The sequence below is a fragment of the Panthera tigris genome, chromosome X (assembly GCF_018350195.1).
Source record: "Panthera tigris isolate Pti1 chromosome X, P.tigris_Pti1_mat1.1, whole genome shotgun sequence".
Lineage (NCBI taxonomy): Eukaryota > Metazoa > Chordata > Mammalia > Carnivora > Felidae > Panthera > Panthera tigris.
The window spans coordinates 54,274,610-54,562,967 of NC_056677.1; the positions used below are offsets into that span (position 1 = coordinate 54,274,610).

At 38.1% G+C, this 288,358-nt stretch overlaps 1 protein-coding gene across 1 annotated transcript; it reads left to right on the top strand.

The window, feature by feature from the left end:
- Window positions 1-54,532: 54,532 nt before the first annotated feature.
- AR (androgen receptor) lies at window positions 54,533-234,685 on the top strand. Its single transcript, XM_042974553.1, has 8 exons — window positions 54,533-57,246; window positions 158,553-158,704; window positions 197,395-197,511; window positions 216,076-216,363; window positions 222,213-222,357; window positions 226,357-226,487; window positions 227,268-227,425; window positions 228,116-234,685. The coding sequence occupies exons 1-8, from the start codon at window positions 55,682-55,684 to the stop codon at window positions 228,269-228,271; spliced, it is 2,712 nt and encodes a 903-aa protein (XP_042830487.1). The 5' UTR covers window positions 54,533-55,681; the 3' UTR covers window positions 228,272-234,685.
- The last annotated feature ends 53,673 nt before the right edge of the window (window positions 234,686-288,358 follow it).

Genomic DNA, 288,358 nt, shown 5'->3' on the forward strand with positions numbered 1-288,358 from the left:
CGGGCCACGCCACCCCACAGTGAATCCCGCCGCTAGGAGAGGGGAAGAGAAGGCACACACCAGTCTGTGGCCCTAGCAGTGGGCTGGGGGCAGACATCAGGTCTGACTGCGGCCCCGCCCACCAACTCCAGTTATACACCACAGCACAGGGGAAGTGCCCTGCAGGTTCTCACCACTCCAGGGACTATCCAAAATGACCAAACGGAAGAATTCCCCTCAGAAGAATCTCCAGGAAATAACAACAGCTAATGAACTGATCAAAAAGGATTTAAATAATATAACAGAAAGTGAATTTAGAATAATAGTCATAAAATTAATCACTGGGCTTGAAAACAGTATAGGGGATAGCAGACAATCTCTTGCTACAGAGATCAAGGGACTAAGGAACAGTCACGAGGAGCTGAAAAACGCTTTAAACGAAATGCAAAACAAAATGGAAACGACGATGGCTCGGATTGGAGAGGCAGAGGAGAGAATAGGTGAACTAGAAGATAAAGTTATGGAAAGAGAGGAAGCTGAGAAAAAGACAGATAAAAAAATCCAGGAGTATGAGGGGAAAATTAGAGAACTAAGAGATACACTAAAAAGAAATAATATATGCATAATTGGTATCCCAGAGGAGGAAGAGAGAGGGAAAGGTGCTGAAGGAGTACTTGAAGAAATAATAGCTGAGAACTTCCCTGAACTGGGGAAGGAAAAAGGCATTGAAATCCAAGAGGCACAGAGAACTCCCTTCAGACGTAACTTGAATTGATCTTCTGCACGACATATCATAGTCAAACTGGCAAAATACAAGGATAAAGAGAAAATTCTGAAAGCAGCAAGGGATAAACGTGCCCTCACATATAAAGGGAGACCTATAAGACTCGTGACTGGTCTCTCTTTTGAAACTTGGCAGGCCAGAAAGGATTGGCACAAGATCTTCAGTGTGCTAAACAGAAAAAATATGCAGCCGAGAATCCTTAATCCAACAAGTCTGTCATTTACAATAGAAGGAGAAATAAAGGTCTTCCCAAACAAACAAAAACTGAAGGAATTCGTCACCACTAAACCAGCCCTACAAGAGATCCTAAGGGGGATCCTGTGAGACAAAGTACCAGAGACATCACTACAAGCATAAAACATACAGACATCACAATGACTCTAAACCCGTATCTTTCTATAATAACACTGAATGTAAATGGATTAAATGCGCCAACCAAAAGACATAGGCTATCAGAATGGATATAAAAACAAGACCCATCTATTTGCTGTCTACAAGAGACTCATTTTAGATCTGAGGACACCTTTAGATTGAGAGTGAGGGGATGGAGAACTATTTATCATGCTACTGGAAGCCAAAAGAAAGCTGGAGTAGCCATACTTATATCAGACAAACTAGACTTTAAATTAAAGGCTGTAACAAGAGATGAAGAAGGGCAGTATATAATAATTACAGGGTCTATCCATCAGGAAGAGCTAACAATTATAAATGTCTATGTGCCGAATACCGGAGCCCCCAAATATATAAAACAATTACTCATAAATATAAGCAAACTTATTGATAAGAATGTGGTAATTGCAGGGGACTTTAACACTCCACTTACAGAAATGGATAGATCATCTAGACACATGGTCAATAAAGAAACAAGGGCCCTGAATGATACATTGGATCACATGGACTTGACAGATATATTTAGAACTCTGCATCCCAAAGCAACACAACATACTTTCTTCTCAAATGCACATGGAACATTCTCCAAGATAGATCATATACTGGGTCACAAAACAGCCCTTCATAAGTATACAAGAATTGAAATTATGCCATGCATACTTTCAGACCACAATGCTATGAAGCTTGAAATCAACCACAGGAAAAAGTCTGGAAAACCTCCAAAAGCATGGAGCTTAAAGAACACCCTACTAAAGAATGAGTGGGTCAACCAGGCAATTAGAGAAGAAATTAAAAAATATATGGAAACAAACGAAAATGAAAATACAACAATCCAGATGCTTTGGGATGCAGCGAAGGCAGTCCTGAGAGGAAAATACATCGCAATCCAGGCCTATCTCAAGAAACAAGAAAAATCCCAAATACAAAATCTAACAGCACACCTAAAGGAAATAGAAGCAGAACAGCAAAGGCAGCCTAAACCCAGCAGAAGAAGAGAAATAATAAAGATCAGAGCACAAATAAACAATATAGAATCTAAAAAAACAGTAGAGCAGATCAACGAAACCAAGAGTTGTTTTTTTGAAAAAATAAACAAAATTGACAAATCTCTAGCCAGGCTTCTCAAAAAGAAAAGGGAGATGTCCCAAACGGATAAAATCATGAATGAAAATGGAATTATTACAACCAATCCCTCAGAGATACAATTATCAGGGAATACTATGAAAAACTATATGCCAACAAATTGGACAACCTGGAAGAAATGGACAAATTCCTAAACACCCACACCCTTCCAAAACTCAATCAGAAGGAAATAGAAAGCTTGAACAGACCCATAACCAGTGAAGAAATTGAATCGTTATCAAAAATCTCCCAACAAATAAGAGTCCAGGACCAGATGGCTTCCCAGGGGAGTTCTACCAGACGTTTAAAGGAGAGATGATACCTTTCCTTCTCAAGCTATTCCAAGAAATAGAAAGGGAAGGAAAACTTCCAGACTCATTCTATGAAGTCAGTATTACTTTGATTCCTAAACCAGACAGAGACCCAGTAAAAAAAGAGAACCACAGGCCAATATCCCTGATGAATATGGATGCAAAAATTCTCAATAAGATACTAGCAAATCGAATTCAACGGCATATAAAAAGAATTATTCACCATGATCAAGTGGGATTCATTCCTGGGATGCAGGGGCTGGTTCAACATTTGCAAATCAATCAACGTGATACATCACATTAACAAAAAAAAGAGAAGAACCATATGATCCTGTCAATCGATGCAGAAAAGGCCTTTGACAAACTCCAGCACCATTTCTTAATACAAACCCTTGAGAAAGTCGGGATAGAAGGAACATACTTAAAGATCATAAAAGCCATTTATGAAAAGCCCACAGCTAACATCATCCTCAATGGGGAAAAACTGAGAGCTTTTTCCCTGAGATCAGGAACAAGACAGGGATGCCCACTCTCACCGCTGTTGTTTAATATAGTGCTGGAAGTTCTAGCATCAGCAATCAGACAACAAAAGGAAATCAAAGGCATCAAAATTGGCAAAGATGAAGTTAAGCTTTCACTTTTTGCAGATGACATGATATTATACATGGAAAATCCGATAGACTCCACCAAAAGTCTGCTAGAACTGATACATGAATTCAGCAAAGTTGCAGGATACAAAATCAATGTACAGAAATCAGTTGCATTCTTATACACTAATAATGAAGCAACAGAAAGACAAATAAAGAAACTGATCCCATTCACAATTGCACCAAGAAGCGTAAAATACCTAGGAATAAATCTAACCAAAGATGTAAAAGATCTGTATGCTGAAAACTATAGAAAGCTTATGAAGGTAATTGAAGAAGATATAAAGTAATGGAAAGACATTCCCTGCTCATGGATTGGAAGAATAAATATTGTCAAAATGTCAATACTACCCAAAGCTATCTACACATTCAATGCAATCCCAATCAAAATTGCACCAGCATTCTTCTTGAAACTAGAACAAGCAATCCTAAAATTCATATGGAACCACAAAAGGCCCCGAATAGGCAAAGTAATTTTGAAGAAGAAGACCAAAGCAGGAGGCATCACAATCCCAGACTTTAGCCTCTACTACAAAGCTGTAATCATCAAGACAGCATGGTATTGGCATAAAAACAGACACATCGACCAATGGAATAGAAGAGAAACCCCAGAACTAGACCCACAAACGTATGGCCAACTCATCTTTGACAAAGCAGGAAAGAACATCCAATGGAAAAAAGACAGTCTCTTTAACAAATGGTGCTGGGAGAACTGGACAGCAACATGCAGAAGGTTGAAACTAGACCACTTTCTCACACCATTAACAAAAATAAACTCAAAATGGATAAAGGACCTGAATGTGAGACAGGAAACCATCAAAACCTTAGAGGAGAAAGCAGGAAAAGACCTCTCTGACCTCAGCCGTAGCAATCTCCTACTCGACACATCCCCAAAGGCAAGGGAATTAAAAGCAAAAATGAATTACTGGGACCTTATGAGGATAAAAAGCTTCTGCACAGCAAAGGAAACAACCAACAAAACTAAAAAGCAACCAACGGAATGGGAAAAGATATTTGCAAATGACATCTCGGACAAAGGGCTAGTATCCAAAATCTATAGAGCTCGCCAAACTCCACACCCGAAAAACAAATAACCCAGTGAAGAAATGGGCAGAAAACATGAATAGACACTTCTCTAAAGAAGACATCCGGATGGCCAACAGGCACATGAAAAGATGTTCAACGTCGCTCCTTATCAGGGAAATGCAAATCAAAACCACACTCAGATATCACCTCAAGCCAGTCAGAGTGGCCAAAATGAACAAATCAGGAGACTATAGATGCTGGAGAGGATGTGGAGAAACGGGAACCCTATTGCACTGTTGGTGGGAATGCAAATTGGTGCAGCCGCTCTGGAAAACAGTGTGGAGGTTCCTCAGAAAATTAAAAATAGACCTAGCCTATGACCCAGCAATAGCACTGCTAGGAATTTATCCAAGGGATACAGGAGTACTGATGCATAGGGGCACCTGTACCCCAATGTTTATAGCGGCACTCTCAACAATAGCCAAATTATGGAAAGAGCCTAAATGTCCATCAACTGATGAATGGATAAAGAAATTGTGGTTTATATACACAATGGAATACTACGTGGCAATGAGAAAAAATGAAATATGGCCTTTTGTAGCAACATGGATGGAACTGGACAGTGTGATGCTAAGTGAAATAAGCCATACAGAGAAAGACAGATACCATATGGTTTCACTCTTATGTGGATCCTGAGAAACATAACAGAAACCCATGGGGGAGGGGAAGGAAAAAAAAAAAAAAAGAGGTTAGAGTGGGAGAGAGCCAAAGCATTAGAGACTGTTAAAAACTGAGAACAAACTGAGGGTTGATGGGGGGTGGGAGGGAGGGCAGGGTGGGTGATGGGTATTGAGGAGGGCACCTTTTGGGATGAGCACTGGGTGTTGTATGGAAACCAATTTGACAGTAAATTTCATATATTAAAAAATAAAAAAAATAAAAAAAAAATAAAATAAAATAAAACTGAGAACAAACTGAGGGTTGATGGGGGGTGGGAGGGAGGGCAGGGTGGGTGATGGGTATTGAGGAGGGCACCTTTTGGGATGAGCACTGGGTGTTGTATGGAAACCAATTTGACAGTAAATTTCATATATTAAAAAATAAAAAAAAAATTGAAACACTGAAAAAAAAAAACAACAAAAACAAAATCTATAGAGCTCGCCAAACTCCACACCCGAAAAACAAATAACCCAGTGAAGAAATGGGCAGAAAACATGAATAGACACTTCTCTAAAGAAGACATCCGGATGGCCAACAGGCACATGAAAAGATGTTCAACGTCGCTCCTTATCAGGGAAATGCAAATCAAAACCACACTCAGATATCACCTCACGCCAGTCAGAGTGGCCAAAATGAACAAATCAGGAGACTATAGATGCTGGAGAGGATGTGGAGAAACGGGAACCCTATTGCACTGTTGGTGGGAATGCAAATTGGTGCAGTCGCTCTGGAAAACAGTGTGGAGGTTCCTCAGAAAATTAAAAATAGACCTAGCCTATGACCCAGCAATAGCACTGCTAGGAATTTACCCAAGGGATACAGGAGTACTGATGCATAGGGGCACCTGTACTCCAATGTTTATAGCAACACTCTCAACAATAGCCAAATTATGGAAAGAGCCTAAATGTCCATCAACTGATGAATGGATAAAGAAATTGTGGTTTATATACACAATGGAATACTATGTGGCAATGAGAAAGAATGAAATATGGCCTTTTGTAGCAACGTGGATGGAACTGGAGAGTGTGATGCTAAGTGAAATAAGCCATACAGAGAAAGACAGATACCATATGGTTTCACTCTTATGTGGATCCTGGGAAACTTAACAGAAACCCATGGGGGAGGGGAAGGAAAAAAAAAAAGAGGTTAGAGTGGGAGAGAGCCAAAGCATAAGAGACTGTTAAAAACTGAGAACACCTGAGGGTTGATGGGGGGTGGGAGGGAGGGGAGGGTGGGTGATGGGTATTGAGGAGGGCACCTTTTGGGATGAGCACTGGGTGTTGTATGGAAACCAATTTGACAATAAACTTCATATATTGAAAAAAAAATAAAAAAAAATAAATACGGCTTCATTAAGATAAACTAAAAAAAAAAAAAAAGAATTATTTGCACCTCTGTGGCATTGGTTATTTCCCCTCTTTCTCTGGTGATTTTGTTTGAGTCATTCTTGTTATGGGTTTGGCTAGAGGTTTATCAATTTTATTGATCTTTTCAAAGAACCATCTCCTGGTTTCATTAATATGTTCTACTGGTTTTTTTTTGTATTTTTTTAGTTTCTATACCACTTATTTTTGCTCTGTTCTTTACAATTTCCTGCCTTCTGTTGGTTTTGTGTTTTGTTTGTTCTTTTTCTAGCTCCTTGTGGTGTAAGATTAGGTTGTTTATTTGAGATTTTTCTTGCTTCCCATTGTAGGCCTGTATTGCTATGAAATTCCCTTTTAGAACCACTTTTTCTGCATCCCACAGGTTTGGGACCATTGTGTTTTCATTTTCATTTGTTTACATGTGCTTTTTGATTTATTTGATTTCTTGGCTGATCCATTCATTCTTTAGTAGCATGTTATTTAACTTCACCATATTTGTGGTTCCAGATTTTTTCTTGTGGTTGATTTCCAATTTCATAGTGGTGTGGGCAGAAAAGATGCATGGTATGACTTCAATCTTTCTTAATTTGTTGAGGCTTATTTTGTGGCCTAATATGTGATCTATTCTGGAGAATGTTCCATGTGTACTTGAAAAGAATGTGTATTCTGTTGGTTTAGGATGAAATGTTCTGAATATATCTGTCAAGTCCATCTGGTACAGAGTGTTATTAAAAGCCACTCTTTCCTTGTTGATTGTCTAAGTTTGGATTATTTGTCTATCTATTTAAATGGGATGTTAAAACCCCTTACTAGTATTGAATTACTATTGATTAGTTGCTTTATGTTCTTACTAATTTTTTTTTTAATTTGGGTGCTCCTATTTTGGTTTCATATATGTTTAAAATTGTTATATCTTCTTGTTGAATTTTCCAATTATTTATTTTGTAATTATTTTTTTTTAATTTTAGAGAGGGGGAAGAGAGAGGAAGAAGGAGAGAAAGACAATACAAGCATGCTCCATGCTCAGCATGGAATGTAATGAGGGGCTTGATCCCAGGATCATGACGTGAGCCAAAATCGAGTTGGATGCTCAGTTGACTGAGCCACCCAGGTGCCCCTGCATTTTCCTTTTTATTATTATATAGTTTTATTCTTTGTCTCTTTTTACAGTATTTGTTTTAAAGTCTATTTTGTCTCATGTAAGTATTGCTACTGTGGCCTCCTTATGAAATCCATTTGCATAAATGTTTCTCCATCACCTCACTTTCAGCCTACAGGTTTCTTTAGCTCTTTTTTTTTTTTTTTCAACGTTTTTTTTTTTTTTTTTTTTATTTATTTTTGGGACAGAGAGAGACAGAGCATGAACGGGGGAGGGGCAGAGAGAGAGGGAGACACAGAATCGGAAACAGGCTCCAGGCTCCGAGCCATCAGCCCAGAGCCTGACGCGGGGCTCGAACTCACGGACCGCGAGATCGTGACCTGGCTGAAGTCGGACGCTTAACCGACTGCGCCACCCAGGCGCCCCTTTAGCTCTTTTTTTTTAATGTTAATTCATTTTTGAGAGAGAGACAGACAGAATGTGAGCAGAAGAGGAGCAGAGAGAGAGGGAGACACAGAAACTGAAGCAGGCTCCAGGCTCTGAGCTGTCAGCACAGAACCCGATGTGGGACTCAAACTCATGAACCATGAGATCATGACCTGAGCCAAAGTCAGATACTGAACCAACAGAGTCACCCAGGTGCTCCTATGTTTCTTCAGTTCTGAAATGAGTGTCCTGGAGGCAGCATTTAGGTGAGACTTTTTTTTAACGTACTCTGTCATACTTTGTCTTTTGATTGGAGCATTTAGTCCATTTACATTCAAGGTAATTATTTATAAATATGTATTTATTGTCATTTTGTTACTTGCTTTGTGGTTACATTTTGTAGTTTTTCTCTGTTCCTTTCTTTTCTCTGTCTCTCTCTTCCTTGGTTTGCTGGTTTTCTTTAGTGATATACTTGTGTTTCTTACTTTCTTGGCATATCTCTTTCTGGTTTTTCATTTGTGGTTACCATTAAGTTTACAGATAATGTAGCAGTCTGTATTAAGCTGACGGTCGTTTAATTATGAACCCATTCTTTATTCCTGTTCCCTCCTCTTTGAATATGCTTGGTATCCTCTTTCACATCCTTTGCCTCTCTTGATTGATTTTTACAGATATACTTACTGCTTTTTGCTTTTGTGCTTCCAAAGTTTGTACTCTTAGTTTTGGTTTTCCAGTCACAGAGTCCCCCTTATATTTTGTAGGGCTGGCTTAGTTGTCATGAATTCTTCTAACTTTTGTTTGTCTGGGAAACACTATCTCCCCTTCTATTCTGAATTGCAATCTTGTTGGATAAAGTATTCTCAGGTGCAAATTTGTCCCTTTCAGCACTTTGAATACATCATCAAACTCCCTTGTGGCCTGCAAAGTTTCTGCTGAAAACTAAGCTCATAGCCTTATGGATTTTCCTTTGTATATAACAGTCTTCTTTTCTCTTACAATGTATAAAATTATTTCTTTATCACTATATTTTTTGCCATGTTAATTACTATGTGTCTTGGTGTGGACCTCCTTGTGTCCTTGAGTAAAATTTGTTGAGGGATCTCTATGCTTCCTAGATCTGGATCTCTGTTTCCTTCCCCATATTTGGGAAGTTTTCAGCTATTATTTCTTCAAATACATGTTCTGCTCCCATCTCTCTTTCTTATCATTCTAGGATCCCTATAATGAAAATGTTAATTATGCTTGATGGAGTCACAGAGTTCTCTAAGTCTACTCTCTTTTTGCATTATTTGTTTGCCTCTCACTTGTTCAGCTTGGTTCTTTTCCATTACTCTATCCTCCAGGTCACTAATATATTCTACTACTTCTTGTAGCCTACTATTTATTCCATCTATGTTATTTTTAATCTCATTTATTGAGTTCTTCATGTCTTCTATATTATTTTTTTTATTTCCTCGTCAAAGGTATCACTGATATCATCCATCCTTTTCTGAAGATCAGTGAGTATCTTTATGATAATTTCTTTTTAAATTTTGTAGTAGGCATACTACTTATTTCTCTTTTGTTTAGATCTCCTTTTGTGATTTTGTCCTGTTCTTTCATTTGGGACATATTTCTCTGCCTCCTCACTTTGTCTACCTCCTTTGTCTGTTCTGTAGGAAAGTTAGCTATGTCCTCTGCTTTTGAAGCAGTGGCTTTATGAAGAAGTTCTATAGTGTCCTGCAGTGCAGTGTCCCCTATTCTCCAGAACTTGGCACTTTAAGGAAGTCTCTTAAGTGTGCTGCTTATGTCCTGTTATTGTGTCTGAGTTGCTTTTCCTTTCAGTCCTGAAGTCTGCACTGACTCTTTGCCTGTTGTGGGCTGTGCTTATTCTCAGTGATGTTTGTGAGAAACGGGCAAGCTGGATCTACAGCAGAAGGGCTCAGGATCAGGGAGTAGTGTTAGCAAAATTTTCACTGAGCCTCTAGTTCCAGGCCTGATCTCCCACAGCCCAGTGGCCACTAGAGGCAAGGTGCACGGCAGTGATGGTGGCAGCCAGGGACATTCAGCATCTATGCAGGCAGTGGCTGGTCAGGGTTTAAGCATGGCATTAGCAAAACTGGCACTGAGTTCATGGCCAGCAGGTTGGGGTGGGTGAGTCCTCAGAACTCCTGGGCAAGGCACCCTGCTAATGGGTTACGTAGCAAGTGTCTGCACAGAGGTGCCTCCTGCAGGTGGCTCTGTGTTTATGCTAAGGTGTGGAGTAGGAACAACTCCTTTGTTCCCAGAGAAGTCCCAGAACATGCCCTGAAACCAGTATAAAAGATCTCTCTCCCTTTTTACAGACTTTTGTTTCTATGTTGACTTTCTTTGGGGTGTTGTTTCTTTAAGGAGGGAGACCTAGCTATCACTCACTCTCTTGGCTCACCTAGTGCTGTGTCAGCTGACCTTTAAAGCTCCAGGCTCTGAGTTCCACTGGTTATAAAAACTCAAGGTATTCAGCCCCTCTGGTTTTCAAGGCCAGGTGTTATGGGGATTCATTTTTCCGATGTGGGCTCCCTAGTGCTTTCTCCTCTTCATGGTTGCAGTTCCCTTCCTCTTGAAGGCAGCTACTGACCTCAGTTTTTGCCCTTTCTAATCTGTCCCATGTGGCTTATTCTCTACATTTAGTTGTAGAGTTCGTTCTACCAGTCTTTGGATTATTCTCTGGTTTATATATTTGGATGAAAGCGGTATCTAGTTTTAAACCTGAGAGGAGGTGAGTTTAGGGTTCTCCTACTCTGCCATCTTCCCAAACTTCTCCAGAGACACATCTAAAGTAATACTCTTTAAATGGGATATTTTTGAAGGAAGGGAAGAAAAAATATACTTAAAGTGGTGAATAACAATTGGCAACCACAAATTAAGGTTTACAAAGTCATCAGCATATGTTTGGAATTCAATTGCCAAGATTTTCAGAAGAGGTGACCCTGAGAGAGTATGGTCTTGTATAAGCCAAGTATCAAGATGGAGAAGCAGCTGGCCAGAGCAGCTAGCCAAGCACCCTGGATTCTGGTTCTCTGTTCTAGCTAGAAGATTCAGTTGCCCTCTCCAACATCCAGGATAAACTGTAACAACCAAGTAAGAGAACTCCCAGTATGCCAAACCAAGCTACTTTGATTAATTATCAGGCTTGACCCTAAAGAAACTTTGGTCAAATTCACAACCCCCCTCATTCAGACTGACAATCAAATGAAGAAGAGAGAGTTACATTGTCAAAATGATACATGGTTTGCTTCAGAATTTACAGAGTGGATATGGTAACTTATGTTAAGGCTATATACAGAAACCAGACAATTTAAAAAAAACAAAACAAAAACAAGTTTAAGATTTAGAAATAAGTAAATATAATTTTTAAAAAGTTTCATATGGAGTTATCAACTGAATGCATCTTATTATCCTAAAGATCTAAAGAATTTTTAAAATAGATACAGTTCATGATACATTATTAAATACTTTATGACATAGCAATGATAATCTTATCATTCTAACAACATAAAAGGATATTTTCACCAAGAAAAAGCATAAACATAAAGCCATGATCTTATGAACACTCCCAAGCAAAATTTACCTTTTGTGTCTATACCTATTTTATACACTTGTAATCTTAATGTATATGTAATTTTGTTTAACTTAAAAAAATAATGCCATATTGGAAACATTTGTCCATAGTGTTACAGTTTTCTTAATTAAAATGGTAATTGTTGCATATTATTCCTTTGAGTTAGTATGTCAAATGGTATTTATGTTGGATATTTAGGTTATTTCTGATATTTTTATTAGTAGTAGTAAATAAGTAACCAAAAAATGAAGAAGTTCCTTTTCTGATTAAGATGGAGAATTACACTCCAATTTGTCTTTCCCACTGAATGCAACTAAAATTCCTGTACAGAAGGCAAGAAGGAAGTATCCAAGAACTCTATAGAGTAAATGGTAGCTGGTAAATTGTAAAAGGAAACAAAAACTAAAATTCAAGCAATACACCAATTAATTTCCTAGATTTTTCCTTATATACCCTCTATCCTAAACTCAAGGGCATCATGAAGTCCAGAACTGAACAATAAGTACAGACAAAAAGAACTCCAAGAAAAGGCTTCATTTTTTTTTTTTTTTGGCCCAAGGACCAGAAATAACACTTATAGAGATAAAGTGAAAGAAATCCCCTGTTTTTTTTTTTTTCTTTCTATCTCCAACCTTCAGGCAAGCTCCAACTTGCAAGGTGCAAAGTCATGGTTGGGGTAACAGTATTGATAGGCAGACGGGAAACTAAAATTCTTAAGGAGAAGACTCCTTTACTTTGAGCAAAATAATTGCAGTCAAAAGAATGTGGGAGGAAATTCTATTGCCTTTTCTCCGATTGCTTAGCTTGGAGGCAGACCCATTCATAGGAAGTGTGTGGCCTAGTGAGGACACTAAAAAGCTCTGACTTTTTAGCCAAAGGACCAGGAAAGGGTCTCTGGGATCCAGAGAGTGTTAAATTGATCACAAAGAAGAGAAAACTCATGAAATAGTCAACATAAAGATGTTTATGAATTTGTGGGCTTACTCCCAAGCTGCACATGTGAAGATTTGACCCTAAAAAGGCTGCAGAACTGAACTATACACTAGACTACTACCTGGATCACAGACTGGCCTCTGGGCCAGTACATCCATGGACTATAGACACATGGGAGAGATCTGAATAGTATTTTAAAGGCTTTGAAAATTGAATTGATATTCAAGCCACAATCCACAGAAGGTAGATTAGAACTTGAGAACTGAAGATTTCCAATACAAGCAAAATATTAGTAACATTCTCAATAGACTCAGAACAAGACCCGGAGTCTCATACACAATATTTAAAATGCCCGGTCTATAAGAAAAATCACTCAACATACAAAAAACTAAGAACTTAACTCTCAAGGGAAAAAATTATCAAAATATGGCAATCCTGAGATGACTTGGATGTCACAGTGATCAAAAAAACACATAAAATAGCTAGTATAAACAAGAAGTAAAGAAAACACTGAAAATTAATGGAAAGATAGAAATGTCTTAGCAGAGAAATAGAGGCTATAAAAAGGAATGAAATGAAAGTTTTAGAACTGAAAAATACAATAACTAAAATAAAATATTCACTAAAAACATTCCATATCAGATTGGAGATCACAGGAAGGTGTTAGTAAACCTGAAAACAGGGTAATATAAATTATCCACTCTGAAGAAGAGTAAATGAGTAGACATTCAGGTATTATGGGACAATACCAAAAGGTCTAATAGTCGTGTTATCAGAGTGCCAGAAAGAAAAAGTATGTTAGGGGGGAAAATTGTGTGAAATAATAATGGCTGAAAACTCCCAAATTGGTGAAAGACATAAACTTACAGATTCAAGGAACTCAGCCAAATATCAAATTGATAAAGTCAAATAAATCCACATCTAGACACAGCGTACTGCTTGACACATCAAACTGTTAAAAACTGGGGCGCTTGTGTGGCTCAGTTGGTTAAGCATTCAACTTTGCTTCAGGTCATGATCTTGTGGTTTGTGAGTTTGTGCCCCACACAAAGCTCTCTGCTGTCTTCACAGAGCCTGCTTCAGACCCTCTGTCCTCTCTCTCTGCCCCTTCCCTGCTCTCCTGCACGTGCGCTCTCTCTCCCTCTCTCTTTCTCTCTCTCTCAAAAATAAACATTAAAAAAACGCTAAAAGTCAAAGGTAACAACAAAAACAACAGCAATGAAAATCCTGAAATCAGTTACAGAAAACCAATGCATTTGATATGGGGAAACAGTCAAATGATTGGAAATTTCTCATCAGAAATCATGGGAACAAGAAGACATCTTTAAAGTACTGAGACAACCGTCAACCTGAATTTTATATACAGTAAAAATAACTTTTAGGAATGAAGTTGAAATAATGACATTTTCAGATGAATGAAAAATAAAAGCAGCACCAACAGACCTGCTCTGAAAGGAATGATAAAGGGGAGCTCTTTAGATGGAAATAAAATGATTTCGGGGAGTGACTTGAAATATCAGAGATGAAGAAACAGCAATAAAAAGATAAATATCTGTGTAAACGTAATAGACAATTTTTTTCTCTTTTTAATTTCTTTAAAGTAGGCATGATGGGGGGCGCCTGGGTGGCTCAGTCGGTTGAGCAGCCAACTTCGGCTCAGGTCATGATCTCGCAAGTTCGAGCCCCGCATCAGGCTCTGTGCTGAAAGCTCTGAGGCTAGAGCCTGTTTCAGATTCTGTGTCTCCTTCTCTCTGACCCTCCGCCATCCGTGCTCTGTCTCAAAAATAAATAAATGTTAAAAAAAATTTTTTTAAGTAGGCATGATGGTTGAAGGCAAAAATGATAACACTAATTAGTGGAGTTTTCAATGTATGCAGATGTAATGTATATGATAACTAACACATAAAATGGAAGGATAAAAGGGCCTGTATGATGATAAGATTTCTACATTACACTCAAAGTGTTAAAACATTAATTCTAAATAGACTGGAAAAATTAAATATATCTATTGTCCTTCCATGTGTAAACAACTATCAAGTATAACACATCCATACAATGGAATACCACTCAGCAGTAAAAATAATGAGCTGTTGATACACACAACTTAGATGAGTCTCAAAGGCATCATATTGAGTGGAAGAAGACAATTTCAAATTGTTACACATTGTATTACCCGTTTATATAACATTTTTGAGATAACAAAATTATAGAGATGGGGAAAAGATTAGTTTTTTCAAGGAGTTAGAGATAATGGGGTGAGAAGAGACCTGGGTGTAAGTATAAAGGAGCAATACAAAGGAGATCTTTGTAGTAATGGAAAAGTTCTGTATTGTGATTGCAGTGGTGATTACACAAATCTACACATGCAATAAAATGACACAGAACTATATAATACATTTTCCCAATGTCAAATTCTTGGTTTTGATATCGATACTCTAATTATGTAAGATGTAACCATTTAAGGAAATCAGATGAAGGGTTCAGTCTTCCTTTGAAGAAACATGCCTCAGAAAATGAGACTCTCTCATTGTTTCATCACTCTGAGGTAATAACTTAATGGTACAGCATACATTTTTCTAGATCAGGCCACAGGAATTTTTTTCTGTAAAGAATCAAGTAGTGAATATTTTAGGTTTTGTGGGCATGAAAGCTGTCAGAGACAATTTATAAACAAATGGTCATGGTCCTGTTCGAATAAAAGTTTATTTACAAAAACAAGAGGTAGGTCTGAATTTGGCCCATGGGCTGTCATTTGATGAACTGCTCTAGATTAAATACAAGATATAACATATAACATATCTAATATAATAATATACACGATTAATATATGTAACTATATAATCTATTTTATGTACTTCATATATATATATATATATGCCTATTCGCATATTATTGTTGATTATACATATGTATGATCATACAACTTAATGTTTTACAATTTACTTTTTGAACCTAATACGTCCTGGACATCTTTCCTTGTTCAACAGATATAGATTGGTCTTATTCCATTTTAGTGACTACAGAGTATTCCATTGTGTGGAAATATATATTCAATCAACTTGATAGTAATAGATATGAGAATTCAAATTGTTCACAAATATAATGAATGCTACATTAAACATCTTTATGTATATGTATATATACATGCATACAAGCATATATATATATATATATACACATATGTTTTTGAACTTGTGCAAATTTTTCTTGAGATTAATTTCTTTTACCTCACAGATAATTTTTGTTTTTTTTTATTTTAGCGAGAGAGAGAATGAGGGACAGGGGCAGAGGGAGAGAGAGAATCTTAAGCAGGCTCCACGCTCAGTGTGGAGCCCAATCCAGGGCTCGATTCTACAACTCTGGGATCATGACCTGAGCCAAAATCAAGAGTCGGACACTCAACTGACTGAGCCATGCAGGCACCCTTAAATCACAGATTTTTAAAGTAATAAAATACTTTTAAAATATTATGGGTTTTTTTTGGTCTTAATTGCACTTTTCTGTTTTTGATTTTCAGGCTGGCTGCCTTATTTGCCTTATTTATACATTCATAGGGCTCTTCTGTTTACAATGTACCTGTAAAAGGTATTATTTGAACTTTATAGAAATACTATTAGCTAAATAAAATAAAATATTAATTATTATTCCATTTTGGAGTTGAAGAAAATGATACACAGAGAAGTTAATTGGCTTGCCCAAGATTGCACAGCAAGTGAGTGTCTAAATGGAGCTTACAAGCAAAATCTCTTTATATTAAATTTTTAAAGTTTATTTATTTTTAAGAGAGAGAGAGAGAGAGAACACAAATGGAGGAGGGACAGAGAGAGAAAGGGAAACACAGAATCCAAAGCAGGCTCCAGGCTTTGAGCTGACAGTGCAGAGCCGGATGCGGGGCCAAAACCCACAAACTGTGAGACCATGACCCGAGCTAAAGTCAGACACTTAACCAACTGAGCCACCCAGACACCCCAAAACCTCTTTATTTTATGTCTGGGTCACTTTTCTCTCACATGGACAGGCCCTCATTTTGGTTTTAGCATGTTTGCAACTTATATGACAAATAAGATTAACACCCTTAAAGATAAATGGACAAGGGACAGAAACAGGAACTTGACAGAATAATTGGAAATAGCCATTAAATATAGGAAAAGAGGCTCAGCTCATATATTTAATTTCAAATTAAAACAGCAATGATATTACCTATTAAATACATAGATTGAAGAATGTGTGTGGAATCCAGTTCTTCCATTGACTGACAATTGGAATATAGACAATATGCTAGTCTCTATTAGAATTTAAAATGTGCATACATTTGACCCCAAAATTGTATAAGGGTTTATCCTACAGATATATCTGGATAATTGCAGAAAGATACACACACAAACACACACACACACACACACACACACACGGAGAGAGGAAGGACACAAAGTAATCTCCAGTTGCAGAGTTATTTGAAGTCATGAAAACTTGGAAACAACCTAAATATAAATCAACAAGGGACTGATTAAGTGGAATACTATGCCATTGTTAAAAGCCAATCTTTTATACTCAAATGAAAATGTATTCAGGATCCATTAAATGAACAAAGGAAATAACAACATATGATAATGGTGTAATCCCATTCTTGTAAAAATGAAATGCTCTCTGGGCAAATATATAGACTATATGTATTTACATATGTTAGGACCAAAACATGTCTGAAGAAAATATTCCAATCTTTTAACAGTGATTATATGCAGGAAATGCTTTTTCACATATTTGCAACAAAATTTTTGGATCCCTGTGCTTCAGAATCCAAACTTTTTATGAAGACTATACAAAGACAGACTAGACTTTAGTGATCCCTCACAAACACTGGGAACACACATCTCCAGTGACTGGATACAGCCAGTGGAAAATCAAACATAGCTCCCCCCAAGTTAAGGAGGAGAAGAATGTTTATATAATTAGAAAAGCAAATCAACTACCTTCCCCTCCCTCCTATGAAGGCACTTTAAATAACACATTCTGGGAAATGTCATAAACAACCAGATTTTACATGATACAATCAATAAAAATATCAATCACCATTTGGATAGCACTTGGTATACCCATACATTATTGCATTCAGTTTTCCAAGAACTCTGTCAAGAAAACAGGACAGCTATTTTTATCCACTTTTTTCATATGAGGAAACTGAAACTCTAAGTGGGCATGTCATTTGCCCCAGTGCCACACAGCTGGTTAAGTAACAAAATCAGAACTAGAATTCAAGATTCTGGACATCAAACCCCTTGTTTGCTTTGCTATTTACCTCGGAGTCAGTGAAACCACCAAGTCATTAGTGGTTGTGGCTTTCTTCAGGGAATGAAGGGAGGTCCATGAGAAGAGTTAGAAGGAAAGACGAATAAGCCCATTGGCTTATAGTTTTTAAACAATCACCTTTATCTGCCCTCCAAGTCTGCAATTCCAGTTCAGAACTATGTAGGAGCAGACATTGGGTTAAGAGGCAGGAAAATTTAGTTCTACTCACACTACTCTCTGAGTGACCTAGGGTAAGTCTCTTTCCATAGCTTCCTATACAATTGGAGTTTTTCTGGTTCAGATATTCAGATTATAATTCCATCCAATCTATATATTGGGGAGTGGACTAAATTTCTCTGAGTTCTGTTCCAAGTCTAATAATCTGTACTTCTATAAAAACTTCTGCCAAATATTAATAACTAACAGTTATTGCATGCTCACCATATGCCAGTCATTGTACTCAACAGGTTACATGTATTATTTAATCTCATTCTCACAAAAAAGTAGATGCTATTCTGATCCTCATTTGACTCATGAGGAGAGTGAGACACAGAGATCAAATGACTTGCTCAAGTTTACACAGTTATGAAGTGGCAGAGACAAGTTATAAACCCAGGCAGTTTGACTCAAGATCCCATGGTTTGAATCACTGCGCTCACTAGAAGGGGTCATCTCTTCCATTCCAGTCATTTTCCAGAGAAGTTATAGGAGATATCTTGCTCAGACAGGACAGTCTGGCTCCATTAAATAACTTGTATCTTTTTTTTTTAATTTCTGAAGGGCCTTTTCTGGGTCATTGTTTTGAAATCAAAATCAGTTCATTCATTTTACATGAAATTAATGTCTCTATAAACTTCCTTAAGATAAATCCCTCATAAAGAAACTTCTCTGGAAGCACAGATGTAATTTCAAGAAATTAAGATAGGAGCTAAATTTTGTGCCCCAACCCAACTGTTAGCAAAAATGGGTAAGTGTGGAAAGAACGACTGTAGAAGTCACACAAATCCTGGTTCACATCCTAATTCTTCCATTTACTTAAATGGTGAGATGTTAAAGAAGTTATATTAACATCTCTAAACCTCAATTTCCTAATCTGAAAAATGGCAATGTAAAATGATAATGCTTATCTCACAGGGCTACTGAATATTGAAAAAGACAATGCATATGAAGTGTATGACATAATATCTAGCACATATTAAGAACTCAAGAGGAGCACCAGGGTGGCTCAGTCAGTTGAGCATCTGACTTCCGCTCAGGTCATGATCTCCTACTTCCTGAGCTGGAGCCCTGCATCAGGCTCCTTGCCATCATTGCAGAGCCTGCTTCGGATCCTCTGTTACCTTCTCTCTCTGCCCCTCCCCTGCTCATGCTCTCTCTCAAAAAAAATACATAAATGAAAGAACTCAAGAAACAGAACTTTTCATCTCTTTTCCTTATGAATTTGCTTCTCCATCACAGTTCTCTTTCCTCAGTGAGTGGCCTCACCATTCACCCAGTTACTCAAAGCAAAAAACTTGAATATCATCCTTACTTTCTTCCTCTCTCTCTTTATTCTATCACTGAGTAATACACACACATATACATACACACACTGAATTACTTAGTCTTAAGTTTTTTATGCAATTTCTACCTATTGAATATCTTTCAGATCTATACATGTCTTTTCATTCCCATTAAAAGGACTTTAGTCCCAGACATCATCATCACTCACCTGGATCTTGACACCACCTCCAAACTGGTATTGCTACTTGTAGTTTTCTTCCACTTTAATCTATTTTTTATTTCATATAGCAGAAGTGATTTTTCCAATATCCCAAGTTTATCATATCATTCATTTATTTAAAATGTGTCAATGGCTTTCCATTTTCCTTATGGCAAAGACTAGTCTCTTTTAAACCATCTTTCAAGGACCAAATATCACAAATTCCTACTGTTTTTTCAGATGACATCAATTTTGATGTCCTTCCTTTGAGACACTTTCCCTGATCCAGGTCTTAGTCTGATTGTCAATTCCTCATGAAGCGTTTCTTGAATCTCCAAACACGGTTGCCTCTCCTCCTTTGTTATATGTTATTAGCTACCAAGGCCACCAGTAGTCCTTCTTTGCTGCACTTTGTGCACTTATAATAACAACAAACAGTTTTATAGGACTTGCTATGTGCCAGGAACTCTTCTAAGCACTTTATATTGTTGTCCAATGTAATTCTCATACAATCCTATGTAGTGGGTGCTATTTTTATTCCCACTATTCAGATGAAGAAACTGAAACACAGGGAAATTAAATTATACAAGGCCATACATCTAGTATGTAGTGGAGCTGGAGATTTGAACCCAGGCAGTCTGCCCCAGAATCCACGCTTTTAAAGCACTATACTATGATGCCTCTCACTTTTAATAAATTAATCAATAGCTTATAATTATGTAATTACACTAGAATACAAGTTACAGGCCTGGGTGACTTACTACTGTGTCTTCCAATGCCCAGGATGGTGCCAGAAATCATAGTTAATATTCAATAACTGATCAGATAAATAAGTCAATATTTATTGAATGAATATTAAAGGAATAAATAGTACCTGTTATTATCATTCTTAAATTCTTTCTCAAACACCATTTGCTCTATAAAATTATCTCTGATTTCATACTTCACCCTGGACAGTGCTCCCAAATTTATTATGTATAATGAGTTTTGCCTGAAAGCACAGGGAGTCTTTGAGGACAGAACATATTTAATTCATTCTTAGATCTCTAATATTCTTATCAAGAATGCCTAACATATAGTAGGTGATTCATTAATATTAACACATAGGAAGAAGAAAGGAATATAGGCAGTTAAGTAAGTGATAGATGACAGTTAAATAATAGATAAATATTATATCACCAAATGAGAATCCAAACAAATTTAAATCTAATAGGATGAAATTTAATAAGAATAACTGTATGGTTTTGTAGAGGATTCCAAACAACTAATTGCATGAGATGGCTGAGAGATGATACTTTGCAGCAGTACGTATTAAAAGACTTAGTGGTTTTAGTCAATAATGGTAAACTCCTTGTTAATCAACAATGTGCTGCTGCCAGAAAACTTACATGACATTAGGTCATTTCAACAGAAATGGAGCATCCAGAAAGAAAGCTACATCTTCTGTGTTAATCTACCCATACTAGCATTACATGCTTAGTTCTGGGTCCCACTCTCTAAGAAGAAAATTGCATGATTGGGAGGGTGGTCTTGGCTATAGTTCTTCATAAAGATAGAATTATTTTTGGAAAGCAAATAATCACTCCCTAATTTGTTACTTTTACAAGTTAATATTCTCATATCTATTTTTAAATACAATAATACCACTCCTCCATAAAGTTTCTATGATGTTTAAATGAGATAATACTTGTAAAGCACATTTCCCATTGCCTGGATGTATAACTCTAAAGTTGTTAACCACTACTCTGTGTAATACAGACAAATCATAGTATTCAATTATCACACCACTTCAATTATAGCACATCTGTGAAATGCATCTTACTATTGTCATTTTACCAGTGATAAAACTGAGGATGAAAAAGCATAAGGGCTCTCTGGTGACAGTAAGTGATGGCTCTAGGATTTAAACCCAATTCCAAAGTCCCTGGCTTTTCCACTAAAAGACACTGTCCCCCTGGAAGATATAAAAATAATCATTTAGAAATCCATTAGGAAGAGGGGGAGAAGGAACACATGCATCTATACTTCATCCTTCAAATAAAATCACAGCACTTTTAAGAATCACTGCCTTTCATGAATGAACAAAATATCTGTTGAAGAGCTAGGGAGTTTCTTGTCTTCTAAGCATATGGGAAGACTATTTTTTGGTCTCCAGCCATAGTTACTCACAGAGCACATTTTCAATAGTTGGACTGTTCTAGGCCTTTGCTCCAAGAATCTCTCTCTCTCTCTCTCTTTCATTTTCCCCTCACTTGACCTGCTGTTTCTCAACAGGTTTTGGAAATGTAAGTCAGTCTTGAGGAATTCTTGGGCTAAAGGATCTTTCCCAATGATGAATTTAGATGTTATTCAAATCATTGCTAGTCCACACTTTTTAACATATAATGAATTTCTATGGACTTAATGTTAAGTCTATAAATACTAGAGACTTAATTTTTTCTATTATTTTAGCTACTTAACAAATATAAATAATATCTAATACATATAGTACCTATTATGTTCCATGAACCATTCTATGGACTTCACACATATTGCTTCATTTATTTCTTATAACAACTCTATGAGACAAGCACTATTGTTATCCTTCTTTTGAAGATAAGAAAGCTTAGGCACAAGATTGGTTATATAACTTGTGTAAGGTCACACAGTTAAACAATGAAAGTGTTAGGATGAGAGCATTTGTCGTCTGGCTTTAGTGACTGTGCTGTTGTCTAAATACTGCTTTATAAACTTCCCCAACTATGTGTCAGTAACTAAAATAGTTTGAGTATTCAATAAACTCTGAAAAAAATATTGCGAACCCACTATGTGCTTCAAACAGTACTAATCACTACATCAAGAATAAAAGAAGCATTAGACATCATCTTTGCCTTCAAAGATCATGCAGCATATTAGTGGAGAAAAGACTGACACGTAAAAAAACACATATAAAGACAGAGTATTACTAGAGTATTAGAAATTAGGTTAATCCTGACTGCAAATAGTCTATCTTAATGTCTCGGTAGACCTTTAAATATGCCAGAAATTCAAATATTTTATCATTTAAACAATATCTCCCAAATTACACATTGACTCTTTCCCCCACACCCAAAGTGGCACAGAATTTTGTTGAGACACAAATATGCTCAAATATGACAATAATCCTATTCTAATTAATTTTAGAATAAGTTCACAAGTCACTTCTGGGGTTGACCTAGGTGAACCTTTCATCAGGAAACATAAAGAGTGGTATCGCTAATTTTGCCTCAATGGGCACCAGGAAATTCCAAGGACTTTTTAAAAATGATTTTTTTCCTTTTACTTCCATTTGGCATTCTGTGTAACTCACATACGCCATGGCCTGCAATAGCTGAAGGATCATGACACACCAAGAAATACCAGGTATGGGTGTGCAAACTTTACCATAAATTACATCTTGTAGCTGTTGGGAAATTTTGTTAGAAGAGAACTCTGTTACAATGTGAAATTATCTATAAAACTATACATTTAGGATATTTTCTCTTTGAAATGTTTAAAACTCAAAGACATAGATGGTATTTAGAAATATTGATTATTTTCCTAACATATTTTGGATTTTATTAACTATTTCAGGGGTTAGAAACCTTGAGTCACTGCCTGTTTTTGTACATAAAGTTTCATTGGAACACAACCATATCCATTTTTTTACATATTGTCTCTGGCTGCTTTTGCACTACATTGGCAAAATTGAGTAGTTGAAACAGAGACTAAGTATCCACAAAGCATAAAATATTTATTATTAAGCCCTTGACTATTTAAAGTTTTATTATAAATCTAGCAGTAAAAGGGATTCAAGGTAGAAGAGGTATTAAAACCTAACAAATACACACACACACACACACACACACACACACATACATATAGTGGCAGCTCATTTTTACCCAAAGAAATATATTAGATTAAATTCTACAATATCAGAACTGGTAAACCTTTAGAAATTGTCCATAGATATTAAATTGTATTTTTTAATGTTTATTTAGTTTTTTTATTATTTTTTTAATTTTATTTTTTTATTTTTTTAAATTTACATCCAAATTAGTTAGCATATAGTGAAACAATGATTTCAGGAGTAGATTCCTTAGTGCCCCTTACCCATTTAGCCCATCCCTCCTCCCACAACCCCTCCAGCCACCCTCAGTTTGTTCTCCATATTTATGAGTCTCTTCTGTTTTGTCCCCCTCCCTGTTTTTACATTATTTTTGTTTCCCTTCCCTTATGTTCATCTCTTTTGTCTCTTAAAGTCCTCATATGAGTGAAGTCATATGATCATTGTCTTTCTCTAACTGACTAATTTTACTTAGCATAATACCCTCCAGTTCCATCCATGTAGTTGCAAATGGCAAGACTTCATTCATTTTGATTGCCAAGTAATACTCCATTGTGTGTGTGTGTGTGTGTGTGTGTGTGTGTGTGTGTGTGTGTATAACATTTTCTTTAGTGCAGCCACTCTGGAAAACAGTATGGAGGTTCCTCAAAAACTAAAAATAATACTACCCTATGACCAGAAATTGCACTACTAGGCATTTATCCAGGGGATACAGGTGTGCTGTTTTGAAGGGACACATGCACCCCCATGTTTATAGCAACACTATCAACAATAGCCAAAGTATGGAAAGAGGCCAAATGTCCATCGATGGTTAAATTGTATTTTTTAAGTTTATTTATTTATATTTTAGAGAGGGAGAGAGAGAGAGAGAGAGAGAGACAGAGAGACAGAGAGAGAGCGGGCACAGGCAAGGGAGGGTCAGAGAGAGAGGGGGCAACATAGAATCTGAAACAAGCTCCAGACTCCTAGCTGTCAGCATACAGCCCAACACGGGGCTCAAACCCATGAACCATGAGATCATGACCTGAGCTGAAGTTGGACACTTAACCAACTGAGCCACCCACATGCTCCAAATTGTATTGTTTTTAATATTATTGTACACTTACTAGGAAAAATGTCTCAAATACTTTTAACACAGTTATTTATTTTTTTCAATATATGAAGTTTATTGTCAAATTGGTTTCCATACAACACCCAGTGCTCATCCCAAAAGGTGTCCTCCTCAAAACCCATCACCCACCCTCCCCTCCCTCCCACCCCACATCAACCCTCAGTTTGTTCTCAGTTTTTAACAGTCTCTTATGCTTTGGCTCTCATCCACTCTAACCTGTTTTTTTGTTTTCCTTCCCCTCCCCCATGGGTTTCTGTTAAGTTTGTCAGGATCCACATAAGAGTGAAACCATATGGTATTGGTCTTTCTCTGTATGGCTTATTTCACTTAGCATAACAGTCTCCAGTTCCATCCACGTTGCTACAAAAGGCCATATTTCATTCTTTCTCATTGCCATGTAGTACTCCATTGTGTATATAAACCACAATTCCTTTATCCATTCATCAGTTGATGGACATTTAGGCTCTTTCCATAATTTGGCTATTGTTGAGAGTGCCGCTATAAACATTGGGGTACAAGTGCCCCTAGGCATCAATACGCCTGTATCCCTTGGGTAAATTCCTAGCAGTGCTATTGCTGGGTCATAGGCTAGGTCTATTTTTAATTTTTTGAGGAACCTCCACACTGTTTTCCAGAGCCGCTGCACCAATTTGCATTCCCACCAAGAGTGCAATAGGGTTCCCGTTTCTCCACAACCTCTCCAGCATCTATAGTCTCCTGATTTGTTCATTTTGGCCACTCAGACTGGCGTGAGATGATATTTGAGTGTGGTTTTGATTTGTATTTCCCTGATAAGGAGCGACGTTGAACACCTTTTCATGTGCCTGTTGGCCATCTGGATGTCTTCTTTAGAGAAGTGTCTATTCATGTTTTCTGCCCATTTCTACTCTGGATTATTTGTTTTTCGAGTGTGGAGTTGGGTGAGCTCTTTAAGGATTTTGGATACTAGCCCTTTATCTAATATGTCATTTGCAAATATCTTTTCCCATTCCGTTGGTAGCCTTTTAGTTTTGTTGGTTGTTTCCTTTGCTGGGCAGAAGCTTTTTATCTTCAGAAGGTCCCAGTAGTTCATTTTTGCTTTTAATTCCCTTGCCTTTGGGGATGTGTCCAGGAAGAAATTGCTACAGCTGAGGTAAGAGAAGTCTTTTCCTGCTTTTTCCTCTTGGGTTTTGATGGTTTCCTGTCTCACATTCAGGTCCTTTATCCATTTTCAGTTTATTTTTGTGAATGGTGTGAGAAAGTGGTCTAGTTTCAACCTTCTGCATGTTGCTGTCCAGTTCTCCCAGCACCATTTGTTAAAGAGACTGTCTTTTTTCCATTCGATATTCTTTCCTGCTTTGTCAAAGATGAGTTGGCCATACGTTTGTGGGTCTAGTTCTGGGGTTTCTATTCCATTCCATTGGTCTATGTGTCTGTTTTTGTGCCAATACCATGCTGTCTTGATGGTTTCAGCTTTGTAGTAGAGGCTAAAGTCTGGGATTGTGATGCCTCCTGCTTTGGTCTTCTTCTTCAAAATTACTTTGGCTATGCAGGGTCTTTTGTGGTTCCATATGAATTTTAGGATTGCTTGTTCTAGTTCCAAGAAGAATGCTGGTGCAATTTTGATTGGGATTGCATTAAATGTGTAGATAGCTTTGGGTAGTATTGACATTTTGACAATATTTATTCTTCCAATCCATAAGCACGGAATGTTTTCCATTTCTTTATATCTTCTTCAATTTCCTTCATAAGCTTTCTATAGTTTTCAGCATACAGATATTTTACATCTTTGGTTAGATTTTTCCCTAGGTATTTTATGCTTCTTGGTGCAATTGTGAATGGGATCAGTTTCTTTGTCTTTCTGTTGCTTCATTATTAGTGTATAAGAATGCAACTGATTTCTGTACATTGATTTTGTATCCTGCAACTTTGCTCAATTCATGTATCAGTTCTAGCAGACTTCTGGTGGAGTCTATCAGATTTTCCATGTATAATATCATGTCATCTGCAAAAAGTGAAAGCTTAACTTCATCTTTGCCAATTTGGATGCCTTTGATTTCCTTTTGTTGTCTGATTGCTGATGCTAGAACTTCCAACAATATATAAACAACAGCGGTGAGAGTGGACACCCCTGTCGTGTTCCTGATCTCAGGGAAAAAGCTCTCAGTTTTTCCCCATTGAGGATGATGTTAGCTGTGGGCTTTTCATAAATGGCTTTTATGATCTTTAAGTATGTTCCTTCTATCCCGACTTTCTCAAGGGTTTTTATTAAGAAGCATTGCTGAATTTTGCCAAAGGCCATTTCTGCATCGATTGACAGGATCATATGGTTCTTATCTTTTCTTTTATTAATGTGATGTATCACATTGATTGATTTGCGAATGTTCAACCAGCCCTGCAGCCCAGGAATGAATCCCACTTGATCACGGTGAATAATTCTTTTTATATGCTGTTGAATTCGATTTGCTAGTATCTCGTTGAAAATTTTTGCATCCATATTCATCAGGGATATTGACCTGTAGTTCTCTTTTTTTACTGGGTCTCTGTCTGGTTTAGGAATCAAAGTAATACTGGCTTCATAGAATGAGTCTGGAAGTTTTCCTTCCCTTTCTATTTTTTGGAATAGCTTGAGAAGGATAGGTATTATCTCTGCTTTAAATGTCTGGTAGAACTCCCCTGGGAAGCCATCTGGTCCTGGACTCTTACTTGTTGGGAGATTTTTGATGACTGATTCAATTTCTTCACTGGTTATGGGTCTGTTCAAGCTTTCTCTTTCCTCCTGATTGAGTTTTGGAAGCGTGTGGGTGTTTAGGAATTTGTCCATTTCTTCCAGGTCGTCCAGTTTGTTGGCTCATAATTTTTCATAGTATTCCCTGATAATTGCTTGTATATCTGAGGGATTGGTTGTAATAATTCCATTTTCATTCATGATTTTATCTATTTGGCTCCTCTCCCTTTTCTTTTTGAGAAGCCTGGCTAGAGGTTTATCAATTTTGTTTATTTTTTCAAAAAACCAACTCTTGGTTTCGTTGATCTGCTCTACCATTTTTTTTTACATTCTATATTGTTTATTTCTGCTCGGATCTTTATTATTTCTCTTCTTCTGCTGGGTTTGGGGTGTGTTTGCTGTTCTGCTTCTTGTTCCTGTAGGTGTGCTGTTAGATTTTGTATTTGGGATTTTTCTTGTTTCTTGAGATAGGCCTAGATTGCAATATATTTTCCTCTCACGACTTTCTTCGCTGCATCCCAAAGCGTTTGGATTGTTGCATTTTCATTTTCGTTTGTTTCCATATATTTTTTTAATTTCTTCTCTAATTACCTGGTTGACCCATTCATTCTTTAGTAGGGTGTTCTTTAACCTCCATGCTTTTGGAGGTTTTCCAGACTTTTTCCTGTGGTTGATTTCAAGCTTCATAGCATTGTGTTCTGAAAGTATGCATGGTATGATGTCAATTCTTGTATACTTATGAAGGGCTGTTTTGTGACCCAGTATGTGATCTATCTTGGAGAATGTTCCATGTGCACTCGAGAAGAAAGTATATGCTGTTGCTTTGGGATGCAGAGTTCTGAATATATCTGTCAAGTCCTTCTGATCCAATGTATCATTCAGGGCCCTTGTTTCTTTATTGACCGTGTGTCTAGAGGATCTATCCATTTCTGTAAGTGGGGTATTAAAGTCCCCTGCAATCACCACATTCTTATCAATAAGGTTGCTTATGTTTGTGAGTAATTGTTTTATATATTTCGGGGCTCCCGTATTTGGCGCATGGGCATTTATAATTGTTAGCTCTTCCTGATGGATAGACCCTATGATTATTATATAATTCCCTTCTTCATCTCTTGTTACAGCCTTTAATTTAAAGTCTAGTTTTTCTGATATAAGTGTGGCTACTCCAGCTTACTTTTGACTTCCAGTGGCATGATAAATAGTTCTCCATCCCCTCACTCTCAATCTGAAGGTGTCCTCAGGTCTAAAATGAGTCTCTTGTAGACAGAAAATAGATGGGTCTTCTTTTTTTATCCATTCTGATACCCTATGTCTTTTGGTTGGTGCATTTAGTCCATTTACATTCAGTGTCATTCTAGAAAGATATTGGTTTTGGGGCGCCTGGGTGGCTCAGTCGGTTGGGCGTCCGACTTCGGCTCAGGTCATGATCTCACGATCCGTGAGTTCGAGCCCCGCGTCGGGCTCTGTGCTGACAGCTCAGAGCCTGGAGTTTGCTTCAGATTCTGTGTCTCCCTCTCTCTCTGACTCTCCCCCTTTCATGCTCTGTCTCTCTCTGTCTCAAAAATAAATAAACATTAAAAAAAATTTAAAAAAAAAACAGAAAGATATCGGTTTAGAGTCATTGTGATGTCAGTAGGTTTCATGCTTGTAGCAATGTCTGTGGTACTTTGTCTCACAGGATCCCTCTTAGGATCTCTTGTGGGGCTGGTTTAGTGGTGACGAATTCCTTCAGTTTTTGTTTGTTTGGAAAGACCTTTATCTCTCCTTCTATTCTAAATGACAGACTTGCTGGATAAAGGATTCTCGGCTGCATATTTTTTCTGTTCATCACATTGAAGATCTCCTGCCATTCCTTTCTGGCCTGCCAAGTTTCAGTAGAGAGATAGGTCACGAGTCTTATAGGTCTCCCTTTATATGTTAGCACACGTTTATCTCTAGCTGCTTTCAGAATTTTCTCTTTATCCTTGTATTTTGCCAGTTTGACTATGATATGTTGTGCAGATTGATTCAAGTTATGTCTGAAGGGAGTTCTCCATGCCTCTTGGATTTCAATGCCTTTTTCCTTCTCCAGATCCGGGAAGTTCTCAGCTATTATTTCTTCAAGTACCCCTTCAGCACCTTTCCCTCTCTCTTCCTCCTCTGGGATACCAATATTGCGTATATTATTTCTTTTTAGTGGATCACTTAGTTCTCTCATTTTCCCCTCATACTCCTGGATTTTTTTATTTCTTTTTCTCAGCTTCTTTTTCCATAATTTTATCTTCTAGTTCACCTATTCTCTCCTCTGCCTCTTCAATCCAAGCCGTGGTTGTCTCCATTTTATTTTGCAGCTCGTTGATAGCATTTTTTAGCTCCTCCTGGCTGTTCCTGAGTCCCTTGATCTCTGTAGCAATAGGTACTCTGCTGTCCTTTATACTGTTTTCAAGCCCAGCGATTAATTTTATGACTATTATTCTAAATTCACTTTCTTTTATATTGTTTAAATCCTTTTTGATCATTTCGTTAGCTGTTGTTATTCCTGGACGTTTTTCTGAGGGGAATTCTTCCGTTTTTGTCATTTTGGATAGTCCCTGGAGTGGTGGGGGACTGCGGGGCACTTCCCCTGTCCTGTCTTGAATAACTTGTTTTGGTGGGCAGGGCCGCAGTCAGACCTGATGTCTGCCCCCAGTCCACCGCTGGGGCCACAGTCAGACTGGTGTGTGCCTTCTCTTCCCCTCTCCTAGGGGCGGGATTCACTGTGGGGTGTCGTGGCCCATCTGGGCTACTTGCACACTGCCAGGCTTGTGGTGCTGGGGATCTGGCGTATTAGCTGGGGTGGATCGGCAAGGTGCACAGGGGCGGGAGGGGTAGGCTCAGCTCGCTTTTCCTTTGGAGATCCGCTTCGGGAGGGGTCCTGCAGCACTGGGAGGGAGTCAGACCCACCAGAGGGATGGATCCGCAGAAGCACAGCATTGGGTGTTTGGGCATTGCAAGCAAGTCCCCTGGCAGGAACTGGTTCCCTTTGGGATTTTGGCTGGGGCGTGGGCGAGGGAGATGGCACTGGCGAGTGCCTTTCTTCCCCACCAAGCTGAGCTCTGTCATCCGGGCCTCAACAACACTCCCTCCCATTGTCCTTCAGCCCTCCAGTTCTCTGAGCAGAGCTGTTAGCTTATAACCTTCTAGATGTCAAGAACTGCTTGCTGTCAGAACACACTCCGTCAGGCCCCTCCACTTTTGCAAGCCACACTGGGGGGCTCTGCTTGTCAGGTGGGCCGCCTCTCTGCCCCAGCTCCCTCCCGCTAGTCCATGTAGTGCGCACTGCCTAGCCACCCTTCCTACCCTCTTTCGTGGGCCTCTGGTCTGTGCTTGTCTCTGGAGACTCCATTCCGCTAGTCTTCTGGCAGTTTTCTGGGTTATTTAGGCAGGTGTAGGTGGAATCTAAGTGATCAGCAGTACGTGCGGTGAGCCCAGCGTCCTCCTAAGCCTCCATCTTCCCAGGATCCTTAACACAGTTATTTAAATCAGTCTGGGATTTCCTGATCCTAGGTAGTGTCCACACATACACCTTTACAGAATTATTCATGTACATGAATTTTATGACCTGCTTCCTTCTTTTAATAGCAGTGCACAAATTTACAGGATGTAAGTGCTTAGAGGTACATAGAGATTCTGTAGTTCAACCGCACGCCACCGCCACTTCAATGTTACAAAAGGGATAGTGAGGCTCAGAGTAGGGAAAGGACTTGCCCAACAGTAATAGACTAAACTGAACTCCATGTTTCTACTGCTGTTGCTTCAACTGTTTTGTTTTACATTCTCGTACACTGACAAATTCTTTGCATTTGGATGTCAATGGAATTCCTTGCTTAACCATTCTATTACTTTTGTAACACACAAAAGTGCTAACATCTGCAGAGAATGGCAAAAGGTGACATTTTTCCCAAGAACTATGAGAGGAAACCAGGGCCTCTCTGGGACCCATCATGTTCACAATTAAATGTCCACTTTTCACTTGATGCCAAGAAACTATAGATCTTACTACCCAACGTGGCTTTGTGTCTCCTTGCGGACTCTGTAGCCAGGAACAGGTGGTTCCCAGGCAGCTGCTTCTGCCAGGCCTGAGTAAAACAGACAAGAGAAAAGCCTGAAGAAAATATGAATTATGGGATTGTAGAAACTACTCTTGCTTCATGTTTTCCCCTAAAGTGAGAGATCCAGACAGTAAGACAGAAAAAAAACTGGGCACTCTGACATATTTGCCTTGGGAATTTGAACAAGTATGAGCCTTTACTTTGTACTTTATTCAATCTGAAATGCTCTCTCTCTCTCTCTCCCGTCTCTGTCACATGCACACACACATCCATGCATGTGCACACACACACATACACACACACACAGACACACACACACACACACACAATCTGTGTTTTCTTGAAGTCTTTGCCTTTGTTGATATTAGACCTGTTCTTCCCACAACCCCCACTTGAACCAGTCTCCTTATGGGTAAATTTGAACATTCTTCAATGTCATAATGTTAGCTTACATGCCCCTGCTTATGAAACCTTCCAAGACTCCTGCAGATGGAAGTAAGCTCTACTTCTTGAGAAGCCTCATAGTTCTTTCTTGTATAATTCTTTAGCCTTTGCCCCTTTATTTACAAAATAGTATCTTGTACAACCAGGTATAAATATTTATTGAAACTTTTATGATAGTATTTTATCTTACAACAACTGATATGGTAGATAGAACAAGGATAAACATTCCCATTTGACAGATAGTAAAGTTGAGGTTTTGAGAGGTAAAATGTCACATGTTCACTATGGGACAAAAACCAGACTGAAACCTGGTCATCTGTTTTTCCCTTTTATTTATTTTTAAGGTTTATTTATTTTGAGAAAGAGAGAGGGAGAGAGAGTATCCCAAGCAGGCTCTGCACTGTCAGCATAGAACCTGACACAGGGCTTGATCTCATTAACCATGATATCATGACCTGAGCCAAAATCAAGTTTGATGCTTAACCAGCTGAGCCACTTAGGTGCCCCTGTTTTTCTCCTTTTTACTCTATTTGGAAGATGAACAGAAATAAGGTTTCTCTCTTCAACATAACCTTTGTCAAGATTATCCCAAAGCCCTGAACATACACCAGATCTTGTTATTTTTAAAAATATTTATTTTTAGAGAGAGACAGAGAGTGTGAGCAGGGTAGAAGCAGAGAGAGAGGGAGAGAGAGAGAATCTCTAGCAGGCTCCATGCTATCAGTGAGGAGCCTGTTCCAGGGCTTAATTCTGTGAACCATGAGATCATGACCTGAGCCAAAATCAAGATGGACATTTAACGGACTGAGCCACCCAGGCGACTGATAGATCTCCTTAAATGTTGGAGATATAGCTTGGAACTCAAGCATAAAACCATGGGTGTAGACTCAGGAACTTTTCAAGCCAGGTTGTGTTTTCTCAGAATTATTTTTTACAGTTATATCAGGATTTCATGGCCAGAAAAGACTCAAGGTTATCTAGGACAAGTCTGTAAATAGAAAAATTGTAAATTAAAAGTGATTAAAAAATGCAAGTTGTGCAAGTGCTGGCTGACTCTCCTCCCCTTTTCTTCTATATGGACTAAAGCCTAGATATAAACTCTAATGGGAAAAAATGACTTCACACTTCCACAAGAGTCAATTGTGGAAAAAAAAAAAAAACAGTCAATTGTGTCTTGCCCCTAGCCTCTCAGTTTGCTACTTTGTTACCCTAGGGAACAAGCCAAGCAGTACTAGTTTAATTGTCAAGTTTAGAATGAACATTCTCTGATGAAGAACTATGAACCTTCAAGAAGCTTTGTGGTCAGGAACTAAACACTATGCAATTGGCTTCACAGGACCCTGTTTCTTCTGGGGCCTGTTTGGAGTCAGAGCTTCATACTTCACAAAAACTAACTTTTGAAGCTGTCAGGAAAGAGCCAGGACAGCTGTGAAAAGAGTGAGTTGGATTTTGTTCTGCCTCCTGCACCACTCCAAAGCTTTGCCAACACGAGTTTTCTATAACTGTTCCCACCAATTAAAGTACAAAGGGGAAAGAGCCATGTGTGCTTTTCACAGGCCTGGCAGAGTCTGGAAGCTTGGCACTTAGGTACTTCTCCTTGTTTCAACAAGTACCCTGAATAGATTCAAAATGAGAATGGCTAGAGGTTAAATATGAGGCACCAGAGTACTTTTTGATTGTTTGTTTTGTTTGTTTGTTTGTTTGTTTGTTTGTTTTAAATGATCTTCATTTCTGGACATAAGTTCCATAAGTTATGCCTAAATGGAAATTACCAACACCTGTTCTCTCTGAAGCATACACTCAGGGAGAGGAGTTTCAGATTTGCAATATCCTCATACATGTCTTTAAAATTTCGTAATGCCACCTCCTATATTTCCAATGCTAGATGGGCTCAGAATTGGTAGTGTATGTTTCAGAAATACAGACGTGCATAGGGTCAGGGAGGATGTGAAACTGTCAGGGTTGGCTATGTAATTTGCAATTTAAAATTGTTAAAATATTTTGAGAGGGATGGAAAATCATTAAACCAAACCTCCAGTTCTGTCTAGTTATGGGGCTCTGTGAGACTGCATAGATTGTATGCTCATGAAGCCATGTCTGTTCCCTGTTTACACAGAGACCAGAACACACTAGTGATTCTCAAATTCAAACTGTCCTTTGTTAGAAAACTGATAAATTTAATGGTTATTAAACTATAATCCCGTATGTGATGATCACATTGTGGAATGCTGTAGAAAGAGAAAATAGAAGTCTCCTAATAATGCTAAAGAACCAGAGACTTTACTAGTTTACATGATAACTTCCTAGAGACAGAGGAATTGACTAGATGGACTTTTATCAATATGTTAAAAGGATACTATTTCTGTGACTCTCACCGGCCTTCCCTAAAAAAGTCCAGGATCTCTCTTAACGAAAATTAACAACCCATATTTGGCTTCTTGCCACTTCACATTTATTCACTGGACCAGTGCATGACTGCTGCTTACATCCCACACAGTTGGGACAGAGCCTTCACTGGTTAATATTTATAAAAATATATACTTTGAAGATGAAATCCTTGGTAGGTAGAGAAAACACTGGACTTGGATAGAATAGGTAGTTGTGGGGTCTGGGTCTTTTCTCAGAACTGCCACTACCACATAATGTGATCTTTGACACATCTGTGGTAGCTGAGTGGCTGTACTTTCCTTTTGGTAAAATAGCAAAAGCCAAATAAAGAGGCCATAAAATCTGGTGGGATTTTGCCCAGATCCAATACTGAATGTACTAGGAGAGAAGTATTGGCTGTTTCATCTCTGGCCCTCATACACACACCTTACTCTGAAGATGGTGCTTAGCAGGGGAGCATTTCATATTATTAGGAAAAGCATGCTCAGCAATACCTTGTCTGTGGGCTGGCATTTAGACTTTGTCTGTACACAGAAACCGGTTTGACTGAAATCTGGAATAAATAAACAAACACAGGTGGAAAATAATAATCACAGTAGTTTCACATATACACTTTGTTTCTAGGGCTGAATAACTAATTTAACTAATTTTCTAGAATTGTATATTCTGTTTTTTTTTTTCTGGTGCTGTGGAGGCCTCAACTGGAAATGGGAGTTGTGGACAAATAAGTTCATTCTGAGCTTATTTTCCCCAGGGCTTCTGAGGGGACTTTGCCCTCTCCCCTAAAAGGGAGTTGGAAGGGGTATATGCTTTTAATTACACATAAGGTATAACTGTGGACTACTTAGAATGTCCCTTTTTGCAGTAGCATTATGACAATGAGGAGCTGCAGCAGTGTAAGCCAGCTAGGGTTTGGCCTGGGGCTCTAGCCTTAGCCCAAGCCTGGGACTGGGAACATTTCCAGTCAATCCTTTGGCTGGTTCCACCTCCCTGACCTGCCTCCTGAGTGGACTGTGTGCCAGGCTAAACCACACCACCTCAACACTTTTGTCAGAGAGCAAAGGTGAGGGAGGATGTTTCTTCAACTCCTGGCCTTTAGCTGTGTCTGATTGTCTGCATACTGTTGAAATTTAGCTTTCACCCTTACCTTAACCAAAACCAGTTGACTCTCTTAAAATAATCTGATTTCAGAAGCCCCTCAGGCATGGCTTAAAGTTCTATGTTGACTTTGGCCCTTGGCTCTGGGGCATAGGAAACCTGAATTGATTTTACAGTCATGAGAACCTAGGTAGGCTACCAAAAGCTTCTAACTGGCCAACTCAGTTCAGTTCAACACGCACTTACAGAGCCAATAACTCTGTGCCAGGCCAGCACTAAAAAATAGGGAAATAAAGTGGACTGAAGTCCGTGCCCTTCAGGAGTTCACAGCCTGTTTACAAAGCCAGAGGAGGAAACACATGATTTCAATATAATGTGATTAATGATAGGCAAAGGATGAGAACTTGATGTCTTGAAAGCATTGCGGAGAAGCACCCAAGCCACCCTAGGGGCATTTAGGGAAAACTTCCTGGAGGAGAAGTCAACAGGTAGTGTTCAAAAGAGTTAGTTGGGGGAAAACAATGAAAAATTAGTGCCAAAGAATGAAAAAGAGCAAATGGAAAGGAGTGTCTAACAGCACTCCCTGTTCAGGGAACTATGAAGAGTCAGGACAATTAATATTTTAAGCACAAGGATTGTGATGGTGATAAATGAGAGTGGAGAGGGACATAGATAGAGTAGTAGTCATTGGAGTCTTAGATGTCACATTAAGGAGGTTATCTTTCTCAGGATCCACATAAAAGTGAAAACATATGGTATCTGTCTTTCTCTGTATGACTTATTTCACTCAGCATAACACTCTCCAGTTCTATCCACGTTGCTACAAAGGGCCATATTTCATTCTTTCTCATTGCACCGTAGTATTCCATTGTACATATAAACCACAATTTCTTTATCCATTGGTCAGTTGATGGACATTTAGGATCCTTCCATAATTTGGCTATTGTTGAAAGTGCTGCTAGAAACTTTGGGGTACAAGTGCCCCTATGCATCAGCACTCTTGAATCCCTTGGGTAAATTCTTAGCAGTGCTATTGCTGGGTCATAGGGTAGATCTATTTTTAATTTTTTGAGGAACCTCCACACTGTTTTCCAGAGTTGCTGCACCAGTTTGCATTACCACCAACAGAGCAAGAGGATTCCTGTTTCTCCACATCCTCTCCAGCATCTATAGTCTCCTGATTTGTTCACTTTAGCCACTCTGGCATGAGGTGGTATATCAGTGTGGTTTTGATTTGTATTTCCCTGATGAGGAGTGACGTTGAGCATCTTTTCTTGTGCCTATTGGCCATCTGGATGCCTTCTTTAGAGAAGTGTCTATTCATGTTTTCTGCCCATTTCTTCACTGGATTATTTGTTTTTTGGGTGTGGAGTTTGGTGAGTTCTTTATAGATTTAAGATACTAGCCCTTTGTCTGATATGTCATTTGTAAATATCTTTTCCCATTCCATTGGTTGCCTTTTAGTTTTGTTGATTGTTCCCTTTGCAGTGCAGAAGCTTTTTACTGAGGGTTGATGGGGGGTGGGAGGGAGGGGAAAGTGGGTGATGGGCACTGAGGAGGGCACCTGTTGGGATGGGCACTGGGTGTTATATAGAGACCAATTTGACAGTAAATTTCATATTTAAAAAAAAAACAATAGCCAAATTATGGAAAGAGCCTAAATGTCCATCAACTGACGAATGGATAAAGAAGTTGTGGTTTACATATACAATGGAATACTTGGCAATGAGAAAGAATGAAATCTGGCCATTTGTAGCAATGTGGATGGAACTGGAGAGTGTTATGCTAATTGAAATAAGTCAAGCAGAGAAATACAGATACCATATGTTTTCACTCTTATGTGGATCCTGAGAAACTCAACAGAAGACCAGGGTGGGAGAAGAAGGGAGGGGGAAGTTACAGAGAGGGCAAACCATAAGAGACTCTTAAATACTGAGAATAAACTAACGGTTGATGGGGGTGGGGGTGAGGAGAAAGTGGGTGATGGGCATTGAGGAGGACATCTGTTGGGATGAGCACTGGGTGTTGTATGGAAACCAATTTGACAATAAATTTCATATATATATATATATATATATATATATATATATATTTAAAAAGTAGTTTATCTTATATGCTAAAGCCAATGAGGAGCCAGTTAGGAGTTTTAAGCAGAGAAGATTTATCAGTTTGAAAGATCACTTGGAGTGCAGTAAATATATAAATGAATAAACAAATCTATGTCACACCTTTTTAAAAATGTGTAATATTTTTCCAGAAGCCTACAAAATAAAACAAGAATTCATTGGTTTTATTCTATTTAAGCTGCTCTAACCTAAATTTATATTCTAAACTCACTATATTCTCTAACCACATAAAAATTATAATTCCCCACTCATTTAAAGCTCATGCTATTCCTTATTCCTAATTAGTCCCTTTCTCCTTCCCTTCTTTGGTGAATTCATAACAATTATTTGAGAACAAGGTCAATTATCATTTTTTCTGAGAAGCCTTCCCTTACCCCTAATTACTCTATTCTTCCTGTCTTCTCATAGCACACTGTTCATGCCTTATAGCTTTTATCACACAGTGTTGTAACATTTTTGATTTCCGGAGTATTCCACATTTGTCATCAGCTGCTTGAAACAAAGAAGACATCTTATTTATTTCTACATTACCAACACTTCACATAGTCAGCACTCAACAAATGTTGTTTGAAATAATCTAAGAATCAACTGATTTAAGTAGGTTAAAAAAGAGACCATTCTAGTCATTTTGGCTCTGGAAGAGTTTAATTGTGGAGTGTAGTAGAAAGAGCACAAATCAGACTGAAGAGTTGGGTGTGAGATAGGACTTGAGACTCTAGCTCATGTCCTGTCATTGATTTACTGCAGTCAGTACTGCAGTACCTCTGTGCATTACTGTCTCAAGCGATATATTAGCCCAACTGATCTCCTAAAAGGTTACCAATCTCTTTCTCATCCCAGATCCAATTTGTTAGGATTATATTATTCATATTTCCCACATTCATATCTCCTCAAGGTGTATAGATGATATGGCAAGGGGATGATAAAGTACTTGGGTCTAGAAGAAAAAAATGCCAAGTCCCTGTGATAGAATATGGGACAAGTTCTTTAAGAGACATTTAACAGACAGAATGCCTCATTCAGAATTGAAATATCTCTCCATCTCTCTCTCTCTCTCTCTCTCTCTCTCACTCATTCTTATTTATTTATTTATTTATTTAATGTTTTATTTAATGTTTTATTTTTCAGAGAGACAGCGCAAGCAGGGGAGCAGCGGAAAGAGAGTGGGACAGAGGATCCAAAGCGGGCTCTGTGCTGACAGCAGTGAGCCCTGACAGCAGTGAGCCCTGACAGCAGTGAGCCCAATTCAGGGTTAGAAATCAGAGATCATGGCCTGAGCCAAAGTAGGCCACTCAACCACTTGAACCACCCAGGAACCCCTCTGTCATATTTAAAGAATGGGGAATAGTGGCATTTAAAGTTGCATTGCCCTGACTCTGTCTAGTCCTAGTAGGCAATTAGAGCCCGTACAAATATTTCACAAAGTGAGCCTCTCAAGTTAAATTCCATGGAGTATATACTCATTCATTTTAGCCTTTTTAAATTTTTTTAACTTTTATTTATTTTTGAGAGACAGAGAGAGAGCAAGAGCAGGGGAAGGGGAGAGAGAGAGAGAGAGAGAGAGAGAATCTGAAGCAGGCTCCAGGCTGTGAGCTATCAGCACAGAGCCCAATGTAGGGCTGGAACCCACCAACTGTGAGATCATGACCTGAGCCTAAGATGGACGCTCAATCGACTGAACCACCCAGGCGCCCCTCATTGTACTTTTATATCCCAAGAGATCTGCTGTCACATATTAAATTGGTGGTGGGTATTAAGGAGGACCCTTGTTGTGATGAGCACTGGGTGTTGTATGTAAGTGATGAATCAGTAGATTCTATACCTTAAAGTGACGTTACACTATATGTTAACTAACTGGAATTTAAATAAAAACTTAGGGGAAAAAAGATGTTTTCCTGGATTTTGCTGTAAAACCAAAGCCGCAATAGCACAAGCCAGGTAAGAAAAATAAAGTAATTAAACATATTTACAGGATGCTTTCCTTTTGCTGGGCAGCAAAGGGGAAAAACTTTACAACATCTACAAAATGATGGCTAATAGAATGTGTCAGTCAGTGAGTATTTAATTTCCATTTTTTTAATATAATATGAAAATAAAACCCATGTTCTTTTCTGACACCGTTATCACTATTTCCAAAGTTATATACCTTGGCTCATTTGTTCTTCCAAGGTTGAATGATGTTGGGTTGGTTGAGCCCAGAGAAGAGAAATAAGTGTCAGGGTTCCAGGACAGTGTGTGAAAATAAATAATAATGACATTTAAAATGATAGCATTTGCATAGTGTTTTATTTATTCATTCATTTTATTTTAGAGAGAGAGTGTGTGTGAGTGGGATAGAGGGGCAGGGAGAGAGGGGGAGAGAGAGAGAGAAAGAGAAAGAGAGAGAGAGAGAATCCTAAAAGAGAATCCAAACTCAGTGTGGAACCCAGTGCAGGGTTCTATCCCAAGACCCTGGGATCATGACCTCAGCCAAAATCAAGAGTTTGACACTCAAATGGGCCACACAGGCACCCCTACATAGTGCTGTATTTTTATAGTCCTCTTTTGCAAAAACCATCTTAACTGATTCTTGTAGTAACCATGGTCTAGTGAGTCTCAGGGCCTTCACTTGTGCTTTTCGCTTTGTTTGGAAATTTCTTCCCACTTATCTTTGCCTAGTTCTACTAATGCTTTAGATCTCCACTCACTGATCACTTTAATCAAGGTACACTTCCCTGACTTCAGTACCCATGTCAAGTCTCTCTGTTACATACTCATGGCATGGATACCTTTCTTTCTCTTATCATAATTGTAAGTTTACATGTGTTGGCATGACTATTTAATTATGATATGTTTATAATATAAAGTTATTGCTGAAAAATGACTGCCAAGATAGAGGCTATATTTCTCAGCCCTCCTAATATGTCGGGGAAAGGTGACATATGACCAGTTCTTACACAGAAGCAATGTGTGTCATTTCTGGGCCACCACATTTAAAAGGCAGGTGTTCCTTCTTTGTCTTTATACTTCTCCTGCCTGGAATCAGAGGCTTCGGAGGCTCTAGGACAGTGGTTCCCAAACTTGACTGCATGTTAGAAACTCCTAGGAACTTAAAAAAAATTCTGATACCTTTGCTGCATAACAGGTCAATTAAATCTCTTTGTAGACATCCAGGCATCAGTTTTTTTTTAAAGCTTCTTAGAATATTCTAATGGATAGGCAAAGATAAAGACCATTGCCTAGGGATGACTTTTGGATCTCTGAAATACTATGGAGAAATGCTGTCTGTTGAGCAGAAATATCTGTATTGGGCTCTCACACAAACAAGAAATAAACTTATATTAAGCCACAGAAATTTGGGAGGTTTATTATATCAGCCATTTTACCCTAATATATTACCCATTCTATTTTCAACACCTAGGCGAGACTCGGGCACATATTAAGTATATAATTACTATTTATTAAAGAAAGTTATTATCTTCCCCATCCTTACAGAGGAAGTTCAAAGTGGTTAAATAATTTACCCAAGTCTGCACAGATAGAAAGCAGCAGTCTTAATTTGAGCGCAGGTCTCCTAGATTACAAAATGGTTAGTCTTCCCACTGTAATATTACGATGCCCCCTTCTGCAGATGAAAAAACCATAGGATTTCAGAAACACCAACACTCACTTTAATATTCCTCATAGGTGACGATTACTTGGTTGTTATGGCCTCAGGATCCTGGCTATTGGGGGTTATTGACACCTGATTAGTGACAAATGAAGGAACAGAAATCCACTGGCAGGAGTTGGTAGAAGTTAATGCTCCTTTCCTGGGTCTTAGGTTGCCAGTTTCAGGACCAAGTCCAATACCTGAAATTTTTGTCAAATTTTTCATGAGACCAGAAAACTAACAGTTGTAATATATTGTCATATTGTAGAAATACAAAGACCTTAGCCATGGACCAAGTCAAGATCTGACTAAATGGTCTTGTTGATTCCAGTTTTCCTGTATCTTACAATTTTTTCTAACCTTTCTAAAGATGACCTGTAACATATCACTCCATGGTCCAAAAAACATAACAGCTTCCTGTCCTTCCCCATATCAGTTCCACATAATTCTTTCCAAAACACTACAAGACCCTCTATAATCTGTTCTTATCATATCCAGCCAATTTTTTTCTCTCAGACTTCCTTTACACATTTTTTTTTCTTTAGCCAGGGTATCCTCTTCACACTCTGTACCCCATCCATACCATCTTCAGCTTTCCTTGAAACGTTTCTTTATATTGAATCTGTTCTTCACCCTACTCTGCTCATGTTTCACAACTTCATGAAATCTTTTTATATTACTCTGATCCATCTAGTATTTTTCTAGTTGTTATGTTTTGTGTGTTGATTTCATGTCCCTAGAGGAGTTTGTCAGCAACTTGGTTGGCCGGCTCCCAGACCAAACCATCTTCATTTGTGTGATTATGATTACTGATTATTTTCTTTGCAGAGATAGTTGGAAAAACACTCCTGAACACATGATCTCATTTGACAGTCACCCTCACCCTAGGAAATAAATATTGATTCCCTATTTTACAAAATATTTATTATCTGCTAGCAGGTACCATACAAGGAAGGCATTTCTCACCTCTTTTTGCATATGAGAAAACTGAAAGTTTTGAGATGTATAGGGACTTATTCAAACTCACACAGCTGAAAAAATGACTAATCTAGAGCTCCAACTCAGGCTTATAATTCTACATCCAAGTTTCTTTCTATTACATGTTATATCATCCTAGAGTAAGCATTCAATATTTCTTAACTGAAACAAAATGAATTTTATTTTTATATATTTAGGAGAATTCTTGGTATGTTATTGGAACATTAGCAGTATTATCAAAAAACATTTATTGGACATCAATTATTTCCTGGGTAAGTAGGATGTATACATCAAAATAACATTAGACATGTTCTGTTAAATGCAAAGTTAATGGAAGAAGTATCCAAGGCCTTCTGAGGAAGACAAGAGCACTGTGACTTGGGGTGGACACAACTTTGAAGGAAAGGTAAGCTTCGAGTTGAGCATTGGAATATAAGTAAGCTTTTGATAAAGAGAGAAGGGAGAGGAAGAAGGGAAATTCAAGGAGAGGAAATAATGTGAGCAAAGGCTTACCAGGATGTTTCAGGACCAGGTTGGACATCACTGTTTTATTAAAAACAGTAAGAAATAAACTTTTGAGCAAAATGTGGTAAGTGAAAACCCAGTTGATTTTGAAGATTGAATGAAAGTGATAAAAAGTATGACAGTAGGAGACCAAAGCCCCAAAGTGAGTTACTGGAAGCTACAGAACTTTTCAAACTGTAAATTACAATGCACACAGAAACAATTAAAAGTATTATTGTCGTTTTTATTATTGTTACTCTGCTGCACAGTAAATGGCTTTATTTAATCATTACTGAGTTTCCTCATTAGGTGGTGGCCATTTCTATAAACCAATAAAGGACATAAACTTTGCCAAGAAAGACAGGGAAGATAATATACAAATGGGAAGCTTTCTTTCTTGCATTGTATTGAACTCATTCAAAGTTCATAAGGATGAGTCAACAAGTGAATGGCTTCAGGCTCTGTTAGTCCTTCTCACACCACGTGAGCTTCTTAGAGGAAAAGAGTTATGGGGAAAGTGATTTTTTATTAAGAAAAAAATAAGTGCAGTTTGACTGTGCCAGCAACACTAATTATCATATCTCACTTTTCCCAGGACTTTTATCTCTTTAGTGACTTATGTGGACTCCTTCCTTTCACTCTGACTCCGGGAAATGAAGAGAATTGGTATTACACTTTGAAGGCTGTGGAGCCAAGATGACTGGTTTCAAATCTCAGTTCTGTCACTTCCTAGCTGTGAGAATGTGTACTTCTCTGAGTCTCAGAGAGAAAGGATAACTCTTACATTTCAGAATTCTCATGAGGATTAAATAAAATTTGTATATGTGGGACCCTATGTATTCCTCATATATCACTTCTTGTTTGGTTTCCTGGCATTATTTAGAGCATAGGTTTAAGAGTCAGAAAATATATGGACCCAAGTGAAGTAAACTTACTCAACAAAATGCAATTGAGTTTCTCTTAAGTGTCAGGCTCGGTGCTAGGGCTCAGACACAGAGCACTGAACAAAGCAAACAAGAACTTGGGGTGCCTGGGTGGCTCAGTTGGCTAAGCATCCGACTTCAGCTCAGGTCATGATCTCACAGGTTGCGAGTTCGAGCCCCGCGTGGGGCTCTGTGCTGACAGCCCGGAGCCCGGAGCCTGCTTCTGATTCTGTGTCTCCGCTCTCTCTGCCCCTCCCCTGTTCATGCTCTGTCTCTCTCTGTCTCTCAATAATAAATAAACGTTAAAAGTTTTTTTAAAAAAAGCAAACAATAACTTTATTCTTGTAGACTGTACAGGCCAAGGCTTTTCTGACATATGATAGCTGTGTGCCTGTAATACTTAATACCACTGAGCCTCAGTTTCTCAATGGAATGATAGTCGCTGCCCAAAAATACCTTATTAGGCAGTTGCAAGAATCAGATTAGGTAATGCACATAGAAGCATTCTTGTGAACTGCAAATTACTTTACCAATGAAATTATTAGTAGCCGTGTTCTTATCTGATTGCAAGTGGGGTTAAAATAATGAGCTGTAAATACCAAAGAGCATATTATCACAGAATTCTGGTCAGGAGCCTTGCCAGACTAGAGTGAATATAAGAATATTGTCAACATCAAGGTCCAACTGCTGGAGGTATCAAGGCACTTTGTACAGCCAGGGACATCTGGCTATCTATACTGAGAGAGAAAGCCTTTATCTTTCGACTTCTAGACTTCTAGTCATTCCGTCTTGTACTCAACTTTCCACTTCCCTTACAGGAAGCCCATATTCCCATTGCCTTTTTAACTTTTTCCCTTCTTCCTCCTCTAAGTAAATCTGCTCTAAGAAAATGATCTGGTCAACTCATTCATATTAATGTGTCAATGATTGAAAAAACTTCATGAATGACCACTCCCAAGGAAAGGGGCATTGAATTGGGGGCTTTGTCTTAAGACAAAGAAATAGAGCACTAATGATAGAATTCTGGGGAGTATTAATAAAGCTCCGGTTACTCTGAAATTATACCAAGTGGATGAAGACTGGTCCAACTATAGGAGATCTGACAATAATAGAACCATAAAATGTCAGAGCTAAAAGACTTCTCAAAGTATGTACACTAGAAAATTATTCATCTACTCTTCTAGAAAGAAAGAGTATGAATTGATGGTCAATATCCCTGGACATTTTTTGCAGTAGCCTCAAAGCACAGATCTTTTATGAAACATTGTTAGGGTTGGGAAAGAGCACAGACCTGTTGGTACATGCAGGGAAACTCATCTCCAAATCTCACTCGTATAATATACATTCTTTGCCTCTGTAGAACAAACCTATTTATTTCATTGTCTTCACAGAAACCCCCTTTGAAGAGAACTGTCCTTCAATTTTTTCAGAGGAATCCCCTTATTAACATGGTTACTGAGAACTACTATATTCCTACAATGTTATCTTTTCCTGGCAATAATCCATTAGCCAAAGAATGGGCATGTGACCCAACCTTGTACCATCAGATTCCTTATCTGGTCTTTTGAATTAAGAGATTCCAGCCTATTCTGTCTTCTAACTTGAACTGTATAGATGTTATCAGTGGCCATTTTCTGACTTAGAATGGAGAAAGTGGTCTGTAAAAAAAGAGAAGCAGGAGACATTCCAAAGAAGCAGAGACAACAGAGGGAGGGACAGAGAGTCCTGATGGCATTGAGTAACTTGTATTTTTTTCTGAGGCTGAGAAGAATTCTGGTTCTGTGAGACATCCCTATAAGCTTAATTATAAATAGCTGTGTAGGTTAAATAATTCAATTTCTCTTTTTGGTGGAGTGAGCTCGACTGGATTCCATTACTTGAAACCATAACTCCTTCCTACCTAGTAAAAGCCCCATACTTATCAAAACCAAAGACAATTCATTAGTGACCTTTTATATTCGCACAATCCTATCATTGTAGGAGTATTTTTTGCTTTTATTTATATTATTACTTGATCACATATGATTTTTTTAATGACAGAATTTGTAGGCCATGCACTATTAACGTGGTTAAGAGACCTATAGAAACTGAGGCACAGGGGCATCTGGGTGGCTCAGTCAGTTAAGCATCCGACTTTGGCTCAGGTCATGATCTCACAGTTCCTGGGTTCAAGCCCTGTGTTGGGCTCTGTGCTGACAGCTCAGAGACTAGAGCCTGCTTCAGATTCTGTGTCTCCCTCTCTCTGTTCCTTCCCTGCTCATGTTCTGTCTCTCTCAAGAATAAATACAAACATTAAAAAATTTAAAAATAAGAAACAGGAATAAAACAAGGCAAAGACTTATCAAGGGTAAATATCAGAGCTAGAAAAAAAGATCATGGTGTTATGATTTTGGATTATTCATAAACTTTGTTGTCTCAGCCCAAGATGGGTCCCTTAGCTTTATACTAGTGATTGTCAATGATAGAGATGGCAGGTTTAAAAAGCAAAAAATACTTCCTCTAATCACTTGAGTGGCAACACCTATAAACTTAAAGCCACTGTTACAGCATTTGACTATAGTGATTCTGAGTCCAAGGTGGTTGATATGTTCCCTTCATGAAGTATGGCATATAATCATTAAGAAAGCACAGTTTCTAGTGTCAGAAGATGATTGAATCTTGCTTCTATAATTTCAAACTGTGTGGTCTTGAGCAAGTAATTTAGTCTCTCTGAGCTTCAGTTTTCTCATTTGTAAAATGAAGATATAAATACCTTCTTAGCTGAACTGAGAGTTGTTTTTAGGGTTAGATGAGAAAAAAGGCTTTGAAAACTCTAAAGTTATAAACTTGTTCTAATTGTTCTGATTTCTTAACAAAAGAATGGACTTTGTTTTTTTTCTAATGTGCTGTTTTTGAGGGTATGCCTAGAACATAGATGCTGAAAAAAAGTCAAATTACTCATTGAGAGTTTCTGGCACTTTGGCAATGAGAAAAAGAACATTCAGATGATATGCAAGTATCATCTAGTAGTCAGGATAGCATAAATTACAGAGCCGGGTTTCAGGGGTTCCAAATCTGACTCTATCACTTACTATTTCTATATTCTTGGACAAGTTGCTGTATTTCTCTGAATTTCTCTTTCCTCATCTGTAAAATATGAGTATAATAGTATTTTTCTCATAAGATTTTTGTGAAGATTAAATAAGTTAATTTGCATAACGCTGTTAGAAGAATGGCTGAGCACAGAGTAAGCACTCTTCGTATTAAATAAGTTGGCTTACATGTGGCTCTTAAAAGGATGGCAAGTACATAATAAGTTTGTAATAAATACCAGCTGTTATTATAGTCCGTTGCATAGATTCTGGTGATAAGACAATCAGAACCTAGTTATTTCTATGTGAGGCCTTTTCGTTTCAATCTGATGATACAATACAAATGCTCTTGCAATACTGTATTACATTTGTGTTCATGTCCCTGTCCTGGTTTGCTGTGACAGGAGCTGCTTCTAACAGCTTTGCAACAAGTTTTCTGGGCACTGCCATGCCACATGTAATTGCAGTTTGGCCAGAACTGGAAGGCAGGTGACTAAGGAATGGTAATGTTAGATAGGAGACAAAGGGGTTATTGGTGCTAAGCTAGTATTTGATCATTGTGTTTGAGTCTGCTTTAATCTCAGGTTTAAGCTGATTCAGGAAGAAAAACAACCAGAATCAGTATCCTTTACAGTTCTCTGAGAATGTAATCAGTTTTCATCTGTTTGAAAATACTGTTTGCTTTTCTCTATGGCTTTGATCATAATAATTCACAATTCCAGTATACATAAACTTGAATCATTTACTTAAATAAAGTAACATATTTTCAACTGACAAATACCAGAACATTATTTGTGATTCATTAGGTAAAGTATAAGAATTTCTACTGATAACTCCAGTTTCTAAGGTATGACAGTGATGCCTCATCCTTCCATTAATTTACATTTTAACTCAGCAAGAAATTAAAGAAATTTTTGACGTTTACGGATTGATTCATGATATTCTAAGGAGTTAGCTGCCGTGGGTCAGGGTGGAACCTAAGGTGTGGGGGCATTTTCTCAGAGACTTGTGATATACTTCTCTGAGGGGAAGTCATGTAGAGGAAGGCAGTAGTAAGGGAGTGTATGTCTCCATCTATAACATATCCTCGGCTCTACCCCTTTGTGACTTCACTGTCACCCAAGCCCAAAAGCAGCTGTCAGGAAATAACTCTAGAGAATTTATCCCAATTTTCAGACAGAGCTAGTCCAAACTTAACCAAAGTTTTCAGTTAGCTACACATAATCTGTGTCTCTTGTTGAGAGGGACTAATCACTGAAAATTCTGGTATGGGGCACCTGGGTGGCTCAGTAGGTTAAGCGTCTGACTTCAACTCAGGTCATGATCTCAGCCTGTGAGTTCGAGCCCTGTGTCAGGCTCTGTGCTGATAGCTCAGAGCCTGGAGCCTGCTTTGGATTCTGTGTCTCCCTCTTTCTCTGCCCCTCCCCTGCTCATGCTCTGTCTCTCTCTGTCTCAAATATAAATAAAAACATTAAAAAATGAAAAAAAAGAAAATTCTGGTATGGAAAAAAGAACCCTAACAAAGGAGAATGCTGGACCCATATCTCTTTGCATCTTAATAGCTGAATGACCTTGGGCAAGTCACATCAAGTTCAGAGGGCAGGTTCCTCTTCTGTGTAACAGAGCTAATCATGCACACTCTGCTTAATTCCAAAAGTTGCTATGAAAACTGACTGAGGTATTATATGCAAATATTCCTTTTGAACCACATTGTCCTATGCAAAGGTCACTGCTGTCACAGCCTGAAGCTGTAAAGACATCACAGAGATAGGGTGAAGGCATCCCCCCTTTTGGTTAATCCAAAGAAATACACGGATATGATGACAGTTGTTCAGTGGTTCGCTTCTTCTAGATTTGAACTCTACAGGGAGGCTCTGCCTCTATGGATGATAACAGTGATCTCAAGTACGTCTTTTGGCCTAACTCTGATTTCCCCAGAACACTGCATTCTTAAAGGTCCATAAGTGACATATGTACTCTGATGGTCATTTTCCCTTTTGGAAGCTCTTAATTCCCTCCTCAGTATGTAGTAAAGCTGAAACAAATATGAGCCAAGATTCCATGTACATTGCCATCTACAAATGTGTTTTTCAGCAAAAAATGCTGCCAAGGACATTTCTAGAGTAGGATGGGATAGGGCCTTTCCACTGGGGAAACATAAGATGTGGGTGGGGACAGAAAGGGGTCTTGCTGAAATGAATTCCAACCATTGACCTCTGCTTCATATATTTTGAAACCTTTTAAATGTGGAGTTTAAACTTTGAATTCCAAATGTTATCCCTGGCACCTGAATTTGGGGTCAAATATCCTTAGGCATTTTGAAAAGTAAATAGCACTATACAAATGATACCAGTAATTAACTGTTACCTACCATCTGAGAGGCAATACCACATTCTGTTTTGTATCAAACAGAGCAAGCTTCAAGTTCTAGTTCTATGTCAATATTGCCATTTTTAAAATGGAAATACTGACAAACAAGAATACATTTTCCTTGAGAACCGTTGTAAGCATTACAAATAATATACATTTTGGAACATAATGGACAAATTTTTATCATAGTCCTTATTACACACTTTCTTTGCATTTTTTGCTTTGTGATTTTCACAAAAAATTGTCAAGAAGGAAATTATTATTGGGGCACCTGGTTGGCTCAATTGGTTAAGCGTCTGACTTTGGCTCAAGTCATGACCTCACCATTGGTGGGTTCGAGTCCTGTGTTGGGCTCTGTGCTGACAGCTCAGAGCCTGCATCCTGCTTCAGGTTCTGTGTCTCCCCCTCTCTCTAGCCTTCCCCCCGCTCACACGCTGTCTCTCTCTCTTTCTCAAAAATAAATATCAGAACTGGATATATTCTTGTATCCAGAATATATAAATAACTAAAAACTCCAAATGAAATACAAGCAGTTCAATTTTGAAAATCGGCAAAATATTGAGCAGAGTCCTCATCAAAGAAAAGATACAAATGGCAAAAAAAGCACATAAAAAATTCTCTACATCATTATTCATTGGATAAATGTAAACTAAATGAGAAACACCTACAAATTGAATTAAAAGTACTGACTATGCCAAGTATTGGTGAGGATATGGAGGAACTGGTGGTAAGAATGTAAAATGGTACATCACTTTGGAAGATAGGCAGTTTCTTAAAAGGTTAACTATACACCTACTCTGTGACCCACTCAATCCACTATTAAATACATAGTCAAGAGAAATGAAAGCATATGTCAATACAAAGACATCTATAAATGTTCATAGCAACTTTCTCTGTAATAGCCAAAAATTATAAAAAGCCCAAATGCCATCAACAAGTAAAGGGATGAACAAAGTGTGCTACATTTGTACAATGAAATACTACTTAGCAATAAAGTATAAAAATTACTGATATATATATAAGAGCTTGGATGGCTATCAAGAGTATTATGCTGAATGAAAGATTTCAGGCCAAAAAAAAAAAGATGATTCTATTGACATGAATTTTGAAAAATAAAGACTAATTTATAGTGACAAAGAACAAATCATTGGTTGCCAGAAGAGGAGTGTGAGGAAGGGTAGAGAGAGAAAGTAAAAAAGGACACAACAGAAACTTTTGGGATGATGCATATTTTCATTATCTTGATTAGGTGATGGTTCCATGAGTGTATGAATATGCCCCAAATTATGAATTTGTAAAACTTTAAATATGTGTATTTTACTGTATGTCATTAATGCCTTAATTATGCTGTTTTTAAAATCCCTCTGGAATATAAACTTCAGAAATAGACCTACATAAATATAATCAACTGATTATTGACAAGGGAGCAATGTCAGTATAATGGAGCAAAGATAGGTTTTTCAACAAATAGTGCTGGAACAACTGGATATCCACATGCAAAAAAAAAAAATCTAGATAAACCTTACACCTTCACAAAAACTGACTCAAATGGATGACAGGACTAAATGTAATATACAAAACTGGAGAACAAACTGAGGGTTACTGGAGGGGTTGTGGGAGGAGGGATGGGCTAAATGGGTAAGGGGCACTAAGGAATCTACTCCTGAAATCATTGTTACACTATATGCTAACTAATTTGGATGTAAATTTTTAAAAAATAAAAAATAAAACAAGTTAAAAAAAAACTACCCTAGAGGATAACATAGGAGAAAGCATAGATAACATTGGGTGTGGTGATGACTTTTTAAATACGACACCAAAGGCAAAGTCCATGAAAAAAGGAATTGATAAACTGTACGTCACTAAAATTAAAAACGTCTGCTCTGTGAAATACGATGAATGTTAAGAGAATGAGAAAACAAGTACAGACTGGGACAATACATTTGCAATAAAGGACTGTAATCCAAAATATAAAAGAACCCTTAAAACTCAACAATTTACCATATTAAAAAAATGGGCCAAAGACTTTAACGGACACCTCACCAATGTTAATACTCAATAGCAAATAAGTATATGAAAGCATATACTTCACAGCATATGTCATCAGGGAAATTCAAAGTAAAACAGCAATGAGATACCACTACCAAAATGACCAAAATCTGGACAAAATCTGGACTGACAACACCAAATGCTGGCAAGGATGTGGAGCAACAGGAACTCTCATTCATTTTTGGTGGGGATATAAAATGGTACTGATACTTTGGAATCTAGTTTGGTGGTTTATTACAAAAATAAACATACTTTTACTATATGGTCCAGCAATCATGCTCCTTGGTATTTACCAAGGGAGTTGAAAACATGTCCACAAAAAGCCTACATACAATACTTATAGCAACTTTATTCATAACTGCCAAAACTTGGAAGTAACCAATTCATATTGTAGTAGAGGACTGGATAAATAAACTGTAGTGTGTCCAGACAATGGAATATCACTTAATACTAAAAACAAATGAGCTATCAAGCTATGAAAAGACATGGAGGAAATGTAAATGCATATTACCAAGTGAAAGAAGCCAATCGGAAAGGTCACATATTACATGATTCCAGCTAAATGACATTCTGGAAAAGGTAAAACTATGGAGACAGTATAAAGATCAGTGGTTGCCAGGGAGGGTTAGAGGGGATAAATATTTGGAGAAAATATTTTTAGGGCAATGAAAATACTCTGTATGATACTATAAGAATGGATATATGCCAATGTACAATTGTTCAAACCCATAGAATGCACAAAACCAAGAATGAACCCTAATGTAAACTATGGACTTCAGATGATTATGATTTATCAATGTAAGTTCATCAGTTCTTACAAATGTACTGCTCTGGTTGAGGATGTTAATTGTGGGGAAGGCTTTCATGTGTGGGTGGAGGAGGTGTATATATAGGGAACCTTAACATACTCTAAAAACTTAAGTCTTAATTTTAAACATCCCGCTGGCTGCTCAAAGCAGAACTGACTTCTAAGAAAGTAAGAGTGAAAAGAGAGAGACCATTTACAGTGGTCCAGGTAGGAAAGGAAAGTGCCTTGAACTAGGTTGGCAGTAGCAGAGATGAAGAAAAGTGAAGAGATTTGTGAGATATTTAGGAAATAAAATAAGAGTTGGAGAATGTCCACTATTTCCAAAGGTCATTTCATCCTGGCTTTCCAAAGCAAGGAGGTAGGAAAAATTACATTAACAAAACTCCCTTGAAATTGCAGAGGAAGCCCATGGCAAAAAGTTAACCTCACCTCCAATGTCTTGAAAGGACGCCACAGGTTGCTAATTTGGTTGTTAAGAAATTGCAAAGAAGAAAGAGAAGGAGAAGGAGGAAAAGAGGAAGAAAAAGAGGAAGAAGAAGGAAAGGAAAGAGAAAAGGAAAAGAAGAAAAAAGATGGTACAAGCACATTATTTGTGTAATATTCAACAGTGTCTCTTGATCTTTTTTAAATGATGGAAGGAAAACGAGATGGGAGATCAGAGTTTAAAATTTAGAGTAAAGTGGATGCTGTACTATGTTCACAGTAGTTAGCTTTTCCTGACAATAATATAAATGTCGATAGCACCCCTTTAAAAATAAAACATAACAATGTGATTCTTCAGATTTGTAGAGTACTTTTCTGTTTACAAAGTTGTTCCATCATCATCTTCAACTACCACTTCAGTCTTCTAAGGGTAGGTATTATTGGCCACAATTTTCTGATGAAAAAACTGTGAAGACGATTTTGGCCTTTGTGGAAGCAACGTGAACTTTGGAATCCTTCAGACCTGAGTTTAAATGTCTGTTAGACTGCCATTTATTTAATGGGCAACTTCAGAGAATTATGTCACAACTTAATTTTTCAAGGCTTCTTTGCCTATAACTACCTTCTTTACCCCTATCCATTGTTCATTGCACTATCATTAGTACCTCCTCCATACTCACCCTCTATTGGGTATAAATAAGAAGGAAACTCAAGTCTGTCACAGCACTTTAAATTGTCAGTGTCAGAAAGACCATCTGGCCCAGCCTCTCTACCTTCTCTTTTCCCCATTTCACAGAGCAAGAAACTGAACCTGACGAATAGGAAGAGATTCACTGCCAGTCTGTAGACAGTTCTCTTGGCTCTGAGACCTATGTTATTTCCATTCTACTTTCTCGTTTGCCCCACTGATTCAATTCCCTTTAAGCAACCTTACTTAAAAGCTTTGGTGGAACTAGAGGTTGTGATGACTATTCAAATAAGATTTTCAAAGTATCGGTGCATTTCAATTGCATATTCCTCTTCCCTATTATAACAGAGAATTGAAAATTAGCCCTGTTACAATTTGACATCTCTAAGAATAAGGCTGTTTCCTTACCATAAGGGGTGATTTGTGAGATTCCTCACTAACAAAGGGTGGGGGTATATTTGGGATGTATTGAGGCAGGGCTGAAGCCATTAACATACCAGGGGATAATTTTCACCACCTCAGGTAAAAAGCTCCTTAGGACTTTGTGTTCTGGAAGGTTCATTTATGGCTTTTGCCCAAATGCCCTTGGCATTGATTAATCTAGCCAAAATAGCAATGAGATGGAAGACTAGTTTAGGTTCTACTAAGGTGAAACATAGAACAATTACATCCTTGCTTCAATGTCTTCATCTGGAAAACAGAGCTTATCATGTCCACTGTTCCCTGCCATTAGGATTAAATTACTTCCTTTGGTAAGGGTAAGTAAATGCCCATGATGCTTGGCTGTGAACAAGATAAGACTCTGTAGAAGCCTGTAAAAAGTAGAAGAGACCCAGGCAAAAATCTCCACCAGCATTCTGGGAGAGACAGAACCTGCCCAAGGGAGGCCCAGGGCCCCTGCTAACAGAAAGGGAAACCTCCTTTCCCATGGATCTGTCCTTTCATTTCTACTCTTCCATCCCTATCTGCCGCTCCATCTTTACGGAGAGACTATGGTACCTCCTCCATAAAGGAGCAATTACAATATCCCACTTCACCCTCTACTCCTGGCTGTCCACCAAGAGGAAGAAAAACGGTCCTATGTAATTTCCATTCCTTGATTAAGTGCAGTTTGCAAACCTAAAATATGCAAAAGCAACTTGGAAAAGCAAGTGTCTGTATATAAGCAAACGTCTGCAAAACCCTGGACAAAATCCCTGTGTACATGACCAGGGTTTCTGGTGCTTGTGTGTTTGCCTGCTTCTCTGGGTGATTTTACCTTTGCAAGTCTGGATAGATGAGAAATGTATCTTTAGAAATAATTAGGCAGGAAAACAGGAAGAGAATAGGGTAGAGATGACTTCTGGTTATTAGGCAGAAGGTTCCTAGAGCAACTGGCATCATTCCACAAGGCCCAATCTACCCCTAAGGAGAAATTTGAAAGGTTTCAGCAACTATCATATCAGCTGGCTTGTCCATAGCTCCTTCAGTTTTTAGGAGACCCTACTGCCCCTCTGTGCTTCTCTGTCTGCTCTGAACAAAGTCCCTCGCCTGAAGCCTTGGTACTCTTATTGCCCCCTACCTACTCCCTTCCCCCTCCCACACAAACAGAGTCTGTTTCGAGATTGGACTTCGGAACCAAATCTGTAAGTGCTGGCCTCCTGGAGATCGGGTTAGTCCTGTCCGCAAGATAAAGCTCCGGGTTAAAGCTTCAGCTCCTGCACCTAAATCTTGGTCACTGAAAGTAGGAGTATTCAAAGAGCTAAGATCCTCCCGAGCTAAAACAATCCTCTCCTGCCTTCACCCACACTGAGCCAACATTCATTTCTCCAAAGCCATTCGGCATTACAGCGCGGAGAGGGGAGGGGAAAAAAGAAAGGGGAGGGGAGGGAGAAAGGAGGTGGGAAGGCAAGGAGGCCGGCCCGGCGGGGGCGGGACCCGACTAGCAAACTGTTGCATTTGCTCACCACCTCCCAGCGCCCCTTCCGAGATCCCAGGGAGCCAGCGTGCCCGGAGAGCTGGAGGGTCCCGAGCTAGCCGGGAGGCAGAAGAGGCAAAAGAGGAAAGAGACCGAGCTCCAGCTCCAGTGTGGGACAGGAGCTGAAGGGACATACCGCGTCAACCCCAGCTGGGCTCCGGCGACCGCCAAGGCTTCTTGCAGCGCGGCGGCTAACGCCGCTGCTTCAGAGCTGCCTTTTACTCTTCGGTGAAGTTTTTAAAAGCAGCTAGAGACTCGGAGAAGCAAGGAAAGTGCCGGGTAGGACTGACAGTTGCCTTTGTCCTCCACCCCTCCACCCCGCCCCACCCCCTCCTGGGTCTCCTCTCCTGTTGCCGCTTGGCCCGCTCCTCTCTTCCTGTCCCCCTAACCCCCCCTCCAGTTGGCCCTGCGTGGCCAGCCCGAGTTTGCAGAGAGGTAACTCCCTTTGGCTTCGAGCAGGCAAGCTAGCTGCACGTTACAAAGACGGCTCTGGGGAGCCAGGCGACTGGTGAACCGCTTCAGCAAAGCACTGCAGCTGGGACCTGGCTAGTTAGGCTGTACACGGGGCGGGCCTCCAGGTTCCCTTCATTCCCTTTCCAGCTCCTTCTGCACGCAGCAGCCACCCCCACCCCCTCCAGTTTGCAGGGCTTGAGATCAAACAATGAAAGGGCAGTCAGGGCTTCAGTAGACCATTAAAAAGAAAAAGAAAAATCCCAAACAAAACAAACCTCCAAACCCAAAATAAAACAAAAAGAAAATAACCCGGTTCTTAATTGCACCTGCTTCAGTGGATACTGAATTTGGAAGGCAGAGGGTTTCCTTGTTTTTGTTTTGTTTCCTTCAAGAGTTGGGCATCTTTTGAATCTGCCGTCCCAAGATTTCAGTAACAGACTGTGAGACTAGCAGGGCAGATCGTGCACAACGTGTGTTTTCCTGTGCAGGAGATTTTGAGGCCGTCAGAGTGCTTTTGCGTGGTTATTCCTGCAAGTTTCCTTCCCAAGAGCTTCCCGCAGGTGGGCAGCTAACTGCAGCGACTACCGCATCGCAGCCTGTTGAACTTCTCAGCTAGACAAGGGGAAACAGGATAAAGGAATTAGGTGGAAGAGTCAGGCAAACTCAAGGATGGAGGTGCAGTTAGGGTTAGGGAGGGTCTACCCCAGGCCACCGTCCAAAACCTATCGAGGAGCTTTCCAGAACCTATTCCAGAGCGTGCGCGAAGTGATCCAGAACCCGGGCCCCAGGCACCCTGAGGACACGAGCGCAGCACCTCCCGGCGCCCGTTTGCAGCAGCAGCAGCAACAACAACAACAACAACAACAACAACAACAACAGCATCAGGAGCAGACCAGTCCTCAGCAGCAGCAGCAGCAGCCTGAGGATGGCTCTCCCCAAGCCCAGAGCAGAGGCCCTACAGGCTACCTGGCCCTGGACGAGGAACAGCAGCCATCACAACAGCAGTCCGCCCCCAAGGGCCATCTGGAGAGAGGCTGCGTTCCAGACCCTGGAGCTGCTTCGGCCACCGGCAAGGGGCTGCAGCAGCAGCAACCAGCACCACCGGACGAGGATGACTCAGCTGCCCCATCCACGTTGTCCCTGCTGGGCCCCAGTTTCCCGTGCTTAAGTAGCTGTTCCACCGATCTTAAAGACATCCTGAGCGAGGCCGGCACCATGCAACTCCTGCAGCAGCAGCAGCAGCAGCAGCAGCAGCAGCAGCAGGAGGTGGTATCCGAAGGCGGCAGCAGCGGGAGAACTAGGGAGGCCGCTGGTGCTCCCACCTCCTCCAAGGACAGTTACCTAGGGGGCAGTTCAACCATCTCGGACAGCGCTAAGGAGTTGTGTAAGGCAGTGTCAGTGTCAATGGGCTTGGGTGTGGAGGCACTGGAACATCTGAGTCCTGGGGAGCAGCTTCGGGGGGACTGCATGTATGCCCCGCTCCTGGGAGTTCCACCCGCTGTGCGTCCTTGCGCCCCACTGGCAGAATGCAAAGGTTCTGTGCTGAATGATGGTCCTGGCAAGGGCACCCAAGAAACTGCTGAGTATTCCCCTTTCAAGTCAGGTTATGCCAAAGGGTTGGAGGGCGACAGCCTGGGTTGTTCTGGCAGCAGTGAAGCAGGGGGCTCCGGAACACTTGAGATGCCCTCCACCCTGTCTGTCTACAAGTCTGGAGCACTAGATGAAGCGGCAGCTTATCAGAGTCGCGACTACTACAACTTTCAGCTCGCCCTGGCTGGGCCGCCTCCCCCTCTTCCCCCTCCCCATCCTCATGCCCGCATCAAGCTGGAAAACCCGCTGGACTATGGCAGCGCCTGGGCGGCAGCAGCGGCACAATGCCGCTATGGGGACCTGGCTAGCCTGCATGGCGGGGGTGCAGTGGGACCCAGCTCAGGCTCACCCTCAGCCACCGCCTCTTCTTCCTGGCATACTCTATTCACAGCAGAAGAAGGTCAGCTGTATGGGCCCTGTGGCGGGAGTGGAGGCGGCAGCACTGGCGAGTCAGGGTCTGTGACCCCCTATGGCTACACTCGGCCACCACAGGGGTTGACGGGCCAAGAAGGTGACTTCCCTCCACCTGATATGTGGTATCCTGGTGGTGTGATGAGCAGAGTGCCCTATCCAAGTCCCAGTTGTGTCAAAAGCGAGATGGGCCCCTGGATGGAGAGCTACTCCGGACCCTATGGGGACATGCGGTAAGTTTCTCCTAGAAATGTCTTTTAATCTGTAGTTAGTCGGGATATGGGGGTATCTATCCTCTCCTACTTGAAGGGAACACTCTGCCCCTGTGAGCTCAACAGTGTTCCATAAAAAGGGCCGCCCTGAATCTGCAGCCTCCTGGGTACTCCTAGCCTGCCAAAGATATGACCTTTGTGCTCTGAACCCCCACTGTGTGCCCCAGTCCCCTGAGAGCCCAGGGTGCTGGTGTGTGCCCTTTCAGATAACAACACTCTCCCTCCCTCAGTCTCTTAAAATCCTTTATACCTCATGGTGCTCCATGTCCCAAAGGCTCCAAACTTAAATCCAAGAGCAAGGGCTACCTTCAGAAATAAAGCTCTTAAGTCCTCCAGTACTTTTTCTCCTCCCTCTTCCTAAATCTGAGAACCTGGACTGGAAATATGGGCAGTTTCACCTCTTAGAGTGTGTTAGGGTTTGCCCTCCAGCTTGTGGCAGGTCTTGGCAGGTTAAAGGCAAAAAGACAGGCCCAAACTTTTCTCAGTCTGCCTTCTCAAAAGAGATAAAATGGAAGTGCCAGATTAGGGGAAGAAGGTCTCAGTTCTCTGGGTTCTTAGGGCTGCTGTGTGAAGATGGGGTGAAGTCCCTTCCCTGGCAATAACTGAGGACTTGCTCCAGAGCTAGACATCAGCAGAGAGAATACAACCAGGCACAATTAGAGCAGGGAAAAGTAGAGGAAAACCAAAGGACAACTTTCTTGGTAAACACTGGGCAGTATTTGCTCTCACAGGTTGACCATGTTGGAAGTAGCTTCTTGGGTCGATTTTCTCTTGTAAAGTTTTTATTTTTCTATATGGACTATGGCAGGTATACAGTCCCCTATTTCAAGTTTGCATCAGATCCATAAAAAGAACGCTCTTTTAATGAATAATATAGCCAGACTTGAGTCTGACTTATAAAGTGTTGGAAAAAATTTTTTAAGAATTTCTTGATATATCAGTGTGCATAGAAATTGCTTTTGGGAGGGAAGAGTGGGGCTCTTCAATATGTTCCTTCATTTTAAGAACATGGTTGCATTTTTTAAATTATAATTGACGTACAATGTTACATTAGACATGCTTACATTTTAAAACATGAGCTGTTACCTCTAACAAATTTGGTAAGAACTGTGAGGGATCTATGGGCCATAACCTTGCCCATGAGTTTTAATTAGGACATGAGAAAAGTGATTAATCTCACCTTGTTTATTAAAAATTCTTCCCACATTTATTGAGCTTCTTGGAGATCATGTTGAAGACTTTTTCCCCAGCAAACAGAGATATTAGTTTATCTCAATGAGGGAGGGAATACTGACTAAGGAACTAACTCCTCAGGTACGCTGGGTGCTGATGTCCCCTTGGACTTGTATCTTGTTCTGTTTTTCTTTTTCTTTAGCTGTTTTTTTTTTATCTGTGACTTTTCCAAAATTACTTGTTAGCTTTAGCATCTTTGACAGCTTAAATCCAACAATTTGCCTCCATTCACTGATGCTTGTGTTCTTGGAAGTTTGATAGCACAGTATTAGGAAAGAAAGAAGAGGTTAGGATTTCATACAATATACTATTTTCTGGGCTATTGAAGAAACAGCTTCTTACCAGGCTTTACATCCTACTATTAGATTTTTAATGTTTGGCTTGCAATATTTTCAAAGTTATTATTTATATAATCAAAACTTTTTCCAGTTAGTTTGGATTTTTTAAAATTATTTTTGCAATGTAGTTATACCATGGTATAAAAGGTTTTCTTCATTTTATAAAAACGGATTTACTTGGTAGGGTTAATTTATTTTCCCTAGGGCTGTTGCTAGTTAGTTCTACTGTGCACTTTTTTTGAGGGATGTGGATGTCTAAGGTGCTTCTTGACATACCATGATGCTAACCTGAAACCTTCTCTCTTCTGCTTCCCCCCCAACCCACCTAACAACTAACTTAGTTAATAGGGAGGAAAGGAAGCATTCAACATATTTGTTAAGGGATGTATTTTTTTTTGTGAACATAGCCTGAGATTTCAGTAAGTAAGTATAGAAAGCAAAAAGTTCTTCCCATCATGTGTGCAGTAAGGTTATTTTATCCTAGCTCTTAGTGGAAACACTTCTCTGTTACAAAGACATGCTTATATTAATGGCCTTAACTAGTGAGAATCTAGCAGTATCCAAAGAAAGTAAAAGACTATCAATCTTTCCTGGTTTGTGGTTGCAGCACTTTTTATAAGAGCTAGTGAAAGAGAAAACTGACTTGACAAAGAATTTTCATCTCTAGGATATAGAAAATTGTTGAGTAAGTTTTTTGAAAATGCATCAATTTAATCAGAATACAACTAATCCCAATCTAAAAGTTGACATTTTATTACTTTTTCTTTCTTTCCCTCACTTTGTTGCGGTAAAATTTGGTGAAAGGCAAGTGATGTTTTAAGCCAAAGCCAGAACTTCCACACTGTTTTGCATGCATTATATGCCAAATTTGAGTTAAAAATCTAAAAATTCTAGAGGCTTCAATTTGTTGGATTCCTCCCTTTTCAAATTGTGTGTGTGTGTGTGTGTGTGTGTGTGTGTGTGCGCGCGTGTGTGCATGTGTGCGTGTGTGAACACGTGCGCGTTCATTCATACACATTAGTTAGTTGGGGATAACTTTAGTAACTTTTGGAAAAACTCTATGTTCTTATACATCTACAATATTTCTGCTGAAATGAGAGAGGTGGAAGGAGAGAAGCTTGAAGGTGGTCCTTTAAAAAAAACAAACTTAATTTAGCATGTGATTTGAACAGAAGGAATAATAAAAAGTAATGGGGCTAGTGTGCAACCCTGATGATATTTAAAGGAGCTGTCTTCTTTCAGAGATCAAACAAGAGTACAAATTTGTTAATTGACCACCTGCCCACTTGAAAGAAGTAGGACCCTTTTTATTCCAGCAAGCAGCACAATAATATGAAAAACATTTATTCTTGGGAGTTGAGGCCCAGGGAAGCATGTGCTGGAATTAAAGTTGGGATTTAAATTAATTATTCAGATGCAAAAAGAACATTTTAATTTTTCTATTGGTAATTTGTTCTTTTTTATATTAAATATAATTTATTGTCAGATTGGTTTCCATACAATACCCAGTGCTCATCCCAATAGGTGCTCTCCTCACTGTCCATCACCCACTTTCCCCTCTCCCCCACCCCCCATCAACTCTCAGTTTGTTCTCAGTATTTAAGAGTATAATAGTGTTTTAGTAGTGCTTTGATATCAGCAAATCTCGCTTTCCTCTATTAACTACTTAAAAAGGAGACAATTTATTAATCCCCCTTTTCATCTCCTCTCCCTTCTTCAGTTATCAAACAGACTTTTATGACTATTTTGCAAGGAGCAGTTTGTTTTGTAAAGCCGAATTTTGTTTTGGGACCAAAATAGTCTGAGGCTTTCTGTCCATAGGCCTTGAGAGTCCATTGTCAGTAAATAACTAGTGAGTTCTATCTGGGCACCAGTGATCAGAACCAGAGGACCAAATAGCCACCCTGGGTGGTACCCCATTTGGAAATATGTGCAAGATGTACTGATGGAAGTTTTCTCTTTGTTGTCCATAGTGTATCTCTTTTAGCTCAGCCAAAGGTTAACATCAGTGAGAGATATTTTCCAAGAAGCTTGTAGCCTTCCAATTGCAGGGTCACTTTGGGGCACTTTCTTGCCAGTGCTAACTTTACCTCATCAGATTTCCATTTTTCGAGTTGTAAATTTCGATATAATATATTGAATTTGCTGGCGCATTTAATTTTCTTTTTAAGGTGTTTTTCTTCCCTGTAATAATTTTCTCATCTGGTGTGCATATATGCATTTAAAACAAGGAATCCTTAGGTCTCTGACCCTTACTTGTACTGTAGCTACTTTTGGTGGGATTATGAGTTGGAGTTAGGGACATGGACAATTTTATTATTTTTTTCCATAGTGATATCAAGACCACCAGTTTCATTTGGAAGTCTGCTTAAACAGGGAGCAGAATGTAGGCTGAGTGTGAGAAGCAAGGGACTTGTTTTATAACCAAACCTCAAATTATTATTCTGAAAAATGAAAAGGAAACAAAAATCAAGTTTTGTGAGGTTGGTCAGAGAGGGAAAAGGAAACCTCTCCCCACCCCCTACCTCCACCATTTTCTCTTTGTCTGCAGCTTCCTCAAGTGCTGCCTGTCCCGGATTTTCTTTCATTTCTCTCCTTTCATGCTTTTAACTAAATGGAAACATAGACACTTCTTTCTACTTTTGAGGACATTTTCCTCATTACACCTGAGGTATACTCCTACAGATTATTTTTTAATCTGGAGAGTAACCGATCAGATCAACCCTAGCACCTCTCTTTTAAGGCTAGATAACTTGAGGGAATTGCAAAATTAACAGCTGGGCTTTTTTAGCTTGAGGTTAGAGTCTGATTCAACAGTTGCTGAGGAAGCTGAACTAGAAGGCTTGAGGACTTGGTGATTTAATGAAGTATTTTTCCAGTTGCTGTCCCTCTCTCTTGATCTCTGTCTCTGTTTACTGGCCATTTTGGCAACCTTTTCTCAAAGCCTGAAAATCACTGGACCCTCTCCTGTGAGACAGTGCTGGGTCAGACATAGACAACACTTTCACAAGAAATACCTAATCTGTGTGTGAGGGTGCTTGCTAGCTGGGCCAATAAATATGGTGATGCTATGTGTAAATTAATCATTTGAAAACAAAAATAGATATTGAAGAAACTCTTCTACCTCAGACTTCCTTTACCAGCATCCCATCAAGTTATGAAATGTTGAATTCAGAGTTAAGTTATCCTCATCCTAAACACAACACTGACTTTTTTTTTCATTGTTCGTAAAATTCTCTATAGTTATCAGTATTGGTTGACATTTGTCATATTGAAAAGAATTATGAAATCTCATATTCATAGCACCCTTTTCAAAGAAAATACCCGGTGTCTTATAGTTTATTGAGTAGCACTCATGGAAGTTTGAGTAGGCTCGGAGGATGCTTAGTGAACACCTCTTTGCTAGTTGAGGGTATAGAAATAGTTTTTTTATAACCTTTGTTTACCATGTGGAGAAACCTCTCTAAAGCAGCACTTCTTAGCTTTATTTCTCCAAGCTTCCCACCTGTTAGATGATGTGTTATTTTACTTTATTTTTTATTTAATTTTTTTAATGTTTATTTGTTTTTGAGAGAGAGAGAGAGAGAGACAGAGTGTGAGCAGGGGAGGGGCAGAGAGAGAGGGAGACACAGAATCAGAAGCAGGCTCCAGGCTCTGAGCTGTCAGCAGAGCCCGATGCGGGGCTCAAACTCACAAACCATGAGATCATGACCTGAGCTGAAGTCTGACATTCAACTGAGCCACCCAGTCACCCCTATTTGATTTGATTTGATTTGATTTGAATTTACTTCTAGAGAGAAAGAGAGAGAGACAGAGACAGAGACAGAGAGAGACAGGCAGAGGGAGACAGAGAGAGAATCCCAAGCAAGCTTCAGTCTTAGCACAGAGCCTGATGCAAGGCTTGACCTCACCACCCCGGGATCATGACCTGAGCTAAAATCAAGAGTTGGATGCTCAATTGACTGAGCCACCCAGGTGCCCCACTGATTGAGGATATCTTAGATTGTTGCTCTGTAACGGCTACTTTCAGTGGCTGTTGCGCAGAAATGATAGGACTGTGAGTTATGCACAATTCCTTGCACACTTATGGCTGCTGCCACCCTTTCTCTCTTAAACCATTTCCTGCTGCCAACCTACAGGCCATGTTAAGGTTGAGAGTGGCTCATCCAGATAAGCTTAAAGCTCTAAAGTGTTGGTTACTTGAGAATGCTGCCAATATAGATCAGGTAGTACCTGAGTTTTATTTTACATTTTAATAGCAGCTTTACTAAAGCATATATATATATATATATATATATATATATATATATATATATCACCCATTAAAAGTTTACAATTGATGGTTTTTAGAATATTCAGAGTTGGGCAACCATCACCACTATTTTAGAATATTTTAATGACTTAGTATTCACCATACCCCCCAAACACTGAGCAACTATCAACCAATTTACTTTTGTTCTCTATGGGTTTGCTTACTTTAACATTTCATAAAAATGGAGTCATGCAATATGTGATCTTTTATGACTAGCTTCATTCATATAGAATAATATTTTCAGGGCACCTGGGTGGCTGAGTCAGTTAAGCATCTGACTCTTGGTTTCAGGTCAGATCATTATCTCACAGGTTCATGAGTTTGAACACTGTATCAGGCTCTGCCCTGGCATCATGGAGCCTACTTGGTATTCTCTCTCCCTGTCTCTCTGCCCCTTCCCTGCTTGTGCTGTCTCTGTTTCTCTCAAAATAATAAAAAAAGAATAATATTTTCAGTGTTCATCCATGTTGAAGCACATATCAGTACTTCATTCTTTTTTTATAACCAAATAATGCTCCATTGAATGTATATATGTCATATTTTATCTATCCATTAGTTGATGGACATTACATTTATTTTCACTTTGTGACTCTTATGACCAATACTGCTATAAACATTCATGAAAATCCATACAAAATTTTTTTGTGGATGTGTGAACATAATGTTTTTAATTCTTTTGGGTACATACCTCAGAACGGAGTTTCAGGATCATATCTAACTCTGTGTTTAACTTTTTGAGGAACTCCCAAACTGTTTTCAAAATTATCTGCATCATTTTACAATCTGACCAGCAATATATGAGGGTTCCAGTTTTTCCACATCCTGCAAATATGTGTTGTCTTTTTAACCATAGCTGTTCTTAGTGTATGTGAAGTGATATTTCAAAATGGTTTTGATTTGCATTTCTTTAATGACTAATAATATTAACATATTTTCATGTCCTTATTGGCTGTTTGTATATCTTCTTTGAACAAAATATCTATACAGAACTTTTGCTTATTTTTGATTGGATTACTTGTCTTTTTATTATGAGTTTTAAGAGTTTTTTCAATGTATTCTGGATACAGACCTGTAACAAATTATGATTTGTGGATATTTTATCACATAACATGAGTTGTCTTTTCATTTCCTTGATGGTATCTACTGAAGCACAAACATTTTGAATTTTGATGAAGTCTACTCTATTTTTTTCTTAGGTGTCTTGTGATTTTGGTGTCATATACAAGAAAGCTTTGCCTAATCCAAGGTCACAAAGATTCACACCTAGGCTTCCTTCCTAACTGTTAAATTTAGGTTTTTGATCAATTTTGAATTAATTTTTATATAACTCATAAAATGTGATCAGGGGTTCAACCACATTCTTTTGCATGTAGATATCAACAAATGGTATAGTCATCATGGCATGTTTGTTGAATCTTTCCTCATTTAACTGTCTTGGAACCCTTCTTGTAAAATCAGTTGACTATAAATGTGAGGTTTCATATCTAGTCTTTGAACTTTATTGCACTGATCTTACCTGTACCACACTGTCTTAATTACTGTAGATGTTTAGTAATTTTTGAAATGAAGTGTGAGTCTTCCAACTTTGCTCTTTTTTAATATTTTTTTTTGGTTACTCTGGGTCTCTTGAATTTCTGTATTAATTTTTTAGTGAATTAATTTTAATTAAACTTTTTATGAATTTCTGTACTAGTTTTTCAGTTTCTACAAAGAAGCCAGTTGGGATTCTGAGAGAGATTGCAGTGAATCTGTAGATCATTTTGGGGAGTGTTGCTATCTTAACAATATTGAATCTTCTGATACATGACCATGGAATGTCTTTTCACTTATTTAGCTCTTCTTCAACAATGTTTTGTAGTTTTTTAAGAGTGTAAATTTTACACTTTTGTTAGATTTATTCCTAAATATTTAATTTTTAATGCTATTATAAATTAAATCCTTTTCTTTATATTCTTTTTAAATTGTTCATTGCCAATGCATAGCAATAGAATTGATTTTTTGTATATTGACCTTGTATCATGCAACCTTGCTGAAAGTACCTGAGTTCTGAACACCTCTGGGACTTAAGAGGCAGAAGGTTTCTGTTGCCATACTAAAGTTAAAGCATACTTTGTCTCATTATATATGAAGGCCACATAGGGACACTGTTCTCACTTTTCCTCAGCTATAAATTGAAATTGGTAATGCCAGCCTTTTTTTCTAGATGAATAGAAGATTATCTCTAAAACTATTAGGTCTTTAGAGAACCTAATAAGGTTTATGCAGTTAATAATCTTCTTTGTAGTATTTGGATTTGGAAACTATTAGCAAGGATATGAAGAATAATAATAATTTCTACACACAAAACTAACATGAAGAGGTAACAAATGCAAACTAGGCCAAAGAAATAAATAGCTATATTTGACTTATGTTTAGGTTTATGTAAACACCTGGAGTCATAATTTTATATTTTTATGTGTTGTCCTTTGGATAAAATAAATGCCACCCCACATTCTGGTGTGTATTTCTAGATGAGGAAATGGTTCACTTATTCTCCTACAATTTGGGCTTCTTTTCAGGGAGGTACTCTATAAACATGAAGCAGAGATACAATTTACCTATAAAGGGACTGAACTTTGGCCTCACTAACACTCTAAGCTAAGGGTCATATCTAGTCAGCTACAGCTGTGGTGTTCTGATAATGGTGTGCAAACTGCAGGCCACTGAACAAAATGTCCTATCATGACCTAGCTGTCTTTAGAGATGATGCTACTAAAGTGATTTTTTAAAAGTAAGCATCAATCAACCACTTTTCATTAAGAATCTGCTATATGCTTGCCTGTGTGCTTCAGGGAAAAGGGAACACAATTCAGGAAGAATCTTGAGGTCACTTCCCTCAAGGAGCTTATACCCATTAAAAAACAACAACAAAAACAAAACAGAATGGCAACACTGTGATGTCAGTATGATGAGATGCTGGATTGTATGGTACATATTTTTAAAATTTAAGCACTGGTTGTTGTATGGAAACCAATTTGACAATAAATTACATTTAATATAAAAAAGTTAGTGGACAGGGATTTATTTTTTTCTTTTTCCTAAATGTATTTAGGTATGATGACAAATAAAAAAGTGTACATATTAGGTTGTACAATAAAAAAATTAAAAAAATAAAAAGAAATGGATTAATGTAGGTTGCCTCTTATCCTTTATGAATTAGGTGGGGACTAGCAATAGATTATAGGTCTTGATGGATATTTCAAACACCAGGAAGTGGTACCGCTGTAAAGATAATAATGAGTGAACTCAAGTAAGGGGTTGAAATATATTTCTGCTTTTTCAGCAGTACCACCCCAGTCAAGTTAGTTACAAGTTTCTTCCTTAGTGCCTTTGGTTATATTATTGCACATGCTAGGAACACATTTTATATCTTTGACTATACAGGTTTTAATAATATGACGAATTAATTAAAATTGAGGGTGATTTATGGGTCTAATTTTGGCGTGAGAGCCAATGAAGATATCTAGTGTGGTGGTTAGATTAAGAATTATTATTCTACTTTCAAGGTTTCCATTTATCATGGTGGCTTTCTTCGAGTTCCTGTATAAATGGGATTTCAGGGTGTTGGCTAAGAGGGGGGAAGTGAGAAGTACAAATCAAACAATTCTGGGAGTAAGAGGTTCATGAAAATTTTTTCTATAAGGGCTTTGTTGAATTATATGATGTAGTGTTTTAAAATGGCCCACCTTTTTAATAATGGATTCTGTTTTCTCTGGTTGAGTAGATTCTTTGCTTGTGGAAGTGTAGTCCCACTATCTGGCTGCTAGGGTGACTGCAAGTGTCCTGTGGCAGAATTTCCCTGGGAATGGTTGGCGTCCTTTTGTGGATTCAACACATTACAGGATAACTTGGGCCAGAGTCACCTACTACCAAATAATAAAGAAGTTACTGTGGCACTTAGTATTTTATCTGGCATGTCCCTTCTCAAAGGGCAAAACATTTTTAGTAACACTGATTCCTTAACACCTATTTATGAATGTGGAGCTGGGAGCAACGACATTGGATATATTCCAGTAGCACTTTACAGTTTACAGATCAGTTTCATATCTCACTCTTGCATTTCATCCTCTTTTCTACCCTGTACATGTAACCAGATTTTAGGTGTAATACTCTTCATACTCTTATTCTGTTGTTACTCCCACTGTAAATATTATGTTCGGAGACATTAGGTAATATGTCTGAAGTCAAACAACTTCAAAGTGGCAGAGCTAGGATCTCAGTCTTACTCTTTCTTCTTTCAATCAAGTGTTCCTTTTTTTATTATATGTCTCTCTCATGTCACATATAGGAAATAAGAGATTTAGAGAGGCAAAATAACCTTAATTGGTATCAGCAATAGAAACTGGTAAAGCTTATAAGGCTTTTGGGTCTCTTATTCACTCACCAGACTGAGTTTGGTGGATTGGTTTGTATAAGAGTTTTGGGTGAGAATAATCTCACCATCCTACTTTATAATCTGCATGTACCTATGGAACATTTATTATATGCCAAAGTCTATATTAGACACTGATGTTACAACAATGAACAAGGCAGACAAAAATTCCTCCCTTTGTGGAGTTTACTTTGTAGTGAGGGGAGACATAATAAGTGTCATGAGGAATAACTTAACAGATTGTGGGAGATAGAGATTCATAGTGGGAAAGACCATTTTATATTTGTTGGTCAGAGAAGGCCTTCCTGAGCAGGTGATATTTGAGCAGAGACATTAAGGAAAGGAAAAAGTAACCCACAGAGATATCTGGAGTTAGAATATTCCAGGCACAAGCAACCACAAATACAAAGGGCCTGAAATAAGAATGTACTTGGTGTGATGGAAGACAGCAGGGAGGCCTGTGTTGGTGGTTTAAGTAAGTTGAGGGTCATATGAGATTAGAGTTAATTAGGGGAATCATGGGTCTTAATTAGGACTTTGGTTTTTACTCTGATATGGGGATTCATTGGAGGAGTTTGAGCAGAGAAATAATGCGATCTTTTATTTTAACAGAATCCTTCTTCATAACATCAACCACTTTTTGATAGAATGTACATTTGTTGCTTACTTATCGTCTGTACGAAGAAGAGACTGTGGGAGCAAGGGAGCATCAGGGAGATGAGTCCACTGCAGTTATCCAGGTTAGAGGTGATGGTGACTTAGACCAAGGTGGTATTGGTGGAGGAGATGAGAAGTGGCTGGATTCTGGATGTATCTTGATGGGAGGGACAATAGCATTTAATGACAGATTATATATTCATTGTGAGAAAAAGAGGAGTCAAGGCTGGTTGACAAACTTTTGAGCTGAGCAATTTGAAAACTAAGATTACCATTTACTGAGATGATGAAGAATGTAAGTGGAGCAGGTATTATGTGAGGGGGGTAGGAATTAAGAACTTGATTTTGGATGTATAAAGTTTAAGTTATATGGCAAGCATCCTGATGGCTTCTTTTCAGTGTTCACACAGTGCCCTCAAATTTCCTGCTCTTCAAGATCAATTAGGATTTTAAAGATCACCTAGGCCTTTGGTGCCCCCACCTCCCTCCCCTTTCACTTTACGGAAGCCTAGAAAAAGGTAGAGTCTTATCTAGAGTGAAACAACAAGCTGACAACAGTTAGAGCACAAACTCAGTTCTCCTGTATTCCAACTAGGTGCTTTTATTCTCAGTGTTATTGTGAGCCTCATTTGGGGCAGAGAGTGTCTCTTCTTCCTACCCAAACCTTAAACCAGGTAATTAAACTAAGTAGTGAATACAAAACCAGAACATATAAATTGTCTGCTGCCTCCAATCAAACCAAAATATTATAATTATGTTTTCACTGAACTATATAACAAAATACTTTATCTGTGAAAAACACAGTAAGCAGACTTTTAAAGACTACTGAGCCACATTTGGAACGTACAGAGAATATGAGCAGAAATGGCCTGAGATCATAGAATATTAGAGTTCATGGAACCTATCTTGTCCAGCTAGATCATTCTGTGGATGAAGTCTTTGAGGCACAGAGATGGGAAGGAACTTGACCATAGTCACATACAAAGCTGGTGCCTTTTAGTCATAGTCTGTTCTGAAGGTTAACTGTTGCTTCATTGGAAAAGTCTATACTGGAAATGTTGATTCCCCACTCAAAACAAAGAATTATAATAATAGCAATAATAATGATAGCATTTATCGTGTGCCAAAGTTTGATGCCTTAAACAGATTAACTCATTTAATTCTCACAACGAATTTGGTAAATAGTCCTAGAGAGGTTAAGTAACTTGCCCCAAAGTCACACAGCTAGGAAGTAGAGTTTATGTGCACACCCAGGAAATCTGGCTTACAACCACAAGGTTCTAACCCCTTTGTAATACCAGTAGCTTCTAGGATTGGGCAGTCATTCACTGCTACCATCCCAAAAGACCGGTGACCTAATTATGTATTCCCTCTATTATAGTCTACTGATCCTCACCAAATAGCTGAGTGCCTGGGGATTAAAGTGGAGGTGGAGGGATGCAAAGGGGGTCAGGGGAAGAAGTTGATCATTTATAATGGGAATTTGAAATTATTGAAAAAGGCCTTGAGATACTAAGGTGGTTGAAAATCTCAAAGCCCAGTACAAACCTGGACAATTCAATGCCTGCTTAAATAGGAGGGCTGCCAAGTTAAGAAAAAAAAAATAGCTGAATTTTTGGAGTTAGGAACTGTTTTTCAGTGCTGCACGTGTTAATTCATTTAATCCTCAAAGTAACTCCCTGGGGTAGGTACTTTTATCATTCCAATGTTACTGAAAAGGAAATAGACACAGAACAATTAAGTAACATATATGACCAAGGTTATAGAACAACTAAGTGGAAGAGCCTATATTAGAACCTAGGCAGTTTAGCTCTACAGAGCTTATATTCTTTTCCAATATATTTAGGGAAAAGGGTACTAGTCATACTACATTTTTTAATATAAAACATAGTGCCTGAACTTCAAACATTGTGCAACTTTTATCCTTACAAAACACCAGCTTCTTTTAAGGGTTCTTAGGAGAAAAGGTACTTACCAAAGGTCATATGGTGAGTAAGTAGCAGAACCAGAGCTTGAACTTGAGACTCCAGACTGCCAGACTTCTTTGCATTGTATCACTCTGGCTGTCTTCTCACACTGACATTTGTATCCTTCTATTTCTCTTTCTGTATCACCCTACCCCTTACCTTAAAAAAAAAAAAAACTTTATGCATCAGCAACATTGGGCAGAGAATGGGGAAAATGATCAGACTCCATCTGTTTCCACACATTGGACAAAACGAACACAAAAATGTCAGGAAAAAATGTCAACCCATAGCATTTTCCCTAAATAAAAAGAACTTCAGTACGACAAGATGCTGCTTCTGTCATTCTAGGCTCAAATGAGTAGTGCAGGATTTCTGGGAAGTCTTGAATATTGTTGTCAGATAACATTTTTGTTACTGTCAGATAACATTTTTGTTACTGTGAAAACAGAAGCAGGCTACTACAAAAATCTGCTTCTCCCCAGATTTTTTTAAAAGAAGATGCAATCTTACCAGTCATATAAGTGATAACTACTTAGGCATTTCTTTTTAAGGTTGTCAGTACATGAGAGAAAGCATTTTTCCAAGACTTCCACATTGTGCCACCTCTCTGAAAGCATTGCCTAATTTCTTTTTTTTTTGTCATTTTTTAACATTTATTTTTTGAGAGACAGAGCATGAGCTGGGAATGGGACAGATAAAGAAGGGGAGTCACAGATTCCGAAGCAGGCTCCAGGCTCCGAGCTGTCAGCACAGAGCCCGATATGGGGCTCGAACCCATGAACCATGAGATCATGACCTGAGCCGAAGTCGGCTGCCTAACCAACTGAGCCACCCAGATGCCCCACATTGCCTAATTTCTAATAGGATGAAGAGGTTGCATAAACCGAGATTTGGAAGTAAAGATGATATTTGATGTTTGGGTGCAGAAAGGACTCCAAATGTTTTGGGTCTGTTTATTCTGCCCACTCCTCTCTTTCATGTTTGTTTAAAAATACAAAGGTTAACAAATGTGTAGTCTGTGGGAGTTTCCAATTGTTCATTTGAAAAATCTGTTTGATCAGCCTTTTAAAGAAAAAAGACCAAATTAGACTCATTCATTTCAGTCATCAACTACTACCTAGTTTTAGACCAAAAATTATAACTAGGTTCATATTTTCAGATGGTATGTAGTTTGCTTTGAACACTTGCTGGACCTTGCTGAGGTGCTGGATTAACTCAAAATATGCCTGGTCAGATGTGTAATTAAATACCATGAGCTCTTCTCTGGGGACATCTCTACTCTTCCAAGTACAAAGTTCCCCATCAGAGATGATCCCACAGTGTCCGGGGAAATCTGCATTAGAGTCTTTGGGAATTAGTGTACGGAAATGGCATATTATTGTTTCCCAAAGCCTTCTCAGTCATTCCTTGTATCTGAGTTCAGATCCTCACCACCTCTTACCTGGATTAGTGCAGTGACGTCTTCCCTGCTCCTTCTAGTCTTCTCTGCTACTCTCTCATTCATATTGTATTCATCCCATCAGGTTAACCTTCTCAAAGTTCAGCTATAGTATTATAAGTATTCTTTTATCCATTAGTCTGTAAGCTCCTTGAGGGTTGAAATTCTATGGAGTTTAATTTATCTCTTTATTCCCACTGCTTAGCACAGAGAAAGCCTTGCTACACAGTTAGGTAATGCATGTTTGAAATTGTATCTCCTTGTAATTTGCTTATAGGTTAAAGTCCAAATTCTTTAAGTCTGATGTTTAAGGCTTTTCATGATCTGGCTTATTGTTCCAGCCTCAATTTCTATAATTCCTTTATAAAAATCTTCAACTCCAGCCAAATGGATCTAGTCACCGTCCTCTTAAACCATCCTTATTCCTTTATTTTTTGAACTTGATGTTTTCCCATCATTCCTTTGGCCTTGAGGCTATCCCAATTTTAATATCATCCATTCTTTTAAGCTTAGCTCAAATACAGTCTCCTAAAAGATAAAATTTATCATCCCCTAACCCATTAAGAATTGATCTGTATGACATAATATGGTTGAAAGAATGTAGGCTTTACTTTCCTCATCTGTAAACTCACTCTAGAATTCTCTAGTTTATAAGTTTTGGGATAGGAAAGGATCAAATGACATGATGGGTGTTAGGTACAAGTCAAGAGTCAGTGCTTATATCTTTTATATTTATCTCTTTTTTCCTTATCCATAGATATGGTGCTTAGCTCCTTAAATTATAATTATTTGTGTGCATGTACATATATATATATATGTGTGTATACACACACACACACACACACACACACACATACATCTTCCTAAATTGTCCCCGTATTTATTTATTTATTTTTAAAGTTTATTTATTTATTTATTTTAATTTTTTTTAATGTTTATTTATTTTTGAGACAGAGAGAGACAGAGCATGAACGGGGGAGGGTCAGAGAGAGAGAGGGAGACACAGAATCTGAAGCAGGCTCCAGGCTCTGAGCTGTCAGCACAGAGCCTGACGTGGGGCTCGAACTCACAGACCGTGAGATCATGACCTGAGCCAAAGTCGGACGCTCAACCGACTGAGCCACCCAGGCGCCCCTAAAGTTTATTTATTTTGAGAGACAGTGTGTGTAAGTGAGTGCGGGAGGGACAGAGAGAGAAGGAGAGAGAGAATCCCAAGCAGGCCCCACGTTCAGCAAGGAGTCTAATGGGGGTTCGAACTCACAAGTGGTGAGATCATAGCAAATGCCAAAATCAAAAGCTGGACACTTAACTGACTGAGCCACCTAGACACCCCTAAATTGTACCCTCTTTTAGAATAAAAATTATTTCATGGATATCTTTGTGTAAAATATACAAAACACATAGCTTAGCACTTAGTACGTAGTAAGTATTCCATAAGTACTTTTTTATTAAGTGATTTTGGATCAGTAGTATTAAGTGACTGCCAGAAACAACTGATAGATCATAAGTTCCATTAATAGAAATATGATATTCAGAGTAAAGGAAGTGATAGTCTTGCTCAGTTAAAATTCTGGTTAGGCTATATTTGCAGTAAACCTCAGTATTCATGGGGCATCTCTCATAAAGCATGAAGAAACTGAGATGATGGTCAGATGTGGGAAGGGAGGCAGGGAGCAGTAAATATAAATATTGCCTCAATGTATATGAAGGACTGTTATGGAATAAATAAGGTAGACATTCTTCTGTAGTACCCCAAAAGACAAAGCCAATGAGGATAGATTGAAAATTAGTATAAAGAAAACATTCTTTGGGAGAGCTTGGGTGGCTCAGTTGGTTAAGTTTCCGACTTCCGCTTAGGTCATGATCTCACATTTTGTGAGTTCAGGCCCCTCTTCGGGCTCTGTGCTGACGGCTCAGAGCCTGGAGCCTGCTTAGAATTCTGTGTCTCCCTCTCTCCCTGCCCCTCCCTTGCTCGCACTCTGCCTCTCTGACTCTCTCAAAAATAAACATTAAAAAAATTAAACACAGGGGCTCCTGGGTGGCTCACTCGGTTGAGCCTCGACTTCGGCTCAGGTCATGATCTCGCGGTCTGTGAGTTCGAGCCCTGCATCTGGCTCTGTCCTGATAGCTCAGAGCCTAGAGCCTGCTTCGGATTCTATGTCGCCCTCTCTCTCTGCCCCTCCCCCGCTCATGCTCTGTCTCTCTCTCTCTCTCTCTCTCTCTGTCAAAAATATATAAACATTTAAAAAAATTAAACACAAAAAACTACACTAAAAAAAGAAAACATTTCTCAGAACAGTTTCATCCTGCCTCAGAAGTTGCAAAGATGGGCCAGATGAGTTTTCTTTGTGCCTGTGTGTGTGTGTGTGTGTGTGTGTGTGTGTGTGTATGTGTTTATCAAATTAGTTGATGACATTTCACATAAAAAATTATATTTCCAGGTTTAGGAATGAATATCTGGCATTAATGGGCCTATATTCCTGCATGGTGATAACCAGGCAGAAGCAAGGAGCAACTGCTCCTCCAGATAGGTGTGCACTTTCCAGTTTGCCCACACACCAACAATCTGCTTTATTCACTTAAGTTACTTGCTCAACTCTTCCAAGCATATGAATTTGCTATCCCTGTCAGGTCAGGGACTTAGGCAAATCATGAGAGCCTTCCTTACCTCCAAAGCCTTTTGTTCCTCAGAGAGGACAAAGGAAAAACACAAAGAACGTTTCAATCAGAACTAAAACTGGCTTTCAGTTCTGGCACAGCCATTTACCAACTGTATGACCTTGGGTAAGTAACTTAAACTCTCTGAGTCTCAACTTCTTTATCTATAGAATGCTCTCCTCATGGTGTTATTGTGTTTATTAAATAAAACAACTTAGGGGCAACTGGGTGGCTCAGCGGTTCAGCCTCCGACTTCAGCTCAGGTCATGAACTTGCAGTTCATGAGTTCAAGCCCAGCATCAAGTTCTGTGCTGACAGCTCAGAGCTAGAAGCCTGTTTGGGATTCTGTGTCTCCCTCTCTCTCTGCCCCTCCCCTGCTTGTGCTCTGTCTTTCTATATCTCTCAAAACTAAATAAATGTTAAAAAATTAAAAAGCCAAGTTATATAAAGGGCATGCCACTTAGTAGATGCTGAAGTATTAGTTCCCTCCTTACTCATCACACCCTTTCTGTCCACTGATAGTATGACACAAGTAGTAAATTAACCCTCATTTAATGCATTCAAACATAAGGTAGACTTGTTGGGAACTATGTATATAGGGCACAGGTTTGGACTCACAATAAGTGATTTACACAGCTGGTTCTTAATAATTTAAAGTCTATGAATGAATCCAAAATTCTCATCTTGATGATTTTAGACATCTTGTAGAGTTAGGGATTTTTAATAAACAACAGAAAGGCTGAGGCCTCTTGGAAGAGAGTTTGGAGTCAGGGCTAAAGTATAATATGTTGGGGTTCAGGCATAGGCTTTGGGATCTGACAGACTTTGGTTTAAATCCTGTCTGACAATTATTAACTGTGTGTTCTGGGCCAATTAATCTTTCCTAGTTTCAGTTTCCTCATTTCTAAAATGAAGATACTAATACTTCCTTTGTTGGGTTCTTGTGAGGATGAGTGACATAATGAAGGTAAAACATTTTGACCAGTGCGTGGCCCAGAATAAAATCTTGATAAATAATACCTATTATTATTGTTGTTGTTTTTGTTAGGATTATTATACCAGACAAGCAGAGCTTCAGAAAATGCACAGCTAGACTCTAACTGAAGTACATAGGCCTTTCCCCAGTCCACTGCTGCCCATTCCTCCCCTCAACTAAAGATCCAAGTCTCCAAAATGCTTTGGCTGGAATGTAAGCATGAGGTCATTGCAGATAACAGAGTGTGATTTGCTTTGGTAATGCAAGTTATTAAGTTACTTCCCTCAGTTCAGCTGAAACCTTTCACTAGTTGATGCTTGTTTCAAAGTGCAAGACTGAGCTTGTCTGAGAAGAGGAGAGTGAGAAGACCTTTCCTCTCAGCCAGAGGTCATGGTCCTCCACCGGGAACAAAATGACTCAGTGCAGTGTCTGGGCCTTTGGTGAGTTTGAGGCCCTTACATTTAAACCAGTCACTCCATCGCATACATTGCTCCCCCTCCCCCACAAAATCACTGGGCAGGAATTTTCTTGACTTCTTCCATGGCCTGGAACATCCCCCCTTCTCATCCTTGAGCTCCACACATCTGGCAAACGGGAGTCAGCAGAATAAAAACAAGCCTCTTATCACACACACCCAGAGAAAGAGAGAGAGAGCCAGAGAGAGGGAGCTTCATAGCAGTGTGAAATTTGCTTGGGAGCCTCATGTTTACAAAGGACCTTCCTCACCCACTCTCAATACCCCAAACAGTTTAAAACTTTTTTTAAAACTATGTCTCAGAGCAGCTCCTTGCCTGGGTATATTTAAAGATCTGCTGAGTCATTGAAGAGCAAACTGGCCAATCACAAGAGACAAGGACTATACCCCAGTCTATGGTGGAGTAAGTTGATAGGTGAAGTCTATTTGGCTTCCTCCCATGGGGAAGGACAAGGTGACCCACTTCTGGCCCCCACGATTCTAGAGAGCATCTATTAAGACTTCTTGTTCTATCACTTTTGGTTTCCTTCTCAGTTTATAAAAGAGTAAGAGAGAAAGGGAAGGAACTCTGGCACCAGTGGGTCAGCTGTCTAGAATTGTAATGCTTCTGCTATTGGTAGCTGAGGGTAGCATGAAAGTGTCAGTTTGATATATTCATTTCCCTCTTTCCTTTTTAGTTTCTGGTCACATGCATTGTTACCATGGCGCATGCCAGTTGCTGGAAAGTGATACATATTTTTTCTACTTTATTCTCCATTGCAATTCTGAATTTATTAGTGGAGAGATTAGCAGTTAGTATGTATTCATTGTAAGTACAGGATGGGGCTTCCTTAGAGACAGTTGTCCTCTCATTTTCATCCTGTAAATCTGTAGTCCCCAAATTTGACAAAGCCTTGAGCTTCTCCTTCATCCTGGCCTCTTTGAACGCTCTTCCACAGACTCCAAGCCCCTTTCTTTTTCAAGGCAACTGCCCTTTTCTTTGTCTGTCTGTTGCTGCCTTCCTTCATCTACAGTTTGCCATTTCTAGTTCCTCAGCCTGTCTCACATGACTGGCACAATCTCCCACTCCACTTCTTACCATGCCATCTCCCTCCCATGAAAATCTTCCTCACAGCCCCTCACTTGGCTGAAACCAAAAAAGGCCAGACTGAATCCAAAAAGGATACTTCTTGGATGACTTTAAAGGTATTATAAAATCTTTTTATCAGTGGCAGCAGTGACTTGTTTGGGCAACCATATCCAGGATGTAGAAGAAGTCAGGTAAGCAAAAAGTTGCTTAAAGCTGACAAAAGATCTAGTCCTCTGCCTTCTTTCATCCTCCCATTTTTTTTTTATTCAGGTATAATTGACATATAACATTATATTAGTTTCAGTGTACAACATAATGATTTGATATTTGTATATCCTTTCCATTTTGCATTCTGTTTTAGGTGGTTTTCAGAAGGTATGGTGGCTGGCTTTGTTATAGCCAATTGATATAAAAAATGGTAGAGCATTGGACAATGGGAGTGGAGCCATTGGACCTGTTTAAGACTAAATGATTCAAATTCCTAGGAAGTATAAAGTGCTTGAAAGTTCACCAAGTACTTTCAGGCACATTGTCTACTTTGCTTCTCAAAACCAATTTGGAGTTAGGCTCAGCATAGATCAACATCCCCATTTCACAGATGAGGAAACTTAGACTGGAGGCAATAGGGACATTCCATAGTAATTTAGACAGTAAATGGGGGAACCAGGACTTGAACCATAAATTTTTGATTGTAGGTCTAATTTTTTTCAAGCTCACTACACGATTTGCTATTGAATAAATGAACGAATGAATGAGTACCTATTTGATTTTGGAACATTTTCAACTTCAAATTAAGAATTTGATCTGCTTTTTGTGGAACATTTTAATTCTCAGCAATATCAGTCTGGTTAGGTTGTAAACACATCATTCATTAATTGACTAATTCATTCTTTTATTCACTGATACATTTCCTGAGTGCCAACTTTATACCAGACTTTGTACTGGATTCTGAGGATACAAAGAGAAATAAGACATCATCTCAGGTCTCAAAGATCTCACAGACTGCGGACTAACCATCTCAATAGTATACATGAAAGCAGCTGCTTATGAAATGCCGTTACCAAAATCTTAAGTCATATCCCTCTAGCACAGTGAGTATGCCCCCCCTCCTAAAAATGGGGATGTCTTTTATTTTGAGTAAATGATTGTGAAGCTTTATGAATAACTGCCCTTCAACCTAACCCTGTGTTCCTAAGAACAGAAGTGAAATGTTTCAGCCTCTGTGTGTGTGTGGGGGGGGGGTAGGGTTGGGTGTATGATAGATGGGGGCAGAGGGATTGCTAAATTGGAGCTATGGGAGACTTAAGTGGTCCTTGTAAGGTCCAACCCTGTATATATGTATTGTATAGAGGATCAGGATGACAAGGATTATTATATAAGAGCCGATGTAAGATTTTTCCAAATAAATGGTCAGCAGATCTAGAGCATTACTATTCTACTTGCTTTGAAACCCTGACACCCAAGCCTCTTTCATAGCATGGGTAAACTAATTCTGATCAAATATTATATTTTTTGAGCATCTACCCTTCAATGATACATGCTGTGTTAGAAAAAACAAGGTATTTTCTTGTTTAATTTAATCCTAGGCAGTTTTTAAAAATGTATTTATTTATTTGTTTTGATAGAAAGAGACAGTATGTGCATGAGTGGAGGAAAGGCAGAGAGAGAGGGGGAGAGAATCCCAAGCAGGCCCGGTGCCATCAGTGCAGACCTTGACATGGGGCTCAGTCTCTCGAACCATGAGATCATGAGCTGAGCTGAAATCAAGAGACACTTGACTGAGCCACCCAGTCGCCCCTAAATCTTAGGTAGTTCTTACTAGTTTCATTTTATAGATGAGGAACTGAACTTAAGAGAGGATAATGATTTGTTCACAGCCACACAGTGAGTAATTTGGTGGATTTGGGATTTAATTTTTATTTTTGACTTTTTGTTCTCTGGCTTCACTATTTTCACTATTCTATGCCACTTGAGCTTTGTTTTTCATACAGGCCATTAAATCTGCCCTCCATTAGCCAAAGCCTGTTGCCTCACTTCAACATTGTTCTTCTCTAGCATGTTCTTAAGTAATCCTCAGAAAATGTTTTACAACTTTCATGGGTACTGTGGCCCAGAGCCTTAATCCAGGCTCTTAAGTGCCTTGGTTAACTGTAAAAATGGAAAATCAAAGTCATAGCTAATATAGGAAAAATGAGTTTGGGATGTGAATTTCCTGGGCAACCTGTCATCTTTATTTTACTTCCTTCACTTCATAAACTTACCCACAATGTTCTCTGAGAACTAGGAGTAATGAGGAAATTCTTCCTTTCCTTCCTTTCCAAGAGCCCTTCAGCCAAGTGCCACACCCCCTCCTGCATCACTATTTTCTCTGCAGACATGGAGGTGGGAGTTAGACATGAGTTCTTTTTGGCCCTGAGTTCATGCCAGGGTTTTCTTTTCCTCTGGCTGGATAAAGTGGGAGGACAAGTTGAATGACTACCAGGAGGATCATGAGTGAAGAAGACTGGGGTATAGGAAGGAGCAGTGAATGTATGCTTAAAATACCAGTTGTGTCCAGACTCTTAGCTACTATCTGTGAACCTTGAGCAGGTTAACATTTGTGAGTCAGAATTTCCTCATTTGTAAATTAGAACATAAATTCTAATTTACGGATGAAAGGATAAGTCTAAAAGTGTTTTGTGAACTCAGGGCTTATAGATTAAAAGTATTGCTTTTTTATGATCACAGAGTAAATTCTATGATTCAGGGATGAAACCTTGTCTTCTTTTTCAAAAAACCTGAACGTGTGTAGCATAAAGGGTAGGGTTTTGCCTCTGTATTGGCCTCATTACAATGGTAGCAACTATGGGCTGAGGGCAATGGACTGCTTATGCATTGAGCAAGTGTGAATAGAAGGTTGCATATTCAGGGGTCAGCAGATGGCAGACAGAGCAGACCCTCAAAGTCCCATGTCAGACTCTAACTCTCTCAAAGCCCCTCTTATTTATTCAGACTTAACATTTGAGGCTTATTTCAGGTACCATATCTATATCTGGGCTTTTTCCCTTCTTTGTATATTTGTTGACTTGATTAAAAACACTACTCTCTTTCCATTTCCAAGGACTGATTGTAATTCTCTAGACATGAATTCCAAACAGCAAGTTGAAAGGAAACAAGCTTATACCAAAGAATCTGAGATGGTCAGAATTTAGAAGGGACCCTGGAGGTCAGTCCTCTTTTGTATAGATTGCACAATTGAAATACAGGAAGGAAAAAGGGATTAGACCAAGTTCACAAAAACTGTCAAGGCACATTCAGATTGAACATCAAGGGCTTCTACTCCAAGGTCAGTACTAGATGCTCTTTAAGGGCCTTCCACTTCAGATGTTCTGTGATAGCCATGATTTTGACCCTTTTTACTATACACGGTGACAATGGGATATGAGATCCCAGCTCTGGCTAAAGTGGGAATATGTACCCTCCCCTCCTTTATTTTTTAGGGGCCTGGTGGATGAAGGGAGTGTGATTATCACTTATAATAGTTTCATATTACTGTTCTCATTAAAATCACTTGTGAATTCTGCTAATAACAAAGAAATGATTAGAATGGGGAGAGCATGTTTGCTGATCTGACTGCCCCTTCTCGCCCTTGTTGTACACAGCGATAAGGTTTATCAGCTCTGATTTCCCAAGCTGCTCTCTTCTACTATAGGTGCTGAGAGCAGAGAGGAATTCCTTCAAGTCATTACTTCACCTTCTGCCTATGTGAAAGCCTGCCCCCAGATGCTGGAGGCCTGTTTTGAACAGGACTTTGTACTGCCTACCAGGGAAATGAATGCATAGTTCTCCTGACATTCTTTGTCTTTTCCCCATGATACTCTGGCCTCACAAGGGGCAGGTTCTTTGGTTTAAAACTTAGAACTTAGTGGTGAGTGTTGTAAGGTTTGGACTGTGGTGTATAGGATGTAGCCGCAGCACTAGCTGTTAGGTATGTAAATCATCTTGCTTGTTAAGCTGTTTTAGTGTTCAGTGCTTTGGGGCAGACTGTAGTGGAGTGGGAGATTGTGTTGGGGGGCTTGAGCAGCTTGTTACTATTAACATGAACAAAGCACTTAATCCACTAAACCAAGGCTGCTTTTCTCAAGCACATTAACCTGCCTGCAAGACCTCTGGTGACATTAAGCAACATATCTGCTGTCTTCCAGTTTTCAACCCTTTTGCACAGGACAGCTGTGTGTTTCTTTACATATGTCTTGGCTTGATGTTTCCATGTAATTGTATACTAGAATATGTGTGTCAGTTTATATGAATCCATTTCTGAACAGTGTCTAACTCTGTGTGCTTTGCTAAAGGGATCATGGCCCTTCTTTTGTACCTGTGTTTGTATATAATCATGCATCCTACCAAGTCACCGTGCTCATTTCATTTTATCCATTTTTCTGTCCTTGTGTCTCTGTGCTTTCATGTATTTTTTCCTTTGGGTTTGGGCATGTTTCTATGTTTGTTAACATTTCTCACTCCAAGCCGATGTGTCCCTGTGTCTATGTATACAGCTCTTTGTTTCTGTTGGTGTATGAATTTCTATGTCTGGTTGGGTCTTTATTTGTGTTCTTATGCAGACCTCTTTTGGGATGACTGTTGTTGTTTGTGCCTTAATCACTCTTTTTGTGTCTGCTTCTCTGTCTCTCTTTTTCTTTGCCCCTAGTGTCTCTGTTCTATGTGTTTCTCTGGGTACATATTTGGATGCATCTGCCTACTTACCTTAGTTTGTATTTCTCTGATTGTGTATCCTTGTGTGTTGCTTTTCTGTGCCTTGTAATTTTTAGCTTATTTATGTTTCTGTATACATCCACTGGAATTGGCCTCTTCATCTTTATTGTGCATATGTCTTCCTTTTAATTTGTGTGCATCAGGTTTGAGAAGAATGGTCTGTATTTGTAATCAGTTGTGTTGGTTGTCTGTGTGTGTATGTATCTGACTGTATGTATACTGGTCCATGTATCTTTCTATTTCTTTGTAACAAGATATTCCCAGGTAGGTATCTCTGTGTCAGCTTCTGTCTGTTTTTGTGTTGTTGGCTGTATGTCTGTGCATATGTGCCCATGGATCTAACAAGAACCTGCTTTCTGAAGGATCCATTGGATTCTTTTATAAAAACCCTCAGATGTCTTGAGCTTCCTGCTTATTTTCTGGTACTTAGGTGTGTGTTGATACTTAGGTGTTGCCCAACTGTTTGGGTATGACGTCAAAAGAGTCAAATGTTGTGTCTTTATTAACAAGATAGTTGTGTATGTCCATTGATAGATGAATGGATAAAGATGTGATACACACACACACACACACACACACACACACATTGGAATATTGCTCAGCCATAAGAATGAATGAAATCTTGCCATTTGCAATGACTTGGATGGAGCTAGAATATAATGCTAAGTGAAATAAGTTAGTCAGAGGGGTGCCTGAGTGGCTCAGTCAATTAAACATCTGACTTCGGCTCAAGTCATGATCTCACAACTTGTGAGTTCGAGCCCTGCGTGGGCCTCTGTGCTGACAGCTCAGAGCCTGGAACCTGCTTTGGATTCTGTATCTCCCTCTTCTCCCTCTGCCCTTCCCTCACTTGTGCTCGCTCTCTCTCTCTTTCTCTCTCTCAAAAATAAATAAACATTTAAAAATTTTAATTTTTTTAAGTGTTTATTTTTGAGACAATGCGAGAAACAGAGTGCAAGCAGGGGAGGGGCAGACAGAGAGAGACACAGAATCTGAAAATGGGCTCCAGGCTCTGAGCTGTCAGCACAGAGCGCGATGCGGGGCCCAAACTCACGAACCGTGAGATCATGTCCAGATCCGAAGTCGAACACTTAACCGACTGGGCCACTCAGGCTCCCCTACCCCTAAACATTAAAAAATTTTTAAAAAGAAATGTTAGAGAAAGACAAATACCATATAATTTCACTCGTGTGAAATTTAAGAAATAGACTCTCTTAATTTAAATTACTGAATGTAAAATACTACAAATAACAAAAGTAATGGGTAAATTCTATCATATTTTGTAATTCAGACAGTTGAGCTGAGATTTTCTTTTGTTACATTGATTTGAATACAGAGGAGTCTGTAGTGCTGGATTTCAGTTAGAAGATGGAAGTTTCTATGTGGGTTTCACATTCTAGCCACCCTTGGTAACTTCAAACCTTGATTTCCTTATCTGTATAATGGTCATAATAAAGTCTATCTCAGCTGCCAAATGATTAGATATGACAAGCTTTTCACTTATTTAGGGAAAATTTTAAAAAAATAAGGACAACGGAGTAGAAATTTTATAAAACAAAGTTTATTAATTTAGGGAAATATTCTGAGATTGTCTTTTGCAGCAAACACTCACCATTCTGTTTTGTTTGGAAAATTAGTGATTAGGTTTGATTCTGCCTTTTCTGGGGAGGGAGAGTGATTATTGGGTTGGGGGGGAGTCATGACTTTTCTGAGGTGATACTTCTATGGTAAAAATAATGTTTTATATGTGTAGAATAAAGTGTCCAATTATGTTAGTCAAGAAATATTTGAGTGCCACAATTATGACCTTAAGTATGTAGAGACTTTGTTATTTTCTTTTTAATATTTTATTTTAAAAAAGAAATCCAAACCAGAATATTGGGTAAAATCTCATTAAAACAAGTATTATTATAAAGATACTTTTTATATCCTCTAAAAGAAAGGACATCCTAGATGTTGGCCTATTTATGGATGGAGTATTAGATTAAAATATTCTAGTATGTAAGAGAAAAAGGACTGCTTTATGGAGTTTATTGTGATTTTTTTCTATGAAACATCGATTCAAATTTATTTTCTCTGTTTTAGTAGTTTGATGGAACCTGGATTTCAAGTTGTAGGTAGATCATGAGGCTGCAAGGTAAGCCTTGAGTTTTGAGGAACAAAAGTGATCAAACCAGTCTATCCAATCACTTTTCAAGTGGCAAACTCTGATAATTAGTTGGCTAGTTTAATATATCACGGGGACTCAAAAATAGTTTAAATACCCAAATCAACATTCTAAAATTTGTTCCATTGTGCTTAAATGTTTTTCCGGACCAACCTGCCATATTTATTGCAAAGTTAATATGTATATGTTAAATGCTCTGACATTTTAAAACTCAAAACAGCCCAGTGAGGTGAATAGGAATATTAATGCCTATTTTATAAAAGAATAAATTCAGACTCAGAGACATAAATTAACTGGGTTAATGAGAAAATAATTGCTTTTTTATTCCCTAAGAATTGTAGGGAGTCTGCTCACCAACCATGGCCTCTGCTGTCTGAGGTTAACCATTCTACAAAGAAGAGACTGGAAGGCCATTCAGTGAACTATCTACACTTTCAGAAGGCCATTAACAATGCATAAGTTTAGGAAAAGCAAATAGAGGCAACTGAAATACTGAATCCTTCAGAAAGTACTTATGAAACATTTAGCCATAGATAATTTGACTTTGATTAACAAAGGTGGAACAGGATGAGGAAACCATTCTCCCTTGGATCAGTATTTATTTATCTTGCTCCTCTAAAGTCTTGGCCAATAGTTCTATTTGTTCTGAATAGCTCCATAATGTTTCTCCATTTGAGGACAGCAGATTTGGCAAGAGTGGATTGGGTTACTGAAGTATCACATAGAGGGCTCTACTGGCTGACTTAAAAAATTCCCTCCCCACTGTTCAAATCTGTGACATTTTCTCAGGATCATTTGATCCCAAGCCTTCCTTTGTGATACCATCTCTATTGCCATTGTAACTAACAGCACAAGGCTGCAAGCTGACCCACTTGTGTGATTTAGGCTCCTGCCCCACCACGCTTTGACCTACAGTTCCAAGATGTTATTAACACCCTCTCATTGTATACAAGTAACATTGAGGCTGGGAGTGGCAAAAGGACTTTTCAAGGGTCAAACATCTAGTTATTGTCTGAATAAATATCAATTTGGAATTTGTAGAATGGGTGATTCTATACCTGGCATTTTAGTTTATTGTGAAAGTTTTGGAATGGACAACTAGAAATAACACTAAAATAAGAGAGACAAACCAAGAAATAGACTCTTAACTATAGAGAACAAATGGATAATTACCAGGGAAGTGATTGGGGGGGGGGGTATGGGTAAAATAGGTGATAGGGATTACGGAATGCACTTGTCCTGATGAGCACTGGGTGATATATGAAATTGTTGAATAACTGTATACGTGAAACACTGTATATTAACTATACTGGAATTAAAATAAAATATACATTTTAAAAAAGAAGTAGCAGTTAAAATGTAATTGCTCTAATTAGTGACTGAAGATCTAGTTAAAGTCAGTTATTGTCATCTAGGAGCACTTTGAGGAATACTTGTCAAGTATTTCCATAGTTCTTGTCAGTAATACTTTTCTGCCTCATAATTCTCTTAGGACTATTGATTTAGGGCAGTGTTTCCTGAACTTCTACTCATTCCCAATGAATTTCACCTTCACAATATTTTACTCTTACATACCACCTTTACTGCCCTGTACTTAATATTTGTCTTTATATTGATGTTCCTTTTACACTTAATAAATTTATTTTACAAAGAAACTTTAACATCAGTATTATACATAAGAAACCAAGATTTCTTTTCCTATTTAAAAAAATGATTATGGAAAATTCCAGAAATGCACAAAATTAGAACAACCATGTGCCCATTTCTAGCTTCAAAAATTATCAACATTTTGTAATTCTTTCTTTATCTGTTCTCTACTCATTTTTTTTCTTGCTGCAGTGTTTTAAATCAATTGCAGACATATTTCACCTGTAAATACTTTAGTGTATGTCTCTAACAAGTAAGGATTTTCTCTTTTTAACATAATCATAAATCACCATTACACCCCACCAAAATAATCTCCAAATGTTATCTGACACTCTGTGAGAATGTGTACTTTTAGCATGTTGACTAAAATAAATGCATAACTGTTAAAAAATTTACTACGGTGTTGCCTTAATTCATTATCTCACTGACAATATACATTTCACAGTAAGGGAGACATTGCTTTGAGTCTTACAGCTATTGAAAAGGATAACATTCCTTTCCATTCTCTGGGTCCTATTTTCTTTATCTGTAAGGAAAGAATAGAAGTGTAGGAAAGATAAGAGTAGATGATCTCTAAGGCTCTTGCCAATGTATTAAGACATATGATTCTTCTAAGTCATGATTTGCTTCACTTTAGCTATGGAAGGTATTGGACACCACCTTAGAAAGTAGTTTGGAAAAATTACCAGTGACTAAGTGTGTTCCTTCCTGACATGTCCTCTAGAAGGTAATGAGTTCCAGCTTTTTCTCAGAGTTGGATTTGGCTTTTATTCTCCTTTCCCACCCACCCTCTCAAACAACAGAGGCAGCACCCATTTGTATGCTTTCCCGTAAGACTGTGCTTCTGAAAACACATCTTGTCAAAATGGAAATATATTCAAGTGCCCTAATGACCCATTGGGCTAGTTTGGACATATATGTGCTCTGGGCTCTCAGTTTTTGCTTAGACCCAATCCATAACCTGCTGGGGACTTTTATGTCACCCAGCCCTGAAACCTGAGGAATGATTGTCGTCATAGTTCACTCTATTGCCTCTCAGCTTTCCTTCACTGGCTTTGCAGCAGAGGCTCACCTCTCCAGAACTTTGACAGTACTGCTGAGTTTAAAAAGCTCAATCAAATGTAGTATTTCTGGGTATATCTCAAACGCTTCTCAGACTTATAAGATAAACTGTCTTAGAGAAGAAGTTCTATAATTCAGGTAGAAGAAGAGATATCAATAGGGCTTTCCTTCTTGTAGAGGTGTGGCAACTGCTGGGGTGGAAATAATTAGCCCGAGGCCATTTGATTACAAGAAAAACTCACAGCTGATTTTTTTTTTTTACTTCTCAATACTGTGTAAAGACTGCAAGCTTAAGTTTCTGACTTTCTGATGGCACCAAACAATATTAAGCAGAGTAAGGAAACCATAAAGATAACTCCAAATAGTAGAGCCAATTTTCTTTCTTTGGGGATGATTTCTGGCTAATGACATTAGTAACGGTAAAGGAAATACATTTTTTAATCTAAAAAGTGTGAACAGCACATGTGATCTCTGCTCCTTGTACTCACAGGGTCCTAATGAGATTTGAGTCTACCTTCCAGTGCATTGGATGTATGTAAAAGAGAAATACAGGTCTGCTGAGGGTATGAGAATTGGGCCAAGAGTTAACACATTTTCAAAACTCCATAAAGTAATGTACTTGACAGTGGAGGGGGCAGGGTAAGGATAGTGAGGAAATATTTGCAATTATTTTTTAAAAGGAGGGTGAGTGAAAAGGAGAAACTGGGCTATCCATCCACTGAAAAGAAACCTTGAAAGAGATCCCAAAAACCTTAGAAATCCTTGACTTCTTCTTTTTTTTTTTTTTCAATTTATTTTTGGGACAGAGAGAGACAGAGCATGAACGGGGGAGGGGCAGAGAGAGAGGGAGACACAGAATCGGAAACAGGCTCCAGGCTCCGAGCCATCAGCCCAGAGCCTGACGCGGGGCTCGAACTCACGGACCGGGAGATCGTGACCTGGCTGAAGTCGGACGCTTAACCGACTGCGCCACCCAGGCGCCCCAGAAATCCTTGACTTCTTAAAAGTGATGTGTTTGGATTTCCCCCCCTGACAATTGTAGAGGTCAGAGATTTCTCTTTTCTATTGCAAAACGTTGAGAGGTTATAGAAATAATTGTCGGTATCTTAGCTCTGGCTGTGGTCAGAACTTTTGCACTGTGCCTTTAGGATCTGTTTGAAGTTATAATATGTAACTACACCAAATTGTCCATGGGTTATCAAAATAGAACAGCTTCATAAGTAATATTGCTTTTGTTTAAAAGAAGAAATAAAATACTTGTGGGAGTACCAAAATCAGGTACCTAAAGAAGGCAATAAAGACTTTCAGAAACTCAAACTTTAAATGCTATACTGATATATTGAGAAGGGCTTATTGGAAGAGTCACCATCTCTCCCCTCCCTGTAAGTCAGACTAAAAATAATACAGAAATTACCATTAACATCTCAGAAAAGTAATTTCTAATATCTTAGCTTGTTAGTAACTTCAAATATTTTCTCCTTTGCCCATTGCATTTTGGGTCTCTACTTGGGGTGGACTGTGGTACTAATTATTCTGTTTATTATGGTTTTGTTTTGCATAGGACACTGGTACATTTTATTTTGGTAAATATCAGCTCATTTTTCAACTAAAACTTTATTTCAGTTTCATATGAAGAGACAAAAGAAAGGAAAACCACCTTGTCAGAAACAGCATTAAAAAATATAACCAAAGAAATATATTTGAAATGTCCAAGAAACTGTGGGGGTTTATGCATGTTGTACAGGAAAGATTTTGTCATCTAGTTGCTAAACCATAGAGGCCAGGAGACTTAGAATACATATAAAAAAAAGTGCTCTTTCTTCATAAAAAATGATTGTGTTCCCATGTTAGCAGCATGGCGGCAGACTGTGAAGTCCTCATGGCCGGCAAGTTGGAATATGGGCATCTTGTAATCACTGGTTACAACAGATTTTTAATTCAGGCTGTCAGTAGTACTCCTCTAAATTTTCTTTTTAATTATTGGTGCTAAGAGCAGTGACAGCCATGCCCCTGTTTGTTTCCATTGTATAGTTGATAGAGTTCCCTGTTAGTTTAACTCTGCACTAACTTCCTTGGCATTATACTCATCTTCTGCTGTGCCTATGGATGAGTTACCATATTGAATGTGTATGTGTACAACAAGGCCAGGGAATTGTGTTCTTATATTAATGAGCTGGTGCCTCAGGAGCTACCATTTAAATATTTGCTGTTTCCCTCACTTAATGAAATTTCTCTTTGAAAAGAAAAAGATATAAAGGTAGGAAACCAGGCTGGCAAGCACCTCCCTCTCTATACATATCCAAGTTGGTAGACTCAGGTTTTAGTCTCAGAGGTCATGTTTTCAGCAAAATGGCTTCATGCAGTGAAAGATTTTATTTTACAGGGTTTGGCTTTTGGAGCTGGTGTGCTAACAACCAGTAGAGAGTGCTCTTCTCAGGTATATATGTTAAAGGGAATCCTTGCTGGTGGAGATGGCAGAGTCCTCCTTCTATAATTCACTCTTGACACCTAGCTGCACAATTCATCTTTTCTTTTCCATTTTTCTTCTCTATCTGTGAAAAATTAAGATTTTCATATGAGGCATATTGTCTTTTTAGAGCTTTACTAATATAAAATTTACATATGCTGAAGTGCACCTGTTTAAAGTGTACAATTCAGTATTTATTGGTATACTAAGTTGTGCAACTATTATCAAAAATAAATTTTAGAATATTTTCATCACCCTAAAAAGAAACTCTTTATCCTCTAGAAGTCATTTCCCATTTCCCCCCATCCCTTCCACCCCTAAGCAACCTCTATAGATTTGTCTATTCTGGACATTTCATGTATAAATTGAATCACGCAATATGTGGCCATTTGCATCTGGCTTCTTTCACATAGCATATTTTTTTATATTTATTCACATTGTAGCATTTAGAGCTTCTTATGACTGAATAATGTTTTTATATATGAATTCACATTTGTTAATCTGTTCATCAATTGACGAACATCTGAGTTGTTCCCACTTTTTTTGCTCTTATAAATAATGCTGTTAGGAGCATTCATGTACCAGTATTTGTGTAGACATATGTTTTCATTTTTCTTAGTTACATACCTAAGAACGGAATTGCTGGGTCATATGGTAACTCTGTGTCTAATGGTTTGAAGAACTGCCAGACCTTTCCAAAGCAACTGCACCATTTTATATTCTCACCAGCAGTATATGAGCATTTCACTTTCTCCACATTCTAGGCATCACTTGTTACTGTCTTATTTATTTATTTATTTATTTATTTATTTATTTATTCATTTATTTAATAATAACTATCCTAGTGGGTTTGAAGTAGTACTTCATTGTGCTTTTGATCTGCATTTCCCTTGGCTAATGATTTGAGCATCTTTTCATTTATTGAAATGTCTGTTGAAGAAACATGTCATTTAGGGGTGCCTGGGTGGCTCAGTTGGTTAAGCTTCCAGCTTCAGCTCAGGTCATGATCTCAGGGTTCGTGGGTTCGAGCCCCATGTTGGGCTCTGTGCTGACAGCTCAGAGCCTGGAGCCTGCTTCAGTTTCTGTGTCTCCTCCTTTCTCTGCCCCTCCCCCATTCATGTTCTGTCTTTCTCTCTCTCAAGAATAAACATTAAATAAATTAAAACATTAAAAAAAACAAGAAACATATCATTTGAAGAAATGTATATTCAGATCCTATGCTAAGTTTTAATTGGATTATTTGTATTTTTATTATTGAGTTGTCAGATTGTTAAATATATTTTGGATATGTTTGTCTTTTAAGGATGACACTTGATAGTTATATGATGTTTTCTAGTGAGGATTTGTTTAGTTCTACTAGCATTACATATTTCAGCTGCATTCGCGGCTTTGCTGGGTAAGAATGCCAACAGAATCTGAGTGACCTTGGCTTCTCTGCTGAGAATGTAGCCCAGGAACAAAAATTTATCAGAAATGTATCAGAAATTTACTATTTAAGCCCCCCCATCCCCACTCTTATCTGGGACAAGGAGAATCTACATTTAAAGGTCTGTATTGTTGTTGTCGTTGTTGTTGTTTCTACTTTAGATTTTTTGGGTTTGGGACATTTTCTTTTTGTTCTGCCTTATGCAGATTTCAGTAGGGGCAGGAGAGGATGAGCACATAAAACTGTGATAGAAAAGTTAGTAAGTTTTATTCAAATCAGCCTGTACTTGTTGGCCTGTGATGGGTCACTTGGCTGAATAAAAGCTCTGGGATTCTTAGAAGTATTTATAAGACTTACTCAAAAGTGTATTTGCTTTCTTTATGGGCTGTATGAACTATGTATGAAACAGTGGATATGAAAAATGCCCCCACTTTGTTTTAACAATTTACATTAATGATTTAAAAGCAAAATAACACAAAGTGGAAAGTCATGGAACTCAATGTAAGAAGAACAAGTTTTAAAATCCCACTTGAGGCCTGAGTTTCAAATATATATTTTTTCTGTTTCTTAGTTGTGTGTCTTTGCTTCTCTGAATATTTTTCTTTATTGGTGAGGTATATAAAAATCTACCTTCTCAAATTGTTGTGAGGACTAAATAAGATGATGTACATAAAGTGTCTGGCACATAACTGCTCAATAAGTGAACTACTATTTTTGAATTTGAGGAGAGAGACAAGTGGGTTTATTAATGGGAAACTGTATACTAATGGTACAGTTTAATCTGGGTTGGTATCAGAAAGTACACAGAATTGGCTGGGATAATGAAAAGACTTTGACTTTTTATTTTCTTCTTTATCTAGCCATAGTGCTTGGTAGCTATTCATAGTTTCTTCTCCTTGTTATCTGAATTTTTTGAAGAGACTGTTACCCAACAGAAACTTCTTGTAATAATCTCTTATAAACTGTTTTGTTTCTTTAGAAGTACTTAATGCCCTTTATTTCACTGATTTCACGGTCTACTCATAACCTTTGGAGCAAGTATGCCAGTCAGTATCAATTTCAGTTTTTTAGATGAGATACCTGAGGCCCAGAGACATTTAGTGCGTTGTCTAGACTTACACAACAGTTCAATGACAGAGCCTGAGTCACAGCCCAGTTCTTATTACCCAAGGTAGCTCTTTTTCTTCCCATTATGTCATGCATGGTGGAAATGTATTCTTTTGTTAGTTATTTTGAAGGTCCTTTCAGTAGCTTATCTTGGGCATAATTTTTCAGGGTTCTATGTCTGTCAGTGTGCCTATAGCATTGTCATTGAATATCTTGCTACTCCAGGTGGTCTTGGTGAATAGCTTTGCCTTTAGAAGGACACTGAAAATTATGGAAGGGACTGCAGAAGATGGGGTGCACAGGTAACTTTTAGGCTGGTAGACTTTCTACTGAAGCTGTTTGCAAGGCTACTTTGTATTATCTAAAAGTACTGTGTCAGAAGAGTGTTGTGAGATCAGAAAAGATAACTTTGAATGAAGGAAGGACTTTGATTATGCATGAAACATGTGGTAGATGATTCTTTAATGTCCAGCAAGCAGTCTTTGGAATGTTATTTCAACAAACCTTGTATAATGTAGAAGATACTGTTACAGATTTCCAACACAAAGCTCATAAATCTGCAATTCTCTGTCTTCCTAGGCACATGAAGGAAAATTTATGGGCTTCAGGCTTTTACATAGCTATTAAACAAAACATATTTAATCTGGCTAGAGCTCGCACTTGCTCTTGCTTTTGTGCTAGTGCTCGCTCTCTCTCTCTCTCTCTCTCTTTATTTTTGGTTAAAGCAATAAATAGACTTGTTTTCCTTCAGATGTCATCAGTGAAAATATTTGTAACTTTTCTTGTCACTTTAGCCCCTTGCAAAACAAAATGGCAGCACCCAGGAGATTGAAAATGTTAGATTAGTTCCTATTGTGAGTGGCGCCATATGCATCAGTTTGCTCTTCTTTTTTCCAGTTGGCACATGACTCTGACACTAAAGGCAGCATGGCCATTTTTTTTTGGTAATTTGTGACTTTCCTCAGCTACCACTTAGCAGTTCTCACACATGTTGTCAGAGTCTGCTTCCGTAACTCCACAGGAATTCTTAATTCATCTTAAGCAAATAGCTATCTATGTTTTTCCTAAAGATCCCCAAAGGAAAAAATAAAAGACATCTTCAGGGAAAATTTAGTGCCACACAGTCCTGACAGAAATTTTTCCCCAAATGCTAACCAAAAAGACATTTCCTTCCATTTGCCATTCATTGTGTTTATAGTGATTATATTGCATACAATAAAAACTTTAACAAGGAGTTATATTTTTTGTCAAAATCTATGGATCTTTGGATTTCTTTATTATAAACCTCTCAACTATGGTTTAAGAAAGCTAAGGAGATTGACTTTATAATAAATTTTTCCCTATAATTTTTAAACTTACTAAATTTCCTTTAAGTGTTACTATTATTCTGGCCAAGGGATGGAGGATTGTTTCCTAATTACTAATCTATAACCTGAATGTTCAGTGTATTTTTTTGCTGAATCTAAAGATAGCATATTTGCCTAGCTATTCCCTTGGTTTATCTTTTTGACTCTATTCTCAGCTTAAAAGCCTCCTCTTCAGAGGGGCCTTCCCTGACCACTCTACTATAAGTGGGCTCTCTCATTAATACCTATCATAGCATCCTGTTTTTTTTTTTTTGGAGCATCTATTACAATTTCTTGTTATAAATTTGTTTGTTCAATGGCTCATTATCTATCTTCTTCACTAGACTGTTAGTTCTATGAGGGCAGAGACAATGACCTTTTGTTCACTGCTGTATACATTCACAGTACTATCAGAGTGCTTGACACATAGGAGATGCTCAGTAAATATTTGTTAAATGAGTAAATCATAAGGAAGAGTTCATATTTTTTTAAGTTTTAAATGTTTATTTATTTAGTTTTGAGAGACAGAGACAGAGCCCTAGTGGGGGAGGGGGCAGAAAGAGGGAGACACAGAATCTGAAGCAGGCTCCAGGTTCTGAGCTATCAGCACAGAGCCAAATGCGGGGCTCAAACTCACAAAAGGTGAGATCATGAGCTGAGCTGAAGTCAGATGCTCAACGGACTGAGCCACCCAGGTGCCCCTGGAGGAGTTCATATTCTAATTCTTAGTATGTCTAAGCCAGGAATTCTCTCCCTTGGTTGCATGTGAGAATCATTAAGGGAACTTTAAAGACAATGCCAAGGGCACCCCAATCTACCATTTATAACCTCCAGCTCTAAACTTGAGCATGTATATTTTTAAAAAGGATCATCTGGATGAGCACTGAGAAATGTGTATAATTGTTGAATCATTATATTGTACACCTGAAACTAATATAACACTGTATGTTAATTGTACTTAAGTAAAAAAAATAAAATAAACCTTAAAAAAAGATCATAAATTATTTTAGTGTATAAAGGCAAAGAATCACTTGTTAAACAGTGCAAAATCAACTTACTGGCTGGATGACTTTAGATAAATCACTGTATCTTTGCCTCCAGTTTTCTCATCTGTAAAATGAAAATGATAATAGCTCACAGTGTTGTTTTTCTTTGCACATAGCAGGTATTTGCTATTAGTGTCAAACAATGAAAATCCTATTCTCACAGTCAGTCAATCTTCAAGGTAGTTAATATTATCCCTATTTTGTAAATGAGGAGACTGATCTCAGAGAGGTTAGTTTATGTAGCCAGTAAGTAACTAAGCCTAGATTAACGGCAGGGTCAAAGTGAAAGTGTGTAAATAAAAAAGCACCCTCCATGACGTTTTCCCTTTTCCTACCCTGTGCACTAGAGGTAATGGAAATTATTTGGTAAAGACATGATCCATTTTTCCAAGACTTCTGGAAGGGAAAATGTGAAGGTTACAGTTTCCAGCTACTGAAGTGAAGGCCAGAGTAGCAGTACTAGGTTTGCCTTGGAGGTTAACCTATGCATCTTAACCCTTTTGCTACCCTAAATGTTGATATCATTTGTTTGATATCTTAACATGGGAATGTATTTACAAATTTTAAATTTAAGTCAATATCAGATTCAGTTAAAATTTACTTTCCTTTCAACTTTTTAATTTCACATCTATTTTGTAAAAGTGTAGTGATAAATGTGTGTACATTTACATATGTGGGATCTCTTCTTATTCTGATTATAATGTATTGGTTGTGCAAATGTGAGGTGCTCTTTGAAGTAAAGGTACAATATGCTTACCAATCCAAGGGCTGTTTCCTCATTTTTGTCCCTGACTCTTAGCTGATGACCAGAGCTTTTGTCTCTAATATTATCTCTGCATTGCATTGATCATGAAACCTGGTATCTCCAGAGCCCTGGGAGGAGGACTTTCTCCTGGTTATCAGGAAGTAGTAGGTGATATTTTCTACATAGGAAAAAAGCACTTGATGATATGTGGACTTTGACAAAGGAAAACTTGTGGGCTCAATTCTAAGTAGACAGAGTAATATTAGACCTTGTCTGTTTCTATTATTGTTCATGCCTAGGTCCTCCTGAAGGAATGGGCACTTTAGGCCTTTCCATTTACTCTGTGGTCAGTTACACAAAACTGAAGATGCTGGTTCTCAGTCATGACTGATTCAAAATCTCCTAGGGAATCAAAAGTAATTATACTGGTTTCTGTCCCTGGAAATTCTGATTCTTTTGGTCTGACATGAAGGCCAGGATCTATATCTTTTAAATTTACTTAGAGATTTTGATATATAGCTGTAGTTGAATACCTGTAGTTGAACTTGTCCACTCCCCTACTTCCTGTCATACTTCCTCAATGTGGAATTTAAGTTTGACCTTGAGGAATAGATAAAGATTTGAATATGCAAAGATGAGTAGAAAGTGAAGACTTTCCACATAGACTTCCACATTTTGAGAGAAAAATTTGCAAAAATGGTAAGATCAGCTAGAATTTAGATTTTTTTCTCCAAGGATATAAATGGAAGCTTTATCTTATGACATAGCAAATAGCAGTGTCCCTTTATGGATAAAGGAAAAGAGATGGTGCTCATCAACTTTGAATTCCTTTGTATTGACATTTTGATACCTCTCTGCTGATAAAGAATGTCATAACTATAAAGGTGAGTTAATTATGAGCCATAGACCACTGTGGAATATCTGTCCTCAGCTGGAGGCCTTGAAGAGTAAGAGAATTACTCACTTTTCAATAAAGACACTTATTATTTTTTTTCTATTATTCAATAGAGACACTTATTATTTTTTCTCTTATAGATACCTCCAGAAGAAACATATTCTTTTTAAATGATCCATTTAAGTTTGATTTATATAAAAATACCCAAATTTCTCAAGTGGTGTTCCTTTATAAGGCAGTGATCTCCAGTTCTGTTGTAGTCAGGAGTCATAGAATGAAAATTGTACATTTTCTACAACAATGAGCTATAAAAAGTCTTCAGTATTTGTACAGCCATTACATTGCCATGGAAATCCAAGACTGTGTGGGTCCTTGGTCTTTTGCTTGTTGATGAGTCTGAGAGTTTGGTTTTGAATGTTTGCCAGTGGCCACTCTGCTAACCTATCTGGTTCTACTTTATACAGATATCTACTTAGATTCAAGTGTTTATGAAATTTGTGGCATGATCATCATCTGCACCAGATATATTGAATGACCACAAAGAAAACAATTAAAGCTCAAGTAGTGTGTCAAATTGTAATCATTCGTGGTATATCACTCCCCAGTATCAAGGAAGAATGGGGGAATAGTACATTGTTCAGCACTTGCATCCTATATCTGGCAGGTGGAATTTAGGAATGCACATGTGACCTGTACATTTTGTGGCATTTACTGACCACTAGGCAATTCTGGTGGAATTTTTCTGGCATTAGTTTTGTTTTAAAGTTTATCATATACCTTCAGATTATTGCTAATTTCTGCCTATTTGTATAGCAACCAAAAGGCATAGGATTAGTATGTCTCCATGATCAAGGAAGAGTAAATTAATAGATACAACACAAATGGAAAAGGAGCCAGTTCTCTTGTCTATTCACTCCATGAATATTACCTGGGTGTTCAATAATTCTATAGCAGATGCTGCTTATTGGGGATCCTGGAAAATAATACATAGTGTCTGTATCCACTGTTCATGCAGACCTCATCCCCCCTCAAAAACTCCTATCTGTATCAATCTCCACAGTCATAGACCCAGGGAACAATTCATGAATGAGACAGAGCTTGAGCTAGATCTTAAAGGATGGAGTTGGATTTTGAGGCAAGACTGGCTATGGTCTTTATAGAGGAAAATGAATTAGGTATGCTCTGGAGGAGACTTTAAAGACTTCTGGAGGTAACATTTTAGAAAAGTAGGTTGGAATCTTGAACCACAGGGATCTCCTGTTGACTCTGTTAAAAGAATGCCTGACTTGAATTCAGACGGGTCGCATTGACTCCTGACTTTGCCACTTAACAGATCTTGGGTAAGATGCATAGAATTTTGAGGAGTCTCCATACTGTTTTCCACAGTGGTTGCACCAGCTTACATTCCCCCCAACAGTGTATGAGGTTTCTTCTTTCTCCACATCATCACCAACATTGTTGTTTCTTGTCTTTTTTATTAATCATTCTGACAAGTATAAGACGCTATCTCGTTATGGTTTCAAATTGCATTTCCCTCATGATTAGTGATGTTGAGCATCTTTTCATGTACCCGTTGGCCATTCGTATGTCTTCTTTGGAAAAATATCTTTCCAGGTCCTCTGCTCATTTATATATGACCGTTTATTTTATTTTATTTTTCGGTGTTGAGTTCTAAAAGTTCTTTATGAATAAGAATATGTGGTATATACATGCAGTGGAATATTATGCATCCATAAAAAGATGAGAATCTGACATTTATGACAACATGGATGGACCTAGAGGGTATTAGGCTAAGTGAAAGAAGTCATACTGAGAAATACAAATACCATATGACTTTACTCATGTGGAATCTAAAAAAAAATGAATAAACAAAAAGCAGAATCAGACCTATAAATACAGAGAACAAAGTGATGGTTTCCAGAGGGGAGGGAATGGACGGGTGGGCAAAATGAGTGAAGGGGACTAGGAGATACAGGTTTCCAGTTATGGGATGAATAAGGGAATAAAAGGCACAGAATAGGAAATATAGTCAATGATATTGTAATATCACTGTATGGTAACAGATGGTAGCTATGCTTGTGGTGAGCATATCATAATGTATGAAGAAGTTGAATCAATATGTCCTATACCTGAAACTAATGTAACATTGTGTGTCAACTATAGTCAAACAACACAATAAAAAAAAAACTTGGGTAAGGATATTTTAAAAAATCAGATCATTTATGGGGCAAACATTCAATAAATGATTGAATGTAGGAAAAATAACTGCTCTACTTGTCTGTTGTCAGATGGTCACCCCTCATGGAATAACTTGGAAACTTTTGATAATTTTTTCTCAGGAATCAGGTTGTAGAGAGGATGGGGAAAATGTAAGAAACAAAAAGGAATGGATATTCCTATTTTCTCACATTATCTTCCAATGCTCTCAGGATTCTGTGTTTTTAACACTGGCTTATGTAAGTCTTTTTGGATAGAGTAAGTTCTTCTTTCTTTGTCATACCCATTTCTGAGTTAGATTGTGAGCAGCTATTATTTTTTTAGTTCCCATCCACCTTTTGAGGGCATGAACTCAAAGTAGTCTCACTGGGGTAACCTTAAGAGTGAGAAATTTTCTCTCTTATGAAAAAGACCAGGAGTTGAGATAAAAATACTTCTTCATATCACAGCTTTTAAATTCTTTATTATTTAATATCAGCATTATTAGCAACAGCAATAAGCAGTATGACTTGAGTTCCTGTTGAGTAGAACAGCAAAATGGATCATGTTGTGATAAAACTAGACATTTGGCTTCTTTTATAAATATTATCAATTACCTTTATCAATTACCTTAACTCTAATAGTCACTTGGCAATCCATGGTATACATTAATATAACTCAAATGGCTGCCCTGGTCTGTTCATTATCCACAGAAAGGCATATCCCTGAAATGAGAAGACTGGGGTTACTTAACACTGATGTTACAGTACAATGGATAATCAGGCAAGGGTCATTCAAAGCTTTAAGCCCTGCTTGAGACACATCACTCCTCTTTTGCTCCATGACCACAGTCTGCTCCTCCCACCAGTAAGAAGCTTTGGAAATTACATTCCAGTATTGGTCCCAAGTGTTTAGAGATGAGGAGAGGGTGTGAATGGATCAAGGCACCCCATGGACAGTGATTAGCCTACAGTACAGCATGTATGTGAGGGTAGATATTTTGGGAGATGAGAATCTTCCATATATCTCTCAAATTGTGGCTGGAGGTGATAGCCTTTCCCACTTTCATATAAGAGCATTTCATTTCCTGCCAATTACTCCTCCCTCCCCACAAACACAAACATAACATACTCTATGCTGTAGCCACACAGAACTTCTTTTTCCTTTCCCTTCTGTGTGACTTTGTATGTTATGTTTCTTCTCCTAGATGGCTCTTTCTATTCTTTCACCTGGCAAAATCCCAGTTCAATGTAACTATTTATGTACACCACTTTTGTCCATACTTCATCATACCCTTCATCATACCTTCTTTTGTGTTGAGTATATTCACTTACCTTTTATACTTTTTGCAGGCACTCTGTAAATGTTTGAAAGTTGAGTGAATAAATTAATACATGACCTTCACTCTCTCAGGCTCCCAATTTTCCCTCTGAAAAGGAGAGCCAAATGAAAGCTCCTACTTTTGGAGGATGAAATTAGATGATTAATATGTGCTTTCAGAAACCATATTTTATTAAGACATTATGGAGTTACATAATTTTTGTGTTGTTGAGTGTGGAGTAAGACTAATCCCAGACATAGTAAAGCCCACTCCAGACCCAGTTGTTATAGAGTTGACCCCAGCTGTATTCCTTCTCTTTAAGGCTGGTCTAAGAAATGACACTGCCCTATTTTATGCCTTGTTAAAAGGATGGGAATTCACTACTGTCAATTTCAGTTCCTTTGTTGATTTTCTCGGCTTGCCTAGTGAGAATATTAACACACACCCCCACCCCACTCCCTGCACTTCTCTGTAGCTCTGTCACTTACAAGATCCTTCCTTACCCATTATATATTTAATACTGAGAACAACCCTACAAAATAGATATTTGAATTTTATATATGAGTAAATTGAGGCTCAGCTAGGTGAAGTTACTTGTTTCAGATAATGCAGGTTGGAAGTGGAGGATGTAGGAGTTTAACTCAGGTCTTCCTAGCTCCTAGTCCATTGCTCTTTGTACTGGGCCACATTGAATCAGCCAGTAGGCAGTAAAATCAGGTGTGGAATGGAGTGCCATGTGTGATGTTGGCCTAAATTATTGCCAGAAGGCAGTCATGATTTATTCAGTAATGTTTGTTTCATTTAGTTGGCTACCCATATGCTTCCCAGGGGGAAGGCAAGCCAGGGCAAGTGCAGACAAACAGCCATAAAGTTTGGATGATTCCTTCAAAATGGGGCTACTTATTTGAAAAACACACTTCTTGGTGACAGAAGGTGGCTCTAGTATAGATTCTCTCCATGACTACATCTACATGGGTGGGTAGTTTCCAAAATGTCTTTGAAAATATTTGTAGGTCCCAGAATATTTTCTGATTTAGACACACTCCTGAGCATCATTATATTTGGCATAATAGGGAATTCTAATAGAATGCTTCTGGGAAGGCTGCCTGGTACAATAGGAGAAAAGAATGGACTTTGGAACTGTTTAGATTTGGGTTATAGTCACTCACAGTGTGACCCTAGACAAATTATTTAACTTCTCTGAACTTCAGTTTTCCTATCCTTTGAAATGGAATTTGAAAATCCCATCTTGCCTGGTTGGTGTGATAATAAAAATGAGATCTAGCACCAGGCACATAGAAGCCCCTCAGTAAATATTCCTTCTCTCCATCCTTGAACCCCAGCCCTGTCCTCCAAGCCATTAGTTACCCACAGGCATGAATTTAGAAGTCTTCCTACTTCTCCATGCTGAAATCCACAGCTCTTGCAAGAACTAGTTATCGTTTTTTCTTTCTTCCAAGCCCCACTATGTTTTGTTCCCCCCTAATTCTGGGGGCTTCCAAAGTGGACAGGTATGGGATGTTCTGTAGGGTATCAGAGGCTGTTACTCAATCTCCTGGCCAGAACTCCCAATTGCTCTTTGTATGCTTCATAAAAGGCACATTCCAGGTCTTGAAGCCTACATATGTATCATGCATTGCACTGCCTCTTGTACCTAAATCCATCTCAAGCGTGAAAAGACTGTGCTCAGACTTGTCCAGGGAATAAATTGCCCAAGCTGCCCTTGTCACCACACCATTTTATTAAAAGGGGGGTGCAATTTAAACTTATGGGCTTTATTTATATAGACTAGAATTGGACTGAGTGGTGGTGTCTTCTGTCCTCAAGATATCCCAAAGCACTTTGCAAGGCATTGTGACAAGCACTGATGCCACACAGGCCAGTGCAGCAGCCACCACCCAACACTTCACAATTAGTCATGCCCAGCCTGGAATCATCAAGCCTGTTTTTATTGGAAAAGCCAAGAGGGGGGGAATGTTAGTTGGCAGTTTCCCTATGTACCTTTTATGAAAGTGCCTTTGGCTCTTCAAATTTCACCTGAATAACCAGCTCAGACAAATTTTCCTCTATCAAAAAAGCAGAATGAGATGGTGCCACGCCAGGGTGATGCCTCAGGACATTGACCAAATTGGCATAGCCTCACAATTGGTTTTTGTCTTCCACCTCTTTTCCCCACTTCTGTTCTTTTTCCCCTTTTCTTTCTTTTTCTTCACCTTTCTTATCCCCAGCCTATTCTCAGGAAGAGGTCAGCCAAAGTGTGGATAATGTGTAAATTCAGGGCCGTCCTTATTATGTCCACCTTTCTTATTCTTCACCATCACACCATTTCTTTTACAGCAAGGAAAGTTTTAGAAATTAAACTGAAATAGCACCCTGGGCTTCTTTCCCTTTAGTGACACTCAATACACTTGTACCTACTTGTTCAAATTTTCTTATTCCACCAAGGCTCATGAAGGCAAGGACTGTGTCTGTCTTGCTCACCTCTCTATCTTTGCTTGGCAGGCACACACAGTAAACCCTCAAAAAATGTTTAACTATAAGTTAATAAGTATTTGAAAACTCCATTGTTAGTGTCTTATCTCCTGGCTTGGTTGTAAGCACCACCCCCCCATTTGTAGGTTGCCTTGTTCATTTTTTTATCCACCCCCCCCCAGAACAAAATTTAGCTCAAGGCCTTGTAAACACTGTGTGTGTTAAAATTAAATGAATTCTTCTCGCCTAGGCCTTCTAATATGGTTTCAGTTTGAGACTAGACTTGAGTGGCTTTTGTTCTGACTGCCCATAGAGCCCTCTTTTCCTGTTGTAGTCACTTATGTGTTCCTTGGGAGTCCCACAGGGGGAAGTTTGTCACTGATAACATTTTGAGGGCAGACTCAATCTGAGTACATTGCACCCTTCCCCTCTGCCTCTTAGAGTTCACTGCCTGTGACTTTCTGAAAAGAGAATAATAGGAGTGCTCTCAAGGTAGAGAAGCCTAAAATTAGACATGGCAGTTGTGTTTTTGGTATTCAGGTGGTGGGATACAAGCAGCCAGTTTCTCCTCTTTTTCCTTTCTTGCTTACACAGCTGAGTGGTGGAGCTGAGATTCTGGGGGAGGAGCTTGATCCTGGAGCTTGTGGTTCCTTGCCTGGGATCATTAACTATGATAGTCCCATAGAGAAGTTTAAAATACATTGGAGTTGGCACCCTCATTTGCAATTTCATATTTTAAAAAGAGGAAGCTTTGTTCCCCCCTTAAGTTTATTTTTGAGCTTTTTAAAACTACAGCTGCTGATGCTAAGTGGAATAAGTCATACAGAGAAAGACAGGTACCATATGTTTTCACTCTTATGTGGATCCTGAGAAACTGAACAGAAACCCATGGGGGAGGGGAAGGAAAAAAAAAAAGCGGTTAGAGTGGGAGAGAGCCAAAGCATAAGAGACTGTTAAAAACTGAGAACAAACTGAGGGTTGATGGGGGGTGGGAGGGAGGGGAGGGTGGGTGATGGGCATTGAGGAGGGCACCTGTTGGGATGAGCACTGGGTGTTGTATGGAAACCAATTTGACAAAAAATTTCATATTAAAATAAATAATAAATAAATAAATAAATAAATAAATAAATAGATAGATAGATACTACAGCTGCTGAACTGCCAAAACTCTGATGCTTTTCTTGTTTGTTTCCTTCCTCTTCGCCAGTATTTCATGATCAGCAAGAGCCGTATAATTGCTCCCCTTCACCAGGTATGGAGCCAGGTGTTTGGTTTAGGTCATAAAAAATATGGAACTTCAAGCACTAGGTTGAGGTGGGGGAGGTGAAAGCTTTCTTTTTCCTTTCAGGATTAAACAGAAAAGAACTTAGGACTCAGAGCAAAAGCCTTGAATTGTCACATATATCATTGGCAAAGAATAATTCTGCAATAATAGTAATTGCTCATATCTCATCATCCGAAGATCTGGGTTCAAGGCCTGGATACACGATTTAATGATATCAGACATGCAATTTAACCTCTTTTGAGTTTCGATTTTCTTATTGTGTGACATGGAAATGATGACAATAATAATTCCCTCACAGGGTTTGATGATAATATCTACCTCAATAGGAAGAAAATTCAGATAAAGAATGGGGAAGCATTTTGTAAATGGTACAATGAAACTATGACATAAAAAGCTATTCTTAGTTTCCTTTCATACTCTGTTCTCCCAACACTTCCATGTTCTTGCCTTTTGTGCAGCATGATTTAGATGTGATTCTGTACAGAGGAATATACATACTTCTTAAGCTCTCTTCCAGTTTAGGAGGTTGTGAACTATGTTTCTTCTCACCCTTCCAGATTATCCCAAGTAGGAAAATTGTCTTTTAAGGCAGAGTAGAAATCTGGAACTCATCAGTCTTGATAATGTCTTTTAAAGTGTAATTGGAGATAGTGTTCCTCCATTAAGTTCTGGTATCTGACCATTGTTCAAATAAATAGTAAAATGCAAATGACAGGAAACTGGCTGGATTCTGAATGTTATTTTTGCTTGGGGTAACAGTAACCCTGTAATGGTCATAGTGACCTTTGATTTTCTGTTTCTGCAACCTTACACTTATCCCAGAATTCTTCTGCTTCTACATTTTATGTTGGAGTACCTTCCAGATATCAGATTAAATTTAGGTCAGCCATGTGTATCTGCATGGGCAGTGGGCCCAAAGAAGATTAATACTCGAAGGAAAAAAAGTCAGAGCTGTGGGCAAAAGGCAAGTATGCTACTAAAAACACAATTTGGGACCACAGCTCTGGGCCTGAAAAAGTGACCTATCAGCTTGTCACAGTTTAGACCAATAAGCGTGGGATGGTTTGGTGGAAATTTTTGCTGCTTGGCTGGGTGGAAAAGAATAGACAGAATAAGATCAGAATACATGTCTCTGTAAAGCTGAGAAAAAGAAAAGAAAGTAAAGTAAAAGAAAACACATAGAAATGAGTTTAGAGGTAACAGAATTATCACATGCTAGAATGTGAGACGTAAATTGGAGAATTTGATTTGTCCTGAACATATTTTGAATAAGTACTCCTTTTTGATGACAAATGCAACAGGCTTAGTTCCCCTCTCCAGCTCCCATGGCAGATGAAAGTTAATCCTTATGGTGGGATTGGCTGGGTAGTTTGTGCTCCTTGGTGAACACTGTGCCTCTCTGCAACCCTAGTAAGGCTTAACAGGGCTCTCTTAGGAGGTGAGTTCCTGAGGATACATGTCTATTACATGAAGATGAGTAAGGAAAATCATGTCTTGGAATTGAGTAACTAAACATAAAATCCTCCAAGGGGCCTGACAGAATACCTCTGGAAGAACCATGAGATGAAACCCCAGGCTGGAAAGGGAACTTCACAGCAATGCCACTCTCCAATTTTCCCCTGAATTTTCATTATGCCCTCCTATGTTTCCACTGTTGACATCACTTGAAAAATAATTTCTTCTTTTAAATAAGTAAGACATAGAATCCTGTAAATGACAAAAAAAAATCTCTCTAGAAGAACTCTCAGTGGGAGTATTTTTTTCATTTAAGTGGTGATTCTTTTTTACAGAGGTAGGGTAGAATATTTGGGAAGAGGTATAATTAAGCTATGCTATATATGCTGAATTTAAAACACAATATTATATCTAAATATGAAGCTAAGGTGATGGGTTCAAGAGTGACTCTTTGCTGATATAAGGCCCACTAGAAACCCTACTGTTCCATTTGTCAGGCTACGGATAGGTTTATTAATAAAGAACTTGTGGTTTGGGTGTTCATTGAAATCAGCCACTTTAGGCTTATGTGGAGCTGTGAGGATCTTTGTCCACTAATTGCAGCTATAAGTGCAGGTTGGAGCTGGCAGAGACATGTGTAAACAATAGGTAAGATGTAAACTTTACAAATATTTCTCACACTAAGCAAACACAATATAGGAAAATCCAGACTTACACAAAGATTAATTAGGGGGACATTATTCTCATTTTCATTTCCTTAAAATATTTTGAGTAAGATTTATTTTAGATAGGAAGCTCCCCGGATACATTTCAAATACAGTGGGAATTATATACACTTACTTTCTAGCAACTGTATAAAAACCCCACAATTCTAATAGAGGAAATGTGCTGCCCTTCATACAGTTGGCATTCTTTAGTGATTATAAAATACATTGATTGCATATCACATCATGGTTTCTATTGACTTCTTGTTTTAGCAATATTCTTAGAGAAAACTTTTTTTTTAATCTACTAGGTATAATGGGTAAGGCTGAAGATGAATATATTTAAATGATGCCCGTATCAACTACTCATAAAGATTTTTGTGATATTTTTTTATCACAGTAGAGCTTTCAGCATATCCTAAAGAGAATAGTTAGTTACCTGTACAAACTGTGTTGCGTTGAGTCAATACTAACAACTGATGCTTCTTGTCTTGATAGCATAGAAATGTGAAGAAGTAGAAAACTAAGAAAACCCAATGAAATGCCACCCTAGCATTTCTATTAAACAACAACAACATCATCAACAACAAAGTAGTGCCAAGGAAAAATAATGTAACTACCAAAAAAGTCTACGATATAACTCTTATTTTGAAAATGCTCTTCTAACTCCATCTGCTTCAGTCCATTCCCAGCTGATTTAGGAATCAAAGTTCTAATGTTTCATCACTGTTAAGACTATTGTTTTACTTCTCACTTTAGTTCTTAAAAGGCAGTGTACCTTAAATTCCCCTAAACAGTAAACTTCATATATGATTTATTTTGAACTGTGCATCTGTTTTTGAAGCCCAAATCATCTTTCTGAAATAGACCTTTATCTTTACCTTATTCTCTAGATTCTTTACCTTACCTGAATTTCTGAACTTCTGAACTTCTGATACGGTAGCTTTGGGTCTTCCATAAATGGTTCTGGTAGTAACTTTTCTTTAAGTGATTTTTTAGTAATCTGACTTTTTTTTTTTAAAGATCCAGACTATTTGGTTATGCAACAGAATGTTGAGCTATTTCATAAAGCCATGGCATATTCACATGGATTTTTCCTTAGCTATACATGTTTTTTCCTCAAAAAGTGAACTAATGTCTTCATAACATTGAACATATTTTTGGAACTCATAGGTAGGTGATTTTAATTTTAGGAGGCACATGATACATTTAAAGCAGTAGTTGATTTTTTCATATAAATTTCTTGGAATGGTGATTGTTTCTGCCTATTCACTTAACTCCAGGCATTTAAAGCCTTTAATCAGAGAGAACTGAGGAATGATTTATTTTAGATCTTTGTTGAGCTTTTGGAAGACAACTATTTCCAATGTAATGGACAAAATACAGATAATTGGAACTGTTTTGCCATAATATATGTGATAAACAACAGCTCCCACCAATAACCAGGTCATTATAATACTTTTACTTAATGAAAATGAAAAAAAATTATATTGAACAAATATTACCTGGTTTTAACCAAGTAAAGATCTGTAGCTTAACATTAACAAATCAAACTAAACAAAAACTGTACAGTAGTGTTTTTTAAATTTTATTTACTTTTTTACAGTAGTGTTTTTTGTTTTTTTTTTTGAGAGAGAGAGAGAGAGAAAGAGCAAGAGGAAGTGGGGGAGGGTCAGAGAAAGGAGACAGAATCCCAAACAGGCTCCATGCTGTCAGCACACAGCCCCATGTGGGGCTGGACCTCACCAAGAGTGAGATCATTACATAAGCCAAAATCAAGTCTGAGCCACCCAGCCACCCTGTACAGTAGTGTTTTTTTTTTTAAAAACAACAACAAGAAATCACTACATAAACTTTCATCCAAATCAATGTGAAAACCTTAGAATGTTGGCTTATGACCTGATTTCAGTCTCCAGCTTCCTCTTCCTATTACCTCCTAATGATTAGGAGATGAAAATCTTCCCTACTTTTTCAACTCCTACATAGTTTCCCAATATAGAATGCAGTAGATTCCAAAAGAAAACAGTTACCATTTCAAATCTTTACAAGTTGTGGTTTGATTTAGATTACAATATCTGCTAAATTAAAGTGAGCCTTACCAGTGCTTAAATTAGCTTACCTCAAAACATTCTGAGCAAACAGATTACCTAAAAGGTCTTAGCTTGAACATTTAAGAAAGTATTGTGAAAGGATTGTTAATGAATGCTGTGTCACAGCTAGCTTTTCTTTAATAATTAAAGATTTAGAAACCACTCATACTGAATATTGAAAAAATTAGCAATAAAATAATCTTGAAAAAAAGAATCATGGTATGCCATAGCCAGCTTTTAAAAAATTATAGATGAGTTATGGGGTCATAGTATCTGTAAATAATATATAATGGAAGGTATAAACTTAGTTTTGTAAAGCTATCTTCATACTTCATTCTAAATCAAATGAAGATTATTTTACATCTAAATTATCTTTTTTTCTTTTTCATTTTATTATATGTTTCTCATGGAATTCACAAAATTCACAAGGGCTCTTGACTTCATTAAGTCATGAAATTTCTGATTTGGTGATGGATTTCAGAGAGAATTTGGTGATTGTTTCATCATTCATTTGAGTTCAAACAGTGAAAGATTTTGCTTTTTTAATTACTGTATTAAAAATCTTGTATTTTCTTGTGCTTTACTAATCCTAGGGATCTGGAGAACCTTCACATTTTTCCTTGTTTTTCTCTGAGTACTCTTTTTTAAATGTCTCTTCTTTTTCTTCAAAACATAAAAGTGAGGAATAAAACACATTAAGTTACTACCAGCATAAGTGAAATAAGTCACACAGAGAAAGACAAATACTGTATGATCTCAACTATATGTGGAATCTAAAAGGGCTGAATTCATAGATAGAGAGTAGAATGGTGATTACCAGTGGGTAGGAGCAATGGGCAGATGTTGCACAGAGGGTACAAACTTTTAGTTATAAGTTAAATAAGTTCTGGGGATCTAATGTACAGCATGATGACTATAGTTAACAATACTGTATCATATACTTGAAAGTTGCTAAGAGAGTAGATCCTAAATGTCACCACAAAATATGTATGTATACAGTTAGGTGACAGAGGTGTTAACTCATCCTATTGTAGTAATCATTTCACAATATGTGCAGTGTATCAAAACAATCAGTTGTAGACTTTAAGCATATGGGATGTTATATGTCAGTTATATCTAAATAAACCTGCAGAAAAATTACTACTAGCATGATGTAGCTCAACGGTTCTCATTGAGGTCAATTTTGCACCCCCTCCTCTCTGGACTTTTGGGTATGTCTAGAGACGTTTTTGTTACAACTTGAGGTAGGGAAAGTGTTTCTGACATCTAGGATAGAAGTCAAAGATGCTGCTAATAAACATTTTATAATACAAAAAAATAGGCACCCACAACAAAGTAGTGTGAAGATTGAGAAACCCTGGGATAATGGAATCCAGGAAACTTGGAATCTAGTCTTAATGTTACCACTAACCACAAAGTCATTTAACATTTCTTTGGGTCTCAGTCTCCTTATTGCAAAATGAGAGATTGAATTGCATAATTTTTAGAGAACCATGCATCATTGTAGGATTCTCACACAGAGTCGTGACATTGAGGCTTTTCTTTCCAGGAAGCAACTTTATTCATGCCAGCAAGGCTCAGTTGGGTTCATACCCAAAAAACAGAGTCCCGAACACCACGTGGAGTAGTTTTTTATATATTTTCTATTTCTCTGTCTCCCTTATATGGTAACATGCAAACATGCAGTCTAATTAAGTGGCCTCATGTTACAAGGTCATGAGGGATGTTGTCACATATGAATATGTGTATAGCCAGGTTGCCTTGAGGGTTTTTTTTTTTTCATTCCTTAGACAGGGGACCCTACCACATCACCAAAAGCTTACAGACCTATGAAACCTAATGATGGTCTCTTTCCTATCAGAGAGAGATAGTGCCCTTGGTGACTCTACTTGTGTGTGTGTGTGTGTGTGTGTGTGTGTGTGTGTGTGGCATTCTAGATAATGTATTTATTTACTTTCCTTTTGTTTCAATTAATTTTTTAAAATTTTTTTAAATTAAGTTTTCTACTGTTAGTTCCAGTAACATAGTATTCTATTCGTTTGTCACTTTTTTTGAATTAAAAAAATATATATACATATGTATACATGTGTGTATGTGTATATCTATCGTAAAAACATTTAAAAATCTATTTTACAGAAAGCAGTTGAAATTAAAAGTTTTATTTTAGATTATTTTGAATATCTGATTTTTTTCTCTTTATTTATTTATTTTTTTGAAAAGCACTTGTTAGTATTTAATGAACCACCCTCCACATGACTTCAAGCTACCAGAACACGCCCCCCACCCCCACACATACATCCTTAATCTTCTCCTCAGCTTTTCTCCTCAAGAATTTGGCTTTCACAATAATAGGCCATTTTGGGGGCTTTCCCTTTCTGAAAACTTTGTGGTAGCCTGATCGCACCACATCAATGATGGGATGCAGCTCCAGTCTTGTTTTTGGCAGCATTTACCAGTGTCTATTCACTGATTGAAGTCCACAGTTTATCAAGGTTGACAGTTGGGCAGAAGCTCTGGTTCCTCTTTAAGTGGTAATGCCTCACAAGAACTTTTCCAAAGTTACCTGGGTGATATTTGTTGAAGTTGATCCTGTGGTGATGCAAGCCACCAACATTACCTTAGCAGCCCGGGTGCTTGCCCATGGGGCTCTTGCTGTGGCTTATGTGCCCCAGAAGTATCTGGGTTTTCTTCAGTCTGGATGGCCTGTTGACAGCCTGGAAAAAAGAGCTTGAATATCAGATTTTTAAAAAAATGGTTTAAAAATCTACCTTGGCCTCCATATGTAATTTTAAGCAAAAAACACACTTTATGCATGTTGTTTACTTTGAACATTCTGTTTATGTGTATTCAGTTCTTCCATACAACCTTGTAAGAAGCTAGTCAGATGGATGATTGGATTATCATGACACGTAATCCTCACACACTTATTTTAAACATACATAGATTAGTGAGCACCACGCGTTATATGCTGTTTTTTTTTAGAGGAACTGGTTGTGTCATCCCTGCAGTAATCTCACTTGAAAAGCCTTATGTTAAGATGTTTTTTCAAGCAGTTCAAACAATAAAGTGGTCCTTAATTTGTACTGAAAAGTAATGATTACTTTAAAAGGAGTAGTTCTGGTTCTGTCTCCTCTCTCTCTGTCTGTCTCTCTCTCTCTCTGTCTCTCTCTCTCTCTCTGTCTCTCTCTCTCCCTCTCCCTCTGTCTCTGTCTCTCTCTGTCTCTCTCGTACCATATGCCAAGCCTTGTTCTATGAATTGAAACAATAGCTAGGCTTTATACTATGCCATACAGCCCCATCATACCCATCTTGCAGGGAGAGAAACAGAGAGGTAAGTGACTGTCCCTAAATTACACAGCTAGGAAGTCGTTTGCACAGTGTGGAAACTTCTTCAAAAAGTCATTTCATTGAAGTGCAGGAAAAATCTCTGTAACCTCTCTTAAGCAGGGATCAGCAACTTTTTCTGTAGTAGCCCAAATAGTAAATATTTTAGGCTTTGTGAGCCATGTGGTCTGTCACAACTGCCCAACTTACACAAAAGCAGCTATAGACAGTACATAATTAAGTGGGTATGGCTATGTCCCAATACAACTTTATATAAGAAGGTAGCAGGCTGGATGTGGCATGCAGGCAATAGTTTGCCCATCCCTGCCTTTGAACATTCCTTAAGGTCCCGTGTCCCTGCTTGGTATATCCATTAGCCCTCCTTTTCATCCTTTGGGAGCATAACTCAATGAAAAATTGCATTATATACTTGTAGTAAGAGCACACTGAAATCCTTAGATCACCAGACACTAACCTCATGAACTCTTCTACAACAGCCTAGACACTGCTCTAATTTATTCTATTCTATCTCCACCTTTAGCACCTTCACAAAAGCTGACACTCAGGCTTTCCAGATTTCCTATTTGATACTGAATACAACTATCTGCTCACTGTCCTGGTAAATGTTTTCCAGGTGAGTGGGTGCCCTATCCTTTCTACAGAGGGTTTTTTTGGAAGTTATGGCATAGACATTGTAGGTATCCCTCACTTTAAAGATAGGTGTATTTCAGAAGGGCTGGCTGGAAGAGGAGAAATAGAACTATCCACCTACCATTTTGTAATTGGACATGAATTCCTTCTGGATAAAAATAATTGTAGACCAAATACACTTTTGGTAAATACATGGCACAGAAAGCTTAGACAAGATTTTGAAGTCGTAGTGGCCTTTACTACCATAGTGTTTATGCCCTTGGGCAAGTCAGTTACCCTCTGTGAGGCTTAGGTTATTCACATTTAAGATGAGGATAATAATCGTAATTATCTCTCATGGTTTTGAGAACTAAAAGAGATAATGGATGTGAAAGTGCCCTGTTGTGCCACATATAAAAATGAGGAAAGAACTGATATAAGTGGGCCACTGAGGGAGCAATGCTGAAAATCCACAGCTGAAAGATGCACCTCTTACTGCTTTCTTGCAACACTTTGTAGCAATTAATTTTTATTCTGATTAGAAAAGTAATCTTTAGCTCTTCCCTGAGTTTACCTATAATAAGGGTACGATTTTATGATAGAACATTAGTTCAATATTATTTTAGTAATATGGAATTATTTGGCTTTAATGGAACCACCACCCTGTTCTTAGTTGCCCCCTATCCCTTCTTTCACCTCAGTTTTTTCCACTTCTTTTCCTCAAGGCATAGTTTGAAGCAAAGAATGTTCTCTCATGATCCTAAGACAAGCGTGATGGTAATTTACTTACCAACCATTTCCTGAGTGTCTCACTTTGGAATGAATGAAGTAGAATCCTTGGTCTCAGAGAGCTCAGTCTAGATCCATGCTGTCCAATATTGTAGACACTAACCACATGTGACTGTGGAACACATGAAATGTCTGTAGTTCAAATATAAATGTGAGAGAGGAAGTGAGAAGTGGAGGAAATTATCCAAAGAAAGGTACTCAAATAGACCAGAAATGGGTTTTCATTAGAGAAAAGGGAGAAGAGGACTACTTATAGTTAAACAGGAAAGTAGTGTGTGTGGCATTACTTCCTCCTATATTCTCTACTTTTTACCTATTTGTGGCATTGGTGGATATAGCCCAAGTTCTAAGGATTCTACTCTGATCATTACACAGTGAGACACTCAGGAAATGGTTGGTAAGTAAATTACCATCATGCTTGAGTTAGGATCACTAGAAGATATTCTTTGCTGCAAACTGCCCTGGGAGAAAAAGGGGGGGGGGTGATTGAGGTGAGAGGGGGAGGCTAAGAACAGGGTGGTTACAGCCAAATAATTTCATATTACTAAAATAATAAACTAATGTTCTATGGTTAAACTGGAATAGGTAATGTTGCTATGTACATACTGTATTTTGGCAATGTAGACTGTGTACTCATCCATAAGCGTACAGGATAGTGGGGGATAATTTGCTTCTTTTGCTACATAAAAAGTATAAGATTCTCAGTGAATAGATTGAGGGCATAATGAGCTCATGACTGGAAAATAACCCTGAGAATGGGTTTGATTTAAATGATTGTTTAGAAAACTGGATTCCAGTGAAGAAATGGGCAGAAGACATGAATAGACACTTCTCTAAAGAAGACATCCAAATGGCCAACAGGCACATGAAAAGATGCTCAACGTCACTCCTCATCAGAGAAATACAAATCAAAACCAAACTTAGATACCACCTCACGCCGGTCAGAGTGGCTAAAATGAACAAATCAGGAGACTATAGATGCTGGCGAGGATGTGGAGAAATGGGAACCCTCTTGCACTGTTGGTGGGAATGCAAATTGGTGCAGCCACTCTGGAAAATAGTGTGGACGTTCCTCAAAAAATTAAGAATAGATCTACCCTATGACCCAGCAAGAGCACTGCTAGGAATTTACCCAAGTGATACAGGAGTGCTGATGCATAGGGGCACTTGTACCCCAATGTTTATAGCAGCACTTTCAACAATAGCCAAATTATGGAAAAAGCCTAAATGTCCATCAACTGATGAATGGATAAAGAAAGTGTGGTTTATATACACAATGGAATACTACGTGGCAATGAGAAAGAATGAACTATGGCCTTTTGTAGCAACGTGGATGGAACTGGAGAGTGTTATGCTGAATGAAATAAGTGATACATTATTGAAAGACAGATGTGAAAGACATTATGAAAGACATTATATGATACATTATATGAAAGACAGATACCATATGTTTTCACTCTTATGTGGATCCTGAGAAACTTAACAGAAGACCATGGGGGAGGGGAAGGAAAAAGAAAAGTTAGAGAGGGAGGGAGCCAAAGCATAAGAGACTCTTAAAAACTGAGAATAAACTGAGGTTTTATGGGGTTGGGAGGGAGGGGAAAGTGGGTGATGGGCATTGAGGAGGGCACCTGTTGGGATGAGCACTGGGTGTTGTATGGAAACCAATTTGACAATAAATTTCATATTTAAAAAAAAGAAAGAAATTCTCTTGCAACGGGAAATACTAAGTACACGGTAGGCACTCAACAATGTAGTTATATAATAGTTCAGAAAGGATGCATTCCTGAGTCTCACTATATAGTAGACACTTTTAGATTTATTATTTTATTATTTATAGCCCTGGAGAAAACTATAGAAACAAAAGTCCCTTTCAGATTCAGATTTTATGGGATTGAGTCCTATGTTGTTTTCACTTTTTCAGCTCCTGTCAGCAAATATAGATTGTTGAAAGATTTATCTTTAACCCACCAGGATAGTACAGAGAGATGAATGAGAAGTAGAACCATAGACTGTTTCAAACGAATGGGAGCTTGTAGATAATTCAGTCAAACCCTCTCATTTTATAGATGGGTGAACAGAGACCCACAGAGTGGAAGAAACTTGCTCTGAGTCACACAGCAAGTCAGTAGAAGACCAGATTCCATCTCTTGCCTTCCATTTTAGTGAGCTACCTGTGCTAATATTCATACCAGAGTCAAATCCCCTTTTGCAGTTATGGCTTAACTATAATAATGTGTCTTGAAAAATAGGGCAGTATGTTAAGTTGGAGACAGGGCCATGATCTCTTTAAAATTTATTCTAGACCTTTTACATGACCATAAATAATATATAATTAGAAAGGATTATCCTTATTTCATATTTATCTTTCAGTTTTAGAATAATGAGCTAAACTATATCCAGTCCATTTTAATTTTTTTTGTCTATTTATTTATTTTTGGAAGAGAGCGAGTGAGCGAGGGAGGGGCAGAGAGAGAAAAAGACAGAGTATCCCATGCAAGTTCCGCACTGTCAGCACAGAGCCTGACACAGGGCCCAAACTCATGAACTGCGAGATCATGACCTAAGCTGAAATCAAGAGTCAGGTGCTTAATCACCCAGGCGCCCCATATACCCAGTCCATTTTACTATAACAGTATACTACCCAGATTGAAGTTTTACATTTTTCCAGAATGTTTAAAGTCTTCCCCACATAGTTAAAATCCTAGCTTCAGTAATAACTTACTGTAGTAGGTATAATTCTAAAATTACCCCAGTGACCCTTTTCTTTGTATGATAACCTATCTTTGAGTATGGGTAGACCTGTGAATATGATATCATTCCCATGATTATGTTATATGACATGGTTAACTTTAAAATGTGTTTAATCACACAAAGATTGTTAAAAGCAGACATTTTATCACCTGGTAACAGAATAGAAAATTTGAAGCTTAAGAGAGATTTGATGTGTCAATACTGACTTGAAGTTGGAGAGAGCCACATAGAGTCATCCTTATGAGTGTGATCCCCACCTGACAGTCAGCAAGAAAATGGGGACCTCAGGCCTAGAGCTACAAAGAAATGAATTCTGTTAAGAACCATGAACCTGGAAGTGGATTCTTCTACCCAGTACCTCCATGTAAGAGATTAATCTGGTTGACACCTTGATTTTGGCCTTGTGTGACATTTAGCAGAGAACCTAATTGAAGCCACAAGGACTTATGAATTACAGAACTGTGAGATAATAAATGAGTGTTATTTTAAGCTACTAAGTTTGTGATAGTTTGTTATGTAGCAGTAAACATACTAATACACTTACCATGTGCTCTAAGATAAGCACTTTATCAAATCTCTCTCTTACGACTGACTTTCCTTTTGCATGGCATAATGGAAGTAACCTACACTGATATGAAATTATAGTTGTAAAATGTGGCTTCCACAGTAATAGGACACATATATTACTAATTTGGGTGGTATTACTAATGATTATTTTGATTCTCCAAAACCTATAAAAATCATTTTCACAATGAAATAATAAAGTAAAGGAATATAATTTGGCCCTAGGTAGACTTTCCCACCATGTGATCTTAGAATACCAAGGCCATAAGCCTGCCATTCTACTATAGCAGAAAAAATATGGAGGTTGGTAAACTGTCCATTTGTATTGCATACTTATTGAGAAATCACTCTGTACCTAGTGCTATGGTATCTTTGTAGACTGTACAAAGGGAAAAAAATCACACATGATCTTTGGCTTCAAGTAACTGTTACACATAATGTAGTAAAAGAGAGAAAATATGGGGTGACACTCACTGTACTTCAACATAGGAAGTGCTTGATGTCTTGAGATGAATAAATAAAGCTTGGAAGAGATCAGAGGAGGTTTCCTGTGAAGTGGGCCTTGACAAATTGTTAGGATTTCAATAACAGGAGACAGAGAAGGAAAAACATTCCAGGTAGAAGGAAGAGCACAAACAGGTGTTAATAATATAGAAGGTCACAGGGAAAATAAGAAGTAGTTCAGTATACCTGAAGTGTAGGATGCATAAGTGTAATAGGAAACGAGTTTGAAATAATAGATTGGGGCCAGATAATAGGAGACTTTGAGTTCTAGGTTAAGGAGTTTGAACATTATCATTTTTTTAAATTTTTTAACGTTTACTTATTATTAAGAGACAGACAGAGACAAAGCATTAGCATGGGAGGGGCAGAGAGAGGAGGAGACACATTTTCGAAGCAGGCTCCAGGGTCTGAGCTGTCAGCACAGAGCCCGACGCAGGGCTCGAATTCACAAACTGCAAGATCATGACCTGAGCTGAAGTCAAATGCTGAACCGACTGAGCCACCCAGGCGCCTCTCATTTGTTTTTTAACAGAAGGGTGAACTTATCAGGTTTGTAATTTAGAAGGAAAATTCTGGCAGCAATATGGATAAGGGTTGATGGTGAAGTGTGAAGAGTGATGAGGAAGAGACTGGAGACAGGGAAATCGTTTAGGAAGGAAAGAAAGTGAAAGATGTCAAAGCCATGACTTTAGGAGAGTGATTTTGGGAAAGGACAAGATGTTTTAGGGGAGTCACAGAAAAATGGACATAGTGTGGCAAGGAGGTAAGACTCATGATGTTTGTAAGGTGCTGAAATCAATAGAAGTCACACAGGTAGGAAGTATCCGAGTCAGGATTAGTACCTAGATAGCCTGGCTATCTGTAGGTCCCTCTTTCTGGTCCTTGGTGTATATAACATGATCCACTGGGGAAAATGTAGCACTTACAGAGTAGGGATTTGGGAGGCTTCCCAGATAGTCTGTGGCAGACAGACCTGTGATCCCAGGACCACCTATATAGAGTCCTTTTGGGTGCCTGTTGCAAATGCAGATTCATTGGCCACTTCAGATTTATTGAGTCTCAGGAATTGATATTCCTAATAAGCATGGGTCCTTTTTCAATAAACATAAAAAGTATTTGTTTTATTTTTTTGTATTTGGTGTTTGAAATCCTCAAGGAGATTAGTTATGCCAGAATAATCAAAAAAATATGGTAATAATCAAAAAAATATGTTTCTCTAAATGACACCCTCTCCCAGAAATTCTGATATATCCCCACATCCCCCCTGTTTCATATTTACCAGTCTTACCTGAAGAATGAAACTAGAGTTCCCTACTGTTGTTAAAAATTATCTCCTGACTCTTAACAACTTGTGTGTGACTCTGACAAGATCACACTAAGTCAACTTTAATACTAGCATATTCAACCACTGCCTAAAGAAATTTGTTACTCATAAAGGAAATTGAAAAAAAAATTTCATTTCTTTTTCTTCTTTGAATATTTTATTCTGGTAGTAGAGTAGTTTTCACTACAAGCCACCATTGTGTGCCCCCAGAGGAGGGGGCTTGACCTGGTGATGGTGACCTTAGAATGTTTATTGAACCTTTGCAAAGTTGGTTGGTTGTCATGGCTTCCTTGGAACAGTCCCCTTCACTTTGATCTTTAAGTGACCAATGTGAGAAAGGAAATTTTATGGTCTGGAGCTGGTTAAGTGAAATCCAAAAATAATTAGGATAGCACTTCCTTTTCTGGGAATGCATTCAGTAGGAATCTCAGTACATCAGAAAGCACCAAAGTCACAGCCTCAGACATTCCCAAAGATTCTCCCAGTGGCCTGTATCACAGAGGACACTGTTGGAATTGCCTGGTAGTTTTAAGAGGAGGTATGTGCATGGTTGTGGGATGACTCACCCTTTTTGCTTGAATGGTCCCACTTTCATTATGGACAGTTTCTCTGGAGGGCCAGCTTGGCGTACACATGTGTTCACTCCATCCTGGAGGTTCTTTATGAGAAAGCATTTGTTCAGTGGCTTTCCCATTTTGTTTTATAGCCACTCTACAGCCTATGAAATGGTTATCTGGACTTTTTACTTGTTTGAGAAAAGCAGTTTTTCCCTTCATATCTTCATGGCTGCCAATCAGCAGAGGGGTAACTCAGGGAAACTATATGATTTCCTTCCATCTATATGTTCAGGAACTGTACAAGAACATCAAATCTAAGGTTTACTGATTTGTATTTGCCCCAAATTGGACATGTGATAATTATGTTTTTCAGGTAACATAATATATAATGGGTACCCCTTCATTGAAGTGAATTAATCTAATAAGCATGTATTAATGTTTGCTATGTGCCAGACATTGTGCTAGGCATTCTGTTAACAGGGGAGACACAAATTTCTGTGCTCTCAGTGTTTGTAGTCTAACAGGGAACACAAACATAAAAGCAAATTGCTATTTTAAAAAATGTCATAGTATAGTCAATATAAAGTTGTGAAAGTGTGATTAATTCTGAGGAAAAAGAATGACAATGGAATGTTCTCAGAGGAGGTCAAGTTGAGGGAAGAAAGGCACTCTAGACAAAGGGACTAGCACAGAAGCATGCTAGTACATTGGGTTTGAGGGAATGGCAAATAGTCCAGTGTTTCTTAGGTAGAATGCAAGTAGTTGGTAATATAGGAGTTAGGTTATGAAGAACTTTAAATGTCATCCTGAAGGTTTTGAACTTTATCCTGTGGACAGTCTTAGAAGACTGTAGGACTGACAGAACACCCATTTTACATGAGCTGTCACCAGACTTATGCTCACATCCAGTTATTTTACCCCTATGCATGCTGAGTTTGGGCACAGGCCTCCATACCCAACAGGAAACACAAGTTTCCCCTTAATGAAATTGGCCAGTCTTTATGTTCTATGCCCAGCAGGGCCACAGCTTTTTCAAAGGTCAGCTATCATCATGCAACTAGGTATGATATGTAAATCTAGTTTCATATTGATTGTGGTCAGTGGAAATAACCTAGCAACCAGACTCCACCACACACAGTTTGCTTCTTCCAGTGGAGTTAGCAGTCATACAAAAATTTTGCTTTCGGTGTCTAAGAAATGGAGGTTAGAAGTGAGAAATTAGAGCAGCTCTTACCCTTACCCTCAAAATTCTAAGATTAAGAGGCCTTCAGACCCTTTTATCCTGTTTGTTTTATCAACAGAAGTATGTTCCGAGCTACATAGTCATTCTCTCTCCACTCTTTTAATTTCAGTGGAGCCAGTTTAAGATGCTCTGGCTTTCAGTTTTCATGGACCTTGTCATGTTTTTAAAGTGTTGTTTTTGCAGACAAGATGATTATAAGGAGCCTGGTTCTTTATCTCTTTGCTCTTGGCAAAGAAGATTAAAATCATTTAAAGAAATGCTTTATTGATTGAGTTGGTGAATTGGTATTAGTGAGTCTAATGGATATTTGAGAAACTTGTACCATAAAAGATTAAATTCAAACCTGTAATGTAACCTTTAAAAAGGCTTAATATTGAACAAAGAATTAAAAAAATATTAAACACAAGTAAAAAGTACAGTTAGTTACTATCAAAATTCATTTTCAGGTTTGTATATTTAACCATTTTTATTTTTTATATTTATCTATATTCCTGGTTTTTTACATTTTGTTATATGTCATGGTTTATTTCTTTTATATTTAGTCTTTTTTCTCTTGACATACATTATTTTTCATTTTAATTGCTTCATGACATATCATAGATCTGTGCTTATATATGTGGGTATTTGATTTAAGGTAAATTAACTAAAATTAAAGTAAGCAATAATTTAATTTCTCAATATCATTAGTCACAAGTCAAGGATTCAATAGCCACATGTATCTAGTGACTACTGTTTTATACAGTGCAGATCTAGAGCATTTCCATCCACACAGAAAGTTCTATTTTGGAGAGCACAGCCATAGAGTAAATGTGCCCTAATGTGCTAAACCATTTTGTTATTGTCGTTGGGCATCAAATTGTTTTTCATTTTTAAATATTATGGATAACTTGACAGTGAATATACCTGTGTGTGTAGCTAATTGGCTTGGTTGAATTATTTTTTGGGATCCATTTCAAAAGCTGAGTTATTGGGTCAAAGAGTATGAACATATTTTTTTAAACCTGTAGCATATTCAAAAAAGATAACTACAAGCCAATATCTCTGATGAACATAGATGCAAAAATCCTCAACAAAATACTAGCAAACCAAATGAAACAGTGCATTAAACAAATCATCCACCATTGTAAGTAGGATTTATTCCCAGGTTGCCAGGGTGGTTTGCAAATCAATCAATGTGATACATCATATCAATAAAAGATAGGATAAAAACCATGTGACCATTTTGGTAGACACAGAAAGAGCATTTGACAAAATACAGCATCCATTCATGATAAAATCCCTCAACAGGTAGGTTTGGAAAGAACATACCTCAACAATATAAAGGTCATATGTGAAAAAACCACAGAAAACATCATCCTCTATAGGGAAAACTGAGAGCTTTTCCCCTAAGGTCAGGAAAAAAGCAAGGAGGTCCATTCTTACCACTTTTATTCAACATCGTACTGGAGGTCCTAGCCACAGAAGTCAGACAACAAAAAGAAATAAATTTGTAAGGAAGAAGTAAAACTTTCACTATTTGTAGATGGCATAATACTATATATAGAAAACCCTGAAGACTCCACCAAAAAACTAGTCTTAAATACAAAATCAATGTACAGAAACCCGTTGCATTTCTATATACTAATAATGAAGCAGCAGAAATAGAAATTAGGAGAACAATCCTAACTGCAATTACACCAAAAATAATTAGGTACTTAGGAGTAAAATTAACCAAAGAGGTGAAAGAAACACTGATGAAAGAAAATGAAGATGACACAAAGAAATGGAAGACTTTCCATGCTCATGGATTTTAAGAACAAATATTGTTAAAATGTCTATACCAACCAAAGCAATCTACACATTTAATGCAATCCCTATCAAAATACCAACAGCATTTTTCACAGAAGCAGAACAAACAATCCTTAAATTTATGTGGAACCACAAAAGACCCCTAATAGCCAAAGCAACCTTGAAATAAAAAGCAAATCTGGAAGCATCACAATTCCAGACATAAGTTATACTACAAAGCTGTAGTAATCAAAACATTATGGTACTGGTGCAAAAATAGACACATAGATCAATAGAACAGAAAACCCACAAATAAACGCACAATTATATGGTTAATTAATCCTCAAAAAAGTACGCAAGAATATCCAGTAGGAAAAAGTTTCTTCAAAAATGATGTTGGGAAAACTAATCAGCTACATACAAAAAAATGGCAATGGACCATTTCTTACATCATACACAAAAATAAACTCCAAGTAGATTAAAGACCTAAAGACCTGAGACCTGAAGACATAAAAATTCTAGAAGAGTACTCAGGCAATAATGTCTCTGATATTAACTGTAGTAATATTTTTTTCTAGATTATGTCAGCTGAGGCAAGGGAAACAAAAGCAAAAATAAACCATTGGGAGTACACTGAAATAAAAAACTTCTGCACAGTGAAGGAAACAATAACACTAAAAGGCAACCTACAGAATGGGAGAAAAATATTTGTAAATAATAAATGATAAAGGGTTAGTATCCAAAATATATAAAGAATTTACACAACTCAACACCCAGGAAACAAATAATCCAATTAAAAATTTGCAGAAGACATGAACAAACATTTCTCCAAAGAAGATATCTACATGGGCAACAGACACATTGAAAAGATGCTCAACATTGTTCATCATCAGGGAATGAAAATCAAAACTACAATAAGATATCACTTCACACTTGGCAGAATGGCTAAAAATAACAAACACAAGAAACAACAGGTGTTGGTGAGGATGTAGAGACAGGGGGACCCTCTTGCACTGTTGGTGGGAATGCAAACTGGTACAGACACTCTGGAAAACAGTATGGACATTTCTCAGAAAGTTAAAAATAAAACTACCCTATGACCCAGTAATTTGACTACTGGGTATTTACCCCCCAAATACAAAAGTACTAATTCAAAGAGATACATGCACCCTGATGTTTATAGAAGCATTACCTACAATAACCAAATTACGGAAATAGCCCAAGTGTTCACTGATAAGTGAATGGATAAATTAGATAGTGTGTGTACACACACACACACACACGTATATAATTCAGCCATAAAAAGAATGAAATCTTGCCATTTGCAAGGGCATGAATGGAGCTACAGAGAGTATAATGCTAAGTGAAATAAGTCAGAGAAAGACAATTGCCATATGATTTCACTCATTTGTGGAAGTTAAGAAACAAAACAAATGATCAAACAGGGAAAAGAGAAAGAGAAAGAGAGAGGCAGACAAAGAAAGAAACTCTTAACTATAGAGAACAAAATGATAGTTACCAGAGGGGAGGAAGTGGGGGGATGGGTTAAATAGGTGATGGGGATTAAGGAGTGCACTTGTTGTGATGAACACCAGGTGATGTGTGGAAGTGTTGAATCACTATATTGTACACCTGAAACTAATATAACAATGTATGTTAAGTAAATGGAATTAAAATGCAAACAATAAAATCCCTGTAGTGTATTGTCATAGTCATTTCAGAAAGGTTTATATCAACTTTAAGTGTTTTGAGCAGCATATAAATATACTAGTTTTACTGCATTCTCAACAACATTTACCTTATCAATTTTAGTTTTTTTATTATACTCTGGTTTTCATTAAAAGATAGTTTATGTTAAAAACAGATAGGTCATGTTTGAATTTGCATTTCCTTTTATTATTGGTGATGATGTGGTTTCCTACCTAGTTTTAGTTTTCTTGCATAGAACTGTATATTTACATCTTTACTCATTTCTATTTTGATTCATAATGTTTTCCTTATCAGTATGAAAAAGATATTTATAAGTAACATATATCAAACTTTCCACCAACATAATCTTTAAGAATTTTAGGATAAATTTAATTTTAACTGGTTTTAAATTTAAAGGAGTAACATAATGTATGACATGTCGTATATTCCTTTACATTTCAAGAAACATAAGTAGTACTATATTAGTATACAACATTATTTTTGAGAAGGCACCTCAATATATAAGAAAATGCTAACTACTATTTCTTGAACATTAGTATTTAGAATTTATATTTTCCCCAAATCATTGAGTGATGTTGAAGAAGAAAATAACTTACCAAATTATTTTGTATAAAACTTAATGTTCCCTCCAGAGTTTAAAGTATTATATTTCTGCCTTTAGTGGTGACGTATAATATTTTGGTATGTGGCCAATACATGGTCCATTACTTTAACATTTTCATTGAGATTTAATTGACATATTATATTTGTTTTAAGTGTACAATGTAAAATGATTTAAAATTTCTATACGTTGGTAAATGATCACCACAACAAGTCTAGTTAACATTTGTCACCATACAAAGTTACAGGTTTTTTTTTTCCCTGTGATGAAAACTTTTAAGACTTGGAGGTATTATGCTAAGTGAAATAATACACAGAGAAAGTACCATATGATCTCACTTATATGGAATCTAAACAAAACAAATGAAGAAACAAAACAAAATAAAACTCATAGATACAGAGAACAGAATGGTGGCTGCCAAGGGAAAGGGGGGTTGGGGAGTGGGTGAAATGGATGAAAGGAATCAAGAGGAACAAACTTCCAGTTATAAAAGAAGTAAAGTCATGGGTACATAATATATAGCATGGTAACTATAGTCAATAATATTGTAGTGCATTCTTGAAAATGCCAAGAAATAAATCTTAAAATTTCTCATCACAAGAACAAAAGTTTGTTTTTTTACACAATATATCCTAATGTATCCTCCAAAATGCTAACAAAAATTTAAATAGGCACCAGTGTTTGAAGTTTTTTTAAGACTGCTTTTATATCACTTTTTCTCATGATTTTTTAAAATTGAAGTTTAGTTAACATGCAGTGTTCTATTAGTTTCAGGTATACAACATAGTGATTTCACAATTCTATACATTATGCAGTGCTTACCATGGTAATTATAGTTACTATATATCATCATACAATGTTATTAAAATATTATTGACTATATTTCCTATGCTGTACTTTTTATCCCTATGACTTAATTTATTTTATGATTTCAGGTTTGTGCATTTTAATTACCTTTACCAATTTGTCCATCCTCGCCCCCCTACAACAAACAACCATCAGTTTGTTCCCTTTATTTATGAGTCTGGTTTTTTTGTTTGTTTTCTTCTGTTTGTTCATGTGTTTTATTTTTTAGATTCTACCTATGAGTGAAATCATATGGTTCTTGTCTTTCTCTGATTTATTTCACTTAGCATAATATCCTTGATGTCCATCCATGTTGTCATAAATGGCAAGGTTTCATTTTTTATGGCCAAGTAGTATTCCTGTGTGTGTGTGTGTGTGTGTGTGTGTGTGTGTGTGTGTATGCACACACGCCACATCTTCTTTATACATTCATCTATTAATGGATACTTGAGTTGCTTCCATAGCTTGGCTATTGTAAATAATGCTACAATAAATATAAGGGTGCATATATCTTTTTGAATTAGTATTTTTATTTTCTTTGGATAAATACCCAGCAATGAAATTACTGGATTGTATGGTATTTCTATTTTTAATTTTCTTTGGAACCTCCATACTATTTTCTATGGTGGCTTCACCAGTACACATTCCCACCAACATTGCATGAGGGTTCCCTTTTCTTCACATCTTCATCAATGCTTATTTGTCTTTTTGATAGTAGCTATTCTGACAGGTGTGAGGTAACATCTCATTGTAGTTTGATTTACATTTTCCTGATGATTAGTGATGATGTGCATCTTTTCATGTGGCTGTTGGCCATCTGGATGTCTTCTTTGGAAAAAAATCTATTCAGACCACTTTTAAATGTTAATTTAAGGGCTATAGACAATGGTAATTAAATTATTTCCAGTAAAGGAGCATTTTAACTTATGGGACATACAGAAGATAGGTAAATTTCTATAGACTATACTTTTCAAAATGCAAATTCTAAAAAAAAAGAATGTAAGTTCTTAGATAAATAGTTGGATAAAACAGTGCATGCATTTTAAATCTGGTAGATATTTCTTCTTACCTTGCCAAAAAAAAAAATTATCATTTTGTGTGTTCCCCCAAATACCTAACCTGTAATGAGACTTAGCAGCTTTGGGTTTTTAAATATTTTTACGCTTATCTGGTTGCTCCCTCCATCTAAGGCCTATCTGAAAACACTGAGGCACCCACCTAAAAAATGTGTTTGTGTTAATTTACAGAGGCCAGTTCTGAGAGCATCCTAAATTCTCTGAGGTCATGGACCTGGTGTCTCTGAGACCCAAAGGGGAATTCAGTGGAATTGTAGCTAAGTATTAGAGCATTTCATACATCACACTATCTAGTTTATCAAAGATCTCTCTCCTAAATAGGAGGGAAAAATAGCAAATAAGAACTTCTGGTAGAGTGCTTAAAGTTGGCTTCATGTTTTTTATTAGCTTTTTTTTTTTTTAATTTTTTTTTTCAACGTTTATTTACTTTTGGGACAGAGAGAGACAGAGCATGAATGGGGGAGGGACAGAGAGAGAGGGAGACACAGAATCGGAAACAGGCTCCAGGCTCTGAGCCATCAGCCCAGAGCCTGACGCGGGGCTCGAACTCACGGACCGTGAGATCGTGACCTGGCTGAAGTCGGACGCTTAACCGACTGCGCCACCCAGGCGCCCCCTATTAGCTTTTTTTAACTAAATAAAAGTAATACATTCTCACGGTAAAATAATCAAACCATACAAAGAGTACGAAATGATAAAAGTCCTGCTCTTCACCTTGCCCATTCTCTGCACTCCCCCCACCCTTTACACTCATCAGAAATAAGCATGGTAACCAGTTTTTGTAATAATATTTTGTAAATTTTCTGTGCATATGAAACATGTTATGTAGTTAAATACATGCATATTATTTTTCACAAATGCTATCTATCACACTACAATTACTATTCTACAAATTGATTTCTTCACTTTATTAATAGATCTTATATATTTTTCCATACACTTTTCTGTATCGGTATTATATATTTTTTTTTCTTAAAAGCTTCACAGTATTTAACTGCATAGATAAGTTATAATTTATTTTGTAATCTCCCAATATTAATGGATATTTTGTTATTCTCTCTGACTTACCTTTGGAATTAAAAGTAGTGCTTCAATTAACATCCTCAAGAAGCAGTATATAGGGTGTTTAAGGGGAATAGCTCTAAAGCCAGACTATTTTGATCTATTTGTGCCTCTATCTTCTTACCGTATGGCTTAGGGCAAGGTATTTAATTTCTCTGTGCCTCAATGTTTTCTTATAAATAAATTGAGATAATAACAGTCTTTATCCCATAAGACCATTATGAGGATTTACTACACATTAAGAACTTAAGTATTTAGGGGCTCCTGGGTGGCTCATTCGATTAAGAGTACAACTACAGCTCAGGTCATAATCTCATAGTTTGTGACTTCGAGCCCTGCATCAGCACTAACAGTGTGGAGCCTGCTTGGGATTCTCTCTCTCCCTCTCTCTCTGTCCCTGTCCTGCTCACACTCTATCTCTCTCTCAAAATAAATAAATAAAATAAAGAACTTAAGTATTTATACATTAAGTGGCAGACACATAGAAAATAAAACAATTGCTAGTTAATATGGTTATATACATTCATTAGCATACTTTTCAAAATGTAAATTCTAAAAAAAAGAAAATGTAAGTTCTTAGATAAATAGTTGGATAAAACAGTGCATGCATTTTAAATCTGGTAGATATTTCTTCTTATCTTGCCAAAAAAAAAAAAACTGTAACATTAGATACTATCAATCTTTTAAATCTTTGTAAATCTTACAGGTTAAAATAAAACTTATTATTTTAAGTTTTTTCTCTTTAATTATGAGTGAGCATGAGCATCTTTTCACATTTTTATTGGCCATTTATATTTCTTTCCATGTGAACTGGCTGTTCTTGGCTTGGGCCCATATGTTTTTGTTTTTGTTTGGCTTTTCATCTCTTTCTTATTGATTTATGGAGCTCTTTGTATATAAAGGAATTTGGCTCCTTGTCATATGTGTTACAAATAATTTTCCCAATTTAACTTTCAACTGTGTTTATATGTTTTCTGTCCAGGAGTCTTAAATTATATAGTTAAAGTAATCATTCTTTTCCTTTATGGCTTTTGAGTTTGGAGGTCCATGCTTCAAAGGTTTTTCTAGATGGGTTTGATTTAAATTATATACTAGAAGTCTTGTTGCCAAAAAGACTCAATTATGGATGTAAGAGCTAAAAGGGATCTTAGGTATTGCATAACTCAACTTTCTTCTCCTCATATCTTTTTAATTGTTTTCTTGCAGAGGAAAAGAAATTTAGTCCCTGTGAAGGGAATGGACTATAAAAGTTCCACAGCAAGCTAGTGGCAAAAATTTAGACTGGAACTCTGTGCTCCTGATGCCTATTCCAGTGATCATCCAGTTTAACAGATTGTGTTATAAAAAGAGCTTTCTTGCTTTAAAAAAATACATATTTAAACAAATCAGAGATAGTTTATTTCTGAGGAAGTACAAAACACATTTTAAAACAAATACTTATTTTTATTTTTCAGGTTAATTTTTACATAGAGAAATATCAGCATATGTTCTGTTAAACATAAATCATTTATGTGTTTAAGCATTTAGTGGAATAAATGTGCAAATATTCTAACCAAATAAGCATAACTGTTCTTTTAATTTCTTAATTATTTTAGTTGTGAGTGTGAAATGTTGATTTATTTTAATGGAAATTAAGTAGACTTTTGGTCTGATAAATATGAGAACTGACAAGCATTGGTTTGGATGCTAACTTTATTTGCTTTTGCAAATCCTGGGATTAAATCTAATTCCTTTTAAATTGTTTGGAACCTTTGCCAGCATGACTTTTCTGAATGTAGATCTGCCCAGATCATTCCCCAATTTTAAAGCTCTCATGGCTCCTCATTGCCTGTAGGATAAGGTCCAAGCTCCTTAGTCTAACTTACTCACTGCCATCACTTGACCTCTAGCTCTTCAGTCTTCCAGCCTTATTTATACTCCCATTTGTACATGCTGTTTCTCTGTTTGGGGCAACTGTCTTCTTGCCCATTTGCCTGCCTGACAAAACCAATTTAAATAAACATTATTTCTGCTACTTCTATGAAGCCCTTGCTAATCTTTCCAATCCAAACTAAGTGTTCCTATGGGAAGGACCTCTGGAGTGGAAATTCAAGGATCAAGGTGGATACTCATCCCAACAAAACAGCCACTTGTAAAAATTATAAAAACAACCATTTAAAATCTCTGGGAATTGTCCTAAAGGCATACAGCAAATAGGGAAACATTTGTTCAAGAAAACCTAAAATTAAATCTCAGTAAGAATAGCAGGAATCTATGGAATTTGAACCATAATCTCTCATCCTCACCCCTTGCTCTAATGTGATGGAAACTGTTCCCCAGTCAAGTGAGGCCAAGAAGTGCTCCTTTTCCTCCCAACTCTTACTCTAGGGCTATGGCTTCACTTCCACTGGGACAGAACATCAGCATCTCTTATGCCCCTTGGCCCTGTATTGCAGAAGCACTATTCTAGGAAGACACAACTGAGAGGACTGGCGATCCCTTCTGTTATCTAGTTTCTACTCAGGAAGGCTCTGTCTCAGGGCTTATTCTATAAGCCAAGAATATTGGGGAACTGATTCTGCTGACCTAACTCATATATAGGGTGAAGGTTCCATACCAGGAAATGCAAGCCAAGAGATCTAGGGGCTACCATCAATCCCCAGGGTCCACTCCCTGAGCCGAGAAGACACTTTGGGACAAGTAGATCACTATCCCTGACCCCCAACTCTACTGTAGAGGCACAGAGGTTCTGACAAGAGTGGCAAGCAGCCAATTAGGATGGAGAGCTCTTCAGGTCTAACTGATTTTATTTGGAACAGAGCAAGCTAAAGTTCATACCTATAGACATTGTCAAAAACAGTGGAGATCTCAGAGGTTAGCAATTAAGAGGGGATTGGTAGCTCCATCATACTAGCAGCAACAAGCTAACTACTAGACCAGCTGGAAGGTTAACAAGGAGAACAAGGAAAATAGATGGCCAAGAATATCTGGACTTGTGGGATTTCACTCATTTCTGAGTCTGTGGAGTGCTATGCACATGTGTAAGGCTGTACCCACTAAGGAGAAATGAGATTAAGATGAAGGGCAGACTCTAAAGCATTCCTCAAGCCACACAAAGATGCATCAATAAAATGTAGAAGGCTTAAGACTGAATATATTTGAGCACAATCTCTGATCAAACATTGCCTGAACAATATGCTACTCTGATCCCGGGGCAACTCATATTATGCCAGGCTTAATAATAAAATCCTACTTGTCTCTAGAAGAATGTAAGACTGTGCCCAGAGCCACACCCTTTGAAGAGTAACCAGAGAGAGAACCTCTGGGAGACTTGTCCCTGGCTGAATGTGGGGCAAAATTCTAAACTCCCAGAACCATGAATTAGCCTTCAAACCACATGCACACCCAGTGGTAAAGGGTAAAAATCTAACTGGCTAAGGGGGTTTAAAGTGCAACCTTTAATCAAAAAGTGGTTTATGTAAATCTGGGGTTGACCTATGGAAATGACATATAGAAAAACCTATGACCTATGGGAAGCCAGTCTAAAAGATTAAAAACAAGGAAACATATCTGAGCAGAGACATCAGAGGCTTCTCAATGTGGGGGAAACAGACTTCTCAGAATGAATTCAGCAGTCACTAAATAAACACAAGACCAAACAAATTAAGAACAAGCTCCAGGGGCACCTATGTGGCTCAGTTGGTTAAGCATCTGACTTCATCTCAGGTCCTGGTCTGATGGTTTCATGACTTCAAGCCCTGTGTCAGGCTCTGGGCAGTCACTGCACTGCTTGGGATTCTCTCTATCTCTCTCTTTCTCTCTCTCTCTCTCTCTCCCTCTCTCTGTCCCTCCCCCACCTATACTCTCAAAATAAATAAATAATTTTAAAAAATTAAAAAAAAAATAAGAACAAGCTCCAGAAAAAGGCAGGTCAGCATCCAGAGTTGTTATAATATAGTATCTGAAATATCCAGTTTTAAACTAAAAATTATGACATCTGCTTTTTGGTTTGCCTCTGTGGAAGTGCTGAATCACTATATTATACACCTGAAACTAATATTATGATGTACATTAACTAAATGAAATTTAAATAAAAACTTAAAAAAAATAAAAATAAATATAAAAACATAAAAAATATGAGATGTACAAACAAAAGAGAAATTATGACCTATACATAGGAAAAAAATAGTCAATAAAAATTGTCCATGAGGAAGCCCAGATGTTGGTCTTACTAGACAAAGTAATATATTTATAGCTACTTTAAATATATTCAGTGAACTAGAGGAAGTAATTTCTAAAATACTAAAAGAAAGCATGAGAACAATTTCTTATCAAATAAAGAAGATCAGTCAAGTGATAGAAATTTTGGAGAAAAACCATATGGAAAACCTGGAGTTGAAAAGTATAGTCATTGAAATGAAAAATTCCCTAGAGTGTCTCAAGAATAAATTTGAGTTGGCAGACCTAAGAATCAGAAAATCTGAACGCAGATCAATAGAAAGTATGAAGTTTGATGAACAGAAAGGATAAAAAAGGAATGAAGAAAAATGAATAACCTAAGAGTGAGACACCTTAGTGGTGCACCAACATACATGTAACCAAAGAAGAGAAAGAAAGAGAAGAAAGAATGTTTCAAGAAATAATGGGTAATACATTCCCAAATTTGATCCAAAACATTAATCTACATATCAAAGAAGTTCAAAAACCTCCAAGCAGGAAAATTGCAAAGAGATTGACACCCAGACATCATAATCATAATGTTGAGGCTAAATATAAAGAAAAAATCTTGAAATTAGCAAGAGAGAAATGACAAGGAAACCACAATAAGATTAACATCTGCCTTCTCATCAAAAATAATGGAGGGCAGAAGATGGTGTTAAACCTGTGAACCCATAATCTAATATTCAGTAAAACTCTCTTTTAACAGTGGAAGTGAAATAAAAACATTTCCAGATAATTAGAAACTGGGAGAACTTGTTGGTAGCTGACCTGCCTTGTGAGAAATACTGAAAGGAAATGACACAGGACAATACTTTCAATCCACATGAAGAATCAAAGAGCCACAGTAATGGGAATTATGTAGATAATGATAAAAAGTAGAATTACAGGGGCACCTGGGTGGCTCAGTCAGTTAAGCACCCAACTTCAGCTCAGGTCATGATCTTGTGGTTTGTGAGTTCAAGCCCTGCATTGGGCTCTGTGCTGACAGCTCAGAGCCTGAAGCCTGCTTTAGATTCTGTGTCTCCCTCTTTCTGCCCTCCCACTCATGCTCTGTCTCTCTCTGTCTCTCAAAAATAAATAAACGTTAAAATTTTTTTAAAGTAGATGTACATATTTCTTTTCATTTTTTCCTCAATAAAAATTAATTGCATGAAACAATATCAGTAAAATTTTATTGTTGGGTCTGTGACATATAGAAATATGTTTGTAAAAATATATGTAAATATAATAAAATGCAAAGGAGAAGAGTGGGAATTAAGTTAAACTAGAGTACAGAACTGGTATCAGATAGTAAACAAACTCCACAGAAATAAATGAAAAAATGTGGTTAATATGATGATTAAAATAAAAATCTCTATAAACTGTGCTCTTCTTTATTAGCCTATTTAATAAACCTATGCTTATATAAGGCAAAAAGTATAAACAAGCATTGTTTGGTTGGTCACACATTGTCTATCAGTTACTATAGCAAGAGGAGAATGTGGATCTGTAGAAGAATAAAGTTTTTATCTCTTGGAATTTAGTATAAACCTGATGTGGATTCTGATCATGTAAGATGCATGTTAGAAACCCCAGAGTAACCATGAGAAAAAATTATACTCTACAAAAATTAAAAACATAGTTGAAATTATTCACTAGAAAATATCTATTTTAGCAAAAGAAGTGGCAAAGGAGTAATGGAGGAACAAAGTGGTAATGAGAAATATAGAAAACAAAAAAGCAAAATAGAAGAGGTCATTTAACTACAGCAACAATAACATTAAATGAGAATAAGTTAAATCTAAAAGTGACATTGTCAGATAAATAAAACATGATATATACATATATATTTGTTGCATTTTATACACCAATAATGAAGCAGCAGAAAGAGAAATTAAGAAAACTTTCCAATTTACAATTGTACCAAAAAGTATAAGATACCTAGGGATAAACTTAGCCAAAGAGGTGAAAGACCTGCCTGTACTCTGAAAACTATTAAACACTGATGAAAGAAATTGAAGATGACACAAAGAAATAGACATTAAATGCTCTTGGATTGGCAAAACAAATATTATTAAAATGTCTGTACTCCCTAGAGTGGTTTTCACATGTAAAGCAATCCCGATCACTATATCAGCATTTTTCACAGAACTAGAATAAGCAATCCTAAAATTTGGATAGTTCCACAAAAGACTGTGAATAGACAAAGCAACCTTGATAAAGAAAAGCAAAGGTGGAAGCATCACAATTCCAGACTTCAAGTTATATTACAAAGCTGTAGTGATCAAAACAGTCTGGTACTGGCACAAAAATGGACCCATAGAACATTGGAACAGGATAGAAAACCCAGAAATGAACCCACAACTATATGGTCAATTAATCTTCAACAAAGCAGGAAAGAATATCTCATGGGAAAAATAGCATCTCTTCAACAAACGGTGTTGGAAAACTGGACCACTTTCTTACACTAATCACAAAAATGAATTCAAAATGGATTAAAGACTTAAATGAGAGACTTGAAACCATAAAAGTCCTATAGGAGAACACAGGCAGTAACCTCTTTGACATCAGCCATAGCAACTTTCTAGATATGTCTCCTGTGGCAAGGGGAACAAAAACAAAAATAAACTGTTGTGACTTTATCAAAAGAAAAAGCTTCTGCACAGTGAAGGAAACAATAAAAAAAAAAAAAACTAAAAGCAGCCTGTGGAATGGGAGAGGATATTTGCAAATGACATATCAAATAAAGGGTTAGTATCCAAAACATAGAAATGACTTATCAAACTCCACACCCAAAAAACAAATAATCCAGTTAAAAATGGGCAGAAGACATGAATAGACATTTTTCTAAAGAAGGCATACAGATGACTAACAGACATATGAAAAGATGCTCAATATTGCTGATCATTAGGGGAATACAAATCAAAACTACAATGAGATAACCACTCAGAATGACTGAAATGAACAAGACAAGAAACAATAGGTGTTGGTGAGGATGTGGAGAAAGGAAAACCCTTTTGCCCTGTTGGTGGGAATGCAAACTGGTGCAGCCACTCTGGAAGACAGTATGGATGTTCCTGAAAAAGTTAAAAATGGAACTACCCTATGATCCAGCAATTGCACTACTAGGTATTTACCCAAAGAATACAAAAGTACTAATTCAAAGGGATATATGCACCCTTATTTTTATAGCAGTATTATCTACAAGAGCCAAATTATGGAAAAAGTCCAAATGTTCATGGACTGATAAATGGATGAAGAGGAGGCTGTACATATCTACAATGGAATATTACTCAGCCAATGAAAAGAATGAAATCTTGCCATTTGCAACAACGTGGATGGAGCTAGAGAGTATTACAGTACACCTAATAGATATCTGTTGAGCACTCCACTCAACCATAGCAAAACACAGTCTTCTCAAGTGAATATTAAATATTTTCCAGAGTAGACCATATAATAGGACACAAAATAAGCTTTTTGTATTGCAGAGTTTACAATCAAGAAAGTGAGAGTATGTTTGAAAATCATATCTAATAAGGACCTTGTATGCAGAATATATAAAGAGCTCTTACACACAAATAATAAAAAGACAACCCAATATAAAAATGGACTAATCGTTTTAATAGACATTTCTCTAAATGTGGGGCACTTGGGTGACCCAGTCAGTTGAGTATCCGACTTTGGCTCAGGGCATGATCTCACGGTTTGTGAGTTTGAGCCCCACGTTGGGCTCTGTGCTGACAGCTTGGAGCCTGAAGTCTGTTTCGGATTCTGGGTCTCCCTCTGTCTCTGTTCCTCCTCTTCTCACATTCTGTCTCTCCTTCTCTCTCTCAAAAATAAATATATTTTTTAAATATTTTATATTTATTTATATTTATATTTTATATTTATGTAAATATTTTAGATATTTTTTAAATTAAAAAATATATATATATGAATGAAAAGATGATTGATATCACTATCCATCAAGGAAATAAAAACCAATGAGATAAAATTTGACACCCACTATAATGGTTAATAATAACAACAGCAATAATAATAATAATAATGATAAACAAGTGTTGGCATAACGTAGGTAAACTGGAACACTCATATACTGCTGATGGGAGTGTAAACTGTTGCAGCTGGTTTGGAAAACACTTTGTGAGTTCTTCAAACTTCATGGTATATAAATTATATCTCAATGAAGCTTTTAAAATGCTGTGGTTTTCCCCAGTACCATGTCTTTACATCTCTCTGTATTATTCTCACTTATGAATTTTTTTCAAATTATATTTTAATAGCAGTTTGCCTGTGATGGCTTCAAGAAACTGGGTCTGCGGCCTGTTTCTTTCTGTGTCCTTGGTCTATAGAAGGATTCAGTTGCCACCTTTTGAATGAGTGTGAAGGCTTTGGTAAATATAATGAGCTGTAGCAAATACAGAATATGGCAATTTTTTACCTATATGCAAATCTTTAAGAGACTAGTTCCATGGTTAGAGTGCTATTATAGAAAATGTGCTTCTTCTTTTAGCATATCTTTTATTACAACTTCCAAGTTTTATTTATACTTTTATAAAAGTATATTTTTATCTTCCAAATCCCAAACAATATACTTGATAGGTTGTTTTCAGCTTTATCCACAACCATTTGCTTATCTAGGAATAAAAATGGGGTTTTAACATATAATTACATTTGCTTCCAACACTGGCATGCAAATGGAATTAGTGTAAATCACTCAGGATCTCTTTTTTTTTTTAACATTATTGATTTATTGGGGGGAGGGGCAGAGAATGAGAGGGAGAGAGAGAATCCCAAGCAAACTCTGCACTGTAAGGGCAGAACCTGATGTGGGGCTCCAATTCAGTTGTCAGACACTTAGCCAACTCACCCACCCAGATGCCCCTAAGGATTTCTGAACATCTGTGACTAATTTTTAGTTGTCAGAAAGGTTTACTTTGGCCTTGGAGGAATGGTCAAATTGTTGTAGCTGTTAGTTCTTGATGTGTTTCTTCCCAGTTGCAGAACCTTAGACAAGTTACTATGTCTCACTGTGCTTTCATTTCCTCATCTATCACTTCTACCATGCAAGGTTGTGGAGAGAATACATTATGATAATTGGTATGAGAGCACCTAAAATATACATTGCACATAGATGATGGTGATGATGACAATGATAATGATTATGATGGTGGTGGCGTGCTGCAGCAGCTTATTCTGTTACTCAATGCATATTATATACCACAAACTTGCAGAACACCTAACATGAATTAGCTCACTTAATCCAGATAACAAACAGATGGGTAGATACTGTGACTAACTCCACTTCATACAAGGGAACTGTAATTGCTAGGTAAGTGTGACTGTAGGTATCACAGTGCTGGCATCTGCGGTTAAGTAAATACTAGCTTTCTTCCTTTACATGGGATTTTTTCTTGTCTCCATCCAAGTCAGATGTAAATGTCCACAGAGACCTTTGTTTTGTTTTGTTTTGTTTTGTTTTGTTTTGTTTTGTTTTGTTTTGTTAATATAGAACACTTCATGAATTTGCATATCATCCTTGCATCCTGTAACATTCTAATTTTAGTATATGTGCTGCTGAAGTGAGCATGAGACCATTGTGTTTTCATATGTGGGTAACACAAGTATTTAGGCAAATTGTTTAGGATATTTAAGTGGAGCACAGGACCCAAGGCTGCCCAGTATTACTTGGCCCAGTGAAAGGGCCCTAGACCACTCTAATCCGCATTAGATAGAATACTTCCCTTTTCAGCTTCCAAACTGTGCAGAAAGCAAGACCCACATTTCAGATCCTCTATTTCCTCATTGTCTAAGAAGTATGGAGAACAAAGTATAGCTTTCCAGAGCTGACAGAGGAATAAAATTATATCACTGTCCTCTCCTAACTACTTCCTAGAAGGGACATTTCATTTTCAATTTACCTGATTATGCTTCTTGTAGTATGATGTTCCCTTTTTTTCACCCTCAGTTGCTAGCTCCCACCTGTCTTTTTGTCTTTTTGTTTGCTCCTGGAAGAAAGCAGCTGAAGCTTGCTTTTGGGAGAAAGTTGAGGGTAGTTTAACTCCCCTTGCCAGGAACACACCAACCTAGTTTTCTGTAATCTGTGTTAATTTGCTTTCCCATTCATTCATTCATTCATCCACAGGTTCAGTAAATACTTAACAAATACTTAGGAGCCAAGCCATGTGCTAGGCACTGGGGGTAGAGCAATTTAAAAAAAATCTGCTATTCTCAAGGAATTGATACAGATAAACAAGTGAACCAACAAATAACCCGATTCTGCTTTGAAAGCTCTAGTGTTCCTGATCTCATGATCACAGAGCATTTAGCCTAAGTCACACCCTCCTTCAGGGATAGGGCATTATGGAACCAAATACACAATAGTCAGTCATTTGGAGACTAACGCATGGAATCCTAGAAAACTAGTACCAGGAGCAAGGCAGCAGAATGGAAGGAACACGGAACATAAGGTCAGCAGTTAGTCGAGGCTCAGCTCTGTTGCTCACTGGCTTAAACACTTAGCTTCTTTGCCGCATTTTGCTCAGTGAAAATCTCTATATGGCAGGGTTGTTGGGGAGATTAAATAAGATACTTTTCAGCCACCTGTGTAACTCTTTACCCTGCTGAACTTCTCAATAGCTGAAATTATGTATTGAGTCTTTATATGCTTGTTTCATGCACCTTCCCCAAAGTGGAAGTCTCCTAAAGGCAATGACTTTGTCTGATTTGTTCATCACTGTATCCCTAATGTAATGTTGCCTGGGTTATTGTAGGTACTGGATACATTTTTATTGACAGAATGGATGATAATGAGTGTGAAGGTACTTTTAAATTTATGAGATGCTATATATACAATTATTGTTAAATTAAATATTTCTAATCCAGCACCTTTGTTTTATAGATATAAGAAGGCAATTTTGGTATATTATAATGAGTTCTAGATTAGGAATTAAAACCAGAGTTCAAATTACAACCCTGCTACTTTCTAGCTGTTCCACTTTAGACAAGTTACTTAACCTCCCCAAACTTCCCCTGTCTCATTTGTTTGCCTCATAGAGTGGTTATGCAGACCTTATGAGATAAATATATACCAGTATGCTTTATGTACTTGAAGTGCTCTGCAAATACAAGTTTTGTAAGGTGAGAAAACTGAGGGTCAGGAAAAATGGTGACTGGTCCAAAGTCACAGCAGCAAGTTAGTATCACAATTTATAATGGAATCTCAGGCTTCCAGGTCCTAGTCTGGTATACCGAAGCAGATTCAAGAGCAGAAACTGTGGAGGAAGGTAAGCAATAGCCATGGATAAGGGAAAGCAGGTTCTGTCTGACTGCAATTAATTTGTTCATAATAATGCCATAGAGTAACTAGGAAGGTGCTGTGTCAGAGACCACATGATCCCTTTATGGAATGGAAAGAGCTTGTTCAAGTTGAACAATTTATCTATGTTTATCTAACAATGACAGTTCCACCAGCTCTTTACCACTTCACTTTCACCTAGTTTAAAAAGATGCCAATTATGACACATTTTTCTTCTCAGGTTATATCCTAGATTACATTTTGTTCAACTCTGTGTTTAACTGTAATATAGAAACAAAGTAAGGCAAAGTAAGAGTATGTAAAGGAGTTGTTCCCTATTTCTGTTGAGGACAGAAGGAAAAATAATATCAGGGATTTGAGTTAGATATGAGGAAGAATGTATAGTCAGGAAGTGAGAATTATTATTATCAAAGAGATATTGTTAAATATTTGATTTTTAATTTTTTTCATTTAAATTCAAGTTAGTTAACATACAGGGTAGTCTTGGCTTTAGGATTAGAACCCAGTGATTCATCTCTACTGTATGACACCCAGTGTTCATCCTGAAAACTGCCCTCCTTAATGCCTATCACCCATTTAATCCACCCCCCTACATACCTCCTCTCTAGCAACTCTAAGTTTGTTTTCTGTATTTAAGAGTCTTATGGTTTGCCTCCCTCTCTGTTTTTATCTTATTTTTCCTTCCCTTCCCCTGTGTTCATCTGTTGAGTTCTTCAAATTCCACAAATGAGTGAAATCGTATAATATCTGTTTTTCTCTGACTTATTTCGCTTAGCATAATACCCTCTAGCTACATCCATGTTACTACAAATGGCAAGATTTCATTCTTTTGCATTGCCGAGTAGTATTACATTGTATGTATATACCACATCTTCTTTACCCATTCATCAGTAGGTGGACATTTGGGATTTTTCTGTAATTTGGCCATTGTTGATTGGAGTGCTATAAACATTGGAGTGTATGTGCCCCTTCGAATCACCATTTTTGTATCTTTTAGATAAATTCCTAGTAGTGCAATTGCTGGATCATAGGTAGTTCTATTTGTCATTTTTTGAGGAACCTCCATACTGTTTTCCAGAGTGACTGTGCCAGTTTGCATTCCCACCAACAATGCAAAAGGGTTCCCCTTTCTCCCTATCCTCACCAACATCTGTTGTTTCCTGAGTTGTTAATTGTAGCCATTTGACAGTTATGAGGCAGTATCTCATTTGGGTTTTGATTTGTATTTCCCTGATGATGAGTGATGTTGAGCATATTTTTATGTGTCTGTTAGCCATCTGGATGTCTTCTTTGAAAAAGTGTCTATTCATGCCTTCTGCCCATTTCTTCACTGGATTATTTGTTTTTTGGGTGTTGAGTTTGGTAAGTTCTTCATAGAGTTTCGATACTAACCCTTTATCTGATAAGTCATTTGCAGATATCTTCTTCCATTTCATCAGTTGCCTTTTAGTTTTATTGATTGTTTCCTTTGCCTTGCAGAAGCATTTTATCTTGATGATTTCTCAATAGTTCATTTTTTATTTTATTTCCCTTGCCTCTGGAGACATGTCAAGTAAAAAGTTGCTGTGGCCTATTTCAAAGAGGTTGCTCTCTGTTGTCTCCTGTAGGATTTTGATGGTTTCCTGTCTCATATTTAGGTCTTTCATCCATTTTGAATTTATTTTTGTGTATGGTGTAAGAAAGTGGTGTAGGTTCATTCTTCTGCAGGTCACTGTCCAGTTCTCCCAGCACTGTTTGCTAAAGAGACAGTCTTTTTTCCATTGGATACTCTTTCCTGCTCTGTCAAAGATTAATTGGCCATATATTTGTGGGTTTATTTCTGGATGCTGTATTTTATTACATCAATCTATGTGTGTGTGTTTGTTCCAGTACCATCCTGTCCTGATGAGTACAGCTTTGTAATACAGCTTAAACTCCAGAATTGTGATGCCTCCAGCTTTGGTTTTCTTTTTCAACATTACTCTGGCTATTCAGGGTCTTTTGTGGTTCCATACAAATTTTAGGATTGTTTGTTCTAGCTATGTGAAGAATCCTGATGTTATTTTGATAGGGATTTCATTGAATGTGTAGATTGCTTTGGGTAGTATCGCCATTTTAACAGTATTTGTTCTTCCAATCCATGAGCATTGAATATTTTTCCATTTCTTCATGTCTTCAATTTCTTTCATAAGCTTTCTATAGTTTTCAGCATACAGATCTTTTACCTCTTTGGTTAGGTTTATTCCTAGGTATGTTATGGGTTTTGGTGCAATTGTAAATGGGATCGATTCTTTGATATCTCTTTCTGCTTCATTATTGGTGTGTAGAAATGCAACTGATTTCTGTACATTGAATTGTATTCTGTGACTTTGCTGAATTTGTGTATCAGCTCTAGCAGTTTTTTGGTGGAACATTTTCCAGAATATATCACATATTGGGTCACAAAAGAACCCTCAACAGGCACAAAAAGATTGAAATCATACCATGCATATTTTCCAGTCACAACGCTATGAAACTTCAAATCAGCCACAAGAAAAAATTTGGAAAGCCCTCAAATACATGGAGGTTAGGGGCGCCTGGGTGGCTCAGTCGGTTAAGCATCCAACTTCAGCTCAGGTCACGATCTCGCAGTCTGTGAGTTCGAGCCCCGCGTCAGGCTCTGGGCTTGATGGCTCAGAGCCTGGAGCCTGCTTCCGATTCTGTGTCTCCCTCTTTCTCTGACCCTCCCCCATTCATGCTCTGTCTCTCTCTGTCTCAAAAATAAATAAACTTAAAAAAAATTTTTAAAAAATACATGGAGGTTAAAGAACATCCTACCAAGGAATGATGGGTTAACCAGGAAATTAAAGAAGAAATTAAAAAATACATGGAAGCAAATGAAAATGAGAACATGACAGTTTAAACCCTTTGAGAGACAGTCCTAAGAGGAAAATACATTATAATTCAGGCCTATCTGAAGAAGCTAGAAAGGTCCCAAACACACAACATACCTTGCAACTAACACCTAACCTTACACCTAAAGGAGCTAGATAAGGAGCAGCAAACAAAGTCCAAAGCCAGCAGAAGAAGGGAAATAATAAAGATTAGAGAAGAAATAAATGATGTATAATCCAAAAAAAAGGTAGAACATATCATTGAATCTAAGAGCTAGTTTTTTGAATGAATAAGCAAAATTTATAACGCCCTTGCCAGACTTCTTAACAAGAAAAGAAGACCCAAGTAAATAAAATCATGAATGAAGGAGGAGATATCACAACCAACACCACAGAAAACAAATGATAATAAAAGAATACTATAAAATATTATATGCCATCAAACTGGACTATCTGGAAGAAATGGACAAATTCCTGCACACCCACACACTACCAAAACTCAAAAGGGAGGAAATAGAAAATTTGAACAGGCACATAACCAGCAAAGAAACTGAATTTGTTATCAAAAATGTCCCAAAAAATAAGAGTCCTGGGCCAGAAGGCTTCCCAGGGGAATTCTACCAGACATTTAAAGAGTTAATACCTGGGGCGCCTGGGTGGCTCAGTTGGTTAAGCGTCCAACTTCAGCTCAGGTCACGATCTCGCGTTCTGTGAGTTTGAGCCCTGTGTCGGGCTCTGGGCTGATGGCTCAGAGCCTGGAGCCTGCTTCTGATTCTGTGTCTCCCTCTCTCTCTGCCCCTCCCCCGTTCATGCTCTGTCTCTCTCTGTCTCAAAAATAAATAAACTTAAAAAAAACAGAAAAATAAATAAAATAAAGAGTTAATACCTATTCTCAAACTTTTCCAAAAAATAGAAATGGAAGGAAACCTTCCAAACTCATTCTACAAAGCCAGAATTACATTGATTCTCAACCAGACAAAGACCCCACTAAAAAGGAGAATTACAGGTCAATATCCCTGATGAATCTCTATGAAGAAATTCTCAGCAACATACTAGCAAATCAAATTAAACAGTACTATAAACGTACATAAAATCCACCATGATCAAGTGGGATTCATTTCACGGCTGCAGGGCTGGTTCAATACTCACAAATCAATCAATATGATACATCACATTAATAAAAGAAAGGATAAGAACCATATGATCCTTTCAATAGATGCAGAAAAAAAACATTTGACAAAATACAGCATCCATTCTTGATAAAAACCCTCAAGAGTGTAGGGATAGAAGGACCATAACTTAACATCATAAAAGCCATATTTGAAAGGCCCACAGCTATTATCATTCTCAATGGGGAAAACAGAGGTTTCCTCCTAAGGTCAGGGACAAGACAAGGATGTCCACTCTCACCACTGTTGTTGAACATAGCACTGGAAGTCCTAGCCTCAGCAATTGGACAACAAAAATAAAAGGCATACAAATTGGCAAGGTATTTTTTAAGAAAAGTTTTCATTTATATGATATAGTTTAGCAGTGTCCTAATTAGGACTGATAAGTTGTTCAGGACCTATCTTGGCCTCCAGATTGAGATGTTATTTAAAAGGCAACATGGCTGTTTTCAAACTTTTTTGTTTGGCGAAAGGCAAGGAGGAAAGAAAGAGGCAAATGAGTTGAGTGGGAAGTACTTAGGCAGTATCTGGACTGAACGCTGGAAATTCATCACTGAAGGCCACATGATGGATGGCAAGCAGACACATACATAGATTATTTGTGATATGAAACATTATATGTGCTCTGAAAGCAGACTATACAAGTTGGCGAAGTGATCATATTATACCTAAGGGATACAGAGTCAAGAAGGGCTTCATGGAGTAGGTGATGGCCTCTTGTGCTGAGTCTTGAATTATGAGATAATGTGGCAAAGGAGACAAATGGTTGGGAGCAGTGAAAGGTATTCCAGTTTGAGGAATGGCCATGTAAGCAAAGAGACAGAGGGGTGAAATAGGGTTAAGACTGAAGAACTGAAACAGAATGGTACTACTGGAAGGTCATATGGGAAAGGTTTTGGAAGAAATAAAGAGCTAGAGATAGGCCTTGAATGCCAAGCTAATGCTTTGAATTTGTATACTGTAGGCCAAGTGGTTTTCAATGCCTGCCTAAGATCACTTAGACATTTAATAAAATTACAGATCTTCAGGTCCCACCTGTAACTTCAGATTCAGAAGATTTGGAGCTAAATTAGAATGGGATCAGAGCTCTGTAGCTCCTCAGGTGATTCTGATGTATCAGTGAATTAGGACACTGCTGTAGACCATAGGGAGTTATTAAATGGTATTAAGAGGAAGAGTTACAGAAGCAGATGTTTTAGATGGAATTTATGTGAGGTCCTGTGTAATTTCTGGGTTGGAGAGGATACGACACAAAGCATAAAGACTTCAATAAGAGAGTTGCAGTTATTCTGAAGGTGAGGTTGCATGAGTGTGTTTGGGCAGGAGGATGCAAGTTGGGCAGTACATTAACACATAATAGTCACTGATTGACTGAAAAGTGATGGTAGGTGAAACACATTGACAAAATGTATTACAGTATGTCCAGAATGACTCATGGCTTTCTGGATTGAGTCACTTGGGACTGCTATCCACAGTGAGAAACTTATCAAAAAGTTGATTGTGGAGTCAGAGAGACTTGAGTTCAAATCTTGAAGCCATCATTTACTGTCTATGGATCTTGGACAGAATGCTTAAGGTTTCTGGACTTAAGTGCTCTCTTCTACAAAATGAAAATAATGGTTCACACTTCATTAATTTGTCATAAAGATTAAATGAGTTTAAGGTATGTAGAATGTAATGTAGCAGCTGAGACATATACATGCCCAGTAAATATCAGTTATTATTGGCCCATATGTTATGATGTGAATTGCAGTGACATGGGGTAGGGGATTTGTATTCTCTGCCAATTACCTCTATCCCCACAACCAAAATCCATATCTTATGTTGGGGAGCAGGATAGTTTTCCAAGTATCAAGTTAGTAGCTGATCTTGGGTCAGGCTTTACTGTTTGTGTGTTTAAGAAAGCAGGGTATGGGAATGCAAGCTGGTGCAGCACTCTGGAAAACAGTATGGAGGTTCCTCAAAACACTAAAAATAGAACTACCCTACAACCCAGCAATTGCACTACTAGGCATTTATCCAAGGGATACAGGTGTGCTGTTTCAAAGGGACACATGTACCCCCATGTTTATAGCAGCACTATCAACAACAGCCAAAGTATGGAAAGAGCCCAGATGTCCATCAATAGATGAATGGATAAAGAAGATGTGGTATATATATACAATGGAATATTACTCAGCAATCAAAAAGAATGAAATCTTGCCATTTGCAACCACATGGATGGAACTGGAGGGTATTATGCTAAGTGAAATTAGTCAGAGAAAGACAAAAATCATATGACTTCACTCATATGAGGACTTTGAGACAAAAAAGATGAACATAAGGGAAGGGAAACAAAAATAATATAAAAATAGGGAGGGGGACAAAACAGAAGAGACTCATAAATATGGAGAAAAAACTGAGGGTTGCTGGAGGGGTTGTGGGAAGGGGGGATGGGATAAATGGGTAAGGGACACCAAGGAATCTACTCCTGAAATCATTGTTGCACTATATGCTAACTAATTTGGATGTAAACTAAAAAAAAATTAAAAATTAAAAATTAAATTAAAAAAAAAGAAAGCAGGGTAAGCCTTATTGCTGGTATCAGCGAGACTGTTTTCCTAGCTTTTGTAGGTCCTTCGGGCCAACATAAAATGTCTAATTTTGGATTTCCAGATTGTGAACTGAACTTGGAATCTCATCAGCATTTCATTGCTACCTGAGTTATATCTGCTCATATGGTACTCTCTTTCTTCTCTTGGTTTCTGAAGCCCTTAGACACTTGGCAAAACACTTGTAACATTTCTTAAACTAAATTGTGTTTTCCTTGCCTCAAAGTCACAAAGAGACTTTAAAGTTAGAATTGTGAGTTTTTTTTTTCAGTGCTTTCACAAGTTTTGCATAAGGGATGGTAGTGGCTGCTGCTTTTCTGCCTTAATTTGCAGTACTTGAAAGAGAAGGAAGCAGGGTCCCCTGCGTGGCTCAGTTGGTTAAGCATCTAACTCTTGATTTCAGCTCAGGTCATTGGCTCACAGTTGTGAGATGTAAGGAACCCCACGTTAGGCTCCATACTGTTAGCATGGAAACTGCTGTGGATTCTCTTTCTCCCTCTCTCATTGCTCCTCCCCTGCTCTCTTTCTCTCTTTCTCTCAAAATAAACAAATTAGAAAATAATTTATAAGAAAGGAAAGAGGAGGAGGCAGTATTGTATATTGCAGAGCTCACTGGATTGGGAGTCAGATGCCCTGGACTTTAGTCGTAATGGGAAGTTGGAGTGGAATGAGGAAAATGGGGAGAAATGACCATTTGTTTTGAGTGTGTTAGACTCTTTTTCATGTATTTTCTGATGCATTTGTCACAAAACCCCTTTGAGGCTGGTACATTATTTTCTTCGTGTTGTAGATAAGAAAACTGATGGTAGTGAGGTTAGGTTCATCTTGTGTCCAACATTACATAACTGGTGATCAGTAGTAGTGGGGTTCAAACCTGAGTATATCTTCCCCCAAAGCCTTTGCTTTTTACAATAGTGATGATGCAACTTACTAGAAAATACCTTTAACTCTGAGCTTCATTTGTTTCATCTGTAAAATGGGGCTCTGTAACCTTTGCTCTGTATGGAAATAAATCTCCTCAGACAAGACTTTGGATAGAGGACAATGATATTTGTGTCTTTAGATTCTTAATGTATTCTATGTGCCTCTCACAGTGCCTACCACATAGTAAGGCACTCAGTAAATTTTTTTCCAGCAAGAGGGTAGTTCCATAATGGATGAGATCCATTTTTATAGTTCCTACTTAATGCTATTACTGTCTTTTCAAAGGTAACTGGGCTATAGATGAATGACTGTTTGATGTTGGTCACTATATAGATTTTCCAGAGGTTGACTATTGCATATTCTAGACCCTGGGAAAAGTTAGTATACTCAATGTGACTAAAAATATTGCTCTACAACAGAACTCTGGCATAGGAATTATAACACCTGGCTTCTAGCCTCAGGACTATCTCTAGAAAACTACTTCTTCTGGTCAATTTTCTCTCATTTTGTTGGCCCCCAATTTTCCCCTGGACAATAAGACAGTGTAAGTCAGTGGATTTAATTCCTGATTGGACATTATCACTAACATCAAACTTTTAAGAAATTTAATGTCTGGACCCCATCTTAATTTAATAAATCATAATGGGGGGTGGGAAGTTCCCCTAGTGATTTTACCATGCACCCAAGGGTGAAAAACACTCAGCCATATGATCTCTGAGAGTCATCTAGCCCTGACAGTCAATGAGAAGCAATGCCATATAGCATGGTAGACAAAGCATAGGTTTTGGAGTTAGCCAGACATGCATTCAAACCCTTGCTCTTATAGTTTAACTAGCTCTGTGATCTTGAAAAAAATATTCAGTGGCTCTGAACCTCTGGCGCTTTGTTGTAAAATGGAGATAATCTATGTATCCTGCAGTAGTAGTTGTAAGGATAAAGCACCTTTGACGGAGCTTAACACATACTAAGCCCTCAGTCTCTTTAGTATCAGAAGTTCAAATGGAGGATGTGAAGAAAATACTGGTCCAGTAAGGTTTAACATGTAAATCAAAAACAAGTTGTTTTCTCATTTCCTTTTTTTTTTTTTTTTTTTTTGGTAATGGATTCTGGAAACACATAATGTGGAAACCTCTCTCAGCCCTCAGATTTGATGACAATTCAGAAAGGAATCTGACTAGTTCTTCCATGGATGATTGGCTGAGATGACTAGGAAACCATTGGAAAGATTTTGGCTCACAGAATACAGCAGATGTGGCTTGGGAGATGTAAGGACATGACTATAATAAGGATTCATCAGTTCAGCCCCATTTCTGAAAGTGATTCCAGAAGAAAAGGACAGCTTGGTCATTTGGTGGGACACACTGATAAAAACAGTCTTGCTGCCACACTTCCAGCTGTCTTGGCATGTTTGTTAGTTGGTATAAACTACAGGAAAATGTAAATCACCAGTAGGCCTATAACTACTTGTCTCAACATGTCAGGTTTGCAGGTTGAGTATACATTAGAACTGTGGGCATCCTCATCTGATCTATCCCAGAGTAAATGCTTGACAAGTTATGTAAAACACCTTGCTAGGTTAGTAATAGGATTCTAGTACATGGTGGCCATTATTTTCTAGTACCTCCAGACAAAACACATAAGTTTCTCTTCCTTTAGTAACCACTGATCTTGTACCATTTAATAGTATTTTTCTTGCTATACATTGCATTAACCATTTGCACAGTTGTCATAGCTCAAAACAAGCCCATGAAAACTCCTCTGCAAAGAGAGGCTGTCTTTCTCATCTTTATGTTCCCATCATTTGGCAGAGCCGTTCCTTTATAATGTATGAATGATGAATTTTTGAATTAATAATTGAATGGTATGAGTGATATCTCTTCCTCCTCCCTTTATGACCCATGATAAGGATTACTGTGTGTGTGTGTGTGTGTGTGTGTGTGTGTGTGTGTGTGTGTGTGTGTTGGGGGAGGGAGTGATTTTTGTAGCATGTGAAATATAACCTGGCTTGGAATATAAGGAAGGCTTCCACTATGGTAGAGTGAAGACTACCATAAAGCTACCCTTTCATAAAAGCAACAAACACACTAGCAAAAATTGTGAAAATCAACTTCTCCAGAACTCTGGAAAGGAAAGAAAACTAGCAAAAATCTGAGGTCCGCTTATTCAAGAAAAATGTATGTATGTTCTCTGATCACATGGAAGTAATTAGAAATCAATAGCAGAAGGAAATATGTGAAACTCACAAATGTGGAGAATTAATAACACATGCCTAAATAAACAGTGGATCAAAGAAGAAATCAAAAAGAGAAATGAGAAAATCCTTGACATGAATAATAGAAAAAATGTAACATACCAGAACCTGTGGGATACAGATATAGCTAAAGCAGTCTTTGAAAGAAAATTTAGAACTATAAATGCTTATTGCTGTAGTCTGAATGTCTGTGTTCCCCTTGAAAATTCATATGTATAGATGCTGGAGAGGATGTGGAGAAATGGGAACCCTCTTGCACTGTTGGTGGGAATGCAGATTGGTGCAGCCGCTCTGGAAAGCAGTGTGGAGGTTCCTCAGAAAATTAAAAATAGACCTAGCCTATGACCCAGCAATAACACTGCTAGGAATTTACCCAAGGGATACAGGAGTACTGATGCATGGGGCACTTGTACCCCAATGTTTGTAGCAGCACTCTCAACAATAGCCAAATTATGGAAAGAGCCTAAATGTCCATCAACTGATGAATGGATAAAGAAATTGTGGTTGATATACACAATGGAATACTACGTGGCAATGAGAAAGAATGAAATATGGCCTTTTGTAGCAACGTGGATGGAACTGGAGAGTGTGATGCTAAGTGAAATAAGCCATACAGAGAAAGACAGATACCATATGGTTTCACTCTTATGTGGATCCTGAGAAACTTAAGAGAAACCCATGGGGGAGGGGAAGGAAAAAAAAAAAAGAGGTTAGAGTGGGAGAGAGCCAAAGCATAAGAGACTGTTAAAAACTGAGAACAAACTGAGGGTTGATGGGGGGTGGGAGGGAGGGGAGGGTGGGTGATGGGTTTTGAGGAGGGCACCTTTTGGGATGAGCACTGGGTGTTGTATGGAAACCAGTTTGACAATAAATTTCATATGTTAATAAAAAAAATAAAAATAAATAAATAAATAAATATAAACACACACACAAAAAAAGAAAAGAAAATTCATATGTTGAAATCCTAGTGCCCAATATAATGGGCAAATTAGGCCTTTGGGAGGTAGTTAGATATGAAGTGACACGTTCATGAATGCAATTAGTGCTTTTATGAAAGAATGCAATTAGAGCTTGCTTACCTTTCTACCATGTGAGGATACAAGAAATCTGCAATTGGAAGAGGGCCCTCACACAACAATTCTGGCACCTTGATTTAAGACTTCCTGCCTCTAGAGCTGTGACAGATAAATTTGTCTTGTTTATAAGCCATCCAGTCTATAGTATTTTGTTATACTAGCCAGAACAAATTAAACACCTATATTAACAAAGAAGAAAATTCTCACATCAATAACTTAACTTTCCAGTTTAGGAAACTAGAAGAAAAGCAAAATATTAATAAAGATTAAAGTGGAAATACATTAAATAGAGAATAAGAATAATCAATAGAATCATTGAAGTCAAAAGTTACTTTGAAAAGATCAACAAAATTGACAAACCATTAGATTTACTAAGAGAAAACGATAGAAGACTCAAATCACAAAATCAACAATGCAAGTGAGGACATCACTACCTACCTTAAAACAATAAAACAGGATTAAAGGGGAACACTATGAACAACCATATGCCAACAAATTATATAACCTAGATGAAATGGGAAATAGTCAAGAAGACACAAACTGCATAAACTGACTCAAGCAGAAATAGAAAATCTGAATGGCTCTATAACAAGTAAAGAGAATAAATATAATATTACTTCATTGTATTAGCAATATAATAAACTTCCCATGCCATCTGCCACCATATAACCCTATTACAATATCAATATTTGGCAAAAAATATATTGACTATATCCTTATGCTATGCCTTTTATTCCCATGATTTATTCATTCCATAATTGAAAGCCTGTGGGTAGCTACAGTTGTGGTGAACATAGCATAATGTATAAACTTGCAGAATCACTATATTGTACATTTAAAGTGAATGTGACATTGTGTCAGCTATACTCAAAAAAAAATTTTTAAACCAAAGAAAACAAACAAAACCACAGGGACATAGAGAGCCAGTACAGTATGAAGAATTCAGACTCTGGAGGGGGAATACCAGGACACTATGTACCTCCACCTTCATCTATTGAATGGAAACAATTATAAGTACCTACTTCTATCCGAGCACCAGAACTTATACACACTAACAAACATTGCTTTTCAATTAAACAAAAAGAAGAAGAAGAAGAAAGAAAGAAAGTAAAAGAAACTCACCATTTTGGGAAGCCCAAATCTAGATGTCTTCATTGGTGAATTCCATCAAACATTTACAGAAGAATTAGTATCAATCCTTTACAAATTCTTCCAAAAAATAAAACAGGTGGAAACACTTCCCAACTAATTCTGTTAACCAATGTTACCCAATAACAAAACCAAAAAGAAAACTACAGACCAATATAACTTTTGAATATTAATAAATAAAAAAAATCCCCAATGAAATAGCAAACCAAATCTAGCAACAAATAAAAAAGATTATAATTACAAGATAGATTTATGTCAATAATTTAAAATTGGGATTTATCTCAGGAAGGTAAGATTGGTTTAACTTCTGAAAATCTGTTAATTAATATAATGTACCATATTTAAGAGAATAAAGGCCCCATGATCATCTTAATAGATGTAGAAAATATTGGCAAAAAAATCTAACATTAGTTCACAATTAAAACATTCAACAGGAATAGGAGGGAACATATTCAAACTGAAAATAGATATCTATGAAGAACCCACAACTAATATCATACTTAAGTGACTGAAAACTTTCCCAGTAAGATTGGGAACAAGACAATGATATCTGCTCTCACCATTTCTGTTCACCATTGTACTGGAGGTTTTATCCAGGCCAATTGGACCAAACAGCAAAAACAAACAAACAAACAAACAAAGATCTAAAAGGCATCTGTATTGGAAAGGAAAATGTAAAAGTATCTTTATTCACAGATGATATAATCTTGTATATAGAAATTCCTAAAGAATCCATAATAAACTATTAGAACTAATAATGTAGTTCAGCAAAGTTGCTGAATACAAGATTGGTGTGCAGAAATCAATTGTATTTCTGTATGTTAGCAAAGAATAATTTAAAAGTGATAGAACACAGTTCATAATATTATCAAATAGAATATTTACAAATAAATTTAGTGAAAGGTGCAAGACTTCTACATTTAAAACTATGAAACACTGTGGAAAGATAAGATGTAAACAAATGGAAAAGCATTCCATTTTCATTGATCATGAACTTTAATATTGTTAAAATGACAGTATTCCTCATAGATTCAAGGCAATGCCTCCGAAAATCCAGCTGGATTCTTAGCAGAAATGGAAATGTCAATTGTAAAATTCGTATTGAAATACAAAAAACCTAGAATAGCCAAAATAAATCAAAAGATGTTCAACATCACTCATCATCAGGGAAATTCAAGTGAAAACCACAATGAGATATCAATTTACACTTGTCAGAATGGCTAAAATCAATAACACAAGAAACAAAAAATAATGTGGAAGATAGTATGGAGGTTCCTCAAAAAGTTAAAAATAGAACTACCCTACAATCCAGCAATTGCACTACTGGGTATTAACCCAAAGAATACAAAAGCACTAATTCAAAGGGATACATGCACCCCTATGCTTATTGAAGTATTATTTACAATAGTCAAGATATTCCAATTAGCAAGCAGCCCAACTGTCCATCCACAGATAAATAGGTAAAGAAGATGTGGTATATATACTACTCAGCCATAAAAAAGATTGAAATCTTGCCATTTGCAACAACATGGATGGACCTAGAAGGTATAATGCTAAGTAAAATAAGTCAGTCAGAGAAGGACAAATACCATATGATTTTACTCATATGTGGAATTTAAGAAACAAAACAAATGGTCAAAGAAAAAAAAGAAGAGACAAACAAACAAAACAGATTCTTAACTGTAGAGAACAAAGATTACCAGAGAGGAGGTGGGGGGGGGTGGGGAAATGGTGAAATAGGTGATGGGGATTAAGAGCACACTTATTGTGATGAGCACAGAGTAATGTATGCAATTATTGAATTGCTGTATTGTACACCTGAAACTAATATTACACTGTATGTTAATTATGCTGGAATTTAAAACACAAATAATCAACAAACAAACAAAAAAAAAAACCCAAAACAATCTTGAGATAGAAGAACAAAGTTGGAGGATTCACACTTCCTGATTCCGAACCTTACTAAAAGCTACAGCAATCAAGACTGTGTGGTCCTGGCATAAGTATGACACATAGAGACCAATGAAATACAATTGAGACCTCCCCCCAAATAAACCCTTACATTATGGTTAAATGATTTTCAACAATGATAGCATGCCCATTCAATGGGAGAAAGAATAGTATTGTCAACAAATAAGACAACGGTATATTCACATGCAAACAAATGAAGTTATTTTTTTTTAAATAGGAATGTCTTTTTTTAATGTTTATTTATTTATTTTTGAGAGAGAGAGAGAGAAAGAGAGAGAGAGCACAAGTGGGAAGGGTCAGAGTGAGAAGGAGACATAGAATCTGAAGCAAGCTCCAAGCTGTCAGCACAGAGCCCCATGTGGGGCTCGAACTCACAAACTGTGAGCTCATGACCTGAGCTGAAGTTGGATGTTTGACTGAGCCACCCAGTCGCCCCCACTTTTTTATACCAAAAGTTATCTCAAAATGTATCATGGACCTAAATGTTGGAGCTAAGTCATTAAACCTCAAAGAAAATGTAGGAGTAAATCTTTGTGACCTTGTGTTAAGCAATGTTTTTTTTTAGCTTATAACACCAAATGCATAGAAACAACAGGAAAAAAAATGATACATTGGACTTCATCAAATTTTAAAACATTTATACTGCAATCAATACCATCAAAAAAGTAAAACTCCAACCCATGGAGTGAGAGAAAACATTTGCAAGTCGTGGATATAAGAGTATTGAATCTAGAATATACAAAGAACTCTTACCATTCGATGATTAAAAGGCTAATAGCCAGCCCAGTTTTAAAATGTGCAAACACTGGGGCACCTGGGTGACTCAGTTGGTTAAGCATCTGACCGGCTCAGGTCATGATCTCGCGGTTCACGAGTTCGAACCCCCCATCGAGCTCTGACAGCTCAGAGCCTAGAGCCTGTTTCAGATTCAGTTTCTCCCTCTTTCTCTGCCCCTCCCCTGCTTATACTCTGGCGCACGCTCACTCTCTTGCTTGCGCTCTCTCTCTCAAATAAATAAAACATTTAAAAATTAAAAAAAATAAAATGTGCAAAGACTTTGAATAGACCTTTCTCCAAAGAACATGTACAAATGAAAAATGTTCAACACCATTACTCAATAGAGAAATGCAAATCAAGACCAAAATATGACATCACTTCACACTCACTAAGGTGACTATAGTAAAAAAGACAAATAGCTTGGATGTGGAAAAATTAGAGCCAGTATACATTATTGGTAAAAATATAAAATGGTGCAGTCACTTTGGAAACTAGCCTGGAGGTTTCTGAAAGTGTCACCATTTGACTTTTGAATTAGTAATTTCACATAATATATATATATATATATATATATATATATATATATATATACTGCTGCAATGAATATAAAAGCCAGAGTGAAAGCAACTCAAATGTCCAGCTGATGAATGGATAAACAATGTGGTATATCCATGTAATGGAATATTACACAGAAATAACAAATGAAGCAATGATACATGCTACAATGTGGATGAATCTTAAAAACAATATGCTAAATGAAAGAAGCAAGTCACAAAAGATTGTGTTGTATAATTCCACTTATATTAAATGTCCATAAAGGGCAAATCTTTAGAGACAGAAATTGAATTAAGATCTGAGAGAAGGAAGAAATGGGGAGTGACTGCTAATGGGTACTGGATTTCTTTTTGGAGTCATGAAAATATTATAAAATTAGTTTATGGTAATAATTTGTAGTAAAATTAGTTTGTGGATATGCCAAAATAGGTGAATTTTATGGTATGTGAATCATATATCAATAAATTTGTTAAAAACCAAATTAAATTAAACCTAGTTTATAACACAAGTATTATACGTCCTTGGCAATTTAGAATAGCAGGAGAATATGGATTTGGGGGGAAATGATGCCCAGTTTGAATCCTGGCTTTGCCACTTAGTAGCCATATGAACTCAAACAGGTAATTTACCTTATCTAAGTCCCAGTTTGCATTATTTTCAAAGGAATGGTCATCATATTTACCTCAGAGCTGGGTTTTTAGAACCTAGTTCTCCAATCTCTCCTTCCTTCCACTTTCTCATGAGATTATTATAGTAATGGCCATCTGTGAAAAAGTGTGCCAGCAACAGAGTGGAATGTTTAACTTCCCAAAATCTCATTGAATCTTCATAGCAATTTTGTGAACTCTATATTTTTATTCCCATTTTACATGTGAATAAAATGAATTGTTCAAGGTTTTTCTGTTAGAAAGTGGTAAAGATGGTCATGAAAACCAGATCGTCTACCTATTATATCTTTCCACTTCAACAAGGCCTTACTAAATTGGAGAAGTGGAGAGCTGTGATGTAAAGTCAGGTAGTACTTTTAAAAAGAAAACATGACTATTCTCTTGGACAGTCATCAAATTTCAAATCTCAGACTTAGAGGGGAAAAGAAAGCTACCAGACTTACCTCGTTACTTTGTCAATTTCTCCACTGAAATAACCCTTGTGCCCCTAAAGAAGTAGGCACAAGAGACCTATGAGGAGAAATTAACTTTGAACTCTTGAATCTTATTATAAAAATTCATGTAGAGTTGTCATTATATCCCACAATGTGGTTAACAAACAATATATTTTAGGTTACTAAACATCAGGAAAAATATGATGCTTTTATAAAGATGTTTGGTGGTTTTCTAAATTTCTTCTTGTTTGAAAAGTGCAGTGATATTTATCAAAAAGCTACACTTTTAACACATCTATCCTTTTTTCCCCTTATCTATACACTTGTATTTACCTTTCCCTAAATGTGCTGGATAGCCAAGAAGGATGGTCTTTTTTATTTTAAGGATATTAGACATCTCCCCTATTTTTATGGTAAAGCAAAAGGTGCAGGCAACCTAAACTTACAATGCAGCTATCATGTGGCAGGCACAAGGGGAAGGGCTTAACATGTACTATTTAATGTAATTCTCGCAAAAGCCTCTAGATAGAAAGTATCCCCACTCTCCACATGAGACAAATGGAGTTCAGAGAGCCTTAATGACTGGGACCAGGGTTCAGTGGTGGATGCAGGATTCCAGCCCACCTCTGCCTGGCTCCAAAGCCCTGCTGAGTTGACATTCATCCTTCAAACAAGGAACACTAGTCTGTGACTTCTGCATTTCACATTGGTTCCACAGTTCTTGGAGAATTTGCTTAAAGTAGTCAGACCTTTTAAAGTATTTTCAGCTCAGACAGACAAACAGACAGACAGACAGACAGACAGACTGAGATTATAGATAGGTGCTGAACATTTATGAGCCCAACTTCTCCATAGTTGAGCTGGCATTTGTAGACCTACAGCTTCTAGTAATCCACTTTTATTTAATTAATTGTGAAACTGTTGAAGTGGTATTCTGGTTTAGGAAACTTCCATTTTATATGGCAGCATTTTTCCTTCAGACCCATAAAACTGGGTGCACTGCATAGGGATAATAAGTGAGCATGTACCCCAGGGGAAGCAGGAAGAAATATAAAACGTTCCATGCAAATTCTGAACTTGCTCGTTCCATGCAAATTCTGAACTTGCTTGTTCTCAAAGCAAACCTTTGCTACATTTGCACTTAAGATGTTATTTAGGAGAATGTTAGAAACTCTCAGTTTTTTTTTTCTTTCACTATGTGCTGTTGTAGCCATACAAAGCATTCATGTAACATATCAGTTAGTTATGCAGCATAGTAATAAAATGAACACTCATGAGCCCTGGTTAAAGAATAAGAACATTTACACCATTTTTTTTTTGTTTACTGCTGTAACTGCAGGACTTACAATGGTGCTTGGATTGTAGTAGACAATAAATATTTTTAAATGAATACATAAATACATAAACTTGTATCCTCCTTCCTTATATCATTAACCACAGTCTCTCCTTAGAAGTAACCATAATCCTATATTTGGGGTTTATTATTCACTTGAATGTTTATGATTTTTCAAATATGTATTACCAAATTATATTTTGTTTACTTTTGCCTTGTTTGGGATATGTATGTAATGGAATCATAATATATAGGCTATTGTGATTTATGTCTTTTATGTAATATTAGATTGTAAGATTTACCTATGTGTACCTGTGTTCTGTTCCTCATTATTGGTGAATTGTATTTTATTGAATGAATGTGCTGTAATTTATTTATCCTTTCTCCTTTCAGTGGATGTTTATCATTTCTGTTTTTATAAATATAGCTGCTATGACACCATTCCTGACTTGCTTGCTGGTAAAAATGTGCATGAGTTTCTGTAGGATATAAACCTGGGATTGGAACTCTTATTACATTTTCATTTACAATGTCCAATGGTCAGCCCATAAGGCAGAACTGAAATGTTCCTTTTGTCTACACTACACTAGGGTCAGTGGAAGTGCTGTCCAAAATATTTTTCCAGAAAGAGGAAGGGTAGGTAGGTAAGCAGAGACCAGCCTGGTGAGGTTAGCAGATATCTCAGGCCTTTAGTCAAAGTGGGCTGTAATTAGGAAAGTTCACATTCTAAAATTGCCTTTATTATTTCTCTTCTTCTTCTCTTCTTTTACCGTTATTTTTCTAAGTGGTGTGTTTTATTGAACTCATATCTAATGAACTAAATATTGATGACTTTCTTCAGTCTTAAACATTGATTATAAATTTTATTAATTAGATTATTTTGAACAATTTAAACTGCATTTTAAATTGTAATATGGATGAAAATTTCTGTTTCATAAAGTCTCTTTTCAAGAATACCTCTTATTTATTCAGGTTTTCATGTTGTATATCTAATATTTATTTTCCAATCACATGATAAAATTACTATAATTATAATTGTCATCTCATTTATCCAAATATACCTTTATGCCTTTCAAAAATCATTCCTGTCTTTGAGGTGCTTCCTTATCTGTAGCAATCTGCACTCTGCCTTACTATACCATCTACTATGTTGTGTTACAGTTCCTTGCTTCCTGTATTTCTTCTGTACTAGATAGTAAATTTCTTAGAGGCAAGAATAATATATTGATTATCACAATGTCCCCAGAACCTAATCCTTTGCGAGGTTTGTAAGGCTAAGTGCTAGGAGTTGAGTTGAATACATCTATCTAATCTCAACCTTCAATTTTATAACGTGATTAGTCATGGATTATGAACCAGCACTTTGGAGGCAGACTTACCTAGGATGGAATCTGGCATTCCCATTTATGACATGAGTGGTCTTGAACAAGTTTAATTTTCCTGAACATCAGTTTCCTCTACTATGATATACAGATGATACAGAGCTACTTGGCAGGGTTTGGAGGAAGATTAAATGAGATGATATATATGAAATGGCCTTGCACATGAAGTGCCTAAATACATGTCCTTCTGATTTTATTTGAATGGCTTGCATTAGTTTCAGAAGTCAAAAAAAGAGAGAAAAGGATGAAGACACTTGTAAAAACAAACAAACAAAAAAAAACTTCTGCTGCTTCTCCTTATTTTATGAATGAGGATAGGGACACATTCTTTACCCAAGGAAATGAAAATTTTAGCCAAAGGGATGATGTTCTTAGCATTTGGCCCATTTATATATGGGAAGTGAGCTATTTTCCTGTGGAACTGGCGGTCCGGCTAATCCTGGTTTGATAGGCAGACTCCTGCTGGCTTTCCAGTCAAGGTAGAAAAGCAAGATCTTTTGGGGGAGAAAAGATAGCCAGCTGCTGGGTTTACATATAAGCCGAATTTTTTTAGTGATTTCTGCAGTACTTGGGACATGAATAAAGGCTAATATTTGTGTCTTAGAGGTAAAGTGCTTGTCAAGTATAGCCTAAGCAAAAATATTCTTTGCTCTTGCCCTTGCCAGGGCTGATCCCTGGTTATTGATGGGAAGATAACATTTCATGCTTTTTTGGATTCTGATAACTATGCTGAGCTTGATAGAGCCATGTATGTAGAAAGTAAGAGAGTAGCAGAAAGATAATAGTGTAATGGAAACTATGTTGGATTTGGAGCCAGATAGTCCTGGACTTGTTGTCAAATCACTTTGGACTTTACCTCTCTGAATGTGAGTTTCTTCATTTGATGTAATAATGACCAAAAAAAAAATGTTTCTCAGAGTTGTTTTGACGTGTAGAAATCACCCAACACAACAAACAGGCTGCCATTAAGACTTATTTTCCTTCCTTCCTTAGTAAGGGAGAAGTGCTCAGAAAAAAAAAAAAATATGGCTACATTCCTGTGGATGAGAATATGGGGCATTATCATCTACCTGAGGCAGATTAACCCAGGACATCATTTTTTTTAATGCTTAGACATAGGGTATAGGAGAGAAAAATAATTTGACTTTTGATTAGTAAGAACCATATTTTATTTGTTTAAACTTGAATTAATTACTACAGGAGACTCAGAATTTCACTTCTATTAGGGTTTTAGGATTGGCTTTCTGACCCTCTCCTTCATATCCATCTGAAAGGACTCAGATACAGATCTTCTTAGAGATAAGAAGTTTAGACTAGATGACTCCTAAAGCTGCATCCTATCCTAAAGACCCTATGGGTATTTTAATGGCCAAGTGTTGAGATGGTAGCCTGAGAAATTTCCAGCATCACTGTGTGTCATTTCCCAACAAGAACCTCAGGTGTAAGGATTTTGCTACTTTATATTGCAGAATGGAGGTGAGGGGATGTCTACATGACCTAGAGAGATGACTAAGGAAAGTGAGGGAATGGCGGGGGAGAAGACCAAAGAAGGCTGGTATGATAACACTAATCATGATCCCTCACTTGTGTATTCATTTTAAAGGCTTTTTATCTTTTTATATAATTTATACTGCCACTCACAATAGAGTTCAGTAGGATGGGCAATACTATTCCTATTTACAGGTGAAAGTGAGGCTTAGAGAACTAGGGCAAAGGATACCAAACTGCTTTCTTGCTTAGTCTCTTTTGGCCATAGATCTCCCTTTGGATAAGGTAAGGCCATATAGCTGGGTTGATACTATTTAATTGATCTAAAATTGTTGCCTGACCACCATTTTAAGTTATATACCTTAACCTCAGCACTCAGGTTTCTGTCTTCATCTATCCCTCATGTAAATATAGCCCATGAGACTGGCTGACCCCAGAGAACTTCTTGAATTCCTTAGCAGGATCTAAAAAGTCTTGTCCACATGACAGGAAACCCCACAGACATCATCACTAGAAGTAGCAGAAAAATCAGCTTCACACTGACTCAATGAAGCAAGAAATAATCTTGTTTTCTAAGTAATAATAATTTACACAGGTAAATTTGCTCCTAAAGACCTCAGACTTCTATCCTTTTATTTCTGCTAGGCACTGACATGTGTTGCATTGTTTCTTCTGTGTCTTTCCAGTTTGGAGACTTCCAGGGACCATGTCCTACCCATTGACTATTACTTTCCGCCCCAGAAGACCTGCCTGATCTGCGGTGATGAAGCTTCTGGCTGTCACTATGGAGCTCTCACTTGTGGAAGCTGCAAAGTGTTCTTTAAAAGAGCCGCTGAAGGTAAGGGGTCTTGCACACTCACTTCTACCTCCCTTTCTTCTTTATCTTATATAGAGATACACCAATCTTCCAGAGCCCAGGATTTTATCATTTCAAAGTTAAGGTCACTGGTGGGACCCTCTCAAAGAACCTAAGAGCCTAAAGAAAGAAGTTTTCATACTTTCTGGTCCCCTGGCTTCAGCAGCCTTGGTAGTACAGGCAATGTATTCAGTGAAGGTGGTCCCATCTGGTGCTTACAGCTTGGAAGGGTCCTACAAATAAAAGAAAATTAATTATTTGAAAAGATTTAATTTCTTCCCTGTTTGTGTTCCACTTTGTTGCATAGTGATGGAAAAATTGTCTTTATTAGAGAAGTCAGAAGTGGAGAAACCCCAACTGAGTCCTTAACCCATTCTCTGTAGTGAATATGGGAATGTTCCTTCAAAAAGTCTCCCTGGCCTCAGCCCCAGAAACAAGCAGACCATCAGTCTGTGCACGTGCTCCCTTCTGCTGCTGCCTTTTTGAGACCTCTTTGAATTAATAGCCCCTAGATAAGTAGGGATCCAGAGTGATGAAACACTTTTGTTCTTTCCATAGACTTGCCTTCAGGATCTGTCCATTGGTCCAGCACCCCAAGCTAAGTTTCATCTTATATTTGGCTCAAGCCCTGACTTCTTAGTCTTATTTAGCTTAGAACAGTTCATGTCTGATCCGCTACCAGAGGTGCTCAGCCTACATCCTACAGCAAGAACTCCCATTTCCAGACCTCCTATATATGCTAGTGACTCCTTCCTTCCCAATCAACCTGGGCTTAAACCTCCTATTCATCCACTGCCTTCCCCATCCTGTCCTAAGAGCTTGTTTTCACAAAGGGACACTGATAAACAGCCCACAGACAGACATAGTCTGCTCTGGGGGCAGACCCAGTTGCCAAACACCAGTATCTACTCCTGCCTTCACTTTCCACAAAGGAAATACTTCCTTCCAAGACCTATCCTTCTCTTTCTTTAGCCTAGAAATATTGAGTTCCAAGTCAGAACCCAAACAGGCAGCCTTTCCTTATGTAAGGGCTATAAACCCTGAGGACACTCTTAAAAGTGGCAGGTATATAAGCCATACCTTTCACCAGAAATGTTATAGAACCCACCAGAGGACAACAGAAGCATCAGAGAGCTTTTGGCATCTAGACAAAAGGTGCAAAGCAGGTGCCTTTTACTAGTTTTTGCATTGGTAGCCATTTGGAATGATTATTGTCTTCTCATCATTTTAGCCAGGTGGCAGGAATACTTATAAAACAGAAAGTCATTATTTTGTTTTCTTCCAGTCCCCAAAGCAACAACGAGACAGCTAGAATTTAGTATTACTGAAAACATGCTGCATGTTCCTTCCATACCCCCAAGTGGCCTATTGCTACTGCTTGTACTGGGATAGTTTGATGTGCAGGGCCCCAGTACCTAGACCTAGGCAGTTTGGAAAGAAACACAGAGAGCAGTACCTGCCTTTCTTAAGAGTACTTACACAAGGATAGCTGTAAGATAAGAAAGCAAGGAATAGCCCCCAACGACTTCAGATCATCTCACCCCAACTTCCCCAGTGGATTCTGCTTCCTCCCTCTACCCCATCATCCAGTAGGCCTTGTCTGTAAAGCAGAGAATAAACCAGGGCACCTATCTAGAGACTGTGTGTCAGAAAGCCCAGACAGCACAGTAATAGCAGTCATATCAGATGGGGAAAGAGTTCAAATAAGCAACTGAACAAGCAAATGCAAGTCAAATAGATTAGATTGTATTTGATGCTGCCTCTGGTTTTACAGATCTGGGTCACAATACTGTTATTTTTGGAAAACAGGGAAAGTAATCAAACATTGTAAAAGGGAATATTTTGCTGTCATAACATATTCCACATGGAAGCTTTGTTCAGAAGTTAGAGCTGAAGGAGGAAGGAAGGCAGAATGGCAGCTGGCAGGGATTCCTGGGAGGAGCTGTGCTATGATGTGCATCTTGGACTATTTGAGAACAAGGAAGCAGAGAGGGGTAATCACTCAACTTGCAGAACACTTGGAAATCCAGCAAGGTCTTAAAATGCTCTAGACCTTAGAATAATTTAAGTTATGGAAACTTGGTAATATTTTCTTTGAGAAAATGAGCCTCCGTGGGCTCATGGGGCCAAATACTCTTGACTCTTTGGCATACAAAAAAATCACAAATGGATTTCTTACAAAGCTGTGGAGCCCCTTGGTTCCTTTGGAATATGAACCCCAGGTTCCAGTCCTGAGCCCTTTGAGGGATAGGAGAAGATGGTATAAACACACACACACACAGAAAAGAAAGCAAAAAATGGCATTTTCTTTCTTCCTCCCATCTGGAAAACTTGGTGACTTGAGTTTACTACTGTCATTATCTCTGTTTGAAGGCGGGGGGCTGTCTTATTATCCACAGGAAACATTTATTGATTCCGATTTTTCCCCACTTTTACAATGTGTCCTTATTGCCCAAATGGCCTTTATGAAAGTGATTCTGAATCTGCTTTATTAAAACTTGGAATTCCACCTGTCTTGGAGAAAGTGGAGCACAAATCTTTCTTTTCCTCATTTGTTTGTTGTTGTCAGTTAAGTCAGACTGAGTGTTCAGAGTGTTGATTACCACTCTATTCATGGTTTCAGAAATCTCTGGACTGGGCACAGGTACAAGACTTAAAAGCCTGGCATGTCAGACAGAAATCCATTTCTAGCTTTGGTAGATCATAAAGCATGAGGCTTTAATGCTCTCGTTGGTGCAAGGCTCAGCACAGAGTCAGTTGTAATCTACCCAGGTTTTCCTATTGAGGAGGAAGAGAGAGCCTCATATTTTCTCATTGTCAGTATTTCTGGGAGTTTGGGGTGAGGATTAGGCTAGTCAGGGAAGCATCTTCATATTTTGAGATTAAAAAAAAATAATGGTGGTAGTCCATGGGGCTAAAATCACTAAAAGATTTTTGGTTGTTGAAAGCTCAGTGAAAGTGTGTGTGTGTGTGTGTGTGTGTGTGTGTGTGTGTGTGTGCGCACATGTGCATATACACACACACATGCAGTTGGGGGAAGATCTGTGGACTAGAAACAGGTATAAGGAGTGGGGTGGTGTGATGAACAGCGAGGTTACAGGGGAAGGCATACTGAATGCTATCTAAAAGGCCAGGAAGTCAAAGGAAGGTGATGCCCATATACAGGAGTAGAAGCTCAGAGGAGTTTTAGTTGTCTGGCTTTGGATAATTAATTTTCCTCTTTGGACTTCAATTTTCTCTGTAAAATAAGGGACTTAAACTAGATATTTTTAATATACCCTTCCAGCGTAGATGTTTATGACGATTCTACAAATTCAAAGCATCGTCACTATCAAAACTATTATTGGATCAAACAAACATGCATTTATACCTATATGCACTTTTGGTTTTGCCTTCCTAACAGATAGTGAACCCTATCTCCCATTCTTTTAAAAATCAATTTTTAGATGATAGAGCCATCTGGGAAAGTGCACTATGGATGGGCTAGGTTAAAATTCAGGACTCTGAGATTCCTCCTTCCTCCAGCATTGTGACCATAGTTGGTTAACTTCCTTTCTTTTCCATTTTCTCATCTGGAAAATCAGGATATAAATCCCCATCTTTACCACATCATGTTTCAAAGAGGGTTAATTAGTTCATTATGTACACTGTGTGCTCAAGAATTTACTATTTTTCAGACATTTTCTAGTAAAACATTGGAGATTGTACATCCATTTGTTTTGTACACATGGAGTGCTCTTTGGTACACATCATAAAATTGAAACTGTAGTTTACATTCTGGACTCAAAGAATTACACCATCCTCGGTGATGTTTACAATATGTCCCCATTTAGTATTCCTGGCAAATTTTATATAAGTGTGGCTTTGATTCCGTCTCTCACCCCAGGTTTTTGTGAGGGAAGAAATGTAAGTGAACCCTCATTGAACTCTTTCTGTCCTTTAAATCCACTCTTTCCCACCTCAACTCATGTGGAATTGAAAGTTAACTTCTTGTTTGGAGACTTGCAGAGAGTTTTTTTGTGCTTTTCAGTGTCCTCTTGACTCCCTCGCTTTTTCAGTAACATTTCCCCAGGGCAAATTAGCTATGTTAGAAGGATCTGCTTGCAGCGTCACCAGAGCCTTGATCAGGTATCTTTGGCCAAGGAGTTGACTGATCCTGATTGCACTGATCCTGGATATCTTCTCACAAAGTTCCTCTTATCTTTTATCTGTCTCTGGTTTCTCTAAATGTCAAAGCCAGGCTTTAGATCTGAGGTCAGCTTTTTCTATAAAGGACCAGGTAGTAAATATTTTGGGCTTTGTAGGCCATATGACCTGTGACTGGACTATTCAACTCTGCATTTGTAGCCTGAAAGCAGTCCTAGACAATAGTAAGCTAATGGGTGTGGCTGTATTACAATAAAATTTTATGGGCACTGAAATTGAAATTCATTTAATTTTCACATGCCATTCAGTACTATTTTTGTTTTGATTTTTTTCAGGCATTTAAAATCTAAAAATGATCCTCAGCTCTTAAGCCACACAGAAACAAGTGGCACAGTGGATTTGGCTTGTGGACTGTAATTTTTGACTCTTGCTTTAGATGGTCACTTATGTGCTTGCAAATCTGCATACTAAATTTAACTCTTTCCAATGTTCTAGTATTTTATTAACTCTCTAGTTCATCTAATTTTAAACATTCTTCTGAGTGGCCAGAGTTTGCACATCTTGGTTTTCCAAAATGCCAGATCTGGTGGCCTCTAGGTATTGAGCATTTTTACGAAACAGGAAAAAAGTAAGTTAATCTAGGAATGCTAGAAGAGAATACATTTTTTTCTAATGATCTAGTAGATCACTCTCCTTTGCAATACCCAGAGAAATTGAAAATATTTCATATGTTTTCTAGACTTTGGCACCATAAACATGTGGATGACTATGAAATCTACATGAATGAGTTTTGCTGGATGCCACATATACCACAGATGGTAAAGAGGAAGGACTTTGGAGACTTTCTGGTACTAAGTGTTATGGAAAAACTTTCTGTCTGATAGAAAACAGGGCCAAGGTGGTCAGCTGAGTTATGGATCTGCCATATATTTCCCCATGATTCTTTGTCTTTACACATTTGCTGGCATAATTCTTGCTGTCCCCACAAGACTAGACCACAGGCCTTCAGAATAAATAATTTAGCTCTATAACCCATTGCAGTTGATACCCACTTGCATCTCTCATTAGTGCCCAATTTAGGAGGCAGGTCAAGAATTTGCCATTGCTGCTATACAGTGCCCTGTGCCTGCTTATTTATAGCATGTACATTTTATGAAAGCAATGATTAACAGGAAGTTATGTCACTTCCAAAATCTTCCTAGTCCATTGCATGCTTCCACTTTGTGTTACTATTTCCCAATCTGTTACATTTTTAAAGCCCATGTATTGAAGCTAGAACATTTTTTCAGTCCTCCACAGAATCTCTTGGTAATTGTGAAACTATGTGTAGTAGATTTTTGCATTTGGCTGCTATTGCAAAGGCAAACGTTAGAACCACTTTTTCTTCAAAGGTAGGAGTTATTTATTACTTCTATGGGCTGTAGTCCCATAGCAAGAAACACACTATCCTTCAAAATGACCAAAATCTGTGATGAGCCATTATTTCAGAAAACAGTCTCTTCAGTTATAATAGCTATGTGTGCATACTTCTGGAACCTATCGTTCAGGTGTTTTCATGCTCCTTTTCATGGCTAGGCAGCTGCTTTCAGCATTCCAAGTAGGCAGGTGTGCAGAAGAGGGTACAGAAGAGGAAACTTCCTCCTATACAAAAGAGAAAACTGAGGGGCACCTGGGTGGCTCAGTCAGCTGAGCTTCTGACTTTGGCTCAGGTCATGATCTCATGGTTCCTGAATTTGCACCCGAGATTAGGCTCTCTTCTGTCAGCACAGAGCCCACATTGGATGCTCTGTCCTCCTCTCTCTCTGCCTCTCCCCTGTTTGCACTCTCTCTCAAAAATGAATTTAAAAAAGAATAAACTGATATTTAGAGGTAAATGTCTCTTTATAAAGGGAATAAAGATTAGAATTCTCGGTCCCTTTGCTTCCAGTCTTTGTTGCTATTCCTTAGGCACCCCAGTGGAATCACCATAGCCTCCTGACAGACCAGTGCCTAGAACGGGCCTGGTAGTAATCTGCTCATTCATTCAGCCAGTAAACATTTACAGGGTGCTTACTACATGTGGGGTGTTGGGATCACATACTCAAGGTACAGAGCTTGCCTCAAGGAGCTTGGTGATCATAATCCTGGACATCTTTAAATCTCTTCAGTGAATGCAGGGCCACTATATCCACTGCCCATTTGAACTTCAAAACCATCTGAGACAGAAGGCAAAGTTATCCTTCTCATTTTCCACATAAGCAAACTGAGGCTTTGACAGTTAATCAACATGTAGTAAATGGAATAGCTGGAATTTGAACCCAGGTGTTCTGAGTTCAAAGGTAACAGTCACTCTGCTATAGTATAGCTTCCCCTCAAATATATAAACATACTAACCCCAAGTAGAAAGAAAGGGTTGTTATGTCTAGGAAAATAAGAAAGCCAACAGTGAAGAGATGACAGAAGTTAAGAAAGGCATAAGTACTGTGGGGAGAAACCAAGGAGACACTGAGTAACACTAATTTGAGGGAGCTTGTCTTCCTAAGAAAGCCCCAAATATTTAAAAGAGTTGGTGGTGAAAAGAGCAGTTTCTTCATTAGGTAGAGCTGGGGACATGTGAGCCATAGTCCTTCCACCACCTCCTACTCTTCATAGGGAAAATTCTGATTCTGATAAAACCAGCATTAATAGCTCTTCATTCACTCTCATCACACATACACAGTACAGAAAGCATAATTTAACACCTTTTATCAAGAGAATTTTGCTCATTACCAAGCTAACGGAAAAGCTCAGAGACAAAGCATATACGTACAAATGGTAGATCCCTGGTTCCTTGACCCTTGGCTTTGAGCCTTCTCAAAGTGTACCACAGAATGTTTTCCATGGGGCCAGGAGCAAGAGAAATTTATTTTCCTCCTCTTTGATGTCAAAAGCAGAAAATACTGTATTTTAGGACAGAGGTTAAAAGCCACAAAGTCTTATCCTCTATCAGTGTTTTAAAATTTTGATCTTCCTTTTTCTCCTGGGATGCATCATAACATGGATGGACCTTGATTTCATTGTGGTATCTGCTTGTGTGCCCTGGAGAATGGGCCTCTCACAGTTCTATAAGTTAGATATAAATACATTCCTACAGCTCCATGGTACAAGCTCTTTCACTTTCTGGACAGCTAACTCAGCCATGAGCTGTTTAATAAAAAGACTTAAAAGATTTGCAGTGCTTGGAATCACAGGTTCTGAAAATGCTAATCTGTTGAACCTTGAAGAAAAGAAACTTAGAAACCTAAAAATCTGGCCAAGATATTTTATGGATAAGGAAACTGAGGCTCAGAGAGAGGAAATGACTCTTCCAGGTTCACAGAACCTATAACTGGCAGATATTAGGGCTTCCTAGAGATTTCTTGTTTCTTGCCTGAGGGGATCCTCCAGCCTCAAAGCCAATTAGCTGAGCCACAGAGATTGTTACCTTGAAACACTCAAGAATTATGTGAGGCAGAATAATAAACATTTAGAACAGCCCTTGGCTTGCAGAAAGTACTTGGCTTTTGTGAGTCCCTTCTACTTCTGTAACTTTATGTTTTTCCCTTTAGCAGGGGAATGATTAATGTTAGTCTATGATAGAAGGGCTCTATGAGACATTTTATGGTATGAAAACTCTTGCAAGGTTTTGTGTGTATAAATGTGTATGGATTTTTTAGGGAGTGTTTCATAACTTTCATGTGATTTTGAGAGGTCATATAACACAGAAAAGACTATGGACCACTAGTCTAGTCTAGTGTTTGATAAGGAATTTATGGACCCTCAGAGGAGTATCCTAACTACAGAGATACCCAAAATGGCTGACGACTGACACTTTCCCCACATGGTGTCCATTTATTCATAGGTACTTACTTAATGTGTACGCCAGACCTCTACCAGGGACTTGGATAAGAGATAGTAAAAAAAGTTATTTATTGGGCACTCAGTATACCCAATATTGCTTTACAGACATTTTCTCATTCAATCCTCACAACAACCCTATGATATAGGTATTATTATTGCCCCCACTTTGCAAGAGGAACCAAGGCACAGAAGAGTTAAAGTGACTTGCCCAAAGTCATGCAACTAGTTAGTGGCTGTGGAGTGAATATGACAGCGTTCTCAACATAACAGAGTGAGGTAAGTGCTGTACTAGAAGTAAGTACTCAATCCTCTGTGCATACGGAATAAGAGAATGAGTTATTTTTACCTGGAAAGTTTGAGAAAGCTTCACAGAAAAGTTAAGGGTTGATTTAGGTCTTGAGAGATGCATAATAATTTGCTAGATGCAAAAAAGGTAGGAAGGGAACTTCAGGAAGAGGGAAAAGAGAAACGAAAGGCAAGGCTGCATGAAAGCTAGGGGCTTGTTTGAGGAATATTATGGAGTGCAGAGGGGGGTGAGTTCCCCTTATCACATGCAGCAGGTCCCTTGACCAGCCTTCAGTCAGCCTTTTGTGCCTGCCCCACCCCATGCCGAACTGTGCATTCCTGTCCTACTCTAATCTCTTGGCTTTTTGGAAGCAGGCTGTTGTCTAGGTGGTGAAACAAGAGCACCAAAAGGGTTCTGGTTCTGTCATTGTCTCACCATGTGGCCTTAGGCATGTCTCATTCTGTCTTTGCCCCTAGAAATTTCCATCTGAATAATAAAGTGGTTGGACTATATGGTTTTGAAGAATTCAGCAGTAAATCTGTAACAGTCTAAATATCAATAAATCTCTGAAATTTTATGGATACTCCAGATGTATCTATTTGCCAGTGGTTCACTTTATATGCATCAGCCATGGGAAATAGGCAGACCCAAGTTCAGTCCCAAGTCTTCTCTGTGCTTCTGTGAGGAGAGTAATAGCTCAAATGGCTATTGTAAGAACTAAATGATGTGTAACACAGCTCCTGGTGCCCAGTAAGTTTTGGTTCCTTGGTTCCTTCTGGAGTGAAGCCTTAATCATTGGCACACATATACTTATGGTGTCCCCAGGGTCAGCAGAAAGGGAAGATGGGAAATGGTATTTGTGTTAGTCCCTGATTAATGTAAGGTTCTCAGACACACACACACACACACACACACACACACACACACACACACATCTTTTCAGTGTTAATTAAGGGTCAGTAGTATTTGTATAAGAATATATCAAAAGTCAGCCTCTTCCTTTTCCTTCTTTGCCTCTCTGGGCACTGTGTGTAACACTCCCCAGACAGCATAACAAACACATGTTTTATTGCTTTTCCTGGATTCCAGGCTTTGGACTTGAAGGTGTTAGAGCTATCTGTGTGTCTTCATCCTCAAGACTTGTCTGACCTCCCTGGTAAATTCAGGTCCATAGCCACAGGCCAGGGGGGGAAAAGGTCATAAATCTGAGCCAGCACCTGTGTAAATACATTTTAAGGCTTCTTTTCCTGAATACAGATGGATGTTTTTTGAAACCAAACCAGGTTATCTTTTATATAGAGTTTTGCTTTGTATATCATTGGTGTTTTGGACTTCTTGTAGGAGTGTGGTTTGGTTGTAGTGTTACTGTTTGTTCATTTGTTTTGGGGGGTAAGAGGCATTTCTTTCAAAAACAGGATAATGTCTTGGTATGAGCTATGACTCCACTGTGTTTAAAATAGAACACTAGTGATATACTGGAATTCATTCTGCTTCCCATAGATTGGCTGTACATCCCTCTACCCCCATTCACTCTCCAATGTAGATCCTTTTAAAAATGAGCCAGCCAAATCTAATGTGTAGCATACTGCTTATCTCTGACTCCTACCTGAATCACCTTCATATATTGTCCAAAATTCTATGTGTGGGGGAGATGGTTAATACCCTGCCGAGGGCCCCTAGGACCCATTAGTAGGTGGGTATCCAGTTATTTAGGTCCCTTAGTTCTGCTAGGCTTCTGAATACAGACGGGGTTGGTCCTTTATCTGCATTTGACAGGGCTCCTGCTTCCCACTGTCCTACAAGGGCCTCTTCGTCCACACTATCTGTGTAGCCTCCATGACTCCCCAGAAACTCCTCTGTAGCCCATGTTACTTAGAAAACATTCTTCTTTGTTGTTTTTGCAACTTGATGAGGACTAGCCAGCAAATTTAGGTTCATATTATGGTTACATTGGAGCAGAAATAGATGTAGAAAACAAAAAATATATGGAATGATTTCTCATCTACCTAAGAGCTCTACAAAGATACTAGAATGCTCTCTACCTAGAATCCCTATTGATATAGGGGTAAAATACTTGATTTACATACATTTGTTAACTGTGTACCCATGGGAAAATGACATCTCCTCCCTGAAATTTAATTTTCTCACCTATAAAATGGAGATAATGATGACCACTCCCAGAGAAGTTATAAGAATTACATGACATAAGGCAACTGGAAGTTTCCTTGCATAGTGCCAGACTTTCAAAAATAAAGTGATCTAGACAATGTGGACAATGCCTCCTGTTGCATGAATGAGAAATCAGCCCTATATCAAATTATAGAATATTTCCAGGGGTCCCATGATTTCACTGTTAGAAATGCTAGTGTGAATTAAATAATTCACCTGTTGCTATTTACATATATAATTTGATAGTAATTATTTTCATACAGATGGCGTATTTCACACGATTCAAAATATGACAGTTTTGTAGATGTGTAAACTCCTCAGTACCAAAAACCCAAAAGGAATTAGCTAGAGCAATGGTAAGCAGCACAGAGCTCCCTGGACCCTGTCTCCTAGTTACAGGGAACTAGATTTTAGCATTTGTATTCTCATAGTCTAGTGGCAAGGAAGAAGGTATGGAGGTGAATAGCTTTTATTCATTCATTTTTTTCAACAAGTATTATTTCAGGCCCTGTGTAGACCCAGAGATGAGTGTGAGTTGACCCTGTTGTCAGGGAGCTTCTAGCCTGGTGGACATGCCCTCCGAAGTCAGCTATGGTTTTAATACTGCACAGAATATCTAAGTACAGCAGAAGCAGTGTGATGGACAGGTGAGAAAAAAGTCTACAGGGATAGCACCCCTGCTCTGTGCCCAAAGACAACCCTGATCAAGGCCAGCACAGTTTGAGGGGCCTACCCCCATAAGCAGTTCTGGAAGCCTTATCAACAACAGAAAACAATAATAATGATGATAATCATAGCAGTTCATATTTACTGAACATTTTCTCTGTGTTAAGCACTACACCACTAAGTGCTTACGTAATCTTTACAATACCCCTATGAGGTAGTAGATACTTGCAAATAAAGAAACTGAGGCACAGAGGACTAAGAAAGCAGTAAGGTAACTAATTCATCTCAGTTCAACATACATTCAGTTTCTATTATATGTCAGGCCTTGTGCTAAGAGCTGGGGAGAGAGTGATGAGTAAAACATCTGAGTCCAGCAGAAGCAGCAAATCAGCACACAGTGAGGCAAGCATATTCCAGGCATTCTGCTTGATACTGGAAACTCAGTGATGAATGAGACACAGTCCTTTTCAAAGATCTCGAAGTTTAGCGGGGGATAACAATGCAGAAACAAACATTAAATACTGCTCTAATAAGTGTCCTAAAAGAGGTAAGTAAAACATGGAACAGATTATGCAACTGATTGGTTTAAATCAAAGGCCAGAAGAAACAATGTTATTAAGAATTATGGAAAAACTAATTGATTTAAATCAAAGCCCCCCCAAAAAATGTTAATGTAATTTTATTTTAGCTTGGTCATTTGTGTTCAGTTTTTCATTCTATTCCTAAAATGGATGATCAGTATTTGTTTTGCACCCAAAGATATTAAAACACTGAAGGAGGCTGTGCTTGCAATATAGTTAAACTATTCTGTTATCCTATTGCATGCCCACACTTTCTTCTTCCTCACCTTTACTCAGGCTACTCCCTCTGCTACAAGTGCTTTTTCTCCACATCTCAGTATCCTTCAAGGTCTCATTTAAATGCCTCCTCCATGAGGCTTCCACTCCATCAAAAGACATCCCACCCTTCTGTGTTCCCACAGCACTTCATGACTCCCTCTCTTGTGGTTCTTTCCATTTCTTGCTTTACCTCAGCAATGTACTTACCCATATTTTTCCCTCTGCTGAACTGATTTCCTTAGTGGAAGGTTCACTTTGATGAAACCATGATTTTATTGTAGATGCATTGGAAACCTCTTTTGGATTAAATTGTGCCTCATGGATGTCACCCTACAATGTTAAACATGTGAAATTACATCATCTTCTGGAGATTTATATTTTCTACTAATGGCTTTTTAAATGCCCACCACCTTCACACAACAACTGACCAAAATATTTGTCATTATTTTAGGTCTTGCCTTCATGCTTGCATAATTGGTAGTTTTTTTTTTCTTATGCATCTATTGTTAGATATTTAGATTGCTTACATGTACTTAGGTTGTATTCATGCACATTATTTTTTTTCTTTTTAAAATTTCCTTAGGATCCATTTCTACCAGTGGTGTGGTAGACACATTTATCTGAGTCAAAAGCAGGCATTGGGGGTGGGAGCATATAATGGGAAGGTATTTAGGAACGGTAGACACATTGAAGGAATTGGAAGGAGGTAGGTGGCTATATATACATCCAAAATCATGTGTTATGTATTAGGAATTTATTAAAGTCCCCTCTGTTTGAAAGTATCTTGCCATGTATGATCTGTCACAGTGTCTGATACCCCCCACCATATGTGGAATTGTTTTGGAAGACTTGACTTTCTGGGACACATTCAACCATTCTCAGAAAATACTATTGGGAATTAGGTTGTCAGTATATCCATTGGCAGGACTCTGAAGGCACAAAACGCCAGTCTCATAAATTTTGAAAGGCATAGGGGATTCAGAACAGGTTCTGTTATGTTACCTGAAATAAGAAGGCTTAAACATCAAAGTGGCAAGCTCTGAGAAGCCAAGAGTCAAATGAAAGAATTGAGCATTTGGCAGGATGAAAGGGCAGAAGGGGAAGAGGGAAGCAGAGGAAGAGTTGTAGAGAGAGATAAACATGTTTCACTTAACAGGACTTGGAATTGTGTTAGGTTTGTGCGTAAAACAGTAGCAATGAGATCACTTTATATGAGGGATAAATGAATGAGTTCTGAGAAAACCCAACAGCTGACTTCATATAAAATTGTAGGGGTGGGGCGCCTGGGTGGCTCAGTCGGTTTAGCGGCCGACTTCGGCTCAGGTCATGATCTCGCGGTCCGTGAGTTCGAGCCCCGCGTCGGGCTCTGTGCTGACGGCTCAGAGCCTGGAGCCTGCTTCCGATTCTGTGTCTCCCTCTCTCTGACCTTCCCCCGTTCATACTCTGTCCTCTCTCTGTCTCAAAAATAAATAAACGTTAAAAAATTTTTTTTTTAAATTGTAGGGGTGATGGCATGAGGGGACATCCAAGTCAAAATTAGTGTCAATGAACATTAGAAAACCATGAGGACTTTGGACATGAGAAAACCAGCAGGGCAGAACTCAGGACAGCATGGCATACTGAGCACATAGAAGTAAATTCACACCAACCATCACACAGGATTACAACTACTAATGTGTGATAGAGGCCAGCTTGGTACATTTGAGGAATTAGAGTGAGGCAGGTGGCTGTATTAACTTATTGGTTGACTTCACTGGCATGCTTTGGGGGTTGCGGCTTCCAGATACTCCAGTTTTCTTGTTTAGGTGGAGACTGCAAAATCTAATGAAGAGCTGTAAATTCCACATGGAAAAAGGCTCCCCAAGTTACAGTAGAACATGGAACCCTCTGTATTTTGAGGATAGAGGGGCTCTGTAAGAATTAAAACTGCATTTTCTAGTTCTATCCCCCAGGCTTTTTTTTTTTTCATTTTTTCGTCCACATTGAGACTCATTTTCTCTTACTGAGTGCTACCTAGTGCTACCACCCACTGTCCTTGCCCTCTTCACCCGGAGTGTAAGTTTAGATCACATTCTTTGGGTTCCCAAAAAAAATAAAAGAGATGAGTTATTATTCATCAAAATGGATATTAGTAAATACTGAAGAAGAACAAACTGGATGTACACTATACAAAATAAAGAATCTGTTCCTTGGAACCAGAGATCAAACAATAAAGAGCTTTCTTTGGGCATTAGATCTTCCCATAAGGTGATTCTCCTTTAGCCATGTCAACTTGGCCAAATCTTTACTTATAACCATTCTTCATGTTTATTAACCCACTCACTATGCTCCCAAGGGGTCCTAGGGTAATGCCAAAAACTTAACACACATATCCAATAAGAGGAAAGTCACTTTCTACAGCAAGCCCTTATGTGATGCTGTGAGCATTTGATACCTATGATGCTAGGAACACTAGTAACTAATCTGATCCCTTTTTGGAGCAGAATGTGATTGATGTATTGCCTCAAAGAGACTCTAACTATTCTAAGAAATATAATCCAGAGTTTGGTGACTCACATCAGGGAATATGTACAGACCATAGGTCCTGCAGATAAGCCTTCCTCTGATTAGCTTCAGAGATTTTAAAGCAGCTAGGATGTGGTTGAGTAGGCCTTAGGAAATTCATTTGATTTCTCTAAGCCTTAATTTCTTCATCTATAAATTGTAGATAATACAGTGGCTGAAAAACCAAAGGAACTACTGCTTATAATATCACTGTATAAATTTCAAAGCATCAAATGAGTATTAGTTTCTATTTTCTAGGGGATCGCATTACCATTGTTCTGGAAAATCATGGCTGTTGTTAAATAAATACTTGCCTCTGACCACCCTGGAACCTTTTGTAAAGAGTTGCCTATATGGGAAACAGCCTTACTTGAAAATCACTTCATGGCTTGCATCTCCCCTTCCTTCCTCCCTTCCTCCCTTCCTTCCTTCCTTCCTTCCTTCCTTATTCTTTCTTCTTCTTATTCGTCTTCACTTGCATGTTTTCTATGTACAAGATCATCAAGCATATCTCCACCAATGTGCAGTTACATCACAATGATTACCTCTGATTCAGGGTTTCTCAAAGTGAAATTACCACCCTCCAATAGTTTATTACAAAGATAACTTACAAATTGACAATATGTCCAACCACTTTTGCATGATACAGGGATAAGCAGATATATAATTTTATTTATGGATATACTGTCTCTCAGCAAGTGAGCAGTAGCCAGAAAATGCCCAAGAAAGGCCATGAAGAGTGCCTTCCCATTAGAGCTCAGCTTTCAGCCTCAGTTGCAAGGTTGCTAAAATCCTGTGCAGATACGTTGCAGGGTTTATAGAAAAAACAAAACTTGCTCTAAGACAAATCTCTTGATTCTTTGCCTAGTGTTTTTAATTAACAGCAGACATAGATTTTATCTGGCATTTGGCAACAGGGAAGTTTCCTAAGCTGTATGCACATTGTAGAAGTGATATTATGGGAATGAATTTATTTGTTGTAATTTATAAATACATGGGCTTTTTCAATTCCATCACCCTCAAAATTTTATGTTTTCCCCAATAGAGCAGTTTCTCTGCCTTTAATATATTTGCTTTGTGCTGAGCATTCTTGCCTAACAAATGAACCTTGTGAAACTGATTCCAAGGTCCTTTTCTTTTCTTTTTTCTCCTTATGCCCAAACTGCCAGGGTCAGTAGTGGCTGTGGTGGGCTGGCAATGAGGTGGCAGTAAGGTAAGCTTTGTCCTCTGACCTCCCGTGACCTATTCTATCCATTATTTTGGGGCTCTAAGCCAGTATTCCACAGAGCAGCCTCACCAAACTCATTGAGACTGAAGGGGAACCAAGATTTTAAACAGCCATTATGGAGGGAAGGAATGAGACTTAAAGTTTGTAAAATGATGGTGCTGTCTTTGTTGATTCTTTTCATTCCTGAAAGATATTACTCTTCATTAGGAAACTATCAAAACCTTATGATTGTCTAGGACCTGGGCTGGTTCCTTAAGAAGCACATTACAGGGAGCTCTCTTGGCCAACAAAAAAATTTAAAAATTAATCATTTATTCATTTATGCATTCAACTAATGTATATTAAGATTTTTTTTCCATTCATTCCAGTCTGGAATGACAAAAAAGAATAAGCTTCATCCTTGTCTTTTTCACAATGTAATGAGGAAGATATCTATTTTTTTTTATTTTTTATTTTTTTGATGTTTATTTATTTCTGAGACAGAGAGACAGAGCATGAGTGGGGGAGGGGCAGAGAAAGAGGGAGACACAGAATCAGAAGCAGGCTCCAGGCTCTGAGCTGTCAGCACAGAGCCCAATGCAGGGCTCCAACTCACAAACCATGAGATCATGACCTGAGCCAAAGTCGGTCACTCAACGGACTGAGCCACTCAGGCGCCCCTATCTATTAATTTTTTTTAAGTTTATTTACTTATTTTGAGAGAGAAGGAGAGAGAGCATGAGAGGGGGAAGGGCAGAGAGAGGGAAAGAATCCCAAGCAGGCTCCATGCTGTCAGTGCAGAGCCCTATGCCAGGCTTGATCTCATGAACTGTGAGATCATGACCTGAGCCAAGATCAAGAGTCTGACGCTTAACTGACTGAGCCACCCAGGTGCCCCCTATTCTTTCACTTTATAATGATCTATTACATTTTATGCACTGCTGGATGTTTTAATATGGTAATGACACAATGGAGTGATAGAAAAGTGAAGAGAGGGTGGGGAAGAACTGAGTGTGGATTTGCCTACTCTCAAGGTTCCATTTTGAAATACTGGGAATGCAGTTTCAAAGGACTATTTTGCAATCTCACTCCATGGCACTGCAGATAATAGAATCTTGCTGTCACATGCAAAAAGAAAATGGGTGACAGAATACAATGAATAAGATTAGAAATTGGGAAGAGTTAGAGTTCATTTCCTTTTAGAAAAGAGTCTTCTTTCTACATGCATCATGGCAAAAGTAAAACCACCACTGAAAAAAAGAAAGCTAGCATGTGACCCCAGAGACGTCACTGAAGCTCTTTAGAATTCCGCTTCCGCAAAGATGTTAATGTTATTTGTCCTTGCTACTTCATGGGTATGTTGTGAGACCACGTATGGGAAGGGATTTACTAATGTTAACATACCTTACAAATGTATGAGATTGTTATTAGGACGTAATGTAGGTAGACCTGCCTTCATCAGTGACTTGGAGTCTTTAAAGACCGTTTCTTTTTTTCTAATTTTGTTTAATGTTTATTTATTTTTGAGAGAGAGACAGCGCAAGCAGGGGAAGGAGAGAAGATAGAGGGAAATACATAATCCAAAGCAGGCTTCAGTCTCCAAGCTATCAGAACAGAGCCTGACGCAGGGCTCAAACCCATGAACCAGAAGATCATGGCCTGAGCTGAAGTCAAATGCTTAACCAACTGAGCCACCCAGGCACCCCTAAAGACCTTTCCATGCTTTTAAATTAAGTCATTTGTGCTACAACTTACAGTGCACTCTTGATTTCCTTTTCTGACTCCTCTCCCGTAGACTAAGAATTATTGGCAACAAAAGGCAAGCTAAGACTTTCTTTTTTTTTTCTTTCTTTCCTTCCTTCCTTCCTTCCTTCCTTCCTTCCTTCCTTCCTTTTCATAGATGTAGATATATCTGTATATCTCTGTCTATATAAATTTCATGTACCATAATATTCATCCTTTGTAAGCGTGCAATTCAGTTGATTTTAGTATCTTTATTTAAAAAGTCATGCAAACATCACTAATCCCAGAGAATTTTCATCACCTCGAAAAGATACCTTGTACCCATTAGCACTTACTCCCAATTCTCCCTCTTCTCAGACCCAGGCAACCACTAAAATACTTTCTGTCTCTATGGATTTATCAATTCTGAACATTTTATATAAATGGAACAACTTTATGTGGCCTTTTTATCTGGATCCTCTCTCATTTAGCATCATGTGTTCAAGGTTAAATCCATGTTTTAGTATGTATCAGTACTTCATTCAATTTTCTAGATAAATCATAATTGCTGGGTTATATGGTAATTCCATGTTTAACTTCCTGTGGGAATGATAAAGTGTTTCTATAGATACTGCATTGTTTTACATTCTCATCAGCAGTATATGAGAGCTCAAATTTCTCCACATCCTTGCCAACACATTATCTGTTACTTTATTATCAATTATTGTTATTATTATTATTATTGTTAGCCTCATCCTAGTTGGTATGAAATGGTATTTCATTGTGGTTTTACTTAGCATTTTGCTAATGGCTGACAATGTCGTGCATTTTTTCATGTGGTACATCTTCTATACATGTACATCTTCTATAGATAAATGACTATTCATAATATTTGTCCATGTTTTAATTGGATTATTCCTGTTTTTATTTTTGACTTGTATGTGTTCTTTATGACTTCTGGATACAAGTCTCTTATCAGATATATGATTTGCAAACATCTTAACCCATTATATAAGATATCTTTTTATTTTTTGGTGGTGTCCATTAAAGCACAAAATCTTTAATTTTGATGAAGTCCATTGTTATCTTTTCTTCCCCTCTTATTGCTAGCTCTGGTGTCCTATCTAAAAATCCTAATCCAAGGTTACAAAGATTTGCACCTATGGTTTCTTCTAAGAATTTTGTAGGTATAGCTGTTATATTTGGGTCTGTAATCCATTTTGAGTTGATTTTTGTGTATGATGTGAGGCGGGGCCCCAATTTCATTCTTTTACATGCAAGTATCCTGCTGTCCTAGCACCATTTGTGAAAGAATGTCTTTCTCCATAGAGTTGTCTTATTATCCTTATATATCCTTATATGAATTTCTATCTGGACTCTTAGTTACATTCTACTGAACTATATGTCTATCCTTATGCAACTACCACAGTATCTTGATTAATATATCTTTGTAGTAAGGTTAGAAATTGAGAAGTGTGAGTCCTCCAAATGTGTCCTTCATTTTCAAGATAGTTTTGGCTATTCAATGGCACTTGCAGTTCCATATAAATTTTTGAGTCACTTTGTCAATTTCAGGAAGAGTGCTAGCTGGGTATTTTGATATGTTGAATCTGTAGATCAATGTGGGTACCATTGTATGTTAACAATATTAAGTCTTTAAATTCATCAACACAAGATGTCTCTACATTTATTTAGTTGTCCTTTAGTTTCCTTCAGTTCTGTTTTATAGTTTTCAACATATAAGGCATACAGTTCTTTTGTTAAATTTACCCCTTAAATATTTGATTCTTTTTGATGCTTTTGCAGATTGAGTTTTTTTTTCTTAAATTCATTTTGGAGTATTCATTGCTATTCTTATAGAAATACAATTAATATTTATATGTTGATCTATTTACTACATTCTTGATGAATTCATTTATTAGCTCTAATAGTTATTTTGTGTATTTTTTGGAATTTTCTTTATACAAGATAATATTATCTCAGAAAAGCAAACATCTTCCTTTCAATCTGAATGCCTTTTATTTCTTTTTCTTGTCTAATTGCCCCAACTAGAACATCCACTACAATGTTGACTAGTAGTGGTGACAGCTGACGTTGTTCCTGATCTTAGGGAGGAAGCTTTCAGTCTCTCACCACCAGCTGTGGGTTTTTCATAAATATCTATTATCAGGTTGAGGAAGTTTCTATCTAGTCCTGGTATTTTTATCATGGAAGCTTGTTGGATTTTGTCAAATGCAGATCACCATCTGTTTTTTTTTTCTTTTATTCATTAATCTGCTATATTACATTGATTGATTCTTGTTTGTTGAACCAACCTTACATTCCTGGGATAAATCTCACTTGATTATGGGGTATAATCCTTTTTATATATTGCTGGATTTGATTTGCAAGTATTTTGTTCAGATTTTACCTTTATATTCATAAGAGATATTGGTCTTTAGTTTTCTTTTTGTACTATCTTATTCTTCTTTTATTATCAGGGTAATAATATTTTCATAAAATGAATTGGAAAGTATTCACTTATTTTTTTTTTTGGAGGTGTTTGTAAATAATTGGCATTAGTTCTTCTTTAAACATTTAGTAAAATTCCCTAGTAAAGCCATGTGTTCCTGGAACTTTCTTTGTAGGAAATTATTATTATTATTATTATTATTATTATTATTATACTGATTCAATCTCTTTACTTGTTATAGGTCTATTCAGATTTTCTACTTACTTTCTGAATTAGTTCTGGAGGTTTGTGTCTTTCTAGTAATATCTTCATTTCATCTGTGTTAGTCAATTTGTTGGCATACAATTTTTTGTAGTATTCTCTAATAATCTTTATTTCAATAAAATTAATTTCAGTTAAGATGATTCCATAAATTGTCTTTATTTCAATAGAATTGTCTCTCCTTTCATTCTTGATTTTCATAATTTTAGCCCTCTTTCTTTTTTATCTTGGTTAGTTTATTAAAGGGTTTATTGATTTGTTGATCTTTCCAGGGGACCAAGATTTGGTTTTGTTCATTTTGTTTTGTTTTGTTTTCTATTTTCTACTTCATTTATTTAAGTAATCTCTATACCCAGTGTGGGGCACGAACTCATAACCCTGAGATCAAGAGTTGCATGTTCCTCTGACTGAGCCAGCCAGGTGCCCCTACTTCATTTATTTTTGTTCTAATCTTTATCATTTTTTTCCTGCTTTCTTTGCTTTTAGTTTGCTCTCTCTTTTTTTGCATTTTAAGTTGAGTTACACTATTTATTTGAGATCTTGTTTTTAACATAGCATTTACAGTAGTAAACTTCCCTCTAAGCACTGCTTTCATTGAATTTCATAAATTTTGGCATGTTATCTTTTCATTTCAATTCATTTTATATATTGTCATTTCCCTTATGTTTTCTTCTTCAGCCCATTATTTACACTGCATTGTTTAATTTTCATATATTTGTGAATTTCTGAAACTCTCTTTTGTTATTGGTTTATAATTTTATTTTATTTTTTATCAGAAAACATTCTTGGTATGACTTAATAAATTTAAATTTATTGAGACTTGTTTTATGGCCTTAAATGTGCTCTTTTTTCTGGAGGATATTTCTTGTGCACTTAAGAAGAATACGTATGTGGTGTTTTGGGGTGGAGTGTTGTGTATATGCCTGTTAGGTCTAATTTGGTTATGTTGTTCATGACTTTCCATTTCTTATCTTCTTACTTATTCTATTCTTTATTTAAAGTGTGGTATTTAAGTCTCCAGATTTTATGATTGAATATTCTATTTTTCCATTCAGTTCTGACAGTTTTTATGTTGTAGGGGAAGCTCTGTTATTAGATATGTATGTTCACAATTGTATGTCTTCCCGGTAGATTGAACATGTTACCATTATAATATCTCCATCTTTGTTTCTAGTCATATTTTTTGTCTTAATTTCTTCATCTAATATTAGTATAGCCCTCCAGCTCTCCCTTGGTTACTGTTTGCATGGAATATCTTTTTCAGTCCCTTTGCTTTCAATCTATTTTTGTCTCTGAATTTAAAATTTCCTCCTATAAACAGCATAGTTGCAGTTTGTTTTTTCAATCCATCCTGAAAATCTCTGTCTTTAATACCAGTGTTAACTCCAATTACATTTAACATAATTAACTTATAAGGTAGAATTTATACCTGTCAAACCTCATGGCTGTTCGTTGTTGCTATTAGTTGTTTGTTTGTTTGTTTTTGTTTTTGTTTGCTTGTTTAGTGACTTTTTGGAACTGATTCTAGATGCCTGGGAATATAGTGAAGGTTTTCAAAGCCTCCTATGAACATCTCATTTCTCCACCTTTAAAAAAATTTATTTTATGTTATTTTAATTTATTATTTTATTTTATTTTTAACAAGCTTTAATGCACTTTATTTTTCTTGTATAAAACTATGTGGTGGCCATAGCTAGAGCCTGGATCCTCTACACAGAGACTCATGTGGGTCTTTACAAGATGGTCAGTGAATTCCTGATGGGGAGACTTGATGAAAACAGACTCTTTCCAAAGGTCAGGGGTGAGACAGGTGTAGGTCTTGGAAATAGCTAAAGATTTTATTTTTAAGTAATCTCTACAGCCAAGGTGGGGCTTGAACCCACAACCCCGAGATCATTAGTCACATGCTTCTCTGACTAAGTCATCCAGCTGCCCCATCATTTCCCCACTTTTTAAAAGCTTTTTGGTTAGCTCCTTGTTTGCCACAATTGTTATCTACCAACTTAGCCAAGCTGATGTCTCTTATTATTTTCTAGAAACTTACACAGGGAAAAAGCTGTTTACACTGAGCAGGCTATAAATCAGGTTAAATAAACATAGTCTTTAGGGTAGAATCTTTCAGGGAACCCCCAGACAGGTTAAATAATGACAATTCTCTAAGAAAGAGTCTTTGAAGAAATCCCAACACCATTCTGTTTCCTCCAGTGGTTAACAGGCTACTGTTTTTCACCATCAATACAGGCTGTTTTTCATGCATATTATGGGACTGGAGAAGGAGTGATTGGGAATAGTGTAAATTTAAACACCACAGAGTTTTGAATAAATGCTCCCTGGCTACAACTGTTTGGTTAATTTTTACCCTTTTTTCCCCCAATTTTCTAATTTCCTTTATGGAGTAGAGAATTTGAAATATTCATCCCTCCATCATTTCCTCTGACATTACTCCAGTCTAAGATGTTTTGATTGAGCAGTTCCCAACCTTTAAAAAGTGCGCATCTAAAGTGTCAAGGAAAAATGACTCTGAAAGTTAATTGAATTTTCAGGATCCCCAGTGTTGTTTTTTGTTTGGCAAGCAAGAAGAAAGATGTTGTTCTTCACATGTGATTCATATAAAAATGTACTCCAGGCCATATTCTCCCCCTCTATTCAGAGTCCTCTAGTTCTCCCCCGTACTCAGAATAAAGTCTTTGACCTAAAAGTTAATGACCTATAGGATCACAAATGATCTGTACTGCTGTTGTACCTCAGACCTCATATTCTACCACTTTTTATCCTCCTGTAGCTGCACTGGCTTCTTTGTCAGTCCCAGAACATGTTAGGCAGTCTCCTACATCAGGGCCTTTACATCAACTATTCCCTCTGCCTTGTATGCTTTTCCCTGAGATATCTGTGCAGCTCACTCCCTCACTTTGTTCAAGTTTTTTCCTAGGTGGCATCTCAATGACGTTTGCTTCTGTCACTCAATTTAAAATCAATCTGTCACAGCACTCTCCATCCCCCTTACCATGCTTTTTGTCCATAGCACTTGTTGCTTTCTAACATATTACTTAATATTTTAATTAATCAAGTCTATTGCTTATTGGCTATTTTCTTCCCTCTGCACCTCCTCATGCACATTAAAATAATAGTCATGGTAATGATTTTTTTATTATTTGTTCACTTACATATTGTATGCACCCAGAACACTGCCTGGCAGATAGTAGATATTTAATATATACTTATTGAATTAATTAATTAATTTCTTAATTCTGCCCAAATTTCTCTTAATATTTTCTCTGTTTTATGGAATAGAAACCATGTGCCTAGTATAGATTCTGGCACTTAATAGGTGTTTAATAATTTCTCATTGAGTTACATAATGAATATTATCCCCATTTCCAGCCCTTATTGATAGGTAAATGAAATGTTCCACCTAAATAAACTTTCCCAGATAACTGATTTCCAGAAAGTCTAGGTTTTAAAATTTTTATATATCTCTTAATGTAATAGGTAAAATGGTTTTCATGCCTTTCAAAACATAGCAGAGTGACTATAATTTAACATTTTTTGTTGCTGTTGGGAAAACTGTGGGAAAAAGAATAGGAGTAAGAGATAAAATACCTGGCTGTGGCAATGATTTCATCTCTTAACTGCATGAGCTTGGACAATTCTGTTAACCATTCTGAACCTCAGATTCATCATTTTTAAAATGATAATAACTTCCCTGAATACCTCATGTATTGTTGTGTGAGGTTCAGAGAAGACAGTGCATGGGAACACTATCTGTAAATTGTAAAGCTACCTAAAAATGCAAGGTGGAGGTGTTTATGATTTGGGAAGATGCTGAATATATATGAACTGATTGCTACTGGTTGGTGTTTATTAGGGAACAAAGAAGGGGTACACTCAATGTGAGAATGCCTAAGCCTGAATAACATCAGCATTGCCTGTCATTAGTTGAAGATAATTTTACATTCCTAATGTTTAAGAGTAGGTCTCTTTCAAAGCTGGAATTTTGCAGGTCTCCTTGTCCTGGATTACTAAGCATGACTCTTGTTTTTTGAGAAAACTTTCTTGTGCCCTTAGTACTGAAAAATGTACTCCAAAATTCATAGACACTCAAATACCTAGGGACCTTTGGGACAGTGAAAAACCAGCAGATGAAGTTAGACCTGTTTGTCAGCTGATGTTCCTCCAGTTGGCCTGGATGTTTTATTGGTTTTGTTTGTTTTTCATTAAAGAAAGCGTAGAAACGTGTGCTTTTGAGTTATCTTGACTTTCCTAATCACCAGTGGAAAGGAGTAATTTATTAAACATATTTTGGGGGTTCTACATTATAAAGGAATTTTAAGATTAATGAGAGACTTCTCATTTTTGTCAGTGACCATTATTTTAGTTCATAATTCAGTTGATTTAAATATTTTTGGTGAGAATTCTTTTGGGGAACTCAAATGTATAACAGGAAAATACATTATATTTATGGAAAATGGATGGATAGTATGGGTGGACCTTTTTTTCAATGGATCCAGTTTCCCTGCCTCATTCTCTGATGGTTGGAAGGTAAATCATTCCAAAGTGCTTTAACTGAGCAGTCAGCATGCCAGCAGTTCATTCTACCATCCCACTAGCCTCCAGATGTCATTTTCCCAGTCATGCTTGATGGTCAGTTACTGGTCTTTCAGATAGTAATCACCAAATGCAGTCCTCAGCAGAGGTTGGAGGAAGGAACAGTCAAACCTGTTTGGTCATCTTAAGGTAGTGGTAAAAAGAAAAGCGTTTGTTTTTGGTACAAAGGGAGAGAAAAATGGATGGAGTCAATGTGTTTGTGACGTTATAGAGTTTTTGATGACCAACAAATCATCAGTTTTACAGTCTGTTAAATTCATCAATCTTGGCTCTTTCCAACCTCTGTGCCTTTTCAAATATATCACATCCTCTGGAATGCTCTACCTGTGCTTTGTTCACTTAGTAAAATTCCATGTTGTCCATCAAGATTACTCCTTTTGTAAAATGCAACTTTCCTGACTTCTTTTACCTTTGGAGTTGATTTAACATTTACAGGGTGATAGCATTTCTCTTACTATACAAATTATTATCATCCTATTATTTTGTCTTCTGATGACATTATCTTTTGCTAAATTCTTTGTATATCTTTTCCTGGGTCCTATATTTAAAAACCCACCCATTTATTCCTCTCTGTTTCTATTTCTCTTTCTTTTTCAATATTTAGTGACTGTCTACAAGGGCCAGACCTTGTGTTAGTTGTTTTACACACATTATTTCATTTACATGTCCTAGCAGGCCTATGAGTTATTATTTCTATATTACAGTAAACTAAATTGAGGTCCAGAGAAGTCAAAGTGACTTGCTCCAAGTTCCAGTTAGTAAGAGGCAGAGCAAATATTTGAATGCAATCTGTGGAACTACAATGCCCCATTTTTTACTACTGTACTACACTGGCTCCTTTCTTTAATAGTTTCCACTAATTCCTCCATGAGTGCCCCATCCCAAACTATCAGAACCTTTGTGGGGCTTTCCTAGAGTCAGGAAGAAATTTTGGCTTCTTAGTTCTATAAATCCATCACAATGTGACTGCCTAAGGGGAAGTCATTCAAAATAGTCCTTAGGAGAGACTTAAAGAAGATGGCTATGAAATAATTGGGATGCAGGCTCACATTTCCCCTCCTCCAATCAGTAATGCTTCAGCCCTCAGTAGGTATGGCAGTGACACCACAGGCAGTGTTGACCTCAGTGAGGCAGCATTTAGGGGAGGCACTAAAAGCTTCTCCAGCTTTTCTTGAAGCTGTCACACAGTTCAGTGAATCTTTAATGGGGCCCAGGTTTGGTTTTTTCTTTCCACATACCTTTTCGTTTCCTTTTTCCTTTTTCTTTCTGTTTTATTTTCCTCTCAACTTCCTCTTCCTCCCCTTTTCCCCTCCTCCTCCTCCTCTCTGATCTTTAATCTTGTCAAGAAACATGTATTTTGGTAAAGTCTACACTATAATCATCTTGATATGTAGCTTTTGAATTTTCAGCACAGGGTTGAACAATTGAGTTTTCAGTAGGCATTTTTTAACTGACCAAGTTTGTTGTTGTTGTTAATAACAGAAATATTTCTTTGACTCTGTTAGAGGATCAGCTTCCCAAATTACACAGTATGGTGAATAGACAACACACCTGTTATGAATAGTGACTCTAAAATTGGGAATTAGAATGTGCTGCGAACCCTTTTTGGCTTCCTGTCTGAAGTATTATGGAATATAATCCCCTTGTGTAGATAGGGATACTGAAGCCCAAATAGGGAATAGGATTTGTATCAAAGTCATAGGGAAATTTATAACAGAGCTTTGCTTATTTTAAATGTGTATTTGGAATGGGAAATACATGTACATGATACAAAATTTTAAAATTACAAAAGGTTAAAGAGTGAAAGATAATTCTGAATCCCCATCCCTCAGGCATGCAGTTCTCTTTCTCAGGAGTAGCCACTATTTATTAGTTTCTTGTATACCCTTGTAGACATAGTATGAGTATTTGTAAACATATAATATATATGTTAAACATTTTAATATATCAATATTCCTCACAGAACTAGTGTTCTTTATTGTTTTTGCATCTTCAGTTTTTTCACTTTACAATATATCTTGGAGATTGTTCCATTAATGGCTGTATTGTATGACTGTATTAATGGCCTCTTATGTTGTTTCCAGTCTTCTGCTATTACAAATAATGTTGTAGTGAATGTTCCTGTATAAATGCCATGTCACACATGTGTTGGGTCAAAGCATATGTATATTTTAATTTTGAAGGCTTTTGCCAAATTGTCCTTCACAAATATTGTAAGATCATTATTATTTAAAATTTGGATCTGATAAAATTTATAAATGAAATAGTGACTGTTAATTTTACAAGAGTTATTGCATTGACCTTATAGAAGTGTTCAGTACAGAGTTTCTTTAAATGTTCCATATTTACATTCATATGTGAATTCAGTTTAAAGAAATGTTATTTATACACTACTGCTCAGGAAAACATCTGTTGGGTAATGCATGTGAAGACAGCAAGATTCTTCTGAAATGCAATTGAATCTACACAAGCTGTGATTCCAATTATATTACCAAACCTCATAGGTGTGGTTGGGTGAAAGTATAGGGAGAAAAGAACAAGAGGGTCAGACCCAACTAGGAGAAAGTAAAGCTACCACTAGGGCAGAACCAGTGGTGTGTCAGTAAACTGGATTTCTGCCTAGAATGGGGCAAGGGTGAATGAGGAGCCCTGCTACTGTAGTGTTTGCTAATTTCCATGATGTAGATACTGCTATCAGGACTGATATAAAGCTACCAATATTATAGGACTGAATGTGAAATTGGGAAGAGATGCTCAGAATTGTTTTTTATGAGTCACTACAAGCCACCTCTAGCACAACACTGGACAGAGCTCAAGGGAAGACAGCTTGAAAACATAAAACTTGGGTCTGACCAAATGTCAAATGACCTTGGCAGAAGTGAGCTGGCTATTTCTTGTGGTGTTTTCCTTGGTGAGTTTGGAGCCTGTGCTTCTCCAAGATGGTCTTTCCAAATCTCATCTGAAGAACATCATCTCTTTGGTGCTCCCTGAACTACTTATCTGAGTGGCCTGAACCTCACTAGTCTCCGGAGGAGCAAAAACAGCAAGGAACTTTGTAAACTGTCAAATGTTATTCCAGTGTCAAGCATTTGTCCTGTTATTAATATGGTGTCAGCTGTAAAAAGTCCATAAGCCATTAACTCACTTGCAAGGTCCAATATCAGCAGTTCCCTCCCCTAGCTGAACGTTAGAAGCAATGGGGGGTGGGGAATATACTAAACAATCACAGCAGCCACCCTTACCTCCCCTCTATCAATTGAATCAGAACTACTGGGAGTAAAACCAGACATCAATACTTTGTAAAATCTCTGCAGGTGTTTCTGACTTGTAGCCACAGTTGAGAATTACTGCCATGTACAACCTGCTTTTGCCACCCAGTCAACTTTCCCTACCATATCCTCTCCCTTTATCATATGTCAGCCCCACTAGCCAACTTGCTATTCCAAGAATGCACCAAATTCATTTGTGACATTAAGACTTTGAATTTTCTATTCCTTCTGCTGGGAATGTTCCTCCTTTGGCTCTTTGCATGTCTGGCTCCTTCAATCATTCAGGTGTCAGCTCAAATGCCATATCCTCATAGATTTTTCCCTACTCTACCTCAATTAATTTCCCCATTCTATCATAGTACCTTGTTGTATTTCCTTCATTGTATCTATCACCATATGAAAATATTTATTATTTACCACTTATATATTACTTGCCAGTTTTCACCAAAAGATCATCCAACTTGCGGGCAGAGCCTTTGACTGTATTATGCACTGTTGTTTCCCTGGCTACCTAGAATAGTGCCTGGAACATAGTAGGTGTACTCTCAAAGATTATTCATTATTCATCAGAAGATAGTTATTAAACACCTTCTATGGAAGAACTCAGAGGATAGATTCAAATAATTCTGTATGTTAAAATTTAAACTGCATAGCATGGAATTCAGGCTATTCATGATTTAGCCACCATCTAACTTGTCAGTTCTACCTTCTTCTACTTCCTGTCCTCTTGAAGCAGGAGGCCCATGTGAATGGCAGTGGCTAGGGAAGATGGATTGGAACTGAACACTGAAGTGTCTGTTTTAGCAGAGAAGTGTGTGTGTGTGTGTGTGTGTGTGTGTGTGTGTGTGTGTGTGTTTATTAGGAGCAGGAAGAAGATGGAATGTTTATTGAGGAGAGCAGCATGGTCAGAAGATGGTCATTGATGGAGGGAAATAGAAGACAAAATAAGCTCAGTAACATTACCTATAACTCTTCTAACGTGTCTAACATTATCCCTTTCACAAAACACACATGCATTCTGTACCATTTGTTTTGTATAACTTTATGAAGTAGACAATGCCATTATGTTTATCCTCATTTTTTATATGAGGAATCAAAGTCCAGAGATGCTGAGGGCAATTGGAGCTGGGACTTGACACCTGCTCTTCTGACTGCCAGTCCAGCCAGTGGTCTTTACACTTCCATTTTATGGAACTTGGGCCAGATTGTGGAAGGTATTGAAAGCAAAGAAGAGGAATATGGGCTCAATTCCTGTCCCTTCTCATTAAAGTTAACCATTAGGTCAAAATAAATAAGAATTATCATAGTTTTATAAACACTCCTAAGGAGGTTCCCTGTAAAGCATTAGCTGAGGGCCCATCCATGGTACTGGGTTAACTGAAACCTGTGTTTCTGGGTGGGTAGGACAGGTGGGGAAATGGTCACATTCTTGGAATCACAGGGACTCTGCTACTGTTTAAGTCGTTTTCACAGAAGACTTTCTTTTTGGCAGGGAACAAACTATGTGCCTGGTATCATCTAGCCTTTTCCACAGGCCCAAAAGCAGTATCTTGGGGAAAAATTCTAGGAATCAACAGTGCTTGGAATTCTTTTCATAGAATCACTCCTTGGGTGATTATCCCTGAGGTTCTAGGCTGTCTTAGCTCCAGAAAAAGTTTTATCTTTAGGATGCATGACCCTAAACAAGCCTTGGGTTTGTTCCAGTCTATGTAGGTCACTCAAAGGAGAGGCACTTAGCTCCTTTTTTCTGTAGTGTTTTAAATTTTCAGGGGAAGCCCTTAGAGTAAAGAGAGTTGAAGTTGGAAAAACAAGATAAGAATGCAGACTGGCTTCAGTCCTCCTTGAGTCACACTCAGGAGAACTCTGAGACTCCCATCAGAAATTCCAATATGAATAGAAGAATTCTTTTTTTTTAATTTTAGTTGGTTAATATACAGTGCAATATTGGTTTTAGGAGTAGAATTCAGTGATTCGTCACTTATAAATAGACCCCAGTGCCTGCCCAACTTTATACTCATCACCCATCTAATCTATCTCCCACCAACCTCCCTCCACAACCATCAGTTTGTTCACTATCATTAAGAGTCCCTTGTGGTTTGTTTCACTCTTGTATCTTCCCCTCCTTCCCATATGTTCATCTGCTTTGTTTCCTAATTTACACATGTGAGTGAAATCATGATATTTGTCTTTCTCTGATTGGCCCATGTCGCTTATTACATTCTGGCCTCAAGTTTTTTTGTGTGTGTTTGTTTGTTTTTCAGGATTGCTTTGGCTATTCGGGGTCTTTTGTGGTTCCTTACAAATTTTAGGATTGAAGACTTCTGAATCCACCTTCCTTAGGTTGTTCCTATTTTCTTAGTGTCTGCCACATTCCCTCCTAAGGTAGGAGAACCAAGGTCAAGAAAGAAATAGAGATAACACACCAGGTCACATAATGATTCAGTGAAACAGAAGGGCTGGTCCTTCAGTCTTCTTTCCTCCTCTGTGCTTTTTTACTGTTCTACAATGCCTCTGTCTTTGAAGCATAGTGTTAGGGCCCATATGAGAAGAGATATCACATTGACAAAGTCAAGCATCAACATCGAAGTTCATAGACTTGATTTCTGATCCTGCTTCTGCCACTTACTAGCTGGTGACTGCAGGTGAGTCATTCAGTGCCTCGGAGCCTTATTTTCCTCAATTCCAAATGAGGAATAGTAGCTACCTGAAAGGGTTTTGACAAGAATTAAAATAAGTAACATCTTTGAAGGCACCTTGAATAGTACCCAAAGTACAGTGGGATTCCCCTCCCCGTTTTTTTCTCTTTGCTCTCCCTCAGGAAGTCAAGTGTTACTCCTCTTTCACACTTTGAAGAAGCAGTATGGGTAGATGTAGAACATTCATGGCACATAAGTCAGGATAGTGGCAAATAAGATATTTCCTTGGTTATAGTGGTTAAATAGAAAGCATATGCACTCTGTATTGAAACTGAGCTATATTTTTTGGTATCAGTAATCACTCTGTATTTCAGATTTCCTCATATATAAATTGAGGATAGTGTTCTAAACCCTCCCTCCATTGACAAAAGGCTCAGCAAGATAATGAATATGAAAATTATTTTGAAATAATAAAGCAAATGTGCAGAGAACATAATAGGCAAGACTTCAGTTTTAATCCCATCACTAATTGACTGATTGTTTAATCTTGGTCTTATCCATTCTGCTTTCTGGATCTCTGTAAAATGAGAGTGTTGGACTAGATGATCTCTGCAGAGGTCCTTGCCTCTTCTGACATTCAAGGAGTTTATTATTTAAATAATAATAATAGATAAGATCTGTATATGTTTATGTTTTTATGTTATTTTCACATTTATTGTCTCATATGAAAGTAGCACTAAACTGCTGGACTAAGAATAGGAAGGAGAGGATCCTTGTCCCTATTTTGACGTTGACTCATGCTATAACCTTAAGTTTTTCCCCCATTCTCCAAGTTTCAATTTCTTAATCTGTAAAATAGGAGCATGGGGGTTGGACTAAATCACTAGGTCTCAACTTTTCCACATAACCCTGGGGACTTCTAGAGTTTCTCTAAAGTGTACTACTACAATGCTAAGGCTGCAGAGAATGGGAGAAAAGGAGAGGTGTAGCAGGATTAGTTCTAAGTTTCCTATGCCCACTTCAGGCAGATTTGGTTTAATTTTGTTTTCTATATCAGGGCCTCCATGTGCTATTTCACTTGTAAAAAAGTTTCATTGCAATATTAAAAAAAAAACTTGAATAGATGTGCTATAAAGCCTCAGGTATTAAAGGCAGGATTCAATGAAATATGTTGTTTGGTAACCATTTTTGTTGTTTTAACAAAACACAATATTGTGAACATAGTTCCAAGTAAAAAAAAAGATGACTGTACAGCATTCTCCTGCATAAATATGGAATAATTTTGTCATCTCCCTAATGTTAGATATTTAAATTTTTCCAATATTCTCTGTTTACATAATGCTATATTGTATTTCTTTTTTTGTACTTACATAATTGTTTTCTTATTAAACATTCCAAGAAGTGGAATTACTGGTTAAAGCTTATGTGTACTTAACTTTTTTGGATATTTTGTAAAATGCTCTCAAAAAGTTTATATTCCTACCAGCAATACCTCTTTCCAATACTCGTATTTAATCATTATCAATCTGACTTATGAAAATGATATCTTCTTTAATTTGTATTTCTATGATTTCTAGTGAAGTTGAATTCAACAATTTTCATTTTTTGTTGATCATTTATATTTCTTCTTTTAATTGACTTTTCATGTTTGTTGTGCATTTTTCTACTGCACTGTTCATCTCTGTATATCAAGGAAATCGACCACTGTTTTTCCATAGTTGATGCCAATATGTTTTCATTAGTTTGTGGTTGTCTTTGAGCTTGATTAAAAAGTTTAAATGTTTTCTAGTCAACTAAGTCTATCAAAATGTTCACTTATTTTTCTTTATTGTCATTCTTTAAAAAGCCCTTTCTACCTTAAAAAAAAATATCACCTATACTTCCTAACAATACTTTAATGATTTCCTTTTATTTTTGTTTTTGTTTTTTTTCATTGACATCTTTGATCATTATGGAGTTTACTTTGGTTTCAACTAGTAATTTAACTTTATTCTCTTTTTCAAGTGTTTAGCCAGTTATGACACCAGTTAGTGAATAAATCATCCTTTCTCCACAGATTTAGAATTACATAGTACATATATGGAGTCTGTTTTTGGCTTTTCTGATCTCTTCAACTGATCAATCCATACTGGAGTCACTATCAAACTGCTCTAATTATTGTGGCATTATAATACTTTAAATGTCTGATAGGAAAAGTCTTATTACTCTTTTTTTTTCAAAAATATCTTGGAAATATCATAAATTTTACTACTTCAGGTGAGCTTTGATATTATTTTGTCAAGATTTTGTTTGGATTGTTTTTTTATTTTTATTTTTTTTTTTTATTTTTTTTTATTTTTTAATATATGAAATTTACTGTCAAATTGGATTGTTTTAAATTTATAGATTTCACTGGGGGAAGGGGACCAATCAATAACTTTACAATATTGCATTATCTCACCCAGGAATACTGTACATCTTTCCACTTAATTCAGGTCTTTTACATACCTCAATATTTTTTTTTTTGTTTTGTTCATCTAGGTCCTTTATTCACACTCTAGTTATAAAGGATAAGTAGTCCTGAGGTGCCTGGGTGGCTCAGTCGGTTAAGTGTCTAACTTTGGCTCAGGTCATGATCTCATGGTTCATGGGTTTGAGCCTTGCATCGGGCTCTGTGCTGACAGCTCAGAGCCTGGAGACTGCTACAGATTCTGTCTCCCTATCTCTGCCTCTCCCGTGCTCATTCTCTCTCTCTCTCTCTCTCTCTCTCTCTCTCCTGTCAAAAATAAATAAAACAGTAAAAAATAAATAAATAAAGGATAAGTAGTCCTGTGTTCTTAAGTCTTTTCTGTAGCTTCATAATAAACATGACAATTCAATCCTCTCATTTGCATGATACCTCAGGTGATGGATAACCCCCCCTGCTTTAACTGATATGATTTAAGTAGGATTTTTCAGAATGAACAAATTGAAAGAGGCCTAATCAAACATTGACCTCAACTCACACTGCATGGCAACACCTATGAGGATGACAAAAAACAATAGAAATGGGAATTCTATGGAGACAATATCTGAAGGCGGTCTCATGACTTCTGTTCTTGCTGGAGTTTTGGATCATACTTAAGCTTTATGATGGAACAAAAGGACCATGAAGAAACATGTAGAACATCATCAGCCAGTCAAGGGTTTCAGAGCCAGCTGGCAAGCAGAGACCTCATGCTATCCCATTATGTGACCATTCATAGTAGTCAAGTGTTTGCAGCTGTTCTAATAGGAGATTTATCAAGTACTTAAATATGCAACTGGTTTGCAATTCCAGAGTGTGAACTTAACCTCCTTCAACATGAGAGAGGATTTTTTGTATTTTGCCAAAAATTTCACAATGGCATTTTTTTGTGAGACTCATTATTAGTTGTTGATATACCCTTGGTGTTCGGAGAGCTAGGTGTAATATTTGTAGAATCTGAGGAGGAGGAGATGGATAGGAGTTTGTGTTGTCTGTGTTTATTATTCAGTCATCTAGGCTACTGCATGGTAATAGAGGACTTTCTAGGACCACCTTGGAGCATACCCAGATCACACTTACACTTCTGTCAACTGAATACCAAGAAGGCATTCATAGGGCCATATACTTACTAAACAATGAACAAGGATACCTAAAACCCAGGTGCTCTGTCTTGAGGCTACACCCACCCACACTACATCTCCATTGGATGCAGTTGCCAGATTTTTCTCTGGCTCTACCACCAATTTCCTGTGGCTTGGGGCATGAGATTTCAATACTTTGTGTCCGTTTTCATAACTGAAGAGTCAGGCATCACATAGGGACATTTTGTTATAAGGCTTCCAATATTCTTTACAGCCCAAAGATGAGTTCGTTCCAATTAGACCCAATGGGTCAGAACTACAAGGAGATAAATCATGAGTGTCCTGGAAGGAAAAGTCTTATAACAGAGTCCAGAAATGGAATGGGCTTCAATTCAGGAAACATTGGGGCAATCTTTACGGGGATATTACAGAGGGAATTCAAGCCTTGTACAGAGGAGTGGGTGTGTTGTGACCAAATACTATTTAAAATTGTCTCCAATCTGTAAGATTCATAGCCTCATGGTCTGTGATTTAGAGCAAACTAACTGTGATGCCAAGCAGGTCAGTTTCATCTTAGTGAGCATCATTTTATTCATCTATAGAATGATGTATACAATAATCCCTATTATACTCCTTTGTACAAGATTGTTACTAACTTTTGTAAGCTAATCGAATGGTAGACATTTTTAATCTTATGTTACTATATTTTATATTATGCTTTAATTTATTGTCACTTTATGTTATTATATGTTTTATATTTATTATATATAAATAAATATGTATAATACACATGTTATTGCATACTGTATTTTAATTCACTGTTATTATTAAGAACCCTGAAAAATTCAGCCATATTGGAAAAGTAAGATAAATAGGAAAGAAGTAATAGCAACCCAGTGATTATACATTGGTTCTGCTATCATTTGAGGAAGTTGGTAATTCAGGCAGGAGAAGTAGATTGGAAACAACTTTGAGAGGTTTTTCCATCCCATTTTTGTTCCTAATCCAAACTGTACAAATGAGTTACAGTTCCATTTTTAGGAGAATCCTTCCATATCCATATTTGGGAACCTTCACCACTTGTGTTACCATTAAGTATCATTTAAAACTTTAGAGTCACTATTCTGCTTCAAAGAAACACATATTTCATATGTATGCATTTATATGATTTAATATGTTGTATACTTTATATGTTCACACACACATATACACAAAGATTACACCTTATTGTGGGTTTACACACACACATTCATTCACACATGCATGAGTACACACATATGTGTAAGAATGTTGTTTATACATATGTTGCATATGGCTTGCAATAGCAGTGCCTAATACTGTGTTAATTGCCTTGATTTTTTGAAGGGCTGTAGAAAACAAAGAGAAAAGATCAAATGACTGTAGATATAAAAGGTAATGTTACAGCAAGTTACTATCCTAAAAGGAGGGAGTTGAGGGTGAAGAGGTAATTATTTTGGTTAATTTCTTGCTTATTGTTAATACTTGTAACGTTTATATAAAAGACTCTACAAATATGTTATGGATAAAATCCAGATATCTTTTAAGACTCCTTGAGCTGGATATGGAATTCTTGAATTACTGTATTATTGTACACCTGAAACTAATGTAACACTGTATGTGAACTATACTTGAATTAAATTAAAATAAAGTAATAAAATAAAATAAAATAAAATAAAATAAAATAAAATAAAATAAAATAAAAAAGACTCCTTGAGCTGGAAGAGATTTTAGTGATTTTCCAGTTCAACTTATCACATTATGAATGGAGCTGAGAGGCTAAAGGACTTGTGCAAGGTCATATAGTTAGTTAGTAATAAAACTGAACAAGGATTCAAATCTCATGACTTCCAGCCTAGTGCTTTCTCTGTTATCTGGGACTTAAACATTTTTGTTCAGCAGAGATTTTCCTCTGTAACCTCAAAAGTGAGTACAGTGTCTGGCTCATAATAAATGCTCAATATATGTTAAATTAATACACAATTGCATTGGTTGTACTGGGCTTTGCACTTATTCCCAGGTAAATTATAAAGGATATCTGTGTTTTAGGCCAGGAGACATTCTGGGACAAAATATGAACCATAGCTAGGGAGATGATCTGAGTTTCAAATTGAAAAAAAAAATTCATACTTTTTCCACTGTAATCTTCCTCATTCACAGGATGGTTTACTTTTAGCAGCAGAATCTAGAACTCCTCTGGGAGCCCTAATCCTTTGGCTCTGTAACCATTCCTTTGCAAACTTGGGTTCAGGAGCTAGTAGTTTCCTGTGGAAGAAGAGATTCCTCAAAGAAGTATTCATAACTTGACCCTATTTTTACTAATTAATGTGACAAACTAGTACCGGGATTGCAGCTGCACCAAAAACTGGGGATGTCCCCATTCTAGAACATCCATGGCACTGGAAGTGAACCCACTGGAATTGGATACAGGGCCTCCCCTCTAGGAGTTGATACTCAATGACTGAATGGCACTCACAGCAACATCCTTTCTGTGCACAAATAAGAATCTGCAGTTTGCAGCAGAAAAAAGCTGTTAGTAAATTATGTGTTCTGTTAATACAAATGGTAGAAAGAGTACTTGTTTAGAGGCCTTAGTTTTCTCATCTGTTAAGTAAAAGTAATGATAGTACCTATGTCAAAGAACTGCTGAGATTATTCATTTAAATGGGATATGTAGGGTCACCTGGGTAGCTCAGTGGGTTAAGCGCCCAACTTCGGCTCAGGTCATGATCTTGCAGTTTGTGGTTCAAGGCCTGCATTGGGCTCTGTGCTGACAGCTCAGAGCCTGGAGTCTGCTTTGGATTCTATGTCTCTCTCTCTCTCTCTCTCTCTCTCTCTCTCTCTCTCTCTCTCCTGTTCACACTCTGCCTTTCTCTCTCTCAAAAATAAAACATTTAAAAAATAAATGACATATGCAAACTTGCCAGCATAGGCTTGGTTCATAGCAGGTGCCTATTAAGTAGTAATATTCTTCCTTCATAGGTCTCCAGTTGAGTATTCTTCAGGCAAGTCACATTCCCAGAACTCATCCTTGGAATGAAAGGGTTATACTGGAGTAGTTTTTAATAGTGCCTTCGAGCCCAACATTTGGAGTCCTTTAACAAGGGGAAGGGAATGAGAGAGTAACAGGGTGGAGAGGAAGGAAAGAAGGAAGGAAGGAAGGAAGGAAGGAAGGAAGGAAGGAAGGAAGGAAGAGGCAGATTTTGCTGACCTGGCTACTAGTGAGTCTCCTACATAAAATAACCTACTATAATACAGTGTTTTCTATGCCTGATATATACATTTTATGCTGAAAAGGAAGGGAAAAGCCAAGGTATAGCTAAATTTATGTGTTTTTCTCCCGCTATCAAATAGCAATTGCTCTTCAATTTTTCTTCTTTTTCCCTACCACAAATATGCCTCCTCTGCTAAAAGAAGCCTCCCTAACATCACAGTCTCTCACATAAACTAAAGCACAGCAGTAAATGAGAAGGACTTGCATAAAGAAGTCTTGCATGTTTCAGAGCAGCAGGATATGTATGTCTGTCTGTTTATGCTGGCTACTCTGTATACCTGTGGATCACCATTTGTGTATTCATTCAGTCAGTATTTATTTGAGGGCCTACTGTATGCCAGGCCTATGTTAGGAGCAAGGAGGCAAAATGTTGAGTAAAATATGTATTTTTTAATGGACCTCCATGTCTTTATCTGAGTGGCTGTGATCCTGAAGATCTCTGAGTCTGAACACATGTATATGTTTCTGTGTATCTGTGACAGCTCCAGGTGTACATGACAGCAATCCTCCCCCCCCCCCCACTGGCTTCAGAAGACTTCCCTTCGCCTGGTGTGATTCACTTCACAGGCAGTGAGCTTTATCTCTGTTTGGTTTTTATAACCTGCAGGATTGGGGATATGATAGCTAGCAATTTAAAAACAAGTAGAAATATCATGGAGTTCTTTCTCATAGAAGTTTTACCTGTTTTTTTTAATTATGAAAAATAAGCATTCTGTTAGCTTGAGTATGATCCTTTGCATGAATACAGGGGTCAGGAGGAAGAAACATTGCCTAAGCCCAAGTCTCTGCTGTGCCATGCTAAAGGAGTGGTAATTTCTGCCATTGATCATTTTCCCATGGGTGTTCGTGGCTTTCAATAAAGGAATAATGTCTTATTTTAAAAAAATGTTACGTAGTTCTTATCATGAAGGGAAGTATCAACAGGACCTCAATTGTTCATATTGATTAAAAACTCCTATGAAAACCAAACAATATAGCATATAATTAAACTAGCCTGTGTAATTCTGTGTGATCAAATTCTTTAGGGCCATTCTCTGTCCACCTCTCTTATCTGGCAGGGTTATCTTTATGTCTTTTCTGCCTAGAAATACCAAAGGAGAGAGACTCTGGAAATGCATTAATAGGGTGTCTACTCTTCTGTTTGTTCTCCTAGGGAAACAGAAGTACCTGTGTGCCAGCAGAAATGATTGCACCATCGATAAATTCCGAAGGAAAAATTGTCCATCTTGTCGCCTACGGAAATGCTATGAGGCAGGAATGACTCTGGGAGGTATGATACTTTTCTCTCTTTGTCTTTCTCCCTTTCCTTCCCTCATTCTCTTGTTCTCGCTTTGAACCAGATTTTCCTCTTTGGTGCTTCCTAGGTGGCCAGCCATACTCTAGATACAGGCTGACCCCTTCATATCCAATGTGGCTATCAGCCAGCTAGTGCCTTTCTTTATCCTTAATGATGTCACACCCCACTCTAGGGCTTAGCATAGGAGCAGAAGATGTGAAGCAGGGATCAAGACCCATCAGGGAACGAGTGAGTGTGGAGTCAGAAGACACAGTGATACTGGCCTTGTGTTATTGAATGATGGCTAGGATGAGAGAACTATGGAATTGAGAATAGTCACAGGTGCAGGATGACCCAGGCACAGGCTGGCCCTGAACAACCAGGAATATCCTCAACTAACTACTCCTATATTGTAGGGCTGGCCATCTGGAATGAGAAGCTGCTTCTCTTTGGAGCCTATGACTAGAATGCCAAGCAGAGCCAGTTTTCTATCCCATATGTCCAAGGGTTGAGCAGGCCTTTTAATCATTTCCTTTTCTTTGCAAATCTATTGATAATTTCCAAAATAATTTTTTCAATAACACTGTAGCTTTACAGAAGGAAGATGCAGCTTTTTCAAGGGCAGCCCTTCATCATAAGGCTCTCTGTCCCCTAGTCTGTGTCTACTGTGAGCACTGTCACCATTCCAGAAAGTCTTGGCTTACACTTATATTTCCCCCTCCAAATTCATCATTTCTTCATGTATATACCCGCACAGTGGCATGGTACTCTCTGTTGCCTGCTGCTTCCAAAATGAAGCACCTTTCATGAGAAAAGCAAGCTCATTAGTCTACTTTGATTTGGAAATGGGACTTGAAGAAAAGCAAGCTCATTTCTGAATGCCTGCAACTGTAGCCTCCTACCTGATTACTCATTATCAGCTTGGAAAATCCAAGATCCTAGAATCCTGCCATTTCCCCTCCCCCTCTCAAAGCTAATTTAGTGCACTTGTCCATCTCTGGCTTTCTGTGAGGTGCTCAATACTTCTATCCATGTACGTTTTTATATAAACCAACTTGTTCTCTATGTGTGGGTCTTCATATTGATAGCTGTATCCTCCCCTCCTTTACAGGCCAATAATAGTCTTTACACAGACAAAAGTCCTACAAATAACTCAGGTTCCATTTGAAATAGTTGTAACAGAACCATCTCAAATAGTGGCTAGTGCTCCCAGACATGGCAAGCAGATGCTCTGTGAGTAATTTTCCAGGCAGCCACATCAAATGAGACTCAAATATCTGAGAAAGACCAACCTTGTTCTTGTTTGCTTATTATACTCCAGAGAAATCCTACAATTGTGTCTATGGTGGGGAAGAAGAGGCAGGACTGGGGTGGAGAAATGCAGAAGGAAAGCCAGGAAAGATGACAAAGGGACTGATAAGGGGAATTTTTCTTCATATGAATGTTACAACCCCTAATGCAGTCATCTCTCAGTATTTAGCCCTCTGCGCATTGTGTGTAAGAGATAGGGACTCCCAGGTAGAGAACCTCTTGTTTTTCAATCTGATAATATGAATTGCAAGCCTGCTTTGATGCAGGTGAAGTTAATGGTAACAAAAGTTCTCATAAAATTTGGGTCCAAATCTTAAAATTAGTTTCATGTTTCAGCCAACATCCTCCATTATAAAGTAGTCTGTGACATGATTATAGTGAACCCTTTTTGAAAAGGAGTCTGTGCATCTGATAAACTCCTATATTTAAAGTGTACAATTTGATAAGTTTGACATATCTGTACACCTTCCAGTCAAGATAATGAACATATCTATCACCCTCCAAAATGGTTTTATGCCTCTTTTTAACTCGTTTCTCTCTCTTCCTTCCCTGCTTCCCAACCCCACCTCTAGACAACTGATCTGATTTCTGTCACTGGAGTTCTGTTTGTTTTTTTTCTACAATTTTATATAAATACAAACACACAGTATGACTTCTGCTGTCTAGTTTATTTAATCAGCATAACTATTTTGAGGTAAATTCACATTGTTGTATATATCAATAATTTATTCCTTGATACTGCTGAGTAGTATATCCATAGTATGGATATACTGTAAATTATTCGTTCACATATTGATGGATATGTTACTTGTTTCCATTGTTTTTTCTCCCCATTACAAATAAAAATGCTATGGACATACACGTACAAAAAAAAAAAAAGAAAAGGAGTCTTTGTATACCAGATAATTTCACTTCTTCATATATCAGTCAGGCATAAATCTGTAAATTTCATGGAGAGAGTGGTACAGTAAGTTTTCAAATTGATTTATTGGATAGTGTGCTCAAATTTGTATGGGCTTGGTCAGCACAATGAAAAGAAGATGAGAGGTACTGTGAATGACTTTCATTTCAGTTCAATTTCTATGATATTTAGAAGCACCATACTAAGCAACAGAGTGCAGGCTGGCAAACTTGAAGAAATGTCTACAAGATACAAGGATTCTTGATATTGTGTAAATGGTCTTACCTTTGGAGTCAGGCAGACCTAAATTAAAGGCCCAGCTCCATTATTTACAGTGCTTCCTTTAGGCCTCAGTTTCTTCATCTGTAATTTAGAGATACCACTCACAGAGTCATGATGACTGTGAACATCTTTGGTAAATGACAACATGCTAGACAAATGTGAGGGCTTACTATGACAGTGAGGTCACTAGTAATTTAGATGGTAAGCTGTTTAAAGCAATTACCAGTTGGCTTTTACCCTGAATTACTTGTCATGCCCTATAATATGTAACAATTACAACAGGCAGAACATCACCAGAAATAACTTCTTACCATCTCAAACTAAAAGTACCATCAAAATCCTGTTTGGAAGCCAATCCTAGTAAATAAGGAATCATATATTCAAATACCATGCCAGTAACATCCCAAGTGTTCACCCACTTAAACACCATTGTTTGAAAAACAAACCTTTCCATTTTGCTAAAGTTATTTCCATGTTCCCTGATTCTCTGCTGCAAACCCTTCTCAAGTTTATGGTTAACTTGCAAATTCAGTGTACAGTACATCTTTACTCAAAACAATGGAAAAACTATAGAAAGCATAAATGCAGAGTGGCTCTTTAAATACTTTAGCAATAGACTTCCCTTCTCATAAGATTTGGCTTTGGCATAGACATTCTTATCACATTGAAGGAAAATTCATATAACTTTGTTTTATTCTTCCCATCAGTAAACTCAAAATGGTAGCCAGAAATGGGAACTAGGAGTATGGCCTTGGGCAGTCCCTTCTCCCCTCTGAGACTCAATTTTCCTATCATAAAATTGAGATAATGAGATTTACCAAAGACCTGTATGGCACTACCATTTTGTGATTCTATGTCTAAAGTCATAGAGAAAGCTTATTAGCCTTTTTGTGGATTATGTATCCATTGCCCTTAGAAGTATAGATAGTTTAAACTTGAGTATTTTGACTTGAATAGTAATTTTAGCTACCTCAGATTACACCTAAGTAAGGTATATTATGTGTCCAAAAATATACTGGATATACAGATTATTGAAGGAGTGGAGGACAGAAGGGTTATCCTTGTATCTTAGAGAAGCTGGCACACTACAGCTGATGCTTGCTTGGTCTTGAGGCCTCAAGATCACTAACTGACTTTCTCTGTAGTGTTCATCTACTGTTTGGTGATGGGATCTCCATAACTCAGAGATACTTAAAGCACATAGTTTTTTCCTTTTTGCTTCTAGGCCTATCTACATGTTCACTGCTCCTTTTTTTTTAGCAGCTTTTGGTATTTCTTGGTGTTTCCAAGGGTGGTTGGATTCTCAGGGTGGATCTCTTAAAGACTGCCTTCAGGCTATTAACTAACTGCCCATTAACAACTAGAATAGGCCTTTCTTTGAACCTGGTTCATTTATTGCTGCTTTTGGAAAAGTGCACTTTGCTAACTGCTTCAAGAATCTAAACCTCTTGCCTACTTTTAGCCTAAGAAAATATTTATAAATATAACTTTCCAGAAAAGGACCTTCTCTCTGATGAATTAGCTGTGGGTTTTTCACAGCCCATAATTAGAGTAAGTGCACAGCCATCTCTCACTTTTGTCTATACTTCCCAAGGATATACTTAGAGTTTCCAAGGTGTAATGAGAAAGAAAGAATTGCCCTGACTTGCCATCTTATCTCCTAACCCTCCCCTCCTTCTCACTGAAACCTCCTATTCCTCCCCAAACATTTTTCTTTTTGCATTTTGCAACTCTTGAGTCCTCAGTTTTTAATAAATGACATTGGCACCTGCTTACTCCCTCTTTTCCTGGACCATGGAAGATGGTGGGCCTTTCAGGAATATCATGTAGCAGCCAAACCCAGAAGAGGAAAATAAACCTGGAACATGTGAGAATCTAAAGTGTTCAACATTTTCTTCAGAGGTTACTTTAGCATATTTGAGAAGTCTCTTTCCTACTAGAAGACTGAACTTTACATCTGAGACTCAAAACTGTTAGCATTTCTGCAGGTTTTAAACAACCTCCAGGATTCTCTAGTTGAAAAAATGGCTCAGGGAGCCCATGGCTATGATCTGATGTCATCATGTACACTATGAACATCTTTGTGGTTTCCAGTGTTGAAGACAGTCTTGATGACAGCTCTTTTGTCATTCTCTATGCTCAAGAGCAGCCCTGAATTGCTGCTTCTGGATCACATGTTCTGGATGCAAGAGAGTGATTCCAGTGATGAAACACTATTCATGGCATGGGTCTTTGGAAGACAAGTTTCACAGCATTTATTCATCCATCTATTTATCTGTTCATCCTTCCAAATAGCCAACTAGCTAGTCCTTTCATCTTTCCATCAATTCACTCATCTATTTATCCATTTGGAAACTATTTTTTAAGATTATTTATTTATTGTTGAGAGAGAGAGAAACAGTGAGAGTGACCATGTACATGAGCATGCATGAGTGGGGGAGAGGGACAGAGAGAGGGAGAGAGAGAGAATTCCAAGCAGGTTCCTCACAGTGCAGGGCCAGACATGGGGCTTGAGCTCACGAACCGAGAGATCATTACCTGAGCCAAAATCAAGAGTCAGATGCTTAACCGACTGTGCCACCCAGGTGCCCCCATTTGGCAAATACTTATTGAGTGCCCACTCTGTGCCAGACACTATGGTAGATATTTTGAGGAGCAAATCTCTGACCTCAAAAATTTAAATAAAGGGAGACAAACGGTGATAATACATCCTAAAGGATAAGAAGAAATTACTAGGAAGAAGTTGGATGAGACAGAAGGGAAGGGGAATTCAAGGCAAAGCACACAGTTTGAATAAAGGCACAGAGACATAAGAAAAGCACATTGAGAGTTTGAGGAATAGTAAGTAGTTTAAAATGGCCAGATCTGGGGAAATGGGGATGGTAAACTAAAACCACATCGAAAATGGGCTCCATTATTATGCTAAAAGATTTGAAGTTTAGGAAGCTGAAGATCTATGACATGGGATAGACCTACTCATGTATCATTTTGTGTGTCTGTATGGGTTTTTTTTCCTTCCAAGATTTTATTTAATTGAAGTTAGTTAACATAGTGTAGTATTGGTTTCAGGAGTAGAATTTAGTGATTCATCACTTACATATAACACCCAGTGCTCATCCCAACACGTGCCCTCCTTAATGTTCATCACCCATTTAACCCCTCCCCCACCCACCTCCCCTCCAGCAACCCTCAGTTTGTTTTCTATAGTTAGGATTCTCTTATGATTTGCCTCCTTCTCTGTTTGTTTGTTTGTTTGTTTTTTAACGTTTATTTATTTTTGAGACCGAGAGAGACAGAGCATGAACAGGGGAGGGGCAGAGAGAGAGGGAGACACAGAATCTGAAACAGGCTCCAGGCTCTGAGCTGTCAGCACAGAGCCCGATGCGGGGCTCGAACTCACGGACCGTGAGATCATGACCTGAGCCGAAGTCAGACGCTTAACCGACCAAGCCACCCAGGCGCCCCCCTCCTTCTCTGTTTTTAACTTATTTCATTTTTCCTTCCCTTCCCCTATGTTCATCTGCTTTGTTTCTTAAATTCCACATATGAGTGAAATCATATGGCATTTGTCTTTCTCTGACTGACTTTGTATGTTTGCTTTTTAAAGACAATTACTGGATTGGAAGTGTGGTATATAGGTCATGACTTAAACTTTATAGAAATACACAGTAGACCAGGTAGAGAAAGAAAAAAAAAAGTCTAGCAGCAAATTTTGCTAAACAGCTAGGATTGCAGCCTTGGTTCCTGGGTTAGTTGCCTCCATTTGGTTTGATACCTGCAAGTACTGACCATGTACATAAGTCCTTCCCTTATACAAACTTCTTGCCTTGGTCTAGGCAAGTGTTTCCTGGCATGGGTTCAATGACATGGTCCATGAAAAATGATTCTTAAGGTCAAATAATTTATACAAACCTACATATTATGGTCCTGCTCAGGAAAATTTATAGTATATTTTAGCATAACACAGACCTTGGCAAGTACTGCAATAAAGTAACCTGAGGAGCTTGGTAATTCAGGATTCCTAGTTTAATTCAACCACAGAAACACTTTTTTTTTCTCATATAACACCTGTTAATATCCTACAAAACCACTGTTTAATGGAATACACTTTGGAAAACTTGGGTATAGATAAATAATTTATCCTATAGGCAGACAACACCCTTAGCCCAAGTCTTCTATTTTGTAGATATGTATGCCATTGTTCACCAGGAGAATCAATCAAGAATGGCTTCATGACCAAGAGTAGACCATCCTCACCACATCTCAAGAGTATTACCAGAGGCCACTAAAACCACTAAAGTAAACCATGTTGGGTCTGCAATATTCTTTTCATGCATAAAACATTATTATACATAAAGCATACATACATAAAGCATACATTGTTATACATTATTATACATATACATACATACAGCATTATTGTCGAATTCATCTAATGGCCACAAGTACAGCTTCCTGACTCAAGAAACATGCTAGACCAGTTATTTCTGAGAAATATAATTACTTCCAACATCATATAGAATAATCAAGTAAATATTTTGGATATCCAAATATTCTTCCCTAAAAAGGTTACTAATCCTTTTGTGCACTTTTTAACCAGCCTTTCAACATCTATCCAGAACCTCATTGAGGTGCTACCATATAACCTTTTTGCTAAAGTAAGAAGCCTATAAATCACAGATTTGTAGAATTTGGGTCCCACTTCCCATCCAGTGATTGAATGCCCTCTACCTCTTTTTCATCAGGCAACAGAGTATCATAAAAAATCAATAATTTGTAACTCAGTTACTGGGATTTTCTCCCTTCTCCTTTGACTCTAATTAAAGCCCTAAAAATCTTCAGCTTGGAGATGCAAGTGGTAAGTCTCAATGCTACTCCTACACACGATTCTCAGATACCTGAGTGCTCCTACAGATCTGCATAACTGAGGAGCAGAATTGCCCCATGAACTTTGATATCAGTGTGCACATGTGACTCAGCACTTACAACCTCTTTTTCTTTCTTTTATGTTTTTGGATTTAAGAAGTCCTGTGGTATAGTGGAAATAGTGTAATGCACTCAGTACAGACAGGCCTCATTTCTAGTCCTGGCTCTTCCACCTACTATCTTAATGACCTTTGAGAAATCATTAGATATCTGAGCCTAAGTTCCCCAGCTGTAGTATGGGAATAATACAATCTTCCTTACATAAATGTTGTAAGTTTATAAAGAAACATTGTAGGAACACAACATATATCACTGTACCTTCCACCCCTATTTTGGATAATAATTGGCCTGTGTGCTCCCAGTCACCACTGGGGCCTACTCTTTACTATTACAATGTAGCCTTTGGTACTGGTTCCTTGGTTCTCTGGTCTCTGTATTACCTTTGAATCAACTCTTGAAATCTGTTCTCCATGGTCTAGATTGCCATCCTCTGGTTGATTACATAAATACTTGGTGACACATTGGAGGAAAAATGTTATACTTCTCTCTAATTATAGCTCTCAAGCAAACTTGTATGTGGAGAAACCAGAAACTGTATCTCATAATTCCTTCCAACTGAATTATCTGGGACATCACATACATGTTGTAGTCTGTCTTGGTAAATAATTTTTTTCTAGTCATCAAAATTGATGATTACCCATATCTGGTACTTCAATGAGTATCTTACTTGTAAATTTTCTATTTAAAATCCTTGAGTTTTTAAAGTGTAATAGGAGCAGAAAGATTTTATTGTTGTTTACTTTTGCTGTAAGTGCTCTAAAATCCATCAGTTGCTCTTGAGAGAGTAAAATGATGTCATAATTATTTTCTGAAGGCCGTAGGCAGAAAGCTAAGAGTACACAGCTCACAATAGGTCGTATATACAAAGGCAAGTATTTTCTAAATAAAACAATTCAGAAAAAAAATATTTGAAATAAAATAACTGCTTGTTTGAAAACATTTTACTTTTGATTTAAGAAGATAGCCAACTGCTCAGTTGGTTGAGCATCTGACTTCGGCTCAGATCATGATCTCACAGTTTGTGACTTTGAGCCCTGCGTTGGGCTCTCTGGGGACAGCACAGAGCCTGCTTCAGATCCTCTGTCACCCTCTCTCTCTCTCTCTGCCCTTCCCCAGCTCATGCTTTTTCTCCTTCTCTCTTTTCCTCTCTCAAAAATAAACATGAAAAAATTTTAAAAGATAGCCACCTGTTTTCACAAATTGTATAATGTGGTCCATAAGATCACAAAAGCGTTTAAGATATTTTCTTATTGAACCAAACTTATACATAGACAATTTACTTGAACAAGATGCTTTTTTAGAGAATTTTGCACATCCTTTGGGATCATGTTTATATGATGTAGAACTAAGGGAAAAAAGTACACAGCCACTCCGAAATCAGTAGAGCCTTCAGATTGTCTATTATTGATAATATTACCATGACAACAGGTATCTAGGAAGTAAACCAGAAACAGCATCACTACCCTGGATCACACGTTTTCTAGAATCAAGTTCCGTTTTCCTCAGTCTAGTTAATCCTGACCGCCCTTTTTAGATCTATTAAGAAATGTGTTTCTTTCCCCTGCTTAAAACCCCATTGGACCAATGGTTCTGTGGCAGAAGTAAAAATTGACATTTCAGCCTTCTAGCAGTCAGCAATATAAAAAACGTAAGCACAAATCCTGAGGAAATCACCTGCAGAAAATTTGGACAGGCATTTGGAGCTAAGAAGAAAATCTGGATCTTGACCAAGATAAAAGGTCACCCCAGGCTTGCAAGGGGTGGTGTGTCATGCTGGCCATGATGAAACTAAAAGAGACTGAAGACTCTCCCCAGGGTGCAAAATGAGGCATGAAAGCTTTGATTAGTGAGCTGTTAGGCACAGAGACAATAATTTCGAAGCATTCCCATCTCCAGGCTGAATAATAATGCTTTTAATATTATGGGATTGTTTGGCTGCTGCAAGAAATTCAGAAGACCAAATAGGGAGTCTTTGTTGGGCTCTGAGTAGCTGTAATGAGGCTGTTAAATTCTACCTCCCTTCTCTTCCTTCATATCCTCCACCCTCACCAACTAATTCTTGCCCGCTGTGTACAAAGAGGCACACACAAACATATATATATATATACACACACACACACACACACACACACACACACACACATATATATATGCACTTTAGTATATTTGTCAATAAAGCATCAAAGAGAGGGGGTAAAACAACTTTAAGTAGGAATTTTCCATTTTTTCCATCTTGCCTATCTTACAGGTAGGTAAGAAAAGAAAAAAAAACCCAGTCTAAAATTGCAGCCACCCCCTCTCTAAAAATTTTGCATGCTGCCTCTTACATCAGAGGACCTCACTCAGGCATCTGATTATGGGGACTGCTAGATGCAAGCCCATCCTTTAAGTTGCTACATTCAACGGTGTCTCTATTTCATATTAGAAAAATTTCCGGTTGGCAATTGCAAGCATCTCAAAACAACCAGACACCGAAGAAAGGCTGACCAACTTCATTCAGAATGAGGGCTCTAGAAGGTTCTAATGGATACCTTGGAAGTACCTGGAATCTGAATCTTAGGGCCTCTTACCCTTGCTCCTCAACACAGACTCCACCATTGGGGCTAGGGGCTACTCTCTTGGTTAATGACTCCCTTCAATGGAACTTATCATTTCCCTACTTCACAGGGATGTTGTGAGGACTAGCTCTAGAAGTAATATCAGTTATCTTTCATGTAGTAGTATCATGATTGTTGATTTATATAATATGACTTGGCATTAGCATAGTGCTTTTTAGTTATTTTGGCTTATATGTGATGGCACTCAGGTGGATGGATGCAGTGAAGCTCTGGCTTGGTTGCTCACTTTCCACAGTGTGCTGCCAGGAAGAAGCTTTGCTGATGGGACTCAAGGTGCTTCCTAGCCGAGGCTCCTATGGCCATTTTTACTTGGTCATTATTCAGCTCATGAGTTTCCCCTTACTTCCATTCTGCTGGACCACTGCCAAGGACTTAGATTTTAACCTCAGTCTCTATCACTGAGATGAAGGCAGAAGCTGATCCATATAAGTTCAGTAAACAAGGACCAGATTTCTGCTTCTCCTGAAGGAGCAGCTCTAAGAAGCCAGCTGGCCCCTCTCTCCAAACAGACCAGGAGACTAGAGTCAGTTATTTTCTCCTTATTCCCAAAGTCAAGGCGATTCTGTTTTCAGAAGCACATACTCTTAATCCTTTCATAAAGAGGGAGGAAGGCAAAATCTAAAAACCAGTGTCTACTTCTCTTATTTCCTATTGAAGTTATGATGAAGGAGGAAAGTGGATCAGACTGTACCTTTTACTTCTAGCCTTAGTACCCCATAATCCCCCACTACTCATTCACATCATTCACTTGCCTCTCCATCAGGTGTGAGGTCTTATTCTTTTCTCAAGCCAGCCTCCAACTTTGCATTATTCTAAGTGGAGAGACACTTAGAGTTTGTAATATCTTGATATTATCTGTCTCTGCCCTAAAGACTCCATATTGAAACCAGTTTCCTTCTTGTGGATGTGGAGTCTGTGAGACCAAGGGCAGACAAATATGAGAGTCAGAACTCTTTCTGCCTTGCCTGGGGCCTGCATTTCCCACTCTTATCCTTCTCCAGTCTCTCCACCTTCTCTCTCTCTCTCTCTCTCTTTCAATCTCTTCTCTCTCTCTCTCTCTCCCCCCTCCACCTTGCTCCCTCCCCTGAGTCAGCAACATTCTGGAAAAATGCCAAGGAAAGACTTCAGGAGGGAGGGGAGTTTGCCACTCCTTGAACAGAATTTGAATCTCTAAGCCAACAAGAGGTTCCCTAATGTGGATTGAAAGGCTAATGTAGTTTATTTTTAACTGCTTTCTGTTTGTTTGAACGTTGCATATTTTTGCTAGCAAATTTCCTTAATAAAGCCATTAATACAGCAATGGTATTTTCTTATTTACAACAGACTGACAGAATTAATGCTGTTAACTTTGAGCCTTTTTTTACTTTTCTCTCTCTCTTTTTTTTCTCTCCTTTGCTTTCCAGGTCATGCTGACCTGTTCAGCTTGGGCTGTTTCACATTTGTTTTTAATGTCAGTTTAAATGTAATTGTAAAAGCATGTATGCTCTAAATTCATGTAGTTACTTTTTCCAGTGGAAAAGCCTGGTATGTGAAAGCATTTCCAGGCTTTGCAATTTCACATGAGCAGATTTTTGATAATGACTTTGTGCCCCTCACCCAGGATAGCATCTGGACAGTGACCCCCTTTATTCTGGCTCACTAGTCAGAGAGAGACTTGGGAATAGTTTCTGCCAGATCCTGTGCTTTGGCAAGGATATGCAGCATTGCATATCATTCTATTATTAATTACGTTTACTCCTCCATGAACTAAAAACCACTAGACTAAATAATCCAACATAAACCTTGAAAGATAAAATTTGATATTCTTTTTGCAAGCTATTTCTCTGACTCAAAATTGGGTCTTGGAGGAGAATGGAGGCATGGGGGATAGGACCAAGGAGGCTTCTTGCCTTAGAAAATTTGGTATGCAATTATTAGTGTACACTTATAGTTGGATGCACCCCTTACTAATCTTTCATTCCATGCCTGCCAAGGACTGGCTCTGTTCCCTGTCTCTTGTCCCTGTCCTACTTATTCCCCAATCACCACTCATCTCCCAACTGCCTCTTCTCCCTATTCACATGCTATTCAGCCTAATAAAATGGAAAGGGTACCACCCTAGAAGTCAGTGTACCTGAGTCTTTTGTGATCTGCTACTATCTAGCTGTGTGACCTGGGGCAAAACTTGGCCTTCATTCTTCTCATATTTTAAACAGGGATAGGTTTGGATGGGAGAGGAAGGGATAGACAAGATCTGGGGCCTTCAAACATTTTCTTGGCAATGAAACCTTTTCTTCAAACAAAATCTGACAAAGAGTCCCAAATGTAGTTACAAACTAAAGCACTGCTATTCTGGTTTGAAAGAAGGAACCATGTGTTCAGACCCACTTTGCCTCTTCTCAGAGTCAAGGGATATGTTCAAGGTCATACATCCCATTAGACTCTGAATACCACCACAATAATAATAAAAAAAAACCCTTTATTGTAAATAACATTTTGGAACTTTGATATCATCATTGCATTGTGCCTCCTTAAGGTTAGTGCATTTTTTTCATCATGTTTCAGTCTTGAAGAGTCCTTCTGGTGGTGTAGAATCATCCCTCTACTCACAGGCACCACCACAGTGTCTGTATATTCTTAATTAAAAACCTTATTAATTAGGTATTAATACTCCACCTTACAGATGAGGAAATTGAAGTACAGAAAGGCTAGGTCTTTTCCAAAGTCACACAGCTAGTAAGCAGTACAGCCAGGCTTACAATGGATAGTATGGCTCCAAATTCTTTGCTCATAACTATTGCTTTTTATACATATATGAGAAAACTAAGTACAAAAGAAGGAAAAAGATGTCCCCAAGGAATTACAGTGAGATCCTCTGACTACAGTCCCAGTAGATGAAAAGATGGCTGGCATGATTTAAGTCAGAGGCCACAAACTGGCTTTCCTCAGGCCAATATTCACTTACAAAATTGTGTTTGCCAAGCACAGTCTTTGTTTAGAAAATTAACATAGATTGCCCCTAGGCAGGGCATCAATTACTTTTCACTGTCCCCAGCCCTGTTTATGTTCACTAGACTATTTTCCTCATTTACATATCTGCCTGACTAGTGAAGATATTTGAGATCATGACCCCTGTATTTAAGCACTGTAATACACAAGCACCTGCACGCACACATACTCAAATACATTCATATAAGTATAGCCTAGTCTGGTTTCACAAATAATTTGCAGCCCTGCACCAAACATATCTTTATGTTTACTTAGCACTTAGAATTACACGTAAGATCTGAATTCAGTGTTATAGCAAGTTATATGCAGAAAAAACTCAGTTACTTTTTTTCATCTAATAAATGTGTCATACTCTTCCCTTCTCTGCTGTATTTGGTTACCTTAATCCTTCTGTTCCTTCTTCCCCATGCCCGAGTTAGGTCACCTGCAAGCCATTCACTCCCTACTCTTTAGAAATGAATGGAGAGTAAAGAAGGGCTCACTCATTATGTGCCAAACAGTCTCTCTCATTTGGTTCTCATAAGTGTCCTAAGAATGAGGAAACTGAATCTCAGAAAATCTGAGAGAGCAAAGAGTTCAAAGTTATTAAGCTAGTAATTTACAGAGCTGGGATTTGAACTCAAAATTGTCTGACTCTGAAGCCTCTTATCTTGCCATATACCACACTCCTATAAGGAAAGTGTATTAGCTTTCTATTGCTTCATAAAAAAATCATCACAAATTTAACAACTTCAGTTCACAGTTCTGTAAGCCAGAAGTCTGACACCGGTTTCTCAGCTCACTGTTTCACAAATATGAAATCAAAGTATTGTCCAGCCTGCACTGTATTCTGGGGCTCTTGACCAAGTTCAGGGCTCTTGACCAAGTTCATTTGATTATGGCAGGATTCAGTTCCTTGCAGTTGTAGAATTAAGGTTCCCCTTTCCTTTCTGGCCATCAGCCAGAGAGAGGCTGCTCTGAGCTCCTAGAATCTGTTCTTATTCCTTGGCATGTTGATCCCTCCACCTTAAAAGCCAGCAACAGAGACTCTTCCTTATGTTGAACCCCCCTGACTCCATGAAGAACCCAGTCTCTTTTAAGAGTTCATCTGAGTAGGTCAAGCCATCAAGGATAACCAAACTTCAAATTCAGTTCAATTTTGAGCTTAATTACATCTACCCAATCCTTTTACAACAACAAGTAGATTAGTGTTTGACTAAATAACTGGAAAAAGATGTGTATACAACCAGGTATTGAGTCTGTTGGGTGCTATCTCAGAAGTCCATCTACCACAGAAAGTGATTTTTTATGCTCCAGATTTTATGGTGAGATATGAAGAAAAGAAACATCTTTGACCTTAGGGAGAGTGATTCCAGTTTTCTAAAACTTTGGGAACTTAACTTCACTTGCCTTGTCCCTGCCCATGGATAAGAAAGCCTCATTCTTGAGGTGGCAAGGAATTAGGCTGGAACAGCACCTAATGGTCACAGTGGCTATGGAAGCTACACACTAATAACATCTACCTCCCCTTGGGGATACACTGTGGAACCTGAATTGAAAAATCTTTTTCTGGTGCTATTAGAGACAGCCCTCATAGGGGTCTAATACCACCAGTATGAAAAGTGAGTTCTCCATAGGATCCAGACAGCAGGATCCAGACATCATGTCAGGTGCTCCAATCCCCCACAGAGCAAGTTGGGACAGGGAAGTGACTTGCCAGTGGCCCTTTGTTGTCACTGATCTGACCTGAGACTGAAAGACAGGGAAGAGATGCAAAACAGCAAACACCATTAAGACTATCCACCTTTACTATTCCTTTTCTCCTGAATTCACCCTCAATTTAAGTAAACCAGTGGGTCTCTGCCATAATAGGAGTTGGCAGGCCTGTACCTCACATGAAAGAGTTAGATCTGACACTGGGGCTCAGGTGCAGGAGGAAGGAGGGGTGTGGGGGTGGCCTTCATGGAAGAAAACAAGGCCTTGAGCATTGGGTAACAGCTGAGACTATCAAGCCTCATTGTCCAGCATTCCAAGTCGTCTAGCAACATGCTGGTCTCTGCTGCAGAAAGAGAACAGAGGATCCCCTGGCAGAATGAATGGAATCTGATTTCAATTACGTTCAGTACAGTCACCCTCTTCAGGCAGAGAGGCCAGAACACCTGGTGCAGCTTGGGCCAGTGTGGATGCAAGGACAGCACATTACCCAGGTCTTAGAAGCCAGTGGGAATGCAGCTTCTTTTCCTCAAGCAGATGCCATATAGATCTAGAGGAGGAGGATGTGAAAATACCAGCCAAGTTCTCATTAGCACTATGTAGAGAAGGGGAATTATTTCATGTTGATGGATTCTCCCCAAAGTATCTGCACATACTGCTCTTGCTTGTAATCAGTTTACTTAGGTCCACGAGTCATCACCCCACTGAGATCTCTGGTGAGAGAGTTGAGGTGACAGAGCATACTTCACTGATTGCATCAGCACCAATTGCTTTGTCCCTGTACCTTTCAGAAAAGCTCATAGATTCATCGGTATAAAATTTATTTAAATTCTTTTCTTCTTTATCAATAGCATGAATAGGGCATGACGAATGAGACAGCTGCCCCAGAAAACAGTCTAGATTCACAGCATTATTCCATAGAACTTTCTGGGATGATGGAAATATTCTATGTCTGTATTGTTGAGCACTTGAAATGTAGCTAGTGAGAATAAGGAGTTATATTTTTAATTTTCTTTAATTCTAATTAATTTAAATGTAAATCACCACATGTGGATAGTTACTGTGTTGGACAGTGCATATCTAGAAGAGATTCAGAGAGGCAAGAACTGTGACAAAGTAGAAACAAGTTAGTCAAAAAGAGAGCTGATATGGCACATAGAACTCTGGATCAGGAATAAAAGCCCTGGTTGCCAGTAGGTGATCACTCTTTCTGGACTCAGCCTCCCCATCTTTGACTTGAAAGTTTGGATTAATGTCAGAAGTCTCAAAATGGTAGCTAAGTACTAATTTACCTTTAGAATACAGAGGAGCTCCAGGAAGATTTTTCAATGTTACACTAATGCCTTCTAGGGTTGTGTGTATGTGTGCACGTGCATGTGCATGGTAGGGGCAGGAAGGCCAGTAGCCATTTACTCTTGTTCACCGAAGTTCCTACCATTCTCCTGTGCACACCACACACACACACAGACAAGCACACACCACTCTATTGCCTATGTAGACCCTGAAGGTATTTTGAAGCTGTGGCTCCTGGGTGAGAAGATTTCTGTAGACCTTTCCTACTTTGTCATTGTATGTGAATTTTAAGGCCATTATAGTGTCCCAAACCTGTTTCTACTTTGGGCACATGGCTGGAATATTTTCATAGTTTCCTGCCCCTTCCCTTCTGGATTTGATACTAGTTACTGAAGTTTGAAGTCAAGGGTGAGGATGGAAGTCAGAGGGAATATAAGCCCAGCCCCTCTCCTCAACTCTGCTGTTTGGCTAGAAGTAGGGTTCAGGCTTCAGAGACCTTGAGGAAGCAGCATGATACAGTAGAAAGAGCATAAGCTTCATAGTCAGCAAACCAGGTTCAGATTATTGGGTTCCCTTTCTTGATATCTGTGTTTCCTAAGTTTACTCACTTATAAAACAGGGATAGAAAATACTCCTAACTTCCTAGGATCATGTGTAAATAAATTATACAATGTGTTCATGAAGTGAGGCACATAGAAGACCCTGAAAAAATAGTTATCTTTAAACTTAGCAGAAGACCATGGTGGGGGAGGGGGAAAAAGTTACAGAGAGGGAAGGAGGCAAACCATAAGAGACTCTTAAATACTGAGGGTATTTAAAAACTGAGGGTTGATGGGGCATGGGGGAGAGGTGAAAGTGGGTGATAGGCATTGAGGAGGGCATCTGTTAGGATGAGCACTGGGTGTTGTATGGAAACCAATCTGACAATAAATTATATTTAATATTAAAAATAAATGAATAAAAACTTAAAAAATTAAAAAAATAGTTATCTTCATTTTTCTTAGTTACCTCAGGCATAGAGCTAATAACATCTCTGTCCTCTTTCAGATTGGAATGGGGAAGACATGGTCTGGCAGCTCCTGAGCTCAAAGCTAGGAACTGCTAGTGATGGGAAAGATGGGGTCTACCTTTAGAAACTGTACCAAGGGAACAGATCCAGGAGGCACTACCAAACTGTGCAGATGCCTACAAAAATCCATGTCAGCAATTGGTTCGCCACATGACAAGATATTTTGGGTGCCAGGCCTCTAGATCCGGGAGAAGATGGGCCCATACCTTCTATCCTGTGCCCTTGGTGGAGGTGGGGCATGGGATTTGACAGTGTGTGTGCATATCTCCTTAATACTGACTGTGCAAGCCCTGCAGAAATGATTGCTGGACGATGTCATCTTGTACTCTGGGTTGATTTTCTAGTCTCACCTGTTATTTTACCCTGAGTTCTCTGTGTTCCTCTTACACCACTAACCCTACCATTTTCTCCTCCTGTATCCTAGTTGTTGATCCAAATGTTTGATCCATCCTTGCATTGACTTACTGAGTTGCACTATGATTGGAGTTTCCAAGACTTATTTTTCTAATTAGAACTGAAAGTCAGTTCCAGAAGTCAGTTCCAGATCTTTTTCTATAGGATCCAGAAACATATGAACAACAGGTTTAGTTCTATTTATCCATTTAAATTGAGCAATCAAATTCTCTCTTTTATTTTTTACCTATTATTATTGTTATTTTAAAGGGATTAAACATAAAGTAGCTTATGGTTCTCCCCAGTACAACTGCCTATGCTAGGCCTCAAAGTTATAATCTTTTCAATTACTTATATTCCTGCCAATATAAATGCCAGGGAAAATAAAACAAAATAAACATCAGGATGCCCAAAAACCTCTATCTAAATTGTGTGTGTGCAGGCACAGGGGGAGGTTGGCTGTTCAGATTTGAGTTTGAAATTATTGTTGTTTTAAATAATGCTATTTCTATCATTCTTTCTGATGTCTGCCTCTTAGTATGGCTCCTATTTTACAGAGTATAGAGTCAGGGACATTCTGTTAGTTCTTTGATAATATTGGGGATTTCAGCCCTTTAGCTTCTTAATCTCCCCTTTGGTAAAGATGAAAATCAATATGTGTGTTACAGTGTATGTTCAACTATGGGTGTAAACATTTGACAATATCTGAGGCTGTTATAGTGTTCAGTAGGAAATGCTGTAACACGAAAAAATTCCCATTTATTAAATCCAGAGTGGGCCTGAGGAGAAAGCAAAATATGAAACTTTGGGTTTAGTAGGGATTTGGAATGATGAATCATTCATTCATTCATTCATTCATTCAACCAGTGTTTAAACTGAGCACTTGTCCTTACGGAGTTTAGATTCTGTAACCAGGGAGAATGAGCATCCTTATTTTCATAGCTTAGTCAACTTTTCTAACCGGGTAGTTGAGTTGTGTGTTTGGCCATTGATAATAAATCCAAGTTTCCTTTCCTTCCCAATAGCCCGGAAGCTGAAGAAACTTGGTAATCTGAAACTACAGGAGGAAGGGGAGGCTTCCAATGCCACCAGCCCCACTGAGGAGCCAACCCAGAAGCTGACAGTGTCACACATTGAAGGCTATGAGTGTCAGCCCATCTTTCTGAATGTCCTGGAAGCCATTGAGCCAGGCGTGGTATGTGCTGGACACGACAACAACCAGCCCGACTCCTTTGCAGCCTTGCTCTCTAGCCTTAATGAATTGGGCGAAAGACAACTTGTACATGTGGTCAAGTGGGCCAAGGCCTTGCCTGGTAAGGAAATGGAAACTAGGGGCATGGGATAAGGTAGATCATATTTAGTGAATTGTTCCTATGGGCCAGCGCCATGTCTGATCCTTCCCTGCCAATTAACTCATGCAGTCCTCACTATAACCCTGTGGAGGGAAGAGAATGGTATAATTTCCATTTTAAAAATAAGGAAAATTAATAAATCAAGAAGAGCAGCATTATGGAATATTCCATATTCCTCACATCAGCATACAGCAATCACGTTTGCATGTTCACCCCACATATACAGTCAGCGAATGACCCCATAATCACAGACCATGTGGACACCATAACCTTATATACCTTAAAATACTCTTCTACATGTGCACATACAGGCTCACCTGCAAAGATAGTTTTGAGCCTGACTGATATTCTGTCATCAATACTACTTTTAGGAACTCTTCTAATATAATATGGTAGAAAGAAGGGATTGAGAGTCAGAACACTTATGTTCTAGTTCTAGGTTCAGAACAGTTAGGTTCTTCTAACTCATTGTGTGACCCCTTCCCTTTCTGGGTCTCAATTTCTTCATCTATATTGTGAGAGGAGTAGTTTGGACTAAATTGATGGTTTTCAAATTTTGCTTCAAGGAACTCTTAGTGCTCTTTAAACTGCCTTAGGAATTATAGTGGGAGGAAATATTAGGTGATAGTGAAAGAAATACAAAATGTGTCTACCTTCTGCTTGGTTACCTCCAATGGTGGGGAACTCACTTTCTACCTAGGCCATCTGAGGTTTGAACTGGTCTGATTATTAGAATATTAGAGCTTGAAGAAACCTCAGAGTTCCTCTATCCAAGGATAAACTTTCCTTTAGCAGCCAAACTCTTTATTTCTTAAAAACCTTGTATACAGATCCAAGTAGAGCTGGTTGATTTAAAGCCAGTGCCTCTCATTCACTACCGTGAAATAAGCCTCAGGTCAATCCTACAGAATCTTAGGGCTCCAAGGAACATAGTTTGGAAACCAATGAAGAATAAATTCTTTGATGGTTGTCTTCATCCCAAAATTCTATAACTCAAAGATTCGTTTGAAACATGGACAACCTAAACTTGTTATGGAGTCAAAGATTAACATGTGTTCTAAGAATAACTGCCATTCATATGGAAATTTATGGTGAACAGAGCAGCTTCATTTGTATTACCTGATTTGATCTTCATAACAATCCTATAAAGTAGGGATTCTTTTTCCTATTTTATAGATAGAAGCATTAAAGCTCTAAGAAGTGGCATGCTTGGCCTACAGCTACATGGTCAGAAAGTAGTAGGACCAGAACTTGAGCCCAGGTCCCCTCCTAATTCCAAATCTTCTCCTCATCCCACTCTACCCATAGTCTGTGTAGTGCTCCTATAGTTCTGAAGCCCTGGGATTTATTGTGAGGGGTCAAAGCCTTATCCAAGCCCACTTGGATGCCCACTTCAAAGCTGCCTTTGAAGACCTTGCATGTTGGCTATCAAACCTCTATTTTTAACTCACAAGGCCCAGTCATATACCTTCCCTGCTTGAGAAGCTGAGGTCGACTAGCCAATACGATCACTGGGAAGAAGACCCAAGGACTCTGGTTGTGTATGCACTGTGCCAAAACAGAGAGTTCACAAAGGAAGGAAAAAATACAAAAATGAATAAAATAGAAAATTTCTTTAATTCTTATTACTTATTCAGCTGGATGTCTTAATATCCCATGTGTAACAGAGAATCAGTTTAGTCTTTCCTAGCTCTTGCCAACCACCTAAATTACCCTATTATATAGGAGAGAGAAACTTTTCATAGATGTGATTCCATTTAATCCTCAGAGCAGTCCTGTTAATCATAGAAGCTACTATTTCCATTTCAAATGACAAGGCTCAAAGAGGTTAACTAACTTATTCCATTTTGTTACTTAACAAATTAGAACCAGAATTTGGGCTCACATTCCCTGATTTCTAATTTGATGATGTTTACAATAAACTAGTGCAAATCATTATGGCAGAATTTGTATGATTCAGAGTCATTGGCTTTCCTTAGCCCAACCCCCAGAATCAGAAGCCCTCTCTTTAACATTAACAAGTCTGCAAGTCAGTATCAGTTCACCATAGCTCATCCAAGGAAATGATCTCTGACCCTGGGTTTTTTAAAATAGTAGTTCCAAAAGAAGCCAGTTACCACATTTATAAGAACTGTTATTATCTATATGATTGATAATTACCTTCTAGTTCTAGTTATTTGCTCATTCAACAGATTGCATTACTGTCCTGTGCGAGCCACCATGCTAGGCATCTACTTGAATAAATTTTCTTCTTTTAAGTTTTCTGTGATGGTGATCATATAAGTAAATTGCCTAGTATAGTACCTGGACTTTAATAAATAATAACTATCAATTGGCGGGGGGGTGAGTAGATGGTTTTCAGTACATTTGTGATCAGATGCTTCTGATTTGGAATCTTCACTATATACTAGTTGTGTGACCCTGAGCTAATCACATGTCAACATGTGCTTTTGTTTTTTTTCATTTGTAGAGATAGTAGAACAATCACTAACTTGCAAATTGTTAGCAGCATTCAGATTAAGTATAAAGAGGACCTAGTACAGTAGCTGAAACCATAGTAGATGCTGTGTAAATGAGGTCATTATTATGAGGCTTGAATACTAAAGACACTGCTTTAACTAAAATCAATTTAAGCTGCCACCAGCCTTGCTTAGAAGCTCCTGCATGGGTCCCAGGGATGAATTATCTTATTTGAAGACCTTAGTTATTGAATGCATTAGCACACCAAAGATTTCCTACCTGGCTTTTTCTTTGGACATGTTCTCCAAGAGTAGATGTGGGACTATAGGTTTCCACTTCAGATTGCTAAGAAATTATAGTTGCCTAAATTTTATCAAGAAAACAGAATCTCAGTGAAACTACTTCTGCTCCCTAACCTGTTTGGTGTGTTTCAAAACTTGAGAATAACTGCTCTTCATTTATCCAGAATAGCCTAATACAATACCAAATAGGTGTTAAGTGAAGGTGTACTGAAGGAAACCTGTAGGCTGGAGCTACTGTTTCCTCAAGTCACCCCTTACTTAATAATCATGATATCTGAGCAGGCAACTTCAAAGCCTAAGCATTAGAAAACAGAGTTAGGTATTGTAATCATATTAGACCTATAGGAAAATTAGCCTGCTATGCTGCTTATGTATACACAGTAATTAGGATTGAGTTCTAAGCAGGTCTCACTAGGACCATTAGTATTATTAGTTAGTTAGTATTACAGTCAAACTAAGCTTTCCCTTTTTTCTCCTCTTTGTTAGCTCTCTGGCATTTCAAGGAGTGAAAAAAGCATCAGTATTGACAGCTTCCTTAGTACTTGTACAGTTTAATCCTCATTTTCCCTACACATCCTCTTATTCACACACTCAGCAGCCAAGTCTTTGCTTGCTTCCACTCCAGAGGCTCAGGTTTCAAGCTCCTGGGCCCTTTCCCCAAGGTATGTTCCATGCTCGATCCCTGCTTTTTGTGTCCTACTAGGAAGAGTCAGTATCAAGAGTTCTGTGCTACAGAATGACTTCTGTCAGGAAACACTCTGGGGTCTCAGACTTCAGCTAGTCTGTCAGCATATCACTACAGTGAAGATAGGATGCTAAGGCCTGGGAGCTAAGATTGCAGTCACTCAATTGAACTGCAATGGTGGTGATATGAGGACTCTAGAATCCCTGATGTCTGGTAGGGTTGGAACAGAGAAGAGAGAAGATAAGAGAAGAGAAGAAGAGAAGAGAAGAGAAGAGAAGAGAGAAGAGAGAAGAGAGAAGAGAAGAAGGAGAGGAGAGGAGAGGAGAGGAGAGGAGAGGAGAGGAGAGGAGAGGAGGAGAGGAGAGGAGAGGAGAGGAGAGGAGAGGAGAGGAGAGGAGAGGAGAGGAGAGGAGAGGAGAAGGGAAATGGGGTTTTGGGGCGGACAAGGACCAACTAAGCAGAACGACATGTCTACATAGTGTGCACATCAGACCTCGGTCTATGGCTACCAAAAGCTCATGAACTTGGTAGTTCTTGAGTTGTGCCCTTCAGCAGTAGAGTGGAAAAGGCCCTGAAGAGAATTAGTTTTAGTCCCAATTCACCCACACATAGACTATATGGCCTTGGGTAAGTCCATTAACTTTTCTAGCCCTCAAATTCTTTGTTAGAAAAATGAGTGTCATATTTTCTGCTCTCTAGGGTTATTGTGAGAGTTAAATGAGGTCATCAACAGGAAACTTAGAAACTTTATCTAAATTAATGGAAGCATTCCTAATGAGGTATAGCAAAACAAAATTTCTGAAAATTCTGGATATTTGGGGGGAAAGAGAATTGAGATACTGGTAGAAGACAAGCTCTGAGGTGATTCTCTAAGCATCTAACTGTCTGGAAACCTCCAGAAGAATATAGCTACATCGGATCTATCTGTGTGGTATTGTGGAAGTAGCATCTAGGAGCTTCTGCTCTCTGAGATTAAGGTAGATAATTTGGAGATCATTGGATTCCATTTTATAAAATGAAAAAAATTGGGAATCCTTAGTCCTCTTAATTACTATTAAATTAAATAATAAATGTTAAATGAATATTTCAAAAATGTGTACTCAACTATCTGAACTATGCTATGTACTAAGGAGAAAACATGAAATAGGGATGGTTCTTGTTTTCAGGAATCTACAAGTCTTGTGGAGGAGATAGATGTGTACATAAGTAAATTCCAATACTGTGTAATAAGTGTTGTAATTGGGTGGGGCTACACAAAGCTCAGTAAGAAGGTGAAACAAGAATCATTGTCTGCTTAGATGAGTTGGAAAAGGCTTCACAGAGGAAGTAGATTTTCAGTGAAAATTTTAAAGATGAGTAGGTATTTATCATATGGAAAGCCTAGGGAGGGAGGAATACATTCTAGACAAAGGCAACTGACTATGTAGAGATAGCAGAGATACGGAGGCATGAGAAAGTATGATGTGTTCAGCAAACTAAGTTTTTCAGAATAATTAGAAGCTAAATTATGAAAAGATAAGTGGCAAGAAATTAGTCTAAGGAGGCAGGTCATAAAGAACTTATTTGTGTATAATAATGGTAGTAGGGCAGAAATGGTAGAGTAGGGAACTAGCAAAGTCAGATTACTTGTTGAGTACAAAATAATGGACAGGAAGTGAGTCCTAAAGAGGATCAGAGAAAAGATAAAGAGCCTGAAGGTGGTATAGAGAAGGCAGTGGCTGTCAAATGCATTCCAACATATGCTGATATGTAATAATATTCATTTCCCAGGATTGTTAGAAGGGAAAAATAAGTATATATCTGGAAAAGATCTTTGTAAATTGAAAAATGCTGTTCATGTAGGAGAAATGATTATTACACTTCATCTTCAGAAAGGCATAGTAATCAAGAGCACAGGCTTTGGAGTCAGACTGCTTGGCTTTGAAATGTAGTCTGCCAGTCACTAGCCTTACAATCTTGGACAAGTTTCTTAACCTTTCTGTGATTCACTTTTACTAATTCACAAGATGGGGCTACTCATAGAACCTAATTTATTGGACTGTTGTGAAGAATAAATGAGTTAATATAAGTAACATACTTATAAAAGAGTTCACTCATTGTAAACAGTGTTAGATTATTATTCTCTGCCAACTGACATATTTTGCCTCCATTATCATCTCATTTGAATAGCCTAGTGAGGTAGAGAGAGCAAGGAATATTATCCCCACCATATAGTTTATTCTCCCCCTGTTCCTCAGTATTGATGGTCCCTGGGACTCCTCAGAATCTGCTAGAGTTTCAGCAATTCTCAGCCCAGCAGATGGCTGGGACTTCACTCAGCCCATCATTGCCCAGTCTGACCACTGCCTCTGCCCCATCTTCAGGCTTCCGCAACTTGCACGTGGATGACCAGATGGCAGTTATTCAGTACTCCTGGATGGGGCTTATGGTGTTTGCCATGGGCTGGCGGTCCTTCACCAATGTCAACTCCAGGATGCTCTACTTTGCCCCTGACCTGGTTTTCAATGAGTAAGTGCTCATGGGCCCAGAACTCACATAAATATAACATCCTGGCCAGATCTTTTGGTGGTGATGATGGTAATGGGGGTAATGGTGGGGGTGGCCCATTTGTCCTATAGGTGAGGCAGTAGAGGCTCCAGCCAACCTGCCCAATCTGAGGTGGCTTTGCCTTGCTGAAAAGCCACCTAGTAGGAAGCAAGGGGGGGGGGGGGGAGCTGGTGCTGAGCCATTCCTTTCCTATCCAAAACCAAGTATCTTGGCCATGGTTATGACCTGCTTTGTAGATTATCTCAACCTCATGTCAAGGCCCCTCTCCTTCACTGTAAAACAACTAGGGAATGGACAAAGGACTCTAGCTGTGAAAGCTGAAGTTCCTGTGGTCCCTTTCCTACCACTGAGGGCTACTGCCAGTCACCATTTGTTGAGCAACTCCTCTGTGCCAGAACTATACTACGCACTTTCAAAATCCTTCCCCATTAAGTCCTCGTGATAACCTGATTTCCCCTTTTTACAGATAGTATTTTTTTAATGGATGGGGAAAATTAGGCTTAACAAAATAAAGTGACTCACCGAAGGCATGTTGGTGGCAGAATTCAAAGTATGTCTGTATAACTCACAGCTCCTATACTGCCTCATGGTGGTAGATGACAAGGAGGAACAGCTCCACCATTCTCTAGATATGCAACATTGGCTTAGCTACTTCCCTTCTCTTTAAAACAGGTTTAATTAATGCTTGCCCTGCCACTAGCTCTATTTATCTTTCATGAATTAGGCCAAGGGCTCAAATTTTGGAATTATACTTTTCTCAGCTAAAATCTCTGCTCTATAACATCCTGCATCACAGTCTTTGGGTAAGACGTAACTTCTCTGATCTTCAGTTTCCTTGTCTGTTAACAAAATATAACTTTCTTAAGTGGCTTGTTATGATGACTAAAATTGGATGTAAAATGCCTGGCCAATAATAGGCAAGAAATAAGAGAAATACCTTGCGAATACTCTTTCCCTAATTCTGATAATCTTCTCTATGTCTGCTGTTTGAGGTCCCTTGATAGCATTGTGCATGGAGCTGACAAAAAAAAAAAAAAAAAAAAAAAAAAAAAAAAAAAAAACAAACAAGCCTTCCCAAGTACCTTGAGCTAGTTTCACCACAGAGAATCCTTTTGGTCAGGGTAGGAGTTGACCTTCCTTCCTCTCCAGCCCTCTAACCCAGAAGAGCCTTAAAATAAAATGTACAGACTACTGGTTCCTTCCAGTACAGCAGGGCCTTATGGGGCAAAATGAGTATCCCCAGCTGCCCTCTTCCAACCCAGCCAACCCTGGTAGCCAGAAGCTAAGAATAACCATTGGGCTTTTGGCACAACCTGTTTAGAGGTTTCCAGATCTCGAAAGAGTTACCTATGATGCCATCTTCAGGGGCAGGCCTTTAAAAGCTCTCTTCCTGTTTAACTCTAACCCCTACCCTCCTGCTGCCCTCTAGTGATTGAATTAATACCCTGGGCTCCTGCACCACCCACCTCATCTAGAGCCCTTAAACCTTTGCGAAGTGATAATTGTTGTTTTCTAAATCTTCACTTCCTTTTCTGCCTCTGTGTAAGTAATGTGGCACCCCTTCTCAGCTCTCTGGCCCACTCCCATGTATTTCTTCAGAAGGCACCACAGGGGCAGAGTCCTAGGCCCATCAAGCCCCAGGGGTCCTGAAACAACAGAGCCCCCATTCCTCATGTGGGAAGCTCTATTTTAGAGCTCTTAGAGTCTCTTTAAACATCTAAACCAATGTTTCTCAACAGGGATACTGTTGACATTTTCAGAGGAATAATTTTTCGTTGTGTAGGATGTTCTTGCATGTTTGAACATGTTTATGTTTAACATCCCTCATACCTGCCTACCAAATACCAAAGAAGATGTCAATAACAACCCAAATTTACCACATATACATCTAGCACCCAGTAGGGAGGCAGCACCCTCCAGTTTAAAGCCACTAATTATTGCTAGCCTCTTCAAGATACTAATATGGAGAATGAAGCCCATAAAGAAAGTCAGGAACTCTGAGCCAACCCATTTCTGATCTCTCTGACACCAAAACCTGTCATAAGCACTGCTTTCTTCTTTCTTCCTCTCCTATTTGTGGAGAACACATGTTGTGAGGGTGATGGGCTTGAACCCTAGCTGTGTGATCTTGAATAAATTACTTAACTTCTCTAAACCTTAGTCTTCTCATCTGTAGAATGGTGAATACTATGATAATGGCACCTTCTTACATGTCATTTATTGAACACTGACTATTTGCCAAGCACTGTGCTCAGTGTTTTCCAATTTTCATCTCTTCTTTTCTTCACTGTTGTTTATTCTCCTCTACCTCTGCCCTCTTCCTGAATATTCCATTCCTGCCCCTTTTCTGCCTTCCACACTCTTCTCCCTTTCTTCCCATTAACTCTTTCCCTACTCATTTTGTCCTTTATCCTTCTTGCTACCTTCCCCTCTGAATTCCTTCCCTTGCCTTTCCCCTTTTCTTCTCTATTTTCCCCACATTTCTCTGTCCTTGGGGTTTGCAGCAGTGTTGCATCAATCCTCCACATTAGGACCATAATTTTAGTGGTAAAAAGACTGTAGTGTTATCGTCAACAGAGGCTTGGAAGTACAGTAAAGACTGGAGCAAGGTTAGGTCCCAGTGTCAACAGATCTCCTTAAAAAATTCTCTATGGTGTGAAAGGCCTTGGAGCAACACTGCTTTGGTCAGTTTACTTGAAATACTATCTAAACATTTCCTCTTTGTAGCTGGTATCCATCCTGAATTGAATACACTATCTGCCCCCTTCCCTTTTTCTCTAGGCCAGCCCAGATCTCTCTGAGATAGAGTGTTGGGCTTTTACCTAAACAGTTCTAGGGCTGTTTATCCTGTGGACAAGGCTAGTGTTTTGGGGACCAAAATGTCAAACCACAGCCTTCAAGCCCAATCCAGGGTCTTTTTCCTCACTACTTAAGTGGGTGTTGGACTTCCATTTCCTTTCTTTACAAGATACAAAATCAGTTTCTCTCTCTCTCTCTCTCTCTCTCTCTCTCTCTCTCTCTCTCTCTCTTTCCTACACACACACACACACACACACACACACACACATGATTTCTGATATGTTGAAAATCAGGAAGACCAACTAGCAGAAAGATGCTGTATCTTCTTAGAGGCTTGCCATGGCCAGTCATAAAACAGAGAGGTTGCCTGCCCCCCTGCCCTGAGAAACTGTTCAAGCCTTGGCCACTTCCCTATATAATTTATAAGTGATAATGTGATGATCTGTTGACAAGCCACTATAATAAAGGCAGCTCACATGTGTTTATAACTCCCAAACTGTGATAAGGAATAACCATTATATGAGGGAATAGGCTCCCCTTCAGGGGACATTTAGATTGGACATTCAGAAGCACTTCATTGCTGATTTGATAAGCATTGGAACTCATTGTGAAGGGATATGGGGAATCTTTTCTGTTTTATTTTAAGTGATAAAATTTCTATAAAGGGAAATGTCATTTACACCAAGAGACAGGGAAATTGACAGGATAAACTACTATGGTCACTTGGGAATCCTGGTGTCCTCACGTTAGGAGTTGATTCCTAAAGCTTATCTCCTAGAAATTCTCCAAGTTGGGATGCCTGGGAGGCAAGTTCTGGCTCTGGCTGTAGCTGGAATATTAGAACTGTAGTCAGGGAGACCATGTGCTTGGCCCATTGTGTTCATTTGGTTAGGCTTTCCTGTCTCTGTCTCAGGAAACAGGAGGGGCACAGGGACCTGGAAATTCCATGTGCTAACCCATATCCTGGGCAGGGAAGATGAGTAGTTATCAGGATGTCAGGATTTTGGAAGAAAAAAAAGAACAAGCTTGTTCCTTATCAATAAAGCACCAGGAAGAGAAACAGTGAGCTCTTTTTAGAGAACCTGGGTTGGGGAGGGCAACCAAAGCTTATTGTTAAGCCCTCCCTTAGTCCCTTCCTTTCTCTGTATGTCTTCTCCCCAGGTACCGCATGCACAAGTCCCGGATGTACAGCCAGTGTGTACGAATGAGGCACCTCTCTCAAGAATTTGGATGGCTCCAAATCACCCCCCAGGAATTTTTGTGCATGAAGGCACTGCTGCTATTCAGCATTAGTAAGTGCCCGGAGAGACAAAAAATGCTCCTGGTGCCATAGGGACTAAAAAGGGAGCTACTTTTCCCACTAAAGATTTATCAGAGAGAAGCCAGCTCCTAGGCATTTTCCTTCTTTATTCACCCTCCCTCTTCCACTCTCCCTTAGCAAAGAAAGTCATCTTTGCTAGAACTCAACCTCTATTAGATCCCCACCTATCTCCAGTCTTTCTCTGGAACAAGGCTTTTGGAGCTGGCTGTAGCAGGTCTCTGAACTTTGCCATAGCTTCTACCATAGAAACAGGCAAGAACCACCTAATATTTATTGCAGAGCAATAGTAGGAGATCTATGTAAGCAACTAAGATAGGATTTATTAGGCAGCCAATAATCTTTCTTTAATGTCTCTTCAGAATGCTGTCTTGGCACCTGTGAGAGGAAAAGGAGGCAAATTTTGATATTAAAAGCTATATATTTTAATTGTCTAAGTCAGGGCTGGACTTTGACAACATAAAAACCACAGGTCATAAGAAGTGTGTAGATGAGAAGACCAGAAAAATGAAAGGCTTAGTAAATTGTATTTACTTGATGCCTTTCAGATTGGGTCCAGCTAGGTTTTTCTCTGTGAACTTACTGGCAGCCTGAAGGGCCCAGGCATACAGACTTCAACTGACAGGAAACCAAGTAGATGGTTCCCTCCCTGTGCCGGTGGGGGTCAAGTTTGTTGTCAGAAAACTTGGTGCTTTGTCTAATGCTCCTTTGTGGGCATGCCTTCCCTCCCCATTCTGTTTTCATCCCACATCAGTTCCAGTGGATGGGCTGAAAAATCAAAAATTCTTTGATGAACTTCGAATGAATTACATCAAGGAACTTGATCGTATCATTGCTTGCAAGAGAAAAAATCCCACATCCTGCTCAAGGCGCTTCTACCAACTCACCAAGCTCCTGGACTCTGTGCAACCTGTAAGCAAACAATAGAGGGTGCTTTGTCAGGGAGAAATAACTTGATAGAGCCAAGTGATAATATGCTCTTTTAGGATCTGGCACCACCTGTTAGGAGGTGCTTCCATTCTCCTCTGGCTTTGAGTTTAGTCCAGGAAGAAAATGCAATGGAGAGGAAAGGAACACAGGTCACAGTGCCCCTGGAAATTGTTAAAGAGGTGGAGGAGTTGAGAACAGAGCAGTTGGGACTCAGGGAAAGGGCTTAGAGAAGATAAGTTCTCTAGGCAGACAAAACAGGCCTGAATGTTTTTCCCCTCTTCCTTGAATCATGTTTGTGTGTTTGTGCATGTGTGTGTGTTTGTGCATATGTGTATGTGTGTGTGTGTGTGTGTGTGTGTGTGTGTGTGTGAGAGAGAGAGAGAGAGAGAGAGAGAGAGAGAGAGATTGTGTATGTGCATTCGAGTGCATGTGCTGAGGAAAAGGAACATGCAGTCCTGAGTTGGAGAGCTTGCAATGGTGTAGGAGATCTCTTGCAAGCCCTCAGTAACTCCATGGAGACCATTTAGTGTACATGTGTGTGAACACACACACACACACACACACACACACACACGGAGGGCCAAGGACAGTGAAGGAGGATGGGGTGAAGAGCCTGATACAAACCAATTCCTTGTCAAGCCTGTTTTCTCCCTCTTATTGTTCCCCCTACAGATTGCACGAGAGCTGCATCAGTTCACTTTTGACCTGCTAATCAAGTCCCACATGGTAAGCGTGGACTTTCCAGAAATGATGGCAGAAATCATCTCTGTGCAAGTGCCCAAGATTCTTTCTGGGAAAGTCAAGCCCATCTATTTCCACACACAGTGAAGCTTTGGAGGCCCCCATTTTCTCACCCTACCCCACTCCCCTTTTCACATATCTTTTGCCTGTTACAACTCTGCACTACTTCTTTGCAGTGCCTTGGGGAATTTCCTCTTTCGATGTACAATCTGTCATGAAAATGTTCCTGAGTTCTATTTGCTAAACTTTTATTTCCTCTTTTCCTCCTTTCTTTTTTTCCCTTCCTATCTGACCCTCCCATGGCTCTTTCAGACTCTGCTCCCTGCCATGGCTCTTATCTGTGTTTTGAATGGTGTTGTATTTCTTTAAATCTGTGATGATCCTCCTGTGGCCCAGTTTATAGCACTGCACTGTGTGCCAGCCATGCAAACGTTTACTCACTTAATGCCACGGGAAGTTTAGAGAGCTAAGAGTATCTGGGAAAACAAAAACAAAAACATACAATGCCCCTAAAACCAAAAATCCTTGTAGGGTTTTTTTCCCCTCTTAAAAAATATAAAAACAAGCACAATTCCTCAAAGAGACCAACAGTGACTACAGTAAGGTGAAAATTGCAAGCGCATGGGGAGTCACTGATTTTTTTTTTTCCAAACTCAGCCTCCCTGGGAAACTTTCTTTTCTGACAATGGCTATTGCCATTAGAGGGCCGAATGACCACAAAGATTAGTTAGAAGTGGGGCGAGGGGAGGAGACAGATTTAAGAGATGATGGGAGGAAGAAGACAGATGGATCACCAGTACCTGCCCACAACCTTGGCCCCTGATGGCTAGACTGCATTAACTGCAGTGCAATTCATGGTACTGAAAATGTGCTTCTTGTTTGAAAACGTGTCTGCATGTGAATACCTCCTCTACAACCAATACTTTTTCTCTCTCACTGTCTGCCTCCACCCTCGAATTGACTTTCAGTAAGCCTAAGAGCTTTAAACTGAATGTTCTCTTTAGCCAAAACTTTGTCACTTCCACTAAAGACTCAAACCAGTAAAAAAGAAGGGAGAGATCTGACCCTTTGGAAGACCGTATCCAGATTGAGGCCTGCTTTCCCATTTATGCATCAGGGAAGAGGTTGGGGCTGGAGTCAGAGGAAAAGGAATTGATGGCTTGGTGGTTTTCCTGCTTAGGGCACTGAAGATTTGATCACTCTTTGCCCTTACCTTTAAAAGATCTGAATGTTTTCTGCCTGATGCCATGCAGCTGAAAGCTCCCTCTTACCCTCCCTTCAGTGTTTTGTGGGCCTGGACTTCACTAGACTGTGTTACAGCCATGGTGGTGATGTTTGTCCATTATTTGGGCATGTTCACAGACTCTCTGCTAAGAGCTCCTACCACCAAGAAGACTAGCAAGCCAAGAGTCTTGACATCTGTCTCTAGACACCTGTAGACTCAAAGACTTCTTACCAAATGTCTTTCATCAACTATCTGATCTCTGGAGCCCTTAGACAAACTGAAAAGAAGGCATCAATGGGATTGGACAAGCTGGGCATCTTGCCCTTGTCCCTTAGAGATGATACCTTCCCACCAAGTGGAAAAATACCTACTTCTTCCTCCAGAGCAGCCAAAGGGGCTATGAAGGTCAGGGTTAAAGAGAAAACTCAATTACCAGAATTAGAAGAATGAAGGCACTAGAACCACAAACCCTGTAAATGTTCTCCTTGCCACCCAGCATATCCACCTACAGAAGTCATGGGAAGAAGAGAGAAGAAACTAAGAGGAGACTGACTACTAAATTAAAGTCTTCAGAGGCAAAATCTAAAGCCAGATGAGCACCACCTGGTCAGTTTACTCATCATCATCCTCTGCTGCTGATTCTGGGCTCTGATATCGGCCCTACTCACTCAGACTCCCCACCTTTGTTGCTGCCTCTCAGTCAGAGGAAGACTGAAACATTTATACTATAGAACCATCACCTCTTTTGGAAAGTTCTGGTTGGTGTGGCTCCAATGGGCTGACATCCATGAACTCAGGGTGTGCTCCTGGGAAACTGGTTTCATATAGTCCTTTGGCACACCTCTATTTTGTTGCCTTTGTTCCCCAATCCTGAGTTCAGGAGGAATGTCCACCTACTTTCTCATCTTGGCAACTGCCTCCTCGCTTAGCTCTTAAAGTCATCTGTTAAACTCAAGAAATGAGGGGCATGTTACCAAACTACCCATTTCAGTTGGTTCACTCTACTTATTGAGAAGATAGTGTCTGAGTGACATGTTATTATCTACATGGGTTTCCTCCTCTGATTTCTGTGTTGATATTAATAGCCAAATGAACTTGCAAAACAGCTTCTTTAAATAACAAGGGAAAGGGGAACCTAAGATGGGTGATATACCAGTCCAAGACTGCTGACAAAATTAAAGCTGACAGGTTCTCTTTCTGAGGTAGGATAGACAAATTATGTTTTTCTTTGTTATGACATCATTTGGCTTGTATAGGCTCACAAGATTACTTCTAGCTGTTTTAAAGAAAAAAAAATCCACTCTTGTCAGTTAAACTAGGTTATAGATTAATAGTTCCTTTACATCTGTTTTGGAATGATTTTCACCTTTTGTGGTACATGGATTCGATTATATCATTATAATACCTTTACTTGTAAATACTAGATGCTCTCCTTTTTATTTCTCTGACTACAAAATTTTTCATCTTTATGGATTTCCCAATTGTGACTCTTGTCTTTATGAATATATATGTTTTGCATTTGTGAAAGCCAAAAATCAGTGAAACAGCAGTGTAATTAAAAGCAGCAACAACTGAATTACTCTGAATTTCTGAATGGCAAGACTAGGGAAAATGGCCTAAACAAGGCCTTAGGCCTAGTGTTTTTGCACTGAGGTTTCAGTGAGTGAAGGAGATTTTAGCTTAGCTTTGTTCTCCCACAGATAAAAGGGGGATTTTTTTTTTCTTTTGGCCATTGATGTTCCAGCCAGTGTAATTGACAAAAGTCTCATTTTGCATGTAATCTGCTGTACAGACTTGATGTGGTTGGCACACTCTGCTCACCCATGAAGGATGGGCCATCCAGATCCACTCACCTGGTAAGCTGAAAGATGAGAATAACTCACCAGACAAGTAATGGTAGCTGTCTCCAAAGAGGTTTGCAGTGCACAATGAGGATGGAGTGAGGAAGAGAAAAAGAACATCAGAGAGAAGGCCCCATCTGTGCTAGGCAGCAGACAGCTGCCAGAGTCACAAACTCTGTGGTCAAAGAGTCATGTGGCAGTTTCAGCTTTTGTTCATTGTGTAGTGATCCCAAGCCTGGCCTCTGAGTTGAAATGTGGGTTGAGTTCTTTGTTTCACAACTTTTCTGTGCCACAGACAGTATCATTGTTCTTGGAGAGTTCATTATTTTTTTAATGAGAATGGAAGTTTTTGAAGGATTCTGTAACATATCTTTGAAAAAGAAATTCCGTAACACATATATTTTTATATATGTTCACTGGAACTAAAAAAGAAGAAAAAAAGCTTCACTCTGTCCTTTGGGTAGTTGCTGAGGTGATTCCAGGTTAAGAAATAACGTGCTGATGCTAGAGTTCCTCTCTGTCCATACTATACTTCTAAATACATATATTCATATATATCAAGAAGTATTCTATTTGCACTTTAAGAGAAATAGTTTCATCATCCACATGATACACTACACAAATGACCTAACTTTGAGCTTCAAGTGCTTTCTGTTTGTTTCATTAGCCACAGCACAGATATGGCCTTGCCCTCTTTTCTCCCTTGATATTTGGCGGGGTTCAAAAGCCCAAGCCACTCCCTTTTACCCCTTTCCAGCCCTGTGCCAGGGTTGTACTTCATGAGACTCTCTCAAGACATCCCTGTAACTATCCCTGCATGGCCCTGGGAAAACAAGAAACTGACTACTAATCATCTTGTACCATTTGCCCAGGTGAGTGGGCACTGGGCCAAAGGAGTGACCTTTGTGCTCAACCCCTGTAAAGGGTCATGGGAACCAGGAATGCTAAAGCACAGGCTCAAATCCCAAACTTAAAGTCAATAAGCCATTTAGCATGCGCATTTTCTTATAAAAGGAAGTTTCTACCCCTGCTGCCTTTTATAGGCAGGTCTGTTTCTTACCAATAATCTCTTTGAAAATCTTTGAAAGTAGTTTTTTTAAAAAATACAAAGAAATGAAAGCATCACATTATGTAACCAAAGATTACACTGTATCTGCTAAGAGACCAAAATTTTAAGAGCAGGGAGGGAGCAAGCATTAGTGCCTCTTTGGAAAACTATCCAAAGACAGACTAAAGGACTTTTGTTGTTGACTGACCTATATAAGAGTTTTGTGGGTTTCCCCCAACAATATACATGTTTATAAAAGTGAAAATAATTTCAAAAAATAAAAAGGATTATAAGTCCTTCACTAAGTGATTTTATAAGCAAAACTAGCTTTCTTTTTCTCTAGTAGTTGTTGAGCAAGTTCTTAAAGCTCCGTTATTGCATGGATGGAAATGGAGCTGTCTTGGCCACTGTGTTTGCTAGTGCCCATGTTATCTGAAGATGTGAAGCCCTTGCCGAGAAGGGGAGCATTTAAAGGACTAGATTTTGCACTAAAGGGACAGCAGGCAGAATTCCTCATTTCTGCCCACTTTGGACAGCACAAAAAGTTCTCCTGGGTTTATGGCAGAAGGTTGAAATATATTGTAAATGAGTATTTGTATCCATGTTTCAGATTGAATTGTATATGTATAGATATAATGTGTTCTGATAGCTTTATCTTTCTCTGCACCTTTATATTTGGTTCCAGGTCATAATTGATACCATGTACTTATGAGAGAGGCCACAGTTACATTTTGGAAGCTCTCCTCAGAATGGAAAAGATACCTGGGTTAATCACATAACTAAGAGATCTCTGCCTCTACTGGGGCCTTACCTATAGGCCTAACAAAGGAGCAGAGGGGAAAAAGGATAGGGTACATGATGTATTGCACTTTACTAGCCCAAGACAGATGAATGTGTAAAGGGTGGTGAAGACTCATTGGAATCAACTGGGATTTACCACAAGGGAGGCCCAGACTTGGGGCCAAAGGCCCACCCAAATGATTAAACAGTGGCCTCCTAATAGGACTTGAGCTTTGGAAGGAGGGGCATTCTTTGTTCTTCACCATCCTTGAGAGAAAAGGGCAGTTTCCTGCACTTGGGAACCTGGAGCAAGCGCTCCATATTTCACACAATTCACTCACCTATGATTGAGGTGCTCTTGCTACTGGGTGTCTGTGTGCTCTAATTTTGGTTTTGGGTGTGTTCTGTAAAGATTTTGACAATGAAAATGTGTTTTTATCTGTTAAAAAATTGTCAGTGTACTAGAAGTTGTACCTCTGTAAATGCAGGTTCATCTCTGCCCATGGGTAGGGATGTTTTTCTTCAGTTAAGAAATTGACACTGGGGTCTGCTGTCCAGAGCCTCCCAACCTTCAACCATTTCTAGGAGAAGGCAGAAAAATCCACTTTAGTCACTCTTTCTCTTCAGATTATTAGGCTGAGGTAACAAACCATTTTGACTGTTTCTTCCCCAAGAAATGAGTGTTGAGTATTTAGATTTAGCATGTAGACTTTTAAAGGGAAAAACAGCCTTTGATGCATTTTTGATTCATCCCCATTTGATTTGACCAGAAAGTAGGTAATGTGCATTGATTGCTCAGCAACCCCAATTCAATATAGCAGGGGTGCTGATTCTGTTCCTTATCTCACTTGTCTCTTAGCCTTTTATAGAATTAAATGAGAGGCTATGGATTGAGTAGCCCTTGTAGCCCAAAACAGTCCCCATATCCCCATTAACAGCCACACTAATTAATGAGGCTGTCTATCATATGGCTGCAGATTCCACTGGCCACTGAAAATTGAAACATACACATACCCCAAAGGAAAGAAAATCCTAAAATGTTGCTGCTTCTCTGGTGGTGCCCTCCCTGGCTGATGCTTTACATTTTGGGACTCTGTTCCCTGCACCACAGTCATGCTAGGCCTGCAGTCTTTCCCAACCTTAGCCCTTGGTGCTAACTGTCCTGCAGTGAAGTGCCTGTGGGATTGTCCTATCCCATAAGCTATTCAGGTGCTGAGAGTAGCCACCACTGGGATAACCCAAGCTAAAAAAAAGAGTCCCCTAACCACTCAGTGACATCTTTCTGCTTTTCCCTAGACTGGAACATTGATTAGGGAGTGCCTCAGACATGACATTCTTGTGCTGTCCTTGAGATTAATTTGGCAGCAGGAGGGAGCACACAATGTAACCAAATGTAAGAATTAATTTTCAACGTTGAGGGGAAAAGTAAAGAAAAGAAGAAAGAACACATCATATAAAGATTTTTTTAAAAAAAGAAACATTAATTTTGCTTGAAAGTTCTTTTGATGGGGCTTCATTACTTAAAACGACACTTGGCCTCCACTGGGCAGCAGGACCAGCCCCAAGCGCTAGTGCTCTGTTCTTTTTTTTTTTTTTTTTTTTTTTTTTTGTAATCTTGGAATCTTTTGTTGCTCTAAATATAATTAAAAATGGCAGAAACTTGTTTGTTGGAATCCATGTGTGACTCTGAGTTTGTCTCTGTCTCTGCTTTCAGAAATGTCATCCATTGTGTAAAATACTGGCTTGCTGGTCTTCCAGCTAAAACTTGGCTACAGCCCCTGTTGTGGTTGCAGGCTCAAGTTATTGTTAACAAAAAGACTCAAGAAAAGCTGCTAATGTTCTCTTATCACCATTGTTAATTTGTTAAAACATAAAACCATCTAAAATTTTAGGAGAATGTCATTAGAGTTTTTTAATTAGCTCTTTTTTATTGGCTTTCTTTATTGAAGTCAAGAGTTGGTATCATGCCCAGTGACCTTTTATGCTATGTTGATTTTCACATATTTAAAAAAAAAATCTTTGCACAGGGGCTATAAATTTGCCTTGTGTTGGCCCTAGCATAGGTTGAGCTGGGACCACCAAAATATCAAAGAGCCTGGGCTAGAAAATACAGATGGACCTTGATAACCCATTACAACCTCCCATCAAAAACTCTGAGCTTGTCAACCAGGAGAAAGTCACACAAAACCCAGCTGTTCACCCTCATCCTCATCCTTATGGGAGCATAAAATTATTAGGAGCTTCACTGCCCAGTTCTTGCCAAGCTTCACATAAGGAATGGGCATGTTCACATTCTCACTGTTTTTCAAAAGCCTTATCACCCTTGACCACCCAGGTAAAATCTGAACCCACCTTCTTTGGGATTTTTAAAGGTTTAGACAAGGTAGCCTCCTGTCTCCTCCTAGTTTGGATATTTAAATGAGATCCAAATTTGAATATATAAGCCTAAGATACAGACCATCAATGAGGTGTGACAAATGCAGGTGAGGTGACAGATGAAGTATGCAGAAGCTTTCTTTGCCTCAGTGTCCTCACCTGTAATAGAGGTTGCACAATGTCTCTCTACTGGGCCAGGCTGAGGACTCAATAACAATGTATGTGACCCAGCCAGTGAGGCTATTGCTCTTGCTTTGTTCCCTGTTAAAATGCAAGAAACCCTGAGAAGGATCCCACATTGAGCTGTATTTGTCATTGACCGCCTCAGGAGTCATTGACCTTCCAAGGAGTAGCAAAGCACAGAGGTCAGAGGGACAAGGGCATCTAGTGGGTTAAAAGGAACCTGGAGGCCAGATCCCAATATGTGACTTGCTCATAGTCATATAGCTACGGTATAGCTAGAATTCTGACCTGCTGATTCACTATATGGTACTGGGTAATGCTCTTCCCTTTTCTGGATCTAGTTTTCTCATCTAAGACATGATTATATGTGAAGATGTGCAGTAAGCCTAGATGAAATGGGAAGCACCTTCCAATATGGAAACCATGGTTATTGCAAATTACTGTTACACCTTTCTTAATCATGACATAAAGGGGAAAGGAATGGGCTTTTTATTATCCCTAGAACACAGTTTTGGAACTAAAATCCTATTTGTACTCAACAAAAATTTACTGAACACTTGGGAGAGCAGGGGATCAAAGCAACAATTGAGTCCTGTGTTGTGGATGCTATTGACCCCTTGATTGGTGGGGAAAGGGCTCAAAAGTGAAATAATTTGTTTACCATTTAGATGATCTTATAAATAGCAGAGATAATTAGGAGTTAAGTAAGCCATGGTGCATGTTTTCAGCGAATTTACAGCCTATTAAATGCCTTCGGCCAGGACAGTCTGGGACTTTAACTTATCATATCCACCCCCAACCTTTTCACATCCATCTTTCAGACAAGATTAGGCTAATCTTTGATAATTTTTGAGCTACAAGGGATCTTAGCCTCTAACCCAAACATTCTTCACATGAGGAAGCCAGGCAAAAAGCTTTATATATGTTACTGTGAATTAGGGCTTATGGGGAAAGGACTGGCCCTAGATCATCCAGTTTATGGTCCCTTCATATGCCTGCAGGCAGCATACCGGTGTGGCACCTGAAAACTTTCACCATCCCTTTGCACACTAGTTCAGAGCCGTGGTGAGAGCTTCCACTTCTCATTTGTGTTTCTCATTTATACAGTTCAAGGATCTCTATTCCAACCACAGCACATACTTCACCTAGCATCCACTCCAAGAGGTTTTCTTCATGCCACTGCAGGAGGTGATATGAGAGAAGGAGAGAATTATTGGAGCAGTAACTGCATAAGCAATGGGAAACATTTAAACATACTGAAATATGAGAACATAGGTTTCTGAGTTAACAGACAGATGCAGATGATTCAAATTCTCAGATTCTCCTGTCACCATTTTTTTTTTCAGGCCACAACTTTCCTGCTTCTCTCAACTACTTTCCAGGGTACTTCAAACAAGGAGAAGGCCATTTGGAGAACTTGGACTGTCTGCCAACCAGGAAGACTACCAAAAAAGCAGATTTAAGCCAGACTCTATGCAAATAGCACCACCCCCAGGCCCATTGGGCACTTCAAATCTCAGATCAGAAAATAGGCCAACAGAGCAGCAGATACTGTGAAAAGCACATCACCTGCCACCTGGGACACTTGTCCCCAAAGGAAATAAGCCCTTTTGATGCTTATATATAGTTCTAAGAGTGGATAATATCAGGATGAAATTTGGGAAAGAATCCCACCATCTCAAAAGACTCTTCACAGGGGCACAGTATCCAATTATTCCCTCATTCATTTGTTCTTTTATTTATTCACAAACTGTGTAACCATTATGTACCCCAAAGACAGACATGGTCTCTGTCCACATGGAGCTTTCAGTATAGTAAGAGAGACAAACTAAGACACAGACAATTGTAATATAATGTAATGGGTACTATGGTGAGGAAAGTTCAAGGTTCTGTTGGAGTACAGAAGAATAATGCCTCACATAGACTAGTGGGAAACCTTCTTAGAACAGTCTAGGCTATGACCTAAGTTTAAAGAAGATGGGAGTGAGGGCAGAGGAAGAGGAATTCTTCCTCCAGGAAGACACAGCAAATAGTTTAGCCTGAGGGAAAAGTTGGAAGAAGGGTGTGGCTGTGGGAGAAGAGGGTATAGAGGAGGCACAAGCAAAGCCAATGAGGGTCTTTGTGTCACAAAAGAGTTTTTGCCTTTATCCCAAGGTTAAAAGGGAGCCATAGAAATTCTTGCCAGCATTTCAATTCCCAGAACATATGATCTCATCTGAACCTCACAACGTTCTGTAGAGGCAGGCATGTCAGAGATCAAACTCATTTTGCAGATAAGGAAACAGAGCCTCTACATGGTAAATAGTTGGCAAGGCTGCTCCTAAATAATTAAGGGTCCTAAGTATGAACTGAAAGAACTGAATCTTCTGATTTCCAGTCTCAGGCTTTTCACATTAAACCAATATTCAGGAAATGATACAATCCTTAATGTGTTTAATGGTCTCTGTGGTGACAGTATGTGATACTATCTCACCTGTACCTACCATTGTCATCCTCAGGTGACACTCATTGGCACAGGATTCCTAGATAGCAGACAGGGCATCCCTGAGAGGATTGGTAGCAGCATTGTAAAGGGTAATGCAGGCTGTGGGAAGCCAGCCAAATTGGTGCTCTATGGGCATGGGGTGTCATTAATTCATCCAAAAAGGATTTCAGAAAAAAATTCTGAAGAAGATACAACATTCCACCTTCCTAGAGGAGATAGCATGTCCACATTCACGACTTGAACAATGAAAGGAAATTTTACAGGAGGGAAAGGTAGCTGAGCAGACAACTAAAGCAGAGGGAACCGCATAGGTAAATATCAAAGAGGCAGGGAAGAGTATGGCTTCTGCTTTGAGACAAAGCAAATAAGAAATTGCAGGGAGGGGCGCCTGTGTGGGTTAGTCTGTTGAGTCCTGACTCAATTTTGGCTCAGGTCATGATCTCACCGGTCATGAGATTGAGCCAAGTGTCTCCCTCTTCACTGACAGCCTGGAGCATCCCTGGAGGGAGAGCCTCTCTACCCCTTTTTCTGCCCCTCCCCCACACTGGCACACACTCTCTCTCTAAAAATAAATAAATAAACATTAAAAAAGAACTAGTGGGGAATAAGTGCTGGAGATGAGTCTGGGCTAGATGCCATTGTGTAAAGCCTATGTGTCCTGTCAAGAAGTGGAACTTCTGTAGGTCAGTCATTCTCAGTTGCCACGGGTGAAAGATAATGGCCACATGTGGCATACTCTCAAGGAAGCCTCCAGTGTTCTATGCCACTCCTCACAGCTATTGCTTAGCCCCTCCCTCCCAGTTAAGAAGGCAAATACAGGTAAGACTGACAGTATTGAACGGAAAAATGTGAACATCCTATAGTATATTTTTAGGAAAATTATCCACCAACTTCAATGTTTAAGGTCTTATCAACAATTTTTTTTTTCTGCCACATCTCACAACTGATTACAGAACATCACTTGAGATAAGGATTTTTTAACAAAAATGTAACATAATTAGTTTTGGGAGATGAAAGCCATGCTAAAACATATTGTATAAGAATATAATAAATGGTAAAAGAGATATTGATTCAAGGGAATAACACTAATAATAGAATGTACTTACCATGTGCCAAGAAATGCTAAGGCTAAACTTCTTATGCTGTGTCTTAGATAATCCTTACATCAACCCTATGAGTTAAGCGTAGTTACTCTCATTATAAAAAGAACCTGAGGCTCTGACCCATTATTTCTGGGTCAGACCCAAGGTTATTTCTAAGTAGTAAAACTTGAACTCAAGCTAGAGTGTTGCCAAAGCCTAAAATTTTGACCACTGTACTATATTTTCTTTTTTGAAAGGTTGATTTATTTTCTACATCTTTACAAAGAGTCAGGGAACTCAAAACCATGCAGCATTACACATAGGAATAAAGAAGGTACTATATCACAATGAAATTGTCTTTACAACCACCCACTCTGAGAGAGTGACAGTGATGTCTGGTGTACACAAACCCATGATTTCCACAAAGCAACTACCTCCTCCTGAAACTTTAGATGAGTCCTTTTGGAGAAAAAAATGGTCTTCTCCAGCCTATCTCCCAAGTGTCTTGCCAAGTCTCTTGCTTTCCTTTCCTATCTCTGCTTAGACGTACCTGGGCTACAGCAGTTTACTGAGCGTTAAGAGAATTTATGAACATATTTGTCCAGTAAAGGAAAAGATCATGGGATAAGGAAGCAGAATACCAGCCTTTGCCACTAATCAGCAGGCAAACTCTAGCAGCCTCAGTATCCCTATGTATAGAGGAAGGGAAATAAGGACTGGGCTAGTTTCCTTCTGTTCTAACGTGCTTTCGTAGATTCTGTGAAACTTTTGGCTGAAACCAGAATTTTGTCAATCTCAGAAATTCCACCTTTATCTCACTCCAATGCCTATAATCTTACTTGTACATTTTAAGATCTGTATCATACAAAAATCCAATGATAGAGTTTGCTATACCTGCATATTTCTACTCACCAGCCTCCTCGACAACACACCCAGTATTGCCTTGCTTGTCATTCCACAACAGCCTCCACTCCTACAGCATGCCGTCTTGCCTATCATTCACACACACGTGTCAGTCTTGGTGTGAGTATACTTCTAATGCTTCTTGAGTTATTCTGTACCTAGACAATTTTGATATAGGCCAAAGACATATCTTCTATACAGAATGAATGTGGGCAACTGTGGCTGCTTGGGGAGTCTCTGAAGTCAGGGCATATGGATTCCATTAATGGTCTAAATCAGGGACCACTATATAGGCAGTACCATTACATAAGCACTAATAGACGAGACCAGACATAAAGTCTCTCTTTGAGAATAGGGCACATTCTACTAGCTTTTGTTCATGTGGTGTCCTTCATATAAAATGCTCTCCTCCATTTAAGCCTAAGCAAATCTTTTTTAAAAATTAAGGTTCAACTTAGAAGACAACTCCAGAATTTTCTCTCTGATTTCCTCAACTAGAAATGAACTCTCTCTACTTTAAACTTTGAATCCCCTCTCCTAAGCCCAAACCATGAGTTTGGCTTGCAGTTAGTTATAATAACAACCCACTGCCATTTAAGTTGTGCTTTATACCTTACAGCACTTTGATATCCACTATCTCATTGGGAACCCACAGGAAACTTATAAGTAAAGCAGAGCAGGAATTAATATCCCAGTTCAGGTCATGGTGCCAGGGGGATTGAGCTCCACATAGGGCTCCACACTGAGCATGGAGCCTGATTGGGATTCTCTTTCTCCCTCTCCCTCTGCCCCTCTTCTTCTCTCTCTCTCTCTATGTATATATATACACACACATATGTATATATATAGTATATATACTAGTATATATGTATATATATGTATATATGTATACTATATAGTATATACACAGTATATATATATATATATATATGTACTAAATTAAATAAATAAAAGTTAGCTGGAGATTACTATTTCTAGCAGTATGTCTACTAGCTACCCTGTATGACCCACCTAATGAAAACAAGATATAAGGTGAAATACAGTGTTGAATCACTATATTGTACACCTGAAACTAATACTAAACTATATGTTAACACTCTATATAGTGCTGTATATACATATACATATATATGTATATACAGCACTATATATATTTGAATTATCAAATTTGAATTAAAAACTTTAAGAAATAATAATATTTTAAAATTTGTTGCTGAACTAGTATGATAGGAAAGAATCCACAACCAGAAAGTAAATGAAAGCAGAAACTCTGGAGGTAAATGATTGTCAAAGCCAAATGTTGCCCTGAGAGACTGAATTTCTACATTGATGACTGTAAGAGGTGAGAGAAAAAAGAAGATAAATACTAGGGCTTGCACAAGATGAGAAATCTTATGGGAAACTTCCACATAAGGCTGGTAAAGTTCTATACCCTTTAATGTAAGAGTAAGGAAGAATTAATTTGTCTCACAGGAGATAGCAAGGACACCTGCCTCGAACTTGGCACTGGGTGGAGAAGAAAAACAAATCTCTCATGGAATTTATAATCATAGATGGTCTTCATAGAATTTTGTAGTCCTAATTCAACATACTTATGAGGTCTGAAAAAATAAAATATGAGATCTCAGATCAGCAGTCCCAACATGTGATGACAAAGGCAAATGCTTCAGGTAAGAATGCATGCAGGCCTCAAAAATTCCTATATAGAGAGGTCCAAAGAAAATGAGCATCTCACAGTCAAAAGTTGCAAAATACATACACACAAAATAAGATACTCTAAAAGCCCACAGAAACAACAAACATCAGAATCAGACCCACAAACTAAAGAATGTAGAACTATCACACATAGAATATAAAATTATTATTTTTTTAATGTTTATTTTTGAGAGAGATAATGAGCAGGGGAGGGGCAGAGAGAGAGGGAGACAGAATCTGAAGCAGGTTCCAAGCTCCAAGCTATCACAGAGCCTGATGGTGGGCTTGAACCCACAAACCCAGAGATCATGACCAGAGCCATGACATCATGACCTGAGGCCGAAGTCAAGACACTTAACTGAGCCACCCAGGCGCCCCTAAAGTTAACTTTATTTAAAGTGATTAAAGATATCTATAAAATGTTTGAAATATAAGCAAAGAACAAGAGACTATATTGGACAACCAAACCAAATTTTTCAAAATGAGAAAAGGAAAAGGAATAAAATAAAACTAAAACGTAGATGATAGGATTAAATATAAATGAAAAGAGAATTAGGAAAATAAGATATATGCAAACAAATTATCCATAATGTAAAACAGAAAGACAATAAATGGAAATTATGAGAGATTAAGAGATATGAAGTTAGAACAGATCTAATATATACCTAACTTCCAGAGCACAGTCATGGAGTAGGAAAGAGGCATTAAAAACACAATAGCTGAGAATTTTTTCAACATTGTTGAAAAACATTTGTTTTTAAGACCTAGAATCCTGACAAGTCCAAAGGTAGTCAAATAAATCCACACTAGACACATCATAGAGATTTTACAGAACACTAAAGAAAAGAATATACAATAAAAGCAGTGAGGAGGGGAAAACAGGAACAAAACAGATCATCTATGAAAATATCCAGTTACACTTAAGATTAACTTGTTGAGGGAACCTGGGTGGCTCAGTTAAGCTTCTGAATTCGGCTCAGGTCATGATGTCATGATTCGTGAGTTTGAACCCCTGGGTTAGACTCCGTGCTGAAAGCTCAGAGCCTGGAGCCTGCTTCAGATTTTGTGTCTCTCTCCCTCTCTGCCCTTCCTCGCTCATGCTCTCTCTCTCTCTCTCTTAAATGTTTAAATAAACATTTAAAAAATAATAAAAAAGTTTAACTTGATAATAATAATGGCAATAGAAGACAGCGAAAAATTAACTGATGTATTAAGAGAATTTCCTACTTGGCAGAACTATATTTCAAGTTAAAAAAAAAATATATATATATATATACACACATATATATCTTTTAAATTTTATTTTTTTAAATTTACATCCAAATTAGCATATAGTGCAACAATGATTTCAGGAGTAGATTCCTTAATGTCCCTTACCCATTTAGCCCATCCCCCCTCCCACAATCCCTCCAGGAACCCTCTGTTCTCCATATTTAAAAGTCTCTTCTGTTTTGTCCCTCTCCCTGTTTTTATATTATTTTTGTTTACCTTCCCTTATGTTCATCTGTTTTGTCTCTTAAAGTCCTCATATAAGTGAAGTCATATGATATTTGTCTTCCTTCTGACAGCCACTCTGGAAAACAGTATGGAGGTTCCTCAAAAAATTAAAAATAGAACTACCCTATGACCCAGGAATTGCACTACTAGGTATTTATCCAAGGGATACAGGTGTGCTGTTTCAAAGGGACATATGCACCCCAATGTTTATAGCAACACTATCAACAAAATAAAGATATTTTTAACCATATTCTCAAAGAAATTCTAAGTAATATAATTCAGATAGATTGTAATGGATCTTGGATGGAAGGTCTGAGATGCAAGAGGTAGTAATAAGCAAAGATATTGATAAACATGCGAATAAATCTAAAAATACATTGACTATATTGACTAAAAAAGTAATATTTAATCTGTAAGAATATAAGAAAGTATTAAAGAATTTGACAACAGCTTTTATATTGAGAAAGTGTCATTGGAGTTACAAAAGTCCTTCAGCTGTTGAGGAAGAAGATAAAGGTACTCATTAACTTTATTTTTTACCCAGTTGTTTTATTTTCCCCAGTTTTATTGAGATGTAATCAACATACAGCACTGTGTAAGTTTACAATGTGCAGCATAATGACTCAACTTTCAAATAATGTGAAATGATTACTGCAGTAAATTTAGTTAGCACTCATCATCTCATATAGATCACAAAAAGAAAGGGAAAAAATGGTTTCTTCTTTGTGATGATAACTCTTAAGGTCTACTCTCTTAACTACTTTCAAATATACCATACCACAATGTTAACTAGAATTATTATGTTTTACATTACATTTCCAGTACTTATTTATCTTATAATTGGAATTTTGTACTATTTGAATGCCTCCATCCTATTCCCCCATCTCTTGCCCACCACTTCTGGTAAATACAAATCTGATCTCATTTTCTATTATTTGGGTTTTGTTTTGTTTTGAGTTTCCACATATAAGTGAGGTCATACAATATTTGTCTTTCTCTGTCTGACTTTTTTCACTTAGCATAATGCCCCTGAGGTCCATCCATTTGTCACAAATGGCAGGATCTCTTTCTCTTTTTTTGTGGTTGAGTAATATTCTAACACACACACACATAGTCTATAACATCATTTTATCCATTAATCTATCAGTGGACACTTAAGTTGTTTCCATGTCTTGACTATTATAAATAATGTTGCTATGAATGTGGGGGTGATAATATCTCTCCAACATGGAGTTTTTGTTTCTTCAGATATAGTTCCAGAAGTGCAATTGCTGGATCATGTTGTAGTTCCATTTTGATTTTTTTTTAATGTTTATTTATTTTTGGGAGAGAGAGAGAGCATGTTGGGGAGGGGCAGAGAGAGGGGACAGAGGATCTGAATTGGGCTCTGCACTGACAGCAGTGAGTCCGATGTGGGGCTCGAACTCACAAACTGCAAAATCATATCCTGAGCTGAAGTCAGATGCTCAACCGACTGAGCCACCCACGCGGCCCAGTTCTATTTTGAATTTTTTGAAGAACCCCCATACTGCTTTCTGTAATGACTGCACCAATGTACAACCCCACCAACAATACATAAGGGTTCCCTTATCTCTGCATCCTTGTCAGCATTTGTTTTCTTTTGTCTTTGATGACAGATATTCTAATAGGTATGAGATGATACCTCATTGTGGTTTTGACTTGCATTTCCTTAATGATTAATGTAGTTCAACACCTTTTCATGTACCTGTTGGACCTTTGTGTATTTTCTTTGGAAAAAAAATGTTTATTCAGGTCATTTTACCATTTTGTAATGGATTATTTAGGGGTGGGGTTGTTGTTTTTTGTTTGTTTATTTGTTGATATGGAGTTGTATGAGTATTTTACACATTTGGGTATTAACCCCTTATCAGATATATGGTTTGAAAATATTTTTTTCATTCCACAGGTTGCCTTTTCATTTTGTTCCTTTCTTCTGCTGTGCAGAAATTGTTTTAGTTTGATGTAGGCCCACTTCTTTATTTTTTTATTTTGTTGCTTGTGGTGTCATATCTAAAATATCATTGACCAAAGCCAACATCAAGGAGTTTTTCTTTTATGTTTTCCTCTAGGATTTTTATGGTTTTTAATCTTATGTTTAAGTTTTTAATCCATTTCTAGTTAATTTTTGTGAATGGTTTAACACAGTGATCTAATTTCATTCTTTTACATGTGAATATCCAGTTATTACAGAACCATTTATTGAAGAGACAGTCTTCATCAAATGTCAGTTGACTATATATGCATGTTTATTTCTGCACTCTCAATTCCTGTCCATTGGTCTATGTGTCTGTTTTTATGCCAATACAATAGTTCCAGTTTTGAATAGGATAGCTTTATAGTATAGCTTGAAATCAAGAAGTGTGATACCTCCTTCATTGTTCTTCCTTCTCAGGATTTCTTTGGTTATTTTTTGGTCTTTTGTGATTTCATTTAAGTTTGAGGATTGTTTTTTCTACTTATGTTTAAAAAAATCTTGAAATCTTGATAGGGATTGCACTGAATTGAATTTATAGAAGGCTTTGGGTATGGACATATAAACAATATTAATTCTTCCAACCCAATGAACATGAGATGGCTTTCGATTTATTTGTGTCTTCTTAAATTTCTTTCACTAATGTCTTATAGTTTTTAATGTACAAATATTTCACCTCCTTGGTTATATTTATTGCTAAGTATTTTATTGTTTTGATACTATTATAAATGGGATAATTTTCTTTATTTATTTTCCACATAATTCATTGTTAGCATATAGACACACGCATTTTTGTATGTTAATTTTCTACCCTGCAACTATAATAAATTCATTGATTAGATGTAAAAATTTTTTGGTGGAATCTTTAAGAATTAAGAATTTCTTTATATAAAATTGTATCACCTGCGAATAGAGATAATTTTACTTCTTTGTTTCTAATTCAGATGCTTTTATTTCTTTTTCTTGCCTGATTGCTCTGGCTAGGACTTCCAGTACTATGTTGAATAAGAGTGGTGGCAGTGAGTACCCTTGTCTTGTTTCTGATCTTATAGGAAAGACTTTTAACCTTTCAGCATTGAATATGATGTTAGCTGTGGACTTGTCATACAGGCCTTTTACTATGTTCAGCTTCATTCCTTCTATACCTTCCATATACTTTTATATAATTTGTTAAAGTTTTTGTCATGAATGAATGTTGAATTTTGCTCTTTAACTAAGTATCTACATAATATTTTTAAAATAACCAGAAGGTCAAACAATGGAAAAATATATACTAGGAAAATACCAACTAAAGAAAGCTTGTTTGTTTATATTAATAACAAGACAAAATAAACTATGACAGAAGCATTACTGTAAATAGATAATACATTTGTGATGATAAAATATCCAGTTTACTCGGGAGATAACATTGTTTCAAATTTGTATGCCTCTCATAACAAAGTATCAAAATATATAATGCAAAATATGAAACTACAGCTGACTCCTGAACAATGCAGATGGGTACCGTTAGGGGTACCGACCCTCCATACTATTGAAAATCCACATATAACTTTTGACTCCCCTAAACTTAGCTATTAATAGCCTACTATTGGCCAGAAGACTTACTGATAAAAATAAACAGTTGATTAACCCATATATTTTATATTATATGTATTATATACTGCATTCCTATAGTAAAGTAAGCTAGAGAAAAGAAAGTGCTATGAAAATCATAAGGAAAGGAAAATATAGTTATACAACGATAATCCACATATAAATGGAGCTGTGCTGTTCGAACCCATGTTGTTTAAGGAAAGAGTTAACAGACTTAACATTATAGAAGGAAATTTTAACATATTTCACTCAGGAATTGATTAAGACCAAAATAATAGTAAGGGTCTAGATTTGAACAGAAAACTTCAGTTTTTTTTTTTTCTTCTTCATGTGTGGAACTTTAGACCCAGCACTGGAGAGTGCATATTTTTTTCAAGCACATATTTAACATTTTTGAAAATGGTCCATGTGCTAGGCCAGGAGCCAGAAAAATTATAGCCCTTGGGCAAAATCCAGCCTGTTGCCTGAGTTTGGTTCTCCATTTTAAATAGCTTTACTGAGATATAATTCACATACCACACATTTCACCCATTTAAAGAGTATAATTCAGTAGCTTTTAGTTTATTTACTAAGTTGCACATCCATTAATAGCCAATTATAAAACACTTTAATTACTCCAAAAGGAAAGCCCGCACCTCTTAGCTATCACCCTCCCGATCTCTCCATATCCACTTCTTCCAGCCCTAAGCACAGTTAATCTACTTGTTTCCACAGATTTGCCTATTCTGGACATTCCATATAAATGGAATTATAAAGTATTTTTCCCATGTGACTGGCTCTTTCACTTAGCCAAATGTCTTCAAGGTTCATCCACGTAGTAGCCTGTGTCAGCAAGTCATTATTTTTTTAATGTTTATTTTTTAGAGGGATAAACAGAGTGTGAGTGGGGGAGGGGCAGAAGGAGAGGGAGACACAGAATCTGAAGCAGGCTCCAGTCTCTCAGCTGTCAGTACAGAGCCCGACGTGGGGCTGGAACTCACAGACCGCAAGATCATGACCTGAGCTGAAGTCGGATGCTTAACCGACTGAGCCACTCAGGTGTCCCCACTAGTCATTATTTTTATTGCTAAATAATATTACATTGCATGAACACACTGCATTTTGTTTATCCATTCATCATTTAATGAAAAATTGGGTTGTTTATACATTTTACCTATTATGAATAGAATTGCTATCAGTATCCATGCACTAGATTTTGCCTGGACATCTGTTTTCATTTCTCTTAGGTGAATACCCAAGAGTGAAATTTCTGAGTCACGTGGCAACTGTACCCAAATGGTAACTTAATTCAGTTTATTCCAAGCCCTCATTCATTTTATCTTTCTCTCTTTCTTTTTCTCTCTCTTTGTCTCTCTCTTATCTCTGTCCTGTCTGTCTCTTGATCTTTTGGCCTCTTTCACTCCTGTTTCTTTTTTTATTCTTTCTATCCATCTTTTCTTTCTCTACTGCTTTCCCTTCCCTCTTCTCTTGATGTTTTTGTTATTTCTCATTTCTACTTCCCTATTCTTTTCTCCATTTTTAGTCTCTTTCACTCTCTCCAATCTCAGACTCTCTCTCTCTCCCTTCCCCTACTCTTCAGCTCTGAGCTCTCCTAGATCTTGTCTTTTAAGCTCTGACCAATTGCTGCTCAGTACCAGTGCAAAACAATCCAAAAGATGCAGTTAGTTTTTTAAAATTATTTTACTTTATATTTTCTATTTTAAATTCCAGTATAGTTAACATACAATATGATACTAGTTTCAGATGTAGAAATTAGTGATTCAATACTTACAACACCAAGCACTCATCATGACAAGTGCACTCCTTAATCCCCATTGCCTAGTTTACCCATCCCCCCACCTCCCCTCTGGTAACCATCAGTTTGTTCTCTATGGCTAAGAGTCTGTTTCTTGTTTTTTTTTCTCTCTCTCTCTCTCTCCTTTTTTCCCCTTTGCTCATTTTCTTTTTGTTTGTTGTTGTTTCTCAAATTCCACATGTGAGTGAACTATGGAAAAAAGGTGAAAAATAGAATTACCCTGGATTATAATACAGTAATCCCACTACTGGGTATTTACCCCAAAACTACAAAAACACTAATTTAAAGGGATACATGCACCCATATGGTTATAACAACATTATTTATTTAAATTCCAGTTAGTAAACATATAGTGTAATATTATTTTCAAGTGTACAATTTAGTCATTCCATACTTTCATAATATAGAAGCATTATTTAAAATAGCCAAAATATGGAAGCTGCCCATGTCCATTGACTGATGCATGAATAAAGAAGATGGGGTCCATATACACTATGGAATATTATTCAGCCACAAGAATGAAATTTTGTCATTTACACCAACATTGATGGAGCTAGAGATAATAACGCTAAGTAAAAGAAGTCAGTCAGAGAATGCAGTTTTGAATTATATTAAGGCCAATCTTTACATCAAATAAATCTCAGAATTTGCCTCAAATATTCCAATTCAAACATATTTATAGAGCAAGAACAGGTATACACATTATGCTTGATTTCATTATGCATTATTTTTTGACTCTTCACAACAACTTTGCAAAGAAAAAAGGGGCTAGTATTCCCATTTTACAGATGAGGAAATTGAACGGAAAATTGAGGTTCAGGGGAAAAAATGAGGCATGACTAATGGCTTACAAGGAAGATGTAGAATTAAGATTTGTTTCTGGTTCCAAAATCCATGCTTTGGAACTGTATCAGGCTGGGAATGATTAACATCTACCCCTAAATCTTGAAATCAAGTGTAGAAGTGAAGGGTAGGTGTGAGAATAGGTTGGAAAGAAGAAAAATATCCTGGTAGTTGTAAGTCTTAACTTTCCCCTGGCTCAATTTTCCAACCCAAATTTGACCTCTTTCTCAGACCTTTTCCTGTCATAGATGCTGAGCCTGTCTTGTTCAAGGTGGAAAGAATCTTAAAATTTTTGTACATTTCAGTCAATGCAATCTGGAAAGAAGTTATACTCCTCAGACCTGGAACCTGACATTTGGTTACTATATTGTGTCTACTGTTTTCCCCTGTCTTCTTTGCTTCTAATTGGATGACACTGGTGAGTTAGGAGTGAGACATAAGCATCTATGTACCTTTAAGTTTCTGTATTCTGTTCCCTCACCTTATGTTTGTCCAGTGCATAAGCTTGGTTTCCTGCCTGGTTATCCTTTTTCATGTAGCTTTAGTCCTGGGGCTCATAACCACCTCCCATTTCAGCCTTCCTCCTCTAGGAACAGGGTCCACTCCTGTGCTTCCCACTCCTCCCGTTACCCATAACCAGATCTCACATCACCAACCGAGTGGTAAAGTAGCCTGCAGTTCTTCCCTGCTTTGCACTGCCTGGACTAACTACATTTACTGGACCTTAACACTCCAGTCAGGATAGTCTTCCCCAGACTTTCTCCCCACCAGGGCCATGCTACAAAGTCTAGGGAACCTATAATTCTTGTAACTGAGTCATGAAGAAATTTGAGTTTAGCCTTAAAATAAAGGCCTGAGCCTGGTCTCCTCCCCCATCACATTATCTTGCTTCTACAGCCATAATCCAGACTGTAATTAATTAGGTAGCACACATTTTTCAGGTACAGCATAACCTTTCCATGAGGAACTCTGACTGACAGATTCTAATTTATAAGCTTTATTCTGGTGCATAGACAAACACTGCAGTACTCAGACTGTATCTTTTGAAGGTTATAGCATTTAGACCCCAAAGCTCTTAATTTTATTGGAAATGAGAGGAAAATGTCATACAAATATTTCATTTTGAAGCATAATGATTCCAACACACACCTCTTACTGCAATAATTGCCACACACCCACTTGCACCATGATCTGAGAGTCAGTCACAGGAGGACCCAGCTCCCTGGTATGTCTTTTTTCAGTGCCCCAGGACAGCAGAAGTAGATTTCCTCTTCCCCCATGATAGTTTACATAATGAGCCCCTTTCAATGCAAGTTTAGTATTTCAGTATATTCAGTGTAAAGACAAAAGTGTCTTACAAATATAATGTCACCATTGAGCCTTATTTCTAGCCAAGAGTACCCTTCTGGCTGGCGGGCAGAAGCATCGTGATCATACCAGCCTATACGGAGTAAATGCTGCCTAGAAGGAAAAGAAACCAACAAGCAGAGGAACACAAACATTTTGGTGTCAATGGAGCTAAGGGTAGACAACTGGGGATCCCAAGAGGAAAACTAAACAGACAGCTCTAGTCAGAAAGGCTGAAACTTAAGGGAAAAGATTATGTTGGTTAAAGCAGGAGTGAGATTAGAACAGAATGTGAATAGAATGGGGCAGATGTCTGGGAAAGACATGAGTTGGGAGTAACACTGGACATAGAGAGAATAGTGTACAAATCAGAGATGGAAGAGCTGCCTGGGGGTGGGGGACAGTTGTAGCCAGAACTTTGGCTCTGGCATCCAAACATACCAGAAGGAGCCATGTTTCTTTGAAGATAAAAGGGGGAGAGTGAAAGGACCTCAACAATGAACTTAATATAGAGGAAATGAGAAAGAAGACTTTAGTGTTTTTATAGCCACAAATTTGGTTTGAATTCTCTTCCAGAGTGAATACATGTGGGTCACCACAAGGAGAGAATTTGTCTTTCTTGGCACAAGAGACCCTGGCTTTGCCTACCAAGACTCTAGTCAAAGGGGAGTTTATTAATAAGGGCTCAAGGATTCAGGTGTTGAGAAAAATGATGGGAAAGATTTTCTCACCTTTTATTTCCATATGGAGCCTTCTGTTTTAAGACTCCCCTATAAGTTTTCATCATAATCAGACATACCTTAGTTATCACCAGATGACTATTGATGAGTCACTTTATCTCTATGACCCTCAGTTTCCCCTTCTGCAACTGAGCATAATTTCACAATATTGCCATTGAGGTTTCTCAATTTAAATGTTAAGTGAATTAATGAAGTTCTGACTCTCTACTTCTGGCCATGAAAGGGCAGACACAGTAAATCTCAAGTTTATAGTATCACTTACCCTTTGCTACTGGGTGGTCTGGGCTATGGGCCAGCTGGCTTTTCCATTAGACAAGTGGAACAAGGGTCTGGTGACCCCTGCCAGGTTGAGGATAAAATGGATGACAGGGTAATGGAAAATTACCAGAGTTAGACTATTCTCAAGTGGAAGTGGAGAGAAGATGGCAGCTAAAAGAATGCCCAATGCAGCTGAGAGATTACCTATTACCAGCTCCCCATATTTACAACTTCCTACACTGAAGTAGAAAATGTCCTTGATCTCTATTATTAGGTGGGAGCTGTCCCTCTCTGAATTGTCTAGGTCTAACACTTGGCTCAAATCTCTCCACTGTTCTTTTCTCCCTCCCCTCCTTTCCTCTGCTTTCACTCCCACTCACTGGAATAACTATGGAAACAATCCCCTGTGGGGCTCTGCCAGGCCTCCAGATTTCCATTCTCTGTACCAACATTTATGGCTATGTTAGGGAGGATACATGGCTTCAAACCTCTGCACTTGTCTTTTTATCCTAGACTTTAGTAAATGAAGGGGGTCATCAGGGACAGATTTGTTGAGTGCTAAACATATGATAGATACACTGCCAAATACATTACATTTGTTATCTCATGTAATCAGTGCAAAAGTCCTATAATCACTTTATAGATAAAAAAACTCAAGGCCGAGAGGAAAGTTATATACTGATGCAAAATCACAGCTAAGAAGTAACAGAGTTAGGACTTTGACTTTATGTCTCCAAATCCAATCCAATGCCCTTCCCACCATAAGCACCTCTTAGGAAAGCCTAACCCGCTGTCTCTATCTCAATCAGGTCTCCCCTTCCTGTATATGTAGGCCGCCATGTGTGGTAGAGACGAGGAGACATCTATAAGTGACTTCCACTCATGCTCATACTAGGTATTCTATTAGCTATCATGCCTCATCCCAGGTAATCAGGGAGTAGGTATTGATGACTCCTGTTTTCATTCCCACACTATGGATTACTCAGCCTCTCAGCATCTTCATGAATGTGGTGCCTTCCTGGCCTAGACCAGCACCCCCCTTCCCTTTTCCCATCCTGATGCCACTACTCCCTGGTAGAATCAGCTTGCACCCTTATTCTTAGCTGAGAGTATTCTGATAGGCAGACTGGCAGAAGCACCCTGATTGTTCCAGCCTGGATAGAGTGATGCTTGGAAGGAAAGCAACCTCAGTCCTGTACCCATGGATGCCAGAAATAGAGCCTAAAGATGCACATCTCATGCCCTTCATTATTTTCCTTGTACAAAGCTAGTCAGGCCACCAAAGTCGACTAATTTTTGCTATCTGGCTATGGCTTGGCCCAAATATGCACCTTGAAAGGATGATGAGCCAGCCAGGCCTGAAAGCTTGGCCACAGCTGCTCTAGGAACCCACAACCTGTGCCTGGCCCTTTCCCTAGCCCTGCAGTTTTATTAGCTTCATTTTATGTGCTTTTTAACTCTCTGAATGAAGCCAAAACCAACATCAAATAACATCACGGAACACAAGGTCATGATTGCCCCAACCTCCAGTGCTCAGCCCCCCAAATCACTTAGGGGCAGGACAGGCAGAATGTGCTACAGTTTTCCTCCTGTTTGTCTTTCCAGAAGGTGGGGAAAGACTGCTGCTGCTCTGTAAGCTATTCCCAGACACTGCCGCCTCAGAATTCACTGTGAGACACATTTCAGGTCACCATAACCCAAGGAGGAGAAGTGGGGGGGGGGGGAAGGGAGGAAGAAAACCCAGCCAACAAACAATCCTCAAATCCCTACCTCTTTGAGGTCACAACTGCTGGACCTAATGGTTCTGGCCAGTATCTGCTGGGAGGAACAGTTGGAGAAACCACCTCCGTGTCTCTCTGCCTCCTTACCTCCTTCCTCTTTCCTTTCTTATTTCCTTCCAGGGCCAGCTAGGAGCAAGCATTCCAATAGGCCTCCCAGATGGGCTGCAAACCTGAGCCACTCCAAGGGTTTCACCCATCCCTTCCCTTGAGCTCTTAGGTAGGGAAGCCAAGAGCTTCAGACAGATCTGGGAAGTTTCCCAGAACAGCAAGCTTGGCATTGAGCCTGAAACCAGATGCAGGAGTCAAACTGCCTGAACGGAAGGAGTTCCCCAGCCCACAGAAATTCAGAGAACAAGTTCAGATCATAGCTTTCCTGACCCATCGTGCTGGGAATAAGGACAGGACTCTAGGATTGACTAGACAGGGCCTTGTCCTTTCAGTCAGAAGTGTGTGTCCTTGAACAGTCTTTTTCCTCTCTTGGTCTCAGAATCTCCCAGAAGTATAGCAACCCCCTCCTGAACATATTCTCCTTAAGTGGAAGCTTTCTAATTTTTTTTTAAATAGATAATATGTTAACATTTTGTTTTCTAAGACTTTGATAAAGAGATCTTAAAGATAGCAATGTAAAGCAAGACCATGTGGCAAAGGAAAGGTAATTCTAAAATTTTTGTTATATACTTTCTCCCTTAGCAAACAAGGAGTTGGGCCCTGATGCTGTTTCCCACTCTTATAGAATCTGACTTTTTGGTATTCCCATCCATAATGTGGCTAGAGGGACACTAGGTGCCCTACCACCCTAACATTCTATTAACTAGCTTCTGAGTTTTTCCTCTGCCCTTCATAATGAGAATATTTAAAAGTTTAATATTTTTATATGTGGAAAATTATGAATATGTGTTTATAAAACTTCTATCTTTATCTCTATCACTGTGTACCTGCCTATGTATCTATCTACCTACCTACCTATCTGTGTTAAGCATAGCAATTATTTTTTAAGTTTGTTTATTGAGAGAGAGAGAGAGAGAGAGAAGAGAGAATGCACAAGAGGGGCAGAGGCAGAGAGAAAGGGAGAGAATCCTGAGTAAGCTCGGTGTTGTCAGCGCAGAGCTCAACGTGGGGCTCGAACTGATGAACAATGAAATCATGACCTGAGTCAAAATCAAGAGTCAGACATTGAACTGATTGAGCCACCCAGGTGCCCCTAAGCATAGTATTTAGAATATAAGTTCTTATGCCAGTGAAGAATAAGATCAATTAACTACATGGCAATTCCTCTTCTGATTGTAATCTCTTTTTTATGGGCCTTTTTTTTAATGAAATGAGCTGAAAATGTAAGTTAATGAGTTCATTTTGTCCATTGGTAATAGGAACACATAAGGAACACATTTGAAGCATTTCCTTCAAATGAGAAACTATGATGAATATAGAGTAGATAAAGCTAATTTACTATGGTCCATGAAAAATTCACCCCCAGTTGAGAAACTATAATAGATTCTTGGAGATCCAATCAAAAGCAATATTTCTTCCACAAATAGGCCAGGTATAGAAATGCTTGCTCAAGAGGCACCTGGGTGGCTCAGTCAGTTAACCGGCCGACTCTTGATTTCAGCTCAGCTCATGATCTCACAGTTCATGAGTTTGAACCCCACATCAGGCTGTGTGCTGAAAGGGTGGAGCCTGCTTAGGACTCTCTCTCTCTCTCTCTCTCTCTCTCTGCCCTCCCCTGCTCTCTCATTCTCTCTCTCTCAAAATAAATAATGCTTGTTAAAACTCCCTCCTTGACTCCCAGGCAGTAAAGAGTTTAATACAGGGAAGGAAAAGTGGAACGAAGCTCTAGGCTGTCTTGGAGTCTATATCATAGAACACAGAGAAGAGCAAGAGAGTAAGCATTTAGGTCATCTTCCTAAATGGTTTTATTTTGGTTTATATTTATTTTGGTTTATAAGGATATATCAAAAGTTGCCAAATGTTCTCGGTTACCAATACTCTTAGCTTGGTGAAAAAAAAAAAGTTGTTAGAGTTGTCACAGCATCTCTGAGGCAAAATCAGTATCTAACAGTTCCATTTACTAAATTTTTAAGTTCAGACAACTCAATAAATATTTATACCTTGATTTAGTAGCTGCTTACAAAATAATACATATAAATAGAAAGAAAATATTAATAAACATATCAATGTACAGTAGAATATTATTTTAATTTATCTTAAATAGTCACATTTCAGGCAGTGCCAATTTCTCATATCTCTGAATCAGATTAAACATCACTATCCTCATCGCTTCTCGGCCTTTTGTCTAAGATCAAGTGTAAACATCACTATCCTCATTTCCTGTTCCATATGGATTTTGACACAGTACTTGCTTTTTATCGTGGCAACCATCAAAGCAAATTGCCCAATCTAATGCTAAAACTGTAAACTACGTGAAGCCAGTAGCTTGCAGGATGTCTGACAGATATTAAGTACTACAGTGTTTCACACAAAAAAATTAAAATATGCCACAAAGTCCCCGTGGCACGCTAAAGAACCTCAGCTCATAATTTAGGGTAACAAATTCATGGACATTCTTAGTCATAACATTCACCTCTTCCCCTCCACTTGCTGAAATGCCTTTCCTTAGTTCTATTTTCCCAACACATTTTTTGTTGTAATAGCAGTCTAAAATAAGATGAGTATGGAATTCTCGAGGGAAGATGGCGGCATAGGAGGATGGTGGGCTCACTGCACATCCTGCTGATCACTTAGATTCCACCTACACCTGCCTAAATAACCCAGAAAACTGCCAGAGGATTAGCAGAACGGAGTCTCCAGAGCCAAGCGCAGACCAGAGGCCCACGGAAGAGGGTAGGAAGGGTGGCGAGGCGGTGCGCGCTCCACGGACTGGCGGGAGGGAGCCAGGGTGGAGGGGTGGCTCGCCAGCCAAGCAGAGCCCCCGAGTCTGGCTGGCAAAAGCGGAGGGGCCTGATGGACTGTGTTCCAACAACAAGCGCGACTTAGCGACTGGGAGGTCATAAGTTAACAGCTCTGCTCAGAAAGCGGGAAGGCTGGAGGACAAAGGGAGGGAGAGCTGCTGAGCCCCCGGACAACAGATCTCAGTTTAGTGGGGAACAAAGGCGCTCAACATCGCCATCTCCCCCGCCCATCCCCCAGCCAAAATCCCAAAGGGAACCAGTTCCTGCTAGGGAACTTGCTCGCTCCGCTCAAACACCCAACTCTGTGCTTCTGCGGAGCCAACTCCGGCAGCGGATCTGACTCCCTCCCGCTGCCACAGGGCCCCTCCTGAAGTGGATCACCTAAGGAGAGGCGAGCTAAGCCTGCCCCTCCTGCCCCCGTGCACCTTGCCTACCCACCCCAGCTAATACGCCAGATCCCCAGCACCACAAGCTTGGCAGTGTGCAAGTAGCCCAGACGGCCACGCCACCCCACAGTGAATCCCGCCCCTAGGAGAGGGGAAGAGAAGGCACACACCAGTCTGACTGTGGCCCCAGCGGTGGGCTGGGGGCAGACATCAGCCCACCCACCAACTCCAGTTATACACCACAGCACAGGGGAAGTGCCCTGCAGGTCCTCACCACTCCAGGGACTATCCAAAATGACCAAACGGAAGAATTCCCCTCAGAAGAATCTCCAGGAAATAACAACAGCCAATGAACTGATCAAAAAGGATTTAAATAATATAACAGAAAGTGAATTTAGAATAATAGTCATAAAATTAATCGCTGGGCTTGAAAACAGTATACAGGACAGCAAAGAATCTCTTGCTACAGAGATCAAGGGACTAAGGAACAGTCACAAGGAGCTGAAAAGTGCTTTAAACGAAATGCAAAACAAAATGTAAACGACAACGGCTCGGTTGGAGAGGCAGAGGAGAGAATAGGTGAACTAGAAGATAAAGTTATGGAAAAAGAGGAAGCTGAGAGAAAGAGAGATAAAAAAATCCAGGAGTATGAGGGGAAAATTAGAGAACTAAGTGATACACTAAAAAGAAATAATATACGCATAATTGGTATCCCAGAGGAGGAAGAGAGAGGGAAAGGTGCTGAAGGTGTACTTGAAGAAATTATAGCGGAAAACTTCCCTGAACTGGGGAAGGAAAAAGGCATTGAAATCCAAGAGGCACAGAGAACTCCCTTCAGACGTAACTTGAATCGATCTTCTGCATGACATATCATAGTGAAACTGGCAAAATACAAGGATAAAGAGAAAATTCTGAAAGCAGCAAGGGATAAACATGCCCTCAATATAAAGGGAGACCTATAAGACTCGTGACTGATCTCTCTACTGAAACTTGGCAGGCCAGAAAGAACTGGCACGATATCTTCAGTGTGCTAAACAGAAAAAAATATGCAGCCGAGAATCCTTTATCCAGCAAGTCTGTCATTTAGAATAGAAGGAGAGATAAAGGTCTTCCCAAACAAACAAAAACTGAAGGAATTTGCAACCACTAAACCAGCCCTACAAGAGATCCTAAGGGGGATCCTGTGAGACAAAGTAGCAGAGACATCGCTACAAGCATAAAACATACAGACATCACAATGACTCTAAACCCGTATCTTTCTATAATAACACTGAATGTAAATGGATTAAATGCACCAACCAAAACACATAGGGTATCAGAATGGATAAAAAAACAAGACCCATCTATTTGCTGTCTACAAGAGACTCATTTTAGATCTGAGGACACCTTTAGATTGAGAGTGAGGGGATGGAGAACTATTTATCATGCTACTGGAAGCCAAAAGAAAGCTGGAGTAGCCATACTTATATCAGACAAACTAGACTTTAAATTAAAGGCTGTAACAAGAGATGAAGAAGGACATTATATAATAATTACAGGGTCTATCCATCAGGAAGAGCTAACAATTATAAATGTCTATGCGCCGAATACCGGAGCCCCCAAATATATAAAACAATTACTCACAAACATAAGCAACCTTATTGATAACAATGTGGTAATTGCAGGGGACTTTAATACCCCACTTACAGAAATGGATAGATCCTCTAGACACACGGTCAATAAAGAAACAAGGGCCCTGAATGATACATTGGATCAGATGGACTTGACAGATCTATTTAGAACTCTGCATCCTAAAGCAACAGAATATACTTTCTTCTCGAGTGCACATGGAACATTCTCCAAGATAGATCATATACTGGGTCACAAAACAGCCCTTCATAAGTTTACAAGAATTGAAATTATACCATGCATACTTTCAGACCACAATGCTTTGAAGCTTGAAATCAACCACAGGAAAAAGTCTGGAAAACCTCCAAAAGCATGGAGGTTAAAGAACACCCTACTAACGAATGAGTGGGTCAACCAGGCAATTAGAGAAGAAATTAAAAAATATATGGAAACAAATGAAAATGAAAATACAATCCAAACGCTTTGGGACGCAGCAAAGGCAGTCCTGAGAGGAAAATACATTGCAATCCAGGCCTATCTCAAGAAACAAGAAAAATCCCAAATACAAAATCTAACAGCACACCAAAAGGAAAGAGAAGCAGAACAGCAAAGGCAGCCTAAACCCAGCAGAAGAAGAGAAATAATAAAGGTCAGAGCAGAAATAAACAATATAGAATCTAAAAAAACTGTAGAGCAGATCAACGAAACCAAGAGTTGGTTTTTTGAAAAAATAAACAAAATTGACAAACCTCTAGCCAGGCTTCTCAAAAAGAAAAGGGAGATGACCCAAATAGATAAAATCATGAATGAAAATGGAATTATTATAACCAATCCCTCAGAGACACAGACAATTATCAGGGAATACTATGAAAAATTATATGCCAACAAATTGGACAACCTGGAAGAAATGGACAAATTCTTAAACACCCACACGCTTCCAAAACTCAATCAGGAGGAAATAGAAAGCTTGAACAGACCCATAACCAGCGAAGAAATTGAATCGGTTATCAAAAATCTCCCAACAAATAAGAGTCCAGGACCAGATGGCTTCCCAGGCGAGTTCTACCAGACGTTTAAAGCAGAGATAATACCTATCCTTCTCAAGCTATTCCAAGAAATAGAAAGGGAAGGAAAACTTCTAGACTCATTCTATGAAGCCAGTATTCCTTTGATTCCTAAACCAGACAGAGACCCAGTAAAAAAAGAGAACTACAGGTCAATATCCCTGATGAATATGGATGCAAAAATTTTCAACGAGATACTAGCAAATCGAATTCAATGGCATATAAAAAGAATTATTCACCATGATCAAGTGGGATTCCTTCCTGGGATGCAGGGCTGGTTCAACATTCGCAAATCAATCAACGTGATACATCACATTAACAAAAAAAAAAAAAAGAGAAGAACCATATGATCCTGTCAATCGATGCAGAAAAGGCCTTTGACAAAATCCAGCACCCTTTCTTAATAAAAACCCTTCAGAAAGTCGGAATAGAAGGAACATACTTAAAGATCATAAAAGCCATTTATGAAAATCCCACAGCTAGCATCATCCTCAACGGGGAAAAACTGAGAGCTTTTTCCCTGAGATCAGGAACACGACAGGGATGCCCACTCTCACCGCTGTTGCTTAACATAGTGCTGGAAGTTCTAGCATCAGCAATCAGACAATAAAAGGAAATCAAAGGCATCAAAATTGGCAAAGATGAAGTCAAGCTTTCGCTTTTTGCAGATGACATGATATTATACATGGAAAATCTGATAGACTCCACCAAAAGTCTGCTAGAACTGATACATGAATGAAAGTTGCAGGATACAAAATCAATGCACAGAAATCAGTTGCATTCTTATACACTAGCAATGAAGCAACAGAAAGACAAAGAAAGAAACTGATCCCATTCACAATTGCACCAAGAAGCATAAAATACCTAGGAATAAATCTAACCAAAGATGTAAAAGATCTGTATGCTGAAAACTATAGAAAGCTTATGAAGGAAATTGAAGAAGATATAAAGAAATGGAAAGACATTCCCTGCTCATGGATTGGAAGAATTAATATTGTCAAAATGTCAATACTACCCAAAGCTATCTACACATTCAATGCAATCCCAATCAAAATTGCACCAGCATTCTTCTCGAAACTAGAACAAGCCATCCTAAAATTCATATGGAACCACAAAAGGCCCCGAATAGCCAAAGTAATTTTGAAGAAGAAGACCAAAGCAGGAGGCATCACAATCCCAGACTTTAGCCTCTACTACAAAGCTGTCATCATCAAGACAGCATGGTATTGGCACAACAACAGACACATAGACCAATGGAATAGAATAGAAACCCCAGAACTAGACCCACAAACGTATGGCCAACTCATCTTTGACAAAGCAGGAAAGAACATCCAATGGAAAAAAGACAGTCTCTTTAACAAATGGTGCCGGGAGAACTGGACAGCAACATGCAGAAGGTTGAAACTAGACCACTTTCTCACACCATTCACAAAAATAAGCTCAAAATGGATAAAGGACCTGAATGTGAGACAGGAAACCATCAAAACCTTAGAGGAGAAAGCAGGAAAAGACCTCTCTGACCTCAGCCGTAGCAATCTCTTACTCGACACATCCCCAAAGGCAAGGGAATTAAAAGCAAAAGTGAATTACTGGGACCTTATGAAGATAAAAAGCTTCTGCACAGCAAAGGAAACAACCAACAAAATTAAAAGGCAACCAACGGAATGGGAAAAGATATTTGCAAATGACATATCGGACAAAGGGCTAGTATCCAAATCTATAAAGAGCTCACCAAACTCCACACCTGAAAAACAAATAACCCAGTGAAGAAATGGGCAGAAAACATGAATAGACACTTCTCTAAAGAAGACATCCGGATGGCCAACAGGCACATGAAAAGATGTTCAACGTCGCTCCTTATCAGGGAAATACAAATCAAAACCACACTCAGATATCACCTCACGCCAGTCAGAGTGGCCAAAATGAACAAATCAGGAAACTATAGATGCTGGAGAGGATGTGGAGACACGGGAACCCTCTTGCACTGTTGGTGGGAATGCAAACTGGTGCAGCCACTCTGGAAAGCAGTGTGGAGGTTCCTCAGAAAATTATAAATAGACCTACCCTATGACCCAGCAATAGCACTGCTAGGAATTTATCCAAGGGATACAGGAGTACTGATGCATAGGGGCACTTGTACCCCAATGTTTATAGCAGCACTCTCAACAATAGCCAAATTATGGAAAGAGCCTAAATGTCCATCAACTGATGAATGGATAAAGAAATTGTGGTTTATATACACAATGGAATACTACGTGGCAATGAGAAAGAATGAAATATGGCCTTTTGTCCAACGTGGATGGAACTGGAGAGTGTGATGCTAAGTGAAATAAGCCATACAGAGAAAGACAGATACCATATGGTTTCACTCTTATGTGGATCCTGAGAAACTTAAGAGAAACCCATGGGGGAGGGGAAGGAAAAAAAAAAAGAGGTCAGAGTGGGAGAGAGCCAAAGCAATAAGAGACTCTTAAAAACTGAGAACAAACTGAGGGTTGATGGGTGGTGGGAGGGAGGGGAGGGTGGGTGATGGGTATTGAGGAGGGCACCTTTTGGGATGAGCACTGGGTGTTGTATGGAAACCAATTTGACAATAAATTTCATATATTAAAAATAAACATAAAATAAAATAAAATAAGATGAGTATGTCTGCATCATCTATTAAAAATGTGTTCCTCTCACTCCATTCAATACGTGCTTAACTTTGTAGCTGGGGAGATTCTTTTTTTTTTCTTTTTTCCCTTTTAGTTATTTATTTTTGTTGAAGTATAATTAACATACAGTGCCTTATTATCTTTAGGTATGCAATATAATAAATCAACAACTCTACATTACTCAGTGCTCATCAGAGTAAGTGTACTCCTGAACCCCTTTATCTATTTCACCTATGCCCCACCCACCTCCTTTCTGGAAACCATCAGGTGGTTCTTTCTATTTAAGGGTCTGGATTTTTTTTTTGTCTGTCTCTTTTTTCTTTGTTTCTTCATTTGCTTTTTTTTAAAATTAAAAATAAGAGTAAAATCATATGGTATTTGTCTTTCTCTGACTAACTTATACCCTCTAGGTCCATCCATATTGTTGCAAAAAAAGAACTCATTGTTTTTAATGCTAATGTTTCATTAGCTGCTTTTATTATTTCAATACTTCATTATTTCATTGCTTCTGTATTTTGGCTATTGTAAATAATGCTGCAATAAACATAAAGGTGTACATATTTTTTTTTTGCATTAGTGTTTTTACTTTCTTTGGGTAAATATCCAGCAATGGAATTACTGGATCATATGGTAATTCTATTTTTAATTTTTTGAGAAAAATCCATCCTGTTTTCCACAGTGGCTGCTCCAATTTGCATTCCCACTAACATTGCATGAGGGTTCTTTGATAAATAAATTCATTAAAGTCACAGGATACAAAATTAATATACAAAAATTGGTTGCATTTCTTTACACTAATAATGAAGTAGCAGAAAGAGAAAATTAGAAAAAAAATCTCATTTACAATTGTACCAAAATAATAAAATACCTAGAAATAAACTTAACCAAGGAGGTGAAAAAACTGTACTTGGAAAACTGAGACATTGATGAAAGATGAAGATGAAATTGAAGATGATATAAACAAATGGAAAGATAATCCATACTCTTGATCGGAAGAACCAATATTGATAAAAATGTCCATAGCACCCAAAGCAATCTACAGAATGAGTGCAATGCTTACAAAAATACCAACAACATCTTTTTCACAGGGCTAGAACAAATAATATTAAAATTTGTATAGAACAACAAAAGATCTCAAATAGCCAAAGTAATCTTGAGAAAGAAGAACAAACCTAGAAGTATCACAATCCCAGATTTCAAGGTATACTATAAAGTAGTAGTGCTAGGCAGGAAACTAGGCATGAGAAATATGAGGATGGACCTTAGGTGTCCTGATGGAGAGCCCCAACCGAGGACCACCCAGGAATCACTCCATTCCATCCATCTAGCAGTTGGTCTGTGGTCAGGATGTGACAACATCCTGATAGAGGAAGAGTTAAGTTTGCTGTGCTTGTTGCACTCATGTAGAAAGCAGCCACTTGTCCTTACTTGACTTGTATCTCTAGACTAGAAATAATGTTGGTTTCCTACCCTATGCAGGTATTTTGAGTACATTTTGGGAAAGGACATGGGTAGTTGGCTAGTTATTTTATAACCCAGGCCTGTCACTCAAATGTTGCAACCCTAGGACTCACCCAAAAGAAAAAATTGATATAATCCCACACCCTGGAATTTCTGGGACCTTTGTCTCTCTTGATTGGCCATCTCCTCCCTTGGAATGTATTTCAATAAAACTTTCCTCTGCCTTTTTTTAATTTTAGAGAAAAGGAGAGAGAGAGAGAGAGAGAGAGAGAGATTCTTAAGGAGGTTCCACGCTCAGCACAGAGCCCCATGCAGGGCTTGATCTCAAGACCCTGGGAACATGATCTGAGCCAAAATCAAGAGTCAGACACTCAACCAACTGAGCTACCCAGGCGTCCCACTTTGCTCTGCTTTAATTTAATTTCACTGTCCTGTAATTCTTTACTGAGGTAATGAAAAGAACCAAGGCTTTTTTTCCTTTTCCATCTCATTCTTGGAAATAGTAGTAATCAAAACAATACGGGGAAATCTTTTTAAAGAAGTGTATATCTAATATTCCCATCAGGTTGGAAAACATTTAGAAGCCTCACAATAGCAAGTGGTGGTGATGATTAGAGTAGTGGGAGCTCTCTTACATTGCTGGTGGTAGTGTGAATTGGTACAATCACTTTGTGAACATGTTTTTTTATTTACTAAGGACAGATATATGCATACTCCCATGTCCCAGATATTCCACAACTGGTATGACTTGAAAACTAATGTTTCTGTGCAACATGATACGTATACCAGAATGGTCATGATAATATTGTTCATAATAACCAATAACCAATCTTGAATCAATCTAAATATTAATGTAGAGTAGAATGGATAGATTGTACTGTGTTTGTATGATGGAATATTATATGGTAATGGAAACAAAGGAACTATAGTTATATGCAACAACATGTATTGATCTCACAAGCATAACATTGAATGAAAGAAACCAAAGAATATTACTCAGGGATCAAAAATAGTGAAATATTGCCATTTGCAACAGCATGGATGAAACTAGAGGATATTACCCTAAGCAAAATAAGTCATTCAGAGAAAGACAAATATATGATTTCACTCATATGTGGAATTTGAGAAACAAAACAGATGAACATAGGGGAAGGGAAGTAAAAAAATAAAATAAAAGAGAGAAGGAAGAAAACTATAAGTGACTCTTTTTAAAAAAATCTTTTAATGTGTATTTATTTTTGAGAAAGAGAGCATGAGTTGGGGAGGGGCAGAGAGAGAAGAGGACAGAAGATCCAAAGAAAGCTCTGCACTGACAGCAGAGAGCCCAATGTAGGGCTTGAACTCATGAACTATGAGATCATTACCTGAGCTGAAGTTGGATGCTTAATTGACTGAGCCAACCAGGTGCCCCCATAAGAGACTTAAAAACAGAGAACAAACTGAGGGTTGCTTAAGGGGAGGTGGGTGGGAGATGGACTAAATGGGTGATAGGCATTAAGGAAGGTACTTGTTAGGATGAGAACATGGTGTTACCTGTAAGTTATGAATCATTAAATTTTACTCCTGAAACCAATACTACATTATATGTTAACTAACTTGAATTTAAATAAAAAATAATTTTAAAAAATGGAAAAAAAAGAAAGAAACCAAAGAAGAATGAATATATACCATATGATTCCATTAATATAGTTTGTCAAAGGGCAAATATAGAGATATTTTAACGGATGTATATGCAGGTGGTAAAACTATATTTAAAAAGACATAATTATGGTTCTGCCAAAATAGAGTAGCCTCACTTGGGCTGAGACTGAGCCTCCAGACACACCTAGAAGTAATGACTCTTTTTAAAAAAAAACGTTTATTTATTTTGAGAGAAAGTGTGTGAGTGGGGGAGGGACAGAGAGGGAGAGAGAGAGAATCCTTGAACTCATGAATCATGAGATCATGACGTGAGACAAAATCAAGAGTTGGATACTCAACCAAGTGAGCCACTCAGGTGCCCCAACAATGACTCTTAAAAAAGCAATGCAAAGCAGTTAGGTTGCACTTCTGCCCCATTCCTGCACTTCCTTTTGTGTCAATAGGTTCTACTGGGAACTGAGCTTCCATCTCCATCCTGCAGCAATAGAGAAATTTTGATCAGCCCTCCATGAGGTTAGTGAATCAGGGGTTGATCTTACACCTCATTTAGAAGCAACAAATGTGTGCCCTGCTTTCACCAGGAAGATATCAGAGAGGTAAGTCTCTACTCCACCCATAAGCAATGAAGCAGTATGAGTCAGTGCATCACTTTTGCAGAGGTAGTGTCAGCAGGGCCCAGGAAGATGCTGAACATACACACCCTCCTGGCCCTTGCACTTTACCAAAGGGGAGAGGAGTTTTCCACTTGAAAAAAAGATGAAATGAAATAAAATATTTTAAAAAGACTCAGAATATCATCATGTAATGCCCAAAATATCCAGAATCCAATAAAAAGTCACATATCATATCAACCAAGAACAATCACAATTGAATGAGAAAAACAAGCAGATGACACCTACCTGGAGATGACTCAGATGTTGGAATTATCTAACAAGGATTTTAAAGTGGCCATCAAAAATATTTCAATAATCAATCAAAGTTTCCCATGGATCAAATAAAAAAACACACAGAAAATCTCAACAAAGAAAAATAAGCTATAAAAATATTAAAGTTACAGAGGATGGAATCAGTAAACTTGAGAACAAAACAATACAATTCATACCACATAAATAACAGAGAGAAAATAGACCAAAATAAAAATTAACAGAGCATTGGGAACCTGTGGAACAATAACAAGAGATCCAACATTTCTATCACTAGAGTCTATGAAATAAAGAATAAAAGAAACTGATATTTTTTTTAATACTGAAAGAAAAGAACTATCAATGTAGATTTCTGTATCCACCTAAATTATACTTTATAATGCAAGAAAAATAAAAATATTCTCAAATAAAGAAAATTGAGAGAATTTGTCATCAGCACACCTACTCTAAAAGAAGAGCTAAAAGAAGTTCTCTTAGTAGAAAGTAAATGCTAATGGGAGAAAGGTTGAAACCATAGAAAGAAAGAAAAACATTAGAATAGGGGGAAATATGGATGAGCATAATAGACTATCTTACCTGTAATTAGTTTCTTAAATCAATATTTGATAAGTGAACCAAAAATTATAAAATCTGATCGTGCCCATTGTATGTAGAAGAAATACTTAACAAATTATATTTTAAAAGTGAGGAGGGTGAGAGGACATAAAGTAAGGTTTCTTTACTTAAACCAAAATAGTTAAATGGCAATACCAGAAAATTGTAATAATTTATGTAGGTATACTGTAATATCTAGAGCAAAACCCTAAGAAAAATGATACAAAGCAACATACTAAAAAAACACTACAAATAGATCAAAATAGAATCCTTAAAAATGTTCAAATCACCCAGAAGAATTTAATAAAAGAATAGAAGAATAGGAAACAGAAAAATCAAACAGGAAAAAATGGCAAACTATCATATGAATAATTACCTTTTAAATATAAATGTCCCCAATATATTTAAAAGACAGAGATTCACAGAGTAGGAAAAAAATGACCGATCCAACAAAATGCTTTCTATAAGACACACATTTTAATGCAATGACATTGCTAAGTTGAAAGACAAAGGAGAGTAGGATATGTCATGCACACATTAGTTTAGAAAGCAGGAATATTTACATTAGTACAAAATATACTGCAGAGTAAAAAAAAATGACTAGAGACAAAAAATTTCATTACATAATGATAAAAGGATCAGTCCACTAGAAAGACATACTCCTAAATGTGTATGTATCAAACAACTGTTCATCAGAACACAATTTGCAAAAAAATGAAAGAGCTAAAAGAATGCACAAAGTTACTACTGTAGTAGATAACTTCAACACCCTACTCACAGAGCTTTATAGAAACACCAAACAGAAAAGAAAATGAACAATACAATCAACCGAAATGATTATATATATACATATTAGAAAGAGTAATATCTATAAGAACTCTCAAAGCTGGACAGCAAACAAATAATCCAACTAGAAAATGGGGAAAATACATGAGGTGGCATTTCACTGAAGAGCATATACAGATGGCAAATAAGCACACGAAAAGATGTTCAATATAATTAGATATTTGGAAAATGCAAACTAAAACCACAATGAAACCACTGCAAATGTATCAGAATGGCTATACTAAAAAATGGCATCAAATGTTAATGAGGATATGAACAAACTGGATAATTCATGCATTTCTGGTGAGAATGAAAAAGATACAACTACTTTGAGAAAAAGTTTGGCAATCAATGTACTGATCAGGGAAGAAGGTGGCATAGGAGGACGCTGGGCTAACCACGTCCTGCTGGTCACTTAGATTCCACCTACACCTGCCTAAATAACCCAGAAAACCACCAGAAGACTAGCAGAATGGAGTCTCCAGAGCCAAGCACAGACGAGAGTCCCACAGAAGAGGGTAAGAAGGGCAGCGAGGCAGTGCATGCTAAACGGACTGGCGGGAGGGAGCCAGGGCGGAGGGGCAGCCCAACTGCCAAGCAGAGCCCCCTGAGTGTGGCTTGCAAAAGTGGAGGGGCCAGACGGAGTGTGTTCTGACAGCAAGCGGGACTTAACATCTAGAAGGTTATAAGCTAACAGCTCTGCTCGGAAACAGGAGGGCTGGAGGACAATGGGAGGGAGACTTGTTGAGCCCCTGACGACAGAGCTCAGTTTGGCAGGGAACAAAGGCGCTCGCCAGTGCCATCTCCCTCGCCCATCCCCCAGCCAAAATCCCAAAGGGAACCAGTTCCTGCCAGGGAACTTGCTTGCACCACACAAACACCCAATGCTATACTTCTGCAGATCCATCCCTCCGTGGGTCTGACTCCCTCCCTGTGCTGAAGGGCCCCTCCTGAAGCAGATCTCCAAAGGAAAAGTGAGCTAAGCCTACCCCTCCTGCCCCTGTGCACCTTGCCGATCCACCCCAGCTAATACGCCAGATCCCCAGCACCACAAGCCTGGCAGTGTGCAAGTAGCCCAGATGGGCCACACCACCCCACAGTGAATCCCACCCCTAGGAGACGGAAAGAGAAGGCACACACCAGTCTGACTGTGGCCCCAGCAGTGGGCTGGGGGCAGACATCAGGTCTGACTGCGGCCCCACCCACCAATGCAAGTTACTCAAGACAGCACAGGGGAAGTGCCCTGCAGTTCCTCACCACTCCAGGGACTATCCAAAATGATCAAATGGAAGAATTCCCCTCAGAAAAACATCCAGGAAATAACAACAGCTAACGAACTGATCAAAACGATCTAAACAATATAACAGAAAGTGAATTTAGAATAATAGTCATAAAATTAATCGCTGGGCTTGAAAACAGTATAGAGGACAGCAGAGAATCTATTGCTACAGAGATCAAGGGACTAAGGAACAGCCAGGAGGAGCTAAAAAATGCTATCAATGAGCTGCAAAATAAAATGGAGACAACCACGGCTCAGATTGAAGAGGCAGAGGAGAGAATAGGTGAACTAGAAGATAAAATTATGGAAAAAGAAGAAGCTGAGAAAAAGAGAGATAAAAAAATCCAGGAGTATGAGGGGAAAATTAGAGAATTAAGTGATGCACTAAAGAGAAATAATCTACGCATAATTGGTATTCCAGAAGAGGAAGAGAGAGGGAAAGGTGCTGAAGGTGTACTTGAAGAAATAATAGCTGAGGCGCCTGGGTGGCTCAGTCGGTTAGGCGTCCGACTTCAGCTCAGGTCATGATCTCACGGTCCGTGGGTTCGAGCCCTGCGTTGGGCTATGTGCTGACCGCTCAGAGCCTGGAGCCTGTTTCGGATTCTATGTCTCCCTCTCTCTCTGACCCTCCCCCGTTCATGCTCTGTCTCTCTCTGTCTCAAAAATAAATAAATATTTTAAAAAAATGAAAAAAAAAGAAGAAGAAATAATAGCTGAGAACTTCCCGGTTCTGGGGAAGGAAAGAGGCATTGAAATCCAAGAGGCACAGAGAACTCCCTTCAGACGGAACTTGAATCAATCTTCTGCACGACATATCATAGTGAAACTGGCAAAATACAAGGATAAAGAGAAAATTCTGAAAACAGCGAGGGATAAAAGTGCCCTAACATATAAAGGGAGACCTATAAGACTCGTGACTGATCTCTCTACTGAAACTTGGCAGGCCAGAAGGGAATGGCAGGAGATCTTCAATGTGATAAACAGAAAAAAAATATGCAGCCGAGAATCCTTTATCCAGCAAGTCTGTCATTTAGAATAGAAGGAGAGATAAAGGTCTTCCCAAACAAACAAAAACTGAAGGAATTCGTCACCACTAAACCAGCCCTACAAGAGATCCTAAAGGGGATCCTGTGAGACGAAGTACCAGAGACATCGCTACAAGCATAAAACATACAGACATCACAATGACTCTAAACCCATATCTTTCTATAATAACACTGAATGTAAATGGAATAAATGCGCCAACCAAAAGACATAGGGTATCAGAATGAATAAAAAAAAAACAAGACCCATCTATTTGCATTCTACAAGAGACTCATTTTACACCTGAGGACACCTTTAGATTGAGAGTGAGGGGATGGAGAACTATTTATCACGCTTCTTACTGTAAGTCAAAAGAAAGCTGGAGGAGCCATACTTATATCAGACAGACTAGACTTTAAATTAAACGCTGTAATAAGAGATGAAGAAGGACATTATATAATAATTACAGGGTCTATCTATCAGGAAGAGCTAACAATTATAAATGTCTATGTGCCGAATACAGGAGCCTCCAAATATATAAAACAATTACTCATAAACATAAGCAACCTTATTGATAAGTATGTGTTGGCCATCTGGATGTCTTCTTTAGAGAAGTGTCTGTTCATGTTTTCTGCCCATTTCTTCACTGGGTTATTTGTTTTTTGGGTGTGAAGTTTGGTGAGCTCTTTATAGATTTTGGATACTAGCCCTTTGTCCGATATGTCATTTGCAAATATCTTTTCCCATTCCGTTGGTTGCCTTTTAGTTTTGTTGGTTGTTTCCTTTGCTGTGCCGAAGTTTTTATCTTCATAAGGTCCCAGTAGTTCACTTTTCCTTTTAATTCCCTTGCCTTTGGGGATGTGTCAAGTAAGAAATTGCTACGGCTGAGGCCAGAGAGATCTTTTCCTGCTTTCTCCTCTAGGGTTTTGATGGTTTCCTGTCTCACATTCAGGTCCTTTATCCATTTTGAGTTTATTTTTGTGAATGGTGTGAGAAAGTGGTCTAGTTTCAACCTTCTGCATGTTGCTGTCCAGTTCTCCCGGCACCATTTGTTAAAGAGACTGTCTTTTTTCCATTGGATGTTCTTTCCTGCTTTGTCAAAGATGAGTTGGCCATACGTTTGTGGGTCTAGTTCTGGGGTTTCTATTCTATTCCATTGGTCTATGTGTCTGTTGTTGTGCCAATACCATGCTGTCTTGATGATGACAGCTTTGTAGTAGAGGCTAAAGTCTGGGATTGTGATGCTTCCTGCTTTGGTCTTCCTCTTCAAAATTACTTTGGGTATTCGGGGCCTTTTGTGGTTCCATATGAATTTTAGGATTGCTCAAACAAACTAGATTTTAAACCAAAGTCTGTAATAAGAGATGAAGAATGGAACTATATCATAATAAAGGGCACAACAAGATCTCACAATTGTAAATATCTATGCCCCAGATTTGAGAACGCCCACAAATATATAAATCATTTAATAACAAACTTAAAGGAACTCATTGATAATAATACAATAATAAGAGGGGAATTAAACACCCCACTTGTATTAATGGACACATCATCTAAACAAAAAACTCAACAAGGAAACAATGGCTTTGAATAACACATCAGACCATGTGGACTTAACAAATTTATTCAGAACATTTCATCCTAAAGAAGCATAATACACATTCTTTTCAAGTGCACATGGGACATTCTCCAGAATAGATAACATACTGGGTCACAAATTAGGCCTCAACAAGTACAAAAATATTGATATCATACCATGCACATTATCTGTCCACAATGCTGTGAAACTTGAAATGGACCATAAGGAAAAATAGGGAAAGACCACACATATATGGAGGTTAAGGAACATGCCACTAAACAATGAATGGGTCAGCCATGAAATCAAAGAAAAAATAAAAAATATACATGAAAACAAATGAAAATTAAAACATGACATTCCAAAACCTTTGGGATGCAGCAGAAAACAGTTCTGAGAGGGAAATGTATACCAATATAGGTCTACCTCAAGAAGCAAGAAAAATCTCAAATAAACAACCTAATCTTACATTTGAAGGAGCTAGAAAAAACAACATATTAAGCCTAAAGCCAGCAGAGGAAGGAAAATAATAAAAATTAGAACATAAATATATAATGTAGACTCTGTAAAAGTAGAATATATCAATGAAATCAGGAGCTTGTTCTTTGAAAACAAATAAAATTGATTATCTCCTAGCCAGACTTACCAACAAAAAAGAGAATGGGCACAATAAAAAATCACAAATGAAAGAGGAGAAATGGCAACCAACACCACAGAAATCCAAACTATTATAAAATAATAATAAAAGGTATATGCCTAAAAATCGGATAATCTGGAAGTTGGAAAAATTCCTTGAAACCTATAAACTACCACAACTGTAACAGTAAGAAATAGAAAACTTGAGTAGGCCTGTAGCTAGCAAAGACATTGAGTCAGTAATAAAAAAATCTCCCAACAAACAAAAGTCCAGGGCCAAATGGCTTCACAACTGAATTATACCAAACATTTTTTAATTTTTTTAAAGTTTACTTATTTTTGACAGAGAGACAGAGCCTGAGTGGGGGAGGGTCAGAGAGAGTGGGAGACACAGAATCTGAAGCAGGCTCCAGGCTCTGAGCTGTCAGCCCAGAGCCCAACGCAGGGCTTGAACTCACAGACCGTGAGATCATGACTTGAGCCTAAGTCGGATGCTCAACTGACTGAGCCACCCAGGCGCCCCTGAATTATACCAAACATTTAAAGAAGAGTTAGTACCTACTCCTCTCAATGTATTCCAAAAATAGAAATGGAAAACTTCCAAATCCAGTCAATGAGACCATCATTGTTCTGATTCCAAAACCAGACAAAAAATAAACTAAAAAATGAGAACTATAGGCCAATATCCCTGATGAACATGGATGCAAAAATTCCCAAAAAAATATTAGCAAATCAATTACAACAGCACATTGGAAGAATCATACAGCACGTTCAAGTGGGATTTATTGCTGGGCTGCAAGGGTGGTTCACTTTTTGAAAATCAATGAATGTGATACACCACATTAATAAAATAAAGGATAAGAATGATATAATCCTATCAATACATGCAGAAACATTTGACAAAATACAGCATCCATTAATGGTAAAGATACTCAACAAAGTAGAGAGAAAGGGAACATACCTCAGTATCATAAAGACCATGTATGAAAGCCCCACAGCTAATATCATCCTCAGTGGAAAATATCTGAGAGTTTTTCCTGTATGGTTAGGAACAAGACAGGGATATCCACCCTCACCGCTATTATTTAACAATACTGGAAGTCCTAGCCACAGCAAGAAGACAACAAAATAAGTAAAAAGTATCCAAATCAACAAGAAAGAAGTGAAACTCACTATTTGCAGATGATATGATACTTACTCTTTATCAAAAATCCAAAACACTACGGCAAAAAACTGCTAGTACTTATGCATGAATTCATCAATGTCACAGGATACAAAATCAATGTACATAAATCTGCTACATTTCCATATACCATAAGAAGGCAGAAGAAAAAGAGATCAAAGACTCAATCCCACTTATAATTGCACCACAAACCATAAGATATCTAGCAATAAGCCTAACAAAAGAGGAGAAAGATCTGTACTCTGAAGACTATAAAATATTGTTGACAGAAATTGAAGATGACACAAAGAAAGGGGAAACTACTCCATGCTCATAGATTGGAAGAACAAATATTGTCAAAATGTTTATACTACCTAATGCAATCTTACATTTAATACAATCCCTATCAAAATGCTAGCAGGATTTTTCACAGAGCTAGACCAAGTAATCCTAAAATTTTTATGGAACCACAAAAAAAGGAATAACCAAAACAATCTTGGAAAAGCAAAGCAAAGGTGGAGTCATCACAATTCCAGACTTCAAGTTATACTACAAAGCTGCAGTGATGAAGACTGTATGGCACTGGAACACACACACACACACACACACACACACACACACATAGAACAATGGAACAGAATATAAAATCCAGAAATGAAAGCAGAACTGTATGGTCAATGATCTTCAATAAAGCAGGAAAGAACACCCAATGGAAAAGGACAGTCTCTTCAACAAGTGGTGCTGGGAAAACTGGACAGCAATATGCAAAATCATGAAACTGGGCTACTTTCTTACATCATACACAAAAATATATTCAAAATTGATAAAAGACCTAATTTTGACACAGAAACCCATCAAAATGCTAGAGAAGAACACAGGCAGTAACCACTCTGACCTAGCAAATTCTTAATATATCTCCTCAGGCAAGGGTAGCAAAAGCAAAAATAAACTATTGGGATTTCATCATTATAAAAAGCTTCTGCACAGTGAGGGAAACAATCAACAAAACTAAAGGGCATCCTATGGAATAGGAGAAGATACTTGCAAATGACAGATCTGTATAGAGTTTCCCCAAAACATTAAAAATAGAAATGATCCAGCAACTGCACTACTATGTATTTACCCAAAATGATACAAAAGTACTAACTGAAGGGGTATATGCACCTCAATGCTTATAGCAGCATTATCAACAATAGCCAAATTATTGAAGGAGCCCAAATATCCATTGGCCAATAAATGAACAAAGAAGATAAGGTGTGTGTGTGGAATATTGCTTAGCCATAAAAAAATAATGAAATCTTGCCATTTGCAATGATGTGGATGGAGCTGGAGAGAATTCTGATAAGAGAAATAAGTCAGAGAAAAACAAATACCATATGATTTTACTCGCATGTGAAGTTTAAGAAGCGAAACGAAAAACTTAAGGGTGAAAAAGAAGAGGAAAACAATAAAATAGACAACTATGAAAAACAAAATGAGGGTTACTGGAGCAAAGGTGGGCAGAGGGACAGGTTAAATGTGTGATGCATATTAAGGAGGGCACTTGTGATGAACACTGGGTGTTGTATGGAAGTGATGAATCACTAGATTATACATGGGTAACTAATGTTACACTGTATGTTAACTAACTGGAATTTAAAAAATTGAAAGATGAAAAAACCCAAAAATATAATTGGGGTGATTTCATTCTTCTTAAATTTATAATATTTTATGTCTATTTTTATGTGATTTAACCAGGGGATTTTTCTGTGTTATTGTTTTAATATTTATTTATTTATTTAGAGATTGAGAGAGGAATCAGGGGAGGGTCAAGCCCAGCAATTAATTTTATGACTATTATTCTAAATTCACTTTCTGTTATATTGTTTAAATCCTTTTTGATCAGTTCATTAGCTGTTGTTATTTCCTGGAGATTCTTCTGAGGGGAATTCTTCCGTTTGGTCATTTTGGATAGTCCCTGGAGTGGTGAGAACCTGCAGGGCACTTCCCCTGTGCTGTGGTGTATAACTGGAGTTGGTGGGCGGGGCCGCAGTCAGACCTGATGTCTGCCCCCAGCCCACTGCTAGGGCCACAGACTGGTGTGTGCCTTCTCTTCCCCTCTCCTAGGGGCGGATTCACTGTGGGGTGGCGTGGCCCGTCTGGGCTACTTGCACACTGCCAGGCTTGTGGTGCTGGGGATCCGGTGTATTAGCTGGGGTGGATCGGCAAGGTGCATGGGGGCGGGAGGGGTAGGCTCAGCTCGCTTTTCCTTCAAGAGTGGCCCTGTGGCACTGGGAGGGAGTCAGACCCGCCAGAGGGATGGATCTGCAGAAGCACAGCATTCAGTGTTTGTTCCCTAGCAGGAACCGGTTCCCTTTGGGATTTTGGCTAGGGGATGGGTGAGGGAGATGGCGCTGGCGAGTGCCTTTGTTCCCCGCCAAGCTGCGCTGTTCTTGGGGCTCAACAACTCTCCCTCCCATTGTCCTCCAGCCCTCCTGCTCTCAGAGTAGAGCTGTTAATTTATAACCTTCCAGATGTTAAGTCCTGCTTGTTGTCCAAACACACTCCGTCTGGCCCCTCCACTTTTCCCAGCCAGACTTGGGGGCTCTGCTTTGCTGGTGGGCTGGAATCAGGGGAGGGTCAGAGAGAAAGTGTGAGAGACAATCCCAAGCAGGCGACACGGGGCTCAAACTCACAAACTATGAAATCATGACCTGAGCTGAAATCAAGAGTTGGACGCTTAACCAATTGAGCCGCCCAGGCACCCCTCTTCTGTGTGCTCTCAAGGAAAATGTGTATTCTATTTTCTTGGTTGGAATGTTTTATATATATATTTTAGAACCACGTATTATGAAATATGCTTCAAATACTGTTACTGTTAATTTTTCATCTGGATAATGAAATTTGATGAAAATTAAAAAATAAAAAATGTTAATCAAATATACAATTTAGTGAAGAATAATTTACATTAAATACATTTTTCTTTTAATATATTTAAAATAATGTTTAAATTTGTTAAATTAAATATAGTAAGAAAAAAAGATTCTGTGATTATTAGGCAGCATTAGTGTGGGCAAAAGCTGACTGCTAGACACCTCAACCCAACATTACCTAGATTCTGTTCATTTTACTGCCTAAATATCTTTCCTATCTTTTCCACTGACTCAGTTCTGACCTTCATAATGTTCTAACTGGTCTCCCTGTTTCTATCCCTCCATTTTCCAGCCAATTCTTCACACTGCTTCCATAACTGTCATCTAAAACGTATCAAAACAACAAAAAAAACCCCAGTATAATCCTGTTATTCCCCTGCTTAAAATTCTTTGATGGCTCTCCATTGCATCCAGAATAATATTCAAACCCCTTAGTCTGGCATTGCAGGTTTCTATTCTTTTCTTTTTCTTTTCTCTCTCTTTTTTCAAAAATGTGTATAGTTAACACAAAGTGTTACATTAGTTTCAGGTGTGCAACATAGTGATTCAATATCTCTATACATTATTCTAAACTCACCACAAGTGTAGCTGCCATCTGCCTACTATGCAATGTGATTACAGTATCATTGACTATATTCCCTATGCTGTACCTTTTGTTTCCATGACTTATTCATTCTATAACTGAAAACCTATTTATCCCACTCCCTTTCTCCCATTTTGCCCAATCTCCTACACCCTTTCCCTCTGGAAACCATCAGTTTGTGACCTTGGGTTGACCCTTTCTCCTCTACAGGCCTCTGCATCCGCATTTATAACATGAGGGGGATTTAATAAGATATTTTACAAAGGTTTAGCTCCAGGACATGGTGTATCTATAATTCCATAACTACAAGGTGTGTTTGTGAGTGTGTATATATGTGTATGAATTTGGACATGGCTTTGTCCCTTGGGCTTCAGTTAACTTATAAAATGAGGATTTTGATCCAGATAATCTCTTTAAGATCCTTCTAGTTTTTAAATGTCATAATCTCACAATTCTGAAGTCCATGCCCTTTTCCTAAGTCAGATCCTAGGGTTCCTCCTCATATCATTTTTGGGGATATCTTTATCATACTCCTATACATTTGTTCATAGTCTAAGAACACTCCACGTCCTGCTGCTCCCAGAATGAAATACAAAGTCTTCCAGGACTTGCCCCAGAGCTTCGGAGTCAAGTTCCCTTCTGGCCACACTCCTCTTAACTCCAAAGAACTATAAAAAAATTCCAGCTGCTTAGAACTCTCTCCCACTACCAAATTTTTTTTTCAGTTTCCTTGAGAAACAAAATTATTCTCCAAATAAGCTCTTGTTAGGTTTATAATAAATGTGATTTAAGTGAGAAAATTATTGCCTTCTCAGGCTGGAAAAACTACTCCAATCTCTCCAGAGAAGATATCCCTTCATTAACCAGGGCTTCTTCCAGAGTCTTTCAGGCAAGGACCTCACCTTGGTGTGGCACTCAGAGAAAAAAAGGCTATGGAGAGAGCTCACAATTATTCCCAGCCCTACTGGGGAACCCATACGAGAGAGAGAGAGAGAGAGAAAGAGAGAGAGAGAGAGAGAGAGAGAGAGAAACCAAGAAATAGACTCTTAACTTTAGAGAACAAACTGATGGCTGTCAGAGGGGAAGTGGACTGGGGGATGGGTAAAATAGGTGATGGGGATTAAGGAGTGCACTTGTGATGAGCACCAGGTGTTGTATGGAAGTGTTGAATCACTGACTTGTACACATAAAACTAATATTACACTGTATGTTAACTAGAATTTAAATAAAACAAAAAGGGATAATAACTTGAGCCATACAAATATATAAAGCCCATCGGTAATGTGAATATGTGGACAAATATAAAAGTAAGTATGAAAAGACATTGAAGAACCAAAGCAATGTTGAAAAGGAAAACCAAAGCTGGAGGCACCACAATTCCAGACTTCAAGCTGTATTACAAAGCTGTAATCATCAAGACTGTAAGGTACTGTCACAAAAACAGACACATAGACCAATGGAACAGAATAGAGAACGCACAAATGGACCCACAAATGTATGACCAACTAATATTTGAAAAAGCAGGAAAGAATATCACATGCAAAAAAGTCTCTTCAGCAAATGGTGTTGGGAAAACTGAACAACAACATGCAAAAGAATGAAACTGGACCATTTTCTTACACCACACACAAAAATAAACTCAAAATGGATGAAGGACCTAATGTGATACAAGAAACCAACAAAATCCTAGAGGAGAAAACAAAGGCAGCAACACCTCTTTAACCTTAGCCACAGAAACTTCTTACTAGATATCTCTCTGGAGACAAGGGAAAGAAAATAAAAAATGGACTAATGTGACATCATCAATATAAAAAGCTTCTGCACAGTGAAAGAAACAATCAACAAAACTAAAAGGCAACGAACAGAATGGGAGCAGATATTTGCAAATGACATATCAGATGAATTCTCAGTATCCAAAATCTATAAATAACTCACCAAACTCAACACCCAAAAAACAAATAATCCAGTGAAGAAATGGGTAGAAGACATTTGTAAACACTTTTCCAAAGAAGACACCCAGATGGCTAACAGACACATGGAAAGATGCTCAACATCACTCAGCATCAGGGAAATACAAATCAAAAACATGATGAGATACCACCTCACACCTGTCAGAATGAATAAAATTAACAACTAAAGCAACAAAAGATATTGGCTAGGATGCAGAGAAAGTGCAACCCTTTTGCACTGTTGGTGGTAATGCAAACTGGTGTAGTCATTCGAGAAAACAGTATGAGGATTCCTCAAAAAATTAAAAATAGAACTACCCTACGAGCCAACAATTGCACTCCTAGGTATTTATCCAAAGGATACAAAGGGTCACATGCACCCCAATGTTTGTAGTAGTGCTATCAACAATAACCAAATTATGGAAAGAGTTCAAATGTCCATTGACTGAGAAATGGATAAAGAAGATTTGGTATATATTACAATAGAATATTACACGGCAATCAAAAGAATAAAATATTCCCATTTGCAACAATGTGGATGAAACGAGAGTATATTATGCTAGGTGAAATAAGGCAGTCAGAGAAAGATAAATATCAAATGTTTAGTCATATGTGCAATTTAAGAAACAAAACATGAACATAGAGGAAAGGATGGAAAAATAAAATAAGATTAAAAACAGAGGGAAGCAAACCATAAGAGACTGTTAAATACAGAGAACAAACTAAGTATGGCTGGAGGGTAGGTGGGTGGGGGCATGGACTAAATAGGTGATGGGCAAAATGGGTGATGGCCGTTAAGAGGAGCCCTTGATGGGATGAACACTGGGTGTTATATGTAAGTGATGCATCACTAAGTTCTACTCCTGAAACCAATACTACACTATATGCTAAATCCCTTGGATTTAAACAAATAAAAAAAATAATATAAGTATGATCATAATTTTGGTTTTTAACTGTACTTTTTAATTTTTCTTCAGATTTTGAAAGACAAATAATTATAAATTTATGTAGAGATACACAACATATACAGGAGTAACTTGTGACATTAACAGCAATATGGGAAAGGGTAGAGAATTAATAGAGTAGTATTTTTGTATGTGACTGAGATTAAGTTGATATCAGCTTAAAGTAGATTATTATCACTTTAGGACATGATATGTAATTACCTGGAAATCAGAAGGTAAATATCTTTAGAATATACATAAAAGGAAATACAAAAGGAATAAAAACTGCCACTATAAGAAAACAACTAACCACAAAGGAAATCAGTAATGGAGAAAATAAGACACAAAGAAGCTATAAGACTTAGATAAAACAAATAATTAAATAGTGAAAATAAGTCAATCCTTATCAGTAATTACTTTATTTTTAAGTTTATTTATTTTGAAATAGAGAGCCAGCAAGAAAGAGAGGAGCAGAGAGAGAGAAAGGGAGAATCCCAAGCAGGCTCCACGCTGTCAGCACAGAGCTCAATGAAGGGGTCAAACTCATGAACCACAAGATCGAGACTTAAGCCAAAGCCAAGAGTCAAAGGCTTAATCAACTGAGCCACCCAGGTACTCCCTAATCAGTAATTATTTTAAACTGAAATGGATTGACATAGAACAATGGAATAGAATAGAAACCCCAGAACTAGACCCACAAACGTATGGCTAACTAATCTTTGACAAAACAGGAAAGAACATCCAATGGAAAAAAGACAGTCTCTTTAACAAATGGTGCTGGGAGAACTGGACAGCAACATGCAGAATGTTGAAACTAGACCACTTTCTCACACCATTCACAAGAATAAACTCAAAATGGATAAAGGACCTGAATGTGAGACAGGAAACCATCAAAACCCTAGAGGAGAAAGCAGGAAAAGACCTCTCTGACCTCAGCCGTAGCAATCTCTTACTCGACACATCCCCATAGGCAAGGGAATTAAAAGCAAAAATGAATTACTGGGACCTTATGAAGATAAAAAGCTTCTGCACAGCAAAGGAAACAACCAACAAAACTAAAAGGCAGCCAACGGAATGGGAAAAGATATTTGCAAATGACATATCGGACAAAGGGCTAGTATCCAAATCTATAAAGAGCTCACCAAACTCCACACCCAAAAAACAAATAACCCAGTGAAGAAATGGGCAGAAAACATGAATAGACACTTCTCTAAAGAAGACATCCGGATGGCCAACAGGCACATGAAAAGATGCTCAACGTCGCTCCTCATCAGGGAAATACAAATCAAAACCACACTCAGATATCACCTCACACCAGTCAGAGTGGCCAAAATGAACAAATCAGGAGACTATAGATGCTGGAGAGGATGTGGAGAAACGGGAACCCTCTTGCACTGTTGGTGGGAATGCAAATTGGTGCAGCCGCTCTTGAAAACAGTGTGGAGGTTCCTTAGAAAATTAAAAATAGACCTACCCTATGACCCAGCAATAGCACTGCTAGGAATTTACCCAAGGGATACAGGAGTACTGATGCATAGGGGCACTTGTACCCCAATGTTTATAGCAGCACTCTCAACAATAGCCAAATTATGGAAAGAACCTAAATGTCCATCAACTGATGAATGGATAAAGAAATTGTGGTTTATATACACAATGGATTACTACATGGCAATGAGAAAGAATGAAATATGTCCCTTAGTAGCAATGTGGATGGAACTGGAGAGTGTGATGCTAAGTGAAATAAGCCATACAGAGAAAGACAGATACCATATGGTTTCACTCTTATGTGGATCCTGAGAAAATTAACCGAAACCCATGGAGGAAGGGAAGGAAAAAAAAGAAAAAGAGGTTAGAGTCGGAGAGAGCCAAAGCATAAGTGACTGTTAAAAACTGAGAACAAACTGAGGGTTGATGGGGGGTGGGAGGGAGGGCAGGGTGGGTGATGGGTATTGAGGAGGGCACCTTTTGGGATGAGCACTGGGTGTTGTATGGAAACCAATATGACAATAAATTTCATATTTTGAAAAATAAATAAATAAATAAATAAATAAATAAATAAATAAAAATAAAAATAAAAAGCTCATTATGAATAGCAAAAGATATTCCTGTCACTCAGGAAATTCCAAAAGTTTTAAAAGCTCTGTGTCAGCATTAGAAGATAAAGACTAAATATATTTCTTATCATACTACAAGAATATAGTTGTCTCAAATTATATACATTTTTTTCCTCAAATGTTTATTAGAACTTCCCAGTAAAATTACCTGGATCTAGGGTATTTGTGTGTGGTGGGGAAGGACAATTTAAACAATAGATTTAATAACTATAATTGTTATAAAACTGTTTAGATATTATGTTTCTAGTTTATTCCATTTCAGTAAGTTATATATTTTTTAAGAATTTGTTCATGTAATCTAAATTTTCAAATTTTAGCATAAACTCAATATCCTGTTATCTTTTAATGTTTGAATCTGTAACTAGTACACTTTTTCATTCTTACAATTGTTTCTTTATGTTATTCCTTTTATGTATCTTGCCAGAGATTTGTTGAGATTATTAGTCTTTTCAATAATCTTTGAGTTTGTTGACACTCTTTATGTATTTAGTTTATTTTATTAATGTAATTATCTTTATTTTTTCTTTCTCCTACTTTGACTTTAATCTGTTGCTCTTTTCTAACTTCTTAAATTTAAGGGTTAGTTAATTAAATTTTAACCTTCCTTTTTTTCTAATATAAGCATTTTTTAATGTTTATTTATTTTTGAGACAAAGAGAGAGAGAGAGAGAGAGAGAGAGAGAGACAGAGAGAACATGAGCGGGGGAGAAGTAGAGAGAGAAGGGAACACAGAATCCAAAGCAGGCTCCAGGCTATGAGCTGTTAGCACAGAGCCCAATTCATGAACTCAGAGAGCCATGAACTCAGGTTCAAACTCACGAGCTGCAAGATTGTGACCTGAGCCAAAGTCAGGCAATTAACCTTTGAGCCCCCAGGCGTCCCTCTAATAAAAGCATTTAAGGCTATAAAATTTACTCTAATTATTTCTTTAAATACATCTCACAATTTTTATGTGTAACATTGTTATCATTGTCAAGATCTAAATATCTTATATTATCCATTATATTATGTTCTTTTACCAAAGATTTATTTAATAAGTTTTTAATGTTTATTTATTTTTGAGAGAGACAGAGAATGAGTGGGGGAGGGGCAGAGAGAGAGAGAGAGGGAGACACAGAATTGGAAAAAGGCTCTAGTCTCCGAGCTGTCAGCACAAAGCCTGATGGGGGGCTCAAACCCACGAACCATGGTGAGATCATGACCAGAGCTGAAGTTGGATGCTTAACCTACTGAGCCACCCAGGCTTTCCTTTTTTTTTAATAAATAATTTTTAAAATTTAAAACATGTTTTCAATTTATTTGGTTAGAGAGATTGAGAGAGAGAAAACCAGAAGGGGAAGAGTAGAGAGAGAGGAGGACAGAGGATCTGAAGTGCTAACAGCACAGAGCCTGGTGTGGGGCTTAAATCCATGAACCACTGTGAGATTGTGATCTGAGCCAAAGTTGGACGCTTATGTGACTGAACCACCCAGGTGTGCCATCAATGACTTACTTAGAATTATGATTCTTAATTTCTAGATTCATGAGGAATTTTCTATCATATATGTAATTATGATTTTTAAAGATATATTATAAACATTAAATTTTGTTGGGGTTAAAAGTGTGGCCTGTAATGGTATCAATGCTTTAAAATTTACCAATGTGTAATCATTTTTAAGAAATATTCTATGTGGTCTTTGGATACCTGGGTGGCTTAGTTGAGCATCCAACTCTTAATTTCAGCTCAGGTCATGATCTCTTGGTTCGTGGGATCAAGCACCTCATCAGGGCTTGGGTTTCTCTCTCTCCCTCTGCCCCTTCCCACCCGCACATGCGTGTGTATGCACTCTGTCTCAAAATAAGTAAACTTAAAAAAAAGAAAGAAAGAAATATTCTGTGCAGTCTCAGAAAGAATGTATACTCTGCAATTATATATATATATATATATATATATATATATATACACACACATATATATAATGACAGATATGTGTATAAATATGTACACATATACATTAGATATATATAAACATACATACACACATATATAGGTGGACATATATTTGCATTGGTTTATATATCGGTGCAGATGTAGATGTAGGTATAAATAAATTGACATAGACATCTTTTTGCACATGCTTGTCAATTGTAGTGATTGGTCCTTACGTATCATTACTGATATTTTGCCTGCTTTTTCTATGTTATTGTGAGATAAGTTGAAATCACTCACAGTGATGATGGGTTTATTATTCTTTATATTTTTCAATGTTTATTGTACATGTTTGGATATGATTTAAAAGTTTTTTTTGACTGGGGAGAGACAAGATGGCAGAGAAGTAGGAGAGCCGGAATTTCCCTCATCCCTCAAACACAGCAGTATTGAGGTCAGAACACTTGGAATTCTAGGAATCCAGGCTACAGAGTGAGAGAAACATCTCCACAGGTGTATGGACACAGCTTGGTGGGACAGAGGCACGTGTTTGCGAATTGAGAGATATAAAATGGGCAGCATAGGCACAGAGGGACAGAACCCCTTCAGTGGAGACACAAAAGGAAGAGAAAGAGAAGCTGTGGAAGTGTGGGTTTGAATTTAGACAAGAGAAAAACCTCTCTGGACCACGGACTAGGAAGCAAAAAATACAGAGAGAGCCAGTTTCCACTTTACAAACAGCCTTAGGAGTGAAGATCTGAGTTCTCAGGCTTGTGCAACTTGCTCTGGACTAAAGTAGCTGCTAGTGCTTGTGTCTTGGGGGGAGAGGAGCCAGCCCAAGGGCTGGGTAGCAATCTCTGGGGTGCACTGGGAGAGGGCAGTACTCCCAGTACTCTTGAGTACTTTGGAAAGAGGGTTTATTCCCCCCTGCTCAAGGGCAAAAGATTCTGCAGGTGCCAGCCAGAGGCCCTTTGTCAGCTGGTCAGAGAGGCACTATCCCAGAACCAGGCCCGTGTGGAGCAGGATCCTTTAAGTCATCGGGTTTTGAATCCCAGCCAAATGCCTAGGAAGTGTGGAAGACTGTGGATCAGGACAAGTTGGCCCGTCTGTCATACTGTGTGAGGGCTGCCTGAACAATGTGGTTTTAGAAACCTGGTATGGGGAGAAGATATTGGGGTGATGCCATTTTTCCCCATCATCAACATGGTGGGGCTTCAGGGATCAGGACAGTGTCCCCAGTGGAGGTAAGATTCGTTTACACCAAACTCCGCCCCTCCATACCTGGTAATTGCTTCTGAATGAGATTCACACTGACAGAACCAGAGGGCCTCTCCTCCCATATATATATATATATATATATATATATATATATATATATATGTGTGTGTGTGTGTGTGTGTGTGTGTGTATCTTTTCTTTTCTTCTTCTTTCTTTCTGTGTTCTGGTTGTTTGTTTAATCAGGCATTTTTACTCTATTCTTTTTACACCTTTTCTGTATCTCCTTCTTTATTTTCCTCTCTCTCTCTCTTTCTGGATTAAGCCTTATAGTTTTTTGATTCTCAGCCCGATATTTTTTTCCACTCATGTCATTTGTCTCTTTGTATGGATTAAGGCTTCTTCCACCACCCCCTTCCCCTTTATTCCAAGGTTACTTCAATGAAGGAATCCAAGCTTAACTGGTGGAAGGACCAAACCACCACTGCAAGCAGTGACATAAAGCAACCATAGACACAACCACAGAGTGCATGCAACACACTCTAAAAAAATTTCCTGAAGTGCCAAGACCTGGACAGTGTATGAACCCTCTTTAATATAGTAGTACTTGCAGGTGCAGGACATAACAAGCTATTAAAACATGTAAAAGACCAAAAAAAAAAAAAACTGGCCAAAATGATGAAACGAAAGAATTCTCAAAAAAAATTCCAGGAGGAAATGACAGCCAGAGAATTGCTTAAAACAGATGTAAGTAATATATCTGAACATGAATTTAGAATAGTAGTCATAAGACTTACTGCTGGGCTTGAAAAATCATAGAAGACAGCAGAGAATCTATTGTTGCAGAGATCAAAGACCTAAGAAATAGTCATGATGAATTAAGTAATATTGTAAATATGATGCAAAATAGACTAGATACAGTGACAGCAAGGATGGAAGAAACAGAGAGGAGAATAGTTCAAATAGGAGATAAAATTATGGAAAATGATGAAGCTGGGAAAAAGAGGGATAGGAAATTACTAGACCACAAGGGGAGAATTAGAGACATAAGTGATTCAATAAAATGTAGTAATATCCATATCATAGGAATTCCAGAAGAAGAGAGAGAAGGGGCAGAAAGTTTAGTTGTTGTGGTTGTTTAATTTAATTTTATTTTTTAAATTTACATCCAAATTAGTTAGCATATAGTGCAATAATTATTTCAGGAGTAGATTCCTTGATGCCCTTTACCCATTTAGCCCATCCCCCCTCCCACACCCCTTCCAGTTACCCTCTGTTTGTCTCCATATTTATGAGTCTCTTATGTTTTGTCCCCCTCCCTGTTTTTATATTAGTTTTGTTTCCCTTCCCTATGTTCATCTGTTTTGTTTCTTAAAGTCCTCATATGAGTGAAGTCATATGATATTTGTCTTTCTCTGACTAATTTCGCTTAGCATAATACCATCCAGTTCCATCCATGTAGTTGCAAATGGCAAGATTTCATTATTTTTGATTGCTGAGTAATACTCCATTGTATGTATATACCACATCTTCTTTATCCATTCATTCATCGATGGACATTTGGGCTTTTTCCATACTTTGACTATTGTTGATAGTGTTGTTATAACCATTGTGATGCATATGTCCACAGAAGGTTTATTTGAACAAAATGTAGCTGAGAACTTCTCTAATCTGGGAAAGGAAGCAGATATCCAAATCTAGAAAGCACAGAGAACTCCCTTCAAAATCAACAAAAACAGGTCAACACTACAACATATAATAATGAAACTGGCAAAATACTAAGATAAGGAGAGAATTCTGAAAGCAGCTAGGAACAAACTGGCCTTACCTATAAGCATAGACACATAAGGGTAGTAGCAGACCTGTCCACTGAAACTTAGCAGGCCAGAAGGGAGTGGCAGGAAATTTTCAATGTGTTTAATAGGAAAAATATGCAGCCAAGAATCTTTTACCTGAAAAGACTGTGATTCAGAATAGAAGGAGAGATAAAGGCTTTCCCAGACAAACAAAAATTAAAGGAGTTCATGACCACTAAACCAACCCTGCAGGATATCCTAAGGGGGACTCTGTGAGTGGAAAGTAGCAAAGAACCAGAGACATCAACACAACCATGAAATCTACAGATAACACAATGACACTAAATTCATATATTTCAATAATTACTCTGAATGTAAATGTACTAAATGCCCAAATCAGGAGACATATGGTATCATAGTGGATAAAAAACCATGACCCATCTATATACTATCTACAAGAGACTCATTTTAGACCTGAGGACACCTGCAGGGTATGTGTAACAATCATGCTACTGGAAGTCAAAAGAAAGCTGGAGCAGTCATACGCATATCAGACAAACTAGATTTTAAAGACTGTAACAAAAGATGAAGAAGCGCATTATATCATAATTAAGGGGCCTATCCATCAAGAAGTGCTAACAATTGTAAATGTTTATGCCCCCAATTTAAACACCCAAATATATAAATAAATTAATCACAAACATAAGCAATCTTATTGACAATAATGTGGTAATTGTAGGCGACTTCAATAGTCCACTGACAATAATGGGCAGATAATCTAGGCAGAAAATCAATAAAGAAACAATGGCCTTGAATGATATATTAGACCAGATGGACTTAACAGATAAATTTAGAAATTTTCATCAAACAAATAAATAAATAAAAGCATCAGAATACACATTCTTCTCTAGTGTACTTGGAACATTCTCCAAAATAGATCACATACTGGATAACAAAAGAGTCCTCAACAAATGTAAAAGGATTGAGACCATACCATGCATATATTCAGATAACAACACTATGAAACTTGAAATCAACCACAAGAAAAAAATCTGGAAAGCCTCCAAAAACATGGAGGTTAAAGAACATCCTACTAAAGAATGAATGGGTCAATCAAGAAATTAAAGAAGAAATTATAAAATATATGGAAGCAAAGGAAAATGAAAACACAACAGACTGCACCCTTTGGGATGCAGCAAAGGCAGTCCTAAGAGAAAAATACATTGCAACCCAGGCCTTTCTCAAGAAACAAGAAATCCCAAATACAGAACCTAACTTCACATCTAAAGAAACTAGAAGTTGAACAGCAAAGAAACCCCAAATCCAGCAGCAGAAGAAAAATAATAAAGATTAAAGCAGAAAGAAACAATATAGAATAAATAAAAAAAAAAAACAGTAGAACAGACCAATGAATATAGGAGCTGGGTTTTTGAAAGAATAAACAAATTGATAAAAACCTAGTCAGACTTCTCAAAAAGAAAACAAAGAGGACCAAATAGATAAAATCATGAATGAAAGAAAAGAGATTACAACCAACACCACAGAA

What these genes read in the sequence shown, in the direction of transcription:
- AR (XM_042974553.1), top strand. Translation starts at nt 55,682, where the DNA reads ATGGAGGTGCAGTTAGGGTTAGGGAGGGTCTACCCCAGGCCACCGTCC. An exon ending in GGCAGGAATGACTCTGGGAG is followed by an intron (nt 197,512 to 216,075) that starts GTATGATACTTT and finishes CCTTCCCAATAG; the next exon opens with CCCGGAAGCTGAAGAAACTT. An exon ending in TCCTGGACTCTGTGCAACCT is followed by an intron (nt 227,426 to 228,115) that starts GTAAGCAAACAA and finishes TTCCCCCTACAG; the next exon opens with ATTGCACGAGAGCTGCATCA.